The sequence below is a fragment of the Macrotis lagotis genome, chromosome 8 (assembly GCF_037893015.1).
Source record: "Macrotis lagotis isolate mMagLag1 chromosome 8, bilby.v1.9.chrom.fasta, whole genome shotgun sequence".
Lineage (NCBI taxonomy): Eukaryota > Metazoa > Chordata > Mammalia > Peramelemorphia > Peramelidae > Macrotis > Macrotis lagotis.
The window spans coordinates 2,948,767-3,221,200 of NC_133665.1; the positions used below are offsets into that span (position 1 = coordinate 2,948,767).

General features: G+C 37.8%; 3 protein-coding genes, 1 long non-coding RNA gene and 1 pseudogene across 16 annotated transcripts; 1 reads left to right on the plus strand and 4 right to left on the minus strand.

The window, feature by feature from the left end:
- Positions 1-31,851: 31,851 nt before the first annotated feature.
- On the plus strand, positions 31,852-106,735 carry SCNN1B (sodium channel epithelial 1 subunit beta). 2 transcript variants are annotated; one of them, XM_074196232.1, is made up of 13 exons: positions 31,852-31,930; positions 70,459-70,791; positions 72,551-72,833; positions 77,862-78,052; positions 83,464-83,567; positions 85,530-85,693; positions 87,448-87,555; positions 98,842-98,959; positions 101,408-101,483; positions 101,901-101,958; positions 103,224-103,285; positions 104,597-104,672; positions 105,190-106,735. In XM_074196232.1, the coding sequence occupies exons 2-13, from the start codon at positions 70,481-70,483 to the stop codon at positions 105,577-105,579; spliced, it is 1,941 nt and encodes a 646-aa protein (XP_074052333.1). In that variant the 5' UTR covers positions 31,852-31,930; positions 70,459-70,480; the 3' UTR covers positions 105,580-106,735. The 2 variants fall into 2 exon arrangements, with proteins under 2 accessions (XP_074052333.1, XP_074052334.1); XM_074196233.1 differs by lacking the exon at positions 31,852-31,930 and adding an exon at positions 31,952-32,153.
- On the minus strand, positions 87,683-116,169 carry LOC141495187 (uncharacterized). Its single transcript, XR_012470683.1, has 3 exons — positions 114,540-116,169; positions 98,792-99,790; positions 87,683-88,386 (listed from the first exon to the last, which is right to left on the minus strand). It is a non-coding gene; the product is annotated as an uncharacterized LOC141495187 (long non-coding RNA).
- A 7,188-nt stretch (positions 116,170-123,357) lies between these two features.
- On the minus strand, positions 123,358-201,523 carry COG7 (component of oligomeric golgi complex 7). Of its 3 annotated transcripts, none has more exons than XM_074196234.1 (17): positions 201,134-201,522; positions 186,509-186,657; positions 182,598-182,714; positions 181,659-181,827; positions 176,559-176,641; positions 175,523-175,645; positions 169,245-169,443; positions 167,023-167,150; positions 164,398-164,552; positions 159,016-159,132; positions 156,872-156,937; positions 152,826-153,012; positions 151,543-151,683; positions 149,287-149,370; positions 142,733-142,847; positions 136,874-137,017; positions 123,358-134,312 (listed from the first exon to the last, which is right to left on the minus strand). In XM_074196234.1, the coding sequence occupies exons 1-17, from the start codon at positions 201,297-201,299 to the stop codon at positions 134,146-134,148; spliced, it is 2,310 nt and encodes a 769-aa protein (XP_074052335.1). In that variant the 5' UTR covers positions 201,300-201,522; the 3' UTR covers positions 123,358-134,145. The 3 variants fall into 3 exon arrangements, with proteins under 3 accessions (XP_074052335.1, XP_074052337.1, XP_074052336.1); XM_074196236.1 differs by lacking the exon at positions 201,134-201,522 and adding an exon at positions 200,645-201,053; XM_074196235.1 differs by lacking the exon at positions 136,874-137,017 and having other exon boundaries at positions 201,134-201,523.
- Positions 201,524-219,187: 17,664 nt separating this feature from the next.
- Positions 219,188-265,924, minus strand: GGA2 (golgi associated, gamma adaptin ear containing, ARF binding protein 2). 10 transcript variants are annotated; one of them, XM_074196242.1, is made up of 17 exons: positions 265,822-265,924; positions 252,082-252,166; positions 250,822-250,897; positions 248,219-248,317; positions 245,416-245,539; positions 244,792-244,895; positions 243,529-243,609; positions 242,790-242,927; positions 238,687-238,768; positions 237,262-237,402; positions 236,465-236,602; positions 236,139-236,194; positions 235,459-235,625; positions 230,732-230,892; positions 229,264-229,433; positions 221,251-221,361; positions 219,188-220,186 (listed from the first exon to the last, which is right to left on the minus strand). In XM_074196242.1, exons 1-17 carry the CDS (start codon positions 265,871-265,873, stop codon positions 220,076-220,078), a joined length of 1,896 nt encoding a protein of 631 aa, XP_074052343.1. In that variant the 5' UTR covers positions 265,874-265,924; the 3' UTR covers positions 219,188-220,075. The 10 variants fall into 10 exon arrangements, 9 of the variants coding, with proteins under 9 accessions (XP_074052343.1, XP_074052344.1, XP_074052339.1 ...); XM_074196243.1 differs by lacking the exon at positions 265,822-265,924 and adding an exon at positions 263,748-265,507; XM_074196238.1 differs by lacking the exon at positions 265,822-265,924 and having other exon boundaries at positions 237,262-237,399; positions 252,082-263,734.
- Positions 221,369-223,864, minus strand: LOC141494686 (mitochondrial inner membrane protease subunit 1 pseudogene; annotated as a pseudogene).
- Positions 265,925-272,434: the final 6,510 nt, after the last annotated feature.

Genomic DNA, 272,434 nt, shown 5'->3' on the forward strand with positions numbered 1-272,434 from the left:
AATCCTGCCTCAGTTACTCACTAGCTAGTCATTTAACCTCTCGCAGTCTCAGTTTTCTCATCTGTAAAATAGGATTAATAACAGCACCTACCTCACAAGTTCTTGTGAACATCAAGTGAGATTAACACTTGTAAAATCCTTTGTAAACCTTAAAGCACTACATAAATGCTAACTATTATTATCATTCTATAATGTACCCAGGACCTGAATATGTACCTACTGTAGTTACTCACAAATGGGCATCTCAACACAAGCCTGGCAGAAGCATGACCTAGACAGCTCTATGACTCCTGTCTATCCTACAGAGGCGCCTATTTTGTTTGCATAGCACAGTGTGGGGATAATTCTTCAGTTTTATAGGCCTCTGGGATTAAACTGAACCAAGAGATGAATAAGTAACAAAGATAGAAGTGGATCCCTGAAAAGAGCCCAGCTGGTGAGCTAGCAGCTGGGAATGTTGATGAGTGTTATGACCTTGAGCAAAGAGTAGAGAATAATTGCCCAAGTACTTTATCATGTTTGCCTTACACCACAGTAAAGACTTCTGACAGGACTGCTTTTCATTTGGAAGTATAGAGAAAAGTTACCAAGCAGAGGAATTCTGCTTGAGAAGTGAATTCTCCCTGCTACTACCAGGTAAAATAAAATAACCCAAGAAACATAAAGAGCCAATTCCTTTTTTAAAATATTTTTACTGATAATTTCAACATCACCAAAATTTCTCCCAGTTTCTTTCCCTTCCCCTATTACCAAAGATTCATCCCATTAAAAAAGTATATTTGCTTAATATTAAGAAAAATTATCAGCAAAGTTGATTATTATATCACAAAATCTGAAAATGTGTGATATGTCATTCCCAAGGATCTCACCTCTTCAAAGAGGTAGAATAGGAATGTCTTCTCACAACTCTTCTTTTAATCCCTACTTGTTTGTAATTTTGCAACATTCACTTTTGATTGTTTTATGATTGCTCTTTCTGTTTACATTGTTATAGTCATTGTACATATTGTTTTTTAGCCCTACTTCCTTCACTCTTTATTAGTTCATGTCAGTCTTTCCATGCATCTCTGTATTCATCATATTTGTTGATTCAAACAACAGAGTAATATTCCTTCATCTTCATGTACCACGTTTTTTTTTTTAGCCATTTCCCAAATGATGGGCATCTGGCATAAGAAATTTATTGAATTTATTAAATACTTCATATATAGAGAACATTGATTTGGTACTGAGAAAATATGTAATTAGATAAGACAGGAGCTCTACCCTTAAGGAACTAAGGTATAAAGACAAATACCATAAACTGCTACTTCTTCTAAACCTGGATATTTCTCATCAGTAGTTTCAGGGCTCACACCTGAGATCAGGGAGCCCTTAGGGATCCCTGTCCACATACTCTATAAGATAGGAAGTTGAGATTTGGTTGAAACCAACTAAGGGTTCTACTTCAATGAAAGGAGGTATACCCTAAGGACAAAGATCGGTATCAATCACAGTTCTAGGACAAACTATAGTCAAAACTATCATTCAGACAACTAAACTATAACTTAAACTGTCCTTGTGAAATGTTTCCTTAAAGGCTAGATGAGGTCAGTAGGAAGAATTTTCAGGCAACAATGCTTTCCTATCCATTCATTTTTGTGACTTTTACCTCTCTATTACCACCAACACCATCATAATTAACATCATCACTCATTATTCATTTATTCAAAAAGATTTTTATTAATTTTTTATTCTGAACTTTAAAACACCAAATATAATGAACATTTCCATATTTATAGCAGAAAAGAAAAAAGGATTGTACAAGAAATAGTGAATATTGGGACAGCTAGGTGGTACAGAGGATAGAGCACTAACCCTTGGAGTCAGGAGTACTTGAGTTCAAATCCAGCCTCAGACGCTTAATAATTGCCTAGCTGTGTGACCTTGGGCAAGTTATTTAACCCCAATGCCATAAAAAAAAAAATTTAAGATTTTTTTTTTCAAGGCAATGGGGTTAAGTGGCTTGCCCAAGGCCACACAGCTAGGTAATTATTAAGTGTCTGAGGTCAGATTTGAACCCAGGTACTCCTGACTCCAAGGCCAGTGCTCTATCCACTCCACCACCTAGCTGCCCCCCATAAAAAATTTTTTTTAAAGAAATAGTGAATATTATCTACAGTTTGTTTTTCTTTTAAATATATAATAAAATTAATATCTAATTTTCAATATTGGCCTGGTTGTTATTCTTTTTGTCTTTCTGTTCTTTAATGGGCTTTTTAAAATTGTTTCAATAAAATTTTCTGGAGGGATTTGCACGAACTGATGCTGAGTGAGATGAGCAAAACCAGAAAAATACTGTACACCCTAACAGCAACATGGGGTGATGATGAACCTTGATGGACTTGCTCATCTCTTCAGTGTAACAACTAGGGACAATTTTGGGGTATCTGCAATGGAGAATACCATCTGTATCTAGAGAAAGAATTGTGGAGTTTGAACAAAGACCAAGGACTATTACCTGTAATTTAGAAAAAAAAGCTGATATCTTATTGTCTGATCTTGCTATCTCTTATACTTCATGTTTCTTCCTTAAGGATATGATTTCTCTCTCATCACATTCAAATTGGATCAATGTATAGCATAGAAACAATGTAAAGACTATCAAATTGCCTTCTGTGGGGAGTGGGGGGAGGGAAGTAAGAATAGGGGGAAAATTGTAAAACTCAAAATAAATAAAAACTTTAAAAAAAAACCTCTTTTCTTAAAAAAAAAATAGGCTACCTTAGCCCTATTCTTCTCCCTTCTAATTCCCTCCTCACATTGAAAAGAAGAAGGAAGGAAGGAGGGAGGGAGGAAGGAAGGAAGGAAGGAAGGAAGGAAGGAAGGAAGGAAGGAAGGAAGGAAGGAAGGGAGGAAGGAAGGGAGGAAGGGAGGAAGGGAGGAAGGGAGGAAGGGAGGGAGGGAGGGAGGGAGGGAAGGGAAAAGGCAGAAAGATTTAGACATCTAACAAAAGAAATCCCCACAATTGATGCATTTAAAATATATCTTATTCCTTATCTTGAGTCCATCACCTTTCTGGTAGGAGGTGCAAAACACACTTCATCATCAGTCCTCTAGAAGTTGATCATTGCATTAATCAGAGTTCTTAAGTCATTCAAAGTTGTTTTTCTTTACAATGTTTTTATTATGACATAAATTATTCCTTCTTGTGGTTCTGCTCTCTTCACCTGGCATGATTTCTCAAGTACCAATAAATACTTATTTATTAAGAGTTTACTATGTAGTCAGCACAGCTCTACTGTAGGGGAAAGAAAAGGAATTTAAAACATGATTCCTGCTTTTTTTTTTGCAAGGCAATGGGGTTAAGTGACTTGCCCAAGGCCACACAGCTAGCTAATTATTAAGTGTCTGAGGTCAAATTTGAACTCAGGTACTCCTGACTCCAGGGCCAGTGCTCTATCCACTGCACCACCTAGCTGCCCCAGTTCCTACTTTTTAAGAGCCTATATTCTAGTAAGTGGAATCAAGATGAATATATAATAGTAGAGAAATCTTTATTTTAAACCATGTTATGTTCTATTTAAAATGTGTTTTAGGGGAGGCTAGGTGGCATAGTGGATAAAGCACTGGCCCTGGAGTCAGGAGTACCTGGGTTCAAATCCAGTCTCAGACACTTAATAATTACCTAGCTGTGTGGCCTTGGGCAAGCCACTTAACCCCGTTCGCCTTGCAGAAAAAAACTAAAAAAATAAATAAAATGTGTTTTAAACTGTTCTTGAAAAAGAGAGAGGTCTAAGAATTTAAAAACAAATTCTATCAAATCTTTTTCAGAAGTCAGACAAGGATTGCTCTAAGTTTGCAGAACAAACTTCCTGATGAAAAGGAGAGTATTGATTTCTAATTGGAAAAATTGAAAATCTACAGATTTCTCTATCATATCTTCTTTTGTTCATTGACTGGCTACAATCACTGGCAAACTGAATGAGAAAGCTCACGTCACTCAAAAGTTTTAACAAAAGATTCTAAAGCTTTTAACAGGTTGGAAGTTGGCTAGGAATCTCAGAGCCACAAAACAGGTTGCTAACAAGTCAAGAATATGAGAGTGAGGGAGTAGTTTTTCCTTGATATAGGAGTTGGGAATAAGTTAATATTAGGCAATGACTGACAACAAATTAGTGAGAAAGGTATCAAAGTGTACCTAGATGTTTATATATTTTAAAATTTTCCTCTAAATTACATCTTCCTATCAAATCAGCAATTCTAATGGTTGTAATTTGTGGCTAATTCATTTTAGAATTTCATTGTTTTAATAAAGAGTATCACATGTAAAGAAAAACCTAATTGTATGTTGTAATCTGAGATCTGGTTAACCATGCCCATGGGAAGCTTTCAATTCTTAAAGCCATAGATTATCTTAACTGGAATTGGTGGATCCATGATAAATTTCAGGGGATTATAAACTAGGATAGGAAAAGAATTACATCTTTATTTTTGCTGATCTCTAAATGTAATTTAACATTTCATCTACTTATTTAAAAAAAACATTCTGAGAAGAAATATATAGATTTTACTAGACTGCCAGTGGTAACTTATCAGAAATGCAAATTTTTATCTAAAAGGAAATAAACATCCATATAAAAAGCTAGTATCCAACCTTATATATATATATATATATGTATAAAGCAATAGTAAATGCCATTCATACACTCAATTCTTAAGAATTAATCTAAAATATAAGTGCTATCATATTTCACCTAAGGCAGGACCTATACATTCTGGTAATTAGCATAAACCAAAAAGGAATGATCTTTTTGGGGAAGGAGACCAAAGTCCAAATAAGGGTCTATGACAGTACAAATTGAAAGAGCAAGATCAAAAAGTAACCAGTTTTAGGAGGATAGATTAGGCAGGAAAATAAATCCTGGTTAAAGCCAAGATAAAAGATGCATCAGAGAGCTAATTATTTATCTGACATAACCTGACACCTCAAAACTTTCATTCTTTATGGTAATCATGTCTGTTCCCTAAAATCATTACCTTTTCCTGACTTGGGTGAATAAAGCTATGAGTTTAAGCAAATACAGAAAAGAGTAATATAGACAAGGCAGTAAAGGCTACAGGAGTTCAGAAAAGGAGAGAATCCATACAGGTTGGAAAAACCAAGAAAAGTTTTATGGAGAAGGTGGATTTGAGTTGGTCCTGAAGACCTGGTAGTCTCCACATTTAGACATGTGGAAGAGAAAAGTAAGCAGAAGGAATATCATCAAGGTTTTGTTCTTTTTCTTTGTGGATAGGACCTGTGATTTTATTGGTTTAGGGATTCCCAGTATTAAAAGTCCCTTCACTGTCAGATTAACATCTTTTCTAATTCTTATAGTCTTAGCTTTCTATGGCACTGAGGGAGGAAAGTGACATGCCTCATGGTCACACATCTATAAGGAGCATTACCTGATCCCATCTCTTGTTGACTCAAAGGCTGGCCTTCTTTTGACAATACCACATTGTCTCTCATTTATAGATCATATCCTAACAGATCCCAGGTACCCATAAACATTTATTAAGAGCCTAACATGTGGTCAGGACTGCTCTAGGAGCTGAAAAACAAAAATAATTTATGATTCCTGGCTTTTAAGAGAATACACTGTAGTTAGGGGAATCAAGAAGAACTTATGGAAATGGAAATAGAGATATATAAAAATTTTTTATTTTAAAAATTATTTAAAATTATGTTATGTTCTTTTAAAAATGTCTTTTAAGTTGTTCTGAAAAAGAGAGGAAAACCTTTAAGAATTAAAAACTGGTTATGTCAATTTTTTGAGCAAGGCCAAATGTCATGTGACTGGTTTTTGATATGGGGGTCATTTTGATATTACCTATTTTTGTTCAGATTGGTAAAATCAATACCAAATAAGAAAAAAATGATAAAAAATGAGAAGACATGATATACAGTTAAAGCAACTTTCACCTGATTTATTTAAATGAACTATCAGCACAGAAAAATGGCAAAAATAAATTATCATGCAAAGTATCATGATTTCCAAAGGCAAATTACTCAATGTCAACCATTGCCACATCTAGAAGAGCAAAGAAACTTATCAATTGCTTCTGCCTGCAAACATTTGATCTCCTTGCCAATAGAAGAAATATGGTATCCAAGAGAAATAGCAAGATAGAATATAAGCTCTTATGAAAGAGGATGGTGGAAGTTTAGAAGTAAAAGAGCAAAATAGCATTATAGAAAGCTTGAGAAGATATTCAAGTAAACCAGATCATCTTAAGGTTCTTTTAGGAAGAAAGCAGAAAAACAACAAATAGACAAAAAAGTGGAAAAGCTCTGTTTTCTATGACTTCTTTTCTTCCATTAGTGACAGTGATGATACCCATTTGAACTCTAATATCACAGTTATTGATGCACTGCAAGAATAAATAGAAATGTGGGACGGCTAGGTGGCGCAGTGGATAAAGCATAGACTCTGGAGTCAGGAGTACCTGGGTTCAAATTCGGTCTCAGACACTTAATTACCTAGTTGTGTGGCCTTGGGCAAGCCACTTAACCCCATTTGCCTTGCAAAAACCTAAAAAAAAAAAAAAGAATAAATAGAAATGGGGGGACAGCTAGGTGGTGAAGTGGATAGAGCACCAGCCCTGGAGTCAGGAGTATCTGAGTTCAAATCTGGTCTCTGACACTTAATAATTACCTAGCTGTGTGGCCTTGGGCAAGCCACTTAACCCTGTTTGCTTTGCAAAAACCTTAAAAAAAAAAAAAAGAGTACTGAGGGACTGATACCTCAAGATATCTGAAAGAAGTAGTAGAACTAAATAGTTAGAACAAAAACCATAGAACCTTATTATTTCCAAAAGGAGAAACCCAATAAAATATTCCTTATGAAAATAATCAACATCAAATGCAACCTTATTGGATATATAAAAAGCAAACTTTTGCAAACATTATTTCAGAGATGACCACATCTTTATGCTAGCATGACTAATTGGAATCTATAGAGAACGAAAGGTCCCACTATGCTTACTGATTGTTTATTACCCTTCACAAAGAAAAGAAAAACAATTGTTTTGGTAGAGTCAGATGTTACTTTAATATGGCATAACTCGTGCATACTTTACAATAATAATAGATTCCTTTAAATTTGCAACAGAAGAAATAAACATATTTGCTGACCCCCCTGCCCCTCCTTCCCAATTATTTGTATAATAATGGTACTGGCTGGGTGTGCAGTTAGTGGATTCTCCAAGCTAATACTTGAAACACCACAGAAGCAGTAGCAGTTCACAAGTTTATACCCTGCTTCCTGCAAAGCTATAGGAAGCAAGGTGTCATTTTAATTAATTAATTCACTAGGAAAGGGATCTTCTCTGTACCAATTGGCTATCAACCTAAACTCATTATGTCTTGGCACTCAAAGGAGTATAAGTCCTTGTTGATCTAGGCTCTGAACTCTAAAGTATGATATAGAATATGCTCCAAAATTACTAAAATAATCATTTATCTCTTCTCTAGAGCCTCCATCCCTACTCTGGAGATCTCTTCTTCTCATTCACATCTCTTTTTATTTATTATTGCTATATAGACAGTCCATTCTGTAATCCCACACATTTTTATTATATAGATCAGAAATATGGGGCGGCTAGGTGGCACAGTGGATAGAGCACCGGCCTTGGAGTCAGGAGTACCTGGGTTCAAATCCTACCTCAGACACTTAATAATTACCTATCCATGTGGCCTTGGGCAAGCCACTTAACCCCATTGCCTTGAAAAATCTAAAAAAAAAATTAAAAAAACACTACCTTTGACCATTTTCCAAAATGGAAACCTCATCCCATAGGTTTTCTTGCTTTCTCCAGGTATTGAAAGGATTAACAGAAGGAGTTGCCTGTGGCATCCCTATTGAGAGGTCAAAGGACTACAAAAACTGGAAGCAAGGGAAGTTTTAGGAGACTTTAATCCTTCCATCTCACCAGCTGATATAGTTCTCAAAAGCTTCTAATTTCAGGTGGTCCCAAATCCTAATCAAACCTGCTTTACCCTGCTCTGGTAGTGCTATAGATCCAGGAAGCAGTTTACATTTCTGTTCTAGGTCTGGATCACAGCCCTTGTACTTGTTTCCTATTCTCCACTTACTCTGGTGACCAAATACTATAGGTAGACAATGAATTGCACCCAGAACTAAATAGGAAGAGAGTCATGGTATGTAAAACATTTGTATTTTTATTACTATTAATTGATGATTTGGAGTTTGGGAAGTATTTAAAGCTTAAAATGGCACCAAGACTTTTGAAATGTTTTGTATTTAATGATTGTTAAATATTTGAAATTCTTCTTTTGAGAACTCTTTATTCATGTGCTTTGATCCAAGGGGATATGGCTTTTAGTCTTATATATTTGTATTCATTCCCTATCCATCTTTTGATATAGACCTTTGAGTGCTCACTTCAACAGCACATATTCTAAAATTGGACTTTTTTGATATAGGCTAGGGAATTCCCAAAGAGGAAACTTCATCTACAGCTGTAATCTGGTATCTTTTCTGCAACCTATAGCCTAGAAAGTAGCTTAGGGCATGGGTCTCTAAAGTTAAGGTTGTGTATTCCTAGTGACTTGTGAAATGAAGATGGGTTGCACCCATCCTTCCTGTGATTTATCTTCAACAGTTATATAACACCCTTCACCCATTAATGTGTAACCATGTCCCATTCTGCCCCCTGTGACTGTGCAAGTTCCAAATCTTTCCTCTTCTAAGCTGGGCATTGGCCCTTGAGCCCCTGTAAACATCTTTATAGCTGTTGGAAACCCCTGATGCCCTCTCTGCAGTGTACCCGTATTCTTTCCTCTTGATTGCCTCAGGAGCAAGGGACTACTGATGTAGAAAATTGCATCTAATATGGGGCAGCTAGGTGGTGGAGTGGATAAAGCACCAGCCTTGCAGTCAGGAGTACCTGGGTTCAAATCCAGTCTCAGATGCTTAATAATTAAATAGCTGTGTAGCCTTGAGCAAACCACTTAACCCCATTTGCCTTGCAAGAAAAAAAAAAACCTAAAAAAATTGCATCTAATATCAAGTTTTTGGTTGATATGATAATTATAGTGACCTGCCCCTCCCCTTTTTAAAAAATTCTTTATAATAAAGGATGACTCACTGGGTAAGGGAGGAGAGAAATATTTTGGAAAATAAAAGAAACTTTAGTTGTCTATCAGCACTGGTTTTTATTGTCTACCAATTAATAAGTATTTATTATATGCACAGAAAATGAAAAGAAAGTTTAAAAAAAAGCATCCTCAAAGATCTCACATTCTAATGGAGAAGTGAAAAATCAAAAACAAAAACAAAACCCACAACTATGTATATACAAGATATAAACAGTGTAAATGGGAAATAATCTCAGAGGGAAATCACTAGGAATGCTCTCTCTGGTCAGTGTCTGGCATATAGTAAGCTCTTAATAAATGGTCACTTTCTGAATGACTAGCATGGGAGGAAGGGAAAGAAGGAATAGAAAAAGACCTCATGAAGTAGGTAGGTGGGAGATAAAGAGAGAGAATATTCCAGGTATGAGGTCTGATCAGTGAAAAAACAAAATTCAGAGATGGAGTTTTTTTGGAAGAACAAGAAGTAGTCAGCGTAATTGAGTCAGAATTTAAGGACAGAGTAAAGACATAAGCTTCTCTCTGAGGATTGGAGCCAGGAGGCAAGAAGTAGGAGAAGATGGAGGAGTCAGACCAGGAGCAGTTTAAGAATTGCCCTATTTCCTAACCATCTAAAACCCTTGGAAGGGGGAGGCTCTTCCAACTCCTATATATCAGCCCCTTTCACACTAAATCTGTGAATTCCTTGAGGTCATGGACCATGTCTTCTCCATTGCTGGCTCATTCAAGCAAAGCCACAGGGCTGGGCACACAATATGTTGATTGATGAATGAACTTCTGGGTTCTCTGTCCTCTGAGTTTACAGACTTGGGCATTTAACAACATGCTTGCACACTGCAAGCAAACATAACAAAGGGCATGAGAAAGGCAGGTAGAAAGCTATTTGAACTACAAGTCTAGAACCAATGCAATTATAAAATACAAGTATACCAAGCCATCCCCAGGCAGGAGTTATTAGTTGTTCACCCACATTAAGTGGAGGATAATGCAGTATCTCTTTTCCATCTTCTCAGGCCTTTTTTGTTTGGTTTTCTATTCAGGAATAACAGAATTCAAGGAAATCATGAGATACATAAAACAATTCTATCATTTCTTAAAGTTAAGTAAAGAATCCATTCTTGGCTACAAGTGAAATAAAAATTCCTCCAAATGTTTGTCTCCTTAAGGTCAAGAGACCACTTTTAACTATTTCTGGAGCTTTCTCTATTGCTTCTATACTGTATTCTAGCAAAAGTCTGATCAAGAAGCTTCAAAGACTCCCTGTTGTTCCAATGATAAAATACAAGCTTCTCTATAGTACTTAAAGCCCTTCACAATCTGGCTCCAGTCTAGCTCTCCAGACTGATTACACATTACCCTCACGAATATCCTTTACATTCCTCCTATCAAATTAACCAATTTATTTGACCTTGTACCTGATATTCAATCTCCTGGGGTTATGGGGTGTTTGAGGCAACTCTGATATAAGGAATTGTGGAGTCCCTTTCAGGGTTGCTCATCCACTTTTGGTATCCAGCCAGTCACCTGATTCTCACCTATGACTCCTGAGTATTGAATAAGCCATAGTCTGTGTGTGCATTTGATTCACTTTACTGCACTTTTAATATAAGGACTAGTCCTACTGAGGTTCTGGTGGAGTGCAAGGATATCACAAGGTCCCAGGATGTCTTTGAGAAATGACAATAAGGTATCATTGTGCCATAGGGAAGAAATCAGAGTTTTTTGTGCCCTAGAGAGTGAGATTCTACTTTTCTGGGACCCTGTGTCCCAAGAAGATCCCCAAGGAAAAGCAAATTCACTTTAAGGTAATGACATTTTAAGAAACTCAACCTCAAATTCAGATTAGTCTTAGAAGGTCAAAGAACTAATTATTGTCATACTCAAAAGAACTGGGCCTAGAGGAAGAAGATGTGATTGAAGTTTATCTCTGACTTACAGTCATTCAACTGTTGAGATATCCAAGTTTTTTTTTCTTTTCCATTAATCCTTCTCTATTTTAAAACAATAGTTCTTTTGTAATGTGGTATTTGAAACTGGCACCCTATCTCCAGGAGTCTTACTTTCAAAGTCTGGTATTTTGAATTCTGATGCTCACCCTACATTTTCATTTTACAGAACTCTTATGATTGAGCCTCAGGCACCTTCCAACTTCCTTATCATCTTTTTTTTTTTAATATGTCTATGCACATACATAACACATTCACTAGGACCCTGTATTGCAGACAGTGATAAAATCTTCTAGAGTGAGTGTTCTAAATGACTTTACATCAATCCTGGAGTTCTATTTTGTCACAGCTTCACTCCTGGATTATAACTTTCATCAGATGAAAAAAGTTTTTCAGAGAAATGAACTGTTCAAAAAATGGTGTTTCCTTCATTTAAAGTTACTTTTTACATAAATCTGATGATTTGGATCAGAAGGGAAATCAGACTAGTAATAGAGATGATAGATCAGATTAAAGTCATGACTAATTCCAGAAATGCTTTCCCAAAGACATAAATTATTTTAAGAATTAAAATCTTGTCAGAAATTTGCAGAAAAGTTACTCATTTTCTATCAGCAATTAATATAGATGTTGTTGATGAAGAAATGTATGTGGCAGACTACTGCTAACTTTTGACTTCTATTGTACTTTTTGGACATGAATTTGGCGGGGGGGGGGCTTGGTCTTTTTTTCAATTTTTTAATTTTACAGTTTTCCTCCTAATCTTGCTTGCCTTCCACCCACCACACATAGAAGGCAGTCTGATAGTCTTTACATTGTTTCCATGACCTTTTACACTGATCTAAATTGAATGTGTTGAGAGAAAAATCATATCCTTAAGGGGAAAAAATAAAAGATAGCAAAATTATATAATAAGATAATGGGTTTGTTTGTTTTTTTTAAATTAAAGACACTTAACCCCATTGCCTTGCAAAAAAAAAAAAGAATGACTTGCCCAAGGTCACACAGCTAGGCAATTATTAAGTATCTGAGGTCAAATTTGAACTCAGGTCCTCTTGACTCCCAGTGGACTCTGTCCACTGAAGTCACCTAGTTGCCCCCAACAAAATATTTTTAGCAAAAATAAGAAAGATCTGACAGTGATGAGGAGAGAAGAGGGGAAGTCTTGATAAATATTTATAAAAGAAAAAATTTAAGAGGGAAAGTGAAAATAAAGCTACATGCCTCCCCTCCTTCCAACAACTAAGATTCTTCCAGATTGGCTAAAAGGAAGCTTGAATTTAGAAATAAACAGATAAACAGCTGAAGGTTTTAGAGGAGGAAGAGCTGGCCTCAGGGTATGAAATATCTGGGTTGAAGTTCTGGCTCTGATACTGTTAGTATCAGGTCCCTGGGCAAGTAGTCTAACCTCTCAATAGTTCAGGTAATCCTTGAGGCTATAAATTGCAGAACTGTTGCAAAAATACATTTGGCAAAGCAGGAACCAAGAGTTTCCTACACACATCTCTGAGAGAAAGACAGATGAGAAGGGAGGGAGAAAAGAAGGAAAGAGAAAGAAAAAGAAAGAAGGGAGGGAGGGAGGAAGGAAGGAAGGAAGGAAGCAAAGAAGTTAGGAAGGAAGGAAGGAAGGAAGGAAGGAAGGAAGGAAGGAAGGAAGGAAGGAAGGAAGGAAGGAGAGAGAGAGAGAGAGAGAGAGAGAGAGAGAGAGAGAGAGAGAGAGAGAGAGAGAGAGAGAAAGAAAGAAAGAAAGAATATATACACAAGATAAATTGTAGATCATCCCAGAGGGAAAGAACTAAGATTAAGAGAGAAATAGGAAAGATGGGACTTTAGTTGATTCTTGAAGTAAGCCAAAGAAGCCAGGAGTTGGAGATGGGAGGGAGAAAATTCCAGTAATAGGGTACAGCCAGTGAAAATGCAGTTGGGAAATGGAGTGTCTCCATAGGAGATATGTGGAAAGGAGTAAGATATAAGAATGCTAGATAGATAGAAAGGAGCTAGGTTTCTAGAGGCTTCAAAAGTCAAATAGGGATTTTAGATTTTATATTAGAAGCAACAGGAAACCACTAGAGTTTGTTGAATAGAGGAGTGTCATGGTCAAACCTGAGCTTTAGGAAGATTTTGAAGAGTTTGAGTGGAAGATAAAGAAGAGTGATGATAGACGAGTTAAGCAAACCAACTACTGAATTAGTACAGAGATGAGATGGTGATCACCAGGATGGTGGCAGTGTCCAAGGAGAAAAGGAGTCATTTAGCAAAGTTTTTGAACATAAAATCTATTCAGACATGGCCACAGATTGCATATCCAGGATGAGAGAATGAGGAGTCAAGGATGAAGTCTAGGTTGGGAGCCTGGATGACTGAAAGGATGGTGGTGCCCTTATAAGAAGAAAATTAGGAAGAAGAGAGGAGTTGGGAGGAAAGGTATTGAGTTCAGTTTGAAACATGATTAGTTTAAGATGCCTATAAAACATCCCGTTCTACATGTCTAACAGACAGATGTAAGACTAGAAGTCAAAGAGAGAAGTTAAGGCTGGATAAATAACTCTGAGTCATTTGCATTATAATCAAAATTGAATCCAGAAGAGCTGTTAAGTTCTCTGTATGTGCCCAAGTGAATGAAATTCACATCTGAATTAGAGGGGAGGTTCTGTTATAGAATAGCATTTTTTTGAGAGTTGCAGAGGGTAGACCATGATAGAGGCAGACATTCTGACCCCTAGTCTACAGTGAGTCGTGGGAATTAAGTTAGACTTGGCAAAATAAATTGAATGTTTAACTACTATTTAGTCTGTGTTGGTGACTGGAAATTTTTATATGTATATCTCATCACCTTACACTAGCATATTATTTCTTTTTTTAAAAAAATAGCATTTTTTCTAATTATATATTTAAAGAAAATTTCTTTTTTTTCTTTAGGTTTTTACAAGGCAAATGGGGTTAAGTGGCTTGCCCAAGGCCACACAGCTAGGTAATTATTAAGTGTCTGAGACCGGATTTGAACTCAGGTACTCCTGACTCCAAGGCCGGTGCTTTATCTACTACGCCACCTAGCCTCCCCAGAAAATTTCTAACATTCATTTTTTGTATTTACATGTTACATGTCAAAATAATTTTTAACGTTAATTTTAACACTTGAGTTTCAAATTCTCTCTCTAACCCCATTGAGAAAGCAAGCAATTTGATACAGGTTACACTATACATGTACGGTCATGCAAAACATTACCTAATAGCACAACATTCATTTTTTAAAAAAAATTTTGAGTTCCAAATTTTCTCCCTCCTTCCCAAGGTGGTAACCAATTTGTTATAGGCTATTTGTGTGCAGTCATGTAAAGTATATTCCCATATTAGTCATGTTATGAAAGAAAAAAAAAACAGAACAAAAGGGAAAAGACTATGAAAAAAAAGAAAGGTGAAAATAGTATGCTTCAATCTGTATTTAGACTCTATCAATTCTTTCTCTGGATGTGGATAGTAGTTTTCATCATGAATCCTTTGGAATTATCCTGGATCATTGTAATACTGAAAAAAGCTAAGTTGATCATACTAGATCATTACACAGTGTTGCTCTTATGGTATATACAAAGCTCCTTTTTTTTGCATCAGTTAATTTAAGTCTTTCCAGGTTTTTGTGGTCTGCCTGTTCATCATTTCTTATGATACAATAATGTACCATTACATTCAAATACCATAGCTTGTTCAGTCCTTCCTAATTGATAGGTAGCATATTATTTCTGAATCAGATAACTGATTCCAGAATCTGAGGATCTGGATTCAAATTATGTCTTTGTGCTATTTGAAAGTTCATATAACAACTTCCCCTTCAAGGGGACATATCACCTACCTGGGCCACAGTGTCCTCATATGTAAAATGAGGAGTTTGGATTAGATAATTTTCAGCTCTAGATTTAAAATTCTATGAGTTGATAATTTTTTCCCAATCTGAATAGATCCTAGAAAATATAATATTTGTTTGTTTGTTTGTCAATATGTACATTTTATTTTTTATTTTTCTACTTTAATTTATTTACACATTACTAAAATATTCTTGTTTAAGAGTAAACATAATATCCCCTCTCCCACAAAAATATAAAACCTCAAGAGAAATAAAATAAAAGAAAGAAAAAAATGTGCTGCAATCTGTGTTCTGATATCATCAACTCTGTCTGAGGTGGATCATTTTCTTTTTCATAAGTCCATCATAGTAGTTATTTCCATATTTTTCCACAGTTGCTGTTGCTGATTGTAATTCCCTCCATCCATTCCTTCTCACTACCATCTATTATATTTTCTCTCTCTCCTTTCACTCTGTCCCTCTTCAAGAATGTACTGTGGGGCAGCTAAGTGGCACAGCAGAGTACCAGCCCTGAGACCAAGAGGGCCCAAGCCCACATCCCACCCCAGAGACCCATCAACCACCCAACCCCATAGTCCCAGATAGACCACCAATCCCAGCACCTTTCAAAAAATAAAAAAGAAAATGTGTTATATCTGACTATCTTTTCCTATGATCTACCCTCTCCTCTATAACCCTCCCCTCCCCCTGTCCCCCTTCTCTCCTTTTTCTTCTAGATGTCTATACCCTATTGAGTGTGTATGCTGTTTCCTCTATGAGCCATTCCTGATGAGAATGAAGGTTCCCTCATTCCTCCTTGCCTTCCCCCCTTCCATACCATTGCAAAAGCTACATGAAATATCTTAGTCTATTCTACCTCCCCTTTCTCTTATTCCCAGTACATTTCCCTTTCACCCACTGACTCCATTTTTGCAATATATTTTATCTTCAAATTCAGCTCTCTTCTGTGCCTTGTCTATAAAAGCTCCTTCTACCTGCTCTATTAAATGAGAAGGTTCATATGAGTATTATCAGTATCATCTTTCCATGCAGGAATACATGTGGTTCATCATCATTAAATCCCTCATATTTTATCCTTCTTTTCCTCTCTCTATGCTTCACCTGAGTCCTGTACTTGAAGGCCAAACTTTCTGTTCAACTCTGGTTGTTTCAACAGGAACATTTGAAATTCCCCTGTTTCATTGAAAGTCCATCTTTTTCCCTGGAAGAGGATATTCAATTTTGCTGGGTAGTTGATTCTCGGTTACATTCCAAGCTCTTTTGCCTTCTGGAATATTATATTCCAAACCCTACCAGGCCTTAATATAGTTGCTGGTAAGTCCTGTGTGATACTGACTGCAGTTCCACTGTGTCCTTCTGGCTGCTTGTAATATTTTCTCTTTGACTTGGGAGTTCTGGAACTTGGCTATAATTTCCTGGGAGTTGGTTTTCTTGTATCTCTTTCTGGGAGAGATCGGTGGATTCTCTCAGTTTCTGTTTTGCCCTCTTCTTCTAGGATATCAGGGCAATTTTCCTGTAGAAATTCTTTAAAAATGTGGTCAAGTCTCTTTTCCTGATCATGATTTTCAGGTAGCCCAATAATTTTTAAATTGTCTTTTCTTGCTCTATTTTCCAGATCAGTTGTTTTTTCAGAGAGATATTTCACATTTTCTTCTAATTTTTCATTCTTTTGGTTTTGAACTATTGTGTCTTGATTTCTCGCAAAGTCATCAGCTTCCTTTAGGTCCATTCTTCATCTGAAGGATTTGTTTTCCTCAAAGAGTTTTCTTATCTCCTTTTCCATCTGGACAGTTCTGCTTTTTAAGCATTCTTCTCCTCAATAACTTTTTAAACTGTTTTATCCATTTGACCTAAACTAATTTTGAATATGTTATTTTCTTCAGCATTTTTTTTTGGATCTCCTTGACTAAGCTGCTGACTTCATTTTCATCTCTCTCATTTCTTTTCCCATTTTTTTCTTCTATCTCCCTTACTTGATTTTCAAAATCTTTTTTTGAGCTCTGTCATGGCCTGAGCTCAAGTTCTATATTTCTTGGAGTCTTTAGATGCAGGAGCTGTGAGTTTCTCATCTTCTGATTGTGTGGTTTGGTGTCCCATGGGACCAAAGTAATTATCTATGGTCAAGTTCCTTTTTTTTCTGTTTAATCATTTCCCCAGCCTGTGCCTGTTTTGGGGTACTTCCTAAACTTTTGAGTATTATTGGGACCCCCAGTCAGGAACTCAATGTGTGAGGCTCTGACTGCTCTCCTGGTCTGTGAATTGACCACAAGCTCACCCCTCTGCCACAGGGCTGGGGGGGGGGGGTCCCTGCTCTATGAGGGGTCTGGACTGTGACCAGGGTCTGAATGTGGTCAAAGCCCCAGAGTTCTGTTCCAGGGACAGAGGACAGACCTCGGCAGTCTCCCTCCACTCTCTTACCTTTAGTGAGTTGAGCACTCAGGGCGCAGCTGCCTGGAGCCTCCTGGTAGGCTGCTCCACAGGCCTGCTTCTGTTTCCTGGGATCTGGGCTTGTCATGCTAAGGGCCTGGGCTTCGTGTTGGCTCTGGCAGAGGTCTCCCTGCTGATCTTCCAAGTTGTGCTTGGTGCTCCCTGGGGTGCAGGTCAGAAAATTGCTTCTGCTGATGGGAGCTGGCACTCCCAGGCACCCTGGGTCTGTTTCCAGGAGGCTGAAGTTCCTTTGTTCTGGTGCCACCCCTCCAACCCCATGGCACTGAATTTTCCCACTATTTTCCAGGTTAAGTTGGGTTGGAGAATTGTCTCCCTGGATCTTTCTGTGTGTTCTATCTCTTGAAAATTTAGAGTCATAATTTTAAGGTTTTTGAAATAATTTGGAGAGAGCACCTAAGAAAGGCTCTTGTCCTGCCTCCATCTTGGCTCTGCCCCCCGCAATATGTTGAAAATATACTTTAATAATCTAGAATGGGTGGTTTCAGAGATATAAAAGGAAAGGAGTGGGTACTAGAATAAAGACCTAGGAATCTGTCAGAAGAAGGGGAAAAGTTATGTGGAGCACTCAAGATGTCAAATCTCCAATCCATTCCAATCCATATATTAAGGCAAAGCAAAAAAAAAAAAAAAAAAGACAAAACCCAAAACAATACCTGCCCTTAAGAAGCTTACATTTTCCTTGGGAGAAATTATATATAAATAGATACTTTTATACTATAAATGGTCATTAGAGGAAAGAAAAGGCACTGAAACTAAGGGACTCAGGAATGGTTTCCTAGAGGAGATAGCAAATGTCTGAGTCGAAAGAAAATAAGATTCTGAAGTGGTGGCAAAAAGGAAGTCTCAGTTCTGGGGACAGCTTAAGTAAAGGTCTTCTTAGGCAGGGAGATGAAGTATCCACTTTGAGAAATAACAAGTAGATCAGCCTGGTTTTAACATAGAACTCATGAAGATGAGTGGTATGAAATTAAAGTGGAAAGCTAGGCTGAAACCAGACTGTCAAGGACTTTAATCCTTTTCAAAAAAGGTTTGTTTTTCATTGTACAGGCAATAGAGAGTCATTAAAGTTTCTTAAGCAGACAGGGGAAAAACTTTGAGACAATAAGCATAGACAAAGAGGAAAATTTATTAATGCTTTTTTTCAGATAATAGAACTGCTTGAAAAACTCTAAAAAATCACCATAAAATAGAATCAAAGCACAATATTAGCAAAGTTCCAGAATTTAAAAAACCCATACAGATCATCAGTATCAAAAAATTTGTCTTAAGTAGAAAAGTAACTGGATCAGATTCAAGCTTTAGGAAGATTATCTTGGGAACAGGGTAAATAATGGATTGAAGAAGGGAAACACTGGAAGCAGAGATACTTCCCATCTTGGAATAATGAAGGCCTAAACTAGGGTGGTAATGGTGACATGAGGAGGAAAAGGGGATTATGAGAGAAAAAATTTGGAGATAGAATGATAAGACCTAGCAAATGATTGATTATGGAGACTAAGGAAAAGGGGAAAGTTAAGGATGATTCTCAGGTAAGTCCAGGTGATTAGAAAGATGATGATTTCTTCAACAGCAACAACAAAAAAAAGAAACTTTTCTGAGGCTGGTCAGGTTTAGAATGAGAAAATGATTTCTGAACCAAGAAATCAAAAAAGATCCAAAGTTAAGGTCAAAAGACCTGGAATTGAGAATTCAGTGATTAATGTGGTTTAGAAAGCATCAATTGGGTCAAGGTCATGGCCCCTTAGAACAATTACAAGGATCTGATTGCCTCAAAAAGAAAATAGGCTTCAGACAGAACTAAAGCTGGATCCTTCCAGTTTGAAAGTTCTGTTCTGACATTTCTCCCATCTTGTGCTAAGTCATTTACTGAACATGATCAGTGAGGCTAATCCATTATTTCAGAGTCAACAAAATATATTTTAAAAAAAGAACAAAGCATAATGAAAACATGTGGGTTTGGGAACACCTGGTGTTTGGGGCTAGGAGTCAGTTTCAAGGTGAAGTGGTTCTGAGTATTTGGTTTTTTATTTATTCCATCCTGAGTTATTGCATGAACACCATACACATAGTCTATGAGGCATTTTCTGAGACAAAGTTAAGATGAAGGTAAGAGGACGGGGGAAGGGGAAAAGATAACCACAAGTTAATCCATATCCTTCAGCTGTATTTGCAACAGGAGGCTTCTGCTTAGACAACAAGCCTCTCTGGTTGGAAAGACAAAACAGGAGGATTTCAAGTCAGCTTAAGGTCACTTTCAGGGTCCACTGGCTCCAAATTACCTGCTAGGCTATTTTATCCATCCTATAACCACCAATAATTCAGAGAAAGGGCTCTATAGAAATCTAAAGAATTCTTATGAGATGGAGGTGGAGTTAGCTCTTCCCATAAACACTGCTCTCTTGGGTGATTACTCTTTAAAGGGAAGATCAGAGAGAAATATGCTGGTCTTTGCAGCATGTCACTAGAATATGCTTCACACTCCCACCACTACCTATCATGTTTGACCCCTTGATTCCCGTGCAGCAAAGGAGTCTTCTAGCACCTCCCCCCACAACCAGTCTTTTGCCAAGAGTTAGTCCACTTTGAACTGAAAGAAAAAGGATAACAACAAGTCCCCACTGGTTTGGGAAGTGTGACTTCACAGTAATATGGCACACCAGAGAAGGAAAGGTACAAATTCAGCTCTCCATCTATCCATCCATTCTAAAAGCACTTATTAAGTGCTTTTCTATTAGATGCTGGGGATATAAAGGAAAAATAGGGAAAATATCCTTATCTTTAAGGTTCTTATTTTCTATCAGGGAATAACAATATATATTGTTGTGTGTCCTTCATTTTCAAAGAGGACCAATGACATCCTGGGGCGATGTCTCGACTGGCAAGTGAAGTGGATTTAAGTGAGGCATAGTTGCACAAACTTAGCAGCATTGCTCTCTTTTCCATAGTCAAGGAAATACAGTTGTAGGACAAAAGTCAAGATGACTGGCACTGACCTGGGATCTACTGGATGACTTTGGCATCTTTGTTGTGTGACCCAAGCTCTGCAAGTCTACTTCAGTCACCTTCATGGACAATGGAATAATTCTCATCTTTCCATTCTGCCTGGGGAAGTCTTCACGTGCTTGAGGGAGACATCTTTCTAACTCACAGATAGGTTTGAGGCCTGTTGGTTACCCTTATCCTAGTTTAGCCAGACTGGTTAGATGGTTTCATGATGTTTGTCCTTTGTTCTAGAGGAGGAGGTGATGCCATGACAAGCAAGTGAATTGAATTTGAGTGAGGGAGTACTGGGCTAAGTCACCAGCCTTACTTTCTCCTCTGGAGTCATCTGGGTTCAATGTCCAGATATGAATCAGGAAGACTAGAGGTGGTCCTGGATGTGAGGCAATCAGTATTAAGTGACTTGTCCAAGGTCACAAAGCTAGTTAAGTGTCAAGTGTCTGAGGCCTTGATTTGAACTCAGGTTCCCCTGACTCCAAGGCTGAGGCTCTATCCACTGAACCACCTAGCTGCCTCTGAGATGGTTTTACGGGGTATGGTTGTTGCACATATTACAATTTCTTGATGCCAAAGAAGAGAATATTTGTGAAACGTCTATTTAGATGCCAAGCATAATCCTAGCATTTGGAGATACAAATGCAACTAATGAAAAGCTCTACTCCCCAAGGTTGGGCAGGTAGTTGGCACAGTAGATAAAGCCTTGAAGCAGACAACCAGCCTCAGATACCCATCATCTATGTGACCTGGGCAAGTTACTTAATTCTATTTGCCTTAGTAGTTTCCCCAACTATAAAATTATCTGGAGATCATTATATAAAAATGATCCAGTATTTTTGCCAAGACCCCAAATAAGGTCAGACAAATAAGAGTCAGACAAGTCTGAAATGAACAACTCTCAAGGAACTTAAAGGAGAGGCATCAAATACAAAGATAAGTATATACAAAATAAATAAAGTATATACAAAATAAATAAAGATAAACTAAATACACATGTGGAAGGATCCTAGCAAATTAGATTTTATATATTTACATACACATTATACATATCTATATAGAAATATATATAATATATATATAATATATATGTGTATATATATATATATATATATATATATATATATATCCATACATACATGAGCTCATTTTACAGGTGGGGAATTAAGGAACCCAAGATCAAAGCTAGAATGTATCAAAGTTGGGACTCCCCAAATTCAGATGTTCTGACTCAAAGGTTAAATGGTTACTTAATAGATCATTTACAAATCACTCCTTGGGTTACAAAGCACTTTAGAATACATACTATCTTTTGTTCCTTGGATGAGTTGTTCAGGTGTTATTGTTATCCTAATTTTACAAAGGAGGAAACCAAAGTCCCAAGATGCTAAGTGACTTGTTCAACATTCCTCAGATGGTACCAAAGGAAGCTGAGTAGGAACTTGACTTCTCTGGTCCAACCCTGGCCTAGGTCCTGACTGGCAGACCCCTTCCAAAGATATTGGAAGGTGCCCAGAGCCATCTAGACCTCTAGAATAGAAAACTCTCTGTAATATTTGTACTTCCAGGTCTACTGGCCCTCACTATTAAACATGACTCCTTGCTAGCTGCCTGTCAGCTTTGTTTCAAGTCTGCTGAGACTTGTCTTTTGAGAAAATCACGGGGGCGGCTAGGTGGAGCAGTGGATAGAGCACCAGCCCTGGAGTCAGGAGTACCTGAGTTCAAATCAAGCCTCAGACACAATAATTATCTAGCTGTGTGGCCTTGGGCAAGTCACTTAACCCCATTGCCTTGCAAAAAAAAAAACTAAAAAAAGAGAAAATCACAAAGACACAGCTGATTGGTCAACACTAGAAAAAGTTTTGCCAAACTGAGAGTTATAATATTTGAAGTGAAGGGGTGGGGGGAGAAGGGTGAGGGAATCTTCCAGTTTTGGAGGACAAAATTAACAACAGATAATTATAAGTTACTGCAAAGAATGCAAACAGGAAGTGTCACAAGATGCAAAGGGCTTCCTCCCACCTGAACTTAACAGCCTATGATCTAAAATAGAAAAAGGTGGAGAGTCAGGCCCATTAATGATACCACCTACAAGGTGTAGTAGTGGTTGTGATGGGAGGAATTCCTGATTTGCTGGATAGGGAAACTTCCCATGGAGCTGGATGTGTATTCTGGATCCTTGAAAGGTGCTCCAGTCTAACAAATTCTCAAACTCATAATCTCTGATGCAAAAGATTACTTAATCTTCTCAAAGAGAGGGGAAGAAGGAGAAGGAACTTTTCTGTGTCAGAATTCTAGAGGAAAAAGACCTTAGAGGGAATGTAAATTTTTCTTGTCCAAGGTATGATCATTCCTTGAGGATTTTGGAGAGAGGATTCATAATCTAGGCATGGCTTGGTGTTTGGGGCAGCTAGGTGGTGCGGTGGATAGAGTACTGGCCTTGTAGTAAGGACAGGACAGGAGTTTGAATCCAGCCTCAGACAACTGACACTTACTAGCTGTGAGATTTTGAACAAGTTGCTTAACCTTGATTGCCTCTTCTCCATGGTATCTCCAGTAGTCTTGATTCATATCTGGCCACTGGATCCAGTTGGTTCTGGAGGAGAAAATGAGACTGGTGATTAGCACAGCTTCCCCTCACTCAAATCCAATTCATGTGCTTGTCATGACATCACCCCTGGTATCATGGTTCTCTTCAAAAACAAAGGACAAAACCAACATGGCTTGGTGTAGAATGATACTTGAAGGTCATATTCTAAATCCTGATGTTCTCCAAGTACATAAAAGTTGTTGTTGTTGTTGTTGTTTTGTTGATAATCTTTCATTTTAAGAGAGGACCAGCGACATCACAGGCAGATGTCTTGACTTGTTTGTGAATTGGATTTAAATAAAGCAGAGTACAAAGTCATCAGCCTCACTCTCTCTTCCAGACTCATCTAAGTGCAGTGATAGAACAAAAGGCAAGATTACCAGAATGCAATGGATAATCTTGTCATCATTGATGCCTGACACAGAACCTATTTCAGTCACCTTCATGGTCATTGGAAAAAATTGCTTTCATCCCATTTGGCCAGGGAAAGTCTACATAAATTAGCATTCATCCAAGGACCCACCTTCATCTGTTTCCTCTAAGCTTTAGGAACCATCCACAAGAGACATAGTCATCAATAGTTAAAGCCATGGATGTTTTACCATTGGCTCTCCCTCATCAACTCTCTAACTTTCCCAGTTCAGTCTTGACCCAGGAAATCAAGGAACTAAGCTTCTGGGACTCCATGAAATCCCCTTAGAATACTATGAAATTTCACTGTTGAAAGACTGCCTACAAATACAAAATCTTAATGTATAGCATCTCCAAAGGATGTACTCTCTCCCAAATGCTCATGACTACATTTCTTATTCTTCTAAAATGGCATCATTCAGTTATGCTAAATATCAAAGGAGGCATTCACCAAATTGACAAAGATGACAAACTCAGTCAAGATAGAGAAACAGATAGATATATACATGGCTGGTAGAACTGTAAAATGGTGAGTTTTTTTTATTTTTTGGAGAGCAAATGTAGTAGTTTACTACTAAGGCAAAAAAAAAAAGGAGACTTTTATTCAGAATTGGAGGATGGCTGAAATGGTATATCCATGTAATGGAATATTATTAAGTAATTAAGAATGAAAATTTTAGGAATATAAAGAAATTCTTTAGAATCATAGATTTAGAACTGAATAGGGTCATAATGATCACAGTTAAATCAGCTAATTTTGGAAAAGAGGAAGTTGATTTCCAGAGAGGTTCAACCCTAAAGAAGGGACAGTAGATAGAGTGCTAGGCCAGAAGTGGAGAAACCCGAGCTCTACTCTGCTATCAGATGCTTACTAGCTATGTGACTCTGGACAAGTCACTTAACCCTTCTTTGCCTCAGTTTCCTCATGTATAAAATGGGAATAATAATAGCACCTACCTCCCAAGATTGTTGTAAGGATCAAATGAGATAATAATTATAAAGTCTTTAGGACTGTACCTGAACATATTCAGCACTCTATAAATGTTATCTTTTATTAAATGCCTCACCCAAGGCCACACTGACAATAGAGGACAAAACTGTGATGTAAAGCCAGCTCCTCTTACTCCCAACACAGCTTTCTTTTCCCCATACTACAAAAGCTCTGGGTTAACATCATAGGATTTAGACTGATAATAGAAAGCAATTTATAAGATAATAGGATTTAGAATGAAAAAGAACTCAGAAATCACAGAAACCAAGAGTTCCTAATTTAGGGATCCATACAGGAATTTCAGAGGGTCTGTGAACTTGGATAGGGCAAAAAAAAACCACATCTTTATTTTCACTAAATTCTAAGTGAAACTGAGTATCTTCTTAAAAGCATTTTTCTTTTTTTTTAAGATTTTATTTATTTCGAGTTTTACAATTTTTCCCCCTAATCTTACTTCCCTCCCCCCACCCCCCAAAAGCATTTTTCCTAGTAGGTCATAGGCTTTACCAGTCCATGACACAAAAGAGATTAAAAACCCCTGATCTAGACCAACTTTTAATTCTATAGATGAAAAAACTGAGCTCCAGAGCATGGAAAGGATTTGCCCAAGGTGACAGAAGCAGAGTTACTAGCAGCTCTTCTAGTTTCAAATATAAAAAAATATAAATAATACAAAGAAAAAAAGTGAAACAAGAATAACAGTGATTGTGTCTATATAAAAGGGTAAAATGTACATACAAATATTGGAAACATAGGCAAAAAAAGAATGGAATGAGACAAAGAGTAAGTATGGTCTATAGTAATTTACATGTTTGTGCTCATTTTCAATAAGTGGTTGTTTAGTCATCTCCAACTCTTTGTAACCCCATATGTGAGTTTTCTTGGCCAAAGATGGTGGAATGGTTTGCCATTTTCTTCAGTAGTTCATTTTAAAGATGAGGAAACTGAGGTAAGTAGGATTAAGTGACTTGCCCAGGTTCACGCAGCTAGTAACTTTCTGAGTCCAGATTTGAGGTCTTCCTGATTCTAGGAACAATCCATTTAGCTGTCCTTTAAAAATATAATTTAAAATCTATGTTTAACTAATTTTGTGGTCATGTAAAGTTAAATTCAGAATAAAAAAAAAAGATTTTCTTTCAAACTATAGAAAAGAGGCCAAGCTATGGTTGAAGGCAGATTCTCCCCCTCAAATCTACCCACAATCACTGCTCTCTTCTTTAAACTGTCTAATTTATTGGGTGAGGCAGATTTAAGCATGGTAGATTACAAGGTTTCTGGTCAGAAATTTGGGCAGATCTGGTTAGGTGAAGGATAATGCATCTCAAAGAAAAATTCCAGCTCCCCTCAGAAGGCAGCTTTCTCAGAGGGACTACGGCCCTGGGTGAAAGTGAACTGCACTTAACATTCTTTAAGCCCCTACCACAGACAGCAGATTTAGAAGGAAACAGAAAACCACTCAGTAGATCTAGAGAGCCAGACCCTGACTTCCAGTTTTCACTGTTGGGAAACCTTGATAATAGCAAACCAGTCACATTCATTAGTGCTGCAGTAGAAAACTGTAAGGTGGGGGATTGAATCCTGTTTTTGCTATTTATTCTTCCATGGTCATGGTTTCCTCAAACTTCTTTTCATATCAGTTTTCTCAATTAATATTAAATCAGTGGGGTCAAACCTTACATAGGGATCTCTTTGGGTTGCATATATTGACAGTTTTAAAATGTAATATTATCTAGGTTTTATTGTATTACCTATTGTTTTATTGGATTGGTTTGATTAAATATTTCTCAATTACATTTTAATCTTCAGGTAGGTTGTGTGTCATCTTTCCAGCTCTAAATTCCACACTTCTCAAATTCTCCCATTTATATAATTGCTTTAAAATTTGCAAAACACTTTACAAATCTCATCTCATTTGATTCTCCAATGACCCCCTGAGATGGTGTCTATTATTATTCCCATTTTAGAGATGAGGAAACTGAAGTCTAAGAAGTTAAATGACTGTCCAAAATAACAAATCTAATAAATTATCTGAGGCTATAGTTTAACTCAAATCTTCCTGACCCCAAAACAGCACTTTATCCACTGTACTACCTAGCTCCTCAGGTTAGTCACCCAGGGACAGCAAAGATAGTATAACAGATCTAGAAGGTATACCAGGGGCCACTTAGTCTGTCTCCCACATTTTACAGATGAGGTGGGTAAGTGATTTGCCCAAGGTCATACAGTAAATTTCCAAGGAAGATTTTGAACCAAAGACCTAACTCCAAAGCCAGTATTCTTTGGGAGAAATGGAAAGGTATAGGTGAGAATGAAAGTTAAATATGGCCAATTTTTGATAGGAGTTTCAATAAATCAGACTTTCAGGGAAATAGAAAATAAAGAAGACCAGTTGAAGGGGAAGAATGAAAAGGAAAGAACTATAGAGAGAGATGCTTAGTAAAGCAAATGGAGATTCACAGAAGGTTTTATAAAAACCCAAAATATGAAACTTTTGAGCCCAGTTCTAAGCTGGCAGTGATCCCAGGAGAAGGCTATAAGGTCAGAGACTGCTTACACTAAGCTCAGGGAAGATTTTGATATAGGGCAAGAAGCCAGGAATTTGGTTGGGATACCAGATGACAGCCCTTACAACCAAAAGGAGACACTTGGGCTGAGGACTCTTAACCAGTAATTCTGGCTATAGCTGTTACAAGGATCCATTTGTTGTGTGTTTGTGGATGGTAGATGAGGTAGGGGTAGTTAAGAAGGGATAGATAGATATGCAAGAGACTGTGGCCAACATGATCATCTGAGGCATTTTGTCTTCCTTAAAATTTCTTTTTTCTAGAGAAAGTAAATACAGAATGCTTTCAAAATCTACCCAAATTTTCCTTTTCTCCCCATTTACCATTAACCAATCTTAATTCCATTGTCCCATTCCCTTGGTTTACAACTCCAAACACAATTGGCCTCTTTTATGGATGAACAACAGCCTCCACCCAAAGTTAGGAAATCCCAACTAGTTTTCCATCTAGTCTGACATCTTTGGGAGTCTCACTCCCAGAGAAGGGACAGTCCCAGGTCTACTAATGGATGATCACACCACCTACTGAGAATATGAGAACAGGAATCACATTATGTCTTAGCAATATACAGTATGACAGAGTATTAATCAATTATCCCTGCTCAATAAACATTTGTTAAGCACGATGTGTCAGACACTGTGCTAAGTGCTGGGAATTCAAAGAAAGACAAAATCAGTCCTTTTCCCAATACTTAATTCTAAATATTTTATTTATTTGTTTTTCCAACAGTAGTTTTTAACCAATCAAATTTTTTGGCAAGGTTTTGAGTTTGACATTTTTCTCTCTTTCTCCCTTCCTTCCACCTTCCACCTGACAGAAAGCAATGTGATACTGGCTCTAAATTTATAACCATGCTAAAATTGTTTACATTTCAAAAGAGGAAACAACATAAAAATATGGATATACAAAAGGCACATGGTATATTCAGAGTATTCAGTGTCTACAAAGTAGAAGGAAGATAATCTGAAGGCTTTGGCAGTTGGGAAGCCTGGGAAATGCCTCCTATAGAAGGTGACATTTGAGTTAACTCTTGAAGAAAGTCAGAGATTCTAACCCAAAGAAAACATTTCAGAAGACATGGAGATGTGTTATGGGGAACAGCCTGTACATTGTAGAAAGAATGGAATATAAGAAGATTGATAATCATAAAACAGAGCCAGACTTTGAAGAGTTTCAATGCCAAATAAAGTCCTTTATATTTGATCCTGCAGGTAATATAACGCCACTGAAATTTAATTGGATGTCATGAGCAGGTTTTTGTTTTAGGAAAATCTCTTTGAGAACCAGGTGGAGGGAAGGGAAAGGGGAAAACCAATAGAAATTATCTTAATTCACAGAGGAAAAGAAGGCCTTACTTAGAATAGTATCTAAGGGAATGGAGAGAATCAGAATTTATCCAGTAATCCTGATTCATATTTGGTCACCAGACTGAGATAACTCTAGAGGAGAAAGTGAAGCTGGTGACTTAGCACAGCACCCCCCTCACTCAAATCCACTGCATATCATGGCACCAACTCCCTTGTGTCTTGGTTTTCTTTGAGAACAATGGACAAGCATCATCATCATCATCGTCATCATCATTATCAGTGAACTGAGAGTGAGGAGCCAAGGATGACATCAAGACTTCTTGTAGCTTTATTGATTCTAATGCTGCCCTTTAGAATGACAATTCTAATTTCTCTTCCACAAAAATAGTCCTTTAAATATATGAAGAAAGTCATTAGGTTCCTATTACCTCTTTTCTTCTCCAAGTTAAACATTCCCAGTTCCTGCATTTCTTCTCCATAATGCATGATTTTCAGATTTCTTCACCATTCCAGTCATGCTTCAGTTTTTAAGCATGACTCTCAAAGCTGATTGTTGTCCTTTGTAATTGAAGAAGACCATGACATCAAATGAACAATGACGTGGCATACACATTGTGTTGATTAAAGTGAGGGAATTGTTGTGCAAAGACATCCTTCTCACTTCTCTTCCAGAACTGTCTTAGTCAATGACCTGATAGTATAGGAAACAGAACTTCTGGTATTGGTCTGGATACAGTGGAAAAACCTTGACCTTTTAGATGTAGGTCTTCCCCAAATCATTGAGGCACCATGGCACCCCTTTAGTCTTTGTCAGTAGGTGCATCCAATGTTGGATAACAAGACTTTTTCAGTACTATGAATGAAGTTACACCAGGGCAACTATTAGTCCATTTTAAGATTGTTGAAAGAGGGGGAATGTATTAAATGATGTTTTCCTAAAAAAAAAAAAAAAAAGATATTATTATGACCATCATCACCAAAGCAATTGATAGGACATTTCTTTTAGACATAGTTAGTGGTGCAGTGGATAGAGTGCTGTACCTAGAATTAGGAAGTCCTGAATTTAAATTTGCCCTAAAACACTGGCTAACTAGTATGGCCTTGGGCAAATCACTTAGCCTCTCTATTTGCCTCAACGGTAAAATAGGGCTTAAGACAGCATTCATCTCAAAACAGTTATTGTGAGGATCAAGTGAAATATTTTCAAAAACACATAATAGATGCCATTTGAATGTTTTTTCCTTCCCCTTTACAAAAATTAAAAAAAAAAACACTATACATGCATTTAGAGTAGCATCGAAGAAAAAAAATGACAAGGCAGACTTTTACAAATCAAATTTAACAGCAGACCCAAGGTAGGTGCCGGAGAGAGTATGAATGGGAGAGGCAGGGTGGATTTAAGGGTCAGTTCTGAAATTAGAAAACTGCCTGTGATCCATACTAGCCCCTGACTATGCCCATAGTCATTTTACTTCACAGTGACTCACACAACTCTCTCAGATAATGATCTGTAGTAATGGGAAGATTTTTTTTTTGACAGTTTGACTTTGTTATACTGATTGACTGAAAGGCACAGAGAACATAAGACACCACTGTGGTTCCTTACCAGCTGCAACATGAACAACAACAAAAAGACTCAATAAAGCAAAATGAAGTCTTAAAGTCTGTCTTCTCCAACAAGGTACTTCTCTTTCATGTTTAAGATCAAACAAATTTCCTTAATGGAAATATCAATGGTCATATCAAGTGAAGTATGAAACAGAAAGGTATAGTGCCAAAGCTGTTTGTCAGTGTCAGGAAAGAAAAAAAAGAGGGAATGTGTCCACTTTGGTTATGGTCTTCAAGGTCTTCATCTGCCGTCTGATGCCATCTATTTTTCATTTCTAGCATCTAATTCCTTCTTACCACCAACACAATATTTATCCTAGTTCTAGGCCTCATCTCTGGTCTAAACTTTTGCCTCCTGACTGATCTTGTTTCCAGTCTTTCTCTCCAATTCAAATTCAACCCAACTGCCAAATTCCTAAAATACAAACCCAGCTATGTCACTCCCCTACTAAAATATCTTGAGTGGCTCCCTATTGAATATAGGATAAAATACAAAATCTTCAATCTGGTATTCAAAGATTTTTGCAATATTGCTCCTCCCTTATCATTCTTATTTGACATTACTCCTTTAACACACTTTCCATCCTCATCAAATTGACATCCAAACTTTTGTTTCCCCTGACTTTACTGAATTTTCCCTCAGGAATGGAATGGCCTTCCTCTTCACCTTTGCTTATGAAATAACATCCCTAAGATAACCCCTCTCGGCCTTTGCTCCCCAATTGTAAATGCTTTTTCTAATTTCCAAATTCCTAAGCATTTTATTTTGTTGTGTGTAAATTGTATCCCCTCAATAAGATGTAAATTTGTTTGACAGGAACTGGTTAGAGTTTATCTTTGGTGACCAGCACCAGTGCCTTGTATAGTTGGCCCAAAAATGATTAATGAATTGAAAAAAAACCAGTTCTCCTGAAGCCTATGCTTTTTCTGCTGCCTCTTAATTCTAAAGGATGCTTGTTCCACTCCTGTATGAAAGATAAATTCTCCTTAATGAAGTCAACCTGAAATGGATTTGTCCTTCTTTCTCTGCCTCATTTTTGTCAGTTCTGCCTGGCTAGCATCCACTTCTCTTCATACGGTAGACACAAGCTGCTAAAACAAGACTTCCAAACCTTGCCCTGGATCAACCAGAGTGGCCCTAAGTGCTCCTTCACGGAATTATCACACCCTGCAAATGGACACATCTTGGGGGCATGGCAGAGTGGGATAGTAGGTGAGGACAACAGCTAAGTCCAGAGGGCCCAGAAATAACGTAAGAGACACAGTACTTAGCAAGTTTAAGGGAACGAATCAAAACAAAACTAGAATGCCCAATTCCGGGACACTCCTCATCCCACGTCAAGCTGGAACCCTAGGGTGAGCGATGGAGTGCCTTCCACCCCCATCTCCTTGAGCTGAGATAGGACCACCAGAAAGTTAGGAGCTCAAGCACTTACTTAAATACAGAAAAGTCTCTGGCCTTTCTAACCCGGCTGACTCGCCTACACTCCACATGCCAAACCCTATGTTCCCTGACTTCCAAGAGGTCCGATCCTGAGCTGCAAAGGCAGCAGGGTGGATCATTTATCGGGCTGGGGGAGTAGAGTCAAAGCCTCAATTGCAGGCGGGCCGAGTCCGGGCAGGGCGGAGTAGGCTGAGCAGCGGGGAGAGGAAGGGCTCGCCAGCCGGGTCCCTTAGGCAACCTTCTAGGATCCCATGGCTAGTTACCCGGAGCTCCCGGTCTCGGCCAGAGCACCGCGCACAGCTGGCCAGCGGCTACTGAGCCTGGGGAACTCTGCGGCCCGGCGCAGCACTGCGAGCAAGTGTGCCAGCCGGACCACCAGCGACCTGGCTCCCCTCGGGATCCCCTCGCGTGGCCGCAACCGCGCCCGCGCCCACGCCCTCCGCGGTCGCCCCCGCCCCCGCGCTCCCCGCCTCCGCCTCCTGGGCTCCCTCCCGACGTCCTTCCCAGGACAGCGGCGGGTGGAAGTAGCAGCCCTGGGAAGCGGAGCTAGCCCAGCCTGCCGCCTGCCGCCGGCCGCCCGCCGGTCCAGGCGCATCCTCGCCCGTGCCGCCGCCGCCGCCGCCCAGGTAAGACTGGCAGCCTTGGAGCTTCCTGGGACTGCCGGGGAGAGGGACACCTGGTCCTGGCGGAATGCGAAGGGAGGGCGTGAGAGTCCAGGCGGACCTCAAGTCTTCCAGAAGGGAATCGGTCTCCTAGGAAGCTCTGGCACCAGACTGGAGTCAAGTGTAGGCAAGGGAGTGTGGAGTTCTGAAGAGGACCCGGACCGGCAGAAAGGCAGAGGAGAGAATGGTATTGCCTTCTAATGCTACTTCTGCCCTAGTTACCGAGCTCAAGCCCAGCGCCATTCCGTGCCTCAGTTTCCCTGGTTGTGATTAGTATTCACCAGTGATCACTTGCCTGATGATTTGACCTTACTGAATTCTTGTAAATAAAAGAGAGTTAAGACATGGGGGAAACGAAACAGGGAATGAGAAGAGAATTCTGACCACCAGAAAGTTTCCCGTCTGGAAGTCACTTAACCCAGACAAATCAGACACCCACAATGAGGGAGGGGAGGAGGAAGGAGAGGAGGTAGGGTAGGAGTTCCATCCTTTTGCCCGACTTTCTCGTTCTTGCCTTTATTAGTAAGTCATGAAAACCAGAAGGTAAGCTACAGCTATTAGCAGGTCTGGGGGACATCTTTAGAAGAGCATACCTCCCACACCCCTTTCCACCCTCCCCCCCACACACACACACATCCACACCAGATTGTGGGTGTCCCTCGTGTGAGCCTGTTGTCATGGTTTGGGAGAGGTAGAGAGTTACCTCAATAATCTGTTCCAGCTGGAATTGGATGTGCTTCAGTAGTAGATTAAACCAAGGTTGTAGGTTGTAGGTATAGTTTTGGCCATAAAGCATTTACTTGACTTCAAAAATAATAGGAGATGTTTTGCTTTTATATCTTGGGGTCCTAGATCTAGAATTGCAAAGGTCCTCAGAGGCCATAAAGGAGAATAAACCTCCTCTAAGAAGTACCCCAACTCTGCCTCTCACATTAATTCTTTTATTTATCCACAGATCATCCTTTTGTGGGGTGTTCTTTTTGTTTTTGTTTTTACCGGAGGATAAGCTGAAACAGAAAATTTATTAAGGGTGCTTCAGACCCAGAGTAAAGACATCAAAAGTGCCAATCTGTTCAGCCACATAAGGCATTACCAGTTTAGGATCTATTTGACCCATTAAGTAGACCTTTTTTGGAGCACAGGATTATAGGGGAAAGAACAAGAGGAATCAAAAGATTTGGGTTGTAAGCCCAGCTCTTTCAGTTTTTAAATTTAATTTTTAAATATAGTTTTAATTTGAATTCCAATTCTCTCCTGCCTCTTCATCCATCACTTGAGAAGTCTGCCACTATTTCTTTGTGTAGCTTTGGGCAAATAACTTCTCTGGGTCTTTGTTTCCTCATTTGAAAAATGAGAAAATTTGACTAGATGATTTATAAAGGAGACCACATATCAAAGAAACTAGGATTCTACTTTTGGTTTAGCCTTATCATCAAATTCTAAGGTCAGGATAGAGAGTAGGGACAGGAATGGGACCTGTGATTTCATTGGTACAGGGACCCTGAAATTCAGCAAGCTTTTTTTAAGTAGTTACTGCCTACGAGGTTCAGCTAAGCCCTGAGAATACAAAGAAAGGCAAAAAAGAAAAAGATTTAAAAAGATCCCAAGGAATTCATATTTTAATAGGGTAAAAAGTAAGCAAACAATTTTGCACATACAAAATGTAGACAATGGAAATCAGAGGTAATCTCTGTCTTAAGGGGAATAAAGAAAAATGTCATGACAGAAGGTGGGATTTCAGCTGAGATTTGAAGGAAACCAAAAGGTGGAGTTGAGGAAAGAGTGAATTCCACAACAATCAGTGAAAATGCATAGTCAGGAGATAGAATATCTTGTGCAAGAAATTACAGAGGAAGGCAGTGTCACTGCTTTGTAGAGTACAGGAAGAAGAGCAAAGTGTAAGAAGTCTGGAGAAGTAGGAAGGCAGCAAGTTGTGAAAGGTTTTAAAAGCCAAACAGAGAGATTTATATTTGATCTTAGAGGGAATAAGGAACCACTGGAATTTACTGAGTTAGGGAGTGACTTGCATTTAAGGAAAACATTATTTTGTCAGCTGAAGATGAATTGGTGTGGGGAGGGATTTGAGGAAAGGAGATCTACCAGAAGGTTTTTGCAATTGTCTAGGTAAAAGGTGATTTGGCTCTGCACCAGTGATGATAGTTGTCAGGGAAAAGAAAGAGGTCCAAAGTAAAGAAATTACCTCCAACAATATAGGTTAGTACCTTCTCAGCAGCTTATACCCAAAGAGTTAGCTGTCTAGAACACAGAGAGGTTAAGTGACTTATCCAGGGTGATAGTCAGCATGTGCTAGAGATAGGAGCAGAACTCAGAAAACTGTCTCTCTCCACTGTTCTAGGCTATCCACAAGATTAATGACACCTAACTTTAGGTATTTACCCCATTATGAATCTGCCATTCATTTTTCAAAACCATTTTTGTTACAAATTACCTTGCAACCTACCAACATGGCATGGGATAATAAGTTCTATAAAATTACCATCTACTGGGTGAAATAGGACTGTCTTCATTTCTTTCAAGCTAGGAGGACTTCCTCCCCCCAAACCCTTAATTCCATTCCCCTTTCTAGAGTGCCAGACTTCTCAGATTTGGGGAAGAATGCATTTTTTCTTTGTCTGTAAGATTGAAAGCAAAGCCAATCTTTTCTTCAGGCTCATGTGACCTGAACCTTAGGGAAGGTACAGAAACTTAAATGTATTTAAACACATACTCAGATAATAATCAGTGTTCTTTCCAAGGACTAGAACCACTGATTCTGCTCTAAGGATTAATATCTCCCTGTGTGGGAGCAAGGCTGCTAGAAAAAAGCATCTGAGCAGGTCCTTATGATGAGGTTTTTTAAATAGATATAAGGAGAGGGAGTTGGGGGGCTAAGGAATGGGAGACTTTGAAGTCCCAGTTATCTTCCTTATTAATTATCCAGTCTGCTTTAAAAAAAGTTTTTTGTCATTTGTTTTTTATATCACAGTCACCCCCCCACACACACACCATGTAGCAAAGAAAGACTTTAAACAACAACAAAAATCAATTAATCAATCAGAAAACTCTTATTGAATACCTGTTATGAGTCAGGTACTATTGTTAAATTCTGGGGTATACAAAAGAAAGCAATGGGATCTACCAGTTTATGCCATAGTCCAATCCAAAGTCCATTACCTCTTTAATGAGGATAAGAGGTGTTGACTTCAGCTCTCAGAATCAAGATTATTAGTTTTTCTGACTTCTATAGCTCTTATCTATCTTATTCTCTTGGTTCTGTCCAGCTCACTCATACTCAGTTTATCTAAAACTTATTTTTCTGAGTTCCTCAATCCATCATTTCCTAATAATATTCTATTCATTCATGCACCACATTTGGTTTAGCTGTTCTCCAATTTGGCTAAATTCATTTGAAGAATTTTTTAAGTGTTGACTATGTGTCAGAGGCTATGCAACAAAGCTGTAATAGTCCCTGCCCTGAAAGAAGGTTATGTTCTCTTGGGGGATTTGCAATGAATGGATGCCTACTCAGTTTACAATTCTTTCCCTAGTACCCCCCCCCAAAATACAGTATGTATTTAGCACTGTAATCTTTAAGCTCAGCCCTACAATCTAATTATCTGTACCAGATCTTTGGAGGTTAAGTCAATTTGCCTCAGGATGGGATAAATGGAATGTCTGAGGGTGATTTGAAAATCTTGGTCAGCTGACATCTGAGTTCATCTTTGTGCTGGTACTATCTATTAAAAAAATATTATCCTTTGGAGTGGTCACTTGTCTGAAAATAGAAATCCTTAAACTCAAAGATTAGTATGTTGGGGAATAGTGTTATCTTTGACAGGGAATGACACACCCCTGCACATGCTAGCCAGAAAAACCTGTGTTCCTGGATTGGAGAGAAGGGATGAAACTATTTAAGGAAGAGATTCACACATGTTGACTGTCACCTTCCCAAAATAGACACATATATATATGCAATCCTTCCCCCTTCTTTCCTTTCTCTGCACATCGTCTTAACTTCTGTCTTGCCACAGGTTTTCAAAGACTCTTTGGAAAGTGAGGCTGATGACTTTGTGCAAGTCTGATTCACTGAAATTCAATTCACACACCAGTCAAGATATCACCCTGAGATGTCTTTGATCCTCTGAACCACAACCTAGTGGGAACTTGAGTAAAGGAATAGGTTTGAAAGGAATAGATTTTACTTATCTCAAGCCTTTGTTTACCCTTCTGCTCTCTTATAAGCATGTCTGCTTAGTAATAGGCCTCCTCCCTAAAATGACCTTAGGCTAATCAGCCTGACCTTATTATGCCCATTTTAATTTCCACTATTGGTCAGCCTCTTGGAGAAATCTCTCAACCCTGGAAAGAGAAGGCTGATGAAGTAACTTGGGTTTCTCTTTGCTCTGGCAGCTGATTCACCCACACACACACTGCACATTTGATGAGTAGGACTTTGTAATCAAGTTTCACCAAGGGATTGCAATAAGTTGTCAGTAAGAGGACAAATACTCACCACCTCAATTCTAGCAACTTAAAGGAATATTTTCCCTACTTTTGAGAGGGTGTGAGGTTACCTGGGCTTTCTGCTTCCTAAATTACATCAGACAATATCCATGTTTTTGGACTTGGTCCATACATGCATACTCTATAGCTCTCTCCCCTATTTAAAACTCCCAGATTCCTGCAGAAGAGGTACTGAAGACCTGAACAGATGTTTCTGGAGGGAAATATTTGATTCTGACAAATTGCAACCTGATTATCTTGAGAGGCTGGGGCCACTGCTTGTCTCCTCTTCTCCTATATTCATTGAGCTGCCCCTTAGGTTTCTAAAGAAAAATGAAGTTCCCAAGATGTTTATTTCATCTATGTAGTTCCATCACTTTGCCCAGGGCCTTGCACTAGGCACAGCAAGCAAACAATCAGTAAGCATTGATTAAATGCTTAAGTGTCCAGCAATATCCTAGGCACAAAGATTTAAAAAACCCTGATTTATTTAGCCTTCTTACCCTCTAAGATGCCTCTTTCTCCCTTTACTCTGATTGGTGAGTTCTTGAAATTTCCATTCTGAGGTTCCATTTTAAGCTGGCCCAGGGCTCTCCTCCTGGCCATGCTCAGACTTCCCCAGACTTCCCTTCTATTCCACTTTATTGGTACATTCTGCTTTTTAGGTCCTTTTTATACATTGTTTCCCCTCGTTTGAATGCAAACTCTTTGAAGGCAGGAACTATCTTTTTTTTTTACTAAATCCCAGCATTTAGCACAGTTATTAAAATAAGCATTTAATACATGCTTATTGATTGAAACAGACCCTGCCTTTCAGAAGTTTACATTCTATCAGACATTTAATACCTCTTGGTTGAATTTAATTAAATTGATTATGGCTTCATTTAAATTTTTTTTAATGGGCACAAAAGAGTCTGGAGTCAAGAAAGGTTTTAATCAAAAATGTCAGATGAACTACCTAACTGTAAAACCAAGTTTCTTTCTCTACCTTCCCCCATCTTGAAACTCTGCACCCATACAGCTAAGTCAATGGCCATCTGGGTAATAACTATTATTTTTTTAGTTTCCTATGTGCAAAATACTAGATAAATAAAGTCCTAACTTTCCATGAACTTACATTCTAATCCAGTGGTGTCAAACAAATAGAAATTGGAGCCACTAAGATGTATTTAAGGATCCCTGTGGGCCATATGTTGACTTAGTTTTAAAATGTAATAATACCTATATTTTATTGTATTTTTATTCATTTTGTTAAATATTTCCCAATTCCACTTTAATCTGGCCCAGTGGCACTCAGGAGTATTGTGGACTATGTGTTTCATATTTCTGTTCTAATACCACATAAAAGACACACAAAAATAAATTTTCCCATTTATCCTATATACACATTATTTGTACATAGCTTTTTGCATGTTATCTCCCCTATTAGATTGAAATCTCCTCAAATATAATGTCTGGACATAGTAGGCCCTTTTAGTAGGTCCAATATTTATTGACTGATCACAAGTCATAAGAGTAGAAGTCCTATGAGAGTTGCAAGAAGGAGAGATAATTTCCAGTTATGAAGAGAAGAGAGGGTCCTTAAAAGAAAAAAATACCCCAAAATATCCCAGCATTTGAGCTTCGATTTGAAGGATGGATAAGATTCAACAGGTTGGGAAACATTCCAAGAGGAGTAGGAACAGGAACAAAGACATAGGTGGGAAACTGAAGACACAGTCACTGATCTAGTTTGACTAGAGCATAGATACTAGAAGTAAGGCTAGAAAGGTAAGAGTGAGATTATGGAGGATCTTGAGTGCCAGGGTAAAGATTTTGGACTTGATTCAATAGGCAGTGGGAACCATTAAAGATTTTTAAGTAAGGAAATAACATGATCAGACTTGGGGCATTAGAAAGATTAATCTGTCAGCAGTGTATAAGATGAATTAGATGGAGGCAGGGAAACCGGTTAGGAGACTATTACAATAGTCCAGATGAATGGTAATAAGGGCATGAACTAAGATGATGCTGATGAGAATGTGAAGAAGGAAATGGATGGAATCCATAAGATTTAGCAACTGATGTTGTGAGGAAAAGGGGGAAGAATCAAAGACAACATTAGGATTTTGAGTTTGGGTTCCTGAGAAGATGGTGATACCAGTAACAGAAAGAGGGAAGTCACAAAGAAGAATAAGTTTCAGAGGAAAGAGGAGCACAAACTCTTAAGTTAAGACATGTTGAGCTTGTGGTGACATTTGGACATTCAGGTGAATACACTGGAAAGATGGGAAAGTATGGTCAAGACTAGAATTAGAGGCTCTGTAGTCACAGGGGTGAGAATTGAAGCTATGGAAGCGAATGAGATCACCAGGAGTGGGTATGTCAGCCCCACCCCCCCCATAGTGTCTTGGAATACAAAAGAGGAGGTGTGTCATTTGAGAAAGAGCTTGAGGAAGGAGGAGGGTTTTGAAAAGGCCTGTGGACTTGATTAAACAATCACTTATGATCAGCTTCAGTGGAATGATTGGGACAAAATTAGATTTATCTGGACTGAGGAGTGGGTTGATGGTGAGGAAGTAGAGGTAAAGCCTACCCTTTCAAAAACCTAACCATGAAAGAAAGACAGAAGGAAGGAGAGCAACATAAAGATAACAGGATCAAAAATCTGGGGTGAGATTTTTTTTTGTTTTGCTTTGCTTTTGCTTTATTTTGGAATAGTTCAGAGTTGAATAAATAGTTAAGAGAAAGGATCCAGTATAGAGGAAGAGACTGAGAAAGAGAGGATGCAAATGTAGGTGGATGATAGAATTAGGTCCCCAAGAAGAAAGGAGGACATAGAACCAATAGCACCAGCAGATAGGTCAACCTTTTGCCTAAAAGAACACACCTCTTCCTCTGAGAAAGGTGTGGGGGAAGTTTGGGACTGGGAGTGAGGGGAATGATAAGTTTGAAACAGGTATTGTGAGGAAAGTGATGGATTTCTTACAACAGTAAATCAATAAACAGTTTATAAACACTCGAATTCTTTCCAAATTTGTTAATAAAGGTCAGATCCTCAGCATACTAGTCTATCAAGAAAAACCATGTTCCTCAAAATGTCTAGTACCAAGACTGTCCTTAGATGAAATGGGAGGGAAGACAGGCCCAGCTTAGAGATCCATTGGGTGTCCAGATTGGCATGAGTGGCAGAGAGCAGACTGACCAGGACATTAGGGCCATTTAAAAACTTATCTGAGTCAGGACCTAGCCTGTCTTCAACCACCCCTTCCTCTCAGTTGAAATTGTACCAGCCTCCAAGTATCTATGGGATGATGGGGGATTCATGCATAGGTTTCATTTTGTTGTGAGACTTCTAAGACAGAAGAGAATGTGAAGAAAAAGAAAACAAAACAAAATACAATTATCTGTTCTGTACTGTGACTCTCCCCTATATTATGGTTTTGCTATATCACAGACCAACATAATAAATGGGAATTTGGGGCAGAGTTTTGCTGAAGTCACAGATTTTCATATGTCACATGAAGGGCAGCACACACAAAGAGATTATGACCAAATACTTAACCCAAATTTTATAATTTACAATATTATAAACACCTTATAAAAGAAAAAGAAAAATTCAGACTACTTCTTCAGGCATGAAAAGAGGGTCAAAAATTTTCACCTGGATTTTCCAGACTGTGATATGGAAAGGATAATTGTACAATCAATCCTCAACATTCTTACATTTAACTTTCATGATTTTATTGGTAATTTCATTTTCACTTTCCCCTCGGCAACCACATGCATTCATGGCTATGCACAGTGGAGTTAAAATGAGAGGCAAGATATATGTAAGTTTGTGGAGAGGCTCATATCTTATTAGGTGCTTCAGTGGTCTTGTTCTGGAGAACCTTACTACTGGAGACTAAAGAACTTCCCTATGTCATTGCATATTTTCATTGCCTTAAAACTCAAATTTGGGGTGGCAGTTATGCACCAAAACATAAAGGACTTATATAAATCCTTTGGGCTGTAAGCCCAAGTGTGCAAAGTTACTGATGAGGTTTGGGCTTAGGTTGAAAATAAAGATGGTAGAAAAACTTCAGATTGGAATGTCTTCTAATATTTAGTGTTGCCTAATTGACAATTCATTATACAGTACAATGCCCTCACATTGCTATCCTGACACAGTGGAAAGTAAAGTTCAGGTTTAAAAATGTTTTTGTTTTTTGTATTGTATTTGATGTATATTTATGTTACTGTAGATTTCATGTGTTCTTAGACTTATGGAGAGAGAAGGGCTTGTCAGGCACAACTGAACCACTGGACAACAAAAGATTTCATATATTATAAAAAGTGACTTGTCTGAAGTCAGTGTTGTTTATTTTATTGAGATGAACAAGGTCACAGAATTCTAGAGAATTATTACTAAAAATGTTTTGCATGTTACCAATTTTATTTTGTGTACTGCATATTATGGGTTACTTCATAATTACTTTGTTAGTTCAACTTTCAAAAAGAGCAAAAAACCAAAAAGAGTGCTAACCATAGTTACTATGTTGGGAGAGTAATTATTATCAGAATTAATGTTTTGTTGTAAAGAATATATAGGAAAGTGTTTTTTCAACAATCTCTAGTGAAAGATTGCAGGTTTTGGTGATTGTGGAAACCTAACCCACTTTTTGCCATAGGTTCAATATATCAACATTTGCTTTTTTGACTTTCATGCCATTTTTCTAGAAATATTACTCCCCCCCCACCTTTGAAAATTGGGTCTTCATTGTATCATGAATGTAACACCAACAAACATCACAAAATGTCAGGAGAATAGGGGAGTATAAAGAGAATCTCCTACTGTTTTGGTGAACCTTCATAGCAAAGTTATGTACAAAGTAGATAAAAGCAGGCTAGGCAGACATGAATGAGTTCCATACAATTCAACATGCACTTATTAGGCACCTGCTGTCTGCCATGTTTTCTGCAAGGTTCTGGGAATAAATACAAAGTCCAAAAAATAAATAGTCTTTACTCTCAAAAAACTTACATTCTACTGGTGGTTGGAGAATATCATATACAAGGATAAGGAAACACAAAATAAGTACAAAGTAAATAAAAAGTAATTTGGTGCCTTCCCTTCCTCAATTATGAAAGGCTTTGGCTATAGGAGGTAGCATTAAAGGCAAGGGGTTTTGGGGGGTAATTTTTTTCCAATTACATGTAAAAATAGTTTTCAATAAGCATTTTTGTAAGATTTTGAGTTCCATATTTTTCTTTCCACTCTCAAGTAATCTGATATAGGCTATGTATATACAATCATATTAAATATATTTCCATTTTACTCATGTTGTGAAAAAGGGATCAAAAACTCTGAGAGAAAAAAAAATAAAAAACAAATTGAACAAATTAACACTAGTATGCTTTGTTCTACATTCAGGCTCCATAGTTTTTTCTCTGGATGTGGATGGTATTTTCCATCATAAGTCTTTTACAATTGTTCTTGATCACTGAAGTACAGACAGGAGTTCATTATAGTTGACCATCCTACAATGTTGTTGATGTGTACAATGTTCTCCTGGTTCTGCTCACTTTACTCAGCCTCCAGTTTATCTAAATCTTTCCAGGTTTTTCTGAAATCTGCCTGTAGACATATGTTTTAAAGGGAGCTAAGGAATCTTAGAAGAATGAGAAGGCAGAGCATTCAAGTCTGGAGGAAAAGCTTGATAGAGTGCCAAAGAAAAATATTAATACCATTCTCTTGGTTTCAGACACAGGTCTACCAGAATATTTTGAAATTAAACATTATGGGGCGGCTAGGTGGCGTAGTAGATAAAGCACTGGCCCTGGAGTCAGGAGTACCTGGGTTCAAACCTGGTCTCAGACACTTAATAATTACCTAGCTGTGTGGTCTTGGGCAAACCACTTAACCCCATTTGCCTTGCAAAAACCTTAAAAAAAAAAAAAAGAAAGAAATTAAACATTATTCTAAATACAAGCATTTCTAGTTTGAGAAAGAAATGTCCAAACCTAGTCCCCCAAAGCCCTGTACATCTCCACCCCAAGGCAATATGAGGTTACATAGCAATCTTGAAGGGGTACGAAACATAATATGTTAAAATACCATTGAGGGGTCAACATTTTAGATCAATAATCCTTTAATCTTCTGGTAAAACTCCTTGATTCCTTCCTTGACCACTCCCCTCAAGGACTAAAAGTGTTACCTTCTTGTGGTCAAAATCCTAATCCTTTTTGAATGGAGAAGAGGGTAGTACCCTTAGATGGACCTAAACTCTAACCTTTTTAGGGAATGAGGAAGGCCATCTGGTCAACGAGAAAAGAGGCACTTTTTCCCCCCTAAACTAGGTTACCAAATCATTTTTACTCTTCATTCAGAGGAAAAAAATTGACAAATAGAAGTATGTATAGAATAATTTTATATGTGTATACCTAAATGAGTCTAATGGTAACCATCTCTAGATGATGACTAGGGGTGCGGAATGGGAAGGGAAGAAAAAAAGGGAAAAAAATAAATTTGCATGATAATTTTGTTGTATATACAATTTATATATTATATATGTACAATAGCAAATTATACACAATAGATTTATAGTTCACTGTTCAATCATTTTTTATTGCATTGTGTACTGGAAATGCTTATTTTTGTTCCAGGAATTGAAAATAAAATAATTTTAAAAAAGAAATAAAAAGAAGTTATGTTACCAATCTAAATTCACATATCTGGTACCTTCGATTTTGTCCTTTACCTCCTACACATTTTTCTAAAGGGAAAAGCTGGTAAAATACTTTAGCTCAGAGAAATAGATCTTTTTTATTACCAATTGAACTAGAAAAGGTGACTTTTAATATACTTCCACAAAATATACAGGATCAGGAGATGGAATGTTGTATTTAAGTAATAGCCTAAAAGACTAGTTTGACTGAAACATTTCAGCCAAAGAAGTTCCAGAGGGGAAACAATGTGAAATTAATCTGGAAAGCTAGGTCTAATAGCACACAGGAGAGTTTGGAGCTATTGAAGCTATTGAAACTTCTTGAGCAGAGGCTAGACAGAGTCAGGTCTATGTTTTAAGAAAATCAATATGGCAGTTGTGTATGGTGGAATGGCTAAGAGAAAAGAAAGACAAGAAGCAAGGGGACCAATTAAGAGGTTGTTGTAATAGTCTATTTGAGGGGTCCAGATGAAGAGGAGGACAGAGAGACTGGACATAAAGGTTGAAGGAGAGTGGAGAATATCTCTGACAATTGAAAACCAAGAGGCCTGGAAATAAGGTGGTATCCTCAAGAGGGAGAAAGAAGGAGGAAAGGAAGGAAGGAAGGGAAGAAGGAAGGGAAAGAAAGAAGGAATAAAGGAAGCAAGGAAAGAAAGGAGGAAGGGAAAGAGGGAGGGAAGAAATGAAGAAAGGAAGGAAAAGATGGATGAAAGAAAGAAATGAAGGAAAGGGAGTAAAGAAAAAAAAGGAGGAAGGAAAGGAGGGAGGGAGGTTAGAAAGGAACAAAGAAATATTTTAATAAGCACCAGCTAAGTTTCAGGACCTGTTAATAATCACTTTACAAATATTTTCTTGTTTGATCCTCACAACTCATTGCCTGAAAGGCAAATGTAGTTAAGGAAACTGAGGCAGGCAGAAATTAAGTGATTTGACCAGAGTCACACAGCTGGGAGAGTGTCTCAGGCTGGAATTGAACTCAGGCTTTCCTGACTTCAGACCCAGTGCTCTATCCCCTTCTGAGGTAACAAAAGTATTGTTTAGATGGTCAATCTATTTGAATTATTGGAATGTAAATAACCCTTTATAAAATGTACAAAGCATTCTCCCACATAACAGCCCTGTTATATAGACTACACAGGTTTAACTATCCTCAGTTTTACAGAAGAGGAAACCAAGACTCTGAGAGATTAAGTGACTGGAGCCCAAGGTTTATAGTTTGTTAATATTAGAGAAATTAAAACCATTTTATTGAATTCAAATCTATCCTCTGCAACTTCCTTCCTTTATGACCTTGGACAAGTCTTGACCTTGGACACTAACCTGAAATACAGTTTTCTTATTTGTAAAAGTAGGGAGTTAGACTTCAAAGTCACTATTTAAAATTAATTTGAGTAAGAATGGTGGCTTTGGAGTCAGAGATCCTGGGCTCAAATGTCACTTTTTATCTCTTACTACCTATGTGACCTTGGGCAAGTAACTTAATTCTCTGGGCCTCAGTACAATCCTATACAAAAGGAAGGAGATGGATCAGATGACTTCTAAGGTAACTAGATAGTGTAGTGGATAGAGCTGGGCCTGGAGTCAGGAAGATCTGAATTCAAATCCAGCCTTAGACAATTCCTAGCTGTGTGGCCCTGAGCTTCATCTACATTTGCCTTCATTTCTTCAACTGTAAAATGAGGGTAATAACAACATCTATCTTTCAGGCTATTATGAAGATCAAATAAAATAATTGTTAAGCACTTGCTCCTTTCCCCTCTTTCTCCCTCCCTTCCTTCTTTTCTTCTTTCTTTCCTTCCTTCCTTCTCTAGATCTATGATGCTATGAATTCAATTTTAAAGGGGCTGACTTAGCATTTTCTCCCTGGGCATCCTGTCTTGCCCTGTTTCCCTGATAGCAAAAGCTCCTTCTCTTACTTAGGCCTCTTAGCTCGTCCTATCCTACACCTATATTTCAAGAACTCAGTTGAAATTGTGCCAGTCTCCCACTCTGAGATCCTGGAGGATTCACACCTAGCTTTTACCTTCTAATGGGACTCCCAGGAAGGAAGAGGATTTGGGGAAGAGTGAAGCAAAAAGTGAAACACATTCTGACCCTAGCATCTTCCTGCTTCTGCCTCTTCCACCCCTCCTGTACACTCAAAGCTTTTCCTATCTGCTGTCTAAAAGAGCTAAATTCATCACTTTACTCCTTTTCTAGAGGTATTCTGTATCTGGTAGATAATTAAAGATTCATTGATTGTTATCTGAAGACTTGGATTCACCCTTAAAATGTAAATAACCTTGCTTACTACTTTTCTCCAGCTAAAACACTGATAGACTTTAGGCAGAGAATGTTGTTACTATCCTCTCACCCTTTCTTCTGACTCCACTGAGTTGACCTTTTGGATACAGATATTGGCTCACATTTCTTCAGAGGATATATCTGAACAAAAGGGTTACCTGAACTCTGTATTGTTCTGGGCTTCTATTGTAAGAGGGTAAACATTCAGCATTATTGCTGGATCAGATCTGAGGAAGATTAAGCCGATTTCACTCAGCTCTAAAGATTTACAAGTTTCCAGTCCAAAGAATCAGGTTTATCTTCCACTGTATTTCTTTAGGTCCAAGACGTTGACTCAAAAGAAATATTTTGTGAATTTAACCCTTTTTTTGCTACCCTCTCAAGATTTGGATGAAAGTAGTCAGGTGACTGAGCAGTATATGGGGAGGAAAACCTACATTTAAATTTGACCTCAGATACTTATTAGCTGTGTGGGCTTGGGCAAGTCACTTAACTTCTGTCTGCCTCAATTTCCTCAAATGTAAATTGAGGGAAATAGAACCTACTTCCCAGAGTTGTGGTGAGGATTAAATGAAGTAATATTCATGAAGTATTCTGCAAAACACTACATAAATAATAATAATACTGATACTAATAATTGTTATTATTCTTATTCCATCCATGAGTTGGAATAGGGAAAGAGAGCTAAGAAATATTCTAAAAGCAGTTTCTATGCTCCCAAGTGAGAGCTATTGCATTTACAGTGACTTACAAGTAATTCTCAGTTCTCCCCTATGACTCTAGAGGAGAGAGTGAGGCTAATGACTTTTCACAGCTCTGCCTCACTTAAATCCAATTCACTTGCAAGTAGAGACATCACCCTCCTGATGTCATTGGTCATTTTCAAGGACAAACAGCAACAACAATCTGGGAAATTCTGAATTTCTAGATTTCAAGGCTCTACTCTTTCTAAATCATCCTGTTTTCCCCTTTGGTACAGTTGTTCAGGTGAACTCTTATACCAGGTTCTGACATAACTGAACTTTGCAGAGCTGAAAGGTTGCAGATAGGAGAGAGAATGTGGTTTTCCTTGCAAGCACACCAAGAGGATGGTGACTATCTGGATACCAAAGTGCAAGGTTTTAGAGATACAGAGCTCATACTCAATTTTTGCCTAAGTATGGAACTCAGAACAGGCTGCACTGGAGAAAATTCTGCTGTCTAAAGAGCTAAAGAAAAACTAAGATCAGGAATTCAATGGGTGTTGTTTGCTCATTTGTTTTACTGACTACCTTCCCTTTATGAAAAGGCCTGATAATCACTTGAAATAAGCATCAGTTAGAGATTGGAAGAGGGGAGGAAGGATAGAGAGGGGAGGAAGGAAGGAAGCAACTCCAGTTGAACAGCCATAATTGTAGACTTCCGAATGAAGAAACCCCCTGAGTTAGGTAAAACAAGAATTCATATGTTATGATGTAATTCATATGTTAAGGTCCTCATCCTCTCCCTCAACAGAACAAAGTAGAACTCTGCCCATTGGCAGACTCCCAAAGGAATGATTCATTCTGGTTTGTTTGTTTCTTGGTGAGGATTGGTGTCTCACCTCAGAGAGGGGAACCTAGATCATAAAAACATAGATAACATAAGTGTGAATGGGAGGTAGAATCCTGGGAGGAAAGAATTGCAGATATTTTCTTTAGTTGTTTCTAGAGGTGTAACACTAATCATAATTCTAGGACTTTTTTTATATATCAAACCTATGACAGGTATTTTTAGATAGGCATTATGATCCCTGCTTTGCAAGTGGTGAAACTGAGATTCAGAAAAGTTAAGTGTCTTAGCCATGGACACATAACCAGATGTCATAAAGTTTGGTGGCTTTATAAGAAGAAATTGCTTTAAAGGTCCTCTAGTCCAAGTCCCTCATTTTACAGATGAGGAAACAGAAACCCAGAGATATGAAGTGACTTGTGTTTGGCTTCACAACTAATTTTTGAGTTTCATGGGCTAGAAGGGACATTAGAGATCACCTAGTCTGATCCTCTCATTTTACCAATGGGAAAACTAAAGCAGAAAGAAATTAAGTGACTTATCCAAGTTCATATGAATAGTAAATGGCAGGGCCCTGGACTTGTAAACTTGACTTGTGATTACAAGCTCTATTCTCTCTCTCTATCTCTGTCTCTCTCTCTTCCTTCTTTTCTTTCTTCCCTGCCTCCCAGGAAGAATTGGAGGTGGGACCCAAGTCTTCATGACTATAAGTCCAGTGCCTATCCACTTTTATTATAAGGCTTCTTATATATATATATATAAAAGCAACAAAATCAAGGGAAATTCTTACTCTACTCTGATTGACTATACATGGAAGTGAAGACAATCTCATTAAGAAACTATCTGGTTTTATAAGATGTAAGTGATACTGATAAACTAGTTTTAATTTTTTTATTTTTTTCCAATTACATGCAAAGAGAGTTTTCAGCATTCACCCTTTTGTAAGCTTTTGAGTTTCACATTCTCCTGCCATCCTTTCTTCCCTCCCCTTTCCCTATGGCAGCATTTTTGTCCATTTTTAAAGAAGACCACATCAAGGAAGTGATACCATGACAAGCATGTAAATTAGATTTGAGTGAGGGGGGGCTGTGCTAAGTCACCAGCCTCACTTTCTCCTCCACAGTCATCTGGGTCCAGTGGCCAGATATAAATCAAGATGACTGGAAATGACCCTGGATGAAAGGCAGAGTTAAGTGACTTGACCAAGATCACAGTTAGTAAGAGACTGAATTCGAACCCCTGTCCTCTTGACTCTAAGCCCAGTGCTCTATCTACTATGCCATCTAGCTGTTTGACATATTTCTATATTAATCATGTTATGAAAGAGGAATTAGAACAAAGAGAAAAAACAACCATGAGAAAGAAAGGAAAAACAAAAGAAGTTTTAAAAAGTGAACATAGTGATAATGATAAACATTAAAATCAGGATATGGGTGATAAACGGTACAGAGAATTAGAATAAAATATAAATTTTTTTCAATCTATATTTTCCTTTATTCTGTTTTCCCTTTTTCTTTTTAAATATAAATATTTTATTTGTTTTCCAATTATATGCAATACTTTCTACTAATCATTTTTTGCAAGGTTTTGAATTTACAGCTTGCCCCCTTCCCCCTTCCCCCTTCCCCTTCCCCCAACAGAAGGCAGTCTAATAGTCTTTACATTTGTTTCCATTATATACATATGTCAAAATTGAATGTGTTGAGAGAAAAAACACATCTTTAAGGAAGAAAGGAAATATTAAAGATAGCAAAATAATGTAATACATAAGACAACTTTTTTTTAAGAATTAAAGATAATAATCTCTGGACTTCATTTAAACTCTACAGTTCTTTCTCTGGATACAGATGGTATTCTCCTACACAGATCCCCTAAAATTGTCCCTGATTATTGCACTGATGGAATGAGCAAGTCCATCACAGTTGATCATCACCCCATGTTGACAGGGTATACAATGTTCTTCTGGTTCTGCTCAGCTCATTCAGCAGCAATTCATGCAAGTCTTTAGGATATCAATTTTAAAGATATCTGTATATGTGCACATATATATCCATACATATGTATGTGTGCAATTAAGCTAGAGAAAGAAATATCTATTCAAACAAGATATAAGCAATTTTATTAATGCTTATTCCAGCAAATTACAAGAACCCTATTAAAACCAAGATGGAATTATTTGATTCAAAATGAGTTAATTCTATTTCACTCTTAGAAATAAAAAAAAGAGACTCAAGGGCTTGACACCAAGGAGAAAAGAGCAGCAGAAGCTCTCTGGGATAATGGTATAAATAAACCCAACAGAAAGATAGGATTCTAGGTCTATAGCATGTTCCACTCTTCCTATTGAGCATCAGTTCCCTTCACTGGCCAACTCAATTCTAACCAGAAACACCTAAAGTGATCTCTGGCTTAAGGAATTCCCCTTAGGTGCTACAATTTGATTTTGAAAGTCTTATCACTGAAAATACCTCTTCTCCTATGCTCACAATTCATACAGGCTAGGGATTCCCACCTAAGTTTGGGAAAGCTTCCAGACTCTGCAAGTTTCTGAGTCCACTGCCTTCCAAATAAATCCAAGTCATTCTGAAATCTATTTCCCCAACCTGGATGGAAAAGCATATATCAGTTTTGCATATGAACAATAGATCTTGTTTGCTCTAGGGGGAAAAAAGGGCCAAGGTATTCAGTTTCTCTTTTAGCAAATGATGATGTTATTCATTTCTAAGGACTCTGGTTTTTCTATTATCCTCTCTCCACTTTTAGCAGTAGAGAGGAAGAAAATGGAAAATTTTGGTGTTTGATTTTGATTGTTTAATTTAACTGAAGGTCTATGTGAGGCTTCTTATTTTTCACTTTGCAGGTTAACCACCAAGCTTTCCTTTTCCAAGAATAGAGTTTAATTTCCCCAACAGAAGATGCAAAGTCAGACAGCTCTAAATACTTCAGATGTTTTGCCTTGTTCTAGACCCTACATCCTTGTGCTGTTACCTATACAAGTTCCCATCCCCAGGGATTCTCTCATAAATATTTCTCTAGAAGGTGAAGTTTGGGAGACGGGAAGGAAAGGAGAGTGGGGCAGAGCTGGGGTGAGTTTCCTTCATTGAGGAAAAGATTGGTTAGGGTAGTTCTAGTCAGACCCCAGTACCTGGCAACAGGTTTCCAAAATGCATTGCAGCTTAGCCACTTGATTCTTTCTCTAATCCTTAGCCCAGTCCAGGGAATGCAGTACCTTGAGCCAGGATCCTTGATCATGTGATCCGGTTGAATCTCAGAGGAGCAGGAAAGCAGGCACTTGAAGTTGAGACTTAGGAAGTGAAAAGAATTTTCATTTAAGGGGGAAAAAATTAGAAAACCTTTACCTTTTTTTTCTTTCTCCTTACTGACTTTTCCCTTTTCATTTATCATTTAGACATGGAAGCATGTATACATACATAATCATATATACATATTCTAAATCAAGTTGAGTTTTGCCGATGCTTTTTAAACCAAGGTATATATGAAAATTCCTGTTAAGTGATGTGTGTGTATCCTTACAACCTTGTACTTTGGTGCCCTGGTGCTCATTGGGAACAATTAAATTCTTGATGTATCTATGGGGTCCAGATATAAGGAAAATCACTCCTTCTGTCCTCTCCATCTTCTACTGTATTAGTGCTCTCTATTTACAGATTATCCATCCTCACTCCCCATACCAAAAACTCTTAACCTCAGGCAATTCATTCCAGATCTAGGGAAGGGAAGAAACAGGAATAGGTGAAATAGGAGATTTCAGAGACCTCTAGAAAAAGTGAGAGAAGATCATGAAAGAGGCTTCCAGAATATATACTACAGTCAAGTCAAGTGAGCCAGTAAAAGAGAAGGCAGACAGGGTGAGACTGGAATTGAGGGTTCTGGATGGACAAGGAGGAGGTGGAGAGTTAGGAGACCTGGAGGAGGAGCTCAGAGTTAGGAATGAGGAAAGAAGAAAAGATGACTGGTACCTGGGGAAATTCAGGGTCAAGTGACTCTTTTTTCACCCTCTTGGAAAGCTTCTGAAGGGGAGGAGAGTGTGTATGCATGGGTGGAGGTGGGGCAAACTGAGGTAGATTAAAAAAAATACATATAAGGATTTGATCAATGGTGGTAATCAACTACATAACAGCCTGGCTCTGGATCCTATATTAAGAAGGGAAGCAACATCTAAAATTGGAAAGCATAGAAATGACATTACTCTGGGCTAAAACGTCAGGTGCCATAGTGAATAGAGCATTAGACTTGGAGTTAGGAAGATATGAGTTCAAAAAAAAGCCTCAGACATTTACCAGCTGTGACCCTGGGTAAGTCACTTAACTTCTACCTGCCTTAGTTTTCTCAGTTGTGAAATAGAGGTAGTAATATTTTGTAGGGTGGTCATGAAGATCAAATAAGATGGTACAGCTAAAGTATTTAACACAGTGTCTGGAACATTTCAGTAGACCCTTAATAAATGCTTGTTTCCTTTGCTAAGAGCCAAGAGAAATGAGCTCTAATCTGAGCTCTGCTACTGACTAGCTGGATAGTACTGGGCAAGACCCTTCTCACTTTCATCATCTGTAAAATGAGGATACTGAAAGACATAGTTACTAACATTTCATGAGTCTACATCAAGAACAGAAAAACTAACCATTCCAAATTGTAGGAGTAAGCCAATTTCCCTCATGTCAACCACTTGCCTCACTAGGAGTGCTCTACTATTCATTTGTTGCTTTGGTGGCAGAATCTTTTCATAGCAAAATTCATGCTTTGAACTCTAATTATCACTTAGGGGAGAGTGATTGGGCAAGATCAGTTAAATTCAAACCACATGTATGCACAATCCTATCTTTCCCCAACAGACATGTTGTGGTCTAACTACATAAGCAAAGCATTACCTGAAGAAAATTGTAATTTTTTTCACTTGTTGTGTGGCACTAATGGAAAAAAAAAATCTGCTGATAGTGACATAGAGCATAGACATTAAACTTTACTTTCAATTCAATTCAACAAGCATTTATTTCAGATCCAATATATTCCAGTCAATATGTAAGCCATGGATGAAACAAAGATAAAAACAAATGGTTCTTACAGTCAAGGAGCTCATTCTACTGAAATTCTCTTTATGTCCCACTTCATTTTTTAAATTTCAGACAATTTTAAATTAAATTTATTTTTAATTTTTTAATTTTAAATTTTAAACTTTTTTTCAATTAATAAGCATTTATTTCCTCTTTTATGTCCAAAACTGAACTTAATATCTTTCTCCCAAACTGCCTCCTCTTTCTACCTTTCTCTTTACTATGGAAGGCACTACTGTCCTCACAACCACTCAGGCTTAAAACCTAGGTGAAATCTTCGACTCCTTCTCTCTCTCTCTTCCCTCCTCTGTCCCCATATCCACTCTGTTGCCCAGTCCTATCATTTCTGCCTTGATAACATCTCTCCTACATACTCCCTTCTTTCCTCTGACATTGCTACCACTGGTACAGGCCCTTAATACCTCACTCCTGGACTACAGCAATAGTCTTCTCTTGGTCTGCTTGCTTCTGGTATAGAAATGATCTTCTTTAAAAGTATGAGTATGACTCTATCAATACTTTTTCTCCCCTCCTTTAATAATCTCCCCATTATTAGTGAGATATGAATTCTTCTAGACTTTTAAAACCCTTCACAACCTGAATCCTTCCTCTCTTTCCAGTCCTTTTTACACTTGAGTCTTCATCTTTTTTTCTATGATTAATGATATTTTCTTTTTTTTTCATTTTTATTTTTATTTTTTTAGGTTTTTGCAAGGCAAATGGGGTTAAGTGGCTTGCCCAAGGCCACACAGCTAGGTAATTATTAAGTGTCTCAGACCAGATTTGAACCCAGGTACTCCTGACTCCAAGGCCAGTGCTTTATCCACTACGCCACCTAGCTGCCCCAATTAATGATATTTTCTAATGAGTATTTTCACTAATTATCCTCCTAGAATTTTTCCCCTCCTCATCTCTATTTTCTAGCTTCCCAGTTTTCCTTTTGGTCCCCCTAATACTAGTACCTTTCCTCTGAGATGGTCTCCAATTTATTCTTACATAGTTTGAACATAGTTCTTTACTTGTCTCCCCGATTTTATTTCCAAGCTTTTTTTTAAGGCAATGGGGTTAAGTGACTTGCCCAAGGTCACACAGCTAGGCAATTATTAAGTGTATGAGGTAAGATTTGAACTCAGATCCTCCAGACTCCAGGGCCAGTGCTCTATGCCACTATGCCACCTAGCTGCCCCGATTTCTGAGCTTTTTAAGAGCAGGGCCTGATTTTCTTTTCTTTGTATCTCCAGCAATTGATACCATGTCTGTTATTGACTTGACTCTTCCTTCCATCTCCCTCATTGAAAAAAGAAAAACAAACTTTTATTTTCTACTTAGGTCTCATAATACTTTCACATATATTATCACATTTGATCCTCCTCACAAATTTGTGAGAGAACTAAGGTGCAGGTATCAGTCATTAGGTCCATTTTACAGATGAGGGAAAAGTAAGGCTCAGGGAGTCAAAGTTGAGAAGTGACTGAAATGAAACCCTAACTCCTTAGCTCTGACTTAGGTGCTCTGACTTCTAATCTTCATTCTAAAAGGTTTCTTTAGCTTGTTTTCCCCTCCCCTGAGGGGTTTCTTGGTAAGTAACCTGCCAGAACTAAGAGTAAGACAATTAATTAACCAAGTAAGATTTCAGATTCATCACAGTTCCTTACATACATTTTCTCTGGCTATTGCCCATGCCTGAAATATTCTCCCTCTCTGCACCCAACCACTGGTTTCTTTTAAGTATCAAATAAAACCCCATCTTTACAGGAAACCTTCTCAACCCCCCCCCCCCCTTAATTCTGGTGTTTTCCTTTTAATTATTTCCTATTTCTCCTGTATGTAGCTACACAGTGCCTTCCCCATTGGATTGTAAACTCCTTGAGGACAGCATTGTCTTTTGTCTTTTTGTATCCACAGAGGTTCAGTAAATGTTTATTGATTGATTGAATTGATTCCAGCTTCAGTTTGATTCGAACAGTGGAGTGATGCTCCCTTCATGTCTATGGCTGAACTCTAGAGGAATTTACTGGAGGTCTCCCTCCAAGGTCAGCTAGGACTGCTCTGTACCGGAATGGCCCTTTCTCCCCTCAGTACCTTCATATCATCAATGGCCTGGTCCAATGTGCACTTCAGGAGCTGGGCTAGACCAAGACTAGGAAGCACCAAAGCCAAGACCAGTTTGCCTATGTACTTGCTCCAAGCCATTCAATGAGAACCACAGGACCTGAGCCCACATGTTTAACTAGATTTCAGATTAAGCGTTATTTGATTCTCTCCTTTTTAGGTCTTAAGTATGATTTATAGCTTTTGAAAGCCCAGGATTGGTCATCTCTCAGCTGCTAAGTCATTTCTGCACAGAGGCAGCCCTCTCCTTTGTCCCTTGTCAGCTCATAAATCTTTTTCCAGTTTGCTTGTGGATTAAGGAAGTGGACTGAAGGGGTCACTGCTGGGAAAAAGAACAAAGGCGACTGGTCTAGTCTAATCCAGACTGGTAAAAGCATCTGCTCCCAAACAACAACAGCATCTTGCATTTATATAGTGCCTTAAAGTTTGCAAAACATTTTACAAATGCTATCTCATTTATTCCTCTCAACAATCCTATGTGGAAGCTACTACATTACTCTCATTTTTACCAATGATGAAACTGAGGCAGAAAGAGGTGAATTCACAAGACTAATGTCTGAGGGAGTATTTGAATTCAGGGCTTCTTAACTACAAGTTTTCACTAGCTACCTCACATAAGGATCAGGGAAGTTAAGGGACTTGTGCTTGGTCCTTTGTCCCCAAGGAGCAGACTACTAGAATCATGATACCTATCAAGTCTTCCTGTTCTTATAATTTTACTTTAAAAATCTGTATTTGATCATCCAGCATTTAACATAGTGCTTATCATTTATTGATCTGATTTGACTTGTTATTTGGCATGTTCATTCGTTTATTTAAAAAAAAACCCAAAGACCAACTCAATACCTTTCCCTTCTCAATCTGCCCTCACTCCCAACCCCAACAATTAAGTAAAAAGAACATGAGTTGCTCAGTTCAGAAACTTGAAGGAAACACTTCAAACTTGAAATCAAGAGGCCTGGGTTAAAATCCAAGCTCCAAGACTTACCAGCTATGTGACCTTGGACAAGTCATTCAACCTCTTTGGACCTCAGTTTTCTCATGAAAATGAGGATAATATATATGTTGCCTGTCTTATGGGATTGTAATGTGGGTATAAATGGAAACTTGTTGTTATTGGTGGTATGGAGACTTTCATTTTCAAAAAAAACTTATTATGTGGAAGGTGGTGAATAAATGGAGACCAACTAGTCTCCATTTATACTATAGAATTTTAGATGGAGCTTGAATTTAGGTTAGATGTGAGGAGGAATTTCTTGACCATGATATATTTCCAAGTGTGAAGATAGGTCAGCTCTGGAAGCAGAGTAGGCTCTCTTCTGTGGAAGTTTCATAGGATACGAAGAGGGGCAACTTGATATAATATAAGAGAGCTTCAAATCCAAACTTTTCCATTTACTCCCCAAATATCAGTAATTTTCTTTGCCTGAGTTTCTTCACCTGTAAAGTGAGGAAGTTAAACCAGATGAGCTATAGAGTCCCTTCTGTCTCTATAACTATGACCCAAGGGAGGTAGGGATGTAGACCAGATAATCTGTGATTGAGATGACAGTTTCAGAATAATATTTCCATTTGAATATTTTTGGAAACTTGTCACCTATTTCATACCATCTTCCCTTTTTACCCATGTCTTCTTTCTCTGACTCCCCCAATCTTCTAATTTGATTTAACAAACATATTATCTCCTGTGTGAAAGGTACTTTGTTGTTACACAAGGACAAAAAAAATTAGTACAGTCCCTGCCCTCAAAAAAGTCTATATTCTACTATGAATATAAGCTCTTTTCTTCCCACTTGCCTCTTTTTTTATCCAAAGCACAATGTGATGGAAAAGTTGAGTATTAGATGAAAGTAATATTAGGGTTCTCTTTTTTTCTCCCACTTCTCAATGTCTGCTCACAACTCTGTTATGTTCTGTTAAACCTGGTTTGAAAATAAACCAATAAAATGACCAACCTGTTTACTCATCTCTCTCTTTCTCTGTCTCTCTGTCTCTCTGTCTCTCTCTCTCTCTCTTTCTCCTTTCCCTCTCCCTAAAGGCAGTCTTAAATCACCTCAAAGAATAACTAGTAAAGGTTTTGAGATCCTAGGTTTATTTCCAACAGGATCAAATGATTTATCCAGTCCTCTCAGTAATTTTAGCTTTGCCATCCTTTCTTGATTCCTTGATTTTTATTTTGCCAAGGAAGGCAACCTTTTTTTTTGTTTCATAAGGCATGTTGGATTATTACCCAAGCTTCTCCATGACCTGACAGAGAAGGCCTTTCCCTGGGGCCTCTTGAAAGGAAATCTGGCCCCAGTAGGATAAGTAAAGGTAAGAGATAAACAATGTTCCTGTTTGTTGTCACTGCTTTCTACCCATTCTTGACAGTTGAGTAGACACTTGCAAGGCTATGTTAAAGCAGTGTGGACCAGTTTTGGGTTGATGCCTAGGATGCCATGAAATGAATTGACTTCTATGGATGAAGCTTGTTCCCATGTAATTGGGATTACACTAGATAAAGACTAGTATGAGCATTAAGGAAAGAAAGCAAATGAGGATTTAAGATTATGTCAACAATAGCTAGAAAAGAGAAAGATAGAAGGCAATCAGAGAACAATAGTAAAGACTAGTGTAGCTTTGACTGAAATCTAGGGGCAAGTTTGCAATTCACTATAAAGGTTACAAGATTATCTCTTCTAGTCAACATCTAGAAAATGTAGAAACCTTTTACAATTGCAGAAACCAAGGCAGATAGAGGTTAAGTGACTTCATTGGTTAGTATCTGGGACTGAATTTGAATTCAGGTCTTCTCGACTCCAAGTCCAACTCTCTATCAACTTCACCACCTAGATGTCTCTTTATCTCTTTGATTCTGTTTCCTATGAGCTTTAAAGGCCTCTTCCAGCTCTAACCCTATGATCAATCAACAAGCATTCATTAAATGCTTCATATCTGCCATATTCTATTCTGGGTGCTAGAGACACAAAGACAAAAAAGGAAATTATTTTTATGACCCTATGATCTAATTTGATTCTTTCAATTTGCAGATGAAGAAACTAAGAACCTCAGAAATGTGCCCTTTGTCACATCATGAACTCACATCAGAATCTGTAATTCCTCACTCCCAGAACAGTGTTCTTTTCACTAAATATATAAAACAACCTTGTAGCTAACTACCCCCTTGCCTTATTTGCTTGGATTGAGTAATAAAACATGAAACAAACAAACAAACAAAAAGAAATATTGAAACAAGGAATAGATATGATGGGAGCAGGACTATACTCAGGAAATCTTTGGGTCCCTATGTTCAGGAATTCATCTGTAAAAGAAAGGGATTGGGGGCACCATCACCTGCCTTTTCTTCCTCATAGTCCTATTGTGAGGATCAAATAAGATAATGGAAGTGAAAGGGTTTTGTAACTATTAATCACTATATAAATATGAGCTATTTTTATTTACATAAGGTAAGTATTAAGAACCCTAACTTGTTTGTCTTCCCTTGGTGTCTCCACTTCACAGGGGAATTTTACAGGTTCAGAGGGTTGGTTAAGTTTTTTGGATAGGACACATGATTTCTTTAGTGTAGAGAATTTCTGGGAAATGAATTCCTTCTGCCACTGCAGATCTATATTTGTTTTATAAGTTATAGCCCTAGAAAGCTGCCTGGGGATAAGGAGAAGATAAGGGACTGCCCAGTGGACCACAGCCAGCAAGGGTCAAGTGAAGGATTTTAACCCAGCTCTTCCTAATTCTTAGGCTTACTCTCTTTCACAAAGAGGTGCAGCCCATTAAAAACAACTAAAAAAAGAATGAGTTAATTTTTTCTCTCTGTTGCATTTGTTGCCATCTCTCTCCTAACCCTAGTTAGGCCCTCATCACCTTTCAACCTGGACTATTGCAAAGGTCTTCTAATTGGTCTTTCTGCCTCCAGTCTTTCTCCTCTCCAGTCTATATTCTACATAGCTACCAAATTGAGTTTATTAAAATATAGGTTAAAATATATGTCACTCCTGGGGCGGCTGGTTGGCACAGTGGATAAAGCACTGGCTCTGGAGTCAGGAGGACCTGAGTTCAAATACGGCCTCAGACTTAATGATTACCTAGCTGTTTGTCCTTGGGCAAGCCACTTAATCCCCACTGCCTTGCAAAAAAAAAAATATATATATATATAAAAAATATATTTGTCACTCCTCTGCTCAAGAAATTCCAGTGACTTCCTGTCAATTTTAGGACCATCTCTTCCATCTGGCATTTAAAGCCTTTTACAATCAGACCTTTCCAAACATATCAGACATTACCCCACTTCACATGGTCTGTGGTCTAGCCAAACCAAATTGCTTGCTGCCCCCTCCATGTGCCATTCCATTCACCATCTCCATGCCTTTGTATGTGCTATCTCTTGGATATTGCCTGGAATGTACTCCCTCCTTACCTGTTTCTCAGAAACCCTAACCTCTTTCATAGCTTAGCTTAAGTAAGTACCACTACTTACATGAGTTCTGATTTCTAGTCCACTTCCCAACTGCTGCTACCCTTCTGCTCCCCACAAAATACAATGAAATTATATATTGTTTTCACTAATATGATTATATATTGTTTCTCCAATATCCTTGAGGGCAAAGATTCTCCCCCTTTTTTTTTTTGTATCTTTAGCACTTAGGCAAAATTGTAAGGAATTTTTCACATTTAAATTGATAATCACTCAGGGACAGGCCATTCACTTTGTACAATGTCTAAAGCCTTTTGCTTTCCCATTTTGTGTCTAACTTTCTGTATCGTAGTGTTCCTATCAGAAAAGTGGTTAGCAATCTTCAGGAAACATGGTTAAATAAATCATATATTAACTATAAGATATCTACAGATAGCTTTATCTTTAGAATTATTTTGCCTCCAGGTGCTAGGTGGGGAGAAGGGGATGGAGGAAGGTTGTGTGCATGATGTGGAAACTGTTCAGCACTGGGTTTTGCTTACATCTGAACAGTAACTGTACTGCAAAGGACAAATTTGCCACCCCAGATGAAAATTTCACTTTGATAATCTTACAAGCAAACTTCTGATCCTCAAGCCTTGATTTGCTGTGGTAGGAATACAATTCAAATGTATAGAGAACCCAGGTCACTTCCTTGGTCTTCTACAATCATCTGAGAACTCAGACCAGAGAAGATGAAGGCCAAGTGTGTTGAGGTTTGAGACTATGAAGTTTGTCACCATACCATGAAATATAGATAGCCTACAATCTACAGATCTTATTTGGCCAAAAAGGAGTACAGGGAAGCAAAAACAATACCAGTGGTACTCTGGGTTATAGTCCCAGGCAGGTCCAACAGGGTTTGTAATGCTGGATTTCAGCCAAATGAAACGAATGAATGTTTTGATCTGTCTTTTCTGTGGCCATTTAAATGTTTTAGAGTTCTCTCCTGGCATCTTCCTCTGGACCTGAAGGTGATGTGGAAGGTAGAAAGGTCATTCTAAGCCTCCTGTGATAGGGGTTGATTTATTTCCAAAACCTTCTGCTGTCATTTAGCAAATAGAAAACCACAGGGCAGGCTCATTAGGAACTGCTCCATAAGATACAAGGCAGTATCTATTTAAAGTGGGAAGGGAAGGCAGGATGTCTCTGAGTCACCAATAACAGTTTATTTCATCTTATCCTGACACAAATAAGATTAAGAGGTAAGAAGCAAACCAATGGCTTTCAAGTACCTTGCGTAAAACTTGTACATGTTTAAACATTTGTGCTTATCTACCAGCTCTCAAGAATTAAGTTGACTCTACAGGTCTCTTTTTACCATTCATCTAGCATACCTCAGAATTTTAGGTCCTCAGTAACATTCAGCGATACAACAAAATATACTCAGTGGTATTCCACTCTAGTGTTTCCTAGCAGTTTCCAGTCAGTGGTAGACTTTTGTGAACCTTAACACAGAGAATCAGTCTAGCATCATTAAGTTTCTGGTGATGAGATTGTATCTGCTCATGGAACCTAAAACAATTTTTGTCATGCTTAAATGAGTTAATACTGGCTTGTTACATGTGGAAATCTTTCTAAGATCTGGAGTCACTGACAAGTGTATTTAGTCAATCAATAGGCATTTATTAAGTAAGCATTTATGTTATGTTGGATACTGGGCTGAAAATTAAAAGAAAGGAGAAAACAAGTCATGCTCTTATGAAGTAGGCATTCTAATGGAAGTGAAGTAAATCACTAGATAAATAAAATATATAGAGAGAGTAGATGAAAAGGACTCTGAGAAGATAAGATACTGGCAAGTGAGACTTGAGTTGAATCTTGAAGAAAGTCAGGGAAATAGAGGCAGCGATGAGGGCACTGAGCATTCCATGTCTGGATAGCAGCCAATGAAAAAGTACTGATGGAAGATGTATTAGAGTGTTCAAGAAACTGAAAATAGATTATTGTAACTGGATTGTGGGGTATGTGGAAGAAAATTAAGTTTTAAAAAATAATAACATGATAGGTTCATAAGATTTATATCTGGTTTGGCTATGCATATTTGTGGCAAGAGTCTTATTTTTCTATTATTTTTTCTGTTTTTCTTTTAAGTTGAAGGAGTGGGAAGGAGAGGGGTGTCAGTTGAAAGGGACTGTGGATATCATTTAATCCATCCCCCCTGATATTACAGATTGAGGAAATTGACTTTTCTGCAATTAAATTACTTTTTTGCAATCTTGGTTAATAATCAACAGAGCCAGGGTTTTAGAAGGAACAAATACTTGTTTTTCAAATCTCAATCTTTATTTTTTTTGAGCTTGTTTAATTTTCTGTGGTTTTGAGAAATTTAATGTCAAAATATGAAATCACCTGAGTGGTCTATCTCCCTCCCATACTTGATCATCGCGATTTTTGTATAGTTCTTTGATAAACTTTCCTATATAGTCTAGAAACTAATCAAAGTAATTGTGATGTGATTAACTGGCTCCTTTTGAGCATAGAGGAACTCAAGACATCAGGTTCCCATTACAGAAGCCAATGCCCTCCAATGCAGGGGTAAAGTGTTCTAAGTTTCCCAAAATGCCCTAGATTACATTGGAGCATGAAGATGTGAGTTCTAGGACTGATAGCCAATAATTTGCCTTAGTTCTTTCTTCTGTAAAATGGGTAACTTAGGCTGAATGATTTCTGAGTCTTTTCTTATTTATGAAATTCTATAAATTTGTCTTTCCTTAGGAGTCTAAGGAAAATAGTTTCAAGTCCAGAGGGTCACTCTTTGGGCCCTGATTGCTCTGAGATATTATAAGTAGCAGTTGTTCTGTTTTGGTCAGTATCCCCTGAGGGTTTAGTTTTTTGTTGTTTTTTTTTAAGGTTAAGTAAAAGAGGCCATTCTTTTCCTCATTTCTTACCTGGTCTTAATCACTGAATGGATATTTCCTCATTCACACTGAGATCTGTTAAAGACCTTAGCTTAAAAAGGCCAAGGTCTCCCACTGCATGTGGGGCCCTCTCCAATTGCCTGATCCAGTGGCTCCAAAGGAAAAAATGAGGCTGGTAACTTTGTCCATTTCTTCCTCACTCATTCAATTCACTTGTAAATTATGGCATCACCTTTCTGATGTCATGGTCCACTTCAAGAGTGAAGGATAAACAACAAGAAAACAATACTCAGAAATTTGAACTCTGGTCTTATGCTTTAGGTCTATGCTAATGGCTTCTAACATTATAGATTAAATATTAGGGGCAGCTAGGTGGCACAGTGGATAGAGCACCAGCCTTGGAGTCAGGGGTACCTGAGTTCAAATCCGACCTCAGACACTTACTAATTACTTAGCTGTGTGACCTTGGGCAAGTCACTTAAACCCATTGCCTTGGGCAGTGGAGGTGGGGGGAGGGGAAGAGAGAAAATATTTGAATGAGGGGTCAGAATACCTGGGTTCAAATCTTCGTTCTGATGCTTACTTTGGGATCTTGTATAAATCATATATCCTTTCTGAGCCTCAGAGTCCTCATTGAAAAATGAGGGGATTGGAGGAGATGAACCTCTAAGTTTCCTTAGAGGAATGTTGGGTAATATTGCACATACTGTCAGACACAGTTGATGTGTTGTGTGATTTTGCTGCACAGCTTTAATTTATCTTCTTTTTGGTTGGGTTTTCTTTTTGCAAAGTAATGGAGTTAAGTGACTTGCCCAAGGTCACACAGCTAGGTAATTAATTATTAAGTGTCTAAGGTCACATTTGAACTCAGATTCACTTGACTCCAGGGCTGAGGCTCTATCCACTGTACCACCTAGCTGCCCCCAATTTATCTTTCTTTTTTATTATTTTCTGTAAGAGATGCTTCATTGGCTAGAGGAGAGAGGAGAAGTATATTCACAAATGCAGGTAATGTTAAAGACAAAGGCTATTAATAAAAGCAAGATTTTGCAAATAAATGAGAAGTCTTTTTTTTTGGCAAGGCAATGGAGTTAAGTGACTTGCCCAAGATCACACAGCTAGATTAGTAAGTGTCCGAGTTCAAATTTGAACTCAGGTCCTCCTGACTCCAGGACCAGTGTTCTCTCCACTGCATCACCAAGCTACCCCAGATGGAAAGTCTTGGCAATGAATTCCACCATCAATATCTGCAACTTGAGCAGAAAAGATCCCACCACCTCTTCAAAAGACTCCTTCTGGGGAGGCTAGGTGGTGCAGTGGATAGAGCACAGGCCCTGGAGTCAGGAGTACCTGAGTTCAAATCCAACCTCAGACATTTAATAATTACCTAGCTGTGTGGCCTTGGGCAAGCCACTTAACCCCATTGCCTTGCAAAAAAATATAAAAAATAAAAATAAAAGACCCCTTCTACTGACAAGTAAGAAATGATACACACATTAGTGAGTATAACACTGCTTCATGAACTTGATCAGCCGACAAACTTAGGTGGCTATTCATACAGGTGGGATCTAGCTCCTTAAAGTAGCCAACCAAAACTGCATTGAAAGGGAAAGCAAGGGCGGCTAGGTGGTATAGTGGATAAAGCACTGGCCTTGGAGTCAGGAGTACCTGGGTTCAAATTTGGTCTCAGACACTTAATAATTACCTAGCTGTGTGGCCTTGGGCAAGCCACTTAACCCCATTTGCCTTGCAAAAAACCTAAAAAAAAAAAAAAGAAAAGAAAGGGAAAGCAAGCTTTACCCAGTCCTTGAAGCAAATCCGATTCCTGCCACTTTGTCTCAATGGCAGTCAATAAAGTGTTCATTGTTGTTGACAAAACATTACTACTTCCACCAGGTTGAACAAATTTCAGAACCCTTGGCAAACAGGGGAACCTGCTAGAGAGGAGGGCATCCAGTTTAAAGTTTAACAAATCCTTTTTTCTTCAAATCACATCACTGTTTTATGTTGCTGAATCAGTGAAAGATGCCCAAAGTTGTAAATAACTAGGACATTTCAAATCATTGTCAAAGCATTATTATCAGAGCTCCAATCTCTGATGGATGTAGAGTTTTTGTTAAGAAGCATATGGCATTAAGCTTCTGGGAAATAAGAATTAGATAGTACTGTAATTAAAAGCTATGTTTTTTAGTTATGTGAAAAGAAATTGAACATAGCCATAACTTCTTGCTAAAATAAGCCACAACGAAGAGCAGTGCATAACCCTGCCAAGAAGGGGACAGACCAGGAGGTGGCAGCACCAAATGACTACAAATGTGTGTATCTGGGCACATGAAATATTGGAATGAACACTGAATTTGTAGTAAGAATCCTGGGCTTGAGTCCCACTTCTATCACCTTTTTCCTGAGAGACCCTAAATACCTCTCTGATGATAATGAAAATGATGATGATGATGATGATGATAACTAGCATTTATATTGTACTTTTAAGTTTGCAAAATGCTTTACAAATATTACCTCATTTTATCCCTACAGTAACCCTGAGAAGTATAATCTCTATTTTGTAGATTCAGACATTGAGACAAACAAAAATTAAGTGACTTAACTAGGGCACACAGCTAAGAAAGGTACAAGGTTGGATTTGAATTCAGGTCTTCCTAATTCCAGGTATGGCTTTCTCTCTGCTGTGCCACCTGGTTAGTTGTCTATACAATATTTAAAATACTTATCCCACAAGGATTCTTCTGAGAATCAAACTAGATAAAGTCAGAGTATTCCAAAAGTCTTAGCACCTAAACAATTTACAAATATCTCATTTCATCCTTACAGGAAACTGAGGCAGTCAAGGTTAAGCAATTTGCCCAACAACATATAGCTAGGAAGTATCTGAGAAAGGATTTGAACCCAGATCTTCCTAAATCCAGGCACAACACTATATCCATTGCTCTACTTTACTCACTGCTTTTAGGTAGACCATACAAACACACACACACACACACACACACACACACACACACACACACACACATACACACACAGCTAGACTTCTTTTTCTTTACTACAAATTTTGTGACTTGCATTTTTTCAACTTGAATGTAATATGGCAGTTTCTGTCGGCCAACTGGGAGTCAGGAAACTTGACTTCTCTTTCTGTTTTGCCTATGACTCACTGTGTCTCTGGGCAAGTCACTTTGGATTCTAACTTACCTATCTGTGAAATGGGGATAATTATACCTTCACCTACTCACTTTTAAAAGGAGGCCATGAGAATGAATGAGATCATGTCCATAAAGTGATCTCATATCTTTAGAGAAAGGTTGAAACTCTGATTAACATAAACCTTCAATTAAACAGAATTTTTCCTGAGCTCTGCTTGTAGAGGGAAAGTATTGGTTTATTTAATTATTTGCATGACACTGAGGAGTGGAAGATTGCTTATCATCATCATCATCATCATCATCATTATTAATGATGATAGTGATTTCTGGCATTGATATACTTTAAACTTTGTGAAGCAAACTTGTCAAACAAATACTATACTCCAAAAGTCTTAGGGTTGCACATTAAAACTTAAAATTCTCTAAGATTTTTAGAACATTTTGTATTAATCATATTTGATCCTCAAAACAATTCTGAATGGTTAAGTACATTATGATCTTCATTTTCTGGATTAGGAAATTGAGGAAAACAGAGGTTAAGTGACATGCTCAGATCACACAATTAGTAAATGTCTGAGGGTGGATTTGAACTCAGTTCTTCCTGACTCTTAACATCCTATTCACTGAATCCCCTATGGAGAGAGACAGAGGTGTCCGAGCTTATGAAAGAAATTTCCTTTTGAACTACTAGAGGCTATGGCCACTGATATCCTTTCTGACTGAAATTCTATGATTCTGTCAATCTTTGACTCTATTCAGCTAATGTACTATGCTTTCTCCAACCTTACTACATCCAAGGCCATCTACAGTATTCCTGATCAATATCTGGCCACTTGACCCAGACATTTCCAGAGGAGACAATGAGGCTGGTGACTTTGCAAAACCCTTCCCCTTTTAAATCCAATTCACTTACAAGACATGATATCACCTTCCTAATGTCCTGCTCTCTGAGAACTAAACAAACAACGGTATTATGTAATTCAAAGAGGTTTAGGACCTCAGGTCATTGCCTAAGGCCCTATAAGACTCTCACTTGTGAAAATTGCTTCTTATAGGTCTGAGAACAGGAAGGAACCTTAAGAAATATATAGTCCATGTTTTCTTATGAATAAGGAGACTAAAGCTCAAAGATGAAGTAACCTACCAACCAAGGCACACTCAGAATACAGCTCAGATTCAGGAACTCACTCCCAAATCCTGTGAATCTGAATCCATTGTACTTTACAGAAATTCAAATTCCTTCTTAGCCATTCAGTTATCCTAATTTAGGCAAGAATAGAACTAGAACATTTTCATTGGTAGGTCATCTTGATCTACTTTCTAATTTTTCAGATGAGAAGCCTAATCAATATTAAGGGATTTGTCTAAGGCCAAATAGGTAGTATCAGTGCTGAGGAGCAAACCCAAGTCTTCTGACTCCAAATCCATCATTCTTTTCTTAGTTAGTCAACAAGCATTTCTTTAGAATATCTTTTCAAATTAGCCATGTTGTGAAAAAAGAAACAGGACAAAAGAAAAACACACACACAAAGTGAAAATAGTATGCAGTATACATTCAGACTCCACATACAGACTTTCTTTTTATGTGGATAATATTTGTATGGCTTAGAAGAACTAAGTCAATTTTAGATGATCATCCCAACTATATTATTACTGTGTTCAGTGTTCTGGTACCTGTACCTCAGAGTCATTTTAATTTGCATTTGTCTAATCAATAGTGATTTAGAACATTTTTTCATATGACTATAAATAGCTTTGATTTCTTCATCTGCAAAATGCCTCCTCTTAACGTTTATTTCTCAAAAGAGAACTGAAATAAAAATGATTTTTAAGTTGACCCTCAATTAATCATAAAATTCCATTCTCCATCCAATTATCTTGGTTATACCCTAGCATAAACACAGCAAACTTGAATGAAAATACACATGGCCCATATCTAGGTTTTAATACTGCTAAAGGTAGCTGAGTGGTACAGTGGATTAGAGTACTAGGTCTGAAGTCTAGAAGATGAGTTCAAATTTGACTTCAAATATTCACTAGCTGTGTGGCCATGGGCAAGTTAAATAACCAGTCACCCCAACTGTACAATGGGGATAGTGATAACATTTACCTCATAGGGTTATTGTAAGGATGATATTTGTAAACTGCTTATTTCTTTTCCCTTCCCTAATCTGATGTTCTCTTTTTGTAGAAGGCAGAGCTTATCAAAGTCTGTGCAGACATTAAGTAAGATTTGAAAAATTAATCTTTTGTTACTACCATTTCCTGAAGGCTTTGCATTTTCATGTAACATGTGACAATTCATCCCAAAACAAATAACAATGTGAATGAAGAGCAGCATTTTCTGGCATCGCTATAGGTGTATATAGGCAGCGCTATCCAAAAAGCTACCTATTTATGCTATACAAATAAATAAAGCAGGAAAAACCACAGTGTTTTGGAGGCATTAGGGGCATAATACTCATAAACTTTATAGGTGATGCATTGAAAAAGCTTAGTTTTATACATGTTAAATGGTTAAGAAATACCTTAATACTGCAGTATTAAGTACAATGGTACCAGTGTGCTGCTATACCCTAAAAAGAAACAGGCCAAAACAAAAGGCCAGTGGTCATGGCAAAAGGTAGTGGAAGGTGGTGCAAACCAGCCCTTCTCTTCTCACAGTTCCCACTGCACCAGAAAATATATTTTACATATAATGATTTACCTTAACAAAGATTTGGTGAAAGTGGTAGCTTGTGAGTTATTGTGAAGTGTGAGATTGTCTGTCTTCTTACTGTTTCTGAAGAAATTTGAAATTCATGTAATGCTAAAAAGCATTCAACATCAATAATGCTGAAATAAATTTGTATTTTTGATTCATTTTAGAGAACTGACATAGTAATGCTATACAAAAAATATTTATAGCAGCTCTTTCGGTAGTGGCAAAATATTAGAAATTGAGGGGATGGAGCAGCTAGGTAGTGCAGTGGATAGAGCACCAGCCTTGGAGTCAGGATGACCTGAGTTCAAATTCGGCCTCAGACACTTAATAATTATCTAGCTGTGTGACCTTGGGCAAGTCACTTAACCCCAATTGCCATGCAAGAGCAAAAAAAAAAGAAATTGAAGGGATACCCATCAGCTGGGGAATAGCTGAACAAGTTGTGGTATATGTGATGGAATACTACTGTTCTGTAAGAAATCATGTGGGTGGATTTCAGAAAAATCAGGAAAGATTTACCTGAACTGAAGCTGAGTGAAGTGAGCAGAACCAGTAGAATATTGTATACATTAATAGCAACATTGTATGATGAACAACTGTGATAAACATAGCTCTTCTCAGCAGTACAATGATCAAAGACAATTCTAAAGTTCTTGTAATGGAAAATGCCATCCACATCCAGAGAAAAAACTATAGAGATCAAAGCATTCTATTTTCAATTTTTTAAAATTTGTTTTATGTTTTATTTTTCCTTCTCATATTTTTTTCCTTTTGTTCTGATTCTTATTTCATAACATGATTAATATAGACATGTGTTAAATACAATTGTATATGTATAATGTATATCAGATTACTGCTCACTATCAAGGGGAAGGGGAAGGGAAAGAAAGGAGAGAGAAAAAGAAAAAGTGAAATGTTAAAGAATGAAAGATTGTCCATGAGGGCAGAGAGTCTGACCTCTTTCTTTTGCTGCTGATTTGACCCTAAGGTTTGGAATTCTGATTTTCAGTTTTGTGTGGGTATTTTTTGTATCTCAGTGCTTACTTAGTATAATGACTGGCAATCCCTAAGTATTTGAAGATTGTGGAGTAGATCAGAAATTTACAGGCTCTCCAGATTTTCTCCACAAACAGAAAATTACCATGAAATGAACATAAAGTAGCAAACATAAAGGGGTAAAAGAGTTATTCTCCCAAAATAACTTGAGAGGATCTCAGGAAAGGCCAGATCTCCAGGGGCTATATGTCTTAACTACTATTATTATTTAAACAAGAACTTAAAAGAGTAAAGCAGGTACAGATCTGCATTAGTAGAGGGACTTCCTGGAAGAGTATTACAATAAAATCATCCTAGTTCTAGTTAAAAAAATATTCAAGAGGTTCTTTCATAGAGCCCACAGACACATGCAACCTTGACATTGTCTATTTGCCTACCCCAAGAGTCAATACAAGAATTATCTACATGATGGTAATTTTGTATCACTTATAAAACTTTTGAAAGTTCACTATTCAATGTCTCTTTCACTGATGGAAGAAGACAAAATTTTGCTGTTTAGTACTAGGAAAATGTCTAAGAAGGAAAATACCTTCTTAGATCTTAAAATGAAAACTACATTTCACTATATTTCTTTTTGCCAAGGATTTCTGAGTCAAATTCATCACCTAGTTATAGTAACAACTCTTCTTAAGAGCCTAGAAGTTTCCTGTCACCTTTGTTCCCTTAGGTGGTATTGGTTCTGTTCTTATCTCTCATATCTTATTATATTTAATTTGTTAATAACCTCATTTCCTTTTGTATGTCAACAGTGTACATTCCTAAAAATACTAATATCAATATAAAAGTAAAATACAAAAATAATTTAACATATTCCAAAAATGACATGGTACCATTTTGTAAACATTGCTTAGTCATTATGTACTGAGTGATGTTTCGATTTCTCAACTTGGAATTCAAAGTCTCCCAAAATCTTGCCCTAACCTGCCTTTCCAGCCTTATAATGCCCTTTCAAATAGTTGACATTCCATACCCCTTACCATTTCCTATAGTCATCCAGTCCTTTCCTACCTCCAAATCTTTGCTCAGACCTAAGAGATAGCCTTTCCACCCTCTCTTTACCTTCCTTCCTCATCTCTCCCTCTCAAAAACCTTTCCCTCTTTCAAAGCCCAGTTCAGAATACAAATGTAAAGGGGTATTTTTGTGAAACAAGAAATGATAAATATGAGGAATTTAACGAAACCTAGTAAATTTATTTCAGCTAATGCCTAGCAAAATAAATAGAATTGAAAGAACACTATGAATTCTCATCATAAATGAAAAGATCCATATAAAAAGGAGCTAGACCTCGAGTAATTGAAAAACTAGCAATGATCCCAAAGGACATACAGTGAAGCAGATCTTTCTCTTTGTGGGGGCAGGGAGAGATAACTGTGATAAAATGTTGTATACACTGTCAGAAATGGTCATTCTATTGGGTTTTTTAATTTATAGGATAAATAAAATTCATAGAATAAATTCTTAGAGAGGATTCCATTACAGGAGTGGTGGAAAGTATATGCAGAAATGACATGGTGGTAATAGTGGTGGTGGTGGTGTTGGTAGTAATGGTGTTTGAGATCCTTCACAGAGTACCTTCTTTCCTAAGCAGAACATAATGCAAAGATTATTAGCCTCATTTTACAGATGAATTAACTGACAAGGAAAATTAACTTGCTCATGACCATATTACAAATAGTAGGTATACCTGGGATTCAAAGCCAACTCCCTCCTAACTATAAGTCCCATAAAATTCTCCATCATTCTACTTCTCTGCCTTTAAGGTCACATGAGTTAGAGATACAAGAGCAACATGAAAAGCATTCAAACAATCAACAACAGTTATTAGACACCTGCTGTGTACTGAGAATTGTCACTACAGAAGCAAAAGTAAAACAGTTCTTGCCCTCAAGGAGTTGACATTCTATGGGAGGGATCCACCTAAAGATGCTTGAAGATATGTCCAGGTTTGAAGGGTTATCTGTTTATCTGGCATTTGGTGTCAAGACTGAAAAAAAAGGCAAAAAAAAAAACTGTTAAGTAAAACCCTGAAATTAATTTTTGTGCCTTTCTTCCCCTGTCTTCTCTGACTCCCAGGTCCCATGAAGAAGCACCAAACATGAATGTGAAAAAATACCTAGTGAAATGCTTGCATCGCCTGCAGAAAGGGCCAGGCTACACCTACAAGGAGCTTCTGGTTTGGTACTGTGACAACACTAACACCCATGGACCCAAACGCATCATTTCTGAGGGGCCCAAGAAGCAGATGATGTGGTTTATCCTCACCCTGCTGTTTGCTTCCCTGGTCTTCTGGCAATGGGGTGTCTTCATTTGTAAATACTTTAAATGGGAGGTCAGCGTGACCCTCTCCATTGGCTTCAAAGCCATGGAATTCCCAGCAGTCACAATCTGCAACGCCAGTCCCTTTCGGTGAGTTTTATCTACATATCCTAGCAGAAACTGGTGGCACAGGGATGAGGAAGAGGTTAAAAGATGGGGAAACGTCAAGGAAGGAAACTCCAAAAATAGTCAGTGCTCATAATGGAACAAATTCTAGAGGAAGAGACTGAAGAGTGGTGATGGTATAATGGACACACTACAGGGAATTCTGGAAGCTTTCCCCAGACACTTAGGAAATAGTTCTGTTTTTGCAAAAAAAAAAAAAAAGTGGGGGGAGTGGATATTTAGATCATTTCATTGCTTGAAAGGGACCCTGCTAAAATCCAATCATCACCCTGTTCCTGTTCAAATGGATATCCAGGAAGTCTCAAAGTCCTAGTGCAGTTTTAACCTTTAATTATTTAACAACTTGTAAGATTTAATAAATGAAAATTGTACTAAGACTTTTCAGACACTCTTTGTGAAGATCCTTTTTCAGACAAAGGAGATTCTGATTCTCTAGTATTAACCAATATCTAATATTAGGAAACACAGCCTTCTAGCTAACCTAAGATCTTCCTCTTGCAACTTGCAACTCTCTGACCTCAGAGGAAAGCAACATGGCACAATAGATCTGAATTCAGAGACAAGAGACCTGGGCTCAAATCCCACCTCTGACTCTTAATCACTGCATAGCTTTGGACAAATCATTTAATGTCTCCAGAATTCAAGTTTCCTCATCAGTAAATCAAAGGAGAGAGGGAAGGAACAAAAATAAATGCTTAATAACTGAAAATAATATAAAAAGCTTGGACTAGATGATTTCTAGGTTCCTGATAGCATTAAATCTATGTTCCTCTGATTCTTTCCAAAAAATTTATGTAGACTTATAGACTATTAAAAAATAATAATTTAGATTCACAAAACACTTTATAAACATTTCATATGACCCATTACAAATGGGAAAACTGAGGCTCCAGGGAGTCATTTTCCTTTCCCTTTGCCTCCATCTTCTCTTTATCTGTGTTCATTTTTATCAGGGTTCACATTTATGTAACAGACATGATGTGGTTGTCTGTGTCTAATTTTAGATCTGAATCTCAGAAACCTCTACTTAGAAACTTTATTGCTCACTGGGATTCTAGTCCTCTCCCCTGCAAAATGTATACAGATAGATATCACCCCCATTTGGGGAGAATATGGACCTAGAATTGGTTCTGTATTCCTTTTGATGAATTCTTTTCCCTTTGTCCCCATGTAAAATCTATTAGGGTGGACTTGGAACAGGTGTAGATAACACCAGCCAAGATTTCCTTAAATTTCCCCTCCCTTGACTTGCACACCAAAAGGGTGGTGTCTGGTTTGTACAAACAAAATCTTGAGCTATTAGATTTTTATAACTTGTCTGCCAGGCTGGTTTGTTTGCCCTGTTCATCACCCCAGGACCCCAGCAGCCAAGCAGAACAGCCAACTGCAGATCTTTCTGGTTCCAACCTGTGATAGATGGCACAGCCACCAACTTGTGCCTGCTCTCCACACCCACCTGAGGGTTTGGGGGGAGGGGTCTTCTCTTTTGTGGTTTTAATGTCAGCAACTTAACCCTCCTCAGTCCTTTTTCCTTCCCTCTCCCAGACTCTTGACCCTGTCCTTATATTTAGTCACCAACATTCTGATTTTCTTAAATGGAATAACAGTCCTACTACAGGAAGTCAGGATGATACAGTTACAGTTACAAACTATTTAATTAGGTCATCTCAGGTACAACAGGCAACTGCTACCTTCACTCTCATGGCATACTTTATTCCCATAGGTATTCTAAGGTAAAACATCTTCTGAAGGATCTGGATGACCTGATGGAGGCAGCTTTACAGAGTATTCTAACACTTGAGTCTGGTCCTGGCCATGGTAATTACACAGAAGATCTGAATTTGACCATCTGGAACCACACACCCCTAGTGGTAATTGATAATCGAGACCCGGACCACCCTGCCATCTTGGACCTTTTCACCTTTGGCCATAGTAATTCTGAGGCAAACTCCTCTTCTCCAAATGGGAAATGCAATGCCCAGAAATGCAAAGTTGCCATGAGGCTGGTAAGTGAACACCAGGAAGCATATACAAATGCTTCTTACAGGACATGCTCAATGAGTGAGAACTTAATTAGAAAATAATGTTGAAGATGTATTAAAGGAGCCAGGGCATTTGACGTGGAGAAGAAAGATCTGAGGTAGGGATTGATATGAAGAAGACAGGATAGCCATATTCTAGTGTTTTAGGAGTTGTTATGAGGAAGAAGAATTAACTGTATTCTGCTTGGATCCCAGAGGAAGAATTAGGAGCAGAGGGTAGAAATTATAGCAGCAGATTTCAGTTCAATATAAGGAAATAATTCCTATTACAAAACAATTTAAAATAGTGAGAATTATAAAAAGAATTGCTATTTAAAATGCACTTTAAGTGGTTTACAAATATTATATCATTTGATCCTCAAACAACCCTGGGAGGTAGACATTATTATCATCATCCCCATTTTATAAATGAATAAACTGAGGCAATCAGATAAAGGGAATTGCCCAGGTTCAATAGCTAGTAAGCATAGAAGACTGGATTTTACCTCAATCTTCCTAACTGTACCCAGCCCTCTATCCACTGTGCCACTTACCTGCCATTGGTACATGATGTCATTTTGGAAAAACCTGCACCAGCTGCCTCAAAGAGGCTGTGGATTCTTTGTCAGAGGGTTTTCATCAAAGGCTGGACTGGTTTAGTCATGTTGCAGGAGGAATTCTTGATCAGACATGAATTGGACTCAAGGACAAGGAAGAAGATTTTGTGACTTTGTTTCTTTCAAACTCTACATAGTAACTAAGGTGCCTACACACTTCGGGTGTGACCATTTATTGAGGCAGCTACTTGCCATAGTGGATAGAGAACCAGACTTGGAGTCAGAAAGACCTGACTTTACATACAACTTCAGACACTAATTAGGTGACTCTGGAGAAGACACATAAATCTTGTCTGCCTCAGTTTCTTCATTTGTAATACTAGCACTTACCTCCAAGTGTTGTTGTGAGAACCAAATGAGATCATTTTTTTGCTTTTGTTTTTTTATTTTAATTTTTTCCAATTAAATGCAAAGATAGTTTTCAACTTTCATCTTTTTTTAAGATTTTTGAGGTCCACATTTTTCTACCACCCTCCCTTTCCCCCATGGCAGCAAGCAATCTGATAATATAGATTATACATATATAATCATATTTAACACATTTTCATATTGTCATGTTGTGAAAGAAGAATTAGAGCTAAAGAGAGAAAAAAAATAAATCCAGATCATATTTATCTTAAAACATACAGTGTGGCACATAGTAAGCACTTATAAATATTTGATCTAATTTTTTGTTGTTGTTGAGATTTGATACTATTTGTTAGTATCAGTATCAAAACAAAATCCAAAAAAAATCACAGTTTGATAGTTTGGAAAGACTTCAGCGTACATCCAGTGAAAGGGTTCCCCACCAGTAAAAGGTCATTCTGCCCTTCCTGAGTAACAGGCAGCCATTCTGGGAGCAAAAGGTAATGATCAGTCATTCTTCCCAATTAATCCAGACCCTCCATAAAGGGGTTTCTTGCTTAGTGAAGGATAGTTTTTCTCCAGCATCATTCCACAGGGTGGTAAGCCCATGAATACCTTTAAAGGGATAATGTCAAACCTAGGACCCTGGAATTCAATGAGCAATTTGTTTCACTTTATTTTAGGTCTGAGAAATGGGAGGAAAGATGGCCTCTAACTAGCATCTTTGTTATCTCAGACAAATGAGAGTTTGGTTTCTAAAGATTTCCATTTCCTGTAGCCAATCCTCCTAATATCTCTCTCATTCTTTAAATCAATTAATTAATTAATATGCACTTGTTAAACTCCTGCTACCAGCTGAGCATTGTGTGACTAGGCACCAGGAAATGCAAAGACACAAGTGAAACTCAAAGAGCTTACATTCTGACTCACATGAATTGTTGTCCTGCATTAGGTCTAGTCAAGTGGTCCAGATATTGTTGCAGGTTCTAGTCGGATAATTTGTGTAACTTTGAAACAGTTACAAATAATAGCTAATGTTTGCAACTTTAAAGAGTTGAAAAATGCTTTAGAAATATTAACTCATTTTATCCTCACAATGATCCTGTAAAGTTGGTGCTTTTGCTATCTTCATTTTACAAATCATAAAACTGAAGCAGATAGAGGTTAAATAATGAGGGTTTCATAGCTAGTGTTTTTTGCTGGATTTGAAATCTTCATAACTCCAAGAGCCAGTTCTCTAAACAGCATACCTCCTAGTTTTTCTGTGCCTCTTTCCTTATCTGTGAATGGAAGGGAAGATTTCTGCACACTCTGTAGCCCATAGGATATGATTCTATGACTGTGATCCACTAATCATGTTTTCCTAAGGGGAAAGTTGGTCTTAGGGGTAAGAGAAGTCAATGATCCCACTGACTCCATGAAAGTCTTCCCTGAGTCTAGCCCTTATGAAAGTAATGTTGCAATCTTGGTTAAATGCCCAAAGGCTACAAAGGCTTGCTAAGATTTTTCCTGGAAATCCTGGCAATTGGATGTAGGATTATAGGTATAAAAATTTACATGCACATACATCCTTCCTTTTGGGACCTGGGCTACCTCATATCCTGAGGGATTTCCCACAATTAACATAAGCATAACATAACATAAGCATTAACATAACCTTTTCCCACCTCCTATGATAGATTGCACACAAGTGGCCAGTCAGGGTCAACAAATTTAGACCTCAGGAAAAGAGAGAGACCTTAGGGGTTAACTAGTCCAACCCCTTTATTTTACAAATAAGAAAATTGAGGCCCAGAGAGGTCTTTCAAGAGTCTTGCCCAATGTTCCCAGAGCTTGGATTTAAATCCAAGTCTTCTGACTCCATTTCAATGCCCACCATATCATACTGACATAGATGCTAACATAGAAGTCAGAAGTCTGTTTGTGTGTAACATTGAGAAGGTCAGTCCTTCTATCATCATTAAAACAAACATCTCTAGTTCTGTGTACAACAGGACCATGTTTGTTAAGCCTCTTGATGGACCAGCTGTTCAGGTGCATATTGTTTAATTACTGACAATGTTGTGAGGCACAACAAGAAGAAGAAAAGGTGGCAAATAGTGTCAAGAAAAGGTAGCTGATAATTTTGGATACCCCAGGACATGTCCAAAGTCCTCCAAGACCCTGAATGAGTAATTTTATTTAGATTCTAAAGCAACTTTTCAAGATGAAAATGGAAAGGATTTTGGTTTTGCTGCCTTCTTGCAGTTTGAGTTAAGTTAAATGGCGGTCATCCTTCAGAAGATAAACACCAATCTCTCAGGACATCTGGGGAACTACCCTGCCAGGTGACAAGGGATAACCAGGAGCAAAAGCTTTTTTTTTTTTGGATCTTCTACAGAGCTAGTTAGAATGTTGCTGATGCTCAAGGGGAATCACATCTCTCAGTCAGTCAGCCAGTGCTAAATTCTGGTACTAAAAAGTCAAAAGATAGTCCTTGCCTTCAAGGATCTTACACTCTAATGGTCTCAAAGCATGCAAATACATTTGTAAGCCTTAATGTCACTTAGAATTACCTACCCTTCTGTCAAAAATAGGCATAATTTTGCTATAGATTGAGACTGTAGTGGGTCAGGTGAATTGGGAAAGGTAGGCAGGGAGATGGAGTCAGTGATCTGTACATAAAAGATCAGCTGAAAACAGACTTTCCATATTAGCAATATGGATTAACAAAATTACAGTCCAAGAGCTTAATTGGAACTTGAGCAGACTGATGATGAAACATGCCTCCTGTCTCTCAGCAGAGAAATGGAGAACTATAGGTTCAGAATGTGGCAGACATTTTCAGACATGGCCAATGTGTTTGCTTTGTATGATTTTCCTTATTTATTATAAGCAAAGATTCTACAGAAGCAGGAGAGGTCATTGAGAACTAGTGATTTTTTTTGGGGGGGGGGTTGGTTTTTTTTTCTTTTTGCAAGGCAATGGGGGGTTAAGTGACTTTGCCCAAGGTCACACAGCTAGGTGATTATTAACTGTCTGAGGCCAGATTTGAACTCAGCTACTCCTGACTCCAGGGCCGGTGCCCTATCCACTGCACCACCTAGATGCCTCCCAACTAGTGATTTTTTTTAAAGAGGAATATAAATAAAATTTTGAAAAAGAAAACAAGAAATATAAGTATAATCAGGTGATTAGGATGGATATTGGGGTAAAGGTCCATTCCTTTTTTTCTGGTTCATAAAGAAAAGTGATAGTCCCTAGGTATGGAAAATATGTCTGATTCTCAATAAGACTGAGTAGAAAGCAGAGGGAAGGAAGAAAGGAAGGAAAGGAAGGAAGGAAGGAAGGAAGGAAGGAAGGAAGGAAGGAAGGAAGGAAGGAAGGAAGGAAGGAAGGAAGGAGGGAAGAAGCATTTTTGAAGAATTTTCTGTATGCAAAGCACTGTGCTAAGATACAAAGAGAAAAGCAAGGCAGTCCCTTCTCTAACAAACTCATGCTGTAATAGAGGATGATAACCCATAGGGGTAGTTTTGGCAGTCAGTCATATGAAAAAGCTTTAAGATCTCTAGGGTGTAGTGGCAAAGCAGTAAGTAATACATATTCTTCATATCATTTCCATTAAAAACCTTGTCCATTTCCAATATTGAACCATTTGTCCCTATGGAACAGACTGGCCTACTTCTTGGCTCTATGGAAAGAGGGAAGGCAGGGAAAGGTAGAAATATCAAAGACAAAAATATTGATAATGACATGGAGAAAGTCTTCCATTCAGGAGGGAATGTGGGGGAGAGCCTTCCTTAGCACTTATTTTGAAGGAGTGCTAGAACAAAACCCAAAAATAATATAGCTGGAAGGGTCCTTAAATGCAACTCCTTTTACCAAGAGGCATCCATATGTTTCACTCTGTTAAATTAGATCATTGTCCATAGTACTTCTACACATGGACCTTAGTTATGGGGGGATTGGGACAAGAAGACCTCCATTTGGAGTCTGATATACTACAAAGAACTTGTTTGTCAGTTCTGGTTCAGCACTGCCTCTCCCTGGCTTTTTTCTCCATCCACAGTGCAGTCAAAATGGCACAGTGTGCACCTATCGGAACTTCACCAGTGCTGCACGGGCAATGAAAGAATGGTACATCTTACAGTCCACCAGCATCCTCTCTCAGGTGCCCCTACAAGAGAGGATCCAGATGGGCTACCCAGCACATCAGATGATCATGGCCTGCCTATTTGGAGCAGAACCCTGCAATCACAAGTACAGACACTTATCCCTTAGTTTTCTTCTCCCTCATCCTCTTCTCCTTTCTTTTCCCCTTTCTCTTTTCTTCCTCTTCCCAGAATGACCCCCTAACCCAGTTACTAATTCTTAATCATAAGTTCCTGGACTAGAAATTGACTCCGAATTTTATCTAGGCCATGTCTAACATAAAGGCATATATATAGTCCAAACATTATTATACCCATTTTATAATTAAGTAACTGAGAACCAAAAAGATTTGCCCAGAATCACATTACATCAAATGTCAGCAAATATCAAGTTACAGTAAATTCAAATGTAATGACACTCTTTCTGCTACACAAATATTTACATTGGGCAAGACATTAGTAATATGAAGATGAAATATGTCACTATCCCTGTCATCAAGAAGTTTATATTTCACTGGTGGGAAATACATGTACCCAAATATTAGACAGGCTATGGAAGAGGCAAAAGAAAGAGTTAGACAATGTGCTTCAGTAAAATTTGAGCAGGTAGAAATCACCTTTTCCTGGGTCACCAAAGAAGCCTAAATATCCCTAGTTCCTTCGCTGATACTGCTATAGCATCTATCACACAAGTTTAACCCTCACATTTTAACATGTAAGGAAACTGAGACCTAGAGAGTATGTGATTTGTTCAAGATCACCCAAAGTCATAGATAGATTGTAAGATCTGTTGGGGAAGAAGTTCCCCACAGTTCCCTATGGTTGCAGTGAAAAGGTAATGAAACCCCAACATCCTCCTCTGTTGAAGCTAACAAAACCCTTTGTATATACTTTCTAATTTGGTGCTCACCTGTAGGATAAATACTACAAGTATTATGCCCATTCTACAGAGGAGAAAACTGAAGTTTGAAGAGATTAAATTACTTGTCCATGGTCATCTAGCTAGAAGATCCTAGAGTCAGGACTTGAAACCAAATATCCCTCTCCTAACAAAACCAATTCTCTTTCCACTATATTAAAATGCATCCTCAAAGAAGTCTTGATATCATTTTAATAAGGTCACTTCTCAAATACTCCTAGATCTACCAGAGATCAAAATGATAGAGAAATACATCTGTCATTATTGTCTTTCATGAACAGTCCAGTACATATAAATCAACATCCCTCAATTGAAAAACCAAGTAATATATACAAATTATATCAATATTCCCTCTTTTTGATATATTTTTGCTTTCTCTTTGTCTTGAAATAGACTTGAAAACCTTGTCTATTTCTTCCTTTCCTCAGTTTATCTTGTGCTCACTTCTTTGTTTATATGTTTTATCCTCCAGTTGGTTGTAAGCTCCTTGAGGTCAGAGACTGTCTTTCATTTTTGTCTATGTATCCTCAGAGGCTGTTAAAGTACAATGCACATTTGTAGGCACCTAATGAGTATTTGTTAAATTAAATTGAATGAAGTTCATTCCAATCTTGTTAAAAGTAGAGCTAGGAAAAAGATGGAGAGTAGGATGGTATAGTAGATAATATTTTGGACCTGTAGTCAGATACAAATCCACTTCCTAATTGTACAACTCCAAGCAAGATATTTAGTTTCTACTTGCTTTAGTTATCTCATGTGAAAAATGATATAATAATAACTGCAGTACTATCTCACAGCATCCAGTGAGATAACATTTGTCAAGGGTTTCATCAATACTAAAGATATATAATCTATCTATATGACCTAGATTTGAATCCTGCAAATCACTTAACTTCTCTCCATCTCATTTTCTTCACATGTATAAATGGAGATAATAATAAAACCTAACTCACCAGGGTTATTGTGAAGATAAAATGAGATAACATAAAAGCATAAAAACTTAAAACCACTAAAACTTTTGGGATACTACAGCTTTAATAGCTTAAAACTAACACTGAGATTTTTAGGGTCACCAAAGTTGTTTGTTTTTTAGGTTTTTTACAAGGCAATGGGGTTAAGTGACTTACCCAAGGCCTCACAGCTAGGTAATTATTAAGTGTCTGAGGCCAGATTTGAACTCAGGTACTCCTGATTCCAGGGCCAGTGCTCTATTCACTGTGCCACCTAGGCACCAGGTCACCAAAGTTTTCATAGCTCTGAACTAGACCAAGACTTCTGGGACACCTAAGCTTTAATAGCTTTAAGGGTTTTTTTTTTATTTATTTTTCCAAGTGCATGCAACAATAGTTTTCAATGATCATTTTTTGCAAGGTTTTGAGTTTCATATTCTCCTTCTCTCTTTTCCCTCATCCCTCCCCCTGACAAAAAGAAATCTAATGAAGGCTTTACAAATATAATTATGTTAAACATAAATCCATCTTAGTCATGCAATGAAAGGAGAAGAATCAAACTGAAACAGAAAAAAAGTTAGAAAAAAAACAGGATACATAAGACAACTTTTAAAAATTGAAGATAGTAAACTTTGATCTGCATTTAAAATCCATCATTTCTTCTCTGGATATGGATGCTATTTTTCCACCACAAGTCTTTTGGAATTGTCTTTGATTATTGTATAGTTGAAATGAACAAGTCCATAGTTGATCATCACACAATATTGCTGTTAGTCTGTACAATGTTCTGGTTCTACTCACTTCATTCTCCATTAGTTCATACAAGTCTTTTCAGGTTATTCTTAAGTCCCATCCCTCGTGATTTCTTATGGAACAATAGTGTTCCATCACATTAATATACCACAGTTTGTTCAGTCATTCCCCAATTGATAGGCATTCCCTCAATTTACAATTCTTTGCATCTATGAAAAGAGCTGCTATAAATATTTTTGTACAAGGATTTTTACCATTTCTTGTGATCTCTTTGGGATAAAGACCTAGTAGTAGTATTGCCAAATCAAAGGATAGGTATAGCTTTTTTGCCCTTTGGGCATGGTTTCAACTTGCTCCCCAGAATAATTGGATCAATTCACAACCCCCACCAACAATGCAGTTATGTCCCAGTTTTCCCACCCCCTTTCCAACAGTGATCATTTCTCTTTTTTTGTCATTCTGACCATTCTGAGAGGTGTGAGGTAGTATCTCAGAGTTGTTTTTAATTTACATTTCTCTAATCAATAATGATTTAATGCATTTTTATGTGACTATAGATAACTTTTTCTTCATCTGAGAATTGCCTTTTCCATCTTTTAACCACTTATCAATTGAGGAAAGCAGTGCCTTATTCGTTATGCCATAATCCCTGCCACTCAAGTCAGAGGAGCTAGATTTAAGTTTCATGCTTATTAACTGTTGGACCTTGGCCACCTCACTGAACTTCCTTGACCCTCAGTCTCCTCATTTGCAGGTTGTTGGTCAGCTGGCTTCTGAGATCTCTTTCCAACTCTGTAAATATGAGCCTCAGTGCTAACCAGACATAGCAGCCAGTAGGTACATCCCAGAGAGACTTTTTTTTCCTACTTCATCTTATTGATCCTTCCCCTTTTTGTCTTTGGAACCTTGAATTGTTCCATAGAAATCCCTGAATTTGTCTTTACTCTCAATAAACTATGTTATCCATGAACAAATAGTTTATATTTACCCAAAGTGGGGAGCACAGCAGAGATTGCAGGCTCAAACTAGGATTGTTAGAGGCCCACCCTGCCTTTCTCTTAACCATACTGTGTCCCCAGGGCTTCAGGGCAGCATTGGGAACAGCATGTTCCTGAGAAGGGAAAACACCCAGGAGGTGTGTCTTCTCTACCAAGGAAGAACCTGGCTTCCGTTCATTTTGCCAATGCCAGTACTTCCTCTCAGCACTAGAATTCTATTTCTGCATTGGATACTGTTATCAACAGTACTATTGATTGCAGATTGGAGACCAAAGTAGGTCCTAAATTGGGATGGAGGTCATCTACCCCAAATTGGTGATCCCTTGAGAACTCCCTCTTTCTAGGTCTAGCCCCAGTAAATACCTCCTTCCTGTCACCTGGAACTCACAAGAACCCTCATCACCACCATTCACATGTCCCTAGTGCTGGGACAAACATAGCCACGAGGAAGAGAGAAAGGTTTATTTGGCCAGGGCCAATATTATATTTCAGTTTCCTCTATTTACCTGAGTTCCCAAAGTCTCCTTTCCCAGCCACTTTCTCTTGAATCTGTCCTTGGGCAAATAGTGTTAGTGACATTTCAGCTTTTGCCAAGACCACATTCACACAGCATTGCCACTTAAAATGACTTAAGGAAGGGAAGCCAAAATTGATAGCACCCATGTAGCACTCAAAGTGTTTGCTGGAGGTGATAAATGAAGAACCAATTTTTTTTAGAAATCAATATAATGATTAAGGCTCAAGGAATGTGCTTAGCCTATAATAGGCTCTGGATATCTTTCTGAGTAGTATTTTCCCTTTCCATTAAGCACAGAGCAGAGCAAAGCAGTTAAGCTTAAACTATAGTCAGATAGTATTCAATCAGATCTTCCGAATAACTTTTGACTATGCAAGTTGTGAGGTCATGAAATTTTGTGTGATAATGAGGACAAAAGGATTATACTTAGAATTAATTGGGAGATCCAATAGATATGAGATCTTGAGCAATTTGGAGCCCCTTATTTTCCTCATTTGTCAAAGAGAGATAGAGGAGATGGTCATATATTTCCTTCCAGTTCTATGAATGTTAACAAAAGAGATTATAGACAATTCATTCCTGAGAAAAAGGTAGCAAAATGTGCTCCCCTCTCCTTCCTAGAAAAGTAGAAATGCAAAGGGTCAGAATGTTGTGTACATTGATGCAATCACCTCTAGGTTGTTTTTTTTCTCTCTAGGTTATTTTTGCATAATGTTATCCTTTGTTCCAAGGGTAGGGTTCAAGCCAATCCCTATCAAAGTTATGGGATGCAAGGAATAACACCCCCAAATGACTATGATGCAAAAAAAAAAGAGAAGGCATCCAAAAATCTTACTTAGAAACAAACCCAAAGGAGAGGGAAGGGAATGGAGAAGTTGGATAATCTCTTCCAAGAATTAATAGGGCAGCTAGTTGGTGCAATCAATAGATCACTGGACTAGGAATCAAGAAGATTCATCTTTATAAATCTGATCTCAGACACTTGCCAGTGACCTTGGGCATGTCACTTAACCCTTATTTACTTCAGTTCCTTATTTGTAGATTGAGCTGGAAAAGGAAATGGCAAACTATATCTTTGCCAAGAAAACCCCAAAAGGCCCAAAGAGTCAGACATGACAACAACAACAACAAAATCTGAGTTAATGCAGTAATGAATACACTAAGGTCCTTTAATCCATACCCTGGCTTGTGATTTAGATTTGGCAGTGAAGAGGAGGAGGTCTGGGTTCATTTCTGCTCTGTGCCAATTGAATCAGGTCCAAGATGGAAGAGTAAGCAAACTTCTCATTTGCCAGCAGTGAGAATGGGGCTGCTACCAAGATCTGTCCTGGACATTTCAGTATCTTTGATGTGACCACTATCACTAATGAACACTTCTTTTAGGAACTTCACTGCAGTATTTCACCCTTACTATGGCAACTGCTATGTCTTCAACTGGGGTATGACAGAAAAAGCCCTTCTTTCTTCTAACCCTGGAACTGAGTTTGGTAAGTTGTAGAAATAGGCAAGAGTCATCCAAAGGACAGTTGTATCAGAATATTGACTTTTCAAATCTGTTATAATCCAACAAGCATTTATTAAATGCCTGTTTTGTGCTAAGCATTGTGCAGGTGCTAGAAATAGCAAGACAAAACCAAAAACTTTGCCTGCCCCAGAGGAAAGAACTACAGTGTAAATCTTCTCATAGAATTCCCAGCTTCCTTCAAGGCACAGCTTCTGATATCACCTACCTGGTATCACCCTTTTCATCCTCAGTCTACCCCATATTGTTAGCATTGACACAAATGCTGAAATTCTTCTATATTAACTTTTTAATACATTCTTCTTATTTACTTGTACTGCCCTCCCAGTACAATGTAATTGGCTTCTGAGGGCCACTTAATTTTTGTCTCAATTTTACTAGCAACCAATCACAATGCCTTGTACATAGTAGATTTTTAATAAATGTTGAATTGTTCCCATCTGAGACTTAAGCAGCCAGAAATCACAATCTCTTTTTCAGAAATCTAATTTTTCTTGCTGTGAAAATTCATTTAAAAATCATCTAAGCAGGAGTTTCGCTTAAGGTACCAGATGGGGATCAGGAGACCTGAGTCCTTTTATTTTAACTCTATCCCAAGGATTAGCAGTTGTAGTATATGAGAGAGGGATATACTGACTGACCCCAGGGAGTCAAGAGGTTCAAGAAGTAGAAAAATGGAGGACATATGAAAAGAGAGAGATTACCAAGATGTGGTCAAGCAATGAGCATTTAATGTGTTTCCTTTATTTTGGGGACTGTGCTAGATGCACAAAAGGGAAGCAAAAAGCAAAAAGTAAAACCTTTTTGGTCTTCAAGTGGGAATATTTGTCCATTTCCTAGAAGTACTAAAGTATAGTTGTAGAATATTAGACCTTGAGTCAGGAAGAGCTGAGTTGAAAAGGTTCCTCAGACATTTTACTAAATGTATGACCTTTGGACTTAATCTCTCAAAGCCTCATTTTACTGACCTGTAAAATAAGGTTAGTAATAACTGACTCAGAGTTATTATGAGGGACAAAAGAGAAAAAGAACTTAAAGTTCCTTGTAAACCTTAAAGTGCTATAAAATTGGTATCTATTATTATTATTATTCCAAGGCTAGGGGTTCATCTAAATGCAGTGCCCTGATCTTCTAGCGTCTTTGAAAGGATACCAACATGGGACATATTGAAAAAAAATCCTGTCTTCTACCAAATCAGGGCCCCGGAGATCCAGGGAGCCTGGCAGTAGGGACTGTCAATGTAGAATAGGTAGATATAACATATTGAGATGTAACATCTTCTCAGGAGTCACCTCTGAAACAGGATAGGAATGGAAAAGGGACTCAGCTCCCCATATAGCATATGACTCAAAGAGGAATCCTTCTGTTCCTAAAAGACATTTATTGGCCAAAGTCTTGTGACAGTAATCATTTAAAACACACATATAGATGTTTGCTATTTAAAGAAGTTTTGCAGTATGATGAAACAATTACTCAAGGGACTAGAGTTTGGGTTGCTGCTCTTTCATTGTAACCATTGCAAGTTCATAGAAAAGCCCTTTCATCTGACTGGACCTTGTTTTTCACTTCTGTAAAATGAAATTTGAATATGATGATTCTGTCTCTTTTTAGAGCTCTTCTTGCTCTAAAATTCCATAATTCTACAATTCTTTTTGTAAAGAAAAGCATGACCTGCCAATTTATATAGGTTAAATCTGGATTTTCTCCATGGGGGACCTAACTGGTCCTTGGTTACCTGTTTTGGCCTTTCTGGTCTGCCAAAACAGGGTGGGGAAAGGAATGGGGAAGAGAGGAAGGAGGGAGGGTAAGCAGTACCTCGTGCTTATATAGCCATGGACCCAATTATGAGCTGCCCCTGGTGCTGAAATGTTAATCCTGGATCAATTTCTAATCTGGTTCCTCAGCCTTCATAATTTCTCCACTGCAGGCCTAAAATTAATATTGGACATTGACCAGCAAGATTACGTCCACTATCTCACCTCCACAGCTGGGATCAGACTGATGCTCCATGAGCAAAAGGCCTACCCTTTTCTCAAAGATGGGGGTATCTATGCCATGCCTGGAACAGAGACATCCATAGGTGTGCTGGTGGTACGTATATAGAAGAACCCTTTAACTCATTATTCTTCTGAGAGAAGCAAAGAATTCTTGGGCACACAGCCAAGGCCGTACTAATTGAAACCAAAACAGATGAGCCAGACTCCTGCTAAGAAAGCAAGAAGTGTTTGTAGAATGGGAGTGTGGAAAAGGCCTTCTGATCACAGTCAACACTGTTTGCAAAAGGGCAGTGTGTACATGGGTCTTCTCTAAACTCTTTCCCCTATTCTCCCTCCCCCTAGAGCTTCACTATTTTGTGTAGTCCTAGAAAAAGCCTCACTCCAACCACAGACCCCATCTGGTACTTGTCTGCCTTTTGAGCTAATCTTGCATCACCCTCAAAAGAGGAAAACCTGTTTATTCAGTCAATACACATATTTAGTGCAACTCTTATACCTAACATAGAATCACTTCTGTTTTGAGTTAACATGACTTTCCAAATCACAGTGGCTCCCAAGGGCTTCCCTCCCTAGCTTTGAAGTATGTGATAAATCTATTCCCTTTCTCTACCCCAAGGCTACTCTTTTCTATTAGAATGTGAGTATCCTGAGGACAGGGAATTTTGTTGTATCCCCAGAGCTTATCATAGTGCCTGGAAAGATGTTGTTTGTCTTCATCTTTGAAGAGAACTAATGATATCACTGGTAAAGTCTTGATTTATATGTGAATTGGACTTAAGTGAGGCAGAATTATAGTCATAACCTCACTGTCTTTTCCTGAGTCATCGAAGTCCAATGGCAGGATAAAAGTCAAGATGACTAGCAATGGCCTGGAATGTAGTGGATGACTTTGGTATCTTCAATGCCTGATCAAGTTCTAAATATTCCATAGTGCCTACTTCAGCCCCCTTCATGGTTATTGGAACTAATTGTCATTATCTGCCCATTCCATCAAGGAAAAGATTTCACATGCTTGGGGTAGACATCCCCCTAACTCTGTCAGCTACCCTCAAACTGTTTTAGCCTGGTTTTAATGGGGTATAGTTAATGCACATGCTTCTTGGAAGTGAGAGTTGAACACGATAAAGACTCAGCAAGCCCTTATACCTTGAGATGCTAGTCCTCCCTGAACATCAGTACTCCCTTGCATATAGTAAGTACTTAATGGATGTTCATTGAATGACTCCTTGTTTAAACAATATCCCCTTAGTGGGGAGCCATGGAAAGTTCCTAGTGGAAGTAGATAACATGGTCAGAAAGAATATTAGAAAAATAAATTAATTTGATGATATGAGAGGGATGAATTAGAGGAGGCATTTTTCACTTTTTTTTTGCGACATGAACCTTTTTAGCAGCCCAGTAAAACCTATGGACCTCTTCTCAGAATAATCTTTTAAAATGCATAAATTGTAGACATTTAACTTTATGCATTTATAAAAAAACTAGTTATATTGAAATAGTTGTCAAAACATAAACTTACCCGTGTGTGCGTGTGTGACAAAGAGAGAGAGAGAAAGAGAATGAGAGAGAAATTGAAAGCAGAAGATAAAGAGCTCAAATTTTCTTAACTTTCTGACTTGTATCAATGTGCTAGTAATTTTGAAATGACTGTTTTAAAAGTTCTTAAACTGAATAGCCAGAAACTCCTTAAAGTTGTAAATTCCTTTGTTCATTCATTCATTGAACATTCATTTTTTTAAGTGCTTAATATATACCAGGCATGTGTTAGGTGCTGTAGATACAAAGACAAAAACAATGTCCCTAAGGAGTTTATATTGTCCTTAAGACTGTGCTGCATTTGTATTTCAGGATAAACTGGAACGGATGGGTGAGCCTTATAGCCATTGTACCATCAATGGATCCGATGTTGAGATCCCAAACCTCTACACTGGTTTTAATACATCTTACTCAATACAGGTAAGGAATTTAGTTAATAAAATGTGTGTTCACTTTAGGATATAGTATACTGTCATGGCTGCACAGAGAACAGTTATTAGTGATAAGGTATCTAACTAAAATTAAATATTGATTTAACTTGGGTTTTTTATGGTCTAGATCTGTGATATACATATCAATTTGGGTGATATAGGTCAATTAATGAGCAGGAAAAAGAAATGCTGGCACTGATTGTCTGTTAGGGTATGTTATCACTGTCACTAAAATGTTGCTGGCTTCAACCCTCCTCTAATCCTCAGTCATCATTATCATACTTTTAGGAGATTATGGTAGAATCCTAGCAAGCTGAATGTGAAAGGAATATTGAGGAAACAGTTCAGATCTAAAAAGGATCATAGAATCCATTCAATTCAACTCTTTTTTTCAATTCAACAAAATTTTTTTTAACATTTTTATTTAAAGTTTTGACTTCCAAATTCCATTTCTCCCTCCTTCCCTCCCTGCCTTCCCTGTTTCCTAAGATGGTAAGCACTCAGGTATAGGTTATACATGTGTACTTTTGTAAAAATTTTCTACAAGAAGACTCAAATAAAAAGAAAAAAATGAAAAAACTAAAATATAGCAGGCTTCAGTTTGTTTTCAATCAATATCAGTTCTTTCTCTGGAGGTGGATAGTGTGCTTCATCATTAGTCCTTTGGGATTATCTTGGATCATTGTACTGCTGAGAATAGTGAAGTCTTTCACAGATCTTCATAGCAAAATGCTGCAGTTATGGTATACAATGTTCTCCTGGTTCTGTTCATCAGTTCCTGTAAGTCTTCCCAGGTTTTTCTGTAATCACCTTGTTCTATCTAGTGGAATATAATTATATTCCATTAGAATCATATATCATGGCTTGTTTGGCTATTCCCCAATTGATGAGCATTCCTTCAAATTCTAATTCTTAGTCATAATAAGAAAACGAACTGCTAAATTCTTGTACAAATAAATCCTTTCCCTTTTTTTCTCTGGATATCTTTGGGATATAGACCCAGTAGTCAACCCTCTAATTTTACAGATGAGGAAACTGAGGGCTAGAGAGGTGGAGTAATTTCGTAGGGTCACAAAATTAGCCATTAACAGAGTTTATCTTCCATCAACTTATTTTGATCCCAATCAAGCCCTCTTTTTACTATGCCACTCTGTCTCTCTATTAAATGTAATCTCTTCCCAAAAATGAACCCTATATATTAAAATCACCAAATAATCATTTGGCCTTCACTTGAAAATCTCCAGTGGCACATAATTCACTACCAAGTAGGGCAGCTCATAGTATTCCTAGGTAGGTTTGTCAGGATGCTTTTTCTTCTGTTGAGTCAAACTATTTCATCCCTACTTCTAATTTTGCCCCCGTAGCAAGAAAGGCAAATCCAATCGCTTTTGTATAAGACAATTTTTATAGAAGTTAAGAATTTCTTTCCCAGGCTCTTCATTTTCTTTTCTTTTTCAAATGGTGAAGGGAACATGTGGGGAAGAATAAATAAATGCTTATTAATCTTAAAATAAATTTAATTTAAAAATTTAAAAAAAGCAATGAGTTTAGAATCAGAAAATCTGAGTATGAATTTTATCCTTGCCACTTACTCTCCATGTGACTTCAGGAAAATTTTCTTTTTGATTTTTTTTTGTTTTTATGGACTAGATCTGTGATTTCATTGTAGGAATTCCCTGTTGAGGAAACTCTCTTTATCAGAATAGATCGGCAACAGGTCTACACCTGAGTAGATTAGGGTATTGAGGAGTTAAGTGATTTGCTTAAGATCAAATAAGCAGTATGTGGCAGAGATGGAACTTGAATCCAGGTCTTTCCAAATTCAAGGCTAATTCTCTATGCAGTACATCATGTTGCCTCTTTTTGTTGTTGTTGTTATTGTTGTTTTCATTTTGTATTGGAAGGAATTTTGGAGGCAATTGGGGTTAAGTAACCTGTCCAGGGTCATACCATTAACAAGAATCTGAGACTGGATTTGAACTCTAAACTCCAGGATCAATACTCTTATCCATTATGCCACTGAAACATCTGTGATTTTAATTTCCTCATTTTATTAAAAGAGGGAGTTGGACTAGATTATTTCTCAGGTTATTTCTAATTCTAAAACTATTTTATTGTCTTTCTCCAGATTAACCAACTCTAGTTACTTCAACTATTCTTTGTATGATTTGCATGATTTCCATTGCCATTACCACCCTGGTCACTTGCTCTTAGAAACACCCAGCTTGTCATTGTCCTTCCTAAAATGAGGTACCAAGAATTGAACAAAATATTCCTTGTGGTTTGCCTAGAGCTGACTGTATTGGCACTATTACCACCCTTATTCTGAACACTGGGTTTCCCTCAAATGAAGATTAAGATTATGTTAGTTTTTCTGTATGAAAATTTCAGCCTGATAGAGGGATAGCATCTTAAAAGTATGAATTTCCCAGGAAAATGAACTGCTTTTCACGGCAGTGAATTGTGTCTCACCTGTTGTCTTTTACCAAAAATCTGAATGATCTCATTTGTTGAGGATATAAGATGCGTGATTTAAGTGTGGGTTGGACTGGATGACTCCTGAAATTTCTCCCAACTCTAAGTATGTGATTGTGTGCCAGCCACCCTTCTGTCATCACAGATCTATTAAGAATGACATCTATGTCTTCATCAGTATTCAACAGAACAGAACCAAGAATAGAGCCTAATGATATCCCCTTAAAAAGTCCTCCCAGGTAGACATAAGCTTTATTACAATCACTAGGACCTATCACTTAACTAGTTTCTAAATCTAGTCCACATAGTTCCATTTTATCCTCAAAGGAATACTACAAGAAATTTTTTTTAAAAATGCCTTGTTGAAATCCAGGTATACTATGTACATAGCATTTACCAGATCCACTGGTCCAATAATCCTGTCTAAAAAGGATGTTTGGTTAGTCTGGCATGACTTGCTCTTATTGCACCTATGCTGGCTCATAATGCTTACCACTTCCCTAAATTTTACCAAGAATAGTCAAACTCACTGACCTATACTTTAGATTTTTTTCAAAATTTATTTTTTGTCTCTTTAAAAATTATATTTTAAAAAATTCAAAAAAAGATTAAATAAAAATAAAAATTATATTATATTTTTTCCAATCAGCAAAAATTTACCTTCTCACTCCAAGTCCCAAATTTCCCTTCCTCCCTAACTGAGAACTAAAAACCAAAAAAACAAAAGCCGACAAACATGTATGATCAATCAAAATTAATTACCACATTAGCCATGTCGCTACCTACCAAATTTATCTCATTTTTCACTTTGAGTCCTTTACCTCTCTAACAAGAGGTGGGTAGCATATTTCATTATTAGTCCTCTGGAATCATGGCTGCTCATTACATTAAGAGTTCCTAATTCTTTTAAAGTGTTTGCCTTTACCATATTGTTGTCATTGTATAAATTGTTCTTCTGATTCTGTTCATTTTGCTCCATATCCATTCATAGAAGTCTTCCCATGCTTCTTTGCAACCATTCCCTTAATAATTTCTATGTTGTTGTTGAGTCTTTCAGTTATATCTGACCCTCCATGACCCCATTTGTGGATTTCTTGGCAAAGTGATTTGTCATTTTTTTCTCCAGTTCATTTTACAGATGAGGAACTGAGACAGAGTCAAGCAATTTGATCAAACTCATGCAGAGTCTAGGACCAGATTTGAACTTAGATCCTCCTGACTCCAGGACCAATTCTATCCACTGAATTAGTTGTTCCTCATAATTTCTTACAAAACAATAATATTCCATAATATTTATATACCATAACTTGTTATTCTATTCCCCAATTCATGACACTCCCTCAGGTTCTCATTCATTACTGCCTCAAAGAGCTATAAATATTTTTGTACATGTGTATGTTTATTTTCCTTCTTTTAATCTGTTCAGATAAGAGTAAGGTGCTCAGTTGCTCTCCCTACCCCCCACTTATGTGAGATAATTTTCCCTAGCCTTCCATTCCCTTCTCTTGTCCCCCACCCCACCCAGTATATTTCTCTTCCCTTTTCTTTCCAGTCATTAGAGGAAATAATAAAACCATTCCTGGACTTTGTTTAATTATAATATGATGATAAAGTTTAGAGGGGATATCTTTCTATCTATCTATCTATCCATCCTGTATATATCTACATATATATAATATATGTTTATATATACATATATATTTATATATGCACATATATATATAGAGAGACAAAGCTATGAATATCTCCTCATATTTGAATTAAAGCATTTATTCTTTTTGTAATGGGACTTTAGCATATTCTGTATTATCTTGTTATGTAGTATTTACTATTTTTCCTAACCTATACAAGTCATATGCCAAGCTTTACAGATCATTTTGCAATGTATATTTTATTGTTTCTCTAAAACTTTCCCAAATGAGTATATAGGGAAATCAATCATTTTCCTATTGCACTTTCTTTTGTATGACCATATCTACTAGAAGACGCCCAAATATAAGATTCTTAAAGATTCTTTAATAAGTCACTATCAAATAAATAGTGAATTAGCCTGTGTGCTCTCTGTAAAATATCCATGTTATCTAGTTCCTTCAAAATTCCACAGGTGATCCCACCAATGTCTCTAAACCTTTGGAAATGTTGAATCCTGGAGTTTTTAACAAAATCATGTGAATAAATGTATAAATAAAATTTACTTTGAAGATTTAAACCCCTCCCCCAACTCATGAAGAGTTAAAACATCCTCTTAATTAAGGAGTTACTGAGAAAGGCATGTCTGCTTCTTAGTCTTCCTTTTACCCAAGGTCATTATTGATGATAGATGGAGACTTCTGGGGTGGAGTCAAGATAGTGTTGCCGAGCTAATAAGCTCCCAGAACCTTTCCCTAACTAAGATTCATGAAGCCTCTACTCTGACACTCACACTACAGATCCCACCAAGAAAAAGAGAAGATTCAAGGAAGTTTTCAACTGCAGACATCATAGAGGATCTTCAGTAAACATCTGTCTCTTTGGGGAAAAGGGGAAGAAAAGTCCAGGAGGTGGGAGACAGCAAGAGGCTTTTAGCCACAGTGCAATCCAGGTCCGACAGCTTAATAATAATAGAGGTCCCAACAGTTGGATAGCAAGCCAGCAGGGAGGATCCAACCTCAAACAAGGTCTGAACCCAGAAACACTGGGGTAAAAGACAGGACTGGGTCAAGAACAATCCTGTTAAGCCAGAACCTGGACATAAAGATAGGGGGGAAAAACCTTCAGCAAAAGCAAGGCCTGGACTGCATAGACATCTTGGCCAACAACAAGTCAGGGATCAGACCCCAGGTCCAGCAAAATAAAAGCTTGGATCTATAGCCCATATACTCCAGGAGCAGAACTATAATAACAAAGATGAGCAAAAAAGCTAAAAGATTGCTTACTATAGAAAAATACTTCACAGATAAAGATGACAATAATGCCATGTTCTGAAGAAGAAAGCTGTGAAACACCACTCACAAGAGAAGTATCAAAACAGTCTATAAATTGGACTAAAATACAAGAGCTCATCGAAGAGCTTAAAAAAGAATTTAAAAACCAAAGAAGAGAGGAGGAAGAAGAAAAATGGAAAAAAGAAATAAAAGTCATTCAGGAAGGGGTGGCTAGGTGGCATAGTGGATAAAGCACCGGCCCTGGAGTCAGGAGTACCTGGGTTCAAATCCAGTCTCAGACACTTAATAATTACCTAGCTTCGTGGCCTTGGGCAAGCCACTTAACCCCATTTGCCTTGCAAAAACCTAAAAAAAAAAAAAAAAAAAGTCATTCAGGAAAATTGTGACAAGTTGACCAGAGAATTCAACATCTTTAAAAAGAAAACACAAAGGTAATTGAAGAAAGTAGATGGGAGAGGTAGCAGGGCCTCAACTATAAGCTTTGAGTTCCAACATCCTTGGTTGACCCAAGTGACAAAATATGAACTCAAATCCTTACGACAAAGCTCTTTCTTCCAAGGACACAGACTGGCTGGGATAGTCTCAGAGGAAACCTAAGGTGCTAAAAGAATGTTTCCTTTGAGTACATTGTCCCCTAAAAAGCAGAACCAGTTGCTCTGCAAGCTCCACCACATTTTTGTTCAAACTGGCAAAGTTTGCCAAAAGAGTGACCTTGGGAATGCTTCTGATCCCTGTGGAAACCAGAGCCTTGGTTCCATCTATGAACTCAGGCTGTTTTTCTCATATGTCTCATTGTTATTCTTATGACCTGCCCTTCTGCATGATAAGAATTTGGGCTTTCTCCCAATAGATCTGAGAATTTGGAGAAGGGGTTATAATCATTGAAAGGAAAAGTATCCTGTAATTACTTCCCAGATAGTAATAATTTATTATAAAGGACTCCAAGATCGAAAGGATCACATATGAGAATTCAAGACCTCCATAATTTCCTCTTCCAAAGTAATTATTCTTTATATCTAATCTAAATCCTTCTTTCCATGTTTAAGTTGATTCCTCATTTGCTTCTCCTAAATTAAAAATAGACCTGATTAATAAATATATATTTTGTGAGTCAATCTTATGAATGAATTACTATTTGCAGAGCATTGAGATTCAAATAGAAAATCAAGAAAGTCCTTATTCTCAAGGAGCACATTCTAAATGGGGAAGATAATGATGCTACAACCATAGACCCTATGTCAAATACCAAGGATCTTTAGGGTATGTTGGCAAATCATGTGACAATGCTTTTGGGTCTACAGAGTATATCAGCAAAGAAGATGGTGAGGCCCAGTGTTATTCCATCTTCCTGGAAGAGAAATTCAAGATGAAGTCCAGACACATATTTCTGGGGCTTCTCCATGAATCCAACCTCTGTAATGAAAATGAATAATGTATGCCTATGAGACTATGATTTTCTCTCAAGCAGTATCAATCATTTGTGGGCACCACATTTTAGGAAGAATAAATTTAAGAATATCTAGATAAAGGCAATTAGAATAATGATGAACCTTGAGATCTTGCCATATAATCATTAATTAAGGGAGTTAACAACATTCACCTGGAGAAGAGAAGACTTTGGTGAGAGTAGAATGGACATGATGAAAACATGTATAAGTATTAGTCCTGTTTTTCCTAGACCCCAAAAGGTATAAATGAAAATTATAGAAAGATGTGGACTAGATTAAAAACAACAGCTTCCTAACAAATGGAGTCATGCAAAAAATGGAATGGGCTACCTGCCTTAGGAAATAGTATGTTCCTGTAACTAAAAGGTATAAGAAGAAAACTATTTCATAACTTCTAGGAAACATTTTTGAAAATTTTCAGTCAGGTATAGGTTTAAGTAGATGGCCTCTGATATTCTTTAGTTGTGTGAATTGCATCGTGGTGGAAGTTTACCATTCTTCCTATCTCTCTCTTAGGAAACTGGCACACCCCTTCCATTATGAATGTAAAAACTATTGTTCACGCTGAGACAAAACAGCATATGGGGGGAGGAGAAGACCAGCATTGAAATTCAGCTTTTTGACCCTTACCTTAGTTCCTAGAACCTTCTGCTCCCCAACTCTCTGCAGTAAGGTCCCTCTAAGGAAGGTAATTGGAGCTCAGTGTGGATTCCCCCCCCTTTGACTTAGTCACAGGAAATAACCGTTTTATGATCAGTATGTGATAATTCCTTGACACCTGTAGACTCATCAGCTAAAGGAACTTCTGTTCCACCCCTGTTTGCTGGCTCAGCAGGTTGTTTACTCTTTTGAACACATTCATTCTTGGTCCTAAAGGAACCAAAGAGCTAGCAAATTTGTTAGATGTCTGTAGCCTACTGAGGTCTATCTGTTGTCTTATCTACTTGTCTCACCACAGAACTGGCCTGTCATGGGACATCAGAGATGCCAAAGAAGCAAATGTACTTGAGATTCTGTGAAATGTGGGGTGGGATATTAAAGATCAGAATAGAATGGAAATAAAAATCGGACAAGTTGACTTCTCACTTTTCTTCCCATTCTAAGATTCAAAGAGAAGTCAATAAGAGGAAGTCCCTAAACAATCAGATTAAACATTCAATGGTCAGGTTGGCGATAGATTTTATCTAATTCTCTCAATGGTCTCTACTGACCCAGCCCAGGTCCGAGTCAAAGATTGATGATTTTGTTGGCATGGGAACTCTATGTTAATAAACATAGACCACATACTACCTTATGAGATAATTTTTTACTCATTGCTATGATTAAATAATTTGTTATTCAATGGCCATAATCCCTAATCTTTCATATATACCCTTACTCATATATACATGTGTGTATATACATATATATACATACATACATATATGTACACACATTCTTGCCAGAGTTTACACAACTATTAAGTGGTCTAAAAAAATTATCTTGCCTTTTGATTATAGGATAGATTAGAAGGAAAAAAAATTGTAGTTTGGAGACCAGTTAGGAAACTATTATAACAGTTCAGGTGAGCATTTTGTTCCTTACAGACTTAATTTTTTAAGGTAAAAAATGAAATGCCCGGTTCAAGATAGAATCCTCTAGAATTCAGTTATGAGTTAGATTCAAAGTTTTGGCTAAGATTCAGCAGTTCCAGGCTTCATCTTGAATTTTTAACTGCTCAAAATGTCTAGAGAATTGTTAGATTAACCCAATCCATCCCTGCCCTGAACAACCTGTCTATACTATCATCTCCAAAAGCTTGAGATTTTTCTTTTTTTTCTGTTTTTTTTTTTTTGCAAGGCAATGGGGTCACATTGCCCAAGGTCACATAGCTAGGTAAGAGTCTGACTTTGGATTTGAACTCAGGTATCCCTTACTCCAGAGTCAGTGCTTTATCCATTGCACTACCTAGCCGTCCCCATTGAGATTTTTTTCCTGGGGTTGGCAAGTCTGTTTCTAAAGAGCCAAGAACTCAGGGAGCCTTCCTCAGAGCCAGAGTTTTACAAATGGCTTTAAAATGGGTAAACTGTTGCAGTTGCCCATAGGCACCACTTGCAGAGTCCTGAGAGAAACCTGACCTCACTGGGAAAGGGGTTGTGGTTGACTCCCACCTGGGCTTTGCAGGTATAGTCTAAAGCAGTAGAAATATTTTTTAGCCCCTCACTTAGCGAGTAACCTCTAAAGGAAATTTTGTTACATTAGAAAGAACACTGGCTCTGGAGCCAGATAATTTGGGTTCTAATCATGTCCCCAACCATTCCATAATTTCCCATATTGTAATAAGAGTGCTACACTAGGAGTCAGGAGGACTGAACATTAATACTTACGCTGACTCAGATTGTTTCATGACCTCAGACAAGTCCCTTTGCTTTTCTGTGTCATGTCCTCAACCATCTGCTTCTTTCCCTTTGCCCTTCCCTCCGACCTTCTCTACTTGTCTGATGAGTAGGGATTATTTCATTTGTTTTTTATTGCCAAAGCCAAAGACAAGATTCAGAAGATTAGTAACTGTACTCTGTCTCTAGCTATGACAGGGTTATTTGGAGATTATTTTTAAGAGAAGGATCATAGAGACCTGAAAAAAAAAGCCTAAAGTCTATCCCACATAAACTGAGCAGTGAATATGTCTATCTCAGCTAGCCCAAAGACCCATCCAGAAGACCACATGTTGACCAAGGTAGAGAAAGCTAAAATATGTTCTCAACTCAATTTTACCAATATGTATTAAATACCTATGCAGGGAGTTGACCTCAGAAATGGGAAGCCCTGAGACTGAACCCCACATCTAGCACTGTAACTCTGAGGAAATACCTTCTTGGGTTTTAAAGCAACTCTTTAAGGCTGTAAATTGAAGAGCAAATGCCTAATTAATAGAGGGAATTCCTCAAAGAAATCATCAATCTAATCCCCCAAAAGATAAATGGATAAGGTCCTGTACTATACACCAATAATGCAAAAATGGAAACAATCAACACCCCCCTCAAAATATTCATTATCTGAAATCTAGTTGGGAGAACCATGGAATAAAATGAATAGATAACTCTAGTATAAAGTACATAATAGTAGCATGAAAGATTTGAGAGAAAAGATCACTTCTAACTGAGGTAATCAGAGAAAGCTTCATGAAGAAGGTGGCACATAAACCACAAAGCTACAAAGGTAGGAAAGAAAGAATTTCAAAAAGATAGAATTGTAGAAGGAGATTCTGGACATAGGGGATAAAGGTATAAAGGTGGTAAGAAAAGATAGATTGATAAGAATAGATTTCTCATGTGTTCCATTATTATTCTTGTATCTGTAGGACTATTCTTCTAATCTATGAGAAGTCAGGTCACCTATCTACCACTGAGGCACCCAGTGGACCATCCCATTTGACTAGAATGCTAAATAAGGAAAGGAGTTAAGTCTGAAAACTAAAGTCATATTGTAAACTGAAAGTTTGTATTCTTTCCTGAAAGGGGCAGGAGTCACTGAAGGTTTTAGAGTAAGGATTCTTAATTTTGTGTGTGTGTGTGTCATAGACCCCTCAGGAAGCATGGTAAAGTCTCAGAATATTAAATATTCTCAGAATATTTAAATTTTTTTCAATTAATTAGCATTCATTTTATCTCCTTCCAATATTTCCACTCACACAGTAGGGAAAAAATAAGAAAAAGAAAAAATATCTTGTAAGAAATATGCATAGTCAAGCAAAATAAAAAAAAATCAGTAACATATCCAAAAATGTACACTTTTTTCTGTAACCCTAAGACCATCACTTCTCTGTCAGGATTGAGTGATGTTGTGTGCTATTGGTCCTTTGTAATAATGTTCATTGATCGGAATCTTTTAAAGTTGTTTGTTTTTATGGTGGTGTTATAATTATAGTAAAAATTGTTTTCTCTTCTCACTGCATCAGTTCAATTAAGTCTTCTTAGGCTTCTCAAAAACCATCCCCTACACCATGCCTTTCAAAGCAGTAACATTCTATCCCATAATTTGTTTAACCATTCTCCAATTATAGGCAAAATAATGTTTTTAATTATACTGAAATTATATTAAAATTCAGTTATAAAAATATTTTAAGAGAGAAACATAAATGTTTCTAGATGCCAAGTTAAGAACCCTTGTATTAGACTGAATGAAAGGGTGGTATGGTCTGGGCTGTGCACAATAAAATTAACAGGAGCTATAAAGATGAAATACAGGGAGACCAATTGGAAGGATATATAGTAGGAAACAATGAAGACCTAAAGACAGTGGGAATAGATGTAGAAAAACTGATAAGTAGAGGAGCCCCAAAGGAAGGGCTGTCTCTGAAATTAGGGTACAGGAAACCTTTCTCCTGGATAGTACTTACCTCAGGGAGAAATGGTTGACTTTCAGCCCCATCCTTGTCCCTTTCCTCAGGCCTGCCTTCGATCCTGCTTCCAAGAACATATGATTCAGAACTGCAGCTGTGGTCACTACCTATATCCTCTTCCTAAGGGGGAGAAATACTGCAATAATCAAGAATTTCCTGACTGGGGTGAGTGTTTGAGCCTTAGATGATACCTCTAGATCTGTTTAGACACTTCCAGTCCCCCCCCCCCCCTTAAGTAGCAAATGGGTCTCAGACCTTTAAGTTGACTCAAATTGATTATATTGGAGATTTAATCTGATTCAGTTTCAAGTCAATTCAAAATACATGTACTAGGCAATATTATTCACAGAGGTGTAAAAGACATTGGACCCAGTCTTTTTACAGAAAAACTTACAAAATATATTTTGCTTCAGCTAAAGTGAAAAAAGCAGGGGTAGCAATTCTTATCTCAGACAAAGAAGCTATAAAAATAGATCTTATTAAAAGAGATAAGGAAGGAAACTATAACCTCCTAAAAGATACCATAGACAATTAAGCAATTTCAATACTAAATATGTTTGCACAAAGTGATATATCATCCAAATTTTTAGAAGAGAAGTTGAGTGAGTTCAGGAAGATATAAACAGCAAAACTCTACTGCTGGGAGACCTCAACCTCCCACTCTCAGATTTAGATAAATCTAACCATAAAATAAATAAGAAGGAAATTAAGGAGATAAATAAAATGTTAGAAAACTAAGACATGATAGAATTTTGGAGAAAGTTGAATGGGGATAGAAAGGAATATACTTTTTTTTCCTGTAGTATATGGCACTTACTACAGAAGAACTTACAAAAGGGATAAAGTGAAGTAAGAAAGATTTGGGTTCAACATTCATCTTTGATACTTATTACCTTTAATGCCTTTTCTTTATTGCCAAGGCCATAGGTAAGATTCAGAAGATTAGTTTTCACAGCCAGGTGGCAAAGCTCCTTTTATTGAGTATTCAGATTTTACCTATATTTCCGGGACAGAATCAAGGAAATAAATATTCCAAGGAAAAGAAGCAATGCATCCTTATGTGGCTATGTTATATACCATAGACAATATTCCATTGTATTTATAAATCCATCTGTAAATTTCATCCCTGATCAAAACAAATTGTCAAAGATATCAACTTAAATGGTAATTCAACTTAGTTCATTTCTAAAGCTTGTTTAATATGGCTCAGGGCAGGTCTGGGCCCTTTTTTTGGGAAACCAACTGGTTGCAAGGACATTCTGTACTGGAATCAGCAAACTAATTTAAGTTGAATTTCACCCCTACTCTGCAGGACCCAGTCTCAACTTTTCATATTGTAAATATGAAACTCCCTTCCTATTTTTAAAATTATTGTCACTGTGAATAATCTAAGATACATGGGTGATAACTTGGAGTCAAGAAGACCTGGATTCAAAACTCACATAGCTCACAAAACTCACATGTGACCTTAGACAAGAAAAGGAACTGATTTCCTCATCTGTAAAATGGTATCTATCTCACAGGCTGACTGTGAGGCTCACTGTAAACTTTTAAAATGCTAAATAAACGTCACTTGTCACTAGAAGTCTCCCAAAAGCCTAGCTAAGGTTTAGGTTTGTTTGTTTTTTTTTTTTTTGGCACGGCAAATGGGGTTAAGTGGCTTGCCCAAGGCCACACAGCTAGGTAATTATTAAGTGTCTCAGACCAGATTTGAACCCAGGTACTCCTGACTCCAAGGCCAGTGCTTTATCCACTACGCCACCTAGCCGCCCCCCCCAGCTAAGGTTTAAAGATCTTCATTAAGTAGCAACCAGCTACCAAGATGTCCAAATCAGGTAATTTAACCAATTTCAATTCAATTCAAAGTATCATTTCCTGGAGGCCTTCAATTTGGCAACTAGGTCCAGAAAACTGAGTTCAAATCTAGTTTCATGACACTTAAAGCTGTGTGACTCTGGGCAAGTACCTTAACCTCTGTCTGACTCAGTTTCCTCACATAAAATGGGCATAATAATAGCTCCTACCTCATAGTATTTTTAAGGACATTTTAAAAATGCTTTGCAAACATTAAAGTATCAAATAAATTGCTAGGTATGATGCTAGCAATTATTATCTATCAGGGACTTTTACTGAGCAATGTGAAGGACACAGAGGCTTGTACATGGCCTTGATCCTGTGGGATTTGACAATCAAGCTTCTGAATTTCAAAATGATTCAAAGCTGACTTCAGATCACTGTCTTGCTACCAAATATCCAAGTATTTAGTCCATGCTAGGTTCTCCAGTTTAATGTTAACTGCCTCTTGGTCCCTCTACCTAATCCTTCCCATCAATCCACCCATCAACACAAATTTATTAAGTGCCTACAAAGTCAAAAATGAAAAAAGTCCTGCATATTTGCATATCTATCATACATACATCCGCATATCAGTACATACAGAATAAAATCAAACACAAGGCACTTGAGAGAAGAATCTAGTTAGTTGGAGACAATTAAGAAAGGCTTTATGTAGAAGGTACTGCTTTCTCCCAGCTTCCTAGGAAGCTCCCTCTAAGTCCTTCCTATGTCTCCCTCATTTGTGACTCAAAGATCCATTTGGTTTGTGTCAAACAGCATACTGCTACTCAAATCTCCGCATGAGCGAACACCAGAGAGTAAAATGCATCACGCAATGTAAGGAGTCCTGCAAGTGAGTACCTGGCAGGGGAAGTATTAGGGTGAGAAGAGGGGGCCAAGACTTGGAAATGACTCCATTCCTGGGCTGAGGAAAGAACAGGAAGCATCTTTCTTGGAAATTCCATTCAATAAGCTCAATAAGCATTTAGTTTTGTTCCCATTGTTTGCAGAGAATGATATGAAGTTCTGGGGAGATAGAAAATTTAGAGAATAATCCCTATTTTCATGGAGTTTATGATCCAATATGGGAGAATAATGCAGTCACAAATAATTATAATTCCAAATAATACATGACAAGTGCATGGGAGAGGTGTAAACAAAGTTTTGTCTGTGAATTGAGTTGGGAGGAGTAGGGCAAACACAGAGATATTATTGATGGGGGTCATTGTAGAAAGCTTCTTGAATTTACTGGTATCCTTATCTCTTCCAGTGATACACAGTACAAGATGACTATTTCCATGGCTGACTGGCCGTCTGAAGCCTCGGAGGTAAATGAATTAGATTTGTAAGACCGCTAGGGTGTCATTATCCTTCTTTGTGTCTACTGATTTAAATCAATCTATAAAATAATTTTATATTTAAATATTTATAAATATAGACATAAATTTACATAGTGATGCTCTTCAAGAAAGGTTTGAATAAAGTAATGAATGATAGACCCTTTAGAAAAGCTGAGATTTGTTCTGGGGTTTCGGGTTTTTTTTTTCCTTTTTCATTAAGGGAGAAAAAACAGAAGTCAAAAGATGGGGAAAGGCTTGAGGGGGTGATCATTTAGTCTGCTTCTCTTTTTCTGTTTCCTCTATTTTGTTCTTTTTTTTGTATATATATATATATATATATATATATATATACACACACACACAAATCAATTTTACTTTATAAATTTACAACAGTGGAAATTATTGAAATGTATTGCTGCATGTACCCATCAATGCATTGCATAGATCTACTTTTCACACTTACTCCCCTAAGAATCTCAGACAAGAAATAAGGAGGAATAGATAGAAGCTTATAACTCTTTATGACTGGATAATCAGATGATCTCTATATCACTTCTCTTTGTAAGCACATCCTTCATTAAAGTTCCCTAAGTCTGAAATTGGAGGAAGTGGCTCAGTGGATAAGAGCACTGGATAAGGCCTGAAGTCAGGAAATTCAAATCCATCTTCAGATCCTTACTAGCTGTATGACCTTGGGCAAGTCACTTAACCTCAGTTTGTTTTAATCCACTGGAGAAGGAAATGTCAAACTATTCCAGTATCTTTACCAGTAAAACCCCATGGACAGAACTAGTATGATATGAGGTCACAAAGAGTTAGACAAAATTGTAGTTTATTTTACTCCCTTACCTTTCCACCTCTGTTTGTCTGACTTCCTTCAAGTCCCAATTCAAATTCTACCTTCTCCAAAGGCCTTTCCCAGGCATCCCAGCTACTAATACCTTTCTCTTCCACATTATCTTGACTATATATCTTCTATCTACCCAGTTGTTGACATGTTATTTCCCTGATTAAAATGTGAGCTCCTTGAGGGCAAAAACTTTGGGTTTTTTATATGCCTATTGTATAACAGAATGCTAGGAACATAGTAATCACTTATTTAAATGTTTTGCAACTGAATATTATAAGACCTGTGTCAGTGACCATGTAACACCTACCCCCAAACCCCACCCCCCACACCCCCACACCCATCACTGTAAATATTCTTGGAAACACTTTGAGTTTGAGAAGAGTCATTCTGTTTTTCATTTCAGGACTGGATTTTCCACGTGTTGTCTTACGAACGTGACCAAACCACCAACCTAACCATAGATCGGTGAGTATTATTCTTTTACAGAAGAATCTTAGGATACTTGAGACCCCTGAAGGAAGGAGTTTCAAGGTGAAATGTTACTTAAAGGACCTACAAAGCATCTGCCTGGAAATATCTCCCCTCCTTCATTGCCTAAATTTCCTTCTATTAGAATGATTCTTTTGCAGAGTCTCCAGGAAACTACTTTTAAAATACACGGGTGAACAGGAGGAATAACACATTAGCAAGATAGTACTTTGGATGGAATTGTAAGTGTGGGGGCCAGGGTCCGTTTCAGACCACAGTGGAAAGGCCTGAGTGGAAGACCACAGACCTCTAGGAGGTAGCCTGAGAACACTAGTCATCTAGAAAAGGGCTCAGCACAATAAGAAACAGAAGTCAGAGCAATCAAAATTAACTTGGTCAAAGACCAAGAGTCAGCTCTTAAGGGAGCTTTAGGGACTAGCTTCCTTTTTAGACATATCATTGCTAAAGCTGGGTATTCTAAAGAACCTCAGCATAGTCAAGAAGTCAAGAACTAAATCTGATCCCCCCCCCAAAAAGGGCCATCATGAGCCTCTGCATCCTGTGTTATAAGCATAAAAGAAGGATTTTGTAGCTTAAATAACCCTCAAGTATCTGTTGATATTTCTGCCATTTCAAATGTTAAACATCTATATGAGGAATGTCTAGTAAGACTATCTCTTCCTGTCTCAAGGGTATGAAAAAGCTGTTTCCCTGTCCCTGTCCCTGAATTAGGATAAGACCATATTCTCTGTTTCCTGTCCCAAGTAAGAGATAGGATGAGAAAAATTGAAACCAAACCCTAGAATCCATAGCTGATTAATGAAGTTGATTCAAGTCTGAGTTCTCCAACATAGCTCCATGAGCTCTAAAGAAAAAAAAAAGATGACTTTGGACTCTAGGGAGGTCCAAAAAGAGCCTGGACAGGTCTATGTCAACCAGGAAGTGGTACCATTGGGAGGTTTATGTTTCAGACATGAAATCAGGGCAAAGAAGAAGAGTATATGATGCCTAAGGCTCCAGGGATGGGCAGAGGCCACATGCTTGTTATCCTTAATGGGCACCACATCATGCTTTTTCTTGGGAATGCAACATATTGGGAGGAGTCCACTATGGCAGTAAATGGATGTCTCAGTATCCTTTTTTAGTCCATTCCCCAATGAATACCAGTATTCCCCTTCTTTCTGTCTGGGAATGAACTATCTAAATTTTATCTAAAGGGAAAGATCTTTCTTCCCAAACTAGTCTCTTATCAAGCCTTGTGGCCTATGACTACCTCTGAGAAACCATGATCATCTTCTTTATCTGCAGGAAAGGAATTGTCAAGCTCAATATTTACTACCAAGAATTCAACTACCGGACATTTGCAGAGTCAGCAACAAACAATGTGAGTTGTAAAACCCTAAGACCTTCCCCCCCAATCCTCCCACCAACAATCCTCAGATTTCTTGATTCCGGGGGAGTCAAAGACCCTGAGGGATTATAGTCATGGACATTTCCTCCACTTGCCTCAGGTTTTGCCAGACTATTGGAGTCAGGGTCACATAGTCCAATCCCTTTATTTTACAAATGGGGAAACTGAGTCCCAGTGACATAATAAGGTCACACAAGTAAATGGCAAAACCAGAGTTCCAATCTAAGCTTCTTTGACTCCAAAGATGAAGGCTCTTTACACTACATCAGACTGCTACCCAGATACTGAGTTTGTGAAGAGAATAAAGGTTTACATTAGACCTGGGCCTAAAAGGGGACAGATCAGAGTTAGATCAAGTCAACAAGATGCTGGCCCCAAAACCTAGAGACTTCTTTCTCTTTCTTGTACAGTTCTCCCTTGGGATCTGACCAGTGGGAGGAATGGGGTTCCTATGGGAGTCTTTATCCCCTGACCATATCTTCTCTTCTAGCTGGTATGGCTACTCTCCAACCTGGGTGGCCAGTTCGGCTTCTGGATGGGTGGCTCAGTACTCTGTATCATTGAATTTGGAGAGATCATCATCGACTGTGTGTGGATCACCATTATCAAGTTGGTGATCTGGGTGAAGGGCCTGAAGCAGCGGCGGGCCCAAGCCCGCTATGAGGGTCCACCACCCACAGTGGCAGAGCTAGTAGAAGCGCACACCAACTTTGGCTTCCAGCATGATGTTGAAAATGATACCAGTCCCTCTCATGGACCCGAGGACTATCCAGATGAGCAGAGCCTGCCCATCCCAGGCACCCCACCTCCCAACTATGATTCCTTGCGCCTACAGCCCCTCGATGTCATTGAGTCAGATAATGAGGGGGATGCTGTTTAGTCTCTTGGCTTTATCTTGCAATATCCTGTGAATGGTGGGTAAAGTCAGTGAAGGAAAGAGAAGATAATTTCAAATGTTCCACTTAGCACTTTTTCATTCTGTCTGCCCTCTTCATGTTGGCTGGATAAAAGAACAGGTCCATGGTTATTCCATGAATGGCTTTACCCTGCTGCAGATTCTAGAATTCACCAGTTTCCTATTCACTTACAAAGAGCTTTAATTTCCTTCTTCCTTTGTTCTACTTCCCTGGTATCCAAACTAGGCTGAAATCCGTATGTGAGAGTCATCACTTTATAGGAGCCTCCTGACTTCTGGAAGAATAACATTTGGCTCTGAGTATTCAAGGATTGATGAGATCATAGATTTAAAACTAAAAAAGTCTTTACAGGCCATCCAATCCATCCATCAGGTTTTACAGATGAGGAAATTGAGACTTAGGGAAGATGAAGTAACACCTGAGGTCACAAAAGGAGTAAATGGAATAGCTGGAATTTGTACCTGGATCCTCTTGATTCCTAATCTATTGTTCTTTCTATGGCATCATCACAGTCACACTTCTGACCCTGACATGTGAGCTCAGTTTAGCAGAGAAGACATCTCTCAGTCTCTGTCTCTGTTTCTCTCCATCTCTCTCACTCTACCAATGCAGCTCAACACTTGTTCTGCAATTTGCAGTTTAGAATCTTAGAATTGCCTGAGATGATGGGGAGCTTGGTTGACAGTGGGGTTAGGGTAGTTAGCTAGGCAGGACTTCCAAGTCCCAGGTCTGTCAGAAATGAAAGCCAACTAGCATGTGTCTGAGGTTGAATTTAAGCTCAGGTCCTCCTGACTCCAAGACCAGTGCCTCTCCTCTGTGGCACCTAGCTGCCCCATTAAAGCTAACTTTCAACCTACTTCACCACAATGCCTTTCTCTCCTCTAATGAGTGGGAGAAAAAAAACAAACCGATACCCTTTGTCCTATTCCCTTGCTAGTATTTCCTGAAAGTCTGCTGCCAATAGGATTTCCCGGAACAGTACCTAATATTGAGAAAGCTCACTTCCTGGGCTGCTTTATCCATACAGCTCTCTAAAGGCTAAAATTTTGCTCAACAGGGGCATAGGGTTCTTAAGTGTCATAAAATTTCTTTTGTGGTACTTGCAATTCTATGATTCAGGGATGGGTAGGGGGTGGGGGTGGGGTGGGGGTAGAGGGAGAATAAATTGTCCCAAGAAGTCTTTTAGGGATAAAAACCTGACCTTCTCAATCCTCACATTTCTCTAAATAGTTCTTCCTTCCTGAATGGGCTCCATTTTATAGCATTTGCTTTCCAGCTAGTACATACCAGTAAATCTGTCCTGGAAACAAACACATATCTCCCATAAAGAACACAGACAGAAGGGTGCACCCGTACCTCCCTGTCCCCTCCATCATCACTGCTCCAGACAACACCTGGCATGATCCAAATGGATTGGTTACAGTGAGCAATAAAGAAAGGACAACTGAAGGTGGAGAGAATCAACTAGAAGCTATTCTTTCCTATTGGGCCCTCTAGTCCAGAATATGCCACCTGGGTCCTAAGCTCCTTCCAACATCACAGGCTAAATGATCTCCACCTGTGGTCCACCTGTAATCAAAACTATTTTGTCCTTTTCTGAGAGGTTTAACTAAGGGGGGCACCATATCAGAATTTGGTACTAATGCAGAAATTTTAAAGAATGTGACAGCACTGTCCCAAGATGCACTTCACTCTCTTTCCTCAATTATCAGAGCTTATCCTAGGGTCTTCTTCCTCTCCCATCACAAAAACCTTCTAGAATTTCAGGGAGCATATATTTCCCTAGCAGCTTCATGCCTGGCCTTCACCATGTTCTGAGGAGCAATATTGTTTATTTCCACCCTGCTAACCGAAGCCAGTCCTTAATTAAGAAATTCTGGTGTCACCAGTATAGGCTTCCTTCCCCAACCCCCAGCTTAAACCTCAAGAGAGCCTTTCCATTCTCTTGACCAAGACACAAAAATTGCTAGTTAAGAGTTCTGTTTTTCCCTTCTTTCTTCCTTTTCTCAGAGTTAAGAAGAACTTAATGAGAGGGTTTGATCATAAAAATGACTTTACTCTCTCTCTCTCTCTCTCTCTCTCTCTCTCTCTCTCTCTCTCTCTCTCTTCCCTGGCTGAAGACCTCTATCAAACTGATCCCTAGCCCAGCCAGATATCTCTCAAAAGTGTGTCATTCATTATTTCCATCACCACCATCTTCTGTTGGCATGGAGTATGTATTCTACTTTTCTAATTATTGTGTCTTATCATCTCACTGATCTTCCACAACTTTATTAGATAGGAATGGGATCATCATCTTATTCACTGAAAAGATGTCCTAAATCATTTATTAGCAACAGAATTCAGGTCTCCAACTAGGAGAATGTGGATGACTTGGGATAAACTCATCTCCACTGCTGAGGCTCTACTAAATGATGGATTGGTGCCATAACTGAATATGTAGAATAGAACATTGTTCCACTTACTATCTTAACAAAAGGGATTTATCTCAATCACAGTGGGGATGAGATGGGTTTCTACCTTCTGTTTGGGTGACAATGTCAAGAATAGAGCTAACCTGGGAATGGAAAAGGAGTGGAACTTCAGGAAAATAACTTCCTAAGGTTCACTGTGGCTATGAAGGGATGCCTTCAGATTTGTTGGTAACAGAAGCCGTTTTTATGTATAGAAATGATGACTGTCACGCTGATATGTCTTTTTTTTATTTTTGTAAGGCAATGGGGTTAAGTGATTTGCCCAAGGTCACACTGCTAAGTAATTATTAAGTATCTGAGACTGAATTTGAACTCAGGTCCTCCTCTCTTTATGGTTGGTGCTCTCTTCACTGTGCCACCCAACTGCTCTGATATTAATTGAAGAAGAACCAGACACATTCCAAGATAAGGCTCTAGAGGTATGAGGTCAGGTGGGGAGTAGAGGAAAATCTCTGACAGAAAGTTGATACTCTGGAGGATGACCATGGTGAGAGAGAGTCCAAAAGAGTTGTAGAAAAAGACAGTGGGTTAAGGAAGAAAAAAGAACCCTAGATGAGAGGGATAGGAACAGAAGTAAAGGAACTAGAACTGTAGGCCACAATGAAAGCCTTATAAGAATCAACAGGAGAAAACAGAAGAGAGAAATCTTGGAGAGGATGAACCTAAGATGTACTGATCAAGAAGGAAGGCATAGCTTAAGGAAATTGCGAAAAGAATATTCTGAGAGTGTATACTTCTAATTCACTAAAGTTATATATTTAATATGTTCTTTGAGATTCTTTTTCACTATAATAAAGAGATTTGCACATTACTATAATTGACTGTTTTCTGAACTTCAAGGGTATAGGGATCACTGATGGTGTGGTGAAGAAGACATTACCTAAGAAAAAAGAAGAGGCCATAAGACCAGGCTACAGCCTTTGAAAAAGAAATGCCCCTTCCCCATTGACTACCAGGTGGTGGCAGCAGTAAAATTAACTAGGGAAAACATCACTAGCTTTCTGTATAAAGGCTGCTCCAAGGACATTTTTTTTCCACCAAAAATCAGAATTCAGTCACTAATTAAATCGGCAATTATTAACCTCCTACTATGTGCAAGTCATTGAATTAAACTCTGAAGACACAAGACAAAAATAAATCATAAGAGGTAGAAGGGATCTTCATGTCCAATCCTATCTTTTTTTTCATTAAAGGAAAATGAGGCTTAGAGAGATTAACTCCCAGGACCAGTAAACAAGAGAGATTAAACCTGAACCCAGCTCCCCTAATTCTCAAGCCAGTGACCTCTTCCCTAGAAAAATTCCCCTTTCATGGGCTGGTACTTCAAATTCACTGGTCTGAAATAAGTATTAGGATGAGGTAGTGGGGTTATTTATACTGCAAACAAGGAATGGAATATGTCCAGAAAAGGGAGAGGGAGAAAGACCTGCCAGTCAATATAAAGAATATTAGCCAGATATCAGTTCCCATACATGAATGCTGTTGGAAAGATTTACTATGATTTGCAATTAATTGAACAAGGCCTAGAGTTAGACAATGATTTGTTTGCAAGAAGACTGTTCACATGTAAAACTGGGAGAGATGTAAGATGTCAAAGTCAAATCCCTCATTTTTTAGACAAGGAAACCAATTCCCCAAAAGACAGATGAGTACAAGTTCATGTGGTCTGAGCTTTGTACTCAAAAGAAGATCAAAATTATATCATTGTCAAAGTCAAGATAAAATGTATCCCATCATACCATCAGAAGCTAAGAAGGCTCTACCACAGATTGGATGTAAATAGTCCATGTGAACATTTGGAGTAGAGATGGCTCTAAAGTTGTGAGTTGAATGTTTCTTTGGAACTACTACAATTGTACTCAAAGAGCACAGCATCTTCTTTGATGCAAGCATGCCATGCTCCTGTGGCAATGTCTCCCATGTCTCTTCAATTCCAAAGTTTTTCAAAGAAACCTTTAGAGTATTCTTGAATTACTTCTTTCGAACTCCATGTGAGTGCTTGCCTTAGGTGAGTTCTCTGTAAAATAGTCTTTTAGGCAAATATACATTTGGCATAAGAACTGTGACCAGGAGTTGACCTCTACACTGTAGAGTCTGGATATTTGGCAATAATTATTAAGAATTTTTTTCTTTATAGGTGACCTATATATGCCTCTCTGCAACCTCCAAACATTGTCCCTAATTAAATTCTTTTGGAGGCCAAGAAGAGTAAGTCTTTTCCACATGATAACCCATTGAATATCTGGCAGGGAAGTTGTGACTCTGACAGTTCCTATCTGGGTGACCATGGACAAATCACTCAACTTCTCAATTTCCATTTCTTTATATGAAAAATGATAGTAATGTTTGTCATGCAAGAGTGTTGGGCATGTCCACTCTGCAGTAACCATTTGATACCCAAAGTTCTTCCCAGGTCCCTAAGATGAAATAGGTACTTCCTTTCACCCCAGAAATTATTCCTCCCTTAAACTTTGAACTGTTCTTGAAAAGACATTGAAGTAACCAAAAGACTATACTGCAAGTCACGACCTGACCTATTTTTAATTCTACACAGGACAAACCAAGTATATAAAGAATACCTATTGTCCATACTATGATTGGCAATTGAATGAATGGCCCCTAGAGCTAACTGGTCCATAATTTCCATATGCATGAAGACTTTTCATACCATGAACCATGAATTCAATTTCACACTCCACAATACCCTTGATAAGAGTTTTTCCTTGTATTTTCTGTATGTTTTGTTTTTGGGTTTTTTTTGCAAGGCAATGGGGTTAAGTGACTCGCCCAAGGTCACAGAGTTAGATAATTATTAAGTGTTTGAGATCACATTTGAACTCAGGTCCTCCTGACTCCAGGGCCAGTGTTCTATCCATTGCAACACCTAGCCACCCCTCTGTGTGTTTTTTGTATTTTTTTTTAAGATGAAGAGGAGTCCAAACCTGTGATTAGATTAGCAAGTCATGTAAATTATAATCTTAGAGAGTTACTAGAATACATCTAGAAGCTATGTGAATTGCCCATAGTCACTTGGCATGTGTCACAAGCATGACTTGAACCCACTTCTGTCATTCTCCAGTGCCACACCTGTCTACTTCAGTTTATATTTATATAGCACTTTAAATGATCTCATTTGAGCAATACAAAGCATTATAAGGATTGTTATTCCTATTTTATAAAGGAGGGAAACTGAAGCTGAATGAGATTAAGTGATTTATTTAGAGTCACTCAGTTATTGTCACAGGTAGGATTTGAACTCAGGCCTTCCTGACTCCAAGTCCAGAATGACTATCCACTATGCCCTTTTGTCTCTCCTTTATAAAATAGAATGAAAAACATAAATACATATTATATATATAGTATAACAAAATAATGGAAAATATAGAATAGTTATATAGTACATATACATACAATACAAAATTATTTCCCTGTCTCCAAACAAAACTTCTAGAAGCAGCTTTTTACAACAACAATAAAACATTTTTAAAATGATATAACTTGTAAGAATCAAATATACTTCCCTCTTAATGGTGCTTCTGGAAAGAAGCCAAGATAGGCAAGGGGAAAGTAACGTGAGCAGCAGAAGGGAGGTTAAAGAGGGAAGACAGGAGAGAGTAGAGGTCAAACAAAAAAAAATTCCATTTCAAATGGGAGTCATAAAGAAAGAAAAAGGTAAGAACTAGTGATCCAGGTCTGGGTGAGGAAAAGTATGAATGGAAACAAATCACTTCAGTTATGTCACTAGGATTGAGCACATTTCTTCTCTTTTACTTTTCTGTAAAGAAAGAAGTTGGAGGCAAAGACAAGAAAAAAGTATAAGATGTGATGAAAGAAAATACATAATCATCAGAACTGTGAATATGAAAGGACTGATTTCATGTGTAAAACTGAAAAGAATAGCAAAATGTATTTTAAAAGAATCTAACATTAGGCTATTAATAAGAAAAACACTTTAACAAAAAGATTCACACAGAATTAAAACAAAAGCCTGAAGCAGAATTTATTATGCTTCATGCAAACTCAAAAAAAGCAGGAATAGCAATCATGATCTCAGTCAAGATAACAGAGAAAATAGAAATGATTAAATGAAATAAACAGGAAAATTACATAATGTTTAAAGGCACCATAGACAAGAAAATAATATAATATGTGTCCTAAATGGCCTAGCATATATATATATATATATATATATATATATATATATATATATATATATATATATATATATATATATATATATATATATATATATTCTTAATGGAAAAGTTAACAATCACAGGAATAAGTCACCAAATTTATAATAGAGACTTCAAGATACTCCTTTCAGATACAGACAAATGTAATGAAAAAAAAGACAAATAGAACTTTAGAAAAATTGGATGTGATCTCTTCCGATAGTAAATGAGAATAGAAAGGTGTTAACTCTGTAAGACACTTTTATAAAAATTGACTATAAACCTCACAAAAATGTAAAAAAATAGAAAAATTAAATATCTTTTTTGAAAATACAATAAAATTATAAACAATAAAGGACCTTTTAAAAAGAATTCAAATGGAAACTAAATAATTCAATCCTAAAGAATTGGTGAGTATAGAAGAAGCTATAGAAATAATTGATAATATTATCAAAGAAAATGGCAAAGAAACAACACACACAAACTTTTGGAATGTAACCAAAGTAATTACTAGGGGAAAATTAATATCGCTAAATACTTTCATCAACAAATACCAGAACACAAATCTGAATAGTAAATTTGACTTGTAACTTTAAAAAACTAGAAAAGCAACAAGAAAAATAAGGTAAACACAAAAGTAGAAATTCTGAAAAAAATCTAAGAAGACATGAATATATTGAAAATTTTTTTCAAAAAAACCTACTGCATTGTTAAATAAAAGTAGTTTATTGGTGGAAAATTTCAAATAAATATCTAAACTGATTTTTTTATTTTTATTTATTTATTTTTTAGGTTTTTGCAAAGCAAATAGGGTTAAGTGGCTTTGCCCAAGGCCACACAGCTAGGTAATTAATTAAGTGTCTGAGGACAGATTTGAACTGGGTACTCCTGACTCCAGGGCCGGAGCTTTATCTACTGTGCCACCTAGCCACCCCAAAACTGATTTTTTAAAGATTGAAAACTCCAATTTGCTAATAGAATAAAAATGAAATAATTAAATTTAAAGGTAAAGTGTTAGACTTTTTTGGTCAATGGATGCCAACAAAATTGATCATTTTAATTAAATGGATAAATATTTACAAAAATGTAAAATGCTCAGGTTAAGAGAACAAGAAATTATAAATTTAAATAATCTCAGGAAAAAGAAATTAGAATGAGTCAGAAACTCTCAAAGTAAACCCATTAACTGAGAGATACAAATTAATTCCATCAAACATGCACAGAACAATTGATTCTAATTTTACATAAACTTTTCACAAAAACAGAAAAAGAATAAACCTTTCTATATACAAATATCAACCTAATCTAAACCAGGGAGAAACAATGTAGAGGAAAAAAATATAGAGCTATATACCTAATAAATAGCTATATAAAAACATTTTTAAAAATATTAGCAAAGAGTCAATGTATTAAAAAGATTATATACTATGATTAGGCTGGATATATGCCAGGAATTTAAAGTTGGTTCAATATTAGGAAAACTAATAATAATTAATAAAAACTAATAAAACTAACAAAACAATAAAATCACAAGATTATCCCAATAATATTATTAAAAGGCTTAGAAATTATTTTGCCCTTATTTTGATACATAATAGCTCTAGATCCAAGAGCCAATATTATGGTGAAAGATATAATAGAAAAAAACTAGAAGTCTTTCCAATAAGATAAGAGGTAATGCAAAGATATCTTTATCAACACTATTATTTAATATAGAAATTGCTATAACTAAAAAAGTTAGCTGTAGAAATGATAGAAGGTGAAGAGGAAATAAAGTATAGCTTTTTGCAGATGATATATTAGTCTTAGAGAACCCTATATATTTAATTTAAAAAGTAACTGAAATAATTAACAACTTCAGCAAAGTAATAGGTTATAAAATAATTGCACACACATCACTAAAAAGTCATTGGAAAATATAGAAAGACAAATTCATTTCAAAATAATTACAGAATGTACAAAATATTGAAGAATTTACCAAACTAAGATATATACATGAATCATGCAAATACAATTACAAAACACCTTATAAAAATACAGACCTAGCAATTAGCACAACATTACTTGCTGATAATTGGGCATGTGAATATAATAAAATTAAAATGCTATGTAAATTAATTTACTTAGCTAGTTTCATTCTATTTAAATTACTAATTAATTACTTGGTAGACCTAAAAAAATAATAATAACAAATTCATCTTGGACATAGCAAACTCTTAATAAATACTGGTAGATTGACAAAGTTGATATGACTGGAAGTAAACAAAAAGTTACCTGTAAAGCCAAATATTTAGACTCGGTCTGTAAGATTAGAGTGTTGAAAGATATTTATTGAGAGGCATACTAACAGCCTGGAATATACTGATTGAAAAGAAAAATAGGTTAGTAGAACTGATAGGGTTAATGTTCAAGAAACAGAAGATAGTGCAATGTAAAGTACAAGGTTCAATCTCTTTTAATCATGCTTTGGTAACAATTGTAACTAGATCTACACATGGAAAAGAGATTAGAGACCATCTAGTTCAGAGTCTTGTTTTACAGATAAGAAAACTGAGGCACAGAACAAATAAGTGACTTGTCCCAGGTCATGGAAGTGGCAAGCATAAGAGGGAGAATTGATTCCAAAATCAGAACTCTTGTCCCTGAGTCAAAAGCCAAGAAAAGTGAAGAAATATATGGGAAATGTGCAAACTATTAGAATAGAAAAAAATTTTGAAATATGATTCATCCAGGGGGCGGCTAGGTGGTGTGGGGGCAACTAGGTGGTGCAGTGGATAGAGCACCGGCCCTGGAGTCAGTAGTACCTGAGTTCAAATCTGGTCTCAGACACTTAATAATTACCTAGCTGTGTGGCCTTGGGCAAGCCACTTAATTTCAGAGAAATGATCAAGAAATTGTGAAAGGGAGAGATGTCCCACTCCCTTCTCAAGATGTAAAAGTGGTAGATATGATGGGGCTTTTTATGATTTATTTATTTATTCTCAAAGTAGCATGTAAATCCAATGGTTTTAAAAAGGTAAATTGATGTTCCCAGCTGCAAAAGCATTTAGTGAACAGTAAAGCCTATTGTTTGGTATTTAATGCTGTGCAACCCTGGGCAAATCATTTAATCTGTTTACCTCAGTTTCCATAATTGTATAATGGAGATAACAACATCTACCTTGCAGGATTGTTGTAAGGATCAGATATTTTTAAGACACTTAAGACAGTATCTCATAATTGGCATATTTCATATATATATATATATATATATATATATATATATATATAGAGAGAGAGAGAGAGAGAGAGAGAGAGAGAGAGAATCTCATAGGTACCATATATGTATAATATATATATGTTTATTCTGTCCTCCCTCTCCCCTAATGCCATTCACAATCTGATACCAGTCTAGCCTTCCAAGTTGATTTCATTATTTCCCTCCTCCACCATGCCCCCAACCAGGGCAGCTAGGTGGCACAGAGGATAGAACATTGACCTTGGAGTCAAGAGGACAGAATTTCGAATCTGGTCTCAGACACTTGCCACTCACTAGCAATGTGACCTTGGGCAAGTCACTTCATTCTGATTGCCTCACTTCCAGGACCATCTTCCATCACACTGATTCATATCTGGTCACTGGACCAGATGACTCTGGAAGAGAAAGTGAGGCAAGGTGACTTAGCACAGTACTCCTTCACTCAAATCCAAATCATGTACTTCTCATAACATCACCTCCTTGATGTGGTCTTCTTCAAAAATGAAGGACAAATGAACAAAGACCAGAGACTATTACCTTTAATTTTTTTAAAAGTTATCTTATTATGTAATTTTACTATCTCTTATACTTCCTTATACTCTTATACTCTTATACTCTTATTCTTCCTTAAGAATATGATTTCTCTCTCATCACATTCAATTTAGATCAAAGTATACCATGGAAACAATGTAAAGACCAACAGATTACCTTCTTTGGGGGGTGGGGAAGGGAAGCAAAATGGGGGGGGGAATTGTAAAATTAAAAATAAATAAAATCTTTCAAAAAAGAAAATGAAGAACAAAAATTATTACTATTACTATTATTATTATTATTATTATTATTATTATTATTATGCCTCTAACCAACTGGTTTACAGGCTATTCTCCAGGTATAATATTCATCTTCCTTCTCCTTTTACCTATTCACAGTCTATCTATGACTCATGCCTAGAATGCCTCAGAATCCAATCCCCCCTTTCACATTGATATCTAATATAAACAAAGAAAGAGTAAGAGAGCCCTTAGTTGCTTTTGATGAATTTAAATCACCTGCATTTTTGGGAGTTAAAACAACTAAACTGTCAGATACAATTGCTGAGACTTTATAAATGATATCTGAAATAAGACAGAGGATGTTATAGCTATGCCAGGAACAGAGAGGGATATGTATATCCTGATTATCAACTATGGTCCTGATTAAACTATGGCCTATTAAGCTTGACATTGATTCCTGGTAAAATTCTAGAGTCAATCATTAGAGGTGTCTTGTTAACATCTAGAAAGGAATGAGAGAGTGAGCAAGGCTTTATCATGCCAGGATAATATAGTTTCTTTTCTTTTTTTGTTTTTTAGCAGACCAGCTAAACTAGAAGATCAGGGGAATACTGTAGATATAGATTGCCTGTAGAGATATGTAAACCAGAGAGTAATAAAATAAGATGAATTAGGAAAGTTGATTACTAGACTCAAAGAGTAATCATTAATAGTTCAATGTGAGTTTGGAAGGAGAGCTCCAAGAGAATACACGAGGGATCTATGCTTGGTTTACTGTTTGTCAGGGATTTTTTTTTTTTAATTAGAGGTGGTATAGTAGGGTGGGAAGAGTTGATTTCGTATCCAGAAAGACTTGAGTTCACATTCATTTCTAACATAGTAGCTAGGTGATCCTGGGCAAATCATTTAACCTTTCAGTGCTCTAGGTGAGTTTCTTTTGTTGTTGTTGTTGCATGACAATTTTTATTTTAAGAGTTACATTCAGGGGAAAAAGAACCTGTACACATGACATCACAGAGGCTCTGGGTACTACAGATATCTCACAACTAAATCAGCAGTAGGAAAACAAAAGAGCTTGACACTTTTCTTGAGGATTATCAAAAGTTAACTCTATTCCTTAGCAATATTAAGGACAAAAAGCACCAGTTAGTGGGAGGAGGGCTTTTTGTTATTTTTATCCTCACAAATAAGAGATTCATCCTTTTCCCCAAAGTGTACAGACTATGAAAAACTGCCTCCAAGTTATTCTAACACATAAAGGCACAGGAACAGGTGCTCTGAGAATTCAATCAAGTCTTTTTCAAGGGTCCATACAAGTCCATACACTTAAGACCATTCAATCAATGGGCATTCCTGCTTTTGGGTGCCCTGAAACAACATCCTGGTCATGGGAAGGGTCTGTAGAGAGGAAGAGATCACAGAACTAAAAATAACCTAGCTGCCCTTTGCTAATTTAATTTTTTGAGATAAAAATTTACTGGGTTCAGCACTTGTCTCAAATTTCTCTTCTAGGGTTAGGGTTAGGGTTAGGGTTAGGGTTAGGGTTAGGGTTAGGGTTGTTAGCCAGAGCTCTTTGGGTACATTGATACCACTTCATGTTGTAGAAATTTCATACTTGGCCTTTGGATTAAGGGAGAGAACGCCTTCTCTAAGTGAAACAGAACTTTGTCAGAAAATATCACCTCAGGGTGGCAAACCAGGACAAATGATTCAATTCAGTTCAATTTATAAAAGATTTAAAAGGGCTTCCTTGGGGAGGAAAAGCCCAAATTCAAGTCCCAGAAGTGCTCTTTCAGTGCTACCCAGGTTGGCACAGGACCTCCTACTCCATATGGTCTTTTTCTCCTAGAGGAGTCATACCTCATTATGTAACCCTGTTTTGAAGCAAATGTCCTGATCATATCACATGTCAACAAGATGCAAGGAGTCATATAATTGTTTTTATGCTTCCATTATGGCTTGAGATGAAGTCTGTTTTAACCACATCTTTAGGAAATGAATATTTATAGGGAACCTAAAAAGTGAGATCAATGTGCATAAAGTGGGAGAGAATGCCTCCTCCTGGGGATCCCTCAGATCCCATGCTTGGTTTGAGCTTGACAAACCCAGGGTGAAGGCCAGGTTGCTAAGGGTGGTTGAAGCTCCATTTGTCTTTTGCGCCTCTCTACTGAGAAGCCCCATGTTCTTCAACTCTCCTTTCCTTCGCTGTTCCTAGACCATATTTTGATTCTCTGACAGAATACTTCCTCCTTAAAAGACAACCCATTTTGTTAACATGCCAGCCTTCCCTCAGACAGTCTATGGAAATGACCAACAGAATGTCTGAAAGAACATTCCATTGCCTTTGCCCATTATTTCCAATCTAGGTGAGTTTCTAAGACTGCCACCAAGTAGCAGAGAAGATGAAAACCTAAATGGGTAGAGGAAGTTCCTCACTGGGATCTCCTAACACCATGAAATCACAAATCCAAAACCTTTGATATTATCTGAAATTCATCAAAATTGCAGAAAACACAAACCTAAAAGATATAAATAAATTTATACCTAAAAGATATAAAAGTGTGGAGTAGGGATGCAAAAATTTTGACTGGCTAAAACATTAGGCTGAATACTAGAAGATAAAAATTCAGTAGGAATAAATGTAAAATCTTACTTTTAGGTCCAAAAAAATCAATTTTAAAAATATGAAATGAAGGAACTATATGATCATTTAGCTGGTATGTCTCAAAAAGAGTTAGAGATTTTAATGGCTCACATGTTTAACATGAGTCAACATTATAATATGGCAAACAAAAAAGATAGCATGAATTTAAGCTTCATTAAGAGAAGCAGAGCTTCCAGAAATAAGTAATTGATAGTATCTCTATACTCCGCTCATATCTGGAGCATTGTATTTAGTTCTGGTTGTTGGAGAAATGTCCAGAGGAGAGCACTTGTGAAGAACTTCAAGTTGATTTCATGAGGACTGGTTGAAAGAACTGATGATATTTAGCCTGAAGAAAAGAAGACAGGAGGGAATAATGGTTGTCTTCCAAATACTTGAAAGGTTTTCAAAAAAAAAAAAAAGGGATTATACTTGTTCTATTTGGCCCCAAGGGTAAGAACAAAGAGCAATACATAGAAGTTGAAAAGTGGCCAATTCAAAATTGACATCAGGCAAAACTTTCTAACAATTAGAGTTGTCTGTAAGTATAATAGACCGCCCATCATTATAATGGGCTGGCATGGGAAGTAATGGATTGTCTTTCATTAGAAGTTTTCAAATAGAAGCTTGTTAATCATTTATTAGGTATGTTATAGTAGAGATTTCCCTTCAGGTATGGTCTAGAGTAAATGGCAGCCAAGGGGAGTTCCAACTATAATTCTATGATTTTGTTATTCTTAACAAATTGAGAAGGAAAATACATCTTCTATCAGTCAAGAAAAGGACACTATGGATATGGAGTTTGGCAAATAGACACTGTAGCTGTTAAATGGTATTGACTGATTAAATGTTTTACTTTTACTTTGTTGCAAAGAAGGGAGAAAGGAAGGAGATGGGGTAAATGTAGGTTGTATGAAAATAAAATATCAATACAAGTTTTTTAAAAGCTCTCATTTCTCAGCTATGTAAGGAACTAGTTTAAATTTATAAGAATAAAAACTATTCCTTGATTAATAAATGATCAAAGCATGTGAGCAAATGGTTTTGAAAGGCAGAAATCAAAACCATTAATAATCATATTTCAAAATGATCCATATAACTAATAATTAGAAGAATGGTACATTAATATTACTTTGGGGTACCATCTCACATCCATCAAATTGGAAAAGTTGACAGAAAAAAGGAAAATGACAAATGCTAGAGGGACTATGAAAACAGGCACATTGATTAGGTTCATACGACTTGGTTCAGTCATTCTGGAAAGCAATTTGGAACTAAGCCCAAAAGTCATTAAAATGTGTGTACCTTTTGATATGTGGACTAAATGCAGAATGAGACATATTTGTAGACAAGGTCAATGTGGGAATTTGTTTTGCCTGACTACACATATTTGTTAAGAGTTTTGTTTTTCAGATACCTTATTGTCTGATCTTGTTATCTCTTATACTTTTTGTTTCTTCCTTAAGGATGTGATTTCTCTCTCATCACACTCAATTTGGATAAATGTACAACATGGAAACAAAATAAAGACTGACAGATTGCTTTCCGTGGGGGGGGGGGGGAGTAAGATTGGGAGAAAAATTGTAAAATTCAAAACTCAAATAAAATTGAATCTACACTAAAAAAAGAGTTTTGTTTTTCTTTTATTGTAATGGAGGAAGGGGGAGAAATTAGGAGATAAAATAAGTTTTTGTTAATTGAAAGAAATAAAATTAAATACAAAATTCTTTTTTAATGTTCAGAGCCATAAACCTTAGGTTTCTCAGTAAAAACAGTGCATGATTTTCCCAAGAGTCATGAAGTATTCTCACCTGGTTAAATATCCAAAACAGTTCTAATTTCTCTTTATATTTGAAATTATGCCAAATTCCTTACTTCTAGGAATTTTAATTACTGTAAGTGCCTTTCATCCAGCTATGTTGGGATGACTTTAATCAGAAAAGTCTCTGAAACATGTAAGAATATTTTATAACAATGTTATCAGAGGGTGGGTGAGGTAAGAAATTAAAATGACCAGAGAGTGGGATGAGGCTGTTCCTATATTCCTATCATGATTGAACCTATCATAAAGAACATATACACTAAGTTTAAGAAGAATGGGATTGAAAGAGGAAGGGATGATGCCAATCAAGCTAGACCCAGGGTAGAGTTTATGCAGGTTACATAATATTCACAATAACAGAGGAAAAAAAAGAAATATGTGTGTTATGTACTCAAGAAATTGTATAGTAATTTGTAAAATATATTACATTTATATATTCTATTATACTATAAATTGTATAAACAACAAATTGTAAAGCAAGAGTCATTCAAAGTGGCAGAGACCCAATAAACTGAGAAAAAAGAGAATAATAGCATCTAGAAAGTTAAAAAAGAGGATTTTGGGAATGCATTTATTTTTAATGTTTAAAATATTTAATATTTTCCAATTATATGTAAAAACAATTTTTGCATTTTTTTAAATTTGAGCTCCATATTCTCTCCCTCCCTTTCTGCCCTCTGCCTCTCATTGATAAGGCAAGCAATCTGATAAAGGTCAAACATGTACAGTCATACAAAATATATTTCCATATCAGTCATGTTGTGAAAGAAAACACAAAGGAAAAAAAAGAAAGTTTAAAAAATATATCTATCTGCATTCAGACTCCAAGAATTCTTTCTCTCAAAATATATAGCATTTTTTAACAAGAGTCCTTAAGAACTGTCTTAGATTTGACTTGCACTTTAGAAAAGGAAAGGATAGGGGAGGGGAGAAGGATAAAGATGGATTTAGAAATAAACGTATAAAAGAAAACAAATGTGCTATAATTGTAAGTTATCATTAGAAACTAAGGTAAAATTGATGAAATTATTTTCCTTTTCACTGTGTAAAACTTGACCACAGTTGGAGGGGTCTGTGATCTCATTAAGCTGAGGATTCCCTCTCATGAATTCCTACCCATCATATGTGACTCTTGATCATGTTCCCCCATAACTTCAATACAAAGGCTTCACTCAATGTATTAGGAGTCTTCCCTGACTTCTTCCATCTTGAGAATATCAATGTGGTCTAGTGTTAATAGATGTTTTCTTTTGAAGTATGTTGCATATGTTTAAGTGGGTGGACAGGCAGTTTTCAGAAGAAGTCATCAAATCAATAGCTATATTAAAAAATGCTCTACATCATTACCGAGCAGAGAAATGCAAATTAAAACAACTCAAAGATATCACCCCACATCTATCAGATTACTTCTAGGAATTTTAATTACTATAAATGCCTTTCATCCAGTTATGTTATGCTAACATTACAGGATAGGAAAACAACAAGTGTTGGAGGGGATATAGGAAAACTGAAACACTAAGGCACTATTGGTGGAGTTACAAATTCAACCAATATGGAACCCAATGGACTATAAAACCTTACATACTCTTTGACTCAGCAATACCCCTTCTAGGTCTGTATTCCAAAGAGATTTTTTTAAAAGGAAAATTATATACAGATAAAAATATTTATGGCAAGCTCTTTTAGTGGTAGCAAAGAATTGGAGAATGGGCACTGCCTATCAATTGAAGGGAATGACTGATCAAGTTGTGGCATATGACTGTGATGTAATACTATTATAGTATTATAGATGACAAGTCTGATGCTCTCAAAAAAACCTGGGCTTACATAAATGGATGCAAAGTGAAATGAACAGAATTTCATTTTGGAATGTATTTATTTTTAATTTTTTAAATATGTAATATTTTCTAATTATATGTAAAAAAAGTTTACATTTGTTTTTTAAAATTTTGAGTTCCATATTTTCTCCCTCCCTTTCTGCCCTCTGCCTCTCATTGATAAGGCAAGCAATTTGATAAAGGTCAAACATTTACAGTCATACAAAATCTATTTCCATATCAGTCATGTTGTAAAAGAAAACACAGAGAAAAAAATAGAAAGTTAAAAAATACAGTTCTATCTGCATTTAGACTGTGTACAATTTTTTTCATTGTACGCAGCAATAGCAATATTGTATGATGATCAACTGTGAATGACTTAGTTATCCTCAGCAATACAATGATCCAAGATAATTCCAAAGGACTTATGATGAAAAATGCTATCCATCTCCAGAAAAAAATAACTGATAGAGTCTGAATGTAGATCAAAGCATACATTTTTAAATTTAATTTTTCTTGTTTGTGTTTTCTTTCATAACATGACAAATTTAGAAATATGTTTTGCATAACTATACTTAAGTGCCTTCTCTTCTCATTGAGGGAGCAGAGAAGAAGGGGAAGGGAGAAAAGGAAGAAAATTTGGAAATAAAATTTTTTTTAAATCTTAAAAATTTTTTAAATCTTAAAAATTGTTTTTAAATATAATTGGAGGAAAATAAAAATCTTATGTGTGTGTGTATATATATATATATATATATATATATATATATATATATATATCTTTTTAAAGTAGTGGGTAGATAAGTAAGCTTCTCTCCCCCAAGAGGAAACTTGTCTCTATTAGCCATTTGTAAGAAGAGATCTATTTCTGGACATGACAAGATGAGGACTGAGACATAAGAAAACAAGTTGTACATAGCTGTACCCTTCCCATCAAAAGTCAAATGCATAAAGACCACAAATAGCACATAATCCAACTTACTCCATGCTGACAGCAAAGAGAAATGAGAAAAAGTTTGAAGATGTGAATATACCAGACAATAGAGTGAGCCTGCTTTCCTGCTGAGTAAGATGTCTTAGTTCAATCAAGAGAGAATCTCGGGGCAGCTAGGTGGCGCAGTGGATAGAGTGCCAGCCTTGGAGTCAGGAGGACCTGAGTTCAAATTTAACCTTAGATACTTATTCATTATCTAGCTGTGAGACCTTGGGTAAGTCACTTAACCCCATTGCCTTGCAAAAAAAACTAATAAAAAAAAGAGAGAATCTCAGATCTCACTGAAGATTCCAACCAAAGACAGGGACACAATCAAGGCACATGTAGCTTCTTTCCAGTAACTGTCTCTGCCTTCTTCTCCCTAAGGAGCATCTGAAAAACAGTATATCTTTTCTCTCAAAGTTGGAAGCCAGAAGACCAGAACCTTTCTTCTCCCAACTCCACATTAACATTACACTAACTCCAACACCTCATACAGGCTCCAGAATTAAACTGTCTCAAACAGAGGAGTTTTATGCAAATGGACCCCTAATTACTTATGTACATATGTACATAAGTATTACTTATGTACATACAGATCTCTTTGTAATAAAGCTTTCTTAAGACACAAGTAAAATAATGTAACAACTGTGAGGGCAAATCTTCATTTTATTAATTTTTCAATTCCTGAAACCTACATTATGGGTGGGGTATTTGATTAACTCCTTAATTTGCTTTCTTACATAGGGATGATTATAATCTTGATCTTGCCATCACCCACAAATGTTCTATTTTCATATTCATGAACTTTGAACTTCCTCTACTTGATTATAATCTTTTTGTTTTTTTGCTTTTTGCAAGGCAATGAAGTTAAGTGGCTTGCCCAAGGTCACACAGCTAGGTAATTATTAAGTGTCTGAGACCGAATTTGAACCCAGCTCCTCCTGACTCCAAGACTGGCACTCTATCCATTGAGCCCTGTAGCTGCCCCTGATCATAATCTTTTAACTTTCTATTTTTTCCATATGCCCCATTCCTTCTAAATCTACTTGGATCTCATTAAACCCTCCACTTCCTCCATCCTCCAGCCTTCACCTTTGTTCTGGTTTCCTCTTAGTGAATCAGTTTAACTCTAGGTTTTCTTTCCTTTTCTTTTTTTTTTTAAATGCAATGGGATTAGCTGCCCCTGAATCAGTTTAACTCTACCCTATTTTCTACTCTTGGACTCTTCCAATCCTGCCTTTTCAAACCATAGACACAATTTAAACTTTTATAAAAGTTATTGTTTTTTAAGGATAATAAAGAGAAGGGATAAAGAATCATGATCCTGAAGATAAGGTTCTTTTCTTCTTTTTTGTGTTAACCATCATCCATGTAAGGAACTATTTGCTCTTTTTTGTGTGATACTGGAAGAAATCACAAAACTGTACTGAGTCTTGTTATAAATTATAACAGTTAATCTCAATGGGACCCTCACACAGCAAACACTACAATACTATTAGTACTCTCTAATTAATTCTTCATCATTTTCCAGTGATGAACACAACCAAAACTGTTCCAAAATTTTTCTTAACTCTAATAAAAAAAAATGACCAAATATGATTCAAGAAAACCAATTAAAAAGCATGCTACTGGGGCAGCTAGGTGGCGCAGTGTATAAAGCACTGGCCCTGGAGTCAGGAATACCTGAGTTCAAATCTAGCCTGACACACTTAATATATTATTACCTAGCTGTGTGGCCTTGGACAAGCCACTTAACCCCATTGCCTTGCCAAAAAAAAAAAAAAAAAAGCATGCTACCTACCTTCTCATGGCAAGGTGAATTACAACTTAAGGAACAAAATGAGAAACATTTTTTTTTTGGACAGGATCACTTTGAGAATGTATTTCACTTGACTATTTGCTTTCTTTTGTTTTTCTTCCCATAAGATGGGGGAAGGGAGAAGGGAGAGAAAATAGATTTTCAAGTGGAAAAAAATTTTAAATTTAATTAAAAATAAAATAGGAAACCTTTTAACTATTCAAGCCTTCAAGTCAGGTCTCAGAATCTGACCTCAGACACTTGACAGTCACTAGCCGTACAACTTTGGACAAGTCACTTAAATCTGATTGCTTCGAATCCAGGGCCAACTCCAGTAGTCCTGATTCATATCTGGCCACTGGAACCAGATGGCTCTGGAGGAGAATGTGAGGCTGGTGACTTAGCACTGCCCCCCCCCCCCCTCAAATTCAATTCATGTGCTTGTCATGGCATCACCATCCTAATGTCATGGTCTTCTTCGAAAATGAAGGATTAAAAAAAAATGTTGACTCATACTTGACAGAAAAAAATGAAGATTACCAAAGACCTCCTTCTTCTCTATTCTTTACTTTCTATTCCATGATTTTATTCCCAATTGTCTCCTCCCTTATGCCTGACAATAAAATGGCCCTTCCACTTGCTAAAGGTAACTCTATTACATGTACCATATTATCATTTTCCATCATTATTTCCATTCTCAAATCTTAAGTCTCTCCTTATTCACTCTCCCTACTCTCTAAAACAAATCCAAGTCTCATCTTTCAAAAACTTCACCTGATTTGATCTAAAAGCTAGCTCATATCTCTCTCTTACCAACTAAACATCTTGAAAAACATCATCTACAATGAGTGTCTCAACTTTATCTCCTCTATACTCTCTTCTAAATCTTCTACAATCTGGCTTCTGACATTATTAAACTGAAACTTTTCTCTGCAAAGTTAACAATGATCTTTTACTTGTCACATTCAATGGTCTCTCCTCATTCTTAACTCTTCTTAACCTCTCTATAGCATTTGACAATGTTAACCACCATACTTTTTCCTGAGTTTTCCTGAATGTTCTTTCTTGGTTTTCCTACTTATCTGACTGTTCCTTTTCTAATACTAGATCTTTATCCACATCATTATGTTTTTAATAATGTTTGTCCATCATTTTTGGAGAAGACCACATCAGGGAGGTGATGCCATGACAAACACATAAACTGAATATGAGTCAGGGGGTGCTGTGCTAAGTCACCAACTTTACTTTCTCCTTCTGGGTCCAGTGGCCAGATATGGATCAGGATGACTGGAGATGACCTTGGATGTGCAGCAATCAGGGTTAAAGTAACTTACCCAAGGTCACACAGCTAGTAAGTGTTAGAGGCTAGATTCAAACTCCTGTCCTAATTCCAAGGCCAGTGCTCTAGCCACTACGCCACTTAGCTATCCACATCATATTCACTAATTGTAGGTGTTTCCAAAAGTTTTCTCCTGTGCCCTCGTTTCTTTTCTCTAATGTCTGTTGATGGCTTCAACAGTTCCCAAGGATGCAGTTATCACCTCTAATAAGAAGACTAGCTAATAAGATGACTAGCTAGTCTTACTATGTCTCCTTAATTCCACATCACTGCCTATTGAAAATTTTAAACTTCATGTCCTTAGCATATATCTCATGTGTCCAAAACAGAACTCATTAGTCATTCCTTCAAACCCCTCCCTCTGTTGACACTCTCTATTACTACTGAAGGTCCACTATCCTTCCAGTTTCTGAGGACCAAAACTTTGATGTTAACCTCAACTCCTCTCTCTTGCTCACTTTTCATATCCAATCAATGGCCAAATTGTGTAACATCATTTTACATTATATCTCTAAAATACCTCCCCTTTTCTACTCTCCATGTTATCTTTTACTTGAATCATTACAATGATCTTATAATTGGTATTCCTGCCTTACTCTAATCCCCATTCCTATCCATCCTCCACAAAGTTGCCAAAGTGATTTTCCTGATATATAGATCTGACCATGTCATTTTATCCTGCTCACTAAACTCCAGGGGCTTCTTATTTCCAACTGGATCGGATATAAAGTCTTTTGTTTGGCATCGCAAGTTCTTGATAACCAGATTCCTTCTAACCTTTTGAGACTTCTTACTTTCTACTTCACTCACTACACTCCACAATCCAACCATACTGACCAACTTGTTGATTCTCAGATAGGAAGAATACTCCATCATCATCCTACTACTGGCTGTTCCCCTGGCTTGGTAGGTTCTCTCTTCCAATTCTTGGAATCTCCTATTTCCTTTAAGACTCAGTTAAAGCAATACTTTGGGATACCTTTCATCTTTGGCATCCCCAACTGCTAGTGCCATTCCTCAGATCACCTTTTATCTATTTATAGTCTACATTCCAATTTATATTATCTCCCCCAATTGCAGTATAAGTTCCTTGAGTTCAGGGACTAGTTCATTTGTGTCTCTATCTCCAGCCTACTACAATTCCTTGCACATAACAGGGTTAAGGAAACTTATTTAACCCAATTTGTTTTACATGTTAAATTGAATTTTTTATAATCTTGGTGTCCCTTCAGCTTATTAAAATGGCAAGTGTGATGTAATGGAAAGAACACTAAATTTGGTGTCAAAGGACCTGTAATTCAAATCTTGGCTGCCAATAACTACTCGTGGAACCCTTCTCATCACCTCTTTATTTTGTGGTTTTCCCACTTGTAAAATGAGAGGGTTGGGTTAACGAACTCTAAAATACCTTCTAGCTCTAAATTCTACATGAACTCTCTGTAAATAAAGCATAAAGTGTTCCCAATTGCTTTGTGAGTGATCATTTTAATTGTGCTGGTAATGTAGTGGTTCACATAGTCTCATGGTGTTTAACATTTGCTCTACAGAGACAGACCTTTGTTCCTGGAGTTATTAGGAAAAAAGCCTACTCTATCTGATTTGCATATAGATCTTCTTGTGTCCTAGGCCCAGTTTGGGATTTGGGGGAACTAAGATGACTTGGCCACTTTTCATTTTACCTTACCATGGTTCAATCCAAATTGCCTATTTGGAGAAAATGTTCCTTTACATTACAAGAGGAAGTAAAGAATTGATAACTGGATCTCCTTATTCCCTGGTCCTACAACAACCTTTAGCCAAAAAATGTCTGGCAAAGAAAAGTTGGGGAGTTAAGAACAGAAGAGGCTACCTGTCCAAGCCTCTACTGACTGAATTATGAAGTTTTAATCCCCAAATTCATCTCTTCTAATGTGAAGGCTTTAAATGGATGTGTATATAAGGCAGTCAGAACTCAATTTAGTCCGATTCTTCATGATATATATGAGGCACATTATAGTGAGAAGGGAAATACATATACAGATCACTCACTCAATCCACAGATGTTTGTTGACAATCGTACCAAAAGTCACCCTTTAGTCAATAATCCCAGCATTTTATGTAGACTTTACCTTTGGCCCCACCTTTATATATGTCAAATAACATAGGTATTAACTATAATTGTTTCCTTTTTTCTTCACTTTGAACAATTCCAGTCCACCTGTCATATCCCCCATTCAAATGTAAACTTGTTGAGTGTAAGGTTTGTGTTTATTGCTTTTTATCTTTGTGTTCAGAATGCCTGGTAATTGGTATGTAGTAATCACTTACTAAAACATTAGAATACTGCCAATAGGGTAAAAAATACCTGAACTTCCTTGCCATTTCCACCTCAGCTAAAGGCACTAATGAAAGAAAGGAAATACAAAGGCTTTAGATAATCCCTCTACCAAAATCACCACTAGTCCTAACCTGTTCTGCACAGACAGTACACTACTGGAACCATTTCAAAGCCCTTGGGGATAAGATGATGTTTGTTGCCTAGATCATTCAGGCTAGAGCAGGTTGGTGAGTTCTTTCTGTGGCTGTTTAGAAAAGACTTTTGGGAGAGGGTGTAGAAAGGAAAGTTGTAACCAGTCAAGTGAGGGCAAAGTTTTTGTATATTCACAAACGAAAGCCTTATTTTCTTCCCAGGCTCGAACCTCAAGGGTCTCCAATGAAATGCTAGGAAACAGCAGCTCGGTGGTGCAGTGGATAGAGGACCAGCCCTGGAGTCGAGAGGACCCGAGTTTCAAATGTGGCTTCAGACATTACCTAGGCTGTGTGACCTTGGGCAAGTTACTTAACCCTATTGTCTTAAATAAATAAAATTTAAAAAAAAAGCTAGACCACAAGCAGTGAACAAGACCATTCAAATACATCTGAGTCCCTTTAAGGCCTGCAGAATGACAACCCAAGATCTCTCAAGTCCTACTCATGGCTCTGAGATCCAAGTTATGTGAAACTTACACATCAGGACACCAAAGTGCTAAGGCAAAACCAGGGGATAAAAGTTGATTTTAGGTTGTAGTTACCTGTCACTCCATCTAGTAACCAGAGAAGGGCCTGGGGAATATACATTCTCATCTTCTTGAGCCAAGAAGTCTGTAGAACTAAGAGTTTGCTACCATGGTAAGGCCTAAAAGGGAAGGAAAAACCTCTCTCAAGATAGAAACATCTCCAGGCACTCTTATTCTCAAACAGTGTCAGCACAGGTGAGGGGATCAACATCGGACAAAAAAAATCCTTTTAACCATAGCCTCTCAAAGAAAACCTAAAATTTTACCCTAACTCATTTGCACAATCCCAACAAATACGAAAAAAGGTAAGGGGATTTCATTTTTCATTGTACTCTAAAAAAATCAATGAAACAAGTCTAGGAGCCAAGATTGCCTTTAACAAGCGTTTCCCAAAATAGACATAATTTTTATGGCATTGTGGTTGATAGAATTTCATTTTTTTGCACACTTTTTATTCAACCCTTTTATCCAAGTTCCAAGACCAAACTCAACCCTGTGTCTAGGAGTTAAAGAGGTCTCTCTCAGTTCATCTTCTGCAAAGAACAAAATTAAGCCTAAAGTAAGCCCTGGAAAATCAGTTCTTCTTTCTCCTCACTTCCCAAAATAATGTGGTAAAACAAAAGCAGGCCTCAAGGGAGAACTCCAACCCTGGGTAAAGATAACAGCAACCAGAAGCTGCTATCACTAGGGAAGATTAAAACAGAAACCCATGAACATAGAGAAGCAGATGACAGGAGACTAAAAATAAATATATCCAGGCAGTGCTGGGATTTCTATATGCCTCCCCACTGAACATGGTGTACCCAAGGAAAAGGAAGGTGTGGTGGCACAAGAGTCACAAGTACCTAGGATGGTGTAATCATACAGGGAGAGCTGGTTCCAGTTGAGACTCTCCAAAACCTAGTAGGGAGATGGCAGAAGGTATAATCTCCCAAAACCCAAGATTAACCCATTGAAAACTCACCAGTTTTAAGTTTCTCACCTCTTCCCACTTTGTTATCACCCTACTAATCCCCCTTTTATTAATTTCTATTTTACATTTTCCTCCTGAACTTCATCTTATTTTAGTGGTTTCACCTGAAGGTAAAAAGAACTAGACTAGGAAGTGGGATGTCAGGTTTAGTCTCATTTTTACTAATGACCCTAGGAAAAGTCTATTATTCCATGAAAAATCATCTGACCCTTATTTCACTCCCACACGTCAAAATGACTCTGAGCAACAACTAAAGAATGGGGCTATAGCTTTCTAAAGTAGACCTCTCTTCTCCCTCTCCCCCTAAGAGTTCTTATACAATCACTTCTCCCTTCAAGCCATAGGGTCCAAGTCACTTCTTTCATTCTTTAATTCCCTTTCCAGGGCCTTTGGGCTAAAATGTCTTTCCTCTATCTCCTCATATCCTTAGCTCTCCTTCCATCCTTAATTGGTAGCTTTCTAAGAATTTCTCCCATTCACCCACAAGGTTTGGGTTGAATTAATGGCTATTTAGGAGATAGGTTCTTTTACTTGTGGTTCCATATGTTATTCACAACCCATACCTACAGTCATACACCTAGGATTTGGAGTACCAAGTGCTCCAAATTGTTCCATTTCCTAAAAGAATGGCTGTCTAGGAACTACCTTTATTAAATTAGGTTTAGAGGAAACTATTATCATTCTTGTTTGTCCAAAGCATTTTTAAAATTGTAAAAACTGTAAGGAAAACATTAGATGAGCATTTCCTTGGGAACAATCAATCTATTTGAAAACAAGGAGGTAAGCAGAGCTAATATCCGAGCAGAAATAGATGTAAAGCCATCCACCTTTCTAAACTTGCAAATAGACCAAAAAAATAAATAAGGCCTACCAGAACTTCGTGGACAGAACAACATGGGGTACCAACTTGGATGCCAGAGAAGAAAAGAAATCATGTTAGGTATTATTAAGGGACAATCATAAGCAGGCCTTCTCCAGGGAATCATGGCAGCTGTCCACATGGAGATAAGCCTTTGATGGTTGGTTCCTGTTGTTTTCAAAAGACCAAAATGATATCACTATGTTGGAGATAAATTATAGTGTGTCTGACTGTAGCTGATCAGACCCATCAATACAAGCTCAGAATACTCTATGCAAGTCAGGCACAAATAATCCATGTAAACACTTGGGGTGTCTACTCTAAACTTGCATATCTCACATCTCCTCTGACTTTCTTCAATTCTACCCGACTCACAGAGCACAGTGCCCTCTCTCATGAGGGCACATCATGCTGGGCTGTCCTGTGCCATGATGTACAATCAATTCCAAAGTTCCTAAGAGAGACCTTCAGGGTGTTCCTGTATCTCTTCTTCTGACCCCCTTATCAATCTTACTCTGGGTGAGTTCTCCATAAAAGTCTTTTTGGCAAGCAGACATTTGGCATTATAACAATGTGTTCAGTCCAGTTCTCTTTAGTAATGTTTGAATGTTTAGCAGTTTAGCTCAAGAAAGGACCAGTGTCTGGTATCTTCACTTGCTAAAACAATTGGAATGAAAGAGATTAAATTTCCTGGGACAACTGGGATTTCACTGGTAGATAAGCATAAAGGGCTCTATAGCCCTTCAGTTTAGTAGTCAGTCCAACACCTCTTCTCTCTCACACTTTCTTTTGGAGTCTCTCAAGGTAAAAATTTGAAGCATCCATGGCTTTACTCAATGCTAATGAAATTGTTAAGGTTTTTTGGTTTTTGTAAGACAATGTGGTTAAATGACTTGATTTTCTAATTTTTTAAAGTTGTCTTATATGTTGTTTTTTTCCTATTATCTTTTCTCAACTTTGATTTGATTCTTCTCTCACTACATAATATGGATCTATGTTGAGCATATTATACATGTGGAGCCTGTGTTGGACTGCTTTCTGTCAAGGGGAGAGGGGAGGGAAAGTGGAGAGGGTGAAAAATGCAAAACTTATAATCTTACAGAAAAATGATTGCTGAAAGCTATTTCATATAATAAATAAACAAATAAATACATGGTTGCTCCTCTAGACTTCTTAGATACTTATGTGAAACTATCCTTGCTTATTCAAGGTGGTTTTACCTAATGACCAGTCCCCAAATACAGCTCTTCCCAGGGACAGTATGTGCTCAGCTGCATAAGAAACTGGAATATTTTTCTTGGTTCGGGTTCCCAGTTGAGGTTCTACCAATGCCAAACAAAATGGTATGAATATGTGTGGAAACCCCATAGATGATTTATTCCATTTAATACTGCCACCTTCCTATCTGTGGGGCTGATGATGGAAAAGCAAGTAAAAGGAATATTGATTAGAATGGATATAAAATGATAGGGCAGCCGAAGAAAAGTACATGTTCCAATGATTTTCTTATTCATAATATTCATACTGATGGGGTGGCTAGGTGGCGCAGTAGATAGAGTACCGGCCCTAGAGTCCAGAAGTACCTGAGTTCAAATCCAACCTCAGGCACTTAATAATTACTTAGCTGTGTGGCCTTGGGCAAGCCACTTAACTCTATTTGCCTTGAAAAAAACCTAAAAATATAAAAATATTCATATTGACAACTCACTTTATCTTTTAAATTAAGAAAAAAATTGGAAACATCCTGAAGAGCCAGCACTCCTACTTTTGCCTCTAATATCCCAACATCCTCTCAAATGCTACAATATACCCTTCATATATTTTCAAATAAACTATTTTTTTTTCCTTACAGGAAAGGAAAATGTCTATGATTTGTCTAAGAATCACTCCTTTTCTCCCCTGCCAAAAAGCCTGAAAATTATTGCTACTTTTATTAATAAATGTCCATGGAAGCTATCAGGTACAGAAAGCTGTCTGAATCTCCCAATTAAACAGCACCAGAAGCCACAAACATCCAATCATGTAAAACAGATCACACTACTCAACAAGCACTAAGTTACCATCACATAATCCACCCCAACAAAAGACCCAAATAAGTCATAACTAGTCTCCATTTTCCCCAAAGGTCTGCAACTATGGCAATTTGATATTTTGGTGTTCATGTTGACACAAAGATTAGTTTAGTTTTTAGTTTTAGTTTTCATTTCCTTTTATTTGTAAATTCCATTTCAAAAATCAGATCATTAAAAAAAAGATTGAAATTTTTTTTTTTAGATTTTTCAAGGCAATGGGGTTAAGTGGCTTGCCCGAGGCCATACGGCTAGGAAGTATCTGAGGTTGGATTTGAACCCAGGTACTCCTGACTCCAAGGCTGGTGCTCTATCCACTGCGCCACCTAGCTGCCCCGATTAAAATATTTACCCTAATAAATAATTATTTCCTCTACCCACAGCCCTTTGGGGATTATACAAATGGATCTGGACCCTATTCCTATTCAAGGAGCTGCTTTGATTCCTAGTCAAGTTGGTAAAATATTCCCAATCCATATAGGAATACTGCTGTTGGCCCATCAGCTCTCATCCCCTTTCAAAGTCTGCATAGTGAGATCAGTAATTCACATTCCTCATTGAGGCCACTTTGCTGGCAAGTCGACGGGGGAGGCCTTTGGCTGCCTGTCTATAATCCTCTGGCTTGATCTTCAAGAGAGTCACCATGTTCTGAAGGGCCCGGGATGGCTGGAGACCCAAGGCATCCATCACATTTATCAGATAGTCTGTAGGATTTAAAAGGAAAAAGAAAATATATCTCTACAAGAGTTTCCTCGTTAAGCAGACAAGGGTTATTACTTTAAAAGCCAATATGTACTATTAAGCACAAAAAGTAAAGATGATCAGGCATCTTCATTCTAAAAAAGGAATGACCATATAGCACCATAACCTGAATTATGCCACTAAACACATGAACAGGGCACCCTCTCCTCAAACTAACCCATTTCAGGAACAAAAAAATTTCAGTTCTGTCTAAGAACTTTCTAAAAACACATTAAAAACTCCTTATAATATAGTACATTTGTACATGAATTCAAATATGTTAAAAGTTCAAACTATATATCCTGAAAAATAATTTCATTTAGTAAAATTTCATCATATTTATAACTGAAATGTGAATTACATCCCTTAACCCCACAGTTACAAAGGAGTATCACTGTAACTAATAACTGCTTCCAGTCCTATGATTTACAGTACAATAATTTGGAGAATCAAGAAAATATATTTGGGGGCAGCTAGGTGGCACAGTGGATAGAGCACCGGCCCTGGAGTCAGGAGTACCTGAGTTCAAATCCAGCTTCAGACACTTAATAATTACCTAGCCGTGTGGCCTTGGGCAAGCCACTTAACCCCATTTGCCTTGCAAAACCTAAAAACTTAAAAAAAATTACACACACACACACACACACACATTTGCTTTTTAATTAATATTTGTCCTTCATTTTCTTTTTTTTTGTTTTTTGGGGGGTTTTTTTTAGATTTTTTGCAAGATTTGAACCCAGGTACTCCTGACTCCAAGGCTGGTGCTTTATCCACTACACCACCTAGCCACCCCTGTCCTTCATTTTCAAAGAAGACCACAACATCAGGGAAGTGATGCCATGACAAGGTCACACAGCTAGATGCCATGACAAGGTCACACAAAATCTGCCTAAGTAATACATACACAAAATCAAGTATCAGTTTAACTGTTAAGACAGTCTGTTCAACTGATTGGAATTCAGTGACTCCTTGGATATCTCTTTAAAATATGAGGGAGAAAGAAAAACACAAATGATTAAAATTTACAAAGAATTCCCAAATCTCAATGTTTTACCTTCTCTTCCTCACCAAGAATTTTGCCTAGAACAATTAATTAGTAACACATGAATCTGAGTGTCATTTATTTTTATTTTCCTAAATAAAATATACCCAGTGAAGTGGGAAAAGGTTAAACTCCAGTATCATAATATTGGAGGTTTAATAAGTAAGAACTCTGGAAGAGGAATAAGAGCACTGAGATTGTAGTACTAGGTCTGCAATTAACTAGCTATGTGATGCTAGGCAAATCACTTAAAACTCCCTAACCCTTTGTTTCCTCACCTATACAATAAAGAGATTAAACTCGGTAACCTCTATAGTATTTCTGTACTAATATTCTATGACTCTCTAAGTCTTCTAACTGGGAGGCAATATGGCGTAACAGAAAAAAAATTAGAATGCTAGGTTCTAGTTCCAATTCTACCATTAATTAGCTGTTTGACCTTGAGGAATGAACTTTCCCTCAAGAACCTCAGTTTTCTTATAAGTAAAATGCAGAATTTTTGTTAGAAAAAATGTTGAATTTCATATTCCAAAGTTCTTTCCAGCTCAAAATTTCTATGATTCTATGAAAGTCACTGGTAATGAAGGTTTTACCTTCACAAACAGCATTATTTTAGCAAACCTCTCTCATACTGTAAAAAAGATTTTTGTGAACAGCAAAAAGTTACACAGGCACTTGGATGGAAAAACCAGGCACTGTTAATATCTAGTGCCCCATGATGTCAGGGTAATTTTCCTGCAAGGAATATATAGGCACTTGGGCTGCTCTTCAGAAAACTATTCCAAAAGACTTGTTTCATAGAAACCAGGCAGCATTACACATATAAAGGCTTCTCATGTATCTCTAGGAAGAATCTTCAACATATAGCACAGTTTGGACACAAAAAAGCAGATTTTCAAAAAGACACCTTTCAAAAGAGGCAAAGGGGCACCCCTCAGGCTCTGTCACAAGCTTGGTCATGCTGAAAGAAGCTAAATCCCCTATCTGTTCTGGCATCTGGTCTATCTTTTTTTAGTTTTTTTTTTCAAGGCAATGGGGTTAAGTGGCTTGTCCAAGGCCACATGGCTAGGTAATTATTAAGTGTCTGAGGTCAGATTTGAACCCAGGTCCTCCTGACTCAAAGGCCAGTGCTCTATTCACTGTGCCACCTAGCCACCCCCCATCTGGTCTATTCTATCAGAGGCATAAGGACAGTTCTAGGGTGACCCAGATGAAGAGGCCAAGGAAGCAGACTTATTATTGTTTGTTCATTCCAACCTAACTCATATATTTGTCACCAGAAAGACTGCACCATAGTTACTGAGGAGAAGCATTTAATGGAGGAAGTCTTCTTCATGGGGGACCTGTCAGACAAGTGGCAGCAGCCACCCCACTCCCATAAACTATATATATATATATATATATATATATATATATATGTGTGTGTGTGTGTGTGTGTGTGTGTGTGTGTGTGTGTGTGTGTGTGTGTGTATATACACACACCGATGTCTGTAGCCAGCTGCTTTGTTGAGTGTGAGGTCAGCTCAGGAATCTGAAGGATCACATCACAATATGTCTGCATTGTGGCCCTGGCAATGGAACCCAACCAGTAGTCAGCCATGTTGTCCAGTTCAGGCAATTCATCCCCTGAAATGAAGAAAGAAGATTCCACCAGAAACACAGGACACACACGAATGAAGGGAAATCCCATTGGCCAATTAGGCATTACCGAATATCTCCTCTGTGTGTACAGGACTATGCTACATGTTACAAAATATACAAAAGGAGTCTAAAAACTGACCTGTCTAGGGACAGCTAGGTGGTGCAGTGTATAGAGCATCAGCCCTGGAATAAAGAGGATCTGAGTTCAAATCTAGAATGACACTTAATAATTACCTAGTTGATGGGGCCTTGAGCATGTCACTTAACCCCATTGCCTTGCAAAAAAAAAAAAAAAAAAGACCTGTCTTCAGGAGTTCCAGGTCTAAATAAGACTGACATCAAAACAAAAGTTGAGAGAGGCCAGTTATGGGGATGGAGCCAAGATGGCGACAGGAGAGAATTTTCTCTTAGTTGCTCTCTCTCAGAGGGATCCAGCAAGACAATTCTCCAACCCAAGGTAATCTGGAAAAGAGCAGAAAGGCTCTGCTCCATGGGGTTGGAGGGGTGGTCTGCCAGAAGGAAGGAACTTCAGCCTCCCAGAGGCAGCCCCAGGGCGCTGGGAACCACAGCTCACCACAGGGAGGGCAATTTCCTGACCTACACCCCAGGGAGGGGGACCTCTGCCAGAACAAGCATGTGAAGCCAAGCAGTGTGGCAAAAGCAGCCCAGATCCAGGAACCAGAAGCAGAAGCCAGTAAGCAGGAACCCCCAGGGCATGAGCACTGAACCTAGGGAGGGGAGTGGAGAGAGACTGCGGAGCTCTGTCCTTTGTCCCTGGAACAGCACTCTGGGGCTCTGACCACATTCAGATCCTGATCGCAGTCTAGGCCCCCCATAGAACAGCAGGGCCCCCCCACCTCAGCCCCCAGCAGAGGGGGGCGCATATGGTCATTCACAGACCAGGAGGGAAGACAGAGCCTCACACACTGAGATCCTTGTGGGGGGGTACACCAATAATACTCAAAAGCTCAGGAAGCACCCCAAAACCAGGAACAGGCTGGAGAAATGAGTAAGCAGAGAAATAAGAAGAATACCATTGAGAAATGCTTTGCCTGTGATCCCAAGAAGGATCAAAACACTCAATCTGAAGATAAGGAAATTGGGCTCAGGCTATGACAGAGATCAAAAAATACTTTGAAATTCAAGTGAGGGAGATAGAAGAAAAATTGGGGAAAGAAATGAGAGAGATGCAGGAAAAACATGAAAAAGAAGTCAGCAGCTTAGTCAAGGAGATCCAAAAAAATGCTGAAGAAAATAACATGCTAAAAACCAGCTTAGGTCAAATGGATAAAACAGTTCAAAAAATTAGTGAGGAGAAAAATGCTTTAAAAAGCAGAATTGGCCAGATGGAAAAAGAGATAAGAAAACTCTAAGGAAAACAAATCCTTCAGACAAAGAATGGAACTGAGGGAGGCTGCTGATTTTATGAAAAAACCAAAAGAATGAAAAATTAGAAGAAAATGTGAAACATCTCAATGAAAAAAACAACTGATATGGAAAACAGATTTAGGAAAGATAATTTAAAAATTATTGGATTACCTGAAAGTCATGACCAGGAAAAGAGCCTTGACATCATTTTCAAAGAATTACTACAGGAAAATTGCCCTGATATCCTAGAAGCAGAGGGCAAAATAGAAATGGAGAGAATCCACTGATCTCCCCGAGAAAGAGATCCAAAAAGAAAAACAAAACCCAGGAATACTATAGCCAAGTTCCAGAACTCCCAAGTCAAAGAGAAAATATTACAAACAGCCAGAAGGACAAAACTGAAATATCGTGGAGCTGCAGTCAGGATCACACAGGACTTAACAGCAACTACATTAAAAACTCATAGGGCTTGGAACATAATATTCCCGAAGGCAAAAGAGCTTAGAATGCAACCAAGAATCAACTACCAAGCAAAACTGAACATCCTCTTCCAGTGAAAAATATGGACTTTCAATGAACCAGGGGAATTTCAAATATTCCTGTTGGAATGGCCAGAGCTGAACAGAAGGTTTGATCTTCAAATACAAGACTCAGGTGAAGCATAGAGAGTGGAGGAGAAGAGGAAAATATGAGGGACTTGATGATGAACTACATGTATTCCTGTATAGAAAAATGATACTGAAAATACTCATATGAACCTTCTCATTTAATAGAGTAGGTAGAAGGAGCTTTTATAGATGAAGCACAGGAGAAAGCTGAATTTGAAGATATAATGTGGTATAAAAATGGAGTCAATAGATAAAGGGAAATGTAATGGGAGAAAGAAAAAGGAGAGGTGGAATAGGCTAAGAATTGCATGTAATAAGATTTTTCTTTATTACAATGAGCTATTGCAATGATATAGAAGGGAGGAAGGCAAGGGGGAATGAGGGAATCTTTGTTCTCATCAGAGGTGGCTAGGAGAGGAAACAGCATATATACTCAATGGAGTATAGGCATCTGGAGTAAGGAGAGAAGAGGGACAGGAGAAAGGGGGGGATGTGAGTGATGGAGGAGAGGATGGACCATGGGGGGAAGAGTAGTCAGATATAACACATTTTCTTTTTTACTTCTTGCAAGGGACTGGGATTGGATGGCCTGTCTGGGACCATAGGGCCAAGTGGACACTGGGCCTAAGGGGTGGTATGTGGGCTTGGGGCCTCTTAGCCCAAAGGATCTTTCTGCTGTGCCACTCAGCTACCCTACAGCAGAGATAGAGTGAAAGGAGAAAGAAAATATAGTACATGGTAGTGGAGAAGGACGAATGGAGGGAGTTGCAATCAGCAATGGCAACGGTGGAAAAATATGGAAGTAACTTTTGTGATGGACTTATCATAAAGAATGTGATCCACCCGCAACATATCTGGTGGTTTTGGAACATAGACTGAAGCACATTTTTTATTATTATTATTATTTGGGGGGGGGGGGTTGCAGGGCAAATGGGGCTGGGTGGCCTCCCTGGGGCCGCACAGCTGGGTGATTGTTGGGTGTCTGAGGCTGGATTTGGACCCAGGTGCTCTTGGCTCAAGGGCCAGTGCTCTGTCCACCACCTGGCTGTCCCTATTACTATTACTATTTTATTTTATTTTGGGTCTTTTTTTTTTTTTGGTTTTTGCAGGGCAATGGGGTTGGGGTGGCTTGCACAGGGTCATACAGCTGGGTGATTGTTGGGTGTCTGGGACCAGATTTGGGCTCAAGTGCTCCTGGCTCCAGGGCCAGTGCTCCATCCACTGCACCACCTGGCCATACCTACTATTATTATTTTTTAATTTTAATTTTTTCTCTCCCCTTTACTTTAGCACTCATGAAGGTCTATATTTTTTTGGGGGGAGGGGGTATTATGTTTACTCTTAAACAAGAATATTTTAGTAATGTATAAAAAAGTTATTTGTACAAAATAAGAATAAATAAATAAATAAATGAGGGGAAAAAAGAGTTGAGAGAAAAGGAAAACAAAGTGGAATAACTGATGAAGATGTCTTGAAAGAGATGGGTCTTGACCTAGGTCTTTCAGGATGCATTAGCTTTTGATAGAGAATGGGAAGTATATTCCACGTAGGAGTAGGAGTGTGGGAGCAAATGAAGAGTATGGAAATAAAATGGATCAACATAAAACAAGGAAGAAGAAATGAGCATGGCAGGTTTGGAAAACAGAAATGACCCTGAAATAAAGGAAGAATACTAGATAGTAATAGCAAATAAGGTTAAATAGCAGTATGGAGTCAGATTATATTTTTTTTTCTCCATCCAAGTTCACGGACCCAGTGAAATTTAGTCCATGCCCCTCCTCAAAAAGCCCCATTTTAAGAACTCTTACTCTACAAAGGAAGCAGAACTAAGAGAACATTGTATGCATTAGCAATAACATTGTGAGTTGATCAACCTTGATGGATGCAGCTCCTCTCAGCAGTTCACAGAACTAGGACAACCCTATTAGACCCACTTTGGATAATCCTATTCCCATCCAGAGGAAGAAAAACAAAAACAAACAAAAAAAAAAAAACAAAAAAAAATACTTCAGAATCTGGATGAACACTACATTTACTATTTTAAAATTTCTCTTATATATTTTTTTCCTATCTCATGGCTTTCTAATCCTAATTCCTCATACTGAAAATGACTAATCTATAAACATGTTTATCAAAGATATGTATATACAATGCTATCCTGACTGTTTGCTGCTGAGGGGAGAGTTGGAAACAGAGGGTGGAAGGAAATCATGTAACTTGAAAATAGGCATATGCATGTGGATGAATGTTGAAAAACTTTCATAACATGTAATTGGAAAAATAAAATTAAAAATCAATTTAAAAAAAGGACTCTTGCTCTAAGACATTTCAAAGGAGAGACTAGATGAAGTGTGGAACTACTGGCAGAAATAAGAAAGAATTGTGGTGAGTGGGAGTGGGAATGGTAAGAAAATTAGTTCTATTTTGGGTATACTGAATTTGCTAGGACAGTAAATCACATAAATGGCCATATTCTATTGTTGCCTGGAAGCAGAGAAATAAAGCACAGATAGAAGATCAGAGTTGAAGATAAAAATTCAGGAGTTATCAGTACAAGGATGATAGCTGAAGACAGAGTAGATAGTAAAGGGGCTATAGAAAAGGAAATTGGGACAGAATGAATCTAGAAATAGATGCTTTGGTCTGGAGGCAGGAAAAAGGAGTCAACAAAGGATAGAGAAGCAGGAGAAGAGAAAGAGAAGAAGAATATCACTAAAACCAAGAGAGAAGAGAGTTTCAAAAAGAGATTTTGAAAAACTGTTTTTGAACAACAGCTCTTTATCTTTTAACTTTGGATTTGGCTTCAATGAAAAGTATTGTTATTACTTCAATCTTCCTCAATTTTAATAGCAGCCATGTCACAGAAGTGTTTCTGATTAAGTTACACCCAAGGACTTCTGACTTTACCCAAAGAGAACATGACTGATGCTTCACCCTTGAGGTTAGTAACACTTATCTCTGTTTTCTAAGTCTGTACCTATTAGCTTCCCCTCCATTTGAGAAAAAGTTTCCAAGAACTTTAAATCTATCACTTTCTGCTTATCAATAAGTATTATCAGTTCTGACTTGTACTATTATAAATGTCCATTAGAGAGTGGCAAACATGAACAGTGTTAGTCAAACATCTTCGTGAATACTTTCTCCTCAAGACAGATTTACAGTTCTACTATTACAGCTTCTTGACTACTGTTCATCTAAAAGTGTCAATTTTATTAAAATGAATTGAATCACTGTTGAGAGGGGTATAAAAAGATGACTGAAAAGGAAATTTAAAAAAACAGACTTCTAATTTGGGTTAAGTCAACAAGACCTGAAGTAAGACCTTGGACTTTCTGCTGGCCTCAGTTCCTCATCCATAAAATATTATAAATAATATCTAAACTTCCATTCAAAGCAACATTTTATGAGTTTGTTTTGGAAGAGGGTACATAAATAAGCATCAAGGTGCTGCACTGGTAAGAGGACAGCCTAATGTTCTATAAACAGTGTTGGATTTAGAAGACAGAAGACCCAAGTTCAAATTTCTTCTCTTTCTCACTACCCCCTCAACTACAGGCAAACATTTAATCTCTATGAGTTCCTCGTTTACAAAGTGAGGGCTTTGGACTGGATGACCTCTAAGGTTCTATATCCTGTAGCATTCAGTGTTATCTTTACACAAGACTAGAAATATCTGGATTGGTGTTTTCCCTCAGGTGCAAAAGCAGCTAAGTGATTCTTTTACCTTGCTCAGGAGGAAATGGCAGTTTTCCAGCATGCAATGCTAATTCCAAAGCAGAATCTTCCTGGGTAACAAATGGCTCAAGATTTAGAGGGAGGGACATGATATACTGCCCAATCTAAATCGAAAACAAAGTGTTATTACAATTAAGGTACAAGTATAATAAACACAAACATTTTACTAGATTACAAAACAAAATTAAAAAACGAAGTGTTATTATCATTAAGGTCCAAGCATAATAAATACAAGCATTTTACTAGCCTCCAAAAAAAAATTAAAAGTTTGTTTTTCTAATTGGTAGCAAAATAAAGAAAATCAGTATTCCTTCTTATTCAAAGTCCTTACTCAACTTGAGCTCAGACTTTAGAAGTCAGATTGTATATTTTGAGTTGACATTGACAACATTGTTTCACCCACTAAGACTGCTTCTTTTTCTCAACATTCACTCCCTTGATCTTATCCACTTTCAGGACAAAACAGAATCTTCAGCTATTATTCCTTTGGAGCAGAATATCAAATCTACATTCTCTCTAGCCCAGGGATTTCACCTATATTCCAGTCCTGCATTTTCAAGGATAATTTATATTTACTTACAATACGGGAGTAGGTTATCAGAAACTGGAAGGGTAGGAAGGAACCAGGTTATGAAGTACTTTAAAGTCAAACATTGGATTTATTTATTTTTTTTTTATTTTAGGTTTTTGCTAGGCAATGGGGTTAAGTAGCTTGCCCAAGGCCACATAGCTAGGTAATTATAAAAGTGTCTGAGGCCGGATTTGAACTCAGGTACTCCTGACACCAGAGCTGGTGCTCTATCCACTGAGCCACCTAGCCACCCCTGGATTTTATTTTTGATACTGGATAAGGAGTCATGGAATTTATTGAGATGGGGGTGACATGATCACTTGGACTTTAGGAAGATCAGTTTGACATCTGAGTGAAGGATGGACTGGATTGGAAAGAGATTTGTGGCAGAGAGATCCAGCTATTTATTTTAATTGTCCAGGTGTGAGTTAGTTAATGCACACTTGTGTGGCTGCAGTATCAGAAGAGAGAAGGGAGCTTACTGTGAGAGATGTTACTAAAATTAAAACAAGAGGATCTAAGGGGCAGCTAGGTGGCGTAGTGGATAAAGCACTGGCCTTGGAGTCAGGAGTACCTGGTTTCAAATCCAGTCTCAGACACTTAGTAATTACCTAGCTGTGTGGCCTTGGGCAAGCCACTTAACCCCATTTGCTTTGCAAAAACCAAAAAAAAAAAAAAAAAAAAAAACCAAGAGGATCTGACAACTGACTGAATATAAGAATAAGAGAAAGTGACTCCTCCATCTCCTGACTCCCTGCATATCGATTGGTTGATTCCTTCTTTGGAATTCTCTCTTCCTCCCCATCCTGGCTTTCTTAAAATATCAGCTAAAGTCAGCTAATTGATAAACTTTGTCTAAGGAGCTAGTACCAATCAGACCCTGTGGTCACTGCTTCCCAATTTGCTGAAGAAGTCTCTCTCGGATTATTCTCAATTTACCCTGGATGTGTTTTGTTGGTACATAGTTGTTTGCATGCTATTTCTCTCATCAGAATGTGACCTCCAGGAAGACAAAAACTGGTTTTTGCCTTTCTTTGATATCCCTATAACTGACCAACTGATCCAACTCCTTTCTTTTTACAAATGAAGAAACGAGGTGATTTGTAACAAAGTTATAGCCAGAACTCAGGATCTCAGATTGCCCCCACTCTGTAGGAAATTATTATACTTCTATGGCCATGACAAATAGCTAGGTGGTTCAGGGAACAGAGTCAGGAAGACCCAAGTTCAACTCAGAGCTCAGACATTTACCAATTGTGTGACCTTGGACAAGTCACTTAATCTGTATGCCTTAATAACCGGAAAAGGAAATGGCAAACCACCCCAGTATCTTTGCCAAGAAAAGCCCATGGATAGTATGGTCCAAAGGATCATGAAGAATTAGAAACAACTAAAACCAAATGGGACTCAACTACCTGATGCATAAGAACCAATATCATGGTTCTGAGAGTTCACCAGACCACTGAGAGTCCTAGACATAGTGTTATGAGATTTGCCTCCAAACACACGTTCTACTGTTTACCTAACATTCTACCCCTCTGAGTTTCAACTTTATCATTTGTTAAAACAGGAACAATAACACCTGCCTCTTTCTCATCTCACATGAAAGAATCAAAGGAGATAAGGGGTATAAAGAGTTTTATAAATACATTGAAGCAATTTAAAGCACCCGAAGGACTTGTTTTTACTGAGATGATGTTCATTTTCAATGATACTTAATTTAATGATTATGGGGGCAGCTAGGTGGCAGTGGATAGAGCACCAGCCCAGAATCAGGAGGACCTGAGTTCAAATGTGACCTCAGATACTTAATAATTGCCTAACTGTGTAACCTTTGGCAAGCCACTTAACCCCATTGCCTTAAATAAATAAATAAATAAAATTTAATTAAATGATTATAATTATTGATTTCTGGAACCTTTCATCTAAAGAACATATGTAGATGGAATCTCAATAAAATCTAGCCTACTAGCTGTGTGACCTTGGGCAAGCCACTTAACCCCATTTGCCTTGCAAAAACCTAAAAAAAAAAATCTAGCCTAAGAAAAATATTACTAGTTTCCCTTCAACTGAAGTAGCTGAACATTTGAAATTAGCATTTATTTTCAATTGATTAGAATAAGTTTTTACATAACCTGACTGAAACAAGACTAAAAATAATAAAGATTGCTCATTTGTAAATTCTCTACATCATTATTAGAGAAATGCAAATTAAAGCTTCTCTGAGGTACCACCTCAACCTCTCAGATTGGCCAATATGACCAGAAAGGATAATGATCATTGCTGGAAGGGTTGTGGGAAATCTGGGACACTATTACACTGTTGGTGGAGCTGTGAACTCATCCAACCCTTCTGGAGAGCTATTTGGAACTACAAACAAAGTGCAACAAAAATGTGCATACCCTTTGATCCAGCAATACCACTACTGGGTCTATATCCTGAAGAGATGATGAAAAAGGGTAAAAACATTACATGTACAAAAATATTTATAGCAGCCCTGTTTGAGGTGGCAAAGAATTGGAAATTGAGTAAATGTCCTTCAATTGGGGAATGATTTAGCAAACTGTGGTATATGTATGTCATGGAACACTACTGTTTTATTTGGGACGGAATTTCAGGGAAACCAGGAGGGACAGGATTTCAGGAAAGCCTGGAGGGATTTGCATGAACTGATGCTGAGTGAGATGAGCAGAACCAGAAAACACTGTACACCCTAACAGCAACATGGGAGTGATGATCAACCATGAAGGACTTGCTCATTCCATCAGTGCAACAATCGGGAACAATTTTGGGTTGTCTGCAAAGGAGAGTGCCATCTGTATCCAGATAAGAAGCTGTGGAGTTTGAACAAAGTTCAAGGACTATTCCCTTTAATGTAGAAAAAAACAGGTATCTTATTGTCTGATCTTGCTACCTCTTAGACTTATTGTCTCTTTTTTTTAAAATTTATTTTTTATTTTCATTCTGTACAAATTTTTTTTACATTAATAAAATATTCTTGTTTACAAGTAAACAAAATACCCCTCCTCCCCCATGAATATAGATAGACTTGCTTGGGTGAAAAAAGTAATGGGGAGAGAAAAAAATTAAAATAAAAAAAATAATAGTAATAATTGTAGGTATGGCCAGGTGGCGCAATGGACGAAGCACCAGCCCTGGAGCCACGAGCACCCGAGTCCATACCCAGCCTCGTAAACCCAACAATCACCCAGCCGTGTGACATGCAAGCCACCTGATCCCCACTGCCCTGCACCAACCGAAAAACAGAAAGAAAAAAAAGACCCAAAATAAAATAAAATAGTAATAATAGTAGGGGTGGCTGGGTGGCAGAGCATTGGCCCTTGAGCCAGGAGCACCTGGGTCCAAATCCGGCCCCAGACACCCAAAGATCACCCTGCTATGTGGCCCCAGGCAGGCCATGCAGCCCCACTTGCCCTGCACCCTCCCCCAAATAATAATACCAAAAAATGTGCTTCACTATTTGTTCCAACACCAACAACTCTGTCATGGGTGGATCTCATTCTTTATGATAAGTCCATCACAAAAGTTACTTCCATATTTTTCCAATGTTGCCATTGCTGATCGCAACTCCCTCCTTTCTTATTTCTCTACTACCATGTACTATATTTTCTCTCTCCTTTCACTCTGACTCAGCTGTAGGGTCGTTGACTGGCTCAGCAGACAGATCCCTGGTCCTGGGGCCAAGAAGCCCTGAGCCCCCATACCACCCCTCAAGCCCAGAATCCACCTGGCCCTGTGGCCCTGGGCAGGCCTTCCAATCCCAGACCCTTGCAAGAAGTAAGAGAGAAAATGTGTTATATCTGGCCACTCTCCCCCCATGGTCCATCCTCTCCTCCTTTATTCACATCCCCACCCCTTCCCCCTGCTCCCCACTCCTTCTTACTCCAGATGTCTATACCCCATTGAGTATATATGCTGTTTCCTCTCCTAGCCATCTCTGATGAGAGCAAAGGTTCCCTCATTCCCCCTTGCCTCCCCCCCTTCCATATCATTGCAATAGCTCATTGTAATAATAAAAAAAATCTTATGTGAAATATCTTGAACTATTCTCCCTCTCCTTTTTCTTTCTCCCATTCCATTTCCCTTTTTTTCCACTGACTCCATTTTTACACCATATTTTATCTTCAAATTCAGCTTTCTCCTGTGCTTCAACTATAAAAGCTCTCTCTACCTGCTCTATTAACTGAGAAGGTTCATATGAGTATTATCAGTGTCATTTTTCTATGCAGGAATACATGCAGTTCATCCTCATTAAGTCCCTCATATTTCCCCCCTCTCCTTCAATCTCCATGCTTCACCTGAGTCCTGTATCTGAAGATCAAACCTTCTGTTCAGCTCTGGCCATCTTTTTCCCTGGAAGAGGACATTCAGCCTTGCTGGGTAGTTCATTCTTGGCTGTATTCTAAGCTCTTTTGCCTTCCGGTATATTGTATTCCAAGCCCTATGAGCTTCTAATGTAGCTGCTGCTAAGTCCTGTGTGATCCTGACTGCAGCTCCACGATATTTGAATTGTGTGCTTCTGGCTGCTTGTAATATTTTCTCTTTAACTTGGGAGTTCTGGAACTTGGCTATAATATTCCTAGGGCTTGGTTTTTTTGGGATCTCTTTCTTGGGGGGATCGGTGGATTCTCTCCATTTCTATTTTGCCCTCTGCTTCTAGAATATCAGGGCAATTTTCCTGTAGTAATTCTTTGAAAATGATGTCAAGGCTCTTTTCCTGATCATGACTTTCAGGTATTCCAATAATTTTTAAATTATCTTTCCTAAGTCTGTTTTCCATATCAGTTGTTTTTTTCAATGAGATATTTCATTTTCTTCTAATTTTTCATTTTTTTTGGTTTTGAAGTATTGATTCCTGATTTCTGGTAAATTCATCAATCTCCCTGAATTCTATTCTTCTTCTGAAGGATTTGTTCTCCTCAGAGAGCTTTCTTATCTCTTTTTCCATCTGGCCAATTTTGCTTTTTAAAAGCATTCTTCTCCTCAATAACTTTTTGAACTCTTTTATCCATTTGACCTAAGCTGGTTTGTAGCATGCTATTTTCTTCAGCTTTTTTTTTTTTTTTGGATTTCCCTGACTAAGCTGCTGACTTCATTTTCATGTTTTTCCTGCATCTCTCTCCTTTCTTTTCCCAGTTTTTCTTCCAACTCCCTCATTTGATTTTCAAAGTCTTTTTTGTGCTCTGTCATAGCCTGAGCCCAATTTCTGTTTTTCTTGGAGTCTTTAGATGCAGGAGCTTGTGCTTCCTCATCTTCAGACTGAGTATTTTGATCCTTCTTGGGCTCATTTGCAAAATATTTCTCAATAGTCTTCCTTTTGTTTCTCTGCTTGCTCATTTTCCCAGCCTGGGCCTGGTTTGGGGGTGCTTCCTGAGCTTTTGGGACACTCCCAGAAGGGTCTCAGTGTGTGAGGCTCTGTCCTCCCTCCTGGTCTGTGAATGACCATAAGCACCTCCCCTTCTTGTCTCTTCTTTAAGGATATGATTTCTCTCTCATCATCACACCCAATTTGGATCAAGGTACAACATGGAAACAAAGTAAAGACTGACAGATTGCTTTCCGTGGGGGGGGGGGGGGAGTAAGATTGGGGGTAAAATTGTAAAACTCAAATAATATCTTTAATAAAAATAAATTAAAAAAAAAAGATTGCTCATTTGTTTAAAGCTGCCCCTACATTTTCCATGAACTTCTAATCTTGAAGCTTTCCATATCACTATATTTAATGTATCTCATTCTTTTTTCTTTTCATGAAACTCCACCTTTATTCTTTAGCTACCATACATGTTTCAAAAGTCCTTTAAGTTTTCCCTTAAAGAATGTGACTTAAGTACAGACAATGTAAAAATCAAGGTACAAAAAGCAGAATTGAGATAAACTATTTAACCCTTTGTGTCAAGCAGTCTAAACACAAAAAGATATGTTATTTGCTGTGACTGTTACGAGAAACTTACATTGCTAATATATTCAAGAGGGGTAAGGCTAAATGTGGGAAGATCATCAGTCAAAGTCTCTCCAATTCCAGCTGTGTTCCAACTCTGAAAAAAGAAGGGGGGGGGAAACAATTTTATTAAATAATTCTGCCTTTATCAATCACCTGAGTTCATCAATGACCTGATCTTTAGATCTTTAGAAACTTTAGAGGCTTGGAATTTAACATGATTTAGGGGAAAGAGCTCTATACCTGGAGCTAGGATGGACTTGAGTTCATATTCCACTTCTGACACACAACTAGCCATGTGACCATGGACAAGTCATTTAACCTTGCTAGATCTCAGTTTCTCTGCAATGAGACTTCATAAATGGTTTCTAAGATATTGTCCAGCTCAGAATTCACAATCCTATCATCCTAGCTGCTATATAAATGTCAGTTATTACTACTTTTCATTTTCAATTACTGACTTACTCCTCTTGATTCCCCCCCCTTCTTTTTTTTTGTTTATGTTTTTGCAAAGCAGATGGGGTTAAGTGGCTTGCCCAAGGCCACACAGCTAGGTAATTATTAAGTGTCTGAGACCGGATTTGAAGTCAGGTACTCCTGACTCCAGAGCTGGTGCTTTATCCTCTACACCACCTAGCCACCCCAATTTTTCCCCCTTCTAAGAAACACTATATAAAGTTTCTTTTTGTCTCAACTCCTGCCCCAGAGTTTTTAAATCACTTTGTCCTGCTTCACTTTCTTCTCTGAATTCCCTTCTTTGATTTCATCTATGTCTTTCTCCTCAATGTTCTCCTCTCTGTCAGTCAATTTCTACCTTACTACAAAATAACATTTCAAATACCTATATTTATTCTTTCAATTCAACAAATATTTAAGTGTCTCCTATATGCAAAGCACTGTTCAGTGCTAAGTTTAAAAAGATTAAAAAAAAAAAAAAGGCATGATCAGGGGCAGCTAGGTGGTGTAGTAATCCTGGAGTCAGAAGGACTTGAGATCAAATCTGTTCTCTTACCTAGCTGTGACCTTGAGCAAGTCACTTAACTCTATTGTCTTGCAACCCTCCCCCCAAAAAATACATGATCTTTCCTTCTTTTCTTCCTCAAGGAGTTTAAGAGGGGAGATATAACAAATATTTATATTATAAAGCAGAAAGTGTCATAGGATCATAAATCTAGAACTCTGAGGCCATTTAGTTCAACCACTTCATTTTACAGATAAGAAACTGAGGCCTTGGCTAAGGTTACAAAAGTAAGATTTAGAGATGGGATTCTAATCCACATCCTTTCAATTCAGTCAATGTTCTTTCTTCTATTGAAGACAATATGTACAATAAAAAGAAAGAGATTATTCTGGCTAGAACAATCAAAGAAGACTTCATAGGAGATGTGATATTTAAGTTGGATGTAGATTTATGAAAGGTGAAAAATGGGGAAAGAATTACACTTGAGGAGAATAGTATGAAAAACGTAATTAACATAAATGACAGTCTTGTTTGGAGACTTCTGAATAGACAGGTCTGGCTAGAACAAGGGTTGAACTAGTAGAATAGTGGAAATAAATTTGAAAAAGTATCTTGTGTTCAGACAATGAAGGATCTTACTTATCTGACTAAGGAGTTTGGACTTTCTCCTAAAGGAGATTGTGAAAAAGGGAATGACATGATTGAAGAAGGATTTCAGAAAGCTGAATCAGGTGATAGTGCTTGAGAAATAGTATAAAAAAGAAGAAAAACAGGAGGCAGGGAGTTTAGAGGCATGACTGAAGTAACAAGGGCCTAAACTGAAAAGTATAAAATGAGAATAAAAACGTGGATTTGTATTTTTCATGCTTGTTTCATCTATATTTATACTGTTTCCCTGAGATGCATAATATTTATATGTAGTGTGTGTGTGTGTGTGTGTGTATTACAACTGTGTCCTTTCTGTTGCTGGCATAACTAATTCCTGTCAATTTTTTCCATCACAATGTCTCTTCCATCCATTCTTTCATTTATGGTCTGAATGATACAAATCTAATTCAAATTAATGGAATTAACTCAAAAATCCATGCTAAATAATTTAATAACTTATGGAAGAAAAGTAAACCTTGAAGGTGAGATATTAGGATACTGAAAATGGGCTTTCCTTAAAAGACCTAGAAAGAAGATGAAAGTTAGCCCTACATTTAAACAAGAAGCAATTATCAATGGAAGAAGGTGAGTTTTCCAATAGAGGCAAGGATCTGTAAAAAGTCATAATGAGTCCCTGGAAAAAACTTCAAAAAACCTTACCTCCATCTTGGAAATTAGTAGAAGTTGTTGTTTGATGCGTAGAAAAACAGAATCAAAGGCCAACTGGTGAGCCTGCTGATTAAGACGAATGAGGGCTACACGAGAGGCAGACAGCAGGTTGTGATTACTTGAACCTTTTTCCTAAGTCAGAATAAAAGATCATATTAATAAGTAGAGCTCATTACAAGATTTTTACTAAGTATACTACTGTATACTAAATATCTCTAAATATAAATTCTTACAAAGACTGCCATAAAAGGCATTAAGTGGCAAAACTTCTTGAAAAATGACAGAAAAAAACAGGATTTAAGAAATATCTTTATACAACTTCTGATTATCCAGGGACTGGGGAAAGGGGAAGGGAAAAAACATCACTAGCTTAACATCTATGTATGCTAACTAAATACATAAACATGACCATGATTTCCAAGGAGGTCAAGTCAATAAAACTTAACTAAAAACTGGCATATGTACTGTTGTGTAAGTTTCAAGGAATTCTAAAAAGCCTGAGAAAAAAAACCACAACAGAAAATGTTACCTTAGTTTTGCTATTATAAATGAGTCAATTAAGACAAACAGACATAAATCAGATTATCAATAAAGATAAACAAAGTTACTTTAACCTAATCAGAAAAACATGGATGAATGGATTTACAGAATTACTTTAAAAAAAAAATCTATGTTTCAGGCTCAAATGCAGCCAATTAAGGGAACCAGGCTGTAAAGGAGCAGGCAAGGCACATAAAGATGATACAGTAGCATTAAGATCTGATCCTGCCCTATGGTATGTAGTAGATCTGATCCTGTTCTAGGGTATGTGGTAGCCAGGGAAATCATTGCCTAATTAGTACAGGGGTATGCATGGCCAAAAATATGTAAGGAGGTTCACTGGACAAAATTCAATACAAGACGGGAACAAAGTTTTAAACAAATTTCCTGAAAATATTTCTGGATATAAAACTTGTAGGTCACACATTATCAAGCTACCATTCACATTACAAATCACAATTTACTATTTGCGTCAATCCTTTTGTTGAAAGGGTTCTTAACCCCAAATGCCAAGAACATTTTTTCAGAGTTAACAGAGGTAGACAGACTTAAGTGAAATCCAGTGTATAAATGAAAAAAGAACAATGGTCACAGGTCAAGCAGCAGCATAAATCTCCCACAATGAATAACAACAACCATGTTAGAGAAGGAGCATCGGACCCTAAAGACTTCCAGAGTTAAGGAGTCAAGGAAAAAGCTTTTGTTTCCAATAACACTGTAGTCTGGCCTCATACCTTAAGAGTATAAAGTACTTCCATTAAACTGGCATATTCTACTGGATTCTCCTTCTGAAGGTAATTATATTCCTGCCATGGGTTTTTAACAGAGCTCTTCTTATCCATCAGGCTGCTATCCTGAAAGCCAGTCAAACTACGAGGGCTGTAAGAATCTGCAAGATACTTCCCAGCTGTGGACAAAATCCTATAATAAGAATAATGAGCACTATTATCATCATGACATTTTATAGAGGTATATTTGTATGTATTGTATGTATGTGTGTGTATTATGTATATATATGTAAATGCATATCTATATGTACATATTTAGAGAGAGAGTTAGTAGGGACCTTGCACTTTTCTACAGCTACAATTTACAAAACATTGGTGGATCAACATCAAACAAGTAGGGAATGTCTATTAAAATTTCCACATAGAACTAGGGAATTGGAGGTACTGAGGGGTAAAGTGATTTCCTACAGTCAGTCATAAGCCATACATGGGCTAAATTCAATAGAACAAGATGGATGACCATGAAGACAGTAAAACAAGTACCTTCAGGACAGAGATTATCTTGTTTTTCTGTCTTTGTATACCTAGTACCTAACATAGTACCTTGACATACTCAATATTTATCATGTTTACTGAAACTGAAGATCTCAGATGTTCCTATTCCTAATTTAGTGTTCTTCACACATCACTACTCCCTAAAAGTTCATTATGAACTAGTAAATGGAAATAGGTTCAAGTCTGACCAGGCCCATGATCAGGTCTTCAAGAATCATTACAATCACAAACAATTTGGGGGGGGGGGGGGGAGAAGGAACAGGAGGGGTCTTTGTACCTATAGTTTATCCTTCAAAGATTTCCCCTTTAGTTGAAAGAAAATGAAATTTTAGGTTTCATGTATGAAAAAGAAATTAAGTCTAAGTGTAAATTATGGGCTTGTCAGCTATTCAAAGGAGGAATGGCAACCCTGGAGAGCAAGGGAAGAAATTGATTTCTCATTTGTCTGATCACCTATATCTGGCAATATATCATCCTATCATCCAAACTGAAGAGTAATGTAGAGTCAGATATCTTTAAAATATAAAAGATGGCAATGTTTTTTAAAATTACATTAAGTGCAACTCAGTCTCCAAAGAGTTATGGGTATTTTCCTTTTATTTTTCTCATAACTTAGAGAAGTATCAGAATAATGCTGTGATCTCAAATTACCTGATTTCCTATTCATTATTAGTGTTGTGGTAATCAGCTGAAATACATACTCACTTCTATTTCACATATTTTCTCAATGAAATAATTTTAAAGAAAGTTGTTCACAACTCATTGATGCCATTAAAACTTCTAAATGCAATAGGTCACATTTATAAAGTATTTTGCAATTTCCAAAGAGTTATCCTTTTGTCTTTTTTTTTTAGGTTTTTGCAAGGCAAATGGGGTGAAGTGGCTTGCCCAAGGCCACACAGCTAGGTAATTATTAAGTGTCTGAGGTTGGATTTGAACTCAGGTACTCCTTACTCTAGGGCCAGTGCTCTATCCACTACACCACCTAGCCGCCCCACCAAAGAATTATCCTTGAAACAATTCTATAACTATCTATAACTATCTTACCTATTTTATGGATAAGGAAACAGCATTAAAGAAGTTAAGTGATTTGCTTATAGTACATGGGATCTCAGAGTCTGATTTTCCTATTAAACTACTCTAAATGAATTCTAGCATAAGTCCCCAACATTTTATTTTATGAATTTCTTTCCAAAAACAAGCAACATTTAAGTGCAGGAAAAAAAAACCATACACTCTACTTACATCTCTGAGTCATATATATGGGAAATCCTTCAACTAATAGTCATGCAATCACACTTTTACTCAATACAAAATCATTAAATTATCAGCTTCTACAATGTAGCAATCTTATAAGAGAATGATGACAAATTCCAAGCCTGTTCCTGAAATGAATTCCATAGTATTTCAAGCTTGTGCCTCTGTTATTTAAGGGAGTGGTCTTTTTAAGAAGTCTGTGTTCCATATTTTAGATAGATTGGGAGATAAGATAAACTTTATAAGCTAGTGTCACTCATTTTGTCTTCTTAACAGAGAGAACACATCATAGATTATTGCCTTTCCTTTCAATTCTCAATGTTTATAGGATTATAGCTTAAGCATACAAGTATTTTGTACCTCCCTGTTCCTTTCCATTTCTATCACCAAAATTTCTCATCTTGTCAGGAATGACTCATTATAGACTGCACCTCAAAAGAAACTCCTGCTTCAAAAACCTCTTCTTCCCTCAAACTCTAAGAGGTTAAATCTTTTAGTCAGATTCTTCTATATTTGAAATACCAAGTTCAGTTATTCCCAGTCCCAATTTAGAACTTGAAGTTAAATATCCCTAAATAGATACCTGAGAGATTCAAATCTAATTTCTATTTCATTTATTGTCTTTGTTTCTTTAGGTTTTTGCAAGGCAATGAGGTTAAGTGGCTTGCCCAAGGCCACACAGGTAATTATTAAGTGTCTGAGACCGGATTTGAACCCAGGTACTCCTGACTCCAGGGCTGGTGCTTTATCCACTGTGCCACCTAGCCGCCCCTATCTCATTTACTGTCAACAATCGTCTATATGTTCATGGTAAATGTTCATTTGTCTTACTTGTATATTCTATTCCACATACATATAATACTTCACAAATCTATTTGTTCACATAACTTCTTTGTTTGCCTAAGAAGATAATCCTGGTTTACAAACAAACCATACTTAAGCCACCCTTGACTTGTCCTGGCTTCCACAATATCAAAAAAGCTACAATGGAATTGGTTATGGAAAAACTCTTAAGTTTTCAAAAAATGATGACTTCATTAAAAAAGAGAGAAAATATGAAAAACATAAATAGATTGAGGGAGTTGACCACAGGAACAGATTCTGATATGTGGTAGTTTATGTGGTAGTTCCCCTATTCAAAAACATCTTCCCCTCTCACATGCCATAGTATTAATTTTTTTTATTTTAAATACTTTCAAATTTCACCAATTAGAAATTTCTTTTTAATCTTAGCAAAAAATCTTCTTTTAAAATCTAATAACTGTGAAAGAGAAATTAGCAGTCATAAATAAATACAACAATGTTAAGTTCAACTGGATTGCTTTCTTTCTAATAGCTAGTTGACACCATCTACAGTAAGGGAATATTTCATTTTGAGGAGGATAGGAAAGTAAAATTTAAAAATTTAAAAAATTAAAACCTTTGAGAAAGGCAGACCTGGCTGAAATACAAAAGAAGGGAGCTTAGAAAGAATGAATTCACTGAGGTTTTGAGGAGAGGAGCACCAGTGCAGAAAAAGGAGAAATGTAAAAAAATACCTATCTCAAACTTTTGCCCAAGAAACTATCTTTCTTCTCTTATCTGCTCCCTAAAACTCAGATCTATACTATACCTAATATATACTATAGTTTGGCTACATTAAAAACTCAATATATTTTTGAGGCCTGACAAGTCAACCTAACCACTATTTCTAATTTTATTTCTATGGTAAAATGTGCTCAGTGTCCAAGCAACTTAATTTAAAAATGAAATTTTTGGAACATTAGCCTATAGACTTCCTGACGGTTAAGACCAAGGCTAAACAAAATTATGTTATTAACCCTTACTTTAGCACCAGAAAGAACCATAACCTCATATACATGATATTTGATAAAGACAGTAATAATGATAATAATGCAAACAATAATAATAATATAATATTTATCCAGGTACAGATCTCAACAGGTTTTAAGTTACAATAGATTTTAGATTTGACAGACTTGTAAAGAATATAATACACATTTTTTTTTTGGTTTGTTTTTGCTTTTTTAGGTTTTTGCAAGGCAAATGGGGTTAAGTGGCTTGCCCAAGGCCACACGGCTAGGTAATTATTAAATGTCTAAGGCCAGATTTGAACCCAGGTACTCCTGACTCCAGGGCTGGTGCTTTATACACTACGCCACGTAGCAAACCCTAATACACATTTTTAAACATCATGTGTCCTTCTAAACAAAGAAAATCATAACAGAAATCTTCCCTACCTGTTTGCTAGCTGTTGTTCAAAATCCCCACAATGACGCAAAAGTTCTCCACAGGTGGTTATTATCCTAAGCAAAACAAAAAAGCATTTAAAAAATTGAATTTTGACAGAATTATGACACATAATGAACACTGTCTCATTAACAAAAAAACTCTTAACTATTCACAACATTTTGGAATGTCTGAGGGAAAAGTTAAGTATTTAATGACGTGATAAAAAACATTTCTTCCTTTAGTGATTAACAAATGCTTCATCATGAATCAGCTTTCTCTGCTTATAAGAGTTTCAGTAATAATAAATCACAGAGTTGCTTAAAGAATTTCATCTTGATAAAGGAAGAAGAATTAAGTACCCAACAATCAGAGAAAGGCCGAACAAATTATGGTTTTTGAATCTAAGGGAATGTGCTATAAGAAATGACAGATTTCAAGGAAACTTAGAAAGGCTTGTTTGAACAAATGCAGAAACAAATGAGCAGAACCAGGAAAATCATTTACACAATGAACATAATTATATAAAGAAAAATATACTTCAAAGCTTTGGTCAACATAGTGTTCAATCATGACTTCAGAGCTCCGAAGCTAAAAGTATGCCTCTTAACTTTTCGTCAAAGAAGTTACATTGAGTAGAACGAATGGTCAGGAAAAGAGGGATGTTGGGAGAAAAATGAAAGTAAATGCTTAAAAAAGAAAAAATCAACAAAACATTTTTTAAGAATAAAGATGGTAGAAAAATACTTGGAAAAAAGTGTTCTGAAAGATCAGAATGTTTTGTTTAGTATTTGATGAGGCACTATACAAAACTTAGATTTTGATACTCTTAGAGTTTTCTGTTTCTGACTTCATGGAAATTGAATGCAGAAACAATCTCATTCTTCAGCAATAAGTTGCTATGATCATCACCTCTGAATTTAGAAGTCCTTTGATTTTCAAGGTGTCTTATGTCAGATTTCAAATTTCAACAGTTGAGTCCTTTAATTTTTTTAAGGATTGAAAATATTCCATATCTCATTAACTTTTAACTTTCCCTCAAAAGGTCCACCTATCACCAGAATAGCTAGGCATTTTATCACAAGGAAGATTTATGAGAGATAAAAGTTTCTATGACCTTCAAGGTACAACACAATTACCTTGTTTATACCATTTCAATGTACATTTTTAAAAAATTTACATTAAGAAACTGTAAACCAAGGGGAAACAGGGCATGCTAGCCTGCCAGGCCACAGTGGTCTTTGTAGGAAGGGTCTGGAATAACAAGGGAGTCTAACTTCTATACATCTTCCAAGACCCAAATCTTGTTAGCAAATCTAGGCTTAAACTTTCTAAACAGATGCACCTACATCACTAGACTCATGAGGATGAGACATCAGTATGCCTAGTTTGATGACGATCATGCTAAAGGTTTTCCCAAAAAGATTTTATCAAACACAGTTTCTGGTTCTGACTCTCCTTTTGGCAAGTCACTTCCTCTCTTTCATTGCCCTTTCCAGACAATACAATGTGTCTCAATTCTTTTTTTTTTTTCAGTTTTTGCAAGGCAATGGGGTTAAGTGATTTGCCCAAGATCACACATCTAGGTAATTAAGTGTCTGAGGCCAGATTTGAACTTAGGTCCTCCTGACTCCAGGACCAGTGCTCTACCCACTGCACAACCTAGCTGCCCCTCAATTCTTAACAAAGGAAATCATTTTAGATTTTCAAACAAGATACTTTTTATTTCTTCCATTCTATTTAAATTTGTTTACCCATCACACTCGACTTAACTCAATTATACTAGAAGACACTATTGAACCAAATTAATTATGTTTTGGAGTGTTTTGTTATTTAATTTAAGGAATATTTGACTTTCTATAAACTTGGCTATGGGAGTAAAGACATATCAAGTCATTCAAATTTAAAAAAAAATTAAGTCATTAAAGTGCAAGAAGAATTCAAAAACTTTTTTTCTCCCCCCCCCCCACCAAGGTTCCAGGAGTCTGCGAATGGACAGTGGGGGGTAATGGGGGGAAAAAGTTTTTGTTTTGTCTATGGCATTCATTTTGCTTTTATAAAAAAAGCATTGAAAAAAATTACAATTCATATAAATTCATATAAAGCCAACTGCATTCTGTAATTTTTTTTCTTTAAATCCCATATCCCACTTTACCTAACAGAGTTCTGAAAAGCTGTCCAATCTTCTTGGAAAAGAGAGCTGGAAGGAATATCATCAAGTCTGCACTTTTTTCGAATTGACTGGAGGGTGTTAGTAAAATCAGATACATACCTTTGAAGAAAAAGAAGACAAATTTTCAGTAAAGTCCTCAAATCTAGAAGACACATGAAATAAATGCATGACACCTTCAGAAAAACCAGGCAACATTTACATGAACTTATGACAAGTAAAGTGAGCAGAACCAGGAGAACATTGTATATAAGAAATGGCATCATTGTGTGAAGATCAACTATGATAGACTTAGCTCTTTTCAACAATACAGTAATCAAAAACAGTTCTAAAAGACTTGTGATGGGAAATACCATACACATCCAGAGAAAAGAACTATGGCATCTGAATGCAGATCAAATCATATTATTTTCACTTTTTTAAATTTGTTTTTGGTTTTTCCTTCTTGTAGTTTCCCCTTTTGTTATGATTCTTCTTTCATAATATGACTAATAAGGTAATACGTATAACATGATTGTGCATGTATTACCCATATCAGATTACTTGATATATTAGGGCAGCGAGAAAAGAAGAGTAGGAGAAAGAAAACTTCACAAAAATGAATGGTAAAAATTGTCTTTACATATAATTGGTAAACTAAATAAATACATGATCTTGATCAAAAAGTTGATTACCTAAAAAAATGCATTTCTTTAGAAGGTGATTAAAATAAATGTTTGCACTAGACTGTACTGAGGGGTCAGGAGACCTGGGATCTGATCCTGGTTTTGCAGTGAGTTAAGTCACTTCTCCCCTCTGGGTCTCAACTTCTTCATGAGAAGATAACCTCTAAAGTTGCTTCTAACTCTAATAGTGTTATAACTTTTACAATTTTGTTTCCCATCCAGCTGTATAAAGCATTCTTATCTGAGCTTTCCTATCTTTGATACAGGCTATCTTTGATATCAACTGAGGCCAATAGTTGGTATGTACCTAATATGGCAGAGTGGAAAGAGTACTGAACTAGAGGCCAGGAGACTGTTGCTTTCAATGCCAGTTTCACTCTTGATTGTGTGGTTTTGCCCTGGGTCAACCCCCTTAGAATCTCTGGGCCTATCTAGTTTTCAGACTCATATCAAGAAGCAGTGAGGTGGAGTGGATGGAGAACTGGCCTCTGAGCCAAGAAGACCTGGGTCAATAAGTCCTACCTCTGGCCCACATGTGTGATGTGACCTCTAAGGCACTTTATAAAACAATAAATTATAGAGAAGTTTCCATCCTGCTGAAAGAGGACATTCTTAACTGGGAGTTCACTAAATCAATGAAATCCCAGTCCTAATTCCGATCCCTTTGCCAGTAATTTAAAAAACAAATCATGTTAGATATATCAGGGACATGAACATATCAAGAAGATAAAAATATCAGCTCTATTACTACACAGGATTTTATGAGGAGAAAATGAGATAATGTACTTTAAAGTAGCTTTCAAAAGTATAAAGTAGCATAGTTTAAGAGAGTATTGTTTACATGAACATCCTTCTGACAGAAAGAAGGGCAACATGTCCTTTGTGTGCTCTTAGGAGTCTCTAGAAGTTAAGCTCACCCTAACATATTTGTATACACTGTAAAGACCCTTATAACTTCCTCAAAGAAGAAACAAAAAAAATTAATGAGAGCACAATAGCTCCCTTAGGTCAAATCATAAAGGCAAAGGAGAGCTAAGTCACCTAAATGCCTAGTTGGGAAACATTGACTGAAAGTCTGTATGGGGGCGGCTAGGTGGCATAGTGGATGGAGCACCGGCCCTGGAGTCAGGAGTACCTGAGTTCAAATTCAGCCTCAGACACTTAATAATTACCTAACTGTATGGCCTTGAGCAAGCCACTTAACTCCAATGCCTTACAAAAACTTAAAAAAAAAGTCTGTATCAAAAAAAAAGTTTACATCACTATGACAAGGGGCTTATCAAACTCCCTTTCCAAAATTCTCTGACCTGCCCAAAAGAAAATTCCTGTTTTGTAAAAAAGAGGAAAGCTGTGAAGCTAAGACTCCACTCATAATCTCTTCTCTTAAAACAAAGAGCAGTTAACAACTTTCTTTGGCTTTAGGAAAAGGATGAGTTGAATAGGGGGGGTGTAGTTTTCATTTGTTTTAGCTATAATAGGCTAAACAACTTTGTCACCTCTACAACTCTGGCTTTAGGAAGGGGATGAGTTGAATGGGGGGTGTAGTTTTCATTTGTTTTAGCTGTAATAGGCTAAACAACTTTGTCACCTCTACAACTATGACAAATATGTATGATGATGATGTTTGTCCTTCATTCTTGAGGAAGACCATGACATCAAGGGAGGTGATGTCATGACAAGCACATGAATTGGATTTGAGTAAGGGGGTGCTGTGTTAAGTCACCAGCCTCACTTTCTCCTCCAGAATCACCTGGATCCAATGGTCAGCTATGGATCAAGATGACTGGAGATGGCCCTGGATGGAAGCAAGTAGGGTTAAGTGACTTGCAGAAGGTCGTCACACAGCTAGTAAGTGTCAAGTATCTGAAGTTGGATTCAAACTCCCATCCTCCTGACTCCAAGGTCACCTATACTGTGCCACCTCCTGCCAATTTTTTCAGGATATATTATACAACAATTCATGTGCAATACCCAAACCTCATGTGTCAAAATTCTACAAGATAATAAGCATAACAGTTTTTGCATGACTCTGGAAAAAAGTCAGTCTCTGGGAAAGAAATTACAAGCTCATCCTGTAAACAGAGGAAAAACACAATTCCCTTGCAGCAGTGGAGGAAATATAGTGACAAATACTGATCTGTCAAACTCAGTAGATACACTGGTTAGTTTTGCTGAACAGCTTTTCTTTGTCTCTATTTTAAAAGGGATTGCACTCTGGGAAGGGGATAGAGAAAGGAGCTTTCTGGAAATTAAGATGTTATAAAAACAAAAGATATCAATAAAAATTTTAAATAAATAAATTGTTATCCAAAACAAAGGAAAGAATTATCAACAAATTATAAGTATTCATTTTAGAAGAGAGAATCTAGGTATCCTTCAGTTCTCAGGAATAATCTGCAATTTTCATTTTTCTCTAATTTCATTTTAAAATTTAGTATTATAAAATATACTAATTACAAAAGTATACTGTGACATTTCACAACAAAGATTTCCTCCTATAGTATGGCTTTAATAAATAATTTATTTTCCTAGAACCCTCCATGGCTCTCAATTTCATACCTAATTAAAATTCTTCATCACTGTGTTAAGGCTCTTGTCTCATCTAACTGCTCCTATCCTCTGCTGCATGCCACAGCACAACCTTTGCTGCAGCCAAGAAAGGACATACTTATCTCCCTCATTTGCTTTATCCTCTCTCACCACAAACTCATTATACCTGCCTTTTCACTAACCTAGAATTCCTTCCCCTCTACTCTTCTTTCCATCAAAACATGTTCCTTTTTCTTTTTATCATTTCTCTCTAATTGTCCCAGACTAGCCTGACCCAGTGCTAACCACCTTAGTAACTTTCAACTTTGCGCTTGAGGTAGGGGAAATGGATAATTTTTCAATAAATAAATACTCTGTTATATATTTAATAGGTTTCTAGCATTCATAAAAATATTATTTGTGTTTATCTGGTCACTTAATTTATATCTGTTGAGTAAGTTTAATTTAAATTATTTAATTTAAATTATTCCTACCTATAAAGAGAACTTCACAGTCCTATTAAATGCAAGTGCTCTCAGGAATCTTAATGATATTGCCTCTTCATTGATTCAAATTTTAACACAGCTGAATCTACTACATTCCTTTTTTTTAAACCAGCACCAAATCATTTTGATGGTTATTACTTTTTATAGTTTGTGTTTGATACTGCTAGGCCTCCTACTTTCCCACTTTTTTTCATTATTTCCCTTGAAAATCCTAACTTTATGTTCCTCCAGATTACTTTTTATTATTACTTTTTCTAGCTCTAAGAAGTAGTCCTTCAGTAGCTGGTCTGATATGGTCACAAATAAATTTAGGAGGTATTTTAAATTTTTTATTGTATTAATTTGATCTACTTGTAAACAATCTAATTTTTTTTTTAGGCTTTTGCAAGGCAAACGGGGTTAAGTGAGTTGCCCAAGGCCACACAGCTAGGTAATTATTAAGTGTCTGAGGCTGGATTTGAACTCAGGTACTCCTGACTCCAGGGCCAGTGCTCTATCCACTGTACCACCTAGCTGCCCCTAAATTTTTTTTAATTTAGGTCTATATTTCTGCAAAGAATGTTTTTGTAATTATATTCATATGTTCCTGTATGTGCCTTGGAAAAACTCCCAAGAATTTTATGCATTCTGCAGTTATTTTAAATGGAATTTCTCCTTCCACTGGCTTTGTTGGTAATATAAAGAAATGCCGATGATTTGTGTAGATTTATTATGCACCCTGCAACTGTGCTGAAATTATTGTTTCAATTACTTTTTAACTGACTCACTAGAGTTCTTAAAGTAAACCATATCATTTGCAAAAAAAAAAAGCAATTATTTTGTTCTCCTGTCAACACATCCTCCATTTTGCTTTCTTGTTTTGTTGCTTCAAATAATGATTCTAATATCAGAACAAAGAAAAATGGTAATAAAGAAATCCTTGTTTTACCCCAACCTTACTGGAAAGTCATGGATTTAGTCCCATTACATATAATGTCAGTTCTTGGTTTTAGATTGGTACAATTTACCATTGACTTTTTAGTGTTTTTAAAAGAAATATGTACTTTTTTTGGTCAGAAGTTTTTTCCTACACCAAGTGATATAATCTGAAGATTTTTTGTTCTCTATCTTGTCTGCTCATTGTTTTCTAATACTGAACCAACAAGCCCTACAAATCCAGTCTAGTTATTATATATATGATTTTTCTCTTATCTTGCTATATTTTATTGCTAATATTTATAAAAAATTTGCATTGATATGCATTAGGGATTTGGTTTATAATTTTGGTTCAATTCTTCCTAGTTCAGGTGTAAAAACCATATTTATAGAATAAAAGGAATTTGGGAATATCCCTTCTAGCCTGTTAACAATCCTCTAATGACATCTGACATTGACTGACCTGCTCTTAGTCACAAAACCTTCCTGCTGAACTTCAGAACTTTCAATAACTTGTTCAGAACTTCTGGGATGATCAGGAATCCCTCCTTAATCTTACTACAAAAAGAAATTGTTCAGTTCAACACAAGAAAAATGTAGTGACCATCAGGGCAATTTTATCTGGAATAAGCACAGTTCTAGAATTTACATAACTGAGACATTCATTTGCCTAAAGGCAGGAAACTAGAACAAATGACCTATTGGGTTCCTTTCTACTTCTATATCTCTATATGGGAATAGTACTGCCTTACTTTGTGAAAAGAGATTTCAGGGCTGACAGAAGTCCACAAGCCCCCAGTCCATCTGTGAATTTGATGCATCTATCCACAGCTCCTGAAGCCAAACCAAAGAGTTTATTCACTGAGTGGCTCAGCTCTTGAACACAGTCAATAACTTCCCAATGTTCCTGGTCATCAAACAAGAATAAAACAAAAGCTGCATTAGACATAAAGACATCTAGACCAGTGGTGCCATACTCAAATAAAAATCAAGACCACTAAATTATGCATATTGACTACATAGTAATATTGACCTTAAAAAACCACATACTAACATTATCTGTGTTCTGTTGTATTTTTATTTATTTTATCAAATATTTCCCAATTACATTTTAATCTGACTTCACTCAGAAATGTTTCCTGATACAATGTAGCCCACTGGTTGCATGTGTAGATGTGTGATGCCTCTCATAAAGACTAAGCTACTATTAATACTACAACTATATGAGGAGAATAAAAGGGAATTTAATTCTAGAACCTCTAAACTCCATAGGAACATACTCAAAAACTGGGGCAGCAGCTAGAAATTGTAACCATAGAAGACATGCTTAAAGATAATCAGTATGATTGTAGAAACAAATTTCTGACAGACAAGTATGTTTTATTAAAAATAATGCCTTCCATTTTTTTATATAATTACTAAGTTGGCCACTCCCCACAGGATTCTAGTTGGTGACCAAATTCTCTAGGAGAAAATAAATACATTTCAATGACAATATTCTCTTCTTATGGCAAAAATAACTCATAAAAGAGACTGAGGAAGATAAAAATGTTAAATTAAGACTGCTATTGTTAAGATTATCTTCAAAACTGTCAAGAACCTTGAGAACAAAATAAGGTTCTAAATTGAAATGATATAGCTTTCCCATTAGCACCCACCCACTGAGCTTATAGGAATCACTTTGAAGTCTATTTGCCTACATTCATTTTTATATTTTACCTCATATAGAAGTTTGCAGGAGCAGCTAGGTGGTGCAATAAATAGAACACTGGCCCTGGAGTCAGGAGGACCTGAGTTCAATTGTGGCCTCAGACACTTAATAATTATCTAGCTATGTAACCTTGGCAAGTCACTTAACCCCACTGCCTTGCATTAAAAAGAAGTTTTCTAAATGTTATAAAGTCACCAGTTTAACCAGAACATTTAAACTGAAAATCTACCAAAGAATCCTTAAATAGAAAATTGTTGTTCTATAATTGACAGTTGAATTGTAAATCCCCCTTAAGAATCTGTACAATTTTTCCAGAGAAGGAACTATGGAGTTGTTTTTTCTTTATTTATTTTTTGAATTTTACAATTTTCCCCAATCTCGTTTCCCTCCCCCATCCCCCACAGAAGGCAGTCTGAGAGTCTTTACATTGTTTCCATACTATACACTGATATAAATTGACTGTGGAGGGGCGGCTAGGTGGTGCAGTGGATAGCCCTGGAGTCAGGAGTACCTGAGTTCAAATCCAGCCTCAGACACTTAATAATTACCTAGCTGTGTGGCCTTGGCAAATCACTTAACCTCATTGCCTAGCAAAAACATAAAAAAAAAAACTGACTGTGTTGAGAGAGAAATAATATCCTTAAGGAAAAAATAAAGTATAAGAGATAGCAAAATTACATAATAAGATAATTTTTTTTAAATTAAAAGTATAGTCTTTGGCCTTTGTTCAAACTCCACAATAATTTCTTTGGATTCAGATGGTATTCTCCATAGCAGATACCCCAAAATTGTCCCTGATTATTGCACTGATGAAATGAGCAAGTCCATTAAGACTGATCATCAAGGGGTGGCTAGGTGGCGCAGTGGATAAAGCACCGGCCCTGGAGTCAGGAGTACTTTAAAAAAAAAAAAAAGATTGATCATCAACCCCATGCTGCTGTCATGGTATACAATGTTCTTCTGATTCTGCTCATCTTGCTCAGCATCAGTTCATGCAAATCCTTCCTGGCTTCTCTAAATTCCCATCCCTCCTGGTTTCTAATAGAACAATAGTGAGGAACTGTGGAGTTTAAATGAAGACCAAAGATTATTATCTTCAATTTTTAGAAGTGGTCTTAAGTATTATGTAATTTTGCAATCCCTAATGTTTTTTTCTTCCTTTTGGATCTGTTTCTTCTCTCAACACATTCAGTTTTGATCCATGCATATCATGGAAGCAAATGTAAAGATATATCAGATTGCTTTCTGTTGAAGAGAGAGAAGGGAGGGAGGGAGGGAGAAAAATTGTAAAATTCAAAACCTTACAAAGAATGATTGGTAGAAACTACCATTGTATGCAATTAGAAAACAAAAAAAAATTTATATAACAAAGATAAGTAAAAATAAATTTTAAAAAGTGTGGGGTTTGTATTTAACACTTTTATTCTTTTTTGTTTGTTTGTTTTGCAAGGCAATGGGGTTAAGTGATTTGCCCAAGATCACACAACTAAGTAATCATTAAGTTTCTGAGGTCAAATTTGAACTCAGATTCTCCTGACTCCAGGGCCAGTGCTCTATCCACTGTGCCACCTAGCTGCCCCCTATTTAATACTTTTGCAGCTCTCAGAACACCTACCAGAATATCTAGTACAAAATACTAAATATGTTTAATTAAATATTACATTACCAAAGGGACAGCACTGATCTGAATGAGGAGATGACTCTCTTCCAGTTCTCCATATTGTAGCTGATAGGGTTTATATGGGCCATACACAGCTTCCACAAGTTCTGTGACCTTTACCAAGTTGTTTTCTCCTATAAGGAATAAGCAATTTGAAATACAAGTTAACTAGAAATTTAAAACAAATTTCTGGAAAATAGCTTCTTCAATCAACAATCATTTCTAAAAACTTTTCTATCAACATCTTAGCTTGCAAATACAGACTGTTAAATAAACATAGGCCTTGCCTGTTTTGTTACTAGAATATTGTTAAGATACCAGTTCCTTACCCTCACAACCTCCTGTTTTTAGGCATCCCTAAAATTTAAATTTTAATAACATATCAAGGGAACTACCAAAATATAAACTACTAGGAAAGATCTCTGTATGTAAGAGAACACTTCTAGACTCTGATGCTTTCCTGTTGCTTTGGGGCACCGGGGGGGGCACAGTAGATTATAAACATGAAGTATTCAAACACATTCATTTGGATGTGTTTGCATGTTTATTTATCTGTCAAGGCAACAAGCTATTCCTTGAACAAAACACTCAATTCCTGGACTCTGAGAATTTTCACAGGCTTGCCTTCCATGGCTGGAATTCTCTTCCTGTTCATTTCTGCCTCTTGCCTTCCCTGGCTTCCTTTAAGTTCCAACTAAAACCCCAAATTCTGCAAGACATCTTTCATGTTCCCCTTAAAATTAGTACTGTGCTTCCGCTGATTACTTCTAATTTATTCTGTATATATCTTGTGAGTAAACAGTTGTTTGCATTTTATATCTTGTGAGTACACAGTTGTTTGCATGTTGTCTTCTTCATTAGATTGCAAGTACCTTCCAAAGTAGGGACTGTTTCTGTATCCTCAGAACTTAGCATATTGTAGGCATTTTACATACATGCCTGATGTATTCTGATCACATGTCAAAAGAGGATCTTCACAGCTACTATTTTAAAAGGTTTCTTCTTCTCCAGTATCTAGTATCCCTTTAGATGAATACAACTGATTCATCTGTCTCTAACCTCACTCCACCCTGACCCTAGCAGCATGCCTAATCTCATAACTCTTAATTCTAGTGCCAACTGCATCCCATTCCTTTAGAGATTACTTCTCTGTAATATCCACAGTAGATCTCCTGCCTCCCATAATTAAAACCTGACCAGTGAGTGCGCCAAGAATACCTTATGAATCACCAGAAACTGAACAATAAACACTCCCTGGAATGTACAAGCAATTATAAGCAAATGTAATTAAAGAGAATAACTATTAAATAAACCAAGTCAGTGACAACACACCAACCAAATGGCAGAACAAGGCCTTACCTAGGCAATTTCCGGATTAGACACTAATATGCGTCACAAGGTTCATATAACTAAAAATTTATGATGCTTTAAAATAGATGGAAAAATGATCAGGAAAACAGCACACCATGTACTATTTGTCCAAAAGAGAATCAAGTCCTCTCTGTTCATACAGTATATGAATGGCCACCACAGCCCATGATTATTTGGGGACTGGTATGAAATGACCTTTAAGGTCCCTTCTACAGCCTACAGTCCTACAGCCATATTACCTCCTAGTCCTGAAACAAACTCCATCTCCACCTAATCAGTCTCTGCTTCTCTTCCCTGCTCCTCCACAAAAAGAGTAGCCTATAACTAGGTATTTCACAAATACAGATCTCAGTATTTACATAGCTGATACTTTACTCTTCAATGATTCCTAGTGCCAATGTATAGATCAGAAGAGATTCCTGATTCTTAAGCCTACTTTTTCTTTTAAATCTAATTTTAATTTAGATTAGTCAAAGTCCCAAGAAGCCTTAAAGAAACAATATACCTACAATATGATGCACATTGCTTCTGTTATCTTTACCTAGACCCATTTAAACTCAAACCCACTGAAATGCAAACAAGATTTCCTAGGTTAAAGTGCAACTAGTCTTTGGTTCTACTGAGCGACAGATAGCCCCAAAACAACTAAAACTGCAAAACATTTTTATATCAAAATATTAATTACCTATTAAGATTTCTTCTTTCCTGTTAAACTGTTTAACTTAGGGGAAAAAAAAAAACTAGTCTGCATTCTCCAAAAAGAATAAGTGAAACAACAAGTAAGTTCGGGAGGGGGAGGAGGGAAGAGAGACTTGAGAGAAAGGACACAGAGTCAGAGATAGAGATAAACTCCTTACGGGAGTGCGAGAGAAGTGCCATCTCCAGGCCCTTGGCAAAGTGAGCAGTGGTGTCATAGAGCTCCAGGAGCTTTGTGAGCCTGGTGTCAGGCCCTGCTCTCTCCACTCCAGAATCCAGGCAGACTGGCAGAGAAGGTACCAAAGCATTCAATGTCTGAATCAGAAGCACAGTTACTACCTCATGGGGGTTCTTGAAGACCTATGTAGGGGAAAAAATGTGTTAGTCTCATAAAAAGTCCTCTAACTCAATAAGTACAAGTGGCTTAAAATCACTTCAATCAATTTATCCCCCCCCACAACTCATAAATACCACTAACGATGGCACAAATAGACTATTAACATGGTCTGCTATATAACTGGCTATTTACAAATCTTCCACTTGACTTTCCATTTAGTACATAAAAATGGCTAATAAAAATCAAACAAAAAAGAGTCTTGCTATTACAGAACTATCAAAGATAACAAAAAGAAATCATATCATAGCAAAATCATGCACTGAATCAAAAGACTCAATATAGTCAACTACTTTCTGATAAAACATTCAAAACAGATGGTTTTCTATATTATTCTAATATATTTTATTGATGACTTTTTATATCCTCATAGTTCTTTTCCAGTATCCCTTCTCCCCTTCCTTCCAGAAAACTAATCCATATAACAAAGAATATTTTTTAAAGATTAAAAAAGAGGGGAATAATTCAGCAAACCAATCAATTTATTGAAATTCTACATTTTCCAAAAGAAGCTCTAGACATAGGGGCAACTAGGTGGCATAGTAGATAGAGCACTGGTCCTGAAGACGGAGGACCTGAGTTTAAATCCGGCCTGAGACACTTAAGAACTGTCTAGCCATGTGACCTTGGGCAAGTCACTTAACCCCACTGCCTTGCAAAAAAAAAAAAGAAACAAAATTTCTAGATATAACCATGAACTATAAACCACAATTCTAATCACTAGACTAAACATGAGTCTTATTTATAGTCTGAAAGAAAACAAAGTAGGAAGGAAATAAATCAGAATATAATAAAATGGCTCATCAAATGGATAAACTGTTGATGATTCTCAAATTTGCATTTCCAGTCCCAGGATGTCACCTAAAATAGAGTCTCATATCTTTCCTCTACAGAACATCAACCATAATCTTGAATTCAATACATTCAAAAGCAAAATAATCATTTCTCCTCCTTTCAATCTTGATTCAAATCTCAATATTTACATTTCCATCTAATGTACCATATGAAATTTTATTCTTTCCTTTACTTCATGCCCTACATCTAATCTCTTTTCAAAATCTATTGATTCTTCATTCAAATTATCTCTTGAGCTAACTGGCCCTTCTCTATTCCTCCTGTTACCCCATGGGGGCTTTACCTTGAATATTCCTAATAGACATACCCATCTCTAGTATCTCCTTTAGGAATCCATACTATATACCACAACTAAACTCAAATCTTAACACATCAATCTGATTATTATTTGAAATAATCAATTGTCTCCTCAATACCTATCAAATCTGATTTATCATTTCTTCCCAATATAAACTCTGAAATTCAGCCAAAGAAATGTCCTTACTATCTTTTAAACATGCTTTTTTTGTTCCCAACTCCAGTTCTTTGTTGATACTGCTCTCTTGCCACTTTATATATCTCAGTCTGTCCTAAATCCTACCCACCTTTTAAGATCCAGGTTGAGTCCTGCTGCTTCTACAAGAATTTCTCCCACCATTCTATTCCACAATTATCTCTTCTTTCTCTCATATGCTAATGTACTTATGTACTATATTAGGGCAGTCCAACCTTACTTTTAATAGTTTTTATTGAAACAATAGACAATATAGTTTGATTTGCCATAATAATGAGAGCTCTATGGTAGTTTGATTTAATTTACTAAAGCATTTAGTAAAACTACAGGAGGTCAAATAAAATATGTAGGCTGCCAGCAGGTAGCATTTTAGATGGCCCTATTCTAAATGATTCAATTTTTCAGTTAAGCATTCAACAAACACATATTAAGCACCTCCTGTGTTCAAAGTACTAAATTTAACAATGAAAGATTTAGGGAAGGCATTTCCCATTCCCTCATGGAACTTACTGTGTATTCAGTTGTTAGAAAAAGACCAAAAGAAAGGTTGTCATATTTATTCTGGACATATTTCACATATATTTACATGCATATATAGGGGAGACTAGTGGCATAGTGAATGAGAAACCAACCTCAGAGCCAGAAAGACCTGAGTTGAAGTTTGGTCCTAAAACATACTAGTTATATAAAACTGGACAAGTTCTTTAACCCTTTAGTGCTCCATACAGCATTATAACTATAATCTAAAGAGAAGGAGTTTCAGAGTTATATTATTAAAATACAGCTCAAAATAGAGAATAGGATATATTGTTAAAAGTATTCTTCCTCAGCAGGAGGTTTCCTATAATAGTGAAATTATGGGCTGGTCTATATTATCTCCCCCCTCTAAAACGTAAGCTCTTTAAGGGCAAAGATTATTTCATTTTTTTCTTAGTATCCCCAACTTCTCACAAAATGACTAGTACATAGCAGGCACTGAATAAATGCACAACGATTAAGTCTAGTAGGAAGATAAATGCATTGTTACTAATATATTCTCTCCCTAATAAAGGGAGGAAAAACTCCTGGATTGCCAGGATTACAATATTTTTCCTATTAATTCCAATAGCAAGCATCAATAAATTATTTTTTTTGGCTTTTTTTTTCTGCAAGGCAATGGGGTTAAGTGACTTGCCCAAGATCATATAACTAGGTAATTATTTGAACTCAGGTACTTCTGACTTCAGGGCCAGTACTCTTATCTACTGTGCCACCTGGCTGCCCCCATCAATAAATTCTTAACGAAGGAATGAGATATTTGGTAATAACACCCTTTACTATTCTTAAGAATATTTTTATATTTCATCTTTCATCCTATATCAACTATCTTTTCTTGACATCTGATTATTGTAATTTTGGATTTCCTTGAATGACATGGAAGGAATAGTTGTACTTCTCTTTACTTTTCTTTATTCTTTCTATTTATGTGTCCACAAAAAATGATAGCTACTTTCTTTCTAGTATTTATATTATTGAAGATCTATAGTTATTAAGTTTAAAAATAACATGAAATAGAATAACTTTGTAATAGTTGTGACAATCAAATAAGATGAAACGTCTTCCCTGAAAAAACTTACTAACAAGTATTATTAGTAGTTAAAGAAAAATCTCAATGCATTTAACTTTCAATTATATACCTTTATATACTTCCTGTATTACTAGAATAAAAGGACCAACTCTATTTGTTCTCAATAAACTGAAACAACTCCCACTCATAGAAGTCAACTGAACTTTACAAGTCAATTGAACTTTAGAAGTCAATTGAACTGAAAATCTACTCATACAACTATTCATTCCAGAACGTAACCAGATATTACTGCTGAGAATAGTAGGTGAAGTTTAACAATAAAAGTTTGAGGATTTTTTTTTCAAGGTAATGGGGTTAAGTGACTTGCCCAAGATCATACAACTAAGTAAGTTTTAAGCGTCTGAGGCTGTATTTGAACTCAGGTCCACCTGACTCTAGGGCTGGTGTTTTATCCACTACACCACCTAACTGTCCTAATAAAAGTTTTTAATGGATAAGGAACACTAGTCAAATTTCTTGTAAGAAATGAAAATTCTGAGAAGACGGTTTCTTTCCCTTAGTCCAATTCAAGATAAAAGAGGCATAATACTGAAAGAAAAAATAGAGAATACAAGTACAGTATCTAAAAGCTACTCTAATTGAAAAACAGTGTCTTTTCTTGCATTACATTAATCCATCTGATGACAGATTAAGCAGAAAAGGCACATCTAAGTTGTTTTTATCCTTTATAAAAATTGGAGGAGGTGGGTGACTAGTTATTTTAAAAGGATAATTAGTCAGAAGATAGAAAACTATTAAGAGAACTAATTAACTTTCTTCTGTTCTGGAACTCTTGTTAGGTAATTATTATTTCCATTTATGTTTCAATAATCACAAAGTAGTTTTTCATTCTCAGATTTTTCTGAGTACATGAGAAACTTATGAATTAATAAATAGCTGCTCCAGATCAGAAGCATAAAACATGGCCATAACATTCCCAGGTACCATGAAACCAAATTGAGATGCAATTGGGAAAAATTTAACAAAATGAATAAAAATACAATAGGGCAATAGGACTAAATGACAACAATAGTAGTCTGTAATTTTCTAAGTTCATATACTTCCTCATCCCTCACCTGGTGGAAATACTTTTAAGACTTGTCTGATGGACTTCTTCACTATGTCCCCAGGAAGTCACTACTGGGATCACCTCTTATCAGTCTTACTAATCCACTTCAGCCTCTTGGCCATGAACCCCAAATCTCCATTTAAGGAGAGAGCTCAGCTCAGATATCTCTGTCGTGCCCCAGTATAAGATACCACATCCCCACCTTGTCAGTTTCCTACTGTGCATCTTCCCTCACTCTACAAGGACTGTTGTACTTAGTGACCAGCATATCATAGGAGCTCAGTAATTGCTTACTACCTTTCTCATCTGGCAATGTGCTGACCACAGGGATGTTTATGTAGAGCTTAGTGACCGCCCATTTGACACCATTGCTCTAGACCATGGAAAAATCAAAAATTTCTCAAATTACATTATGATTCAATTCATCAATATGGTTATTGAAATGTCAAAATAGGACAGTTTAAAACCTGGAATTGTACCCTTCAGTGCTTCTTCTAAATTCTACTGATCTCTAATTGACATAAGGAATGACAACACTTTCACTCTGCACTTTCCTTCCCTTTTCTTATAATTTTATAGACATGTCTATGAGTGGGAGTTGTTTCAGTTTATTGAGAAACAAATAGAGTTGGTGCTTTTATTCTAGTAATGCAGGAAGTAGCAGAAGGGGTGGAGTGCCATAAGTAAGTGTGGACAGGATCAATGTAGTATGATATCCAAGTGAAAATTGATATGTACCCACAATTTTTTTTAAAACCATGTGCAAGAATGGTTTGGTCTAACACAAAGAGAAGAGATTAGGGATGTGAGGAAAAGTTCTTTAATCTAAGTGGATGACATTGTGTACAGTGAGCTCTTTTTTAAAAAATGCTAGCCTTTTGTATGGCCTATACCAATGAATGATTGAAAACTTGAAGAGTGATTCACAATTAGAAAAAATAGCCACATTTAAACAGGCCTTGCAAGACATTGCACAAAAGCAGGATCAGTTTTTCCTCTTTTATGACTATCATATTTGTTGTTTAGTCATATTTTTCAATCATGTCTAAACTCTTTGTAACCCCATTTGTCGTTTTCTTATCAGAGAACTTATAATGGTTTGCTATATTCTTCTCCAGTTCATCTTACAATTAAGGAAGCTGAGGCAAACATGGTAAGTGACTTGGTCAGGGTCACATAGCTAATAAGTGTTTGAAGCCAAATTTGAATTTGGAAGATTGGTCTTCCTGACTCCAAGTCCAGCACTCTATCCATGAAAAGAATATATACTGTCTGCATCTTAAAAATTTCAAGTATGGGCAGCTAGGTGGCGCAGCAAATAGAGCAGCAGCCCTGGAGTCAGGAGTACCTGAATTCAAATCCAGTCTCAGACACTTAATAATTACCTAGCTGCGTGGCCTTGGGCAAGCCACTTAACCCTATTGCCTTGCAAAAACTAAAAAAAAAAAAAAAAAAAAAAAGTAAAGATTAACTTCCATGGATTTAAAAAAATGTAAAGGTTTGGTGGAAATCAACTGTAGATTGCCAAGTTGAAATACATGACCTTCAATTCCTTCCCCCAAACAGAGGTCAATTTCATAGTAGATTCGGACAAAATTTTCTAGTATTTGGGATGTATTGATAACATGGAAAAATTTCAGATAGTAGAATATTACTCCACTGTAAAGATACAAACCAGCAAACAAATACTAGGTGATTAATTCATCTTGCTTTTATATGAAGAAGATAATGACATTCAGGAATTTTACATGCTCTCTACTAACAGAACAAAGTATAATACCTGTCACATTAGATTCCATTTTAGATTCAGATAAAAGTGATAAGAAGAATTTTAATAGTAACCAAAAGCTTTACAGACATGAGTTTCTAATTTGATCTTTTAACTCCTTTAGTAACAGTAAATGGCTTAACTCTCCAAGCAAACGGTCTGACTAATTTCTGAGACTTTTTGGAGACTAAACATGAGGAGAACTTTCCTAGGTAACCTTGATTTTTTTCTGTTTTCTCTTCATACATACTTACCTGCATAGACCATTGGAGTTGGGTGTGCCAGGCACCAAGCAAGGTGTCATAGAATTCAGTCAACTGTCGGTCTAAAGGTAGATCACTCTGGCAAAGATCTTGCCAGGATGCCAAAAGTTGTGCCTATAAAGGAAAAGCCAAGGATTTTTTAATGGACTTGCTTTTCCCTTCTGGTAGGAAAAATGACTTACCATTATGTAATATGCTTTGAAACAATACCACAGAGAAAAAGTATTCATGTACATTCATCAGTTTATATTTATAAAAGAAGACCACAACACACATGCATACACAAAAAATAATTCCCAATTATTGGAAGCCTTGAAAGCTCCATGTCCTAAAACCCCTTAAATACCAATCCTTAAAAGCCACTAGAGGATAGGATTTAGAGGGATTAGAGTTACAGACATAACTTTCAAATGTTTTTGATATCCAATTTCAATATTCCAATTATGTTATTAGGTAATGGATTTAGAACAGCAACTACCAGAGAACATAAAAACAGGAAAAAAAACAAATATCTTTTCAAATGACTAGATCAAACTATCTTCTCTTTGACACATTAATTCCTTTGGGACTGTTTTTGCCAATGTCCCATCATATAAAGACTCAAGAGATTTTAAACTGAAGTTTAAGAACATAACTAATTGAAATCCTAGTCCAGGAGCACCCCCTACTGGATAGGAAAATCTAAAAATCCCAAAAGGTGGGATGGAGATTTATAAACAAACAATTTTTAAACAATCCATGTTTATATAGAACTTTACATTTACAACGCACCTTCCATAACTTGTCTTTTAATCCTCACAAAACTCTTCTGAGGTGATAATGATAATAATATTAATAACAATAATATCTCCATTTTGGAAAGGAGAAAACTAAGCCTCATATCAATTGACTTGTCCACAGCCATACATCCAGTAAGAAATTGAACTAAGAGTAGAACTTACGTCTTCTGACTCTATTCTAACATTCTTTCCACTACACTAAAATGTTATGTACATTATACAATCAAAGTTGTCCAACAATTTCTTACCTTGTGGCATTTGAAATAGTAAGCAAGAAGCTGAGGCATTCGGTCAATTTCTGTAAAAACTTTAACAAATACTTTGGCCTGATCTGAAATAGGAAAATATAAAGCAAATATATAAGGAAAGTTATTAGATGTTCTATTATAGATAAAATTCAATATAAAAGGAATTTACCATTCCCCAGTACAGAAATAAAGAAGTAAACTAATATTCTGAAGTTTTTTACCGCACTCATGAATAAATTGACTATGAATTTCATTCAAATCCATAAAATAAAATAATGAAGTTGAACTAGATTACCACTAAAGTTTCTTCCAGCTCTAAATCTATGTGCCTATGATTCTGTTGTTATTATTAGTAATATTAGTCATAAAAATAATTAAATATGCAAAAGGAATCTGAAAAATAACTTAAAATATATATAAAATATATACAATATATAGCTATGGGTACTATATATATACCAATCAACAAGCATTTATTAAGCATCATTTGTTTAATCAATTGTCCCATCTCTACAAATTCTCATGGAAATAATTTATATACAAATCAAGGCCATACTTTAAAAAATCTGAGACTGAGACAGTTTTCATAAACAATATTCTACAGAAGACCATGTTTTTGTAGTTACATGACTGACTAAAAAGTACAACTTTTTTTTTTTAGGTTTTTGCAAGGCAAATGGAGTTAAGTGGCTTGCCCAAGGCCACGCAGCTAGGTGAATATACTGTCTGCATTAAGTGTCTGAGACCGGATTTGAACCCAGGTACTCCTGACTCCAGGGCTGGTGCCACCTAGCCACCCCTAAAAAGTACAAACAAGACAGACTCCCACTGTGTTTAGCTGGACATTGATTCTTTTGAGCAAAATGAAATTTTAAAAGCTTTCTTCCAACAAGGAATTCTCATGCACAGGTTAAGATCATAAAATATTTATTGAAAGGTGGAAGAAAAGAGATAATAACTTTGTCGATGATCCTCTGATTGTTAATAACTAGCGAAGTAGAAAATACAGAGATACGTTAGTCAACAGTATTTGACACCGTCACAAAGAATATTCAAAAAAAGAGTTTCAATGGATGAGGGATTCCCTAGACATGGTGAGGTCCTTCAGTTGTTCACTTGTAAATGACACTGTGATGATCATATTAAGTTCTCTAGAATTCTATAAAGACTCCTAAATTAAATCCATCCTACTGAAGGGTTCAACCTAGAAGTAAGAAGATGAGAAAAAAATATTGTCCAACCTACAAATATGCAGTTATAGAGACAATCTATAGACCTGTTAAAGATTTCATTCAAGAGGCTTTATAATATTCTAGAACTTAATGTAATCAGAGGATCATTGAACAAAGAGGGCCAGGACAAAGGCATATAGTACATGCACAGTTTAGGAGACATTATATGGATGAAGAATCATCAAAGGGGACTGAGAAGAAACAATCAGAAAAATAGGAAGATAACTGGCATAGAATAATCTCACAAAAACCCCAGGGAAGACAGAATGTCCAAATGAAGCAGGAAATCAACTGTAACTGATACAGGACAGTACAAAAGGATCAACTGTAAATGCTACAGGAAAGTATGAAAAGATGAGGACTAAGCAAAGATCATCAGATTTGACAATTAAGGAATTATTAACTACAGAGGGAGCAATCTTGAATGAGTGATGAGGTCAGAAAGCAGAAATCAAAGGGCAAAGAAATGAATAAAAGGAGAGAAAGTGAAAATAACGAATGCAAAGAGTTTTTTATAGGGGTCTGGGAAGAGACATATAATAGCTTGAAAGTTTGATAAAATCTAATATAGCCTAATCTATTTTAAGAATGAGGGAAATGGGGCAGCTAGGTGGCACAGTGGATAGAACACCAGTCTTGGAGTCAGGAGGACCTGAGTTCAAACCTAGCTTCAGGCACTTAATTACCAAGGTATGTGACCTTGGGCAAGTCACTTAACTCCACTGCCTTGCAGAAACCAAATCAACAGCTTGGTGAAAGATATACAAAAGAATACTGAAGAAAATAATACATTAAAAGCCAGTTTAGGTCTAATGGAAAAAGCAAAACAAAGGACAAATGAGAAGAATGCCTTAAAAAACAGAATTGGCCAACTGGAAAAGGAGATAAAAAACTCTCTGAAGAAAATAACTCCTTCAAATGCAAAATGGAACTAAAGGAAGCTAATGACTTTGCAAGAAATCAGGAAGAAATAAAACTCTTCCAAAAAAGCCAAAAATTAGAAGAAAAGGTGAAATATCAAAATTGGAAAAACAACCGACCTCAAAAACAGATCCAGAAGAAATAATTTAAAAATTATTGGGGTATCTGAAAGCCATGACCAGGAGAGAAGAGCCTAGACTTCATTTTTCTTTTTTCTTTTTTTTTTTTGCAAGGCAAGTGGGGTTAAGTGGCTTGCCCAAGGCCACACAGCTAGGTAATTATTAAGTGTCTGAGACAGGATTTGAACCCGGGTACTCCTGACTCCAGGGCCAGTGCTTTATCCACTGTACCACCTAGCCGCCCCTAGACTTCATTTTTCAAAAAATAATACAGCAAAATTGCCCTGAGATCTTAGAAGCTGAGGGTAAAATAGAAATCAAGAGAATTCACCAGTCACCCCCTGAAAGGGATCCCAAAAGAAAAACTTCCGGAAATATTATAGCCAAATTCCAAAACTCCCAAATCAAAGAGAAAATTATTTTTATTTTTTTTTAGATTTTTGCAAGGCAAACGGGGTTAAGTGGCTTGCCCAAGGCCACATAGCTAGGTTATTATTAAGTGTCTGAGACCAGATTTGAACCCAAGTACTCCTGACTCCAGGGCCGGTGTTTTATCTACTACACCACCTAGCTGCCCTAAAAAGAGAAAATTCTAAAAGCTGCCAGAAACAGACGATTCAACTACCAAGGCTCCATAGTCAGGATTACACAGGATCTGGCAGTATCTACATTAAGGGCTTGTAGAGATTGGAATATGATATTCCAGAAGGCAAAAGATCTTGGTTTACAACCGAGAATCAACTAACCAGCAAAACTGAACATACTCTTTCAGAAGAAAAGATAAGACTTTCAATGAAACGGGACTTTCAGATTTTCCTACTGAAACAACCAGAGCTGAACAGAAAGTTTGATCTCCAAGTACAGGACTCTGGTGAACCATAGAGAGGGTGGAAGAGAAGGACTAACTATGAGGAACTTAATGATATTGAACTGTTTGTATTCCTGCATGGGCAGAAGATACTGACAACTCATATGAACTTTCACATTTATAATAGCAGTTAGAAGGAGCATATATAGACAGGATATAGGAAGGAGCAGAATATAATGGTATAATATAGTAAAAAGATGGAGTCAATGGGTGATAAAGTACTGGAAGGAAGGGAAAGGAGATGAAGAAGCTAAGAAATTTCACTTAAGAGTCAAGAAAAAAGTAGAAAGAGTGGAAAGTGGGGAAGGGGGAAGGCAAGGAAGAATGAGTGAGCCTTCATTCTCATCAGAAATGGCATACACACTTAATAGTGTGAGGAAATCTATTTTACCCCTAGAGAAAAAAATGAGAAGAAAGGGATGGGATAAGGGGGAATGGGGAGAGGGAAGGGGGGAATAGGTGATAGAAGAGAGGGAAGATGGAGGGAGAGGGTACTCAGATACAACTCACCTTTGGACAGGGCCAGGATGAAAGGGAGAGAGAGAGAATAGAATAAATAAGAGTGGGGAGGAAAAGAGTGGAGGTACAGCTAGTAATAACAACTGTGGGAAAAATATTGAAGCAACTTCTCTGGTGGACTTATGATAAAGAAAGCAACTCACCCCAGAGACAGAGCCATTGAAATCTGAACACAGACTGAAGTACATTTTTTTCTCTCTATTCTTAAGGTTTCTCATCTTCTTGGGGAGGGGGGGGGATTATGTTTACTCTTATAACACATTCAATTTTGACCAATGTATAGCATGGAAACAATGTAAAGACTATCAGACTGCCTTCTTTGAGGGGCGGGGGCGGAGGGAAGGGAGGGGAGGGGAAAAATTGTAAAATTCAAAACCTTACAAAAATGATAGGCAGATACTACTATTGTATATAACTGGAAACCAAATAAAATGCTAATAAATCAAAAAAATTAATGGGGAGGCACAGAAGGGGGTTCCAATTATGTGTAATGATAGTTTTAAACATTCGTGGATTTGGGAGTTTTTTTGCAAATTTTTCTGATAAAGGTCTGATTTACAAAATATACATAAGGAACTGATTCAAAGGGTTCTTCATCTATTTAATAAAAGAATTACACAAAACGGTCCCTAAATGTTCTTCCAATGTTCCCCCCAACAGAAAATAGTCAAAGGATATGACTAGGTAGTCCTCAAAAGAAGAAAAGTAAGCCAGCAATAACCATGAGAAAATTGCTCTAAAATTAATAGTGTCAAACTCAACTATAAATGGGGGCTGCTAAACAAGACATAAGGATAACTATGAGCTACATAATGACTGCATGTCTATATGTGTTTTTATTTCTTATTAATATATCAACTTATTAAAATGAAATAGTAACTCCCATTTCAATCTGATTTGGTATTATGTACCACTTGCATGCAAGAATGGCATGTTTTGACAGCCCTCCTATAAATCACAAATAATAATGTGAGAATTAAAATAACTATGAAGTTTCATCTCAATCCCATCAGATTAGCAAAGAGAGTCATTCAGAACAAATCAAATCACAGAAGACACAACTTTTTCCTATCTGACCCTTTCAGTCTAACCCCTTCCTCTGCACAGAATGACCTCTACATAGTTAGACAGCATTTCTTGTAGACAATCAAAAGCCCACAGATTTCATGAGTAGTTTCACTTGCCATTCACACTGAAAGGACTGGAAAAAGTAGCACAGTGTAGGGGGAAGAAGGCTGGCTTTCCAGCCAGGTTAGAAGCTCAGCCCTGCCAAATACTAACCTCAATCATGGGACACTTCAGTGTCTCCTCTTCTGAAAAATGAGGAGGGTACTCCCTTTTACTATTAAGATCTAGGGATTCCAGGATCCTATTCAAGCAGTCAGGAAGGGTGTCTTCTCTTTGGAAAGTGGTCACAATGTCAGAAAAGATTTGCACTCACCTACAGACTGAGAATTGAATGCAGCCACTATTTGTGGACTGGCCATGGCCTCGAGCCTGTTCTTCAATGCCTCAAGGTGCACGCATTTATCTGAGTAATCTGGTGTATCTACAAGCATGATCAAACTGTTCTGCATACTGGTTAATTTAGCAGAAATCACAGCCACATCCTTCAACAAAATCAGAAGACAGTGCATGGGATAATAATAAAAACTTATGTTCTCAAAAATTATAAACTTCAAGCTATATAACCACATTTACATCAAAAAAAAAAAGCATTGTCTATAATATGTGTAAACATTCTACAGAAATAATCTCAGAATCTATAACACCCTGGGCAAGTCACTTAACCCTGACTGCCTACAAAAGAAAAAAGAAAGAAACAGCCCAGGGGAACTGTGAATTCATTTTAAAATCACAGTATATAATGCCTAATTTTATCAATATTTAATATTATCATTTATATCACATGTTAAATATAATTTATGGTGCTCAATATACAAAGACAAAAATTAATATCACAAATCATAAAGAAATTCCAAATATCTCCTCTCTCATATACATAGTCAAGAATTATATCAGATATGTTGGTTACAGGTAATTAAATTAAGCCTCACCTACCAATGAGGATTAGGCAGTGACGAGGAAAGAGACTAAAAGCAGGATAATACCAGTTTGCTCTCCCTACAAGTTTTTATTTGGATTTACCCATGAAAACACTTTTATGCTTTTAAGTCCCAATGTCAAGACAGTGAGAGAAGCAGAATTACTTCAAATAGTTACAAATTTTCCCCTTCCTATGTTTCCACATACTCCTAACCCTTACAGTTATTAAACTTCTATAGTTACACCCTCTCCCATTTGACTTTCCCAGGTTTCTTATCTCTCCAGTTAGGCTTTTCTCCACAGTATTTCAAATAACCCCCCCAAAATAGCCTACTTGTGTCTTAAATGTTTCTTCAATATCTGCACTCAAGGTGCTCCATTTATCTGCTTCTTGAAGAGATTCTGCAGCAAGTTGCATTCTAGATTTCACCTGATCAATCTCCACCAGTACCTAAAATAGAAAATAAAACAAAGAAAGTAATTTGATTATGTATTAGGTCAGAGTTTACCGTAGCACAGTAATAATTTGGCAACACAGTAATAGTCTGACAACAGTAGGTACTCAATAAATGCTTACTGCTTTGTGATCTGTGTAAAAAGGCCTACTATTTTTTTTCTACACCTTCTCAGCATAGGTGAAAATAGTATGCCACAAAGTTAGAGACATCATGGTAGTCTGAACAATTGCAAAAACAACACTGGGTTCATCCTGAAGAGGACTTGATCCAAGACTTGACTCTAAAACGCACTGGCTATTTGACCCTGATTTACTTTTTGAAGATTCGGTTTTCTCATTTCTAAAATGTGTTTAATAATTCTGCCTACCTCAAAGAGTTGTGAGGAAAGTGCTTCATAAACTTGAAAATACTATATATTATAGATTAGCGTGAGTTACTTTTAGGACATAGCATGGTTATCGGTATCCTAGGAAAAATCACCCAATTTGGAATCATAGGATCTGAGTTCAAATCTTGGTTGTTCTATACAGAAGACCTTGGGAAGCTTATTTACCTTCTCTGGGCTTTAATTTTTCCCCATTATGCATGAGACTTCCTTTCCTCGAACTCCGAAGAGGCACAAGTAAGAATAATGAGTAGAAGAAAATGTCTAATTTGGGATTTGTGTCAGGAAAAAAACTTCCTATTAATTATAGTTGGGCAAAGTGGGAGTGAACTACCTTAGAAGAAAGTTGACTCTTCTTTTCCAGAAGTCTTCACCCAAAGGCAATTTGATCACTTGTCAAAAACATTATCAAGGATCTCCTTTTTTAAAGAGATAACAGACATAAAGCATTTGAAAAATCCAAAGAGGCTATATAAATGGACACTATTCCATGATTCCAACAAAATGTTCCCATAGCATCCTTAGTGATAAGATGGTAAAAACAACTCCTATTTATGGAGCTCTTTGTAGTTGACAACATGTTTCCTTACAAGACAATGGGAATGTTGTCAAGTAGGGCAAATATCATTATCCTCATTTTTCACAGAAGAGGAAACTGAGACACAATGTTAAAAGGCTTATCTGTCATCACATAGCAAGTAAGTGTCAGAACCAGAATTTAAATCTGAATTTCTCAGACTCAGAGTTCAGTTCTTTCAATTACACCAAACCAGAATGATAAAAATAAATCATGGCTACTGAGATTTTTACATATGCCACATTCAAGCAAAGTCAGAATTTCCAAACAAAAGTTTAAGGAGAAAAAGTACAATTTATCAGAATTATGATAAAGAAAATTCACAATTTAAAAGAATGAAACTAATGAAAGAATTCCTTAAAGGTAATCATATCCTTAAGGAAGAAGAATAAAGTATAATAGATAGAAAAATTATATAATAAAATAATGGGGCTTTTTCCTAAATTCAGGGTAATAGGATATGATTTATCTCTCATCACATTCAACTTAGATCAATGTATACCACGGAAACAATGTAAAGATTAACAGGCTCCCTTCTGTGGGGGGTAGGGGGAGGGAAACTAGAATAGGGGAAAAAATTGTAAAACGCAAGTAAATAAAATCTTTCTTTAAAAAAAAAAAAAATAGTGAATGAATAGAACCCAAAATGCCAAATTGCAAGATAATCAAATAAAAAAGATGTATATATAGGAGGAAGAAAAAAATAGTATATCAAGATTATGAAGTGCATTTTATTCCTTAAAATGAGAAAGCAGCAATGTTGGTCTGTATTTAAATCTATATATGTGTCCTTCAATCAACTTTGGTGTTATCTGAAGTTACAGAAATTGAATTTTCTATCTTCAGAATAGTATACAGTTCAGCATAACAAAAAGAATAGTTGGAGCAGGAGTCTACTACTGACAATTTAAATGACTATAGTTAAGTTATTTAATCTCTCTAAGTCTCAGTCTTCTCAGTGGCAAAATGAGTTTAAAACATATGCCTATTTCATAGGGGTGTTGTGAGGACCAAATTGGAAAATATAGATAAAAGTATTTTGTCACTTTTAAAGAGCTATGCAAATATCAGGTATTGTTGTAATTACAATTAAAGATATTTTTAAAAATAAAAAAAATAGAAAAGTTTGGAAGAGAAACAGGTTTGAAAAAAATAAGAATTCCACATTTTACATTTTGAGTTTAAGATGCCTACAGATCCTGAATTCAGGTACAGTCTTCTAGCAAGTAGTTTATAATACAGCACTGGAGTTCAGGAGAGAAAGGTGAGGACTGATATAAAGACCTAGTAATCATCCACATAAAGATGATAACTGAACACATTGGAGCAGATAAGATCATAAAGAAGAAAGCCTAGGACAGAAATTTATGGTGACAATATTCAAGTGGACAAGAGAAAAGACATATTCAGATTACTCGAAGAGAACCAAGAAAAAGTAGTGTTATGGAGGTGAAGGGAAAAAAAGAACTTCCAGAAGAAGGGGGAAACCAACAGTGTCAAAATTTTCAGAGAAATTATGTAAATGAAGAATGAGAAAAGGTCACTGGATTTGGTAATTAAGAAATCACCAAGAAGTAGTTTCCCTTCACTAGTGATGTTGGAAGGCAGAGTTCAAGGGACTAAGAAGAAAGTGGGAGGTGAGAAAATAAAGGTAAAGAGATAGAAAACTCTTTACTAGGAGTGTGACTGCAAAAGGAAGATGAGATACAGGATAAGAGAGTTTCAGGAATGTCAGGGTTAAACAAGTTTTTTAAAAGTAGAAGAAATATATTTAAGCAGCAGAGAAGAATCAAGTACATAAGCAAAGACTGAAAAAAGAGAAGGGATATTCAAGAAGGAAACCCCTATAGAGACAGGCAGGGTTTAGAATTTTCAACCAGATAGAACTGTCCTCCAACCTGTGGGTGGCCAGAGTCAGAGAAAGCTAGAAACAGGATAGTCTGGAATCAAACAGAAGTTTAATTTCAAAGTGAAGAAAATGGCTTTCAAGCAAAGATACACGTGCTGGGGCTTCACCCCTATTAAAGGGGGTCTGCTTTAGTACAGGCGAATCTCAATATTTATACTAGTGGCTATGCAGTGAGCTGTAGCCTTGACAATGGGGGTAAGAGCCACAATGAGACATGCTTGATTCATAGCAGGGCTTCATGACCAGAACTTGTCCCATGCTTGTCAGAGCTCAAAGCTGAGTGCTGATCAAAGCAATACATTAATTACATAATTTTGTCTAACAGTGAGATCATACAGAGGGTGAATATAAAGGATTATTGTTATGTCAAGTTCAGGTCACAGAACAAATCACTACTTCAACATCAAAGAATGAAACAAAAATGTAAAGAATGGGAAAGGGTGAAGAGAGATTTTAATGGGAGGAGTAGGTAAGATACAAGGCAAAATTCTAAGCCCAATCTCCAAATTTTGGATTCTTTCTACTACCCTACTGTCCAGTGCCCAGGGTGCCTAGTTGTATCTAAATTAAGGGAATGGGTGACCTTAAACTGACACCTATCCAAGGCATCAAAATACTGGAATTCATTAGCATTATTAACAAAGACAGGTAATACATTCTCTTCCAAAGTTGGGAGATCTAATTCATTTATTGTACTAAAGAGAAATGTTCTCCTAGCATTTTAAGCTTTTCAAGGGAAAACAGAGTAAAAAGAAAAACCAGTCTGGGATTCAGAAGAGATTAATTCTTGTCCTAGTTCTCCCAAATGTGTGACATTGGGCATTGGTTTCTTCATTTGTAAAATAAGGAGGTTGGACTATTCTCTAAAATTCCTTCTAGCTACTAAATTCAATTCTTTCTATGAGTCTATAAATACCTGCATTGACTGAGCTGTGTCCTGTTCAAATTTTTTAATATCTTCCTTGACAAGAATCATCTGTTCCTTCAGGAAAGATGCCTCCTGTTTAAGGGCTTCTACATCTCGGAGAACTTTGGGCATATTCTGGAGGGCCTGGTGACTGGTTTCTGTAGAAAGAAACAAAAAAAGCAACGTAGAAGTAGATGAAAATTGTCCATCATGAGCAAAACAAAATTAAGACAAATAAGAATCTTAACTAAAATATTTCAAAATAAAATAGAATACTTTGCTAACCAAGTTAAACTGTCTTACTATTTACAATAACCATTCAGTTATACTAACATCAAGAGTTCATCATGATAAAAGACTTAGCTTAGCTTCTCTGATCAATCTAAGTCTTCGAAAGGACTTTCTTTTTGCAAGAAAATAAGGTTAAAGTGACTTGCCCAAGGTCAAACAATTAAGGATTTATTAAGAATCTGAGGCTGAATTTGAACTTAGAGCTTCCCTGACTCCAGGGCTGGTGCTCTAACCAATGCACACCTAGCTGCACCCAAAGGACTTTTGATGAAAAAAATGCTATCCATGTCCAAAGAGAGAAGTAGACTATGGAGGGAAGGGACAAAGTTGAGAAATACTGGAAGAGAAAGAGAGGTGCAAGTATGTAGGAGATAAGCTCCATGATTGGCTATATTCCCCACTCCTTGATTCATGGATTACACACAACTTGCTATCAAATACTGGAGAACATTACAATACCACTACTAACCATGTGAGAATATCCCCCATTTCTAATCTATCATTTATACTTCCAAAACATCTCTTCCACCTGCTTCCTCTGTTCTCACCCAGCACCAGCACCATTTATCTTAATTCAAGCTCTCTTCTTTTCATATCTAATGAAATAGGCTCCTAGATGAGCAGAACCAGAAAAACATCATACACACTAACAACAACATGGGGTGATGATCAGCCTTGATGAACTTGTTCACCCCATAAGTGTAATAATCAGGGACAATTTTAGGGGATTTGTGATAGAGAATACCATCTGTATCCAGAGAAGGAACTGTGGAGTAAGCAAAGACCAAAGATTATTATCTTCAGTTTTTACAAGTTGTCTTATGTATTATATAATTTTGCCATCTCTAAAGTTTTCTTTCTTCCTTTTGGATCTGTGTCTTTTCTCACAATACATTCATATTTGATCTATGCATGTCATGGATGCAATCTATTAAAATGGGCTAAAATGACTCAAAAGAGATTAAAGTTAATATCTAATGTCTGTTCTTTGTACAGATGCATCTCATTTAAGAGTCTTATTCAGTCCTATGTTAACTCATTTTCTCCACATTTTCCAATACTAAAAAGGGCAGTCAATCAATTAATTTGCAAACTTTTATTATGTGCCAAGGGTTGGTGATACAAAGGAAAAAGTAAAAACTTTAATAAGCTTAGATTCTAACATGTATGTATATTATGTACATATATGTACTTGTATAGGTATATATATGATACATACAAAGGAGATACAAGATAACCTCAGAGGGATATGCTAGCATTTATAGAAGCAATACATACATAGATATATATGTTTGTATGCACTGAGAAAAATGACACTGATTGTCAGTCAAACTCAAGTTTTATAAAAATCAAATTTGAGAGGAAATTTAAACTTATATTCGGGCTAATACAGAACTATTCCCTTATCCAGGGGGCAACAGAAGAACTAGAAGATTAATGAAGAACTCTATGTATTTTTAAAGCACATGACAGTTACGAAGTCCATCACAAATGCTATTTCATTTGATCTTTACAGGAACGCAAATTGAGTTCCACAAAATATTTGACAGGTTTCAAGTGATATTCTTGGAGATAAAAACAATAATCTATATTTACAAAGGTATTTGTGGTTTACAAAGACCTTCCTCACAGATGAGGAAATTGAGGCTCAGAGAGAGAGTGACTTATCCAGTTACAAAGTTGGTCAATAACAGAGTGTGGCCCAAATCAAGTTCTTCTGATGCTAATCAATGACACTCAAATAAAAGATAATCAGATCTTAGATTCTATCAAAATGCCTATGTCTTGAGAGCAATCAATATTGGTTACAGCAAATAACGAATCTAAATGACCAAGCAAAGAATCCTAATAAACAGATGAATTCTTCTATCACTAGAAGACTTCACAGATGGATAAGTATAACACCACAAAGAGCAACTTAGCATCAAATCCATTTCTTTCATCTGTGCTGATTTAATGGAATATATGGAAAAACAAGTTAATATCAAAAAATTCTCTCCTCTGACATTCCTTCCAACAAGGCAAAATCCCAAAGCCTATCTGGATGACTAATTCATTCCATTAACATTATCATCATTATCTGCTAGCTAAAAATGGTATATTATTCACTGAGTACAAAATAAGAGAGAAAACACTTTATTGAAATACAACAATTCTATACTGTGCTACAAAAAGGTCCTTTAGAATGAAATCTATGGACTACATAGAATAGTATTTTTAAATGCATAAAATAAAATGCATAGGATTATAAAATATTTATATTATTTTAAAATTTATATTAAAAAAAGTTATCAGTCTTTTAAGCAAGATCACAAATGTCAGGTTAAGAATTACTGTGCTGAGGGGTGGCTAAGTGGTGCAGTGGATAAAGCACCGGCCCTGAAGTCAGGAATACCTGGGTTCAAATCCAGTCTCAGACATTTAATAATTACCTGGCTTCCTGGCCTTGGGCAAGCCACTTAACCCCCTTTGCCTTGCAAAAAACCTAAAAAAAAACCACTTCAGCTCAAATGCAGTCTGTTTTATGAGACCTATTCTAATCATTAGGGCCCCCCACCACCCCATCTCCTAGCTTAAATTATTTTTCTATATTTTTATGTGTAACATGTATATAATATATACAAATCCTAAACCTGCTGTTTGTAAAATTCTAAAAAAGAACTTTTTTTCTAAAAAAACTATTTTTGGGGGCAGCTAGGTGGCGTAGTAGATAGAGCACCGGCCTTGGAGTCAGGAGTACCTGGGTTCAAATCTGGTCTCAGACACTTAATGATTACCTAGCCGTGTGGCCTTGGGCAAGCCACTTAACCCCATTTGCCTTGCAAAAAAAAAAATCTAAAAAAAAACAACCTATTTTTTTAAGCAAGGCAATGGGGTTAAATGACTTGTCCAAGGCCACACAGCTAGGTAATCATTAAGTGTCTGAGACCGGACGTGAACCCAGGTACTCCTGACTCCAGGGCCGGTGCTCTATCCACTACGCCATCTAGCTGCCCCTAAAAATTTTCTAATATGTGTTGGATTATATGAAAATGGATTCAAGTCAAGCTCAATGCTCCTGGGTAAAGATGCAATTATTTTTACCAAAAATGGTGAAAGCATGAGTGTGGGCTTATTATCACAAACCTACTTGGAAGCTACAAAAGCAGAACATGTTGTTGTCCCAATTGTTGCATTCAACAAGGACCAACAAATCTTAAATTTAGCTGAGTCAAAAGCCAGTCTTAGAGCACTTCTGGAGCATTCTTTATTTTCTACAGAACCGAAGTTATTGGCTGAACTTGATGCTATTATGGGTAAAAAAGGAATGAGAATCATTTGGAATCTTAGGAGAGACAACAATGGAATAACCGAATTTGAATTTGATAAGGATAAACATGACATTAGAATTCCTGAAGATTTAGATGAAACAGGGAAAAAAAGGGTACAAAGAATTACTGTGCTGGGGCGGTTAGGTGGCACAGTGGATAAAGCACCGGCCCTGGAGTCAGGAGTACCTGGGTTCACGTCCGGTCTCAGACACTTAATGATTACCTAGCTGTGTGGCCACAACCCCACAACCCCATTTGCCTCGAAAAAAACCTAAAAAAAAAAAATTACTGTGCTAGAGAAAAAAAATGCATTTTATCATCATGTTTCAAGATTTTAGGAGAGAGTGCTTTCACTAGGGGCGGCTAGGTGGCGCAGTGGATAGAGCACCGGCCCGGGAGTCAGGAGTACCTGAGTTCAAATCCAGCCTCAGACACTTAATGATTACCCAGCTGTGTGGCCTTGGGCAAGTCACTTAACCCCATTTTCCTTGCAAAAACCTTAAAAAAAAAAGAGAAGAGTGCTTTCACTAGAATGAACTGCCTTGGAAGAAAAAGAGTTTCCTCTTTCCAGAAGTTATCAAAGAGATTGGAGGACCACAGGTAAGTTATATTATAAAGAAGTTTCTTTGAAAAAGGGTAAAAACATCACTTGTACAAAAATATTCACAGCAGTCCTGTTTGTGGTAGAAAAGAATTGGAAATTAAGTAAATGTCCTTCAGTTGGGAAATGGTTTAGCAAACTATGGTATATGTATGTCATGGAACACTATTGTTCTATTAGAAACCAGGAGGGTTGGGAATTCAGGGAAGCCTGGAGGGATTTGCATGAACTGATGCTGAGCGAGATGAGCAAAACCAGAAAAACACTGTATACCCCAACAGAAACATGGGGGCAATGATGGACTTGCTTATTCCATCAGTGCAACAATCAGGGACAATTTGGGGCTCTCTGCAATGGAGAATAACATCTGTATCCAGAGAAACAACTGTGGAGTTTGAACAAAGACCAAGGACCATTACCTTAAATTTAGAAAAAAAAAAAAAAAAACAACTGATATCTTACGGTCTGATCTTGCTAACTCTTATACTTTATCTTTCTTCCTTAAGGATAGGATTTCTCTCTCATCACACTCAATTTGGATCAATGGATACCATGGAAACAATGTAAAGACTGACAAATTGCATTCCGTGGGGGGTGGGGGGAGGGAAGTAAGATTAGGGGAAAAACTGTAAAACTTGAAATAAATAAAATCTATAATAGGTAAGTGAAATTTACCACTAAAATTAAAATACTTCAAAGTAAACCATGGGTGCCAAGGAGAGACAAACATTCAACTTTAAAGAAAGTTTTCAACTCCTTGGGTCTTCCTTTTTCAATACCACAAGGTTCTACAGTTTCTGCCATTAATGATGACAACTCCTCCACACTTTAATTTCAAGTTTCCTCTAATATGGACATGCTGAGTTTGTACAATATCCAGAATGGAACTTAAGGGGGAGTAAGAACAGATAGATACATCAGTGAATCATAAGAATAAAGGAGATAATTGAGGTTATAGCAGTATATGAAACCTCCAAGGAAGAGAATATGGGAACAAAAGAGCATGAGCAGTCCTTGGGATAGTAGATGGAAAATTAATCAATGAGAAGCAGTCAGGAAGAGATGAAACTAGAGAGAACAATGTCATTAAAGAAGCCAACAAAGGAGAGAGAATCTCAAGTGAGAGAGAAATCAACAGTGTCAAGAGAAAAGATGAAGTAAAAGGAGAGGTCTAGACCAGATGATCTCTGAGCTCCTTTAAAAATAAAGATTGTACTAGTCTGATTAAAAGATCCTTGGCGCAGGGGTGGCTAGGTGGTGCAGTGGATAAAGCACCAGCCCTGGAGTCAAGAGTACCTGAGTTCAAATCTGGCCTCAGACACTTAATAATTACCTAGCTGTGTGGCCTTGGACAAGCCACTTAACCCCCACTGCCTTGCTAAAACTAAAAAAAAAAAAAAAAAAAAAAAAAAAAAAGATCCTTGGTGAAACACAGAGGGTCAAGGAATAAATGAGTAATAAGGAAATGGAGGTCACAAGTGTAAATTACTCTGCAGATATTTATAAGTAGAAGAGAAACAGTATAAGATAAGAGACTGAAGGAGTAATGAGTGTAAGCATTTTTTAACGGGGAGTATTCAGCAATATTGGAGGCAGAAGAGGAAAAGGAAAGAAAAAAAGAGGGGGGAGAGAAAGAAAAGAAGAAAAAGAAAGAAAAGAAAGGAGGGAAGGAGAGAGAGAGAGCAAGAAAAAGAAAAAAGAAATACAGTTCATGTAAGCAATGATACAAACACACACACAAAATCAATATCTCTCTCTCTCTCTCTCTCTCTCTCTCTCTCTCTCCCTCCCTCCCTCCAAACTAATGAACTGGTCTTGATAGTATTCCCACTTCCCAGAATAACAGCACTGAAGTTATACTAACAGACCCAAGGACCAGACAACAGAACCCACCCTAGTACCCCATCCCTTCCCTCTTTTCAGTGCCATGGAGACCCTGACTCCAGGCTCGGCAGCAGGGACAAAGAGTCAGCAGGGCTAGGACCCTGTAGCAGCAGCATTTTTCAAAGTTCTGAACTGCCAGGGCTAGCAACAGGAATGTAGCTCCCTGATCTGCAGGTTCCAAGTCAGATAACTAAGTAACTGAGGGATGAGAATAAAGGCATTGTCGTGTCTGTGGGTAGGAGGAAGGAGGGCTTATTCTCACACTCCATCGGGCCTAAGAGAAAGATCACAGCAACAGCATTCAACTGGACTCAGTTCTTTTTTTTTTTTTTTACAACTTTTTTTTAAGGTTTTTTCAAGGCAAATGGGGTTAAGTGGCTTGCCCAAGACCACACAGATAGGTAATCATTAAGTGTCTGAGACCAGATTTGAACCCAAGTACTCCTGACTCCAAGGCCGGTGCTTCATCCACTACGCCACCGAGCCGCCCCTGGACTCAGTTCTGATCACCCAGAAACTTAGGCTGCTGAATAATGAATTGCCCAATGTAGGAGGAAGCTGAGAGGCTCTGAGATCCAGTCCTCAGGAAACCACCATTAGAAGTCAGAAAATGAATACAGGAAAATCAAGGAAGAAAGTTGGGAGAAACTAGATGAAATTACCAAAGATCCCAGTAAGAAGAAAAACTAGACCTTGAACTCAAACAAATACATCAAGGAAAACAATTAACAACAGAAGGATATATGGTCTCCAGATCTAGCAAACAATTTCATGCAGCTATAGAAAAGAAAAAAAAGGAAGATAAAAGAAGGTTGAGAAAGGGAAAAAGTATAATCATAATTTCATAATTTCAAAGCTCAAGCCTCTTTTTGACAAAAGAGGGAGGGGAATACGAATTTAGTGTTATAAAATTCAGTTTAATTATGGAAACAGTAAAATAAAGTCTGAATTCCTTTCTAACAAAGAAAATTATAATTTAAAAAATGGAAAAAAGTAAATCCAAAAACAAGTAAATTTTTAAGAATGATAAAAGGTAAATAAAATAATTGTAAAATGGTAAAAGATGAATCAAAAACAATTTTATCTTTAAGTTATATTTTCCACATTAACTGAAATCCTTCCTAAAAAAAAAATTTAAAAAGGAGAAAAATCAAGAGAATAGTTTTTTACAAAGTCAAAAATTCTGTAAAGACAAACAACTCTCAGGGGCCAGCGGAATTTCAAATGTTCCTTTTGGAATGGCCAGAGCTGAACAGAAGGTTTGATCATCAGATACAGGACTCAGGTGAAGCATAGCGATTGGAGGAGAGGGGGGAAATATGAGGGACTTAATGAGGATGAACTGCATGTATAGAAAAATGATACTGATAATATTCATATGAACCTTCTCAGTTAATAGAGCAGGTAGAGGGAGATTTTATAGTTGAAGCACAGGAGAAAGCTGAATTCGAAGATAAAATATGGTGTAAAAATGGAGTCAATAGAAAAAAAGGGAAATGGAATGGGAGAAAGAAAAAGGAGAGAGGGAATAGTCCAAGATATTTCACATAATAAGATTTTTTATTACAATGAGCTACTGCAATGATATGGAAGGGGGGAGGCAAGAGGGAATGAGGGAACCTTTGCTCTCATCAGAGGTAGCTAGGAGAGGAAACAGCAAATATATTCAATGGGGTATAGACATCTGGAGGAAGAAGGAGGGGGGGAGCAGGGGGAAGGGGTGGGGATGTGAATAAAGGAGGAGAGGATGGACCATGGGGGGAGAATGACCAGATATAACACATTTTCTCTTTTACTTCTTGCAAGGGGCTGGGATTGGAAGGCCTGCCCAGGACCACAGGGCCAGGTGGATTCTGGGCCTAAGGAGTGGTATGGGGGCTCAGGGCTTCTTGGCCCCAGGATCAGGGATCTGTCTGCTGCGCCACTCAGCAACCCTACAGCAGAGTCAGAGTGAAAGGAGAGAGAAAATATAGCACATGGTAGTGGAGAAATAAGAAAGGAGGGAGTTGCGATCAGCAATGGCAACGTTGGAAAAATATGGAAGTAACTTTTGTGATGGACTTATCATAAAGAATGAGATCCACCTGTGACAGAGTTGTTGGTGTTGGAACAAAGAGTGAAGCACATTTTTTGTTATTATTACTTGGGGGAGGGTGCAGGGCAAGTGGGGCTGGGTGGCCTGCCTGGGGCCACATAGCAGGGTGATCTTTGGGTGTCTGGGGCCAGATTTGGACCCAGGTGCTCCTGGCTCAAGGGCCAATGCTCTGTCTGCCACCCAGCCACCCCTACTATTATTACTATTTTATTTTATTTTGGGTCTTTTTTTTTCTTCTTTTTGGTTTTTGCAGGGCAGTGGGGATCGGGTGGCTTGCATGTCACATGGCTGGGTGATTGTTGGGTTTACGAGGCTGGATATGGACTCGGGTGCTCGTGGCTCCAGGGCTGGTGCTTGGTCCACTGCACCACTTGGCCATACCTACAATTATTACTATTATTTTTTTTAATTTTAATTTTTTTCTCTCCCCTTTACTTTTTTCACCCAAGCAAGTCTATCTATATTCATGGGGGGAGGGGCATTTTGTTCACTTGTAAACAAGAATATTTTATTAATGTAAAAAAAATTTGTACAAAATGAGAATAAAAAATAAATTAAAAAAAAAAAACAAACTAGAATAATAGGCCAAGGGAGCAGCTAGGTGGGGCACTGGATAGAGCACCAGCCCTGGAGTCCGGAGGACCTGAGTTCAAATTCAACCTCACAATTAATAATTACTTAGCTGTGTGAACTTGGGCAAGTCACTTAACCCCACTGCCTTAAATTTTAAAAAAAAGAATAGGCCAAATAAAATACTGAATTTATCAGATGTAAACATAAAATCTTAAAATCATCAACTTTGCAAGTTAGGGGTGAGGAAGGTTTTGCTAGAAAATGATTCATAAAAAGATCTGTGTTCTCAAGGTTGGGAAGTTTAGTCAAAAAAAAGTTAATACAAACTTTTTGCTACATTAAGAAAGGCATAGGGGGTGGCTAGTTGGTGCAGTGAATAGAGCACTGGCCTTGGAGTCAGGAGTACCTGAGTTCAAATCTGACCTCAGACACTTAATAATTACCTAGCCATGTGGCCTTGGCCAAGCCACTTAACACCATTGCCTTGAAAAAAAAAAAAGGCATAGTGCCTAGGATTGGAAAAGTGATAGATCTGCTTAGCTTCACTGGTTAGACTATATCTGGAATATTATAATCACTTCTAGGTACTACATTTTAGGAAATACATTAAAAAGCCATAGTGTACTGAGGTTTGGTAACCAAAATGGAGAATGGACCTAAAATCTTGCCAAAGGATTGGTTGGAATAACTAGCCTGGGGAAGGGAAGGGAAGATTTAAAAATACTATGATAACTGTTGTCAAGTATTTAGAGGAATGTCATGTGGAAGAGGAATTGGTTGGACCCAGAAGGAAGAACTAAGAACTGTGAGCAGAAGTTTAAGAGAACTAGATTAAGGAAAATGATCCCAACAAAGACATTCATGGGATGAAATGTGCTGCTTTATGACAAACTGGTTCCCTCCAGAGAACTTCAAGAAGAATTTGAAGGGAGATATTTCAGCAGACAGAAATTTAAAATAATTAACAATGAACAAATAATTATATTACCCTTACTATGTACCAGGTACTGTGCTAAGTACTTTACAATTATTTTTTCATTTGATCCTCTCAACAACCTTGAGAGATAAGTGCTATAATTATCTCCATTTAGCAAATAAGGAAACAGAGACAAAAAGAAGACAGATAACTTGCCCAGATTCTCACAACTAGGAATCAAGAGTCTGAGGCAAGATCTGAACTTAGATCTTCCAGGCCCAGCATTTTAGTCACTTCACTACCCAATTGTCTAGAAGCAGTCCTAATGGCCCTCAAGCTCAATTAACTAAACATCTGATATGGCAACTGACAAAGCTAATGTGATCTTGGGCAGTATTAACAGTCATAGCTTCAAGGAATAAGGAAGGAGAGGATAGTTCTGAATCAGGGTAGCAAAGTAGGCCTCAGGTTCTTACTAACTGGGTGACCTTGAGCAAGACACTTAATCCTGTTAGCCTCAGTTTCCCCCTCTGCAAAATGAACTGGAAAAGGAAAAAGCAAACCAGTCCAGTATCTTTGCCAAGAAAATTCCAAATAGGGTCCTGAAAGGTCAGACAGGGCTGAAAAACGACTGACCAGCAAAGTTCTGAGACATTCAGTCCTCATCAGACCAAATTTCTTACAGTGAAAGAGTGTTGTTATGGATTCTAATAAGATGATGGCAAAAGTCCTATACAAATGTCAACTACCATTATTTCAATTCTTAATAGAAGAATAGAGATTGTACTTGTCCATCCCCAATGATTTCTTTCTTCAGGCAATCATCCAGAAATAAGACTCTGCCACTAGTTTATCTTGGATGCCAGGTATATTTCCATCTGGGTTCAGAAGGCTACCCACAAACATGAATCTGCCACCCCCATTACTCAGTTTCTCATCTTCTCTCTTGGTGTCCAGAGGTTTCTCTAGGCAGCCAACCCCAGGATATTCATATCCTGGCTGGCAGTGACTTCTTCAGTCAAATCCTTTAGGGAGGATCTTAAACAGATCTTAAACTATTCACCTGCCTCCTCTCCAAAAACCTCTCTCCAAACACTCAAACTCTTCCTAGATTTGTTTGCCAATGGTTAGCATACTCCCAGTTCTTGGTACTCTCCCTGCTCAATAATTATGAACACCCAGCTGTCAATGTATAATAATGTACAAATCCCATTTCTCATTCCCAACTCTTCCATCTCTTATTCTATCAACTGTACCTGGCCAGTGTTCTGCTCCAAATCTGACAGCTTCTTTCACTGTGCTCCCAAAATAGCAAACTCCCTTTTCAGCTTAAATATCTTCCTTTCAAGATCCTTCCATCATCTGGGACTCACTGAGAATTGGCTTCCTCTTGATGATACAACTTCCTTCACTATCCTTTCTGGCATTGGTTATGCTTTCTCTTATGCCCCTGAGGAATCATGGGCTAAACTGGGGGAACTGGTATATTCTACTCCATGTTATAATTTCTAGACTCTCCCTCTACTGCTATCACTACTCAAAAACCACTCCTCCTTTGAGATTCATGCAATCCAAATTTATCATCCAATCCAGACTTTTTATCTATTGCAATATATCAACCAATATCCTTTCTCTTCCTCAATGCCTTCAATCCCTGTTTCTACAGTCTTTCACTCCATAAATCCTGACTTCATGCTAGGGAACGTTAGTATAAATATTGAGCCTCCTTCAAATACCTTAAACTCCCCAGCTTTTTAATCAATTAAATTCCTATCACCTTCATCTTTTTTTCCACTTCAGTTGAACACAGAGATAGTTAGATTTGATTTTTTCATCAAAGTAGTTTATTTCAAGGTTCAGAAAAACTCCAAAAATCTTTTATCTGATAGTTTATTGGAAGGAGAAAGTGAGGCTGACAACTTCGCACAACTCTACCTCACTTAAATTCAATATACTCTCTTGACACCATAGATCCTCTTCAAGAATGAAGGATGAATAACAACATTTTATTATTTATCAGACAGGTGGTATAGAAAACAAAGTAACAAGACTTGGAATCAGTATGTCCTGAGTTCCAAATCCTGCCTCAGATACTCTCTAGTTGTGACCCTGGACAAGTCCCTTAACCCTGCTGTAAAATGCCTCAGTTTTCTTTCTTTCTTTTTTTTTTTGATTTTTGCAATGGGGTTGACTTGCCCAAGGTCACACAGCTAGGTAATTATTAAATGTGTGAGGCCGAATTTGAACTTAGGCCCTCCTGACTCCATGGGCTCTATCCATTGTGCCACCTAGCTGCCCCTCAGTTTTCTAATTTGTGAAATAAGTATAACAGCCCTTACCTTAAAGGACTGACATGAAGATCAAATAAGTTATAAAGTGCTTTAGTGAACTCCATTTCTTTCAGTAATAAGGTCTTTCATAGGTTGTCATCATTACACTTCTTTCCCTATCATGACCGATTACTAAATCAATTTAACTCTCCACTTACACTTTCAAATATTCTCATAGAGCACCAGCCTTGGAGTCAGGAGTACCTGAGTTCAGATCTGACCTGAGACACTTCATAATTACCTGGCTGTGTGACCATATAAATAAATAAAGAGAGCTAGAAAAAAAAAATCACAAAAAGTTACCTAATTTCAACTGGATCTTCAGTGCAGTAAGACAATCATTCTACTCCTCCCTCAATAATTCCCTATTCCACTTTTCCAAGCTTTCTCATCTTTCTTGGAGCCTCCCATAGCACCCTTCCCTTCATCTTCTTTGCTAAAGATTTATGTTTCACTTGAAATGATGCTGAGTGAGATGAGCAGAACCAGAAAAACACTGTACACCCTAACACCAACATGGAGGCAATGATCAACCTTGATGGATTCGCTCATTCCATCAGTGCAACAATCAGGGACAATTTGGGGCTATCTGCAATGGAAAATACCATCTGCATCCAGATAAAGAGCTGTGGAGTTTGAACAAAGTTCAAGGACTATTCCCCTTTTAATTTAGAAAAAAAAACTGGTATCTTATTGTCTGGTCCTGCTATCTCTTAAACTTTATGTTTCTTCCTTAAGAATGTGAATTCTCTCTCATCACATTCAATTTGGATCCAGGTATACCATGGAAACAATGTAAAGACTAGCAAATTGCCTTCTGTGGGGGGAGGGGGAGGGAAGTAAGATTAGGGGAAAAATTGTAAAACTCAAAGTAAATAAAACCTTAAAAAAAAGGGAAAAAAAAGATTCATATTTCAGATCAGCCATATTCTACTGAAGATATTTAGGCCACTCATGAGAACTTTTTCTCTCCACCTTCCTCATCTATATCATTCAGATATCTCCCTCCCACCTCCATTTCCTCCATCATTCCTATTGTACATAGGAAAATCCTATTTACACTTTCAATTCCATCCCTTCCCATTTCCTTCAATCCCTGCTCTTTTTAGTTTTCAATCTCTCCTTATCCCTTCTAGACAATACCTTTCCTGCTACCTACAAACATAAAACCGGTCTACCCCATCCTTAAAACCCTCCCTCAATCCAACTGCTATCATCCTATAGATCTCTTCCCCTACTCAGCCAAACTCCTAGAAAAAGTCATCTACCTTGCGTGCCTGTTTCTTTCCTCTCACTCTTCTCAACCCTCTTCAATCTGATTTATGACCTCATCATTCAACTGAAACTGCTCTTTCCAAAGTTATCAATGATTTCTTAATTGTCAAATCGTATTTCTTTTCTTGAGTCTCAATCATTTTGACTTCTTTGTCAAGAGAAATTAATCTGTTGATCAATTTATCCTCCTAAACACACTCTTCTCCATAATTTAATGATACCACTCTCTCCTGGTTCCCCTCCTAACCTGGCTGGTCTGCCCTTCTTAGTCTTCTTTGACTAAATAATTGTGGATACACCCTAAGGTTCTGTACTAAATTCTCTTCTCACCATGCCCCATAGTTTCAATTATCATCTGTGTGACCATATAAATAGAGCTAGAAGAAGAATCACAAGTTACCTAATCTCAACTGAATCTTCAGTGCAGTAAGACAATCATTCTACTCCTCCCTCAATAATTCCCTATTCCATTTTTCCAAGCAATTGTTCCAAACTTTCTCATCTTTCTTTGAGCCTTCCATAGCACCCTTTCCTTCATCTTCTATGCTAAAGGTTCATATTTCATATGAACATCATGATGCTGAGTGAAATGAGCAGAACCAGAAAAATACTGTACACCCTGTTCGTAAATGTTTCCCAAATCTTTCTCCAAAAGTCAGGAAGAATCATCTTCCTGGGTTCAAATCCAGCCTCAGGCACTTACTAGTTGTATGCCCCTGGATAGGTCACTTAACCCTGTTTGCCTCAGTTTCCCCATCTATATAATGAGATGAAGAAGGTAAAGGCAAACCAAGAAAAACTCAAACGGGGTCTTGAAAAGTAGGCTATAACTGAAACCACACAACAAAAAGCATGTTACAAATACACACCGGCCCCCTTTGCAATTTCTCGGAGACAACACTACTCCTGATTCCAGACATGTTCATCAGCTGTCCTGCGTCTGGAAAACTCTTTATCTCTGTCTCCAGGCTTCCTTCAAGCCTCATCTACAGACCCAACGTGTTCAGGAAGACTTCCTTGACCCCTTCTTCACACTAGTGCCTCCCCTGAGTCGAATATCTTCAGTTTTATCCGTGCATATGCAGTTTGTGAATAAATAGATCACTTGCCCGCTGCCTGTGGCATTGGGTCCTGGCTCCTTAGCGACAAGGGTCCTTGGCCTTTCTTTGCATTCCCAGGATGGGGCGCGTAGGAGAAAGCATTTAATAAAGACTTGACTCGACAGTAATAATGAGTTGAAAAACAATCCATCCACACCTCCCGCCCCGGCAGCATCCTTAGATACGACCCCTGGGCGGCCCCTTAACCCTCTCCTCCCCGGGGGAAAGGGAAGGCGGCGCAGCGGGCCGGGCGCTCACCCTCCACGGCATTATTGACTTCCTGGATGAAGAGCTGCAGCTTCATCACCAACGTGGCCGCGTGCCCGTCCACCTTCCCCGGGGCCTCCTTGGGGACCGCCTTGAAGGCCCCATTGATCCACTCCTTCACCTCGAAATCATCCGCAAGGAACTTGGAGAAATCCATCCCAAAGGCCCCGGATGGCCGGGCGCGCTGGGCCTCCCGGTCCCTACGCCGGCCTGTCCGCTCGGGGGCTCGGGGGCTCGGGGGCTCGGGGGCTCGGGGGCTCGGGGGCTCGGGGGCTCGGGGGATCGGAGGCCCGTCACCCTCCAGGGGCGGAGGGCATACCGGGTGGGAGCAAGGAGGGGAATAAACCCGATGCCGCGTCCGCGCGCTCCCGGAAACCGCTCCTCCTCGGAGGCGGAACTTCCCATCAGGTGGGTCCCACGCTCGCTAGGCAACGGAGCCGCAGACGCGTCCCCAGAAATAGCTTCCGGGGGCATCCACAAGCAGCGCTAAGACCCGCTTTAATTTCACCGGAAGTGGTTGGTCGTTTCCGTAGCAACGGGAGAGCGCTTCCTTTCCTCCACCACACGGCCTCCTCCTCCTCCTCACTGCACCGGGACCCCGCCGCAGAAACTGGGCTCCGCTTTTCGGCCTAAGGATGGACACGCGCCCTAGCTAGGAGCGACTCCCTTCGTTCATCTCCTCCGGTGTCGGCGCGAGTGCGAGCCTGGGGCGGGGGGAGGGGGGATGTGTGCTGTAAATGTGACGTGTCTATGGATGCGTGTCCCTGTGTGTCCCGGCGCGCCGAGCCGGCGAAAAGAATTGCCCCCAAAGTGGGCAGGAAGACGAGAAATAAAATATCATATACCCGAAACAGCAAAGTAGTCAGTTTGGGTGGAATATAGAGGAGGAATAAAACGTCATCTCCCTAGAAAAATAAGCTGAAGGCAGAAGCACCACGGTTCCTGACAGGAGGCCCTCAGGGAGCCCACAGAACAGCTCAAGCAAGGCAGAATGACATGGTCAGATCTACGTCTATGGAACATTAATTTAATGTGGGATATTAATGTATTCCTAATAATGCATGGAAATTGGCAAAGGAAAAGGCTGCATTCAAGGAAACAAAAAAGGCTAATAGTTGAGACAAGAAGGAATGAAGGCCTACGTAATTATAATAATGCTTGACCTGCATTTTTTTATTTTTTTAGGGTTTTTGCAAGGCAATGGGGTTAAGTGGCTTGCCCAAGGCCACACAGCTGGGTAATTATTAAGTGTCTGAAGCCAATTCCTTTTAATTTAGAAAAAAAAATCTCATTGTCTGATCTTGTTATCCCTTAGAATTTTTGTCTCTTCCTTAAGGATATGATTTCTCTCTCATCACACTGAAATTGGATCAATGTACAACATGGAAACAAAGTAAAGACTGACAGATTGCTTTCCGTGGGGTGGTGGGGAGGGAAATAAGATGGGGGGAAAATTGTAAAACTCAAATAATCTTTAATAAAAAAAATTTTTAAAAAAAGTGTCAAGCCAAATTTGAAATCAGGTACTCCTAACTCCAGGGCCGGTGCTCTATCCACTGTGCCACCTTGACCTGTATTATTGAAGAAGACCAGGACATCAGGGAAGCCCTACCATGACAAGCACATGAATTGGATTTGAGTGAGGGGGATGCTGTGCTCAGTCACCAGCCTCACTTTCTCCTCCAGAGTCATCTAGCTCCAGTGGTTATTATGAATCAGGACCACTGGAGAGGCCTGGATGTGAGGCAATCAAGAGTTAGTGACTTGCCCAAGGTCATACAGCTAGGAAGAGTCAAGCATCTAAGGATAGATTGGAACCCCCTTACTCCTAACTCCAAGGCCAGTGTTCTATCTACTGTACCACATAGCTGCTCAAGGGCTTAAGTAGGAAAAAGAGGAATGATGGAAAGATACTGAAAAATATATTCAAGAAGAATGGGCAATATAGGAAACTAAGTGAGTTAGGAATAAAGGCAGCTCAGTGGATGGAGCTCCAACCTTGGAGTCGGGATGTGTGTGATAAAAATAGACTAAAGAAAATTTTCAGAGACTGATATGAACAAAGTTATTTACTTTTCAGGAGGAAAGAATGGATTCAAAATAGTATCTCATTGCTCATGAGGGTCTATATTTTTTGGGAGGAGGGGGTATTATTTTTACTCAAACTATTTTAGTAATGTATAAAAAATAATTCGTACAAAAATAAAAATAAATATAAAAAAATTTAAACTAAATTACTTATTAATTAAAAATTTAAAAATTAAAAAACTAAATTACTTGAAAAAAAAGATAGTATCACAGAGAACTGCTGTGAATTATGGCAAAAGCAAGTTTTTATAGATCCTAAGCACAAGTTGCTCCCACCCTAACCCCCTTCCCCTTCAACCTGTGGGCTGGGTTTTAGGGTATACAATCTATTTGCAGAAAATCTACCCCAGCAATAGACACAAAAGAAAAGTGTTTTCATAATACTTTTCCCACTAGATGGCGGGGTAAAAAAGTCTTCACAATCTTCATTTAACTATCTTAACTAGAATGAAGTAATGTCTATGGTCAGAATGTCTTCCGAGTTAGCAAAAACAGTTTTATCACAAAAGCAGGATGCCCTGAATTCCTTGGAAGGCAAGGTTTTTGAAATAAACACTTCTTAAACTCTGAGAGGTCTTCACCAGAAATTTTTACATGCAATTCTTCCCCTTATTTCAAAATGTGTTTGTGTGTGTGTGTGTGTGTGTGTGTGTGTGTGTGTGTGTGTGTGTGTGTGTGTGTGTGTATCTGAAGTCCTCTCACACTATCCTTGATACATCCCCTCAGCAAAATTCTCACATTCATCTCTCAGGTTCTATTCTCTCTTCCTATCCAATTGGAATCTTCTCAGCAATAGACAAGCCTAATGTCTCTCTTTTCCCCTGGAGACATTTAATATCTTTCTGTATCTTCAGAGTCCATTCCAAAAAGTTCTCTCCAGTTCGGGTAACTTATTGACTTCTGGTAAAGAAACTTCTTGACATTACATCTTATCAGTCTCAGACTCATGTTTTCATCATTAGTCAATAAAATTCTAGAGTTATTACAATTTACATTTTTATTTACTGTCATGTTGATATACATCCTTCACTCTAACAAAATAAAACTTCCATAATTGTTTCACTGCACAAATAAATTCGCTGAACATTTCCAGATTAATTTGAGTTTATAACATACAGAGTATATGATCATCTTAGTAGAGTGTCCAGCAAATGACATACAGCCTCAACATCTTGCTCCTTATTAAAATAATTCAAGCATACTTAACTAAAAAATTTTCTGGGCTGCTAGGTGGCTCAGTGGAAAAAGCACTGGCCTTGGAGTCAGGAGTACCTGGGTTCAAATCCGGTCTCAGACACTTAATAATTACCTAGCTGTGTGGCCTTGGGCAAGCCACTTAACCCCATTTGCCTCCCAAAATGTTTCTAGCTATACTATAGGTGATGCTTCTCTAGATAAACTCAAGTGACTTACATTCCTTTCCGTAAAGTAGAATTTGAAAATGCTGTTGTTGAAGAGATTACAAAAAACCTTTTTTATTCTATTTACCTAAATATCCCCTTCTAACATGGAAAAACCAAGGGATCTTAACGCTATTTTTTTTTTAATTTCATTTCAGGCAAGGGAGTTAAGTGATTTGCTCAATGGCACACAGCTAAGCAATTAAGTATCTGAGGTCACATTTGTTTATAACAGTTTACTATAAAGATTGGGGGTGGCGCAGCTAGGTGGCGCAGTGGATAGAGCACGGGCCCTGGAGTCAGGAGTACCTGAGTTCATATCTGGTCTCAGACACTTAATAATTACCTAGCCATGTGGCCTTGGGCAAGCCACTTAACCCCATTTGCCTTACAAAACCCTAAAAACAACAACAACAAAAAAAGATTCAGGACACTGAAGGAAAATTCCTTTATGGATATAATTTTGAGTGTCAGTTTCCAGGAAGAGGTCATGTGCATATAGTCATAGTCAAATGCTTTAAGACAACTTTTAGATTTACCCAGTGAGAGATTATTCAAATGTCACATTTGGGGAAATCAAGTCATAAAAGGTCCAACCTCAGGCTGCATTCTGATTTTTATTCCAATACACTTGTCACCTATAGTCTCCAAACTTCCACTGAGCTTCTAGATTCCAAAGAGCATTGACCCAACAACATTTTCTTCATTGATCATACCTGATATTAGACACAAGCCAATTAAAATTCCCATGATCTAAAATATCAATTCCATCTAATTCGACCTCCAAGTGAATCTACTTCACAAGGGCAGCACTAACTTCTGATCTCCAGATCCACATCCCTTTCTCTGCCTAGATAAAGTTGATATGTCAGGGACCTCTTGGCTAGAAACCCTTGCTTCTGGCCTACTCTATTATACATTAAATAAACACCTCATTTGGCTAGGAGATTATCTTCAGAATTCTCACATTAACCAGAGATTGTCACAAAAAAAGCAAAATTATCATTTTTATCTTTCCCATATTACTCAGATGGTTTCATTTCAAAACAACCAGAGTTTTGAGATAACTATCTAAAACCACAATAATCCCAATTTACATGTAATAATTGGTAAATATAATAAACCTCTTTAATTATTAACCATATGTTATTAATTCCAAATGTAACAAAACACATTAATTACTAGATTTTACAAAACAATCTTTCCATTATTGCATTTATGCCTGGAACTAAAGATCTAAAGCAAGGTCAACACATAGTTTAAAAATGTCAGGGATCTAAGAGGATCATGACTTTTGATATTTTTCGTTGTTATCACTACAAAGCAATCAATTATTAATCCTAGGCCTTGATACCATTACAGTAAAATAGTTTATAGTTACAAAAGTAGATCATATAACTTTTCAACATCTAACTCATAACTGGGGGTTACATTCTAATTTTCCAATTATTCAGAGCCCCTTACACATATTCAATATTTTTGGAAGGGTATCTTGCAGTTAAGATATACTTCCCAGGGGGTAGTTAGGTGGTGCAGTGGATAGAGCACTGGCCCTGGAGTCAGGAGGACCTGAGTTTAAATCCATTCTCAGATACATAATAATTACCTATCTGTGTGGCCTTGGACAAGTCACTTAATCCCACTGCCTTGCAAAAAAAAAAAACCTAAAAAGAAAAGAATTCCTTTTTATAATTACAAGATCTCTTTATACTTCTCATAATAATCTTATAAATTGGGGTGGCTAGGTGGCGCAGTGGATAGAAAACCGGCCTCGGAGTCAGGAGTACCTGGGTTCAAATCCAACCTCAGACACTTAATAATTACCTAGCCATGTGGCCTTGGGCAAGCCACTTAACCCCATTCATTGCCTTGAAAAAAATCTAAAAACAAAAAATAATAATCTTATAAATTGAGGGGGGGCAGAGCCAAGATGGCTACAGGAGAAGAGCCTCACTTAGGTGCTCTCTCTCTATAATATTTCAAAACTCATAAAATAATGAGTTTAACTAAATTTTCGAGAGACAGAACCCACAGAAAGATCTAGTGAGGCAGTTCTTCAGCCCAAGGTAACCTGGAAAATAGTGTAAAGACTCAGCTCTACAGGATTAGAGGGGGCAGCCCGCTAGAGTGAAGAAATTTCAGCCTCCCGGAGGCAGCCCAGGACACCTGGGAGCCAGGCTTACAGCAGCGAGGGCAGTTTCCTGATTTACACCCCGGAGAGCACTGAGCACAACTTGGAAGATCAGCTGGGGGATCTCTGCCAGAGCGAGCCCACGAAGCCCAGCTCTCAGGGCACACAGTGAGCATCTTGGCCTCAGCAGCCTAGATCCAGGAAACAGAAGCAGGTGGAACAGGTAAGCAGTAGCCCCCAGGCAACTGAGCCTTGAGTGCTCAGCCCACCAAAGGTAGGGGAGAGGAGAGAGACTTCCAAGGTTTGTCCTCTGTCCCTGGAACAGAACTCTGGGGCTCTGACCACATTCAGATCCTTATCTCAGTCTAGGCCCCCCATATAACAGCAGGGCTCCCCAACCTCAGCCCCGTGACAGAGGAGTACGCTTGTATTATTCACAGACCAGGAGGGAAGACAGAGCCTCACACACTGAGATCAGGAAAAAAGCCTTGTCCTCATTTTTAAAGAATTGCTACAGGAAAATTGCCCAGATATCCTAGAAGCAGAGGGAAAAATAGAAATTGAAAGAATACTCCGAGATCCCCTGTTAAAGAGATTCCCCCCCCAAAAAAAAAAACCCAGGAATATTATAGCCAAGTTCCAGAACTCCCAAGTCAAAGAGAAAATATTACAAGCAGTCAGAAGGACACAATTCAAATATCATGGAGCTGCAGTCAGGATCACACAGGACGTAGCAGCAACTACGTTAAGGGCTTGTAGGGCTTGGAATATAATATTCTGGAAGGCAAATTCTTGGAATGCAACCAAGAATCAACTACCCAGCAAAACTGAACATCCTCTTCCAGGGAAAAAGATGGACTTTCAAGGAACCAGGGGAATTTGTTAACATGGCCAGAACTGAACAAAAGGGTTGATCTTCAAATACAGGACTCAGGTGAAGCATAGAGAGTGGACTAGAATGGTAAAATATGAGGGACTTAATGATGATGAACTACATGTATTCCTGCATAGAAAAATGATACTGATAATACTCATAAGAAACTTCTCATTTAATAGAGCAGGTAGAAGGAGTTTTTATAGATGAAGCACAGGAGAGAGCTGAATTTGAAGATATAATATATTGGAAAAATAGAGTCAATGGCTAGAAGGGAAATGTAATGGGAGTAAGAGAAAGGAGAGGTGGAATGGGCTAAGATATTTCTTATAAGATTTTTTTTATTACAATAAACTATTACAATGATATGGAAGGGGGCAAGGTGAGGCGGAAAGAGGGAACCTTTGCTCTCATCAGAGGTGGCTCAGAGAGGAAACAGCATATATATTCAATGGAGTATAGGCATCTAGAATAAGGAGAGAAGGGGGACAGGGGGAAGTGGGGGGGCATATGAGTGGTGAAGGAGAGAGTTGACCATGGGGGAGAGTGGACAGATATAACACATGTTCTTTTTTGCTTCTTGCAAGGAGCTGGGATTGGATGGCCTGTCCAGGACCACAGGGCCAGGTAGTTGCTGGGCCTTAGGGGTGGTATGTGGGCTCAGGGCCTCTTGACCCCAAGGCTGGGGATCAGTCTGCTGCACCAGGCAGCTACCCTACAGCACATTTAAGAAGAGGAACAGAGTGAAAGGAGAGAGAAAATATACTGTATGGTAGTGGGGAAGTACAAATGGAGGGAGCTGCGATCAGCAATGACAAAGGTGGAAAAACATGGAAGTAGCTTTTGTGATAGACTTATCATAAAGAATGTGATCCACCCATGAGAGAGCTGGTGGTGTTGGAACACAGACTGAAGAACATTTATTATTATTTTTTATTGTATTTTTTTTTTTGGTTTTTACAGGGCAATGGGGTTGGGGTGGCTTGCCCGGGATCACACAGCTGGGTGATTGTTGGGTGTCTGGGGCTGGATTTGGACTCAGGTGCTCCTGGGTCCAGGGCCGCTGCTCTGTCCACTGCACCACCTAAATGACCCTATTTTTATTATTTTTATTTTTTATAAAGATTTTATTTATTTTGAGTTTTACAATTTTTCTAATCTTACTTCCCTCCCTCACCCCCAACAGAAGACAATTGGTCAGTCTTTACATTGTTTCCATGGTATACAATGATCCAAATTGAATGTGATGAGAGAGAAATCATATCCTTAAGGAAGAAACATAAAGTATAAGAGATAGCAGGACCAGACAATAAGATAACAGGTTTTTTTTCTAAATTTAAGGTAATAGTCCTTGGTCTTTGTTCACACTCCACAGTTGTTTCTCTGGATATAGATGGTATTCTCCATTACAGGTTGCCCCAAATTGTCCCTGATTGTTGCACTGATGGAATGAGCAAGCAAGTCCATCAAGGTTGATCATTGTCCCCATGTTGCTGTTAGGGTGTACAGTGTTTTTCTGGTTCTGCTCATCTCACTCAGCATCAGTTCATGCAAATCCCTCCAGGCTTCCCTGAATTCCCATCCCTCCTGGTTTCTAATAGAACAATAGTGTTCTATGACATACATATACTACAGTTTGCTAAGCCATTCCCCAATTGAAGGACATTTACTGGATTTCCAATTCTTTGCCACCACAAACAGGGCTGCTATGAATATTTTTGTGCAAGTGATGTTTTTACTCTTTTTCATCATCTCTTCAGGGTATGGACCCCAGTAGTGATATTGCTGGGTCAACAGGAATGCTCATTTTTGTTGCCCTTTGGGCATAGTTCCAAATTTCTCTCCAGAAAGGCTGGATGAGTTCACAGCTCCACCAACAATGTAATAGTGTCCCAGATTTCCCACAACCCTTCCAACAATGATCATTGTCCTTTCTGGTCATATTGGCCAGTCTGAGAGATGTGAGGTGGTACCTCAGAGAAGCTTTAATTTGCATTTCTCTAATAAGTAATGATTTGGAGCGATTTTTCATATGACTATGGATTGCTTTGATCTCCTCATCTGTAAATTGCCTTTGCATATGCTTTAACCATTTGCCAACTGGGGAATGGCTTTTTTTAAAAAAAATATGACTCAGTTCTCTGTATATTTTAGAAATGCGTCCTTTGAAAGAAACATCAGTTGTAAAGATTGTTTCCCAGTTTACTACATTTCTTTTGATCTTGGTTACAGTGATTTTTGTCTGTGCAAAAGCTTTTTAATTTAATGTAATCGAAATCATCTAGTTTGTTTTTAGTGATGTTCTCCATCTCTTCCTTAGTCATAAACTGCTTCCCTTTCCATAGATCTGACAGGTAAACTAGGTAAACTAGTCCTTGATCTTCTAGTTTGCTTATAATATTGTTTTTTTATGTCTAAATCCTGTATCCATTTGGATCTTACCTTGGTATAGGGTGTGAGGTGTTGGTCTAATCTAAGTTTCTTCCATACTAACTTCCAATTTTCCCAGCAGTTTTTATCAGAGAGTTTTTTATCCCAATAGCTGGACTCTTTGGGTTTATCAAACAGCAGATTACTATAATCATCTCCTGCTTTTACACCTGGTCTATTCCACTGGTCCACCACTCTATTTCTTAGCCAATGCCAGACAGTTTTGATGACTGATGCTTTATAATATAATTTTAGATCAGGTAGGGCTAAGCTCCCTTCTTTTGCACTTTTTTTTTTCATTAAATCCCTGGAAATTCTTGACTTTTTATTTCTCCATATGAATTTACTTACCACTTTTTCTAACTCATCAAAGTAATGTTTTGGAATTTTGATTGGTAGGGCACTAAACAGGTAGTTTAATTTTTGGTAGAATTGTCATTTTTATTATATTAGCTCTAACTATCCATGAGCAGTTGATGTTTGCCCAGTTATTTAAATCTGATTTAATTTGTGTGAGAAGTGTTTTGTAATTGTTTTCAAAAAGTTTCTGAATCTACCTTGGCAAATAGACTCCCAGGTATTTTATATTGTTTGAGGTTACTTTGAATGGGATTTCTCTTTCTAGATCTTCCTATTGTATCTTGCTAGTCATATACAGAAAAGCTGAAGATTTATGAGGGTTTATTTTAATATCCTGCAACTTTGCTAAAATTGCTAATTGTTTCCAGTAGTTTTTTGGGTGATTTCTTGGAATTCTCTAGGTATACCATCATATCATCTGCAAAGAGTGAGAGTTTTGTCTCTTCCTTCCCAATTCTAATTCCTTCAATTTCTTTTTCTTTTCTAATTGCTGAAGCTAACATTTCTAATCCCATATTGACTAGTAGTGGTGATAATGGGCTTCCTTGTTTCACCCCTGATCTTATTGGGAATGCCTCTAGCCTCTCCCCATTGAATATAATGTTTGTCGGTGGTTTCAGATAGATACTTCTTTATTATTATTATTATTATTATTTTTAATTTTAATTTTTTTGCTTTACTTTATTGCTCATAAGGGTATATTTTTTGGGGGGAGGGGTATTATGTTTACTCTTAAACAAAAATATTTTAGTAATGTATAAAAAAACATCATTTGTACAAAAATAAAACTAAATATAATAAAAATGAAAAAAGAAAGATAAAACAAAAAATAATCTTATAAATTCCAAAAGTCATATTCAGAATAACCTTAAATTATTTTCCTTTCAAAAACCTAAAAGTTTGCAAATTCTTATCTTTATCAATGCAATTCTAATTTCTCAGTGCTCTAACTTATAAGAACTTTTATCCTCACTGACCAACATTTCTTAATATTAAAGCATTTAGGAATATCAGCATATCATAATCAGAACTGTACATTTTTATAAATTCCTTAATTCAGTTGCATGTATTTTCAGATTACTTTGTATAGAAGATTAGCACATTATAGTTACCTAAATGAAGAAACAATAATAAAATAAAAATTAACATTTACCAAGCAATTGCTTTCATATCAAACTTTTCATATTATACGGATTATTAACTTTCAAGTCAATTCAATGCCACATATTGCAAAAGAGGTAGTCTAATGAAATTTTCTATTACTCTCAACCTCATTTAAAAACATATCTCCATTTAGACTTATAACTCCCTATACTTTTTCCTCTTCTTACATTGATTTTTCTTTAGGTTTTTGCAAGGCAAACGGGGTCAAGTGGCTTGGCCAAAGCCACACAGCTAAGTAATTATCAGGTGTCTGAGACCAGATTTGAACCCAGGTACTCCTGACTCTACGGCTGGTGCTTTATCCACTACGCCATCTAGCCGCCCCTTCTTACATTGATTTTTAAATATTTTCAAAGCTCCCAAAATCCATCTTTTTACTTATACAGTAAAACCTGCTCATACCTTCAATTGATCCTTGCCACCTAGTTTCAAGCTTGTCCGCATCTCTCTCTTTAATTTTATTTATTTAAGGCAATGGGTTGAGTGACTTTCCCATGGGGGCTACTAGGTGGCGCAGTGGATAAAGCACCGGCCCTGGAGTCAGGAGTACCTGAGTTCAAATCTGCTCTCAGACACCTGATAATTACCTAGCTGCGTGGCCTTGAGCAAGCCACTTGACCCCGTTTGCCTTGCAAAAAAAACCTAAAAAAAAAAGAAAAGAAAGTGACTTTCCCAAGATCACACCGGTAGGCAATTATTAAGTGTCTGAGGCTGGATTTTAACTCAGGTCCTCCTGGCTCCAGGGCCAGTACTCCAACCACTGCGCCACCTAGCTACCCTGTCCTTCTCATCTCAATCACTTAAGATTTTCTTTACCTTGTGCAGGCTTTCTCCAGATGCCCTCCGAATTTGAACTGCATGAAGGTTTTCTCCAGACTCCCCACATACTTTAACTGCTTGGGACCTCCTCTGCCTCTATCCTTACAATCTTTAACTGCTGAAGCAGAGGTCAGGTCACGCGGGGGTTCGCAGGTCTTTCCTGCATGGACTTGTACACAAACTTATGCGATCCCAGCAGCCTTTCAAATTACAAATCAGCTTCTGGGGTAGGGCCCATCTTTTCTCTCTCTCTCTCTCTGTCTCTCTTTCATTGTGCTGCCTCTGGAGGTCTTCTGACTTTCCATTTTGCTTGATTCTCCCCTTGCTCCTCAAGAGGTCTGCCTGGTCACTAAATCATGAGCTGCCCAAAACAGTCTTAAGGAGATTTATCAAATTTTCTTCTTTTTTTTTTAAGGTTTTTGCAAGGCAAATGGGGTTAAGTGGCTTGCCCAAGGCCACACAGCTAGGTAACAAGTTACCTAAGTGTCTGAGGTCAGATTTGAACTCAGGTACTCCTGACTCCAGGGCCGGTGCTTTATCCACTGCACCACCCAGCTGCCCCGACTTAACAAATTTTTTAAAAAACAGCCATTCCCCAATTGACAAATGGTCAAAGGATATGCAAAGGCAATTTACAGATGAGGAAATTGGAGTGATCCATAGTCATATGAAAAATTGCTCTATATCATTACTTATTAGAGAAATGCAAATTAAAGCATCTCTAAGGTACCGCCTTACACCTCTTAGATTGGCCAATATTATTAGAAAGGATAATGATCATTGTTGGAAGGGTTGTGGGAAATCTGGGACACTATTACATTGTTGGTGGAGCTGTGAACTCATCCAACCTTTCTGGAGAGCAATTTGGAATTACACCCAAAGGGCAACAAAAATGTTCATACCCTTTGATCCAGCAACACCACTACTGGGTCTGAAGAGATGATGAAAAAGGGTAAAAACATCACTTGTATAAAAATATTCAAAGCATCCCTGTTTGTGGTGGCAAAGAATTGGAAATCAAGTAAATGTCCTTCAATTGGAGAATGGCTTAGCAAACTATGGTCTATGTATGTCATGGAACACTATTGTTCTATTAGAAACCAGAAAGGATGGGAATTCAGGGAAGCTTGAAAGGATTTGCATGAACTGATGCTGAGTGAAATGAGCAGAACAAGAAAAACATTGTACACCCTAATAGCAACAGGAAGGTGATGATCAATCTTGATGGACTCGCTCATTCCATCAGTGCAACAATAAGGGACAATTTGGGGCTGTCTGCAATACCATCTGTATCCAGAGAAAGAGCTGTGGAGTTTGAACAAAGACCAAGGACTATCACCTTTAGGTTAGAAAAAAATCCTGTTACATAATTTTGCTATCTCTTATTCTTTATGTTTCATCCTTTAGGATATGAATTCTCTCTCATCATATTCAATTTGGATCAATGTATGCCATGGAAACAATGTAAGACTGGCAAATTGCCTTTTGTGAGGGGTGGGGGGAGGGATGCAAGATTAGGGGGAAAATTGGAAAACTCAAAATAAATAAAACCTTTCTTTAAAAAAAAAAAGGATGGAATTTATTCCCAGCCAATGCACCAAAACACTGTGTGATAAAAATACACTAAAGGAAATCTTCAGAGACTAGTCTGAATAAAGGAAAGTTTTTTATTTACTTTTCTCTAGAAAAAGGCGGTCTCAGAAAGCCACCCTGAAGTATGGCAAAGTAAGTTTTTAATAGTTCCTAACTGTAAATTCCCCCCACCCTATAACCCCTTCCCTTTCAACCCATTGGCTAGGTTTTGGGGGGGGGGGTAACTCTATTCCCAGAAAATCTACCCCAGCAACAGACACAAAGAAAAGAATGAAGTGTTTTCATTATATTTTTTTTCCTACCAGATGGTGAGGTAGCTTAAAAATCTCAATGACTTTCATTTATCTTAACTAGAATGAAGTAATGTCTATGGTCGGAATGTCCTCCCAGTTAGGAAAAGCAGTTTTATCGCAAAACCAGGATGTCCTAGGTCCCTTGAAATGCAAAGTTTTTCTTGACATAAACACTTTAACTCTGAGAGGACTTTGCCAGAAATTTTTCCACACAAGAATGTGATTTAAATCTGATGTCAGTCATACTATTTGAGCTGTGTGTCCCTGGGCAAGTCACTTATGCATGCAACTGCCTAAAAAAAAGAGAGAGAAAATATAGGAAGACTGAGGTTGATAATCTAGGTACTTAGAAGAATAGTAGGGAGGAAGATGAACACTGGTTTGGATATACTGACTTTGGGTTATACCTATGGACATATGGAGATACTTAAGACCTCAAACACAGGAGATGGAACAAAGGGAATGAAAAAGAGAAGTCCCACAAGTAGAAAAGCCATAAGTGCAGTGTCACGAAAACCATAGGGAAAAAAAGTGCCCAGGAAGGGGGGTATTCAACACTATGAAATGGCCAAAAGAAAAAATGAATAGAATAATAGAATAGAATGGAATGGAATGGAATGGAATGGAATGGAATGGAATGGAATGGAATGGAATGGAATGGAATAGAATAGAATAGAATAGAATAGAATAGAATAGAATAGAATAGAATAGAATAGAACAGAACAGAACAGAACAGAACAGAACAGGAGAAAAAGATATGGGGGGTGGAGGATATGGTTTACCACACAGCTAGTAGGTATCGTGTCTGAGACTAGATTTGACTCTAGTCCTCCTGACTAGAAGGCTGGTGCTCAACCAGATTATTAGTTTTAGCAATAGAGCTTTCTGTAGGTGGTGTAGTGGATAGAGCATGGGGCCCTGGATTCAGGAGGACCTGTGTTCAAATCCAATCTGATACCTAGCTATGTGACAATGTCAAGTCACTTAACCCCAATATCTTGCAAAAACTGAGAGGGGAGGGGGGAGGAAGGCAGGGGAGGAGAGAGAGAGAGAGAGAGAGAGAGAGAGAGAGAGAGAGAGAGAGAGAGAGAGAGAGAGAGAGAACCTTGAAAATAAGGAGAAAGGATGCTGAAAAAAGTAGGCTTCCAGATATGGGTATCAAGGACAGAAGTGCTGCCTTTCGAGGGAATGGAGAATGATAATGAAGTGATTTGAAGGATGGAATCAAGGGAGATCTCTCAGGGGCCTCTATTTTTCCAGGTAAGTATAAAGTAAGAATCCTTATCAGGAAGGAAGTAGAGGAATAATGTAGGTGACTTGAGGAAATTTGGAATAGACACTGAGAAATGCTACAGAAAATCAAAAATGAGTAAAAAGATAGGGGGTGCAATGGATAGAGCACCTGCCCTGGAGTCAGGAGGACCTGAGTTCAAATTTGACCTCAGACACTTAATATTTGCTTAGCTATGTGACCTTGGGCAAATCACATAAACCCATTGCCTTGCAAAAACAAAAAAAATAAAATCAAAATGCAAGGTTAGACAACATAAAGGTATCATAGATCCAGTCAGCAGTTTTAACTTTATCCAGTAGTATGTGGATAGGAAGGCAGAGAAGGCATATTTGAATCTTCAAGGGAAGGGAATTGGAAAGGGATGAACTGCAGCAGGACAAAGAGGCAAGAGATTCTAGGCTAGAAGAACTCTTTTTTTTTTAGGTTTTTGCAAGGCAAATGGGGTTAAGTAGCTTGCCCAAGACCACACCACTAGGTAATTATTAAGTGTCTGAGACCGGATTTGAACCGGGGTACTCCTGACTCCAAGGCCAGTGCTTTATACACTTCGCCACCTAGCTGCCCCCAAGAATAACTTTTAAGCACAGTGGGAGTTGAGATGATTTTTCAAGCAACTAGATTCTTAAAATACTGTCTACAAAATAAACTTTTCAAAGTGGTCAGAAATCGCCTCCTTTCACAAAAGTTACAGAAAAATAATGCTTGACACAATTGTTAATTGGTTTTGCTTAGCTATTTGTTTTTCAGTAAGGTTCATTGTGCAGTTAGAAGGGTAGTATCTAAAGATAAAAGTATAAAATCAAAGCATCAAATATTTTTAATGGAAAAAATGATCAGAACCATGTATTATAAAAGTACACTGGATTTCAGATTGAGTATGTGTATTTGGTAGTCATCTGGATAGAGATAACTATTGGCCCACAGATATTTATAAGATTATCTAGAGAGGGAAGAAGGCTCAGGTTAGGGTCCTGTTTACTTCTCTCCATGACCTGCGATAAATCACTTCTCTCCAAATTTGAAAACATATAATATAAAGCATTTTGGAAATCTTAAAAGTATTATATACTTACTAATAATTATTTCTCAGAGAGGAGCTTGAACTAAATGACTTATAAGGACCTTTCCAACATCATTCCCTTCCCTTTGTTTCTAATGTACCTCACAACTTAATAAAATACAATGCTACTTTTCGAAGTCACTGACATTCTAAATTCGTTTGAAATGATTCCACTAATGGGTATATACCCCCAAGAAAGTCAGACAAAAGAACCTTTTTGTTCTAAAATTATTTTAGCAGGATTTCTAGTGGCAAAAAAAACCCCAAACTGTAAATTGGGGAATGAATGAACAAATTATAACATATGAATATGATGGAATATTATTGTACTGAGAAATAAAGAATTCAGATAGATGTGAAGAATTATAAGTGAGATCAGGAGAACAATACACAGATTATAATATAAAGAAAAAGAAAGTAATCCAAACTGAGGAATTGTAATGACCATTGGGTGGTTCCTGAGAAACAGCACAATTCCCTCCTTTTAGGAGTGGTAGAGTTTACATACACTATGAGATTATCACTGTATTTTAGTTGAGTGTTTGTCTTTGTTACAAAGCAGACTAGGAAGCAGAGTTGGGCATATATTCAAAAAGGTTTACTTTAAAAAAATCTATCTGGAACAAAACATAGCATTGCTTTACTCCCCATCTCCATTTTTTAAATCTCATTTTTTTTCCAAATTGAATATTTTACTAATATATTACTTTTCTTTGTAATGTACACATAAAATTCTAGATGACCTGACTGGACAAAAGATATTTAAATATGCCTAAGGGGGAAAATTAAAACTAAAATTTCCTTCAGGTTTTCATTATTGTAGGCAAGTATGCCAAATCTGTCCAAGGAAGCAGATGTTGGTAGGAGAAAAAACTTTGGGGGAAATTCAGCAGTGGCATAGTATAGCTCTCAATATATCTCATTCCTTTTTAACTGAATATTTATCCTTCCAGAAACTATTCTAGTTTTGCATTCCATCCACATTAGTTTTGGCGTTCCAGAATTAACCTTGCTTTGTAATCTATATTTTGTACATTTGTTTATGAACATTTAAGGTGATTTATTTTATTGATGGACCTTTCTTGGATTTTGACTCCTGTTAAGCTGGGGGCTACTCTTTGGCAAATCAATTTAACTGCTCCAAGAATAATTTTCCTCATCTTTAAAATGAGGCAATGACCTCTCTGGTCTAAATCTATGATCATATATCATCTACTGCTATTTATGGGCATCTGTGCTACAGTTCTTTCTCCAATGTAAATTTCTCTATGGCATCAAGCTTCATAGGTATCTAGGTAAGCAGCTTACCTTTTCAGTTATAAACTTTTTTTGATTTTTAAAACTAAAAGTGAACTACATTTAAAAACCTTTTAAGTGTACTACATTCTGTTACATTTTAAGCCATGATTCAGCAATTAAAAACCCATTTTCAAATATCTTAATCAATTGTTCACTTCCCATAGCCTTTGCCTCCAAACAGTAGTGATAAAACTTGTGTCTATAATATCTCCAGTTTTCTTGCCTCTTAAATTCATAATTTCTATTGCTTTCCAGATTTCTGATAGTATCATCTGTGCTCACAATCACCTTATTCATCTGTAAATGTCTTCAATATACTTCAAAATACAGAAATTGGCTCTGACATGAGTATTTTACTTTATGAAGTAGATATCTTCGTTGTTTTGTTGTTTTTTAGGTTTTTGCAAGGCAAATGGGGTTAAGTGGCTTCCCCAAGGCCATACAGCTAGGTAATTATTAAGCGTCTAAGACCGGATTTGAACCCAGGTACTCCTGACTCCAAGGCCATTGCTTTATCCACTACGCCACCTAGCCGCCCCAGTAGATATCTTTGTTAATCAGATCACCTTTTAAATACATTTTATGCTGAATTTTGGTAGAGAAACTGGTCATTATTATTTTCCATTTTTTCAGATGATTTCTCTACCACTTAGGGTTATTTGAAGGATCATATGCTATTATGTGAAAGCATATGTAAGGTAATTCAATCCCTTCAATAAATTGCAGTAGCCCAAAATCAGGCCCTTAATGTCTTCTGTTCTACACGGAGATTTACTTAAGATCCTCTAGTCTTGCCCAAACTCCAACTCTAACCTAGTTTTCCTTATGACTTATTTCCTCCTTTATTCTGCCTCCTATTTTTCCCCTCTTCTGTTTTCTGGTTTTGTGAAATGCATTTTTATATCCAATTCTCTGTGTGTGTCTATATTCTTTTTCCCTTTGACCACTGAGATGCAAATGTAGCCTATTTCCCACCCCAACCTCCTTGTTGCAGATTCTATTTGTGCAAACCAATTACTCAGTCTGGTGCATTTTCTAAGTCTTTGTGGAGGGATTGTGTTGGAAAAGTGATACTTCATGTTATTCCTTCTTGTCTCTCATCTACCCACTTGACCAAACTCTCTGCCTTCGTTCAAACAGCTCTTAAAATCCCTTCTCTATGATGGCTTCTCACTTTCTTTAGGAGATATAACAAACTCTGAAAATGCATTAATTACCCCCCATAACACCACCACAAAAGTACACTTGTTCCTGTTTTATTAACTCAAGGTAAATGCTTTACATATTCAGTCAAAGCTTTTTGTTATGTCTTTCTGCAGCAATACACCTAAAAAATGAGAATCAAGTCTATCTTAATTATGTTGTACAATGCCTAAAATGGTATGCTCAAATAAACAGGTAGAAAAATTTTTCACTGAGGATGAAAAGGAAGGTGGAGGTTCTAGATAAAAGCTGTGAAGAAAAAAAGGAGACATGGAGACTACTTTCTTCTTCTCCATTATCTGAAGACTATCCATCTATTGGGGTATAAGGAATAATGGTGGAAAATACTATGGGTAGAAAAGCTAGCTACTGTGTGTCCCTCTAATCTAGAGGCATGTGCAACGAGCTTTCCATTTGGAAGATTCCTTCAATCAATTGTAAGCAGTCTGTGTAAAAATGGAGACAAGGCTCCTCTTTAAAAATGTCAGTCAGGCAAAGGTCTCCTAAGCAAAGAGGTACCCAAGAGCAACCAACTATCTCTAAGGCTTCTGAGAATGGAGCAGCCAGGGAAGCCCCAACACATTTGAGGGATGACAAGGCACAAAAGTGAGTACAATGAGGCAACATTCATTAAAGATCATTCCACTTTGGAATGATTCCCTGAAACGTGGGCCTCTGCTGAAAGCTTTGGCTTATAAAATCCCAGTGATACCAGGAAGTCCATCACCAAACAGGCATCAGAGATGATGGCAGACTAGGTAATGTCAAAGTTGATATCAGATGCATTTCACATATGGTTCTTATGCAACCCAAACATCAGTTTGGAGACACTTCATATTAAAACTCTTAGATGGTCCTGGGCAAAAATGAGTAACAAAGATGGGCTAAGGTTTCATGACAAAGTCCAGAAGATTCCATCTTCAGATTAGACTGTACTCCAGAGAGCTGGGTCTGGAAAATCACTCACTTCTCCTACTTCATTAAATGGCTTCCCACCTTGAGTGAATGTCAACTTGTACCTCAGCCTGACAGGCTCCTGGAGAAAGAAAGATTAAAATTGTAAAGTTTTCCAAAGAATATTATAGAGTACTGAGTAGGGTCTAAAATTTCCCAAGGAGTCTAAGATTAGTCCCTTTAAAGGGGAAATATGATCCAAAAGAAAGCAAAGAAAAAGGTTTCCATCAAACCCAAAGTCCAGGAAGTATTCTCAACAGTCTCCAAAACAAGGAACATTCCATCTAGGCATCTATCCCAAAGCACCAATTCCTTGACAAAAAAAAAAAAAATTGGGACCAGATGTAATATTTCTGATTTTTTTTTTTTTTAGATTTTTCAAGGCAGTGGGGTTAAGTGGCTTGCCTAAGGCCACACAGCTAGGTAATTATTGTCTGAGGCCGGATTTGAACCCAGGTACTCCTGACTTCAGGGCTGGTGCTCTATCCACTGCGCCACCTAGCCACCCCCTACATTTCTGATTTTGATAACAGAAAACTCACAGTCAAGACAAGTATTGTTGATTATAGCAACAAGCAAGGTAAACAGTGGAAACTGTTTGAATAGCAACATGGTAAACAATGGAAGTTTAAGGGACCCTAAACTATTCTAAAGTATATATCAGTAGGATTCCCAGACATGGAGGGGGGGGGAAGGGGGAACAGGAATACTCCACTATCAGAAGGGTTGGATTTCTCTAGTCTAGTTTACAAACACTTGTATGTGGAGTCGGCTGGGTGGCAGAATAGATAGGAAGCACCAGGTCTGGAGTCAGGAAGACCTGGGTTCAAATCCTGCCTCAGACACTTAATAGCAAGTCACTTAAACCACATCTCCACTTCCTTGACTATCAAATAAGTGCTATAATAGCACCTCCATCACAAGGTTGCACTGAGGATTAACATATATATAACATATCCCAACACACATAACACATCCCAATTATACAAATGATAACCAGGATTGGAGCTATGAAGAAAGCTGACTTTTCCTAGGATATTCAATGGGGAAAAATACCAAGGTCTCCGCACCAGAGAGGGTAACAAGACACTCTTCTTCAGGCTGATGATATAGCAAATGGCCCTCTCATTAGGTAGTAGTACGTACTTTATGTGGATTTGCAAGCAGCAGAACCTGAGAGATCACGGTGGGTGGCAGCAACGGACTGAATGCAGGGAGCTTAGAACTGGAGGCTGGCTGCAGTTTCACTCTCATTGCCTGCCAGATTAAAAAAAAAAAATAGTGATGACACCCAACTCTGATAAAGTTGGCACATCCTTCCACGGTGGCTTGGAAGCTAACTATTATCTTCTTTGACTTTGGAGCATTACTCTCTCTGAGCTTTCCTTCTATCTGTCTTATTGCCCCTCAAATCTTTTTTGCTGAATCTTTATTCAGGTCATAGCTACTAACCATTGGTATTTCTTCTCAGCTGCCTCCTTTCTGTATTTCTTTGTGATCTCATCAGCTCTCATACATTCAATTATCATCATTACGCTGATGATTCTCAAATCTACTTATCTAGGCCTAACCTCCTGCTAACGCCAATTTTTTTTTTATAAATGAGGTATTTTATTAATAATATCCATCCCTTCCATGCTGAAACAAAGAAATGAGCATAAGTTGCAATGTAAGCAATTCGGGTTAGTCATACAAAATTAAGCACCTTTTCTGGGGGGGATGCAAGGGGAAACAATCATCTGTAGTCAGGCTTCATAATGGTGTAGTACAGAGAACCAGTCCAATCATGCAGTTTAGGTAATGGATATTTATGCTTTCAATAAACCAATTTAAATGGGATTTTTTAATTACAAAAACATAGCATTTCTATTTTTAAATTTGGAATAAAACAATGTTATTGGTATCTTGAAGCCAATATTTATTTTCTTGTCCTTTTTCTTGCTTTATAATTGTAAATTTCATAGATGTCACTGTAACCATTAAGCAGTTTTATATTTCAGTATATTTAGTGTTCCGTGTGTAACATAGGTCAAATCTCATTTTGGAAAATCCCAAAGGATTGTTGAAATTCTTTTGTTCTTTTTATTGGGTAAGTGGGCCAAACCTGGGACTTGGCAACCTTTATTATGGGAAGTTTCTGTTGTAGCCAGATTTGACCTATAATTAAAAATAAATGGTCACCACCCTCATGGTTAGTGTGGCCAAACCAAAGCATAATTGAGAAAAAAGAATAAAATTTCTTTGGCTGGGTCTACAGAACACACAAAGTGCAGCTGAAAAGTAAAAGAACTAAGTCGGTGATCCAAACACCAGGCTTTCTAGGTCATACAAAATACCAGAATGGATTTAATTTTTTCTTGTAGATCTACAAATTTTTACTTTGGGGGAGGGAGATAGAAGAAGGGAGAGGAGAGTATAAAACTTCAGTAATAGAAAAAAGATAAAAATAGTAAAAGACTCTTGTTTCACTCCTATTTGAAAATAAAATTCAATATCAAATATTTTATTTATAAATACATGGTTTCAGTGACTTAGTAAAAACGTTTCTTGAGGAAAACAATATGATAATGAAGTGATTTGGTTGGCTAAATGCTGAATACTCATCAGAAAATCTGTGACCACTGGGGCTGTCATGTAGAAATCCAAAATCATTCAGAGGCCAAATCTTTAGGCAAATGTGTCCTCTGATTAGTCCATATGGAATAGGTCCATAGTACCTAGAAACTGTAGAATTCTGAAGATTATCACTCTCCTTCCAAACATGATCTCTTTGGTACATAACTGTGGCTCTTAAGGTAATCTGATGGGCTGTGGGTGAAAACTTTATCTCCTTCCAAAACAATTACTCTTTTACAAATTTTTGATTTATGATCTCTTGGACTTTGGGCAATTATAATATCACCTCCCTTTGGATAGCATAAAAATGTCGGCTTAGATTTTTCTGCAAAGACAATGTCAGAATTCTGAATTGTAGGCTCCACTGTTGGTCCAGAGCACAAGACAATACCACCAACATATTCAAAGGCACAGCCATACTGGAGAGTATAGCCAAAAAGTTGAAAGGTTTTTCCCAGAATATTTTGAAAGATAGTTCTATGCAGTCTAGGACGCCACTGACCTTCCTACCACAGAAACCAGCTCTATAATACATTCAGTCCTTATTCTAACATCAATTCTTCAACTATTAAATCAATTTACTATTTTGTTGGCTAGACCTAAGAAAATAAGGGAGCAAATGTTAATAACGAAAACTAAACTACTAACACATCAACTCCTTCTTTTTTCATCTCCCATGTCCAATTTGTTATCCAAACCTATTAATTCTATCTTTGTAATATCGCTTCTATATGTCCCCTTCTCTCTTAAACTGTCAAATGCTGTGGTACAGGCCTTCATCACCTCACACTTTCATTCCTTTTTTTGATCTTTTGCTCTATTATTTATTTATCAAGGTTTTTTGCAAGACAATGGAGTTAAGTGACTTGCCCAAGTTCACACAGATGGGTAATTAAGTGTCTCGGGCCAGTTTTGAACTCAGGTCCTAGCTGTCCCTTTTTGTTCTATTATTTTGCTTAGCTTTTTTAAAATATCACCATGGGAGATAAATTAGTTTATTATTAAATCTTTAATTTCAGTGGAATTATTATTTTTATTATATAGACACAGCCTAGTCATGAGACTAATTCCTTTAATTATTTAATTTTTTTAAATTCCTTTTTGTTTAGATTTTTGTGGGTACAAAGGCTATTCTAACAGCCATGACACAAATCATTTCCAAGTAAACCACCACCTGGACAGTCTCAGGAGCTGGCTTGCCGCCCTGAGAGATAAGGTGCGCTGGAGTCCTTGGGAGCTGGCCATTCCGCCCCACAGACCAAGGGCACTAGACACAACTGTGTTTTATCACCTCCTCCCTAACGTACCCCCTTATCCTGTAACACAAGATGCTGAACTTACCCTGCTTGTGCACTCCCCCACTCCCTCATTATCCTTTGTTCTACCCCAGAAGACCTAACAGTATATATGTAATAGCTAAGCAGTAATAAAATTGAGCTGGAGGCATAAGGCAGTAGTGGCTTGACTCCTTATTCTCAGCTCCCCTCCAGGAGGGAAGTCACAGCTGTGGGCTCTAAGGTGAAGCAAGCCACAATAGGTTTTTGAAAGGCAATGAGGTTAAGTGGCTTGCCCAAGGCCACACAGCTAGGTAAGTATTAAGTATCTGAGGCCAGATTTGGACTCAGGTACTCCAGACTCCAGGGCCGGTGCTCTATCCATTGCGCCACCTAGCAGCCCCCTTAATTCCTTTTTTACAACATTTTGGGTGTGGCTATGTGGTACAGTAGACAGAGCACTGGCCCTGAAGTCAGGAAGACCTGAGTTCAAATCCAGCCTCAGGGGGTGGCTAGGTGTCACAGTGGATAGAACACCAACCCTGGAGTCAGGAGTACCTGAATTCAAAACCGGCCTCAGACAGTTAATTACCTAGCTGTGTGAACTTGGGCAAGTCACTTAACCCCATTGACTTGCAAAGACCAAAAAATATTTTTTTTTATTTAAAGTTTTGAGTTCCATATTCTATCCCTCCTTCCCTTTGCTCCCCTCCCCACTCCCTGAAATGGTTATCAGACATAGGTTATATATGTGCAGCCCTGTAAAATATTTGCATATCAGTCATTTTGTATAAGAGTTAAAAAAAAAAGAAAAAGTGAAAGTAAAATTTAGCCTTTTTTCAGTTTGTATTTAAACAATATCAGTTTTTTCTCTCAAGGTGGATAGCATACTTCATGATTAGTCTTTGGAATTGTCTTGGATCACTGTATTTCTAAGAACAGCTAAGTAATTCACAGTTCTTCCAACAATATTGCTCTTATTATATACAATATTCTCCTGTGCTTCAGTTCTTTTAACTCTTCCTGTTTTTCTGAAACTATACTACCTATAATTTCTTAAAGCATAATAATATGCCAGTACAATCATATACCACTCCCCAATTGACAGGCATCCCTTCAATATTCCATTCTTAGCTACCACAAAAAGAGCTACTATAAATATTTTTGTACAAATAGGTCCCTTTTTTGTATGGCGTTGGAATAGAGATCTAGGTTGTGGTATTGCTGAATCAAAGGGTATGCAGTTTTACAGCCCTTTGGACATAGTTCCAAACTGCTCTCCAGAATGGATGGATCAGTTCACAACTCCACCATCCTTATATTAAGGACTCCAAGTTTTCCCACAATTCCTCCATCAGTCAACATTTTCCTTTTTTTGTCATATTAACCAATCAGAAAGGTACAAGGTAAGTACCCCAGAGTTGCTTTAATTTTCATTTCTCTAATCAGTTGTGATTTAGAGCATTTTTCATTATGACTACAGATAGTTCATATCCTTTAACCATTTATCAGCTGGGGAATAGCTTTTCCTTTAAAAATTTAACTCAATTTTCTGTATATTTGCCATGATAGACCTTTATCAAAGAAACTGCAAAAAGTTTTTCCCAGTTTTCTGCTTTCTTTATAATTTTAAGTTGCCTTGGTTTTGTTTGTACGAAAATTTTTCAGTTTTATATAATCAAAATAATCTAGCCTATAGTTTGTACTTCTATATCTTCTTTAGTCCTAAATTCTCCTCTTAGTTTAAATCTTACAGATAAACCATTTTATGCTCTTAATTTGCTTATAGCATCACCTTTTAGGTGTAAATCATGTATCCATTTTGACTTTATCTTGGCATATGGTATGAGAAATTAGATGGGATACCTAGTTTCTGCCATACTATTTTCCAGTCTTCCTGGCAGTTTTTATCAAATAATAAGTTGCTGTTGTTTCAAAATATAATAGATTATTATGGTCATTTACTATAATATATTTTGTACCCAATCTACTCCTCCAGTGATCCACCAACCTATTTCTTAGCCAGTACCAGATTATTTTGATAATTACTCCTTTATAATACAGATTGAGATCTGATATGGATAGACTACCACCTCTCACAATTCACATTGATTCCCTTGATTATCCTTGAGCCTTCCAGAAGAATTGTCATATTTTTTAAATGCTATAAAACAATGTTTTCATACTTTGATTTGTATGGCACTGAATATATTTAGATAGAATTGGTCTTTTTATTATATTAACTCAGCCTATTCATGAACAATTAATATTTTTCCAATTATTTAGATCTGGCTTTATTTGGGTGAAAAGTGTTTTATAGTTGAATTCATAAAGTTTCTGGGCTTATCTTGGCAGGTAGACTCCCCAGTCTACAGTTATTCTAAATGGAATTTCTCTTTGTATCTCTTGTTGCTGAGCTTTGTTGGTAATATATAGAAATTCTGATGATTTCTATGGGTTTATTTTTATATCCTGCAACTTTGCTAGTTATACAGCTCTGACACATAATAATTGCCTAGCTGTGTGACCTTGGGCAAGTCACTTAACCCCACTGCCTTAAATAAAGATAAAATAAAGAGTGATAGCTTTATGTTCTCATTGCCTATTCTAATTCCTTTAATTTCTTATTCATCTCTTATTGCTATAGCTAACATTTCTAGTTCATTATTAAATAAATTAAATATAAAATTAAATAATTAGACAATATTAAATAATGATAATAAAACATCCTTGCCTCACTCTTGATTGTATGGGAAGCCTTACCCCAATCCAATACAGAAAATGCTTGCTGATTGTTTTAGATAAATATTATTTATCATTTTAAGATAAGCTCCGTTTATTCTTATGGCCTCTAGTGCTTTTAATAGGAATGAGAGCTGCATTTCATGGAAGACTTTTTCTGAATCTATTGAGATAATCATCTGATTTGTTGATTTAGTTACTGATATGGTCAATTATGCTGATAATTTACCTAATATTGAACTGGCCCTGAAGTCATGGTGGAAATCCCACCTAGTCATAGTGTATGATCCTTGTGATAAATTGCTATAATCTCTTCACCAAAAGTTTATTTTAAAATTTTGTATCAATATTTATTAAAGAAAACATAATTCTATTTATTTTGATGCTTTCTGGTTTCAGTATTAGCACCATATTTGCATCATAAAAGTAATTGGTAGAGCTTCTATTTTTCAAACAGTTTATGTAGTATTGGGATTAATTGTTCTTTAAAAGTTTGGTAGAATTCAATTATGAATCCATCTGGTTCTGGGGATTTTATCTTAGGAAGTTCATTGATGGCTTGTTCAATTTCTTTTTCTAAGACTTGGCCTGGGATCAGGAAGACTCCTATTATGAGTTCAAATATGGCCTCAGACACTTACTAACCCTGGGTAAGTCACAACACTGTTTGCCCTAGTTTTCTCCTTTGTAAAATGAGCTGGAGAAAAAAAACAAACAACTCCAATATTTTTGCAAAAAAAAAACCTACCAAAGGGGTCACAAAGAATCAGACATAATAGAAAATTGACTAAAGTGACTAAACAGCAACAAAATAACCATGCTTCATAGTGTTCTACCATACCTGAGTATTGTATTTTGTCAAAGGTTTTTTCTGCATTCATTGATAATCACATTTTGAATTTTTAAAAATATGATTTTGTGGGGTGGTTAAGATGGTGCAGTGGATAGAGCACCAGCTGTGGAGTCAGGAGTACCTGGGTTCAAATCCTATCTCAGACACTTAATGATTACCTACAGTGTGGCCTTGGGCAAGCCACTTAACCCCGTTTGCCTTGCAAAAACCTAAGGAAAAAAATGATTTTTGTCTCCCTAATGCTGAAACATTCATATTTCTGTAATAAATCCAAATAAATTACATCAAATATTTGGTAAATTGCTATAGTTTATCTGTCAAAATTTTATTTTACTCTCTTGAAATATTCACTGTTACGTAAGTTTATTTCTCTCTTTGCTTTCTTATTCCCTACTTTAGGCATTGGATCTATATTTGATTCATAAATGAGTTATGATAGAGTGAGAACAATTCTGAGAACAATTTGTTAAGTACAGAAATTATTATTTGAAAGTTTTATACAATTTGCAAATTCATTTAAACCAAAGTCCCACCTTAGGGATATCCTTTACAGCTAGATAAATTTCATTTTCTGAGATTAGAATTTAAGATCCACTCCATTCGGTGTACAGCAATTTGGAAAGGCACAAAAACAATGACTAAAATATCTAATCCCTTGAACTCAGAGAGTGCACTGCCAACTACCTCAAGGAGAATTTTATATATTATATATATATATATATATATATATATATATATATATAACATACACTCAAATATTCATAACAGCACTTCTGTGGTTAACAAGAAATTGGAGACAAAGTAGATATCCATAGATTGGAATGACTAAACCTTCATACATAAATGAAATGGAATATTACTGTGGCATAAGAATTGGTGAATAAGAATTGATCGAAGTAGGAAGGCTGAATATATACAAAATGAAAAGGCAGATCCATGAAAATATATAGTGACAAAATGATAAATGGAAAGAACAATAAATCAAAAGTAAATGTTATGGGGGTGGCTAGGTGGCACAGTGGATAGAGCACTGGCCCTGGAGTCAGGAGTAACTGAGTTCAAATCTGATCTCAGACACTTAATAATTAACTAGTCATGTGGCCTTGGGCAAGCCAATTAACCCCATTTGCCTTGCAAAAAAAAAAAAGTAAATGTTATAAAATTATAATGAACAAGACTGACCCCCAAAGAGAGATGACAAGATACCTCCCTTCAATTCTTTGCAGAGGTAAAGGTTCATAAGCAGGCAAATAAAATCAGATTTATTATATTAGTCATTTTTGCTGAACTTTTTATAATTTTCTGTTTTTACTTTTTGTTACAAAGAATGGCTCACTAGAAGGAATTTGGAAAGGGACATAGTAAAAAGAAAAGTAATTGATGAGAAATCTAAATACCTGTAAAATATATTTAAAAATTTTTTTCAAATAAAGTACTAATCTACGTGACAACAAGAATTATATCTCTGGGAGAAGCAGTCCTCAGGAAAAAAAAAAGATATACATTATTTTCATCTGGCCTCTAGGTCCAAACAGATTTCTTTCTGGCTAAAGCCCAGTTAAAGATCTGTTATGGTTAAAAAAAAAAAAAAAAAAAAAAAAAAAAAAAAAAAAAAAAAAAGAATTCAGAGGTTGAAGTACCCCTCCAGGTTAAAAATTTCTGTCAACTACTCACCTTTGGCACAGCCACTTGAAACACAATGTCCCAGACAGGTTGTGGGGCTGTGCTCAGCATGGACAGCAACAGTACCTGTACCTCTGGAAAACCTGGGGCCCCACCCTGGGAAAAATGGAGCAAGACTTTGAAACCATTTCGATCATACACAGTGATGGGAGGCAGGTCACCTGGTGGAGAGGAATTCAATTACGAGGATCAACAATGACAATTACAAATTCCTCTAATACCTTAATACTCAAAGGGAATTCATTGTAAGAGATCCTAGCCTAAAAACTACTTCCCATGCTGGAAGATAATAAAGGGTCCATTGTCTATCATTTCTACTTCACTTTCTATTTTATAAAATAGGAAAAATTTACTCCTTACTTAAAGGGACTTAATCTTAGAAGGAAAATGGTTGGAGTCAAGAAAGAAGACGTCTATATGACATTTCCCTTCCTGGGCTGTGAGAGTCAATGAGCCTCATTATTGTATTTTATCCTTATATCTAACCAAGTACTTAGATCTCATCAACTCTCATAGTATCAGTTATCAAAACTATATGAGTGAATTTCAAATATGTATTTATAATCATAGCATTTCATCATTGCTCCAATTAGGTATTGGCAAAAGTCTATAGATTACCTTCAAATAGATGTTCTATTGACATCTCATGTCTAAAACTAGTTTTTTTCCTTCATCTGTAAACCAGATATCTTTTCCAACTTGCCTCTCTGGAATATTCTACCCTTTATCCCAACCCTGCCTCCTATACTTTATACTCTGTAGTCACCTTTTACTTTTTTTCCTTTAGTCTATATATCCAAGCTTTTACCAATACCTATAAATTCTACCTCTAAAATAGTTCATAGACTCTCCCCCCTTTCTATTCCCACTACCATCATCTTACTGTTGAATTAATGAAAAAGTATTCATCAAAAGATCTCCTTATTTCTAGTGTTTCCTTTTCCAATTCTTTCTAAATGCTGCTACCAAACTATTCTTTCTAAAATAACTGTTATATGTCATGACCCCATTTAGAAATGTGGAATGGCTCCCCAACTCATCTTGATTCAAATTCATTAAACCTTCCTCTACACCTATCATTCATCTCCATGAACTGTCTTACATCAGTCTCCTCATAGCCAGTTCCTCTTCCATGCTCACTCCTGCCTGCCTCTCTGCCCTTTACTTAAGTTGTGCTTCTGCTTGGAAATTTCTTTCTCCCTCCCCTCAATCTATTGTGAATTTTAACTTCCTTCATGAAATCTTCTCAATCACTCTAGGCATTCTTTTTTTCTTTGAACTTTCTTGTATTACCCAGCAAAGACTCTGCACACAGTAGATACCCAATTAACTGAGCAAATGATTCTACAACTACTTCCTTTTTCCTCCCCACTCCCAACATTGTATGGGTCCATATGTCTAAGTATTCCTAAGTAACACTATTTATAGAATAAATGGTAAGGAAACAGACTACCCTTACTTGGCTTAATTGATTCTAGTGGAACAAAAACTTGAGCTAGAGATTTATTCAGAGGTGTTGATGGGGAAGGAGTGTCTGGTCTTGTCTCCCAAGACTGTTCTGGGAAGGAATTGGAACCCACTGGTGAATCTTTGAGGAATGTTTTCTGATGAGGAAAATTCCTGGAGGCAAATAAAAAATAGGCAATTAGAAAGAAACACACACAAACATACATACATAGACACATGCCTATTTTCAGGTTCTCAGATGTTTCTGAGGGGGCTAAAGAATAAGGAGGCCAATAGAGAAGATCTGGTCAAGTACAAGTTCCCTGGGATTCACTATATTATAACTATATAGGACTACTGTGAAGATTAAACCTTTCCTTCCACAGACAATCTATATAAATTGCTTTATATACTTTGAAGTGTTTTAAAAATGTAACTTGTCATCAATCAAGGATTTGTTAAGTACCTTCTGTCAGTTAAGAAAATGGCAAACCACTTCAATAACTTTGCTCAAAAAAAATAGGGTAACAGAGCTGAAATGTACATTTCTTTTAGGTTTTTTTTTTTTGCAAGGCAATGGGGTTAAGTGGCTTGCCCAAGGCCACACAGCTAGGTAATTATTAAGTGTCTGAGGCCAGATTTGAACCCAGGTACTCCTGACTCCAGGGCCGGTGCTCTATCCACTGAGCCATCTAGTCGCCCTAAAATGAACATATTTGTCCCACGCAAGAACACAACAAAATGAAAATGAACAACATGTGCCTAGGCACTGTGCTAGGTGTAGAAAAATAAACAAGGACAATAATGAAATAGCTCCTGTCCTCAAGGTCCTTACATTCTAATAGGGGAGGTACCACATACATATATAAATATATACAAAATGAACAGAAGATATTTTGGGGAGAGAACTAATAGCTAGCAGAAATTAGCAAAGGTTTCAAAAATTCTGTAGGCATCCAAAGATCCTCAGAGGCATAGGTGAGGAAGGAGAGTAAAAACTATGAATAGGAGATACAATGTAGTATGTAAAGAAAACAGACTGGTTTGCCCAGATTGTAGAGTAAAAAGAAGGAAATAATATGGGAAAAGAATAGAAAAGTAGGAAAGAGGAAGACCATAAAGAACTTAAATGTCAGATAATATTGGGAAGTAGAGTGATATGGTCATATCTATGCTTAAGGAAAATGATGTTGGTGGCTTTGTGTCGGATGGATTGGAGAAGGGAAAGATTTAGGGCAGGAAGGTCAACCAGAAGGCTATTGAAAGTAAAGAGGTGGGGCGGCTAGGTGGTCCAGTGGATAGAGCACCGGCTCTGGAGTCAGGAGTACCTGGGTTCAAATCCGGTTTCAGACACTTAATAATGACCTAGCTGTGTGGCCTTGGGCAAGCCACTTAACCCCATTTGCCATGCAAAAACCTTAAAAAAAAAAAAAGAGGTTCAGAATTAGAGGGGTGGCTGTACAAGTATTTAAAAGGAGTTGCACAAGAGAGATGTAGTGAAGAAATGAAATGCTTTGCCAAAAGACGGATTTGTGGAATAAAGAGGAGCTGAGGATGTCATTTTCTTCAAGGAGGCAACCTAGTCAACTGGAAATATCCAAGAGACAACAGGACATTAGTTCAGGAGAGAGTAGGGCTACACTTTTTTTAATGCTCTGACAGACCTGCAGATGTATCCATCATCAAGCAGATATTCAGTAAAGAATATTAATAATGTCAAAAAATTCACTACAACCAACAGAATCACAAAATTGGAAGTGGGTGAATTCTTTCCACAACATCCACAAAATGTGGCTTTCTACATCTAGCTTCTGTTGATTATTCCCTTCTGGGTTGGATACTTATATGGCCAAAGTCATATTAAAAGCTAGGAATTATGTTGTGTGGCCTTGGGCAAGCCACTTAACCCCATTTGCCTTGCAAAAAAACAAACAAATTAGGAATTAAAAAAAACTACATGAAATATAGAGAATGTCCTAAAAGGATGAAGACTATGAAAAGACTACTGGTTTTCATTAAGTGTTCAATCATTTATCTCATGAGATAATCCATTATATCTCTAGATCATTGTAAGTTCTGTAATATAAAATTAATCATATGAAACAATGCTCCAAATTGCTAACCGAAGAAATGCTAATCAAAACAACTCTTGAGGTTTCACCTAAAATCCTGAAAAAATTGGCAGCAACAAAAGCCAGAAATCATTAATGTTAGAGAGGTTCTGGAGAAAAAGGCACACCAATTCATTGTGGTAGAACTGAATATATACAAGCATTCTGGAAAGCAATTTGGAATTAAGCAAATAAATTACTTAGCGTCCATAAACTTTAAGTCAGAGACTGTTGCTAGATATACCCCAAGGAAATCACTGATCAAAAAAGGGCTCCAATATTCTCCAGAATAGTTTAGCAGCACTTGTTGTGGTAGCAAATAATCAATCAACAAACATTTATTAAATGCTACCTATGGCATTTATTTATTATTTGCTACCACAAAAAGCACTACTGTTTAAAAAAAGAGAGAGAGACATCCAGGAGTCTATAAATATAATGGGAAAAAGAAGTAAAGTAGATATCCATCAGTAAGAGAACAACTAAATAAAGATACATGAAGATCCTGAAATATTATTATGCTATGAGAAACCATAAGCATGATGAATACAGAGAATAAAAGATTAATATAAAATGAAAGGATTTTTTTATAGGGGGGAAAAGGATGAGAGCAATTCAGTATGCTTACCAAAAAAAGGACCACTGAAACATTTTAATGCTCACAGGAGAACAGAGGGAATCATAGATAAGGAAGAGAGCTTTGAAAGATAGATGGCAAATTCAATTAACATATAATATAATAGAAGACAAGTATCTAGATGGCACAGTGGACAGTGTATCAGGCCTGGAGTTAGGAAAACTCATCTTCCTGAGTAAAAATCTGGCCTCAAGACAGTCATTTAACTGCTTGCCTCAGTTTCCTCATCTGTAAAATGAAATAATAAATCACTCCAGTAACTCTGGTAAGAAAAAAATCCCAAATGGGTTCACAAAGAGTCAACTGAAAAAATGACTAACAACCACAAAGTGTGGCACAGTGTTTAGAACACAGTGGTCAGGAAGACCTACGTTCAAAATCAGCCTCATACATTTATTAGCTATGTGACTTTCACTCCAGTTTGCCTAAGTTTCTTCCTTTGTAAAATTGGGATAATAACAACACCTACTTTCAAGGACATTGTGAAGATGAGATGAGATAATAATTGTTAAGTACTTATCAGATTACCTGCTTTCAAGAGGAGAAAGGGAGAAAAAAAAGAGAACTCAAAATCTCAAAAGAAAAATCAATGTTGAAAACTTTCTTTGCATGTAACTGGCAAAATAAATATATATTTTTTTGCTTTTAAAGATTTTATTTATTTTTGAGTTTTTCAATTTGAATTTTACAATTTTCCCCAATCTTACTTCCCTCCCCTCACCCCCCCCCCACAGAAGGAAATTTGCCAGAAATATTTCTTAAAAAGCATGCTTTATACAATAAGATTTGGAGTTTTATGTTCTTTTTTCTTTCCATTAGGTAGAACGTGAAAATGTCCATTTTAGTTTATGTTCCTTATAATCAGAATAAAATATAATAAATAAATGGGGGGACCCGAGGGGGAAGGAAGCAAAAGAATAGGATGGAAAGGGATCAAAGAAATAGGGCCAAGAAAACAATGTATATTATGACTACAAAAATGTAAATTGAAAGAACAATAACCACCAAACATTCAAAATAATGGTGCAAATTTGGCCCCAAAATAGAGATCAATGAGAAGACACCTCATTCTCTTCCTTGCTTTAAAAAAAATTTTTTTTAAAAGGGATGGCTCTACTCTATGTCACTATTTTAAGACCTTTCACCATACTAGATGTCTCACCAACTTGTCATCGTTACCCTTTAAACATTTAACATGATATTCTAAATAGAGTCCTGCATGAGAAGGGCAGAATGGGGCAGTTACCTCCCCTTCAATTAATGCATTCTAAGATCAAAGAGCTTTTGCACCAGCTGTATAAAACTGGTTGAACTATATTAAACTTGGCAGTGATTCAAAGTATCTGGTATTTTCCAAAAATGATGTTAAAATATGCCCCTTACATCTTTTTTTTTGCAGTTGATTTTAACCCGAGTGAAAAAGTTTAGATTTATTTTTATTAAATTTCATTTTATATCACCCTTGCTCCATAAATTTATTATTCATCTCTTTACTGTCTCTTTACTCTGAAATATATAAATTGACACATTTATAAGTAGAAAAAGGCATGAAAAAACACCCATGAGGACATTTCTAAGAATCCTAAGTGCTCTAAAAAAAGATATTTCATAGTAGTAAGACAGTCTTATTTTTACCACAAGACTCACTCATTTTTCCTCCTCTTCTTTCTCACATAATCTAAAGTTTGAACCTCCCTTCTCTTTCTTTCAGTAAATCCCAGAAAGGCTCATAAAAACATTTTCTGAGGTGGACTTTGGGACAAAAAAAAGAGACTGGAAGATGACAGTACCAAGGCAGTGTGTGGGTGGGATGAGGGAAGAGCATGCCCAAGGTAAGCAGTCAATACAAAGAGTATTCCAGAAAAAGGGGGCCTTAATTTTGCTCTGGGTTTGGTTTTGGTCCCCCCCCCCCCCCAGAAAATGGACAAGAAGAAACAACTACAGCCTCTGTTGGTACCAAGATTTCATTACCAGCTACTCTGGTATACTCACAATGTACTTGATAGGTCAGGGATTAGAGAAGTCTGGGGAGTAGGCAAGTCCAATGACAATTTCTTCTCCTGAGAGCTTCCTTGGTCAGCCCAGCCAGGTAAAGGCTTCTTGGCTGCTATACTGCAGGAGAAATTCCCTTCTTCCAGGCAACCATTCTCTGAGGCAACCTGTCAGACCAAAAGCACTTGAAGTAGGAAAACAAGCATCTCCCCAAAGCCAAGGTCAGGAGTATATATGCCAAAGAACAAAGAAAAAAGGTGGGTTTGAAGAGAGACTGGCCATTAGCCCCATCAGCCAAAGTAAATCTGCCCCCTAGTAGGGACACACACACACACACACACACGGACACACACACACACACACACACACACACACACACACACAGTCCTTAGAAAGTAGGGTCCGTATCTCCTGCTCACTGCCTTAAACAGACAGGAATGGTGGGGTTCACTAATCCTTAGAGGAGTGAACCAGAGTAAGGCAGGAGTAAGACCCTTCTAGTGGGGCCAGTACCCCAGAATTTTAGTTGAGTAATATAGTCTGAAAAGAGTTAGACCTTCATCTAAAATTATTAGATCAGTTCTGTGACACATCTCTCTACCACTAGAGGTGATGCTCCCACGAAAGTGCATTTTAGAATATTCATCTTCCCTTCATGGTCCCAGGACAGGCTTCCTCACCTGAAGAGCATCAATGTCGGAGAATGTCCTGTATGTGACTGGGGCATCACTGAGACCTGCAGATAACAAAGTATGACAGAAAACAATTATTAAATCAGAGAATACTTCTGTCCCAACCATCCCTAGATATGGTCAGGCATCCAATATCTTCACCCTCCTTCCCCTTTTACAAATGGCAAAGTATAATTCTTTCCAATAGCTGATTTCTAAGCTCCCAAGTAAAAGTGCACATTCTAGTTTCTCAACCAGGAGCATAGATACTCTTTCCCCAAGGGGAACAATATAAATCCCTGAGTTATATGGTCTCCTTTAGGATACTTACTCACCTAGAGTAGCCAGCTCTTTCTCTAGAAGACAAGATGACATGGGCTCAGCCTGCTGGGAAGGAACCCCAGATTCAAAGTCCAGTTCAGAAAAGTCAATCAGGGAATAGCTTTTGATGCTGCCTTCCTTATTCTGCAAGTCTAGAGAAGGGGACAGTTAGCTTCAAACAGTAGGGATCCACCATCTAAACACAGCCAAATCTGGACATCTTCTAATAAAGGATGACAATTTTCTCCCTCAATCCAAGGGTGGGTATTGGGAAAAACCTAGATGTTCAGGACTGCCCCTCTACCATCACCTTCATATTAGTTTAATGTAGGGTAGAAGGTGGTTGTATGGTTTTTATTGGTATTGTTGGGTGTTTGTCGTTTTTTTTTTACAGATCTTAGAACTTACTGGGCCTTCTATCTCTAGTTTATCCAAAAATCTGAGCTATATGAGGGAAATAAGGGACAGAGAGGGTTTTCCCTTCTAGGTCAAAGTTATAAATCCTGACTCAAAACTTCCCAGAGGACACAGCACCTAGTTCTTTATATTCATGAGTATCTTTCTTAAAAAAAAAAAAAAAAAAAAACCAACAACAAAAAACAACTAATTGAGGTAGCTAGGTGGCACATGGATAGAACACTGGCCCTGGAGTCAGGAGAAGCTGAGTTCAAATCCGGCCTCAAATTACCTAGCTGTGTGACCTAGGGCAAGTCACTTAACCCCACCGCCTAGCCAAAACAAAAAAACAAAAAAAAAACTAATTAAGGAAATCGTGCAATGTGTATTATGAGAATAATGAGAGAAGTGCTACCTTGGGAGGCAGGCAGCTTTCCCTGGGAACTGCTGGTGGCCGTACTGGGGGTCATGTTCCCAGAATTGACTTGGCCCTCCACCACCTGCTTATACTGGAGAACACCCTGAGTAAGCATGTCATTGGCCTGGAGAATCTCTGCTGCAAAAACAAGAGGAATAAACAAATCACTTGGACTAGTCCACCAATAGAACCCAAAGCCTAGACTGGTCTTAATACTAGCTTCACTGATCACCAAAACTACTTGCCCTGCCTCTCCAAAAGGGTAACCCTCTTCAGCAAGCTCATAAGATCCTACTTGAACTGATGAGCCCTCTTACCACAGGATATATGGCCAAATGTCCAGGACTGTACCTACCCTGTACTCTGCATTTTCACCAATGAAACACAGACCACTAGTCTCCAAAAAAGTAGGAACCAGTGGATAATACTAAACTTTTAAATTTTGCTTCATACATAAACATAAACCTCAAGAGAACTTGTGGTTCAGATTAGAGAATGATTGAAGGCACCTTCTCCATAAATATCTGCCCTATGATTTATAGATGCCCATTGGCCAGATTGCTAGGCCAAGTAGCTTGCAGAAAGCATAGAAAACAAGTGAGAAATATTGGCAGGGAGAGAACAGCACCAAATGTCACAGAGATCTGACCACATTTCATGTATAATAGACACCTTCCTCTTCACACAGCTTCTCATGAAGTCTGAATGCCAACCTCAAAGTCACAGCTTCAATCAGAGACAGTAAAAAGAAGTTTTTCCCAATAAAATAGAAATCAACTATTTCGTGCCCATCTTTACCCAATTGTCCCTGTCTTTCTTCATGTTTTCTACCCCTCTCTCCAAGTCTCTAGCTTTTTTCTCTCTATCTCTTCCTTTAATTTTCAGACTTTCCTAACTCCACTGAAATGTGCCTTAAAGATTCATCACTTTGGGGCAGCTAGGTGGTGCAGTGGATAGAGCACCAGCCCTGGAGTCAGGAGTACTTGAGTTCAAATCCAGCCTCAGACACTTAATAATTAGCCAGCTGTGTGGCCTTGGGCAAGCCACTTAACCCCATTTACCTTGCAAAAACTAAAGATTCATCACTTTTAGAAAAAACTCAGTCTTTGTGCAATTCAAGTCAGACACCCAAACCCCAGTCACCATTATCTCTGTTACTAAAGGACCAGAACTCATGTTTTACTCATTCCCTCTCCTAGCATGGAAGAGCATCTCTGGTCATATTCCTAACCCTTCAGGGGATGCTTCAAGTAAAAACTTAAAAAAAAAATCCTCACCAGCCCTGGAGTCAGGAGTCCCTGAGTTCAAATCCAGCCTCAGACACTTAATAATTACCTAGCTGTGTGGCTTTGGGCAAACCACTTAACCCCATTTGCCTTGCAAAAACCTAAAAAAATAAAAATCCTCACAACAAAAGGTTACCTAGGGCTTCATCATCATCCACAGTGTCACTAGCAAGCCGGAAAAGTGTGGGTCTCAGCTTTTCACACTTCTCATACAGGCCCTGGGATGACAAACAAAGCAAATGCATTAGAGAGCTCTTTGGTAATGACTGTCAGAGAGCAGCAGATAAGTGTCCCATATCTCAGGGTGAGCCTCTCCCAGTGAACGTCCAGTGACAACCTGAAAGTTGGAGCTGACAATTCAATCCATCACAAAGAAATGGACAAGTTCTCTTGCCTGTTAAGCAAGCATTCCCCATCAACCAACCCACCCATCTTCTTATACCTTAGGCTCAATTAACTGTACATTTCAAAACCAAAACCAATGAACAGAATAAGAGGAAATAAGTATTTCAACTCTTAAGGAATTAAAGTCCTAAATAGAAACCACCTTGCCCCATGGACCCTCCATAGCCCTTTGTTTTACAACTCTGTAATGTACCTATCACATAATGTTGAAGATAAAGGCATCTGTGTTTATGTCCTATCCCTTACTAGACTGTAAGCAAGGAAAGACTCCCATCTCATTCTTGCATGTTTTCCCCACAAACCATAAAAAAATCAAAACTAAATGTTGTGAAATCATAAAGAACAAACATGGCCCCAAGGAGATAAAAGTAGGCACCTCCCTCGGCTACAGAGACTGGGGTCCACGAATGTGGAATACTGCATACAACAGGGGCATCAGACTCAAAAATAAATGGATTCCTTGTGAGTTGTATAATACTTCATTATCTAGGCTATATTTTTATTCATTTTGCTAAACATTTTCTAATTCCGTATCAATTTCATTCAGATCACACTAGATAGGGAGCTTCATGTTCTGATGCCTCTGGCATATGATGTTCTAATTGGTTTTGTTGAATACTTTTTTCTTTTTCTCTTTTTCTTTGGAAAAAAAAGTTTCAAAAAAAAAAGAAAAAAGTTTCATTATAAAGGATGATGAACTAGGAATTCTAAGAGAAGTACATTCCAGGTTAGGTGACAGCCTTGTTCAAAGGAATGGAGATTGGAAATAGATTGTTGCTTGTGAGAAATAGTAAAAATAGTAAAAAGAATTCATGAAGGGAAGAAAAGTATAGTCAGGCTGGAAAAACAGATTGGAGGTAAGATAGTATGGGTTTAAATCTTAAATACAGAAGTTAGTATTTGATCCTAAAGGCAATAAAGAAGAAACCGCTTGAGTTTATTTAAGGTAAACCTATGAATTTTTGGCAGCTGAGTGGAGGATGGACTGAAGAGGGGAACACCTGAGTCAGGGAAACCAATTAGAAATCTATCACAATATTGCAGGCTGAACCTCAAGAAACCAGGAGACATGAGTGAAGGACCTTAGCATAGTGATAAGAGCACTGGTCTGAAACTCAGGAAACTTGGGGTATATTGCTGATACTTTCCTGTCATTTATATTATAAGATGTCAGTTTTCTCAGCTGTAAAATGAGGGTTTTAGACTAAATGATCTCTAAAAACCTTCTCAATACTTTTGGGGGGGCTTTTGAGGTCAAAAGAGTTAAGTGACTTGTCCAAGGTCACACAGCAAGTAAATATCAGTTATCTGAGGCTGGATTTGATCACTCAGCTGACCAAGACCTTCCTAATTCGAACATTCCATGAATCTAATTGAAACAGCCTGGGACCATTCTGCTCCCTGCACAAAAGAAATATAGCCTTAAAATGAATAGACAGTTTTCAATGAAGAAATTAAAGCTATATATTATCATATGAAAAAATGCTCCAAATCATTACTGATTAGAGAAATGCAAATTAAAACAACTCTGAGGTACCAGCTCATACTTCTCAGATTGGCTAAGATAACAAAAAAGGGGAAATGATCAGTGTTGGAGACATTGTTCTGAACTGATTCAACCAATCTGGAGAACAATATGGAAATATGCCCAAAGAGCAATAAAACTTTTCATAACTTTTGACCCAGCAATATTAATACTAGGCCTATACCCAGAAAAAAAAATCATAAAAAATGGGAAAAGTCCCACATATTACAAAATATTCATAGCAGCTCTTTTTGTAGTGGCAAAGATTTAGAAATTAAGGGGATGGATGCCCATCAATTGGGGAATGGTTGAACAAGTTATAGTATATGAATATTATGCAATACTATTGTTCTATTAAAAACCATAAATGAGGGGCGGTTAGGTGGTGCGGTGGATAAGGCACTGGCCCTGGAGTCAGGAGTACCTGGGTTCAAATCCGGTCTCAGACACTTAATAATTACCTAGCTGTGTGGCCTTGGGCAAGCCACTTAACCCCATTTGCCTTGCAAAAACCTAAAAAAAAAAAAACCATAAATGATTTGATTCTAACGGAATGGATTACAGGCTCTAATGCTGAGTGAAAGGAGTAGAAGCAAAAGATCAATATACACATTAACTAGCTTTCTGAACTAGGACAGTCCTATTGGACCAGCTATGTATAATGCTATCCCCATCCAGAGGAAGCAAAGCAAAATAAAACAAAACAAAACAAAATGAAAAAAACTTTTCAGAATCTGATGAATACTACATTCACTTTTTAAAAAAAATATCTCTTATGTATTTCTTTCCCTTAATCCTAATTCCTCATACTGAAAAGGAGTAATCTGTAAAACATATTTAACACAAATGTATGTGTACAATATTAACTTGTTTGCTACTGAGGTTGGGAAGAAAGGGTGAAAGGAAATTTTGTAACTTAAAAATACATATTTGCATATATGGATGAATGTTGAAAAATTTTTATAACATGTATTTGGAAAAAATAAAAGATCAATAAGTAAAAAAGGATAGCCTTAAGGAAAAGTCAAATTAATCCTCATAGTTGCCCTCTCCAAACTTCTGGCAATTGAAAATACAAGAGTGGCTTTTAAGAAAGCAGCATCCTTTGGAAAGATTTATTAGATTTATTAGAGATGGTGGTCACATTTCCCATAGCCAAGCCTGAGAAACCAGTACCTCACTCTTTCCAAAGGACATGATGTGGCAATGAGAATATTGGGTTGCTGAGGTTCCCAACCTACAGAGATGAACCCTAACCTTTTAGCTACGTCAGTCCACTGCATTTACTGTGTAGCCTTGGTCCCAAATGGGGGAGGACAGGCAATAACTCAGTGCTCAGTTTACTTTCTCAGATTGCTGTATGTGATATTGAGAAGGGCAAAAGCAAGTATATATCAAAACATACTTTCTCCCCTAAACACACACAGACACACCCCTTGAATAGGAAGAAAGAAAGAAAGAAAAAGCCATCAAATTTTCTTCCCTGGAATACAAACTGAAGGTTTCCCTATACACATACTAAAAATATTCCCAGTAGACCTCTCTCAAATTAAATTCTGAAACTAAAGTCAGGTTAAAAAGCAAATGAAGCAAGGTTAGCTATGTGAATTTTGTGTCTGAAAGTCACCCTAAGACAAGAGATTCTTTTTAGAAAATTTATTCCAATTACTTGTAAAGATAGTTTTTACATTCATTTTTTTTGTAAAATTTTGAGTTCCACATTTTTCTCCCTTCTTCACCTCCCCCTCCACTCCCCATGACAGCAAGTAATCTGACATAAGTATACAATCATGCCAAACATTTCCATATTAGTCATGTAGTGAAAAAAAGAATCAAACAAAAGGGGAAAAAAGTCAAAAAAAAAAGTGAGTGAATGAGTGAGTGTGTGTGTGTGTGTGTGTGTGTGTCTGTGAGCGTGCACAATGAGGGACAGAAAGAGTTGAACTGTTTTGTCAGTCTGGTGAACTGTTTTGGTCAGAGCCTTTTCTCTGAAGAATGTTTTTAAATACACACAATAAAATACATGGGATTCCAAAATCAATTATAATGAATCCAGTTATCAAAAAAAAATTTAAGTTCATAGTCTCTAGATTAAAAACCCCTGCTCTAGACAGAAGCAGATTTCTCTAAAATGTTACCCCAATCTCCCTTTTACTTTCAAACTGCTTGTCTCTAACCATGTACCTGGAAGATATCCTCCTAATTACACAAATTACTTGGACTCTAACCAAGGCCCTCATTTGGGGTCTGAGGCAAATCCAAAAGCTCAACTATTTCAATAGCCCCAGTTTCTGGTGACCTAGGGTTACCTGTAGGCTCTTTAGGTCAAGTTGCTTCAGCTTTGGTCCCTGACAGCTGCTCAGCATCTCCTTCATCAGTTTTACATTGCTGTGGACTTCCTGTACAGTGCTGACCCTCTTGGATACTTTCTCAGATTTCTCTTGTTCCTTCCAAAGGAATTGAAGAAGAAAGGAGGTGTGTGAGCAGAACATTCTTAGTACTACCTACATCAGATATATCATCCCCCTTTATTTCTTTTCCTGGGTACTGACTGTCCTGTCCTTACTTTAGTGAGATGGGGGATGCTGAGTACAGAGTCACCCACTTGCCAGTAGGTTACCCCCTCCCTTTCCCAAATAAATCTTCCTCCTTTTCCTACAGAAAGGTTCCACTAATTACTTTGATCCAAAATTCTCATATTGAATCTGTGGCAAATGCATACTGCCAAAGTGAACCTATAAGCAGCCACCTAGGATGAGAAGGGGTTGGAAATTAGGGTAAGGAAAATATCCATGCCCATTCTTCCCAGTAATCTGTCCATTCACCCCACTCCACATACAATCAAAATTCCTGTGCTCTCCACCACCTTCTACCCAAGAATCAAACATTGACAGGCATAGTAAGAGAACCTAGTATATCCATCTGAACAAACCAAGGATGTCTCCAAATCCAAAGGAAACAAAACAAAACAAGTTCTGCACTCTAGAAACTATTTCCATTCCTGACCATTCCGCCCCCAAAGGAAGTGAGAAACTTGCTGCTGTCCACCTCCTTGATGAGAGTCTTGATCAGTCTGTTGGCTGCCTGTAAATCTTCAGGGTGGTTACTTTTCAGAAGCCTCGTCAAGAGCTGGGGAAGAGAGTCCATGAGAAAGTGAGGTGAAACCATACTTGAACTCCTCTCTCATTTTTTACTAGCTACTTTCTTGTCCCAGCATTCCCTTAGTGGTTATACTTTGGGACACTGGACAAAACCAGGGTTTGGATAATGAGTGGCTCATGTCATGGTGGAATGCTGTGGCTGCTGTGGTCTATTATTATTGTGAGTCCTGATCATTCAAGGTTGGGGAAGGATGTCTACCAGAAAAGTAGAAAAGGAAGAGAATAACTGAACACCTGGCTACCTAATTCTGCACATGGAATGGGGCTGCCCTGAGCACAGATAAACCTGATATTTCTTGAAACTCAGGCTTCTGAGGAAGTCCAAGAAATAAGCCATTGTTGTCATTTCCCTTTGTTGTTCCAACATGGGAGCCAAAGGGGAGTGGTCAAATGAGCTATCCATCCCACAAGGTGAAGTCAGCCAACTAAGAATGATGAAGAGAAGAGATATCTCTAAGTTTTAGTGAAATAGAACCCTAAGTCTAACCTTTGGGAGCCTCTGGAATTTGGTTATCTCCTCTCACAACAAATACTGGCTGATAAGAGGGAAACTTTAGGGGGCTCTGGGTAAGGTAGGAGTTGATCCAATTAGACAATGCTTAAAATAAAGTCAGCAGACTGATACATGATTGGCTCAGCCCTAAAGCTAAATCTATTTACACAAACAGACATACAGACACACACACACACACACACACACACACACACACAGCCTATCTTTTTTTCCCTTTCCATCATTTTAATATTCATAAAAAACTGGAGTTAATTATACAATACTATTACCTTAATAATTCTTGAACCACTTATCCTAGGGTTATTGTTCCTATACAGCCCTATTCCTCCTGCTCTTAAATGGCCTAGAAGTTACTCATCAGTTAGAGATGCTTCCCAGGAAGCCCAGTGAATGCTGGCTGATAGACACCATAGCTCTACTGAATCACTACATTGTCTCCAGAAGCCAGTCCCCTTCCTCTTTCTTGCATGAGTTCAAAGGGGTTTAATGACTACTGAGGATTTTCCAGAATACCTGTAGCCACAGCTCAAAGACAATTTATGCAAAACCTCTGTGAGTGTTGCTTGTCAGATGATGGAGAGGAAAAGTTAACCCTCCAGGGTGCAAGTGTAGGTAAAGGAAAAGGGAATTAATTACCTTTGATCTTTCTTCATCAGCATCAAAGATGGAGCTCTTGGGCCTGGGAGAAGGTGGGGGTAAGATTTTGTCCACTGGTAATTTGGGGTCTTGCTTAATGATTCCTGAAACATGCAACACCTAGATTTCAAATGCTGCCTCTGCCCAGCCCTCATGGGGGTCTTGGTGACCTCAGATTGAATCCAAGAGTCTTACAGAGAAAGAGGGCTCCCTCTGTAAAGAACCTGAAATGTCTAGTCCCTGGTGTCCTGTAAGGGCTAGATGGGACACGCCCAGGATGCCGAGGGATATGAAGTTCCATACTGTCTGTGAGGGAAATCCTATGGATTGGCGCAAAGGCAGGGGCCTGGTGCTTCAGGAGAGTCAGTGAAGGTAATTGTTACTGAACAGTAAGGACCAACCCTAACCTTAAGCCTGGCTAGTTTTGGATTGCACACACCCAAAGCCACAGTGGTCATCTTTGCCAAATTATGTCACACCTTATACATAAACACCCCCAAGTCTAAAACTCACTGAATGGTTCCTGACTAACCTCCCAAAAATTTGTGTCAGGTGGAAGCCAAAGAGGGAAAAGTCAAATTCTTAACTTCAACTCAACAAATGGGGATGTAACATAAGCTGGACCTTGTTTCTTCAGCATCTGATAAGCATCTCGTATTTTGATATCCTCAGGAAACCAAACTGTCCAACTGAACATTATTTCAATAATTCTTGATTTGACTTTCTCTGTGGTCCAGGATCCAAGATACTGAAAGAAGAAAAAGTAGAAAGATGATATTTTTAGACTGTTAAGAGATCTGAGAGACAGTCTAGTCTAAAACTTTTGGCAAAATAAAACCAACAAAATTTAATTAATATAGTGTCATATCTCTGGGAACTCCAGAACTACTTTCCCTTTGCTTTCCAAGTGTCTTGGCTCTCAAATCCAGTGCTCTTTTTACTACACAATACTTCCAAATAAATGCTAAGCAATAGAAGGTAGGTTTCAGATATAAGCCCCCAAATGACCTACATTTACTGACTATTTACTATAGGACTCTAGACATAGAGGCTTCACTGTTGCCTCAAGACAGACAATTCAATCTCTAAACCCAACCTCACTTAATCAGATTTCGACTACTAAAAAGTTTTTGCACTAATAAAAACCAAGGCAGTCAAGATTAGAAGGAAAACAGAAAGCTGGGAAATAATTTTCACAACTAATGGTTCTGATAAAGGTCTCATTCCTAAAATATATAAAGAACTGAATCAAATTTATAAGATTATAAGTCATTCCCCAACTGATAAATGGTCAAAAGATAAGAACAGGCTTCATTGATGATTCATTGATAACGAACATTCTTCAAATGAACAATTTAAAGTTTTATCTAGAATCATATGGGTTAGAGAAATGCAAATTAAAACAACTATGAGATAACACCTATCAGACTGGCTAAGATGACAAAAAGGGAATATGATCAATGTTGGAGAGGATGTGAGAAGATTGGGACATTGATACACTGCTGATGGAGTTGTGAACTAATCCAACCATTTTGTAGAGCAATCTGCAACTATACACAAAGAGCAATAAAAATGATCATACCCTCTGATCCAGCAATACTAATACCAGGCCTACAATCAAAAGAAATCACAAAAAAAAAAAAATGGGAAAAAGTCCTACATGTTCAAGAATATTTGTAGCAATTCTTTTTGTAGTGGTAAAGAATGGGAAATTGAGGCAAATGTCCAAATAGCTGAAAAAAGTACAGTATATGAATGCTAAGGAATACTAATGTTCTATAAGAAACCATGAATGGTCAGGCTTCAGAATAACATGGAAAGAATTACATGAACTAATAATATTGAGCAGAAGGAGCAGAACCAAGAGAACATCATACACATTAACAACTGTGAGTTGATCAACCTCGATGGGTATAGCTTCTCTCAGATGGATAACCCTAAGAGACCTGTTATGGACAATGCCATTCACATCCAGAGGGAAAAAAAAAACACCACAGAATCTGAATATATATACTATCTTCACTTTTTTAAAAACTTCTCTCATGCTTTCCTTTCCTATCTCCTGGTTCTTTCTTTTTTCCTTGGTCCTAATTCCTCTTAAACAAATGACTAACATGTAAATATGTTAAACGCAAATGTACATGTATAACATTTATCAGACTGTGTGTCATCAAAGGGTAAGGGGAAGGAAGGTAAAGTGGTAGGAAAATGCAACTTATGAATATGCAAATGATGAATGTTGAAAAACTACTCTAGGGGGCAGAAAGGTATCAAAGTGGATAGAGCACCAGCCCTAGAGTCAGGAGGACCTGAGTTCAAATCAGATCTCAGACACTTAATAATTGTTTAGCTGTGTGACTTGGGTAAGTCACTTACCCCCATTGCCTTAAATAAATTTTTTTAAAAAAAGAAAAACTACTATAGTATATAATTGGAAAAATAAAATATCAATTAAGGAAAAAAAGAACTTTTTTCCCCTTTCCTTCAAGTGCCTCTTTTGAGAGAAAGAAAGCTACACACAGTAAGAATTATATCATTACTTCCAAAGACTCCCTCTAGAGTCCAATCAAAACTCCTCCATGCTTAAGTTGATGATTTAATGAGTTGCCTTGGCTAAAGAAATTCAACACCTACCCTTAAATGATGGGCCTCTCTGAATTTAGTAAACTTAACCCTCAGGCAATAGGCATATAGTCCAAAAATTCAGGCTGCTTTGAGCTTTTACATTTTTGTAGGATATGCTAGTTTATACTCCATATATATAAATATATATATAACCTTTTAAAAACTCAGGGTCACAAGACAAATCTGAAGGACTTATGATAAAGAATGCTAACCATCCCAGAGAAAGAGCTGATGGTGTCTGAAAAGAGATTGAAGCATACTTTTTTCTTGAGGTTTTTTTTTTTTGGGGGGGGGAAGAGGGGCAGAATCTGTTTTCTTTCACAACAGGATTATTTTGGAAATGTTTTGCATGACTACACATCAAATTGTTGCTTTCTCAATGAGAAGGGATGGGGTGGAAGGAAGAGAGAATATTTGGAACTCAAAATTTAAAAAAATTAAAATTAAAAATTGTTTTTCCATGTAACTGGGAAAAATAAAATACTAAATAAATTTTTAAAAAACCTCCATGGCACAATACCTTGTGGAGCAGAGCTTTAATATTAGAGGGGCTATATATAAAATGCACCAGGAAACTGGGAAATGAAACAAAGAGAAGTCAGCTGCTTGTTCATTCTTTAGGTAATAATAATAACAGCTCTTCCTGTATACTCTCTTCAAAGCATTTCCACATACAAATCATTTCAGACAAGGGTTCAATTTGTCCTCCATCCTCAGCCTCTCTTCAGAAAAGGAAATATAATCCAGAGCATCCTATTGTTCAGGAAAGCAGACAGATGGAGGTGTTCCTGGGAGTACTCACCTTTGGAGAAAGTACTTTGATCAACTCATTCAGAAAGCGGAACTTTGCTACTTCACCATGGAATTTTTCACCACAATAGTTCATACATACTTCCAGTACCTAGGAAGGTCCAATTAGCTTCCAACACAAAAATAGCAACTCATTTCTACTGGGTCCCCCACCCCATGGGGAAGCTGCAGATAGGACAGCATCTACTTGTCATCTAATTCAGATGTCCCTCTTCAGGATGCCCCAAATAGGACCAATAATGTGGGCCAACTCTAAACTACAAAGGATTCACCATCTAGTCTCTCTCTTGGCTATACCTGAAATCCAAAAGCTCCCAACTTTCAGGTAACTGAAAATGATGTCATCTTTAATAAATAGTGCTTTCTCCAGACTGATGTCTTTTTTTTTCAGACTGATGTCATAATATCAAAATAGAATACTCATACTGGTAATACTATGATTGGATTTTGTGTCATCTTATTAAAATCTTAATGTTTGTGCTTGTGTTCTAGGGCAATGCTACAGGAAGCATAACTTTTTAAAACTAAACAAATAAAATCAGTTTCCACAGCAGCTCTTCAGTCAAGGAGGATCAAAAGAGGTATGGCTGTTTTGTTTGTGGAATCCTGTAGAGCTTAAGTCTTTCAAAACAAAGAAAAACCAAATTAATTCCTGTGAATGCAATCTTTATAATCTGCTCTAGGAAAAGAGACCAACATTTCTAGGAAAACTTGAGGCATTTCACAGCCTTCCACAAGACCCCAAAGCAGCAATTCTTTCCCAATCAAACCTTCCCCTCTACTGAATTTCCCATTTATTGTCAAGGGATAAATCACAACTGTTCCTTCACTCAGTGGTTGCCTTAGTATGATTCTCCCCCCCATCCCATATACCCAATCTACTGTCTAATACTGTCATTTCTTTGCCATTCACACAGCAATCCGATTAGATAACGCCCTTTTTCACTTTTCTTAGACTACTGCAAAAATATTCAAATTTGTCTCCCTGCCTTCTGACTCTCCTCAATTCAAATTCATCTTCCACTCAACTGAACTGATCATCCCTAAATCAAGGTCTTACCATGTCACTCTCCTATCCAAATATACTCCAATGGTTCTCTATTACCTGATTACGAGATTAAAAAGAAATAATCTGCAGAGAGAGACACCAGGATTAAGGGGGAACTGGAAAGGTTCCTTCAGAAGAGGAGATATTAACTGGGACTTGAAGGAAGCCAGGGAAGTCAGAAGGCAGAGATGATGCAAAGAATGGCAAGGAGACCAGTGTCACTAGATCACAGAGTCCATGGAGAGGCCTGACGTGTAAGATGACTGGAAAAGCAGGATGGATCCAGGGTAAGGAGAACTTTAAAAGCCAAAAAAAGAATTTTATATTTGATTTACAGTGATAGGGAATCACTAGATTTTATTGAATGGGAAGGGGGAGGAGTGGGGAGTAGGGGGATACCATGCTATGACTTCCCCTTTAGGAAGAACAATTTGACAGCTCAATGGAGAATGACCCAGAGTGGAGAGACTTGAGGCAGAACCTCAAGGTTCTGTAGAACCTTGTTACATCCCGTAAAGCTACTTTCTGCAGCATTGCCCTAGAACATAAGTAGAAGACTACTGCAATAGTCTAGGAGCAAGGAGAGGAGGACCAGCAGAGGTGGCAGTGTGAGAGGGGGAGAAGGAGGCATAGAGAAGAAATGTTAGGTAATAACAGGATTTAGCAACTGATTAGATAAGGAAGGGCAAGGTGAGAAAAAGATGTCAAGAATGACATCTAGGTTTAGAGCCTGGGTGACCAAGAGGATGATAGTATCCTGAAGTTAGAAAGGTTAGTAAGAAGAAAGGGTTTGGGAGGGACAATGAGTTCAGTTAAGTTTCAAAGTGTCCAGTTGGAATTAGATATGCAAGATGGGCAGTTGAAGATGTAAGTCAGTGGATGTTAAGGCTAGACAAGTAAATCTGAGAATTATCTGCATAAAGATGATAGCTGATCACCTAGTGACCAAGATTCAGGAAAGAGTTATTTATGACAGTGACTGTCTATATCTCAACAATAAGTAGAAGCGTGGCTAGCACATGCTTTTTTAATGAGTAAAAGTGAGCAAAGGGTGTTTTTGTCTATCTGTTTCCTTTTGTGGAATTTCTCTGAAGTATGCCCTTTCTCAGGTCTGGGATGGGTGGTCCTAATCCCCCCTCCCAATCTCTCTCTTGTCTTTCCTTCCTTCCCTCCTCCCCAGAACTCCTAATTGACCAGATCTTCCTTTTTCTTTTGCCAGTCCTCTCTCTTTTCCTTGAATGACAGATATGGCAATGTACAAGGGCACCTCCTGCAAGCCATGAGAACCTTTTCCTCGCTCATCTACTGTGAAAGCATCCGGTTTTGTTTTTTAAGAGCTAGGTCTAAAAATTGAAGCCTTGGACTCAGTCCTCCCCTCCTCTGCCCTCACCCCACATCCTGCTTTCCCCCCCAAAGCCTGGAAGTCTGAATGGCTCCCTTTAGGAAAGTCAAAGGGAAGCTCACTGGCCACCAGACAGAGTCTCTAGTGTCCTCTTTTCCAGTGTTGGGGGGAGGGGAAAGACCTTGCAGGGAGAACTTCAACTCACTGTTAAGGCGTGAAGAGCTTCCCTCTCCTGCGGGGACTGGATCTTGTGGGCCAACAGCCAAGGCGCATGGGATGGGCTGAGGAAACAGAAACAGAACAAGACTTGAGAGAAGTTCCCTCTAGACAGAGGGAGGAAAGGGGAGAGGACGTGGCTGGTTACACAAGAATCTCCTGACACTATGGCTGACCTAGGGAGCCCAGAGAAGCTGTCCAGAGGCACAGTGACCATCATATGTTCCTTCCCACTGCACCCCACCAGGAAGATGACAAAAGAGCTAAGTGGAGAGGATCTAAATCCTTCTGGGCTGTTACATCCTACAGGAAGCACTGTGTTTATGGTGGTCCTATAAAGTCCCCAGACAGTGCATCACATGTCTTCATCAAAAGGAACAAGACAGAGGGTTCTGGAAGCCTAGGACACATCTATGTTGAGGTTTTTTTTGCATACCAAAGAAGGAACCAACAGAGCCTCAGAAAAGGCTGAGTCAGTCTGAAAAGGAGGGTTGCCTCTTCCATGTCATGAACATACAATGTGACCCCAAATAGAGGTGGGAAACACAGCAGGAAGGCCTCTAGCTCCTGTAAAGCCTCCATGTGAGGGTGGGGTCCAGGAAGATCATCATCTCAGAAGAGGGACTTCTACCAACTTTTTATTTTATGAACAAGGGACTGGGGGCCTGTGACAGAGAAAGTGAGACTGACATTTTCAGAGAATCCAATTTGCCTTTAAAAATGTTTTTTAAAAATCCCTGTAAAAAATGCCTCTGTTGGGGCAGCTAGGTGGCACAGTAGATAAGAGACCCGGCCCTGGAGTCTGGAGGACCTCAGTTCAAATCCAGCCTCAACCACATAATTGCCTAGCTGTGTGACCTTGGGCAAGCCACTTAACCCCATTGCCTTAAATTAAAAAAAAAAATGCCACTGTGGGCTCCATGAGAGAGAGCTGAAAAGCATAGTTCATTTTATTCTTTTAAAGATGTAATCCCTTCTGAACACTAGCTCTTGCTCAACCCCCTTGCCTTCTCATATAACCTTAATGAAGATTCATATCCCTTCTCTTCTCTTTGCCTTCCACAACCCCTAGCCCTTGTCTCTGTCCCTCAACCCACAGGAAGGACATCCAACACATCCTAACAAAATATCTGACCCTTTAAATTTTAGGGTCCTTGTCTGGAGCATTAAAAATTTCTATGTGCCTATCTTAGTATCCATATGAAATTAAAAGAACCACCAAGGCAAGAATGAATACGATTACTCTTACCCATCAGGGTCACCATTCACCTGGTCGCAGAAACACTGAATACAAGACCAGTTCTCCTCAGGCATGCTTGGATCCGTGGCTTTATCTGTCAATAAAGAAAAGGGTAAGGGGAGGTAAAAAACAGAGAAAATAGCAACAATGACAGGACTGATGAAGTACAGACTCACACCTCTGGAGACAAATAGGCCTTCTGGGAAGTTATTAAGAGATAAATCATCTGACACGTGACACTGAGATTCAGAGACTAATTGATCAAGCATCAATGTTGTACATACTCATGCTAAGCTAAACCACTTTCATTTTTTGGCAGCAAAGTAGAGCCAAAAGTATCTTTTTTCTTCATACTTCAGGTAGGTTTCTAGTGTTTAGTGTGAGATATATACAATCTCCATCATCAAGGAAACACTGTGCCATCTATTTTTCTGCTTACAAGTCATTTCCCCCCTCAGATCTAAATTTCAGTTTTATTTTTTTTATGAACAAGATATGAGATATAAAGGACAGAGAGAGAGAGAGAGAGAGAGAGAGAGAGAGAGAGAGAGAGAGAGAGAGAGAGCAGGCTTCTCAGTCAGGAAGACTTAACCACTGAATTGACAGTGAACATAAAAGACAGTTAACTTTTAATGGCCTCAGTCAGGGGTTCTCCAAGTCTTGTCTGTGAGACCTTTTTAGGGAGTCCTTGAAGTCAAAACTATTTTCATAATGTATTAAGATATTTTAATTTTAAATACACTAAACATCAACAGATATAATCTATATAAACAAAAGCTCTCCATCAATAATTTAAGAATATAGAGGAGTGAGATTACTATCTGGAATGATATGGGGGAGTTCCTTATTCCAGTGAAATCATAGGTCTAATCCAATTTTTAAAAATGTTTTATATGTGTTTTATTTGTAGATCACAGTTACTTCTAGAAATATTGCTCTTTCTCCCAGTTCCTTAAAATGGAACCCTCTCTTGTAAGAAAAAAGTCAAAGTAGAACATCTTAAACCAATAGCTCTCTGAGTGAAGGAAGGGATATTTTGAGACAGGAAGATGTTGTACAATTATAATCAAAAGATATCCATAAAACATTGACTATTAGTCCCTAAAAAAGGGGGGAAAAAACAACTCAACTCCTGTAAACCATATTCTTCCCTATATATCATATTCTTTCCTAACAGTTCCCACCACCCTTTGTTCTCCAGGACCATATCAATTTTTTGACCAATTTGGAATGAAGTCCCAGATCCAGATGTGCAACAACAGACAAGTCAACTGCTTAGAAACCCAATTTTCTTAGAAGTAAAATGTAAAAATAATACTTGCATTGCCCAATTCAAAAGTATCCTAGAAAATCACCACAAATATGCTGTGGTTACCTGGAAAAGAATTTAATTGGGAAATTGAATTGAACCTCACCCTGTCAAACTAGCTCCTCTTCTCAATTGTCCTACCAATATTCTTCCACACTAGAAATGTCCAGCAGCAGCAGGACAAAGTCAAACACATAAATAATCTTTATTCTACTTTTAAATATGACTTTGGAGAAGTTATTTTACCTCTACAGGGCTCAAAATTCCTCATATGTAAAATGAAGAGATGGACTTGATGACCTAATGGCCTTTTCAAACCTTTATAATCTTGGTTTCCTCCCTCTTCATCCTTTCTGTCAAGGCTGTCATCCTGACAAATTACTTGTCACTTCTTCCTTCAAAATGTCTGTGTCACTTGGCTACGTTCCTCTTCCACTCAATTCCCACTCTCACTAAGCAATATCCAAGAAGATGTAGAAACCGAGAGAAAGCACAGTCACCTACCATATTAGCAACAAAATCTAGTTCAAATGAATATCCAGGCTGTGAACTGGTCCAAAATTATAGAAAGCAATTTGGAATCACAGTTAAGAAAGTAATCAAAAAGTCTCTTTACAGCACCCCCCCCCCATGGCAGGTCCAAAAACCAAGGAGGTCAAATTAAAAAAGGATGTCCCATATACACCAAAACATCCCTTGAAACACTTTTTGTGATATCAATAAGTTGGAAACTGTCATTCGGTGTAAGGCTAAATTGATTGTGGTACATAAATGTAATGAAAATATGCCTGTACATTCATAACAAACTATTGTTTCACATGAACGACTGTTAGAAAGGGACACCTATCCCATCATCTACTTGTAAATTTAATTCTTTGAACTCAAGTGTACTGCTTTACATTTAATACAATTAAATTTCCTCATAAGAGAAATAAACTATTGTCACAGTCCATCTGGCTTTTTTTTTTTGTTTAACTCTGCCAATCCACTGTTAACTATCCTTATCAGTTTCTTATTTTCTGCAAATCTGAGAAATATGACATCCAAGTCATTGCTAAAAATATTAAATAGATTGGACCAAAATTACCTGCCGCATTTCTTGAGATATCTTCCTCCAAGTAAATTCTGAACTAATGTATATTTCCCTATCTTGTCTCCAAGATGAGCATAAGAGACTTTATCAAATGTCTTGTTGAAATCCATATTATACTAATCATGTTTGTTCTTGAAGAAGACCATGACATCAGGAAGGTGATACCATGGCATGCACATGAACTGTATTTAAGTAAAGGAGTGCTGTGCTAAGTCACCAGCCTCACTTTTTCCTCCAGAGCCATCTGGGTTCAGTGGCCTGCTATGAATCAGGATGACTGGAGATGGCCCTGGATGTGAAGCAGTCAAGATTAAGTGACTTACCCAAGGTCATCCAGTGAGTAAGTATCAAGTGTTTGAGGTCACTTTTGAACTCAGATCCTCCTGACTCCAAGGTCAGTTCTCTCTACTTCTGTACCATCTAGCTGCCATTTCCTTAATGTACCTATCTATAACTATCAAAAAAAAGGAAATCATGCTTGTTCCATCAATGCAACAATCAGGGACAATTTTGGGCTGTCTACGATGGAGAATACCATCTGTATCCAGATAAAGAGCTGTGGAGTTTGAACAAAGTTCAAGGACTATTCCCTTTAATTTAGAAAAAAAAAGATATCTTATTATCTGATCTTGTTATCACGTATACTTTTTGTTTCTTCCTTAAGGATAATGATTTCTCCGTCATCACACTCAATTTGGATCAATGTACAACATGGAAACAAAGACTGAAAGATTGCTTTCCATGGAGGAGTGGGGGGAGGAAGTAAGATTGGGGAAAAATTGTAAAACTCAAATAAAATCTTTAATAATAAAAAAGGAAGTCAAATTAATTTGTCATGTCTTGTTTTTGAGAGCCCTTAGTGATAGCCAATTCCCTTTTACAAATTGTCACAATCCACTCTGTTCTAGTATTTTACTAGAAATCAAAAGCAGGTTCTCCCGCCTCTAATCTAAACTATCCTTTGAAAATAGAGGTTTTAGTAAGCTTGGAGTTCAGTATGAAGCAACATACTTTTTATTTCTTTTGGATCTTTGAAATTATACATTAGGGGCAGCTAGATGGTCCAGTGAATAGAGTACTGGCCTTGGAGTGAGGAGGGTGGGAGTCAAGACTCCAACCTCAGAAACTTGCTACTTACTAGCAGTGTGACATTGGGTAAGTAATTTCACCCTGATTGCCTTGAATCCAGAACCATCTCCAGTCATCCTGACTCTGTATCTGGCCTCTGGACCCAGCCAGCTCTGGAGGAGAAAGAGAGGCTGGTGACTTAACGCAGCATTCCCTCACTCCAATCCAATTGTGTGCTTGTCATAGCATCGCCTCACTGATATTGTGGGCTTCTTCAAAAATGAAGGACAAATATTATTATCAATAACAAACTATTGGAGCAGGGGACTTTTGGGGACAGAAATAATATTATGATTTTTGTGTTGGGAAGAAATCATGTAGATTTTTCTGTACTGCTAAAGTACTGTACTGTACTTTTCTGTTTTGGTGTGATGGGTGTCCACATGTCTGATCTAGGTCATACTTTAATGCAGGAATGCTTCTGGTGTCAATAGAAGCCAAGCATCCTCAGTGGGCAAAAAATGCTATCCTACATAAGAGGATAATACTTTCTAGATATTAGGCATTCCTTGAGTATGGACCCTGTGACACACCTATACCAGGTATTAGGCCACACCTTAAATGTAGCCCCTGCTCCACCTATAATAGTGTTCCTTTTCCTACTTGACTCCTGGCCAGGCTGCTTCCGGTTTCTTTCCTCCTTCCTTTCCATGTGATTCCAGCTCCATGCTGCTGGACCAATATGGTCTCAGCTCCATATAGTTAGTTGGATCTAAGCCCAGTCACTGGCTGTTTCCTTTCCCTTTTTTTCTTTCTAAACTTGACTATCCTCTTTGCTATTTTCTCAACTGTCTTTTTTGCTTATCCTTATTACCATCTTAGAAATCCATCCTTTTTAATCTGACTATTCTCTTTTGCTCCCTCAACTGTCTTTTTGCTTAACCTTATTACCTCTTTAGAAACTCACCCTCACTTTGTTAAAGTACCTAAACTTGATTTCCAAGTGACAATTCGCCCTCATTAGAGATCTTTAGTTTCCTGCCTTCACTTTAGCCTTTCTTTCCCCAGCTTCTGGTAATCATTCTATATTTTAAGTCCATACTGCAACTTAGTATCTTGCTTCTCCAAAAACACCAAACTTGTGAACTTTGTAGTAGCTTGTAAACTTTTGAGCAACCTGTGACTAGGAAGTCTAAGCCTTTCTTCCCTGAGTCAGAGTTCCATGATTTCCTTGTCCAAAGAACCACAGCTGTCCCTCTTCTAATGGCAACATTTAGAATATAAAGAATTCAGAGAAACATGGAAAGACATAGGAACTGATAATACAAAGTGAAAAAAAAAGCAAAACCAGTAATATTTTTAGCCAATGACTATAAAATTGTAAATAGAAATACCAATGTAAGTGGTATAATTGAAAGGACTAAGGGAAACCAAAATTAAAAAGAAAATTCACCTCCTTTCTTTGGTATATCTGTAAGACTCAGTTGGTATATTCATTTTGCTGAACTGTTATTTTTTTTTTTTTGTTACAGGGAATAGTACTATGGTTGGGAAGATAAGAGTAGGAAAAAGGGGAACATTTGTGAAAAATAACAATTTTCCAAAAATTAAATCTAGGGTAGAGTTAAAAAGAAAAAGAGAGGAGAAAAGTGTTGTGAAATATTTCATCAGGGCTATCATAAGACCTGTCCACACTACAATGAATATCTTTTCTTGGAATAAAAACAGTCATGTCTACCAAATACAGAGTCAAGTCAGCATAGTAGAAGAGAAGGATAGACAAAGAGGTTGAAAAAAAGTCTGGCTCTCTTTTAAGATTACAAAGACATTTAGAAAGTCTCTTTGATAATTTAGGATTCATTAAATGATAGGAGCTCTCTAGCATCTTATCAGCAAGACATTTACAAACTGGGTTGTTCTTCCCCTTTGGGACTGCTTTGATAATGAGAGTGTCTTATCTTACCTCTGCAGCTGCTTAAAATTATCCATTTTAACACTTATTTGATTAAGATCATCCATTGTGTGGATTCAATTAGTTTCCTTTTTTAAATTTTTGAATTTTTTTAGCTCCAAATTCTCTCCCTCTCCTACCCCTTCTCCACTCACTGAGAAGGCAAGAGATATGATACCTATTATAAACATGAAATCATTCAAAAACATGAATTGCACATCTAATTAGTTTTCAAAGAATGGTATTTTCTGGCCTAATCCACAAAATCTGAGTAGCTCCTATTTGGAGCTTGCAGTCACATCCTAGGATACCAACTACATCATCATGTACACCCAATATGGCACCTTTTCTCCCCACTACTATGGCAAATTCTCTCCTGTGTAGGTCTCTTTTCCTCCACAATCACCACCCTGGTATAAGTTTTCATCACCTTTTGCTGTACTATTACAATTGATTGCCTTTTCATTGATCTGTCTCAAATGACTCATTTCTTCTCCTTAATGAATAAACTCTAGTGGTTTCCCCAAATTCTGCCCCTCCATAATCTGACCTTTCATAGTTTCCAAGAAAACTAGTTTTCAAATGTCTTACTATTTATCCCTTTCTACATACTGTCATCACCCAGACACTTGCTTTTTTTTTTTTTTGCTGTCTTTTGTACTTTCCTAGGCTATGCTCTTCCTCCTCACCTCCCTCTCAGGTTTCCTTCAAACCTCAGCTCAAATTCCATCTACTATAAGAGGTATTTCTTCCTTGCCTTGATAGGCATATTAAATTATATGATTAAGATCATCCATTGTGTGGATTCAATTAGCTTTCTTTTTTGAATTTTTAATTTTTTTTTACATTTCCACTACTCCATATAGATCTAAGTTATATAAACACACTTGTGGGCCTTGGTCTCCCCCTCTTAGAATGTGAGTTCCCAGTTTTCTCCTTTCATATGCCCAGCAACAAGCACTAAATAAATGCTGGACAAGAAATATACACCCTCCAATTAGTCCTTGTAAAATCTTTCAACTTCAAGTTTTTGTTCAAGATTTAAGTTTGGCTACTCTTCCAAACCTCTTCCCTACCTCCTCCGGGTCAATCCAAATCCTATTCTGTTTGTTTGTTTTTTGCAAGACAATGGTGTTACGATTTGCCCAAGTGTCTGAGGCTGGATTTGAACTCAGGTCTTCCTGACTCCAGGCTGGTGCTCTGATCCAACCTGCTACCTAGTTCCCCCCATCCTTTCTTAAAAGTCTGTTTTAACCCACACCAATCCCCTGTGAAATCCTCCATGGTCTTTGAGATCAGTATAGGATTAAATGTTTTGTCCTCCTGGTACGAATACAAGATACCTGATAGTAAAGATCATGTCATATACTTTCACATTTTTCCTCAAAACAATAGGTTTTGGATTGAGCACTGGCCTTGGAGTCAGAAGGTTAGGAGTTCAAATCCAGCCTCAGACATTTATCACTTACTAGGTGTGTGATCTTGGGCAAGTCACTTCACCCTGATCATCCAGGGCCATCTCCAGCCATTCTGATTCAGATCTGGCCACTGGGTTCAGATGGCTCTGGAGGAAAAAGTGAGGCTGGTGACTTAGCACCCCTCACTCAAATCCAATTCACGAATTGTCATGGCATGAACTCCCTGATGTCATGGTCTTCTTTGAAAATGAAAGACAAACTATTATAATTATGGTAGAAAGGGCACTGCTCAGTTTGGAAGCAAACTGCTGTAATCCTGATAAACTGAAACTGGTTGATTCCTTGAGCTAGATCAGGAGTGCTTCACCAAAAAGTGTCTGCAGTAGGGCTTGGGGGGGGGGGGGCAGTGAGGAAGAAGAGGGGGCACTAGACTGCTTAAGGAGGGGTGAAACAACCCAGGTCAGATATGTTCAAAGTCAAGGTTTCCATGTAGGCTGTGGATGGCCATTGTGTACTTCCAGATTCAGTCTCACCTGTGCATGTGTGTGTGTTATGTATTTTCTTTTTCTGGACAGCTAGGTGACTGTGTATAGACAGTCAGGCCTGAAGCCCAACTCATCAGACACTGGCTGTATGACCCTGGTCAAATCACTTTGCCTTGTTTTGCCTCAGTTTCCTCATATATCAATAGAGGTGGAGAAGAAATGGCAAACCACTCCACAATCTTTGCCAAGTAAATGGGGTCACAAAGAGTGACAGAAGGAGAAATCAGTATACTTGGGTTCACATCTCAGCCCAGTTACCTATATAGCCTTGGGTAAATCTGTACAATGAGAGAAATGGATTAGGCAGCATCTTCTTTAATCCCTTCAATTCTAAGTCTTAAAATCCTCTAGCGATCATGAGAAACTAGAGTTAATGAATGTGGAGATGGCAAGGTCAGACTTGCTCTTTTGGAAAATCACTTTAGCTCCCAATAGCTATTGAAGGTTACAAATCCAATCTACCAAATGTACTCCCCAATATAATGATCCTTAAAATCAAATCACTCTGATTTTCCTCGATCGGCCAACAATACAACCCAGCCTAAACCCACATAATTTGGGCCCAGATTACCCAGTTAATGTAAACAGAAATTGTTTTAATTTGGGACAGAAACCCTAAAGGTCTTTCCCTCCCATATATTTTTTTTTTGAGTAGGTGAAAGAGGCCATTCTTTGCTTCATTTCTTACCTATCCTTTTTTTGTTTGTTTTGTTTATTTTTTTGAAGTTTTTGCAAAGCAAATGGAGTCAAGTGGCTTGCTCAAGGACACACAGATAGATAATTATTAAGTGTCCAAGTCTGGCTTTGAACTCAGGTACTCCTTGACTCCAGGGCTGGTGCTCTATCCACTTCACCACCTAGCGGCTCCCCCTTACCTATCCTTAATCTCTGAATGGGCCTGGAAAAGACCTTAGTTTAAAAAGACCAAGGTCTTCTTCCTCTGCAACCAGGGCCAACATCAGTCTTCTGAAATTATTGTAGTTCTTATATGTCCTTGCCACTGAACCCAGTTGTCTCTGAAGGAGAAAAGTGAGGCTAGTGACTTTGTAATACCCTACCTCACTTAAATCCAATCAATTAACATGCCAAGACTTCAACTCCCAGATGAAAATGTACTTTTTCTGAATCCACCCATCTGTCTAAGCAGTCAGTCCATTTTATCCACTGAATAGCACTGAAATGTAAAAAGGGGAAGGGAAAAGCACAAATAGCTAGAATGTGCAATGGAAAGAATGCTATATTTGAAATCAGAGGACGTGTGTTCAAACCCTATCACTTAAGATCATTTAGGCAAGTCACTTCCATTCTTCTACAGAGCCTAAGTTTCTTCATCTATAAAATGAAGAGTTTGGCAGTCAGCAAACATTTATTAAATACCTACCATATAGGTCAGGCATTGTATGAAGTCCTGGATATACATAAAGGGGAAAAAAATTTCCCTTTTCTCAAATAGCTTACAGTTTAAAGGGGCAGACATCAAGCAAGTAAGTATAAATAAATTAGGGGGAAATAGGATATAAATAAGGGAGACAAGGCACTAGAATTAAGAGATTGGAAAAGGCTGCCTGTGGAAGATGTGATCTTAGGAAAGGCCTAAAGAAGGAAGCCAGAGAACTCAGTTTGTCCTTCATTCTTTTTTTTTTTAGGTTTTTTCCAAGGCAAATGGGGTTAAGTGTCTTGCCCAAGGCCACACAGGTAATTGTTAAGTGTCTGAGGCCAGATTTGAACTCAGGTACTCCTGACTCCAGGGCCTGTGCTCTATCCACTGCACCACCTAGTTGCCCCTGTCCTTCATTCTTGAAAAAGACCTTGATGTCAGGTAAGGTAAAATTGTGACAAATACAAGAATTGGATTTGTCGGGGGGGGGGGGGGGGTCTGTAGCCTCACTTTCTCCTCCAGAACCATCTGGTCCAGTGGCCAAAAATGAATTAGGACCATTGGAGATGACCTTGGATGCAAGGCTATCAGGATTAAGTGACTTGCCTGAGATCTTATAGTTAGCAAGTGTCAAGTGTCCAAGGCCAGGGTTCTAATCACTGTACCACAAAGCTGCCCCCTTAATTAGGGTACACAACAAAAGGCCTTCTTTATCTTCTACTGATTTGATGAAAAGAGAAAGGGATATAGGGGATAGCCAGAGAAAATGCTAAGAGTCAAGAAAAAATGTCTTGTTCATAAAGAGGCAAAGGTCACTGGACCTGTCCGTTGAGGGGACAGGATTAAGAAAAGCTCTGAATGTCAAACAAAAGACTTTGTGTCAGAAGCTGGAAGCAATAGGAAGCCACAGGAATTTATTGAATAGAGGAACTAAGGTCCCTCCCAGCTCCAAAACTAGGAATCTGTGATCCTGGCTGTAGTGGATTTGGCACAAAAATGAAGTTTTAACCCAATACATCTGCTCAGTTAAAACTTGAAAAAGAAACAGAAAGACAAAATGATGTGGGACCCATGATGACAGTGGTCCCAAGAGTCTAGAACCAACAGTTAAAGGAAGCGGCACAGGAAGATACTTCCGTTTAAAAAGAAAAAAAACTGATAAATTCAGACCTGCAGGTGAAGAATATACCAAGCTTTAAAACCTTCAGCAAGGAAAGGGAATCCAAACTGAAAACCAAAACCATTGTTTGAAATAAAATTTTTTTGAAAAAGTAAAAGCTGTGCCTCACATCAAGTGAAGTTTATTACTGATTAAGATGGACTCCCCCATCCTTCTTTATTTTGTTTCTTTTGAATAAGGATAATCAATTATTCCAGGGTGAATCAAGCATTTAAATGGCCATAGAAATAAAAGAATTTTGGAGGCTTAAATAGCAAGTGGGGCTAGCCCCTATGCTTTACCTCCAGCTATTGATCTGATTTAGAATAGACACTAAGTGTCTGGCTCCATCTCCCTTGACCTTGGGAATCAACTCATCTACTGTAACAATCACTAACTGCTGCAGCAGAAGCAGCCTTTGTTGTCCCCCACCCCACCCAAAGTCCAATCTACTAGTAATTTCTGTCTGGAGCTGAGTTTTAGAAGTATGTGATCCAAATCAGACCCACCTCCATCCCTGCCTAATGACAGTCATCCTGCCAGGATAGTAACAGAGATGGATCTGATTAGTCCACAGCAGTCACCAAAAGGTTATATGAAACAATCCTGAGGCCTAACTAAGGGTCAGGCTAGGCAGAGCTACATGCAGAAACACAAGGGGTCCCTTGGAGGGGCAGTTTCCCTTCCTAAAGGTTCTCTCATCAGGATTTATGGCACTGAAACAATTACACTGCCAGGTTCACCAGATCTCTCAATCTGCCACAAAGACTCTTATTGTAGACAGGCAGCAGTGATCCAGGGTTGCTAAAAACTTCAACTCTTATTCCCAGGGATGGGTTAAAATGACAGGCCTGTTTGACTAGTTGGCACTTCTCCAGGCTTGAATTTAGTGCTAAAGAAGAAGCTTGTCTCAGTATCCAATAGCAAGAGTTTGATCACATAGCAAAGTCAAACCATTTCACTATGGCTCTCAGAGGGCAAGGAAGTTAATTTGATACAGATAGAGAAGGGTCCAAAAATAAACACTCCTCTGGGAGGAAAGAGCGAAGAGTCTTTCTGGAACATGGATCAGTCCACCCAACCATGGTACCAAAGAATCTATGAAAGAAGTAGTATGCATTCAATAACTGTGTCACACCAATATAAGACAGATAAAAAGTCACATCATCATTAAAAATGCAATATTCACTGAGTTAAGAAGACAAGAGTTGGAGCATCGAAGCAGGCCCTGGAGTCAGAAGGACCTGAGTCCAAATCTGACCTCAGACTCTTAATAATTATCTAGCTTGGACAAGTCACTTAACCCCATTGCCTTGCAAAAACAAAAACAAAAACAAACAAAAAAAAAGGCAAGGGTAATCTGGCCTCAGATATTTACTAGCTTGATCCTGGGGCAAGTCACTTCAAGTCTGTCTCAGTTTCCTCATCTGTAGATCGAGTGGGAGAAAGAAATATAGTTTTGCCAAGAAAACCTCAATGGGGTCACAAGGAGTCAGACATGACTGAACAAAGTATGTATGTACTGATCTTCATCCTCTAGACCAAGGGAATATTACTCAGAAGGAGGAGGATGTTACAAGGAGATTAAGGGATAAGAGGTACAAAATCCAAAATAATAGGCATTTAATTAATGCTTATTGGCTGCCTTGGGAAGTAATAGAGTAGACTTGTTATCCTTGATCCCACAAGGCAAAATTGAGACTATAGGTGGAAGTCAGAGAGAATAAATTATTTATAATTAGTGCTACACCTACATGAAATGTAGGTGTAGTTAAGGGAATGAGCTCTCCAGTTCAGTCACAGTAGATTGAAATATGGCTTCTGAGTCAATAGTCACTGGAAGGATGGTTCAGTCTGGCATCAGCTTTGAGATTCTGAAAAAGACACCACCTCTCAATGACCCAGGCACCTCCTTAAGATGTGAGGTTATATGAGAGACCTGTAATGGACAATATCATCCACATTGAGAGGGGGGAAACCCCCCCAAAAAAACCACAGAATCTGAATATTCCTAATTCCTGTCCCAAAATAACTAAAATGTAAATGTGTTGAACACAAATGTACATGTACAACTATTACCAGATTTTTTGCCACCAAGGGGAGGAAAGAGAGGGTAATAGAAAAAATGTAGTAACTTATAAATGGATGAATGCTGAATAAATAAGCTTTAAAAATATAAATATTGTTAATTTTTTTTATTTTTTGATGGGAGATAGCGGGGAGAGACTATGTCTTCTGATTTCAATCAGATGCCACTACTGATTAACACAGGCGCTCTGACTGGCTCCATTTCTCCATCCTTCTTAGCTTGTGGCTACCTAGGACTCTCAATATTGGCACTAAACTTAATGTGGACACCTGAATATCTTTAGCTTCAGTTGCAGCTCAAGTGATCTGTCTATCCCCAAAGCAGGGATGATTACAAGCATGAAAATAAAAAAATGATGTAGTCATTTGGAGATGACCCTATAAAATTCCTTTCTATTCTAGGATTCTATAAGTACCCAGATTACAAAATAGGTAGGTACCCATATTACAAAATTTTCTAATATTGAATCCAATGGGATTCAAACTGGGTTCAGATATGGAAAACTAAGAAGCCAGTATCTGATATCAAGCACACATCTAAGTCTTATCTAGTGGCTCCATAAGGTTGAATAGAGCAGCTCCTGTTTGCCTCCCTTGAAGGTGAGATTTGAAGGAAGGGGGGGAAGGGAGAGGAGGGCTCCTTAGGGCTGGTCCTACAGAAAGCAGACAGACAGCCCAAGATTACCGAGGGTCACAGGATCAGCTAGCACAACTTCTGAGTTCTGGGATATGGTGCCTGAGAGAAGAGCAACCAAGGAATAATCAGAGTTTGGCCTGCTTGCTGATCCCAGAAATAACTGTATACCATCTCTGGGCTCAGGCTTTCATCACTCCTGATTTACTTTGTTTTAAAGGCAATAAGAAGTAAGCCTGAGAGGTATTTTACCAATCCTAAAAGTGTTGAAAAGTAATTGCTACGGGACAGAGGTGACATTTAACTTTTACAATGTAAAAGGAAGAGCTTTAAAATATATGGTTAAGAATCAGGAAGTCAATACCCCAGCGCTAGATCTGCTACCCAATAGGTTTGTGACCTTGGGCAAGGGGAGTTGGGGGCAGGGTTGAATTGAACCGTAACAGAGAATTGCAGAATCACAAGAAGCCTCAGTGGCCTCGGTCCAACATGTGCCTTATATAAAGTCCCCTCTTCCCCCAGTGGAAAGTCATGTTTGAAGACAGTCTTTTCCAGGTATTTGAGTACCAGGAGGTTCAAGGGCCTAATTGTTCCTCAAGTTGGAAACTCCGGAGATAGCCTGCCCTTCCCGTGGTCCACACGCCCTTGGCTCCCTAGGTGGATATCCCTGATTCCAAACCCCACAGCCAGGAGTTCTAGCCCCCACGGTTCTCCTCTGGGTCAGCACCAAAGCCTCAGCGGGTCCACCCCAAGCCCAGGAAGCGGCTGGGGGGGTGCGGAGAAGGATGGGCAATGACGGGGCGCTGCTGCGAGGGGTCGGGCGTACACGAGCCGGCGTCCCGCATCCTCGCGCCCGCATCTGGCCCCACCCCCGCCCAGGCTCAACGCTCCAGCGCCAAACCCCGGGCCGCGGGGGCCTCCTGGGCCGGGCCCGGCAGGCTCCGGCACCGCGGCGTCCCCGGGACGCCCGAAGTGGAGCGGGGCGGCGCCTCCCGGCCCGGGGAGCCCCCACCCCGGGCCCGGCCCGAGCCGCTCCCGGGGGCAGCAGCCCCGCGTGGGGACCCGGCACCTCGGAAGCGCCCGGGCGGGCCCCGCGCGCTACTCACTGAGCCACAGCTCCAGCGCCGCCACCCCCCGGGGCCCCGGCGCCGCCGCCATCTCGCCGCGCTCCCCGGCTCCGTCAGGTGTCGGCGCCGCAGTCCCAGCGTTTTAAGGAACTTGGTGACGCGGCAGTGCCGGGGCGGGCGGCGCGTGACGGGTCCTGGCCCGGGACACGTGAGCCCCCCCCCCCCCGGGCCGGGAATCCCCTCCTCCTCCTCCCTCCCTCCCCCCAGGGCCAGGCCCCTCCGCGGGGGCCCGGAGGCCCGCAAAACCCCGGGGAGCTGCGTCGGGGCCTGCGGCGCCCCCGCGTGGCGGCTGTCCCAGAAGCCGGAGCCCGGCGGCCCGCCCGCTCCCGTAGGAGTGGCGCTGCACACTGCGGGCCCGAATGCAGAGCGCGGGGGCCGCCAATGCGGCGGGCGCGGGCCCGGGCCCGGGGGGCCCGACTCTGCTCCAAGTCTGCGCCCGCTGCAGCGGCGAGGAAGGCGGGAGCCGGGGGGCCGGGGCCAGGGGCAGCCGGGGGGGGCCGGGGCCGGGGGGAGCCTGGGGGGCCCGGGCCCGGGGACCCGACTCTGCTCCAAGTCTGCGCCCGCTGCAGCGGCGAGGAAGGCGGGAGCCGGGGGGGGGCGGGGGCCGGGGGGAGCCTGGGGGCGGGGGCCAGGGGGGAGCCTGGGGGGCGGGGGGCCGGGGCCAGGGGCAGCCGGGGGGCGGGGGCCAGGGGGAGCCTGGGGGGCCCGGGCCCGGGGACCCGACTCTGCTCCAAGTCTGCGCCCGCTGCAGCGGCGAGGAAGGCGGGAGCCGGGGGGCCGGGGCCAGGGGCAGCCGGGGGGGGGGGGGCCGGGGGGAGCCTGGGGGGCCCGGGCCCGGGGACCCGACTCTGCTCCAAGTCTGCGCCCGCTGCAGCGGCGAGGAAGGCGGGGTCCGGGGGGGCCGGGGCCTCGGGAGGCCGGGGGGGGGGGGGCGGAGGCCAAGGTTCTTCCCATCTAAGACTTCAGAGTCCATGAACTTGGGGGAAGGGAGGGCAGTTGCGTCTTTATTTTTTTTTTAATCTTCCTTTGTAATCCTGTGTATTTTATTTTATGCATTAAAAACGTTTTTCTGAAAAACTTAGTGCGGTCCCCCCACCCCAAAAAGAGACAACTGAAAAACAGCTCTGCTTTCTTGTCCTTTTTCTACAGAGGCCGGACGAGAGCTCGGAATGTTGTGTACTTTGTGTCGGGTGATTTGAGTTAACTTTTTCTCCCTTTGTTATGGAGGTTCCTGGGGAGGAAGAAAGAGTTGAAGGGGAGGGGATCACACAAATGGTCAGGAGCTGTCTGGTTAGTTTTTGCTCTCTGTAGTCGTTTGTTGGGTTTTTTTTTGTTTTTTGTAGGTTTTTGCAAGGCAAATGGAGTTAAGTGGCTTGCCCAAGGCCACACAGCTAGGTAATTATTTAGTGTCTGAGTCGGATTTGAACCCAGGTCCTCCTGACTCCAGGGCCGGTGCTTTGTCCACTTCGCCACCTTAGTCGCCCCTCTCTGTAGTCGTTTTAAAGACTCTTTAACCCTCCTTTAAAGTTCACTTCAGGGGTGGTTAACCTTAGACCACTTTTGAAGTACATTTTTTTCTCTATCTCTATTCTTGAGATTTCTCGTCTTCTTGGGGGGGTGAGTTATGTTTACTCTTATAACACATTCAATTTACATCAATGTATATAGCATGGAAACCATGCAAAGATTATCAGACAGCCTTCTGTGTGGGGGGAAGGGGGGGAAATTGTAAGATTCAAAACCTCACCCAAAAAATGATAGGTAGATATTACTATTGTATATAAATTGGAAAACAAATAAAAAAGAGATGGGAGGGAGAGAATTCAAAACTGAAACTTAAATTACAAAAAATAAAGAAAAAAAAAAACCTTAGGCCTCTTTTCTCAACACAAAAGTGCCAGGATTCCTAGCAGTTACATCTCTGTTTCTCTAGTACAGGTCTAGTGATAAGGTTACTTCTGACATCTGATGACCATCTGCTAAATTTGGAGACTAGATAGGACACCAAGTGGTGAATTTTAGGTTATAGTACTCAAGTTGGCTATTGATTGATGCTGTATCAGCAATACTCCAAAATACAACCACATCAATGAAATCAGAGATCTTTTGAAATGATATTATAAATGAGGCTATTCAGCTTTTACAGAATCTTACTTTTTGGCAACATAAGTAGGCTTCTATATCCTAAATATATTCTATATATTCTGTATAAAACTTAAGGAAAAGAAGAACTGGTAGTAGTCTAGTAGTCTAGATCTAGTGCCTTCTATAATGTAAAACAGATAAAGCAGTCAAACTCAGAAAAGGATCTAGGGACAGCATGACCTTTCCCCTAAGGGCTTGGGTTCTCAGCCTTTGATGCCTGTAGGTTTTTCAGAAAAACTTTTTTAAATGCATAAAACATAACACATAGGATTACAAAGGAGCCCCTTCAAATAAACTTAATTGAATACAACTTCTAGAATTTTTTCAAATTAGAAGGTTCTGTTCCCCAGGTTCAGGCTGATAAACCTCTCCTCTGTTGTGACATCCTTTCAAATTCGTGAAGATAGCAGTCCTGGCCATATTGTCTCTTCTCCAGGTTATTCAATCCAACCAATACTTATTAAGTGCCTACCTGTGCCAGGAAGTGTAGTTGTTTGTCCTTCATTCTCCAAGAGGACCATGACACCAGGGAGGTGGCACCATGACAATCAGATTTCAGTAGGGAAGAGCTTTGCAAATTGACCAGCCTAACACTGGATTCTAGATAGGCAGTCTTAAAGAAAGACAAATTAGGACTATTTAAAATAGCCCTGGATGAAGTGGACGCCCTTGACCTTTTTAGATTAAGGTCTTTCCAAGTCTCAGTTTGTCCCAGACAATGAAACTGCCAGGACTGAAGATACAAAGACAATCAAATAAAATAAAATTCCTGCCCTAAAAACTACATTCTAACGGAATGCACAACTACAATTAAGAATATCTTTGGAGAAGGTTCTATTTGAGATTTAGGAAGGAAAGGATTCCAACTGGCAGAGATGAGGAAGGGTGGTTGTCCAGGTATGGGGGCCTGCTGGTTTGTGGGAAGACACTAAGATGGGAGATAAGAGTGTCAGATTCAGCTAGTAGGCTATTTTGACTGAAAATATGCAGACTATGCAAATGAAAGAAATGTGAAATAAGAATGGAAAAACTAAGTTGGAGTCAACTGTATAAAGTCCAACCAAGGTGACTAAATTTCATCCCGGGGGCAATAAGGAGTAACTTACAGGCACTTAGGTGTCAGAGTGGACAGAGTACTAGGCTTGAAGTCAGGAAGACTCGTCTTCCCGAGTTTGAATCAGACATATACTATTGTGTGACCCTGGGCAAGTCATTTAATCATATTTGTCTAAATTTCCACATCTGTAAAATCAGTTGGAGAAGGAAATGACAAATCACTACAGTATTTCTGCCAAGAAAAACCCAAAATGGGGTCACAGGCTGGACAACAACTGAACAACAAAAACCATTTGAAGACTTTGGGGATGAGTGGAGAAATAGTAGTGGCATGATCATCAGTATGTTTCTGGGGGCGGCTAGGTAGTGCAGTGGATAGAGTACCAGCCCTGGAGTCAAGATTCCCTGAGTTCAAATCTGACCTCAGACACTTAATAATTACCTAGCTGTGTAGCCATGGGCAAGCCACTTTAACCCCATTGCCTTGCAAATATCTAAAAAAGTATGCTTCTGGAGCATTTTTGGCTCCTCTGTGAAGGATGGATCGTCATTAATAATAATAATAATAATAATAAATAGAATTTATGTCACTTTAAGGTTTACAAAGTATTTTACAAAAATCATCTCATTTGCTCTCATGGTCACCTCGGGAGGTGGATACTATTATTAATTCCATTCTATAGTTGAAGAAATTGAGGCACTTAAGAGATTTGTCTAGCCTCACACAGCTAATATATGTCTGTAGTTGAATTTGAATTAGTCTTCCTGACTCCAGAACTTGTGTCAATATAAACAAACTTGAAAGGAAAATCTCCAAAGTTGTATATTATCACAAGGCAATGATACTAACATTCTGATCCTGGGACTGCCTGCCTAAAGAGGCAGTACCAGTAAAAAGAAAGCTGGATTTGAAATCAGGATGTGTGGCTCTCTTCATGATGACCTTGGGTGGCAAGTCACTTAACCACTCTGGTTTGGCCTCCTTCTCTGAAAAAGATAAGGTTATTGGGTAGTCTGCCCAGGTGGTTGTTGGGTGTCTAGGATGGGATTTAGACTTGGGTCCTCTTGGTCCCAGGGCCAGTACTTGTGTGCTGTGCCACTTGGCTTCCTCATAACACACTTTTAAAGAAGAGACAAAGTGAAAGGAGAGAGAACAGAATAAATAGGAGTGGGGAGGAATGGATGGAGGAAAATATAATTAGCAATAGCCAACTGTGCCCCCCAAAATATGAAAGCAACTTCTCTAATGGACTTATGATAAATAAGGGAATAGATGAACCCTAGAGTCCCTGATAGTTCTAAATCTATGATCCTTCCAAGGAAGAAGAGGATGCTGCTCTTCAATTGGGAGCAACTCGAGAAGGAAGTTGAAAAATTTTTCCATGGGATTCCAACTGACATTTGGAAATTTATTGTGGAATCTTTGGGGAATGGAGTTCACTATAGAATTATTAACTACACCATAGACCATGTTTGTTCATTCTCTTAACCGTACCTCTGATATATTGTGACCAGCTTACTTGCAAGTGAGAAGTTGATGCTAGCTTTTTAATTAGTCTAGTAGAAATTTTCCAAGGTATAAGAACAGGGGCTTAAGGTAAGAAACCTGATATCCCTTCTCTGAACCATAAAAATGTAACCTGGCTGTCCTGGCACATAAACTGTTTTTAGAAATTATTTTTGAGAGTTGAATGGAAATATATGAACATTAAATATTTTAGTCATTCAAAAAAGTGAACCCCAAATTTGGGAGGGTTTCAGAGAAAAAAAGTCATTGACAAGAACCTTTTTCCAAAGGTTTTTCCTTTTTTTGTTGTCTGCCTATTATTTTGGGACATTGGGCAGGCATGTTACTAATTACTAATTGGGTCTAAGTTTCCTCCTTTTTCTATACATCCTTTATTTCTTTTTAGATTTAGTTATTTTGAATTTTACAATTCCCCCCCCATCTCACTTCCCTCCCTCCACCCCCCCCACAGAAGGTAGTTTGTTAGTCTTTACATTGTTTCCATGGTATACAGTGATCTAAGTTGAATGTGATGAGAAAGAAATCATATCCTTAAGGAAGAAAAATAAAGTAAAAGAGATAGCAAAATTACTTAATAGATAATGTTTTTTAAATGAAAGGTAATTGTCTTTGTTCAAAATCCACAATTTTTTTCTCTGGATACAGATGGTATTCTCCATTGCAGAGAGCCCCAAATTGTCCCTAATTGTCGCACTGACAGAATGAGCAAGTCCATCAAGATTGATCATTGCCCCCATGTTGCTGTTAGGGTGCAGTGTTTTTCTGGTTCTGCTATTCTCCCTCATTACAGATTAGTCATTTTCAGTATGAAGAATAAGAATTAAGGGAAAAGAAAGAAAACCATGAGATAGGTAAGAAATTTGTAAGAGAAAATAATAAAATGTGAAGTAGTGTCATTCAGATTCTGAAGGTTTTTTTGGGAAACCCTTTTTTTTCCGCTTTGTTTTGTTTTTCTTCCTCTGGATGGGGATAGCATTATCCATAGTGTCTTAGGGTTTTCCTAGCTCTCTGAACTGCTGAGAACAGCTACATCCATCAAGGCTCACCAACTCTGTAAGTCATTCCATGATTCTCTATACTCTGACCATTCATGGTTTCTTATAAAACATAGTATTCTGTAATATTCATATACCATAACTCATTCAGTCATTTCCCAATTGATGGGCATCCCTTTAATTTCCATTTCTTTTCCACTACAAAAAAAGCTGCTATGAATATTTTGGAACATGTGAAATTTTCCCCATTTTTTATGATTTTAACTTTTTTTTTTTTTTGCAAGGCAATGGGGTTAAGTGGCTTGCCCAAGACCACACAGCTGGGTAATTATTAAGTGTCTGAGGATGGATTTGAACCCGGGTACTCCTGACTCCAGGGCCAGTGCTCTATCCACTGTGCCACCTAGCTGCCCCTTACTTTTTTTAATTAAAAATTTTATTTATTTTGTTTTACAATTTTTCCCCTAATCTTACTTCCCTCCCGCCACTCCCCATAGAAGGTAATTTGTCAGTCTTTACATTGATTCCATGGTATACATTGATCCAAATTGAATGTGACGAGAGAGAAATCATATCCTTAAGGAAGAAACATAAAGTATAAGAGATATTAAGATCAGGGGGCAGCTAGGTGGCGCAGTGGAAAAAACACTGGTCCTGGAGTCAGGAGTACCCGGGTTCAAATCCAGTCTCAGACATTTAATAATTACCCAGCTGTGTGGCCTTGGGCAATCCACTTAACCCCATTTGCCTTGCAAAAAAAAAAAAACCCTAAAAAAGAGATAGCAAGATCAGACAATAAGTTATGGTTTTTTTTCTAAATTAAAGTTAATAGTCCTTGGTCTTTGTTCAAACTCCACAGTTCTTTCTC

Coding starts and splice junctions, on each gene's coding strand:
- COG7 (XM_074196234.1), bottom strand. CDS start 201,299: ATGGATTTCTCCAAGTTCCTTGCGGATGATTTCGAGGTGAAGGAGTGG. Junction 186,658..201,133: donor AGTCAATAATGCCGTGGAGG/GTGAGCGCCCGG, acceptor TTCTTTCTACAG/AAACCAGTCACCAGGCCCTC. Junction 169,444..175,522: donor AACTCCAATGGTCTATGCAG/GTAAGTATGTAT, acceptor TCCCCTACATAG/GTCTTCAAGAACCCCCATGA.
- GGA2 (XM_074196237.1), bottom strand. CDS start 252,341: ATGCTTGATCAATTAGTCTCTGAATCTCAGTGTCACGTGTCAGATGAT. Junction 242,928..243,528: donor TCAAGACTCTCATCAAGGAG/GTGGACAGCAGC, acceptor TTCCTTTGGAAG/GAACAAGAGAAATCTGAGAA. Junction 220,187..221,250: donor TGCTTGCAAATCCACATAAA/GTACGTACTACT, acceptor TTCTTTCTCCAG/GAGCCTGTCAGGCTGAGGTA.
- SCNN1B (XM_074196232.1), top strand. CDS start 70,481: ATGAATGTGAAAAAATACCTAGTGAAATGCTTGCATCGCCTGCAGAAA. Junction 72,834..77,861: donor GCAAAGTTGCCATGAGGCTG/GTAAGTGAACAC, acceptor CTCCATCCACAG/TGCAGTCAAAATGGCACAGT. Junction 101,959..103,223: donor GGCCGTCTGAAGCCTCGGAG/GTAAATGAATTA, acceptor TTTTCATTTCAG/GACTGGATTTTCCACGTGTT.